We start from the raw sequence: 288,358 nt of genomic DNA on the forward strand, positions 1-288,358 counted from the left end.
ATCCCAACACAAGACAGTGTTGTCAATCAATGCCTGGCTGCATACTGTACGTGCACAAAGAAAGTCGTAAAACTCACATGTTTTAAAAAAAATACATATTTTATTATAAATATTATAATTGGTCGGGCATATTTTTAATATGAAATAAAGAATCATACATGTAATATTATTGTCATTAGGTAGGCTCATTGTCTCTGCACATGCATGCACATTGATCCAGTTGCCAGCAGCTCCATAGACTCCTGCAGCGACTGCTTTCCATAAGCTCCCCTCTGGAGGAGTTCAAGTTGTCCTCATCCCTGATCCCATCTGCACGCCGGTCACGTAACGCTCTGTTACCCCATGTAAGAAGTGGGCGCGGGGGACCTTTTTTCTTCTTCTTCTTCTTCTTCTTCTACATGAAAAGAGAAATTGCGTCATGGAAAAAACTGTTCTTTGAGATTTGTGCCGCAAAAACGTGCACGCGTTCCTGTGTGTGCGTGCTTTTTGCATGTGAATTTTACAGTAAAGGCCTTCTCCCCACATAAGGGCATTTTTGCAGAGAAGGGAAATCACCAAAACGTTTAGCAAGGGACGTCTCCCTATACCTGTACATGCAGAGGAATGATCTTTATCTCATTTGTTTTTAGGCCATTTAAAAGTGTCTTGATTGTTTCTTACCTGTAACTGCAGGCTACATGTCCAATGCATTGTCCCTTGAAGGGATTATAGGTTATACATTTTGCAGGGCATGCAATTTGGGGAGCTAATAGTCAGCCTGCACACATGAAATCTGACTCTGTTGACTCTGAACATACTTTCAACAAAATTCCACAAGAGTTTATCTCCACCCTCATAAGGTCATCTTTGGAGGAAAATGTTAAAATGGGATTTTTGTGCAGGATTTATGCCATTTACGCAACATGAGATATACAATGCAGTTGTATTTCAGACAAACGTTGCTTTGTGTGCAGAGCTGTAGTCAGGATTTTAGAAAACTAAGGTCTTGTGTCCAAGTTTGTCATGGTAACTGCAACCCCCTCAAAAGGTATGCAAATAGCTTATGTACTCTTTTTTTTACATTATATATCCATTCTATAGGTTAAATTAACTAAATGAATAATACAAATCTAATATAATACATTACAATCTGTAATTTTATTTTCCCTACATGAGGGTCTAAATAATATTAGGGCCTGAATGGCTTTTTTTTTGTCATTGGTAAAACCCCAAAACTGACAGAAAAAAAAAACCCCAAGAGGAACCAATGACACAAATAAAACTACAAAAAGAGAGAATGATTGAGAATGAAATGATAATTTAGGCTACATATTTACATCTAAATGTGCAGCCTTAGTGTGGTTCAATGATTGTTTTACTTCTGATATTTGTGGTTGCTGTGCAATTTCAATTAACAGTCCATGAGCAACTAATCAAGCCAAACGTGTCCAATCAGTCTTATAAATGACTCAGATTTCCTCAATGCTGCTGCTACTACAATTACAGTAGTACTGTCAACCTTAACAGCTTAACTAAAGTAAAAAAAGTAGATATAAAACAAAACGTATGGGGTCCTTTTTCATTTCGGACCGGAGGGAATTGTGTACAAAACATTGTGTTCAGAACTTAAAGCCCTAAGACGCGCACGTGAAGGCAACACGTGTGACGTTGCTTGGTGACCCACCTGCTGCTCAGCGACCGTTTGACAGCTCTTGAACGCAACGTTGTCTTTCTAACGGACGGTGGCGCTCGACGCTCGGCCTGAACCTGAACCTGGTCTCTGTGCAGCTCCCACCTCCACTGTCTCCCAAACCACGACAAGGTGCTCCAATAAAACCAATGCAAGCCACACACACAGCAGTATATAATAACTGAAACAATATAAAACATATTTATTTGGGCTACATGTGCTGTCACGTGATCTTTCTACCCCTGCTTTCAGTGACAAACCCCCACGTTGGTGACCACGAATGACACGTTGTTTTGAATCAAACGGCATTTTTGAATTTGTTCAGTTAACGAACGTTATCCTAATTGCCGTTGGTCATCTTGTAGTGAGCGTGGAACGTTGACGTTAACCGTTAGTCTCTTACGTTACTGTAGTAACGTCAGCGTCACTGTACTTACGTCAGCGTTACTGTAGCAACGTCACTGTTAATTATATTATTTTTTTTAAAAATATGAGGAGATTATTAACTAAGTACTCTGACGGGTCAAAATTAAAATATATGTTAACTAGTTAAATATCTAATAAGTTTAAGTAACGACTTTTAGAGCAGGTTTGCTGTTTGAGTATATGTGACATGCGCACACACACACACACACACACACACACACACACACACACACAGCAGCAGCAGCAGCGTCCTGACCGACGCACCGCGAGACGGAAACGGACAGACGCCTCGCCGGGATGTGAGACGAGCACGGGCTCTCAGAATGCCACAGCTTCTTTGTACACAAGTATATAAAGAGAGATTGTCCAGTAACGGGGAGTCGTGATTATTATTTATTTATTCTGTTCGTCCAGAGGAGCGGCACACGTCCTGCAGCCGGCATGCCTCCTGCACAGAGCCTCCAATCCAGCAGACTGACCCTCTCTGAAACAAGCATGGGTAGGTGTGTGTGTGTGTGTGTGTGTGTGTGTGTGTGTGTGTGTGTGTGTGTGTGTGTGTGTGTGTGTGTGTGTGTGTGTGTGTGTGTGTGTGTGTGCAAGGTCAGCGACGTGTCTGCAGCAGGTTTGATCAATTCAATAACACACTGGTTTTACAACATGCATGATGCTCTTTGTATTGCCCCTGCACACAAAGGGGTCGTAATTAAACCAGTCACTGTTGTCTTTGTTGGGTTAAATCAGCAGGATGTATTTTTTCTCTCACAAAAACGCTCTTTGATCACCAGATGTGTTTTCTTCTGGTCCAGGCCGCAGCGCGTCACTGCAGGCGCGGCCACGTTGAGTAACCACAGGAGGCTGGATGTTTGGCTGTGATGGCTCACTACCTGATCCATGCAGGACGGCCAGTCTGCTACCATGATAATACTGATGTCTTTATGTGTAGGGGTTAATCTGGGAATATACATTTTAATGCTGCCCATAACAGGTTATTATCATTATATTGTACTGGCTTGTTGATTGTGGTACTCACAGTTAATAGGAGAAGCATTCATGTGAGTTTGCTTTAGTCTTCATATTCATTTTAAGGCAGTTTTGGGGAATGAAATGTATTCACTTATTGGAGCGTGACTGGACTGGAAAGGCATAGATAGGTATGTGGTGTTATCATATTAAGACGGTTATGTCACACATACATAGTCCTGGGTTGTTGATTGTTTTACTCAGTCTGCAAAGTAAATGGAAGAAGCATCCTTGTACATTTTCTTTAGACCTCATATTCATTGTAGTGCAATGTTTGAGAATGAAAAGAAGTCACCTTCTGGAGCATCACTGGACTGGAGAGGCCTGGATAGGTTGGAGGTGTAATCATATTGGAATGGTCATGTCATTCAAACCATCAGTGGATCTACTTTTGTAATAGTATTTGAGTACCGTTAAACATAAGTAATCTTTAATCAAATAACAATACCCATACTTGAATGTATTGTTAACAAGTCTCTTGCCATGGATGAGTTTGAGTTAGAGCCAAAGGACATTGATTCAATCGAAAGTATCAACAATGTTATTGCGTCAACCTTATATTGACAATCAGATGATATATTAAGTGGCAAAATTGTTGCCGTTTCATATGATGTTTGACCTAAAAGCTAGCATTGGATAATGTGGAACCTGAGATTAAAACGATAAGGATGTGATTTGATGGAAAAACCTGAGACATTTATTAATAATGTCAGTGATGCAAACCAGCCTCATGCATTGTTTCAATTAACTGAAAATTAGCGTTTTAGACCAGGAAATGAAAACAATCTATACAGAATTATAATGAACATAATCGCAGAGGAAATGTAGTCTCATCACAATATTATTGTTATTGTAACATAACTCCCATCTCTGCAAAATTGTAGATGTATTTCTAGATCATTAATCTCAGAGGCTTCTGTTATGCAGGCACCATGGTGAGAAAACTTGACAGAGAGCATTTGCTTTCCCTGCTCAGTGTGGCGACTTCTTATTGATCTTCAGGTTGCAGCATCATACTCTAGTAGCAGTGATGTCTGTATTGTGGCTTACCAACTCTGTGCTTCCAAAAATTGATAAAACAGAACATAGAGGTGACGCTGAAGATCTTTTAGTATGACGATGTTCCAATGATCTTTGTGAACACCGCAGAATAAATTACAGTTAGAGGTAAAAAAAATAGATAGAGTACATCAGCCAGCCTTCCTCTGTCAGTCTGACTACTGCTGAAACAAATGTATTAGAGAAAATAGTTAAGAACTTAACCCAAAGGCCCTGAATGTTGTTAGAAATTATTTTCAGTCCGCAGCTTTTTAAGAAACTCTCTCTGTAAGGAGGTTCAGACAAGTCTGTTTTAAATCAGAGTGGTTGTTTGACCCTTGAATGTTGTAAAACTTGTTTTTTAACTAATGGTGGTCTTTGTAGGCAATTTGTGCATGTTGTTAATTCATTTAGGTTATTTGACTTCTGAATTCCTACGTGAGATATTTCACATTTGCTCAATGCAGATGTTGTTGTGTATTTGAGTTTGTTCTTATGTAAAAGATGATTGTATTATAAGGATGCTGTGGTTAATGTTATCCTGTCTGTCCTGTTGCACAATGACCTCACTAATCCAAGTTCTAATAATATTTGTTGTAATGCAAATACAGTTAATTCAATTGATACCAGTTCAGGATGAAAACTTTATAAATTTACAGTATAGATGATGCAAACATGCCTCATATGGTATGTTCGATGTCAAATTATTCACCCTCATTTGAGCCTTTAAAAAAATGAAACGCGTATGAATTTGTCAAGTCAAAATTGTTACTTTTGTTTTAAGTTGTTTACTGTTTGCAAACAAGCCAGGGTTTTTATTCAATCATGAGCAACATAAGACGTCATTGTTATTTTCAGAGCTAACTACATTAACAGAATTAGCCACTCACTGTAAATGTGACAGAGAAACTTGAGTCCAGTCATGAGTCTCTTTAACTACTTCCCATTCCATCAATGCTTGTGGCGGGTTTTGGTTCCTCTGATTTCTCATCACTCTACTGCTCACGTCACAGCTGTAATGTTCCCTCATTTGTCGTCGTTCAGGTACCTTTAAGAAGAGGAAGAGGAAATCGATAATAGTGACGGTGTTGCTGCTCATTGTATCCGTGCTCATCCTCATCTTTGGCCTGGCAGCGACCACCAGGACGCAGAACATCACCGTAGGCGGCTACTACCCAGGACTCATTGTGAGTGCACATTCACACAGGCCTGTCAGAGTTCATAATGAGGGAGGTGTGAGAGAAGTGAGAGTGTTTCCAGCAAGCTCTTCCCGCTCCTGCTGAAACTAATTACTGAAGGTCTCTGAGGGTAGAATTTTCCCCACATGCATTATTCAGCATCACTGTCATTAGGGGCTGAGTGAGGGAAAGTATCTCAGTCCATAAATGTGTTTTCTTCACAATACTCGGCTTTTAGCGTTCTGCCTCAATTAAAGAACGGCTAGGAAAGCAGCCACTGTTTGGCATCTAATTTCTTAGGATACGCCTTCGAAATTCAACCCCAAATTTATCAGATTCATAGTTTAAATCATCAAAATATAATGTGATGTACAGAGATTTTGAAAGGTGAAAAATGTATTTTGCTTATCTATAAAACTTAATTGTTTAGAAGATTGTAAACATGCTGTAATTCTTCCCTCAGGGCATGACATAAACACATGTTTTATCTAACTGCTTTATAGTCAAATTAGATAAATGCCCTAACAGCTTTTTTCTATTTTTTCAGCTGGGCTTTGGCTCTTTTCTGGGAATTATCGGCTCTCATTTGATAGAGAACAAGAGGCAGATGGTAAGAAGACTCATATTACCTCTGTGCATTGAGATCACTTTAAGTGCGTGGTGTCTCCTCGTCTCTGCCCTCACAGAAAACTGTCATTAAACTGTGTATCAGTCCCAATTACTTTAGGGCAGGCTACAGGCCTGATTATGTTGTGAAAGTGACCCCAGACAGAGCAGACCTGACCCAGACTGTGAGTCTCACTTGTGGGACTCACAGTCTGTGGTTTGTGGATCGGAGCAAGTATCCTCGGCTTCAAGGGAGATGCAGCCAGAAATAGAAGTAGGGTGTAAGTTGAGGAGGACGGATGTCCACACCGGAATGTGTGGAAGGAAACTGCAGATGAAGGGAGCAGGTGGGAGGTGTCGGGCGTGGACTGTCAGGGCTGGAATGAAGAATGAGTTTGTACCGTGACACCTTTACACATATCTCAGGAGATTCTGGATGGCTAGAACCCCACAAATGACAGCACGCTGCCCCTAATATGTAATGCTGTTTCCTATAAAATGTTATTACAAAGAACAAAATGGGTTATGTTTTGGGATATAAGGGGCACACATGAATTATTTTTTCACTTTCAGTAGAGCTGAAATGATGAATTGACGTACAAAAATCAATTGACTATTTTGATAATCGATTAATCGCTTCATTCACTTGTTAAGCACAAATGCCAACAATTCACGGCTAGAAGGGCGTTTAATGATAGTAAATTACTTACATGTTTTGGATTTTGGACTGTTGCTTGGACAAAACAATGAGTGGGTTTAGTTTTTGTTTGGAACTTTATGTTCCTAAAAATATCTTTAGGGATATTTATTAAGGGTTTAACACTCATCAGGACTGTGTGGATGTGGTTTGATGTGATTTGACAATCCCATAACTGTCATCAGACTTTGATTTGAATGTTGCCTCATTGATGTGATTTCCAGTTGAGTCTCATCCACTTCAATTCAACGAGAAAAGCACAGAGAAAAAAACACAAATACAGAAAGTCTGTGCAGAAAATAGTGCGTTGATGGGGGGCCACATTGTTTAGAGTAAGAAACTGATATGATAAGTTGTCCGAAAACGATAAGCCTGACTGACAATCAACACATCACAACTCAAATCATGAGTTGTTAAAAATGCCTTCTTTTTCAACCGTATGGTGTCGGATGTATTCATGTTAGTATCATAGAAATCTCTGCACAGGCATAAATCCCTGTTACCTCTTGCTGTCTGATCTGTTGTGTCACCTGCACTGCCTCCCTCCGGTGAGCAGAGCTTGCTGCAGACAGGGTGGAGTGATGTGTAATTGAATACATGCTGTCTTTCATTGAGAAGTGCAAGGATAGGGTAATGGGAATGGGGGGGGGGTTAAGGGTTGCAGTGTCTATAACGAGCTTGGCACCGTGCCATCCACGACACACACCATTGGAGCTACACCACAGCGCTCTGTCACTGTAGCCCATAACCCCAACCACACGGCCCCCTCCACCCTCATCCTACTCCATTCATAAGTATTCATACTCCGGCATGATGATACACATAAGTGTTGAAAATGTAAACCATTACAAAAGGGGTGAGAGGAAGCAATTACAAAATCCAAATAGTGCCCTTTTTAAGTTGAGTTTGTGGTCTCAGAATCATTATGGAGCGGCAGAGAGTGATGAAGCTGATGTTTTCCTTCACAGTTAGTGGCATCTATTGTCTTCATCAGCTTCGGAGTGGTGGCTGCCTTCTGCTGTGCTATAGTTGATGGAGTGTTTGCTGCGAGGCATATTGTAAGTATCACTGAGGCTTCTATTTATTAAACAAACTGCTAAATTATGAATATAATAGCCCTGATGCCCTGACTTAAAACAAGCCGATTAATCAATGCCCTCCCCATTAAAGCTTTATATACTCTCTCTGCATTCGACATACTGCAAAACGTATGCCCTTCTGGAAGGGCATCGCTCACATATGGCCATCTGTAGCAGCTGCTGCACCCGTCTGAGCGAGACAAATATATTTTGTGGTAAAGGGAGATGATTCTCTATAACGCAAAGTACTTCAAACATTAGATAACCACTAATGCACTCTTAAAAACAATTATGCTGAAATAAGTTATGGCTGGCTGAAAATCAGCACCATTAGTGGCGTCAGTCAAATGGAACAATAGACAGTTTTTTTTTAGGCTGCATGCACACTATTGAATAAAGAGAATTAGGAATATGATGCCGTGGCAGATTTAAGAGATGATGTGATGCATTCAGATGGTTATACATTTACCTTTTTCTGACTGTTACATTTACCTACATTTTTGTTCTGAATTTTGCTTCTCAAACTGAATCACATTTTTGGTGCCAAAGGCCAAAATTCTTTCTTGCTTTGCCCTGGGTACACATCAAATATAGGGCTGCACAATTAAGTGCATAATAACCACAATCATCATTTTTGTTATGTGCTATAATGATGATCTAATTCTAAAGTGCATGCATCCAGTAAAATGTGTCCTATTCACGGGTAAAGTTTTTGACCCTTCACAGGTAACTAGCGATAAATCATTAATTACTTAACCAAATTACCACAAACTAATAGGCATAATAAACCTTGATGTTTTTGTGTCCCCAGTAGTCTCTACCCAGTTAATAATTCAGCCTTGCTGACTAGCTTTCTATGAGGTTTTGATCGCTGAAGTTTGATTTCACCACTATAATCATGATGAACATTGCTGTCATTAATCTCGCAGCACGTATCACATACAAGCTCATGTCTCTTTGCTTTTGCTTCTTCTAGTTTAGCGTGTGTCAGTAAGTGACCAGTGATGAATTGTGCTGTGCAATCTATCATCAATGTTTATTGTACTGCAGGACCTCAGGCCTCTGTATGATGGCCGCTGTGAGTATCACTCCAGTGAGACTTCAGCTGAACGTGATGTAAGAAACACATTTTATTTACTATTTTTACAGATAAAACTACTAATTTAATCCTCGGTGTATGTGTTAGCCGTGATATAGTACAGGGACACGGTTAAGAGCCATAATCTGACCAAAAATAGGGCTACTTATTCAAAATCATTGTTTTGACCCTCAGGTGACATGTCAGATATCATCGCGCACATCCTGTAACCTGCGTGTGAAGGGCAATACCTGCTACTGCTGCGACCTCTACAACTGCGGGAAGTGAGTACGCTGAGCGACTGACAAACCTCAGAATCAGTGGCTACTAACTCTGCTGTGCTGCTTTGATTGTTTGGATTTTTGATGTGCACCGTTATGTCATTTTTGTGGGAGAACTTTTTTTGCACTGCAACGTTGACTGTATTAGAACAAGACTGTTTCTTTTGTTTTAACCTTTGTTTCAGAGAACATCCTCTTATGGGACTTCAGAATAAAGATGTTTTGAAAAAGTTTAGGAAATCATCCATGATTTGGAAGTAGGTCCCTTTTTTTTCTGGAACCATATTGGCGATTTAATGATCAATTCATCTTGATTAATGATGACTGAAGTGATTGTGTGGAGTCTTCATGATGTAACTCGCTATAGAAATGTGTGTTGAGGGTGCCATTTCCTGTCTGCATGTCCTTTTTGTGTCCAAACACTCATCCATGTCGTCTGTGTCTCTAGCTCTTATAGTCTCATTTTTACAAGAAGGATAAACTTCATTATTTTTTGTGGCTTGACTGTATGCCGTCTCCCTCTCTGTCCCACCCACTGGCCCAGCCGTGTGGAGGTTATTGGTGGCTACCACGAATACACAGATGTGAAGAGCTGCCAGGACGTGGTGCACCTCTATCACCTGCTGTGGTCCGCTACAATCCTTAACATCGTCGCCCTCTTTCTGGGCATCATTACTGCCGCAGTGCTAGGAGGCTTCAAAGACATGGTGGGTACATGTTTGAACCAACAAAGAAGAGAAGTCACCATCGTACAGCTGGGCTTAAATACTGCTGAATGTGTTGCAATAATTGGGGTTTTGTCAGTCTCAGCTGAGTGAAGTAATTGTAATTCTCTGGTGCTAGAATTTATAGAAACTGATCAATATTCTTCATGTCCTTGTCAGATTCCCTCCGCGGCCTCAGAGAGTACATCTGAACCGGAGGCCATCGCAGCTCCAGTCCTCTCACAGCCTCCTCCACCCACCACCACCATCAGCTCGTACAACACTGCCCCATGCCTGCCGCCTTACACCGCGCACGACCTGCAGGTAAAGGGCCACTTAAAATCTGCACAGCTTGGCCTGCAGCAGAACAGTTATGGATTTATTTTTTGTTTCATCAGTGACGTCTAGTTCAGCTCAACTGTTTCATTCAAAATTTTGTTTTTATAAGAACGAAATGTACGTGTAAGCATTTAGACAACATCATGATGTGAAATGGCATTTAACTTTATGATTGACTCTAAATTGGCTTCACGTTTCAATGCCTGCAGTCAGTAGTCTCTTTAGTTTTTATACTTTCTATTAATCTGTTGGAATTCTTCTCTCACTGTCAACATAAAGATATTCTACATAGGGTGGCAAATGTCTGCAGCAAAATTAAACTGCGGATAAAGCAAGCAGTTTTAGATTAAGATAAGCCAAAACTAACAGATATAAAGACTCTTTCACAACAAACTGCCATCTCTCTAAACTCTTGGAGGAAGAAGACTTGAGCGCATAAACCCCTTCAGAGACCAAATTCAAAGTATCTTTTAATTTAAATTGTGCACCCTGGTTTTTGTTTTTGTCTATTTTGTACTTCTATATATTTATGTGCTCTGTTTTCTTATCCCTTTGGCGGATGAATAAAGTGATTGATCGACTATTCTGAAACCAAAGTTGTTTACAGATCATTCTAATAAATGTTTTGTCTTCCCTGCAGGGCTCCTTACTGTTCCCCGACTCCTCAGCTCTCTCAGATGACTCCCAGTCTGGAGCCAGCCACCTGTGGCCCACGATGATCCCTCCACGCTACTCGCCTCCTCACAACCATCCTGACGAGAAGCCTCCACCGTACAGCCCGTAATATGGCTTCAAGCTAAGAAGGACGCCTGAAACATTATCAGGTGTTTTGTAGATTGCTGACTAAGTGATTTGAATGCACGATTCCTCTGAGCTTTTCCTCACAATCTTTGAGAACTGTGTTGAGGGAAAAGGTGGTGAGGAAGAGGAGGACTACCACGGAGCACACTCACTTTGAGTTCAGCCCAAAACAAGGAGTGTCTGTCTCCCTGGGCACCACTCACACTCATGCCTGCACTGTGCGTCTGTGTGCATCTACACATCAAGAGAGACAACCGGATCAGAGCCAGGACTGTTTACACATCTACCTGCCTTAATGCAAACGGGCTTCCAGCGCTGCAGCTCTCGGTCTCCTGGACTTATTCTGTACAAGGTCAAAAACTCTCCTCCAGCTCATGCTTTATGTTTACCACTCAGTTCATATTGTAAATGCTTCACGCCTCGAGCGGCAAAGATGATGACGTCCTCACTGTGTGCACTATGAGGATCTAAACTGGTGCTCACAGCTACCACCTTCCCATGAGATCGAAACCACAGTTACATAAAAGCTTTGGTGTCTCTTCTGAATTTGAATCAGCTAGAAAATGTATAACTGTAGTTGTTGGCCCAAGCAGACGTTTCTCTAACAGTTTAGTAGACAATGTAGACAGTAATGAAGGTATTACATGCTTATTATGTATGTACAGCAGTGTGGTATACAGATGCTCCTTTAGCAGTTAAGACTATGGTATACGAACAGATCATGGTATATATTTATCAGTTTATGTTCTAAAATATCTTGATCAATGTGTGGTGCACTTTGCAGAGGAATGTCTATGAAGAAATAAGTTATTCTGCAGTTATTGTTAAGGAAGGGCGGTTAAGTTAACTTGCGAGCCAAACCCTATTTATTGTCTTTTCACTAAAAGCTGCAAAGCAGGTTAACGTATATTGTGTCTCTCTTTGCAAGTTGTTGTAATATCACACTATGAGTTGAAATGTGTTGTCTCTGTCAGGCCGAGCATGGACAGTCGGTGCTGGATTCACTGACATGAGATGGGAGATCATGAAAAGCGGAAAGGACTGTTGGAAGAGTGAATAAGAATAAACTGAGTCCATGAGGCAGGTCTCTGTCAGCTTTAATCACTGCTTTTTATAATTTAAACAACACATTCTCAGGGGCTGATTGTCAGTTCCTTTTTGTCTTGGCATTAAAAAAATGTTTTGTGTAATTCAAAGTGTATTTCTTCTTATTCAAGGTAGCAACAGCACGGCCCGTTGCTTTGGTCCAGAATGAAACATTTCAACAACTGCAGGTTTCCATTAAACTCTCCAGACGTTCATAGTGGCCAGAGATCCCAGCTTTTCCTGTGGCGCCACCATGAGGTAATGAGGTCGACATTTTTGGTATGAAGAAATTCCTCATCTGTTTGATGGGTTGCCATGACATTTGGTGTAGATGTTCATGTCCTCCTCTAAAGATGAAACTAGTAACTTTGGTGACCCCTTAACTTTCCACATGGCCCCATCATGTTGTCAAACTTTTAAGATTCCCAAAACTTTGGTTTATGACCAAATACCTGAAAAATAAAACTCAGTCGCATCTCTAATTTTATGTTTAATGCTAATTAGCAAATGTTAGCATGCTAACTTGCTAAATAGATATGGTGAAGGTGATAACCATTATACCTGCTAACATCAGCATGTTAGCTCAAAGCCCCGCGAAACCAACCTCAAATTTTTAGGCGTTTCACCAAGAAATGTAGTTATTGGACAAGTTTAACCAAGTCCCTTAAAATAAATATAAATATGTCTCATTACACTTGTGCATTCAACTCTTGCATCAGCTCCAGACAGGACTTTGTGTTCTTTTTTCAGACTTTGAGAGAGGCAACGTGATTAAGATTTACTTTGTTTTCATTTCAAGATGCTAAAGAAAGTATTTCGCAATCACACAACACACAAATTGACAGATATTTAAATGCTGGTAGTGCAAGACAATTAAGTAAAAGAATAATTTATTTACCATCAGGGAACCCTTGTTGCTAATTAACAGAAAAGTGAGATTTAGTTAAATACCAACAGAACAGAGTATTTAATAACAATTTCATTTAGTAAACTGCTATGAACCTAATAAATACATCTGAAACAGTGAAAAAAAAGAAAAAAAGTGGGATTAAAACAAATATACTGTAACATCACACACCAATGTTAATCGGTTAATTAAAAACAAATCTTGCATGATTTTATTGAATGATACAAAGTAGAATCGATTTCCATGTTAGCACTATTTTCTTTTACTCATACTGACCAATCACTACATTTTGATACAATGGAGAAACGAGTACAAAAGTAAAAATATTACAGGAAAATCTTCTGCCTGATCCAACACTAAGTGCTTCATATACGGACTGAAATAATCCTCAATGCATGTCAATCCTATCATCACATTTATGCTAGTCTCTAGCCTACGCTATGTCGGATTCTGGCATTGAAATATATTAAAAATAAAGGAAAAATGTCAAGCATAGGAAATAAAAATGTACAAGTGTATGGAAATAAAACCGATGTTTAATCGACAAAAAAAAGTAAGTTATAATTTGTTTTCCAACCACTGAAAAATTAAATAACTGTTGTATAGCTTCCATTCCAAGATGTCCACATGTGGAATTGCCAACAATCACACAATGAAAAATATATTTTAACATTCTCTCGTTCAGAATGAGGTTTAAAATAGTCTCAAATTGAAACAAGCGATGATCAGCTCATAAACGCCTGGTGTTAAATTAAATTCATCTGTCAAATGATTGATGAATCTGGTAACGATTTGAGCAACCTTGTTCCATTTTTATCACGGGTCATATCCTGTATTTTATACAAATCTGTTTAAACCACAAAATGCATTAAAATGTATCCTGTGGAAAAAAAGGTCCCCTGGTTACCAACTAAATCTGCTGATGTTTCACATTCTTAAAAAGGCAAACCCCATTCACACTTTAAGAAATGGAGTTACTCCTTAATGCTTAGGATGGTTGAATAGAGGACTAATTCATGTTTTTACCTGTGTATAAGATGACAAAGGTAAAGTTTAAGTTTTTAAAGATATAACTTGCCTCTTACAGTGAAAAATTAAACATATATGATTTAACTTTTTATGTCAGAGTCCTTTTAAATGGATTTTTTAAATCATCCACATAAACTAATTGTTTGCGTTATATTACTGCGTGGTAACCAGTTTTTGTCAATGTGACTATCATTTATTCCAATGATACAAAAGATCAGGGCTATTATGCAAGCAGAGTAACACGAGTAAAAGGTATGATCACGTTACACTTTCTTCCTGCAACTATTTGCTCCGTCTCCCTTTTCCATTCAACTCAAGACAGCACGACTAAGAATTCAGCTTGCTCTGGCAGACGCCGACATTATTCTAGTGTGCATCATCACAATATTACACCGCATCAATGTCAATGAAAGGAAATGCTAATGTGACCGTACATTAGGCTGACACTAATGAGAATCACACAAGAATATTGTTGACATGGAAACAATGAGGAAATGGGGGTTGGGGGGCACCTAAAAGGCACAGATAATAGAGCAGTGAGTGCTGCTCAGTAGGTCTCTGGTATAACAAAGTCAAACTCTGTGGCTCCCTGTGGAGGACTGTTTATGGTTGGCCCTGGTCTTGCACGAGAATCGGGCGTCATATGAGCGTCTGGCTCGATAAAGATGTCGTCCCAGTTCAACATCCTGCTCTGAGTGGAGGAGTGGACGTCTTCGCCGACAGATGTTATGTGATGCACGCTGCCATCCTCCGATATGACGGGGACCCCCTGCCCGTCGGTGCTCCACGAGTACGGCTTCATCTGCACCGTTTTACACGGCAGCAGTCGGTATAAGTTGTTGTCCGTCTCATCTTTCTCCTTCCTCCCACTGGGGTCCTGGTTGTGGACTTGCTTGCAGTGGGTCGACAGTAACTGGTAGTTCATGAAGGTTTCGTTGCACACCAAGCACTGGTACCGCCTCTCTCCTGTGTGATGGATTTCATGCTTAGTTCTGTACTCGGCCAGTGCAAAGACCTTGTTACAGTAGCGACATGGATACTTCTTTTCCCACGAGTGGGTGTTGAAGTGACGACGGAGACTCGTCAGACAAACGTAGGGGCGCTTGCAGACGATGCATACGTAGAAGGTCTTCCCGTCCATGATGAGCTCATAGTGGTCCTCGAGCTCCGTTTTGGTCTTCTTCTTGTTTGGGCCTCCCTTCGGTGAGGTGGGTGTTTTATCAAGAGGTTTCAGAGGCGTGGCCATCAATGACCTCTTCCCTTTGTTGGCTTTAGAGCCACCTTCGCCTGGATCTTCCTTCACCGGGACAATGTCGTACGTGTTCTCTCCAATATTTGCATAAACTTTACAGCCTGATGAAATTGAGTCAATCTCTGTGGTTGTATTGAGTGTCACTGTCTTTTTTGCCGCTATGACTGATTTGGGACTGTTAGTTTCTTTTACTTGGCCATCAGACAAATCTAAGAGCTTTAATTTGAAATCCCCTTGCTGGGATGAGGCAGAGACTTGCTTCTTGTGGACCCCCATTATATCGCTGGTTTCAGAGGACTGAGAGGCACTCGAGGGTTCGGGGGTGACATTGCTTGACCTGGCTGGCGTTGTTGGGGCACTTCCTGAGGAAACTCTGGCAGGGGAAGACGAGTTATTGGAGCTGCTGTCGGGACTTCGCAGAGGGCTGCTGTTGGGGATACTGGGGATTGGAACACTGATGCTGGGAGGCTTTGCAGGACTTGTTTTTAAAGAGGTCGTTGCTTTCTCTTTCGGATTTGTAACTGTGAGACTAGATTCTGCGTTTTGCTTTGATGCTGCCTTTCCTGCATCAGCTGTGTCCACATCAATTACCTCAGCAGGGACGGCTTTCTGATTAGCTGCTCTGGTTTGAGCGTCTGTTTGTGAGACAAACATAACATCACCTTCAGAGTCCGAGTCGTTGCCCGACGGCTTGCTTGTCTGATTGAATTCCTCTGCAGATATAGAAAAAGACTCGGCGATGATGGGCATCATCTCTGTGGGTGTGTCACTTTTGCTCTCGGTCTCCTTAGACAAACCAGGAAGACCCTTAACTTGTGATAGCGGTGACCCCAAGTTTGCAATGAACCTGACTCCCAGTATCTGTCCAGCATTGATGAGCTCCTCAAGCATGTCGGAGCGCACACGGATAATCTTGGAGCTGTAAATGTAGTTGAGAATCTCCTCGAAGATTTCCGCTTTAATGAAGTTTAACTCGATCACTTGTCCCGCTACACTGAAGAGCTGGTGGAAATATGTACTGGAAGCAGACAGGATCGTCTTGTGAGCTCTGAACTTCTTGTCCTGTATGATAATGGTGACGTCGCAAAATAATCCATGATTCCGCTGCTCGTTCATCGACTTCAGCACAGATGTTGAATACTGTGTGTCGGTCGCAGATATCAGCTTGAGACTTGGCATGGCTGTGGAGAGAAAAACCAAAGAGAACAAATGAGAATCATGTTCCGTCTCCACAAGAAAACGCAGCACTTTACAGTTTGGTAACATGCAGTCTACGATTAGGTGCTTCAACTAAAACGAAAGGTTTTGACTCGAGATCCGTTTCGGTAATTCACATATCCTGCTTTTCCAGTTCTTCGTCATTTCTCTCTCCACACCAAAGCAGTCAATAGGTGATGAAAACCACTCTTTGTTCAAAGATCTCCTCAAACCATCTCTGACTTGTTTGTGCAACACTGCATGTTACACCCAGCTGCCTTCAAGCATGAGGGTCACAGACTTTCATGTTTTTTTGTGTGTATTGATTCGTGCTGTAGTGCATCACACTGCCAGGTGTGTCTATGCAGCCTGACACCAACATCAATATGTGTGAGTTTGTTTGTGTTTTTGGGACAAACTGTGAGCCGTTAGCCTCACGTGAGCTAACGTCACACGTCAGTTTAACAAAGTTGTAGAAACTATCTTTAAGACGAGTAACACGTGACGCTGCGTCCGCTGCTCTGTAACTGGCACGTGAACATACTGTTCATGCAAATCAATAATCTCTCACTTAACCGTCGTTACGCGCGAGCTAACAAAAGGTCGCGCTCGCTCACTTCCTCTTCAGCGCGGCCTCCCTTTAGCATCCTGTTAGCATGTTAGCTTCAAACACGACCCCGCGGACCTACGTCACCGTAACCCGGCCGCACGTGGAATGACGTCTGTTTACCTGCAGACCCCCCCCGGTGTTTCACTGGGCAGGAGCACAAGCACAGACGGTCCTCTCCGGCTACAGACCCACAGACCTACAGACAAAGGCCAACAACAGACCAACAACAGACCGCTCCCCCTGCAGACTGCGCTCGAGCCTCATTGACCGGTCGAGCCGCCACGAGGAGTCGCCGTCGTGTAGGATGAGCACGCGCCACAACACGGCGTCGGGTTCATTTCAGCATCAGAGCCATGGTGACAGAGAGACGTTATATCTGCAGAAATGTGTTCAGTTAGCGCGCTTCTGTTCCCGCCAGATAACTTCCGGGTCACTGCCTTCAAAATAAGAGCATTGAGCCTACATAGACATACCTGGGGCGGTTTCTTTAGGGTCAGGGTATCTGCCTTCAAAATAAAAGCCTCAATAGACATACCTGGGGCGGTTTCTTTAGGGTCAGGGTATCTGCCTTCAAAATAAAAGCCTCAATAGACATACCTGGGGCGGTCTCTTTAGGGTCAGGGTCTCTGCCTTCAAAATAAAAGCATTCAGCCTACATAGACATACCTGGGACGGTCTCTGCCTTCAAAATAAAAGCCTACATAGACATACCTGGGGCGGTCTCTTTAGGGGCAGGGTCTCTGCCTTCAAAATAAAAGGGTCTCTTTAGCCTTCAAAATAAAAGCCTCAATAGACATACCTGGGGCGGTCTCTTTAGGGTCAGGGTCTCTGCCTTCAAAATAAAAGCATTCAGCCTACATAGACATACCTGGGACGGTCTCTGCCTTCAAAATAAAAGCCTACATAGACATACCTGGGGCGGTCTCTTTAGGGGCAGGGTCTCTGCCTTCAAAATAAAAGCCTCAATAGACATACCTGGGGCGGTCTCTTTAGGGTCAGGGTCTCTGCCTTCAAAATAAAAGCATTCAGCCTACATAGACATACCTGGGACGGTCTCTTTAGGGGCAGGGTCTCTGCCTTCAAAATGAAAGCCTACATAGACATACCTGGGGCGGTCTCTTTAGGGTCAGGGTCTCTGCCTTCAAAATAAAAGCATTCAGCCTACATAGACATACCTGGGACGGTCTCTGCCTTCAAAATAAAAGCCTACATAGACATACCTGGGGCGGTCTCTTTAGGGGCAGGGTCTCTGCCTTCAAAATGAAAGCCTACATAGACATACCTGTGGGGGTCTCTTTAGGGTCAGGGTCGGGGTCTCTTGCTGGCGTCCCTGTGGATCGGTTGAAGTCTGCATGCAGCTCATCGGACATGGTCTTCCTGCTCCTTCCTTTGTATTTATCATACTTTCCAGAGTGCTTTGCTATGTAATGCCTCTTCATGTTTAACCCCTTAAACAAGACCTTCTGCCTGCAGATGAGGCATGTGGCGGTGGTGTTCAGCTCCGTGAAGAAGAACTCCATTGCCAGAGCATCTTCAAGTTTCTTGCACACCGGCTTCACGTTTTTTTCCAGTTTACCGGTTTGCGACATTTTGATTCTCTGACTCGGGTGTTACCAAAAAAACCTGGATGACTGGTGTTGTTGTGGAGCATCACACTCAACTTTGCTCCGTGGGTTTCAGTGGTTGCTCGGTTAAAAGTCCTCAGACCACATTGATTTGAACTTCCGGTGTTGTGCCTGCCCACCGAGATCTTTACTCATCTCGCGAGATTGAGTCCAGGGTCGTCCAAAGGAGGTTCAAAATCCTTAATTGACACGTGATTCAAGTTAACCATACTCGGTTCTTTTTCAGTTTAATTGCTTTTAAAAACAAATAAAACACACAAACTCAGAACAGGACTAAAAGTTATTAATTATTAACATACCTAATTAAATATTGTTTCGAGAGCGGCAACAAAAATGTTTAAAACAGCAAGGTCACTATATATAGTTATTAATATGTCGTGCCAAACAAACAAACAAAAAAAATCATAAAATAAATACCATTCCTGAGTGAAGTTCACAAATTACAATGACCATAATTAATAAAAAAACAACATCAGATAATATTAGTCATTCCTTCTGTCCTCTGTCCTGATTAGTCCTGGCTGCTTTTTCTCCGCCAGCAGAGAAGTTTACAAGAACAAACTAAGCAAATAAACAGACTGCAGACAGACAGCTTTTATTTTAGCTTGCTTGTTAAAAAAATGCATTAGACCGAGCTTTCCTGCCGTGCTTGTGAAGACGTACAGTGCCCTCCAGAATCATCTGCACCCTTAGTGAATACAAGCAAAACAGGCTGTGAAAAAATGTCTTTGCTGTTTATCCTCTTGGTCTATCACTCAAAAGTAAAATTATTGAAAGAAAGAAAAAAGTTGACATTAAATAAATATTTTTCTCCAAAACATGTGTGCCACAATTATTGGCACCCCTAGAAAATCTCATGATTAAAATCTAACTGAAGTATAATTCCAGTCATATTTTACATTTTTAAGTTCACCTGTTTGATTAGAGGCTCTTAAGTGGTCCACCATGACTTCCTGTTTCACTGGGGTATAAATATGAGGTGACACAGGCCAAATTCCCTTAGTCATTCATCACTATGGGAACACAGTGATGATGTGCGACAAAAAGTTGTTGAGCTGCACAAATCAGAAAATGGATATAAGAAAATCTCTAAACAGTTCAAAATACCCATTGCCCTGATAGTGGCAATAATTAAGAAGTTTAAAGCGACAGGAGATGTTAAGAATCAGCCTGGAAGAGGACGTGTGTACATTGACCCCACGCACCGTGAGGAGGATGGTTCGACTGGCAAAATAATCTCCAAGGATCACAGCTGGAGAATTGCAGAGGTTAGTTGTTTGGGAGGGTTGCCAGAAAAAAGTCCTGCTGTCAATCAACAACAAACTAAAGCGCCTACAGTTTGCCAAACGTTACTGGAACTTTCAGTGGGACCGGGTTATATGGTCAGATGAGACCAAAATAGAGCTTTTTGGCAACAAACATCAAAGGTGGGTTTGGCGTAGACAGAAATATAGCCATACAGAGAAGCACCTCATACCCACTGTGAAGTATTGTGGCGGATCTTTGATGTTGTGGGGCTGTTTTTCTTCCAAAGGCCCTGGACATCTTGTTAGGATACATGGTATCATGGACTCCATCAAATACCAGCAGATATTAAATGAAAACCTAACAGCCTCTGCCAGGAATCTTAAAATGGGCCGTGGTTTGACCTTCCAGCAGGACAATGATCCGAAGCACACCCCAAAATCTACACAAAAATGGTTCACCGACCACAGAATAAAGGTTTTGCCATGGCCATCACAGTCCCCCGACCTAAACCCCATAGAGAATCTGTGGGATGAGCTGAAGAGGAGAGTCCACAAGCGTCGACCTCGGAATCTGAAGGATCTGGAGAGATTCTGCATGGAGGAATGGTCTCAGAGCCAGTGCCATGTGTTCACCAACCTCATCACGCATTATAGGAGAAGACTCTGAGCTGTTATCTCGGCAAAGGGAGGCTGCACAAAATATTAAATGAAGGGGTGCCAATAATTGTGGCACATATATTTTTGAGAAAAAGATTTGTTTCATGATAAGATTTTAATGTTTCTTTCAATTATGTTACTTCAGTTAAAGGTTAGATTTTTGTGAATATTTTGAATGAAAGATCATGAGGATAAACAATAAAGATTTTTTTTCGCATCTCGTTTTGCTCATTTTTACTAAAGGGTGCCAATAATTCTGGAGGGCACTGTAGTGGGGGTGCATAAGAGACTGCATACTGAGCCGATTGAATTAGGTTTTAGTTTGTTTACCTGAATAATCTACACTTCAACCGGTTCACTTCAGCGTCTTCATCTCAGCCTCTCTGCCTCTGCTCTGTTTGCTGACTTAGTTCCGTTTGTTTGTGTGTATTTTTGTGTTCTTAGTTGCAGGAGCTCAGCCCCGACACAGAGAGCAGATGTGAATGAAAACATAGTTATGAATATTATGTTCCATATCTGTCAAATAAACTCCTTAAATGTGACACACTGTTCTTTTAATGGAGCTGTTCTCAGAAAGATATGTGGTTGAGATTGGAACCCCTCGGGGTATTGTGATTAGTCCTCTTCTGTTCTCCATTATGATAAATGATATACAGTACCAGTCAAAAGTTTGGACACACCTTCTCATTCTACTACTTTGAAGAATCTAAAATCTAAAACATATTCTGGTTTGTTGAGCATTTGTTTGTTTACCACATAATTCCATATGTGTTCCTTCATAGTTTGGATGTCTTCAATATCAATCTACAATGTAGAAAAAAATAAAAATAAAGAAAAAACATTGAATGAGAAGGTGTGTCCAAACTTTTGACTGGTACTGTATAGATAAGTAGGTTAAAATATTGGAAAGTCACTTTTTGCAGTTGTTGGAGCATCTTGGCAAAGGGGTAGGTATGTAAAATATATTGTGGGAAAAAATCAAGAGGCATTATAGAAATACAAACGTGGTCTCTGACATGGGGGTTTAAGTTATCAGTAAATCAGAAACTGTATTTCTTTTACAACCGGGTCTGATAAAGTTGCTTTAAGGAGCATGTATACATCTTTAATTTGGCCAATCTGGGATGTTTTGTGTTTGATTCAGCTCCATGTATGGTTTTTAAAAAAGCTAAACAAAATCCGGGCTCAAGCATAAAGTATAAGCTGCAGGGCAGTGGAGTCTACGCCAGTACCAGCTCTACAGGTAGAGGTTGAAGAAATGCCTCTACATTTATGGAGATCATAAATGTATAATGGAGATGGATTAAAATCAATCCTCAGAAGAAGCACTCTGAATGATGTTCTGAAACACTTTCACAAGATACTGGACTGATGGGAAAAAGTGATCTAAGAGTTCCTTAAAACAACAGTAGGGGTCAATGAATATTTGGACTCTATAAAATATTCAAAGAACTTTAAAGCTATGAGGACTTGTGACCTCGCTGGACTGACTGATATTGAAAGTCTTCTTACTGAGTTGTTGGTATGATTTGGACTGTTTATTGTGTGATCTTGCTGAACATTTTTTAGATTCCCTGGCGTAATATGAATTGTTTGCTGTTCGTATGTGTCTGTGTTTTATATGGATGAACAAATGTCTCAATAAACAAAACAAAAAAATTCAGTTATTGTGGATTTTTTTTTTTTTACTGTTTTTTATTGCTTATTTATAATACTTGTTTTTTAATTCATTTTATTTTGATCTTGTTTTTCTTTTACTATGTCTCTTGTTTTGCACTATACTCTATGCTGCCGTAATCCCTAATAAAGGATTATTTTATCTTATCTTAAAGTTATGTATCCTGTGCAATACATTACACTGTACAATAATAGTTAAAATAGTTTTTTCTGTCTGTAAATATTATATTTCAGTTATTGTTGTTTTTCTACTGTTTTTATTGCTTATTTATAATACTTGTTTTTTTCTATTTTTTTATTTTATTTTTATCTTATCCTATGCTGCTGTAAGCCTGCAAATGTCCCCGCTGCGGGACTAATAAAGGATTATCTTATCTCATCTTAAAGTTATTGAAATACATAAATAAATAAAAAAATAAAAAAATAAAAAAATTAAAAAAAAATAAAAATAAATAAAATAAATAAAATAAATAAAATAAAATAAATAAAATAAATAAAATAAATAAAATAAATAAAATAAAATAAAAAAATAAAATATAAAATAAATAAATAAAATAAATAAAATAAATAAAATAAAATAAAATAAAATAAAATAAAATAAAATAAAAAAATAAAATAAAAAAATAAAATAAAATAAAATAAAATAAAATAAAATAAAATAAAATAAAATAAAATAAAATAAAATAAAATAAAATAAAATAAAATAAAATAAAATAAAATAAAATAAAATAAAATAAAATAAAATAAATAAACAGTAGGGGGCGATAATGCTCCATGTAGTTGCAATACGACGTAAACACCACCGAAGCAGAAGCAGAAGAAGAAGCAGCAGAAGAAGCAGAAGGAGAAGAAGAAGCAGGAGGAGGAGACTTCCTGTTGTTCTTGCGGACCACAGACAACATGGACGCGTGTTAGTTTCCCTCTCTTCTCTGAACACAACTCTTGTTTACCTCCAGTCAGCGGCCATGCCCGCCTCGGACCGCTCCAGCTCTGACGGCGGTGCGGGGCCCCGCAGCCCCGGGCCCGCAGGCCCCGCAGCCGCTCCCGCAGCCGCCACCGCAGCGGCAGCCGCGAGCGCAGCCTGTCCCCGTACAGCTTCGGGCCCAAACTCCCGAAGCCCCGCAACCGGGAGAAGGAGCACGAGGAGCGGGACCGCCGGTTCCGAGAGGCGAGGAACATCAGGCGGATCCGCATAGGAAGCCCCCGCCGGTCCCGGTCCCGGTCCAGGGAGCACCACCACAACACCACCAACACCAGCGTCACCACCAGCAGCACCATCAACACCAGCAGCTACAACCACTGGTCCGAGCAGCGGGACGCGGCCGGGAAGCACGGGACCTTCAAAGACGACTACTACTATGAGCAGGAGAGAGACGACGCGCAGAGACAGAGGCAGGAGGCCTTTATCGCCAGGTAACAAAAGAAAGCATCAATATTACAGATGATGATCATTTCATCTGTTCATACAGGTTCATTAAAACAGACAAACCAGGCCTGCTAAATATACATGTATGTATACATGACTTTAACAATCCATTGTGATTCAGGGGCTTCATCATTTAATCTGTTTAAAATATTTCCATAATCTTTAACAGTACCAGTCAAAAGTTTGGACACACCTTCTCATTCAATGGTTTTTCTTTATTTAAAAAAAAATAAAAAAATTCTACATTGTAGATTAATATTGAAGACATCCAAACTATGAAGGAACACATATAGAATGATGTGGTAAACAAACAAATGCTCAACAAACCAGAATATGTTTTATATTTTAGATTCTTCAAAGTAGTTGAATGAGAAGGTGTGTCCAAACTTTTGACTGGTACTGTATGTGCTCATGAATGGCATTCTGTCAGTGGGATTTCAGGAAACAATGTTAATAAAATACCTCAACTTGATGATAGTAAAAAAGCATCAGGAGGAGAAACCTCTTCGAACCTATTCAATGTAAAAAATATTTTTTTCTTTAAGAAGAACTTTCCTGGAAAAGAGTATTTAAAGAGTCAGATTCAGCCTTCAAGACATTGATCTATTTATATGGCTACATTACAAATCACTGATACAATATCAACTGCAGTTTTAAAATAAATAATATGCCTTATTTATTGATTAAAAAAAAAAAAGAAGAGATTTCAAATACGACTTAATTGTTGAAATCATCAAAATAATAAAACAGGTATTTTCCAGCATCCCCAATATTGATTAGTTGCACAGCTCTACAGCGGATCCTACACAATAATGTAATAATTCAGGTTTTTAAATGAATAGAGGCACTGATATGAGTGCTGCCTCAAAGGTTTTACCACATTCACTTTAACCTACAGTTTAAAACATATCAAGTTATTTCTTAAGACTTCTGCATCTTTCTGTTACAGGCGTCTGCAAGAGAGAGAGCGGATCGGTGAGTTAGGCTGTCCGGAAGTTTGGGGATATTCACCAAGAGTGAAAGAGCCAGAGTAAGTCAAGAATCAAACCTCCAAAGCAACCACACATTTTTTAAATGTTTTATTATCTGGCATTGTAGCTACAGAGGATGATGGCGGCATGAAAGCTGAATAGTCTGTCTTTGTTCTCCACCAGCTCTGATGAATTCACACCAGTCGAAGAAGACGAGAAAAACAGCAGCTCAGAATCAGGCTCAGAAGGTACAACACTTGATGTTTGAATATTAATAAAAATTACATTAATATTGTTTGCCGTTTGAACATACAAACACTTCTGTCATTCACAGATGACAAGAAGAAGAAAAAGAAGAAGAAGAAGAAATCCAAGAAAAAAAAGAACAAAAAACACTCAGAGGACAGCGAGCTGGAATCAGATTCAGATGGTATGACAACATTATAAGTATCATAATTATATTAATTCAAGTCTTTTTCGTGAGTTGAATATCTTATTTTCTTATCTTTCATTGATTTTTATCTTTTCATCTTTCAGGAGAAGAGATAAAGAAGAAGAAAAAGAAAAAGAAGAGCAAGAAGTATGTGCTAATATGCAGCTTTACGCCAGCTTAATTCACAAAGAAAAGGGACATTTTGATTAACCGAACATCTCCTGTTTCCTTTTAAGGTCAAAGAAGTCCAAGAAGAAGAAGGCCAAGAAGAGTCGGAAGGAGTCCAGCAACTCCAGCAGTCAAGAGTCAGAAGGGGAAGAGGAGGAGGGGGAGGGGGGAGGAGGAGGAGGAGGATCCCAACGGAGTGCTGTGGGTGGAGAAAACCTGCATGGACGAAAACGTGGTCGGCCCCGAAGCTCCGCTCACACACATGTCGCAGGACGACAGACCTTTGGAGTAAGTCGATTTGACGTTAACACACTTTACATTATGATTTAGAATTTCAAAAATAAAAGCACCGCAGAAGGTTGTGAGAAGATTCTTAATGCTGAAAGGTTATCGTTACTACCAGTGCCAGGAGGACAACTTCCTGTTGTAATCCTGTTTCCGTACAGTTAGCAGCAGAATAAAAGTGATTCATGCAATCAAGTGTTTATTATTTACCTCAAAGCAACACACAGCCAAACAGTTGCTCAAGTTAATAATCCCCAATAAGATAAAACATTATAATTGGTTGCAGCCCAAGACATTGGCTTCGTATTATTACTGGCAGGGGTATTTCTTACTTTTTTTCTGAATCAGAGAACATACTTTTTTTTTTTTTTTTTTTTAATTTTTTTTTTTCCAAATGAATGACTCATCTCGTTTCCTCTTCTTTCAGTTTCGGTCATGCACTGTTGCCAGGTGAAGGTGCTGCGATGGCGGAGTACGTGAAAGCGGGCAAACGTATCCCGAGGAGAGGTGAGATCGGTCTCACCAGCGACGAGATCGCAGACTTCGAGAAGTCTGGCTACGTGATGAGCGGCAGCAGGTTTGTGATATTTATATATTGGCTGTGATAAGATTTGTACTCCAGCAATTAAATAATCGATGTTTCATATGTCAGCATGATCCTAAGAGAGATCAAATCTTTTTCATTACTGTGTTACTGACGAGTTTCATATGTAACCCTGCAGACATCGTCGTATGGAGGCCGTGCGTCTGAGAAAGGAAAACCAGATCTACAGTGCAGACGAGAAGCGAGCTCTGGCCTCCTTCAACCAGGAGGAGAGGAGGAAGAGAGAAAGCAAGATCCTGTCCAGCTTCAGGGAGATGGTGTACAGGAAAACCAAAGGCAAGGAGGAGAAGTGAACGTCACATTTATACAGATCACCCTTTTATAGGAGCGGTATTTGTGTTTTATTCCTTTGTGTTGGAGGACAACCACATTCAGTTTTAGTTGAATGTACAGTGTGGTTGGAGGATTTTACTTTTAAAGAAATGTGTGTAAGATTCAAGAGGAGTATTCTGTTGTATTATATTCTCCATCAGATTTTAGTCTTCCCTTTCAATTTTTCAACCGTAACTTGTTCTTGTAAATGTTGTGCGAATTATCCTGATCAGAACAGTAAATAAATTTTCATTATCAAGTTGTGGCTTCCACGTTTTTTATTTGATTAATGTAATTTGTATATTAACCAGTAAAGGCCTCTTTAGCCTGACACGTTCTTCTGACTCCGTCAATCTATTTTTAAAAATTCTTTAAGACAGATTGAGGGGAGTTGGAGGAAGGTACATCAACAAAGGTTAAAATAATTGTATGAAAAACTTCATATAATCTTGTATGGCATTAAGATTTTATTCTGCTTTCCTATTTGGTCATTTCTTGACATTATACCAAGTCATATTATTGTACTCCTTCAGCAAAACTTCGACTGTAAATGTTTTAGCTGGTTTATGGTCAGTAAACACACAAATAGATGAACAACATAAGTTATCTGTCCTGTTCTTACCAGTTCACTGGAGCTGAAAGATATTGTTAAAATCAATTATGTTTCTTGTTCATACACCTCCTGATATTTTTGATGTTACTATGTTTCAACAGGGGTCCTTTATTTTGGAAGCGATGGCCAGCAGGATGGCAAAAAGAAAGTCATTGTAGATTAACCTGTTAAGCATTTTTTCAACTCATTTATTAATAATTGTCTTAAATATCAGAAAATTCTGAAAAATGCACATTACACCTTACCAAAACTCAAAAGGTGAATTCTTTAAATGTCTTGTTGTCTGAACAATTGTTAATATGGGATTATCAAAATTGTAATGACAGGCAGAGGATTTCACTGTGACTTCACTCTGAACAATTGTATTAGATTAGAGTCTCTTTCAGTTGGCTGTGATGCAGCCTTTTCACCAGGAGACATTTAAGATGACAACTACAGTACAGGAGAGACGATGTTGAGACTTACTACAAATAGATACATCTCCTCAGAACAACACTGGAGTATCGCCTGTACAGGTGACATAACATCTACAGTATAAACTCCTGAAATTCAACATACGAGCCAAGAAGCGTCAGAAGATTTACAGAGTGGAACAGTTTAATCAATAACCAGGACGACTGCCCTTAAAAGACTGACAAACAAACAGCTGAATGTTAAATATAATCTTTTAATGTCCAACTTTCTTCTCATCAGGGTCTCCATATTTCTGGTCATCAGTGGATGTTCTCGAGTCCCTGTTGAGGAAGAAAAAGATTATATCCCCAGTTAAATTACATATCATTTACATTTTATTTTCATTGTCAGGTAATAGTTTTCTTTAGATTTTTTTTATTGCCCTCCAGACAGCTTCTGGTTTTATTTCGGCTGATTATTGTGTTTTAACTAGAAACTTACACGCACAGGTGTTAAGAGTTACTGTGCTTGATTAGACTTCTTCTCATGACTGTATTGATGTTTACAGACTGACTTCTCCTGCACTCTCTTCAGCACTTTTGAGGTTATTTTTTTTTATTTTTTAGTAAATACATTTTGGTGACCTTGCTTAGTTTCCAGCATATCTCTGTCCACCTTCAAACCAAGATGATTTTTAATCAACAAATATTAAAAATACCTGCGTGGGTGAACAAAGATATGTTCTTGTTTGTGTTCATTAAGATTTAAGCATGATATGTGCAAATTAGGAAGAAAAAAAATGTAGTTAACGAGACATTTAAATCGACTTTCATAGTACAAGAAAATACTACATTATCTTAATCCATTCAACAATCATATTGTTTGCATATTTTCTTAACTCCTTGTATAGTTACCACTTAGGTTTGTAACCTCTTCTCACAGTGTGTTTTCTGCAAATGACAGGTTGTAATCTCAATATTAAGTGAGGGATGTTAGTCTTTAAGAAATAATCATAATTATATTAGGAATGTGTACGTCAGCTGTATTTTCAAAATGTAAAAAGTTATTTTCAGATCATTTTTTTTATCTCTATTTCCATAGCTCGTAAATTCCATAATGTGGAGCAGCTTACACTCAAATGATGGATGAAGGTGGAGGTTAACACCACACTTTTTTTTATATATGTTGTAACTTCTGCTTCATGTAACAGCAACTATAATATATAATCTCAGGAATGCTGGTTTATTCTCATAGTCTGCAGACAAAGGATACACATTCCTACATGTTGGCTGAAACTTTGCACTTTGAATTGTGCACATTAGGAAAATCTGCACAACTCAAAAGGTTATTCTAACACAGCATCCACACATGGACACTCACCTTGGAGTCATGGTACTTCCCTGTCCCAGACACCCGCCTGTCTCTCTCCATCAGATACCAGTGCCATGGAAACCGAGCGATCCTCTTTTCCTACAAGAGAAGAGAGAAGTGTTTTAATCCAGAGACACTGACAGACACACACTGACACACACACACACACTGACACACACACACTGACACACACACACACACACACACACACACACACACAGACACACACACACACACACACACACACACACACACACACACACTGACAGACACACACACACACACACACTGACAGACACACACACACACACTGACAGACACACAGACACACACACACACACACACACACAGACACACACACACACACAGACACACACACACACACACACACACACACACACACACACACAGACAGACACACAGACACACACACACACACACACACACTGGAGGATCCTCACCTTCCCCCCGTTGGTCAGCTTGTGTATCTGCGCGGTGGCGACGCCGGGAATGATCAGACACACCGTCATGACGGCGAAGCCCGGCAGGATCTCATACCACATGATGGTAACCGGGGACCGAGAGCAGCGTGACTAAAAACAAGGCGCCCTGAGACAACCTTCGACCGTCTGTTTTGCTAGTAAGCTAACAAAATGGCGGCTCTCTTGATGACCTGGTAGAAGAAGAACAACACTTCCGGTTAGATTATTTCACAAGAAAAGCATCTGCTTTACAAACATGATAAAAAATTGTATTTTTTTGTACAAACAACTGCGGTCAACTATTAGTATACATTATGTCGAGACAAATATGTTGCTATATTTTTTGTTAATTTGTTGAAATATTGCTTCCATGTTTAATAACAGGAATTACATTTTAGATCACACACCGAGCAGCGAATATAGCTTTTAATCACTGTTTTAAGTTGCATTATCAATATTATGACATCATCTGCCAAATGAACACTCGCTTAGTTGGTGTGACAGTAGTGACAGAGACAAAATAAACAGCTTAAAGGGTGAACTTAACTTGCGAGCTTTTATTTTGAAAGGAATCCGGAAAAGGAAGCGTTTTTTTTTTGTTTTTTTTACTTAACGGCAATTATTTTTTAAATACAAATAAACAACAAAAAACAACATTTCAGTCAAATCGATGGAACGCAGACAAAAAACAAAATATATTTAATTATAATTAAAATCCATCGTATTCGCTTCGTTCTCCGCTCACAGCGCCCCCCTCCGGCGGCGACACCGAACTGCAGCCCGACCAGCAGAGAGGAAGTCACGGCGGCTACTTGTCTGCTAACTTGCTAAAAAGTAAACAAGTGTGCGGAATGAGATGAAATACAGCCGCGGATAGAAGAATCAAATATGAAGGAAGACAAAGAAAACGCTCGGCCCAAAGAGAGAAAAGTGGAAATAAGGTGTGAAGATGCAGAAAAGACGGAGAGGTCGAAGGAAAAGAAAGAGGCCATGACAAAGGTAACACTGGCTAGCCTGGTTAGCTTCAGTGGCTAATAGTGGCCAGGCATGGACAGTTACAGGTTCATGACATAACAGCGTGCTTTAACCACCTTTGATTTATTGGATATAACATGCATTGTAAGTTAGACATTTGCTATTTGACTAAAGCCAACTTCAAGTTAATATAAGTAAGTTATTCTCTGTGTTGTCTTCTCATTAATCTGATTGTTTCTCCTCATGTGATATCATCTTAAACTGGTAATGTGTTTTTTTTAAAGATTGTGATCAGACGGCTGCCACCAAGTCTGACCAAGGAGGAGCTGGAGGAGCAGCTACAACCTCTCCCAGAGGTGGACTACCTGGAGTTTTTCTCCAATGACGCCAGGTGAATTGATAAGAAGACGTTTCATTATTTAAATCAGTGTCTCTAAACAGTCTAACATGGGTATTCTGTCCTTTCAGCCTGTATCCTCACCTCTACGCGAGGGCGTACATCAATTTTAAAAATCAAGAGGATATAGTTCTCTTCAGAGATCGATTTGATGGATATGTGTTCATCGACAGCAGAGGTATGAAGAGCCTACATGTACAGATAAATACACGTACTTTTCTCAGACAATGCTTCATGCTTGTCCACATGTTGTTTATTAACAGGACAGGAGTATCCAGCCATCGTGGAGTTTGCACCTTTTCAAAAGACTGCCAAGAAAAGAAGTAAGAAGAAGGATGCAAAATGTGGAACAATTGCTGAAGGTAAAGACATTAACTGCTTTAGGTTATGTTGTAATAAAAACAGAGAGATTTTGTAATGTGGACTATGTAGGACTATGTGTGTTTTTAATATATTTGTTTCATATATTATTCATATTTTGTTTCACAAAATAATCACCTTAAATAGTTGTCTAGGTGAATATTGTCTTTGCTTCAATTAAGAATAGTTTTGAAAATACTGCACCATCTTAAGCTACAGAAAAGCAATGTTACCAGAAGCAACAACATATTTTCTTTTGTATGTTGTATATATTCTTTCAGATCCTGATTACAAGAAGTTTCTTGAATTTTACAACGGAGATGACGACAAGTTGGCATCAACCCCAGAGACACTGTTGGAAGAGATTGAGGCAAAATCAAAGGAACTTGTAGGTAGGTGAAAAGTTCCAAAAAGTGCACCTGAAACATCAATGTATACGTTTTATTAAAGAGACACACTGCTGGATGGATGAATTCAAATATACTTTTTTTCTCCCCTTAAGCAAAAAAAACAACTCCTCTGCTGGACTTCTTGAAGAATAAACAGGTAAATAAAGTACACTGGCACAACAGTTTGGTTTACTAGTTACAAATGTTAAGTTGCGTGGTTAATGTTGGTTCCATGTCTTGTTTTAATGCTGTTCAGAGAATCAGAGAGGAAAAGAAAGAAGAGAGAAGAAGGAGGGAGCTTGAACGCAAGCGCCTGCGTGACGAGGAGCGTCGTAAGTGGAGGGAGGAGGACAGAAGGAAGCGCAAAGAGGTAGACAAGATGAAGAGACACGAGAAACCCCTGGAGAAAGACAAGGACCAAGTTAAAGAAGAACCAAAGATTAAGGTGAGTGCTGCATTGGATTGAAGCAGTTAAATAAGGTGTGAAATCTCCAATACCTCATTAGGGTTTTGTAATTTTTATTGTGTAGCTCCTGAAGAAGCCAGACAGAAGTGATGATGCTGATTCTGAGAAGCCCAAGGAAAAAGCCAAGAAACCAGACAGGCCAAATAAAGAGGACAGATCCATGGGGGTCGTCGATCATAAGAGGCGTCCACACATTGAAAATAAGGAGGATCGAGGGAGGAAGTTAGTTGCTTAAGTCTTTTTTGGAAATTACATTTTTTACTTTGAACAGATTACTGCAACCAAATGTTGTTTACACACAGAGCGGACGAAGAGGGGAGGAAGGAGTTCAGGGAGCGTGACCCAGATCGCGACCGAGAGCGCGACAGGGAGCGCGACCGAGAACGAGAGAGGAGCGGCTGCAGAGAGAGAAGGAGCGCATCAGGCGACAGGACGAAAATCGTCGGAGAAGGAGAGAACGTCAGGATGGAGAGAACTCATGCAGGAAAAGGGAGGAGGAGGTTAAAAAAGACAAAGAGCGTGCCAGGGAGAGGAAAAAGGGTGAAAACATTGGAGACTCTTCTCACTCTGAGAGGCCAGAGAGGCCTACCAAAGACTACAAGAAGGAGGAAAGTAATAAAAGAGACCGTCTACGAAATAAGGTAATGACTTAAGCCTCTCAAATCAAGTCATCTTTGCTAGCACTTTTAGCATTTCTAATAGCAATGTTTCTTTACAACAGGACCGGCCTGCGATTCAGCTGTACCAGCCAGGGGCCAGAAGCCGCAATCGAGGTGGCGGAGGAGGAGGAGGAGGCGGAGGAGGCGGAGGAGGAGCGGAAGCCAACTCTTCCGACAGAATGCTAGAAACTGAGACCGAGAAAGTGGCTGACAAAGGAGACGACTGAGCAGATCCCTACTTAGGGCATTTTCAGTGTGGTGAGGAGAGGGAGAGACAGGCCTGTGAGGCTCAGAGCAGCAATGTGGCGCATCAGGGCGACGTGCACTGCAGTTCAATCAGGACTGCATCCGGCTCTCCCGGTCTCGGAGGCAGAGATGTGGGTGCAGAGCCTCTTAGTGCCTGAATGTGACCCTTGTTTTATTTGTTAGGAAAGGTAACCGTAACCTTTGGCTTATAGTTTGGCTGTAGGGCACATTAGTCGAAGCCAAAGCTTTCTTGGACAACGTGAACTCAAAGTGACCTTGCTTCAGTATTGTTTATCTGATTTAATACAAACTGCAAACAATGGCTTTCAACATGTTAACCCATATCACAGTTGTTAACTTCACAATTAATCAATATCTCGACATTGCCAAGCACATCAATATTGTTTCTTCGCTGTCATGAATTAAATTTATGTTGTAGCATTGACCTGTTCAATTTGAAGTGAAAACATGGAAATCTTACTCTGCCTGGGGACCGAGACAATCTAAATGTATGTGCAGAACTGTTATTAAATCTTTTTATGGTCAGTAGCTGTTAATTTGTCTGGTAAACTGAAGTACATAGCCTGTACTTAACTGGGTTTGGGATCATGTGTTTTGTTCTTACATTCATACAGTGACAGAGAGGAAACAGCCATTTCAGACTAGACTGCCATGTGACAGCCATGCCTGCATGCAAGCTTCAATCAGAGGGATCAACCAGTGGCCTTCCTTACTTTTTTTCTAAACTGAATCTCCCCTTAAACATGAATGTGTGATGCACTAAACTGAATAAAGCATGAGAACACAGAACGGCTGCTGATGCTTATGTACAGTAGCCACGTTTGACTGGAAATAAAATAAGTCTTTGCTTAAGTGCACATGCCTTTTTTTTTTCTTTGAGATGTTCAGTATTAAAACATAACCAAACTCCTTGTTTTATAATACGTTCATTTTAGCTTTTTGAAGTTAGGGGCTTTTAATTGATTGATTTCATAACACAGCAGTAATTCAGTTTTGTCAACCTCCATTTAACTAGACTGGGTAGAGCTGATTAATGCTGAGACTAGACATAAATCTTTGTCCAAGAATGACGTGAACTGGGACAGAAACTTTTCGTTCGGGTTGCTATTTACCTCCCCAAGCACTATTTTGGTGGAATAAGATCCAACACAGGGTCCCTTTCATACCTACAAACTTACCTTATAAAGCAACTACCAAACCATAACTGACCTGTCACAAACCTGTGGCTGCTGCCAGCTTTACCCAGTTGGTAATCTACTTTTAGTCCAAAACATTTTGACCTTTTCAGATAAACATAAATACTGTGTACATTTCAGCTTTTGAGTTTCCAGTAATAGTAGGGATTCATCTTGGGCGATGGTGGAAGCAGAAGCCAGAACCTTTAGTACAAGTAGCAATACTCAGAAGTACTGTAAGAAGAAAGGGTACTGAAGTATCAATCCTTAAAGTGTCAAAATTAGAAGCATTTACTATACAAATGTCTCTTTTCAAAGTTTATTATTGTATGCATTAGGCAGAGGTTTAATATTGCAGCAGATGGACGTGGAACCAATTGTAACTACTTAAAATATTGTTGGGTATTGCCATTAAAAGCTCCGTATCTTTTTAGAGCTTTTCATTTGTTTTGTATGTTAAATATTTATATTTAAAGTATCTGAACGATAGTCAGAGTAAAAATTGAAATACATCCCTTCAGTAGTATAATTATAAAATAGAATCAAAAATAGAAATACTCATGAAAAGTACCGTATTTTCCGCACTATAGGGCGCACTGGATTATAAGGCGCACTGTCAATGAATGGTCTATTTTCGATCTTTTTTCATATATAAGGCGCACCGGACTATAAGGCGCATTAAGCGAAACAAAACAGTCAGTCAATCAAACTTCCTCCACTTCCGTACCATTGATTCATTAACGTTGAATTCTCCCGCAGCTGCTCTATTCCCATGTTCTACTGCGTGACTGACAGCCTTGAGTTTGAACGGGAGCTAGAGGGAGCTAGAGGAGCCGTCCCGGTAGAATCCCGGTGACCGGAGCACCCGGATGGAAATAGTTTTTGTTTTTTTTAATTCAATAACTTTATTGAGTCATTTGTTCATACATATAAAACACAATATATTTATATATATAAATGTATATATTTAAATTTTCAAGTTCTTATTTTTAAGATCTTAAGTTGATGCCACGAAGGCTGCAATATCATCTATTATCTTTATTTAATGTTTTATTTTCTTTATTTAATGTTTTATTTTCTTTATTTAATGTTTCATTATCTTTACATTCTCTTTATTTAATGTTTTATTCTCTTTATTTAATGTTTTAATATCTTTATTTAATGTTTTATTCTCTTTATTTAATGTTTTAATATCTTTATTTAATGTTTTATTCTCTTTATTTAATGTTTTATTTTCTTTATTTAATGTTTTAATATCTTTATTTAATGTTTTATTCTCTTTATTTAATTTTTCATTCTCTTTATTTAATCTTTTATTTTTTTAAATTTCTTTATTTAATGTTTTATTCTCTTTATTTAATTTTTCATTATCTTTATTTAATGTTTTATTTTCTTTATTTCTTGTTTTATTTTCTTTATTTAATGTTTCATTATCTTTATTTAATGTTTTATTTTCTTTATTTAATGTTTTAATATCTTTATTTAATTTTTCATTCTCTTTATTTAATGTTTTATTTTCTTTCTTTCTTGTTTTATTTTCTTTATTTAATGTTTCATTATCTTTATTTAATGTTTTTTTCTTTTTTATTTAATTAATGTTTCATTATCTTTATTTAATGTTTTAATGTCTTTATTTAATGTTTCATTTTCTTTATTTAATTTTTATTATCTTTATTTAATGTTTTATTTAATGTTTCATTCTCTTTATTTAACGTTTCGTTTTTGTCACAGTAGCGGTGCAGTGACGTAATGTCATGATGTTTTCACGGATGTTTCACTGGACGGCTCATCCTCCTGTATACCGGTGTGCCGGATTACCGGTGTTTTTCACGGTACCGGTACCGGTGGACCGGCTCAACCTCCTCTAGCTAGCAGAGCTAGAGGAGGTTGAGCCGTCCCGGGAGCTAGAGGAGCCGTCCCGGTAGAATCCCGGTGACCGGGAAATAGGTTCCGGTGATCACCGCGCATTGCATGCCGGGTAGATTTTTTTTTTTTTTTTTTTTATTTTTTTTTTTTTTTTTTTTTTAAAACAAATTTTTATATATATATGTATATATTTAAATTTTCAAGTTCTTATTTTTAATTCAATAACTTTATTGAGACATTTGTTCATACATATAAAATGTTTATATTTATATATATATGTATATATATTAAATTTTAAATTTTCAAGTTCTTATTTTTAAGATCTTAAATTGATGCCACGAAGGCTGCAATATCATCTATTATCTTTATTTAATGTTTTATTCATTTAATGTTTTATTTTCTTTATTTAATGTTTCATTATCTTTATTTAATGTTTTATTCTCTTTATTTAATGTTTTATTTTCTTTATTTAATGTTTCATTATCTTTATTTAATGTTTTATTTTCTTTATTTATTTTTTATTGTTTTATTTAATGTTTCATTATCTTTATTTAATGTTTTTATTTATTGTTTTATTTAATGTTTTTATTTTATTTTTATTTAATGTTTTAATATCTTTATTTAATTTTTCATTCTCTTTATTTAATGTTTTAATGTCTTTATTTAATGTTTCATTTATCTTTATTTAATTTTTCATTATCTTTATTTAATGTTTTAATTAATCTTTATTTAATGTTTCATTCTCTTTATTTAACGTTTCGTGTTTGTCACAGTAGCGGTGCAGTGACGTAATGTCATGACGTTTTCACGGATGCTTCAATGGACGGCTCATCCTCCTGTATACCGGTGTGCCGGATTACCGGTGTTTTTCACGGTACCGGTACCGGTGGACCGGCTCAACCTCCTAGCTAGCTAGCAGAGCTAGAGGAGGTTGAGCCGTCCGGGAGCTACAGGAGCCGTCCCGGTAGAATCCCGGTGACCGGGAAATAGGTTCCGGCGATCACCGCGCATTGCATGCCGGGTGGTAGATTTTTTTTTTTTTTTTTTTTTTTTAAAAATTCAATAACTTTATTGAGACATTTGTTCATACATATAAAACACAATATATTTATATATTATGTATATATTTAAATTTTCAAGTTCTTATTTTTAAGATCTTAAATTGATGCCACGAAGGCTGCAATATCATCTATTATCTTTATTTAATGTTTCATTATCTTTATTTAATGTTTTATTTTCTTTATTTAATGTTTCATTATCTTTATTTAATTTTTCATTATCTTTATTTAATGTTTTATTTTCTTTTTTTTGTTTTATTTTCTTTATTTAATGTTTTTTATTTAATGTTTTATTTTCTTTATTTAATGTTTTAATTATCTTTATTTAATTTTTCATTCTCTTTATTTAATGTTTTAATGTCTTTATTTAATGTTTCATTTTCTTTATTTAATTTTTCATTATCTTTATTTAATTTTATTTAATGTTTCATTATCTTTATTTAATGTTTTATTTTCTTTATTTAATGTTTTATTATCTTTATTTAATGTTTTATTTTCTTTATTTAATGTTTTAATTATCTTTATTTAATGTTTTATTTCTTTATTTAATGTTTTCATTATCTTTATTTAATGTTTTAATGTCTTTATTTAATGTTTTATTTCTTTATTTAATGTTTCATTCTCTTTATTTAACGTTTCGTGTTTGTCACAGTAGCGGTGCAGTGACGTAATGTCATGATGTTTTCACGGATGCTTCAATGGACGGCTCATCCTCCTGTATACCGGTGTGCCGGATTACCGGTGTTTTTCACGGTACCGGTACCGGTGGACCGGTGAGCTCAACCTCCTATAGCTAGCATAGCTAGAGGAGGTTGAGCCGTCTGGGAGCTAGAGGAGCGTCCCGGTAGAATCCCGGTGACCGGGAAATAGGTTCCGGCGATCACCGCGCATTGCATGCCGGGTAGATTTTTTTTTTATATATTTTTTTTAATTTTAATTTTTTTTTTTTTTTAAATTCAATAACTTTATTGAGACATTTGTTCATACATATAAAACACAATATATTTATATATATATGTATATATTTAAATTTTCAAGTTCTTATTTTTAAGATCTTAAATTGATGCCACGAAGGCTGCAATATCATTATTATCTTTATTTAATGTTTCATTATCTTTATTTAATGTTTTATTTTATTTAATGTTTTATTTTCTTTCTTTATTTAATGTTTTATCTTTATTTAATGTTTCTTTATTTAATGTTTTTATCTTTATTTTTCTTTATTTATTTAATGTTTTATTTTCTTTATTTAATGTTTTAATTTATCTTTATTTAATTTTTCATTCTCTTTATTTAATGTTTTAATGTCTTTATTTAATGTTTTATTTTCTTTATTTAATGTTTTAATATCTTTATTTATTTTTCATGTTTTAATGTTCTTTATTTAATGTTTTATTTTCTTTATTTAATTTTTCATTATCTTTAATGTTTTAATGTCTTTATTTAATGTTTCATTCTCTTTATTTAACGTTTCGTGTTTGTCACAGTAGCGGTGCAGTGACGTAATGTCATGATGTTTTCACGGATGCTTCAATGGACGGCTCATCCTCCTGTATACCGGTGTGCCGTTCACGGTACCGGTACCGGTGGACCGGCCGGCTCAACCTCCTCTAGCTAGCATAGCTAGAGGAGGTTGAGCCGTCTGGGAGCTAGAGGAGGCGTCCCGGTAGAATCCCGGTGACCGGGAAATAGGTTCCGGCGATCACCGCGCATTGCATGCCGGGTAGATTTTTTTTTATTATATATATTTTTTTAATTTTAATTTTTTTATTTTTTAAATTCAATAACTTTATTGAGACATTTGTTCATACATATAAAACACAATATATTTATATATATATGTATATATTTAAATTTTCAAGTTCTTATTTTTAAGATCTTAAATTGATGCCACGAAGGCTGCAATATCATCTATTATCTTTATTTTTTATTCTCTTTATTTAATGTTTCATTATCTTTATTTAATTTTTCATTATCTTTATTTAATGTTTCATTTTCTTTATTTAATGTTTCATTATCTTTATTTAATTTTTCATTCTCTTTATTTAAAGTTTTATTATATTTATTTAATGTTTCGTGTTTGTCACAGTAGCGGTTCAGTGACGTAACTTCATGATGTTTTCACGGATGTTTCACGGGAGCTAGAGGAGCCGTCCCGGTAGAATCCCGGTGACCGGAGCACCCGGATGGAAATAGGTTTATTTAATGGCGATCACCGCGCATTGCATGCCGGGTAGATTTTTTTTTATTATTTTTTTTAAAATTCAATAACTTTATTGAGACATTTGTTCATACATATAAAACACATTCTCTCGCAGCTGCTCTATTCCCATGTTCTCCTGCGTGACTGATAGCCTTGAGTGTTCAGTCCGCGTCGTCAAATCTCTTGACAGGAGCCATGTTGGGTCCTTATCCACACAAACTGTAATGTGATGGTGAAGCACAGTATGTATTACCAGAGCCCGTCTACGAAGAGCCTTTACTCCCTATACGCCCCATTGTACCGATTTTGGTTGTAGTTCCATGAGACATCCACTGGGGGTGATCGCGGGCGAGTCCAGATTGAATGGGAGTCTATCGGGCTAAACGTTTCTAATTATGCTTCTTTCACCTGCTTGTCGTTGAAATATCGCAAATTTTATTGTAGATTCCGCAAGTTCAATATAGATTATGGTTCAAAAGTCAAATGAGTGAGTACTTATGTCCTTTCGATTTCTTACAGTTTGGGCCGTTGTTGGCTTTATTTATGTTTTAGCATTCTGCTAATGAATGCTGATTGGTCATTATCTTTATGATTAATGAGACCCCTTTATTTTCTTTAGCTAAGCTGTTTTACCATAGACATTAGCTACTACCATGGCTACTACTATTTAAAGTTTTAACACTTTCTTTATTTAGTTTGATATTTAGCTTTCAGCTAACCCATAATTTTACAAAATGGCTTAAATAACTTTATTTAATGTTTAAATGAAAAAAATATGCATTTTATTTAATGTTTCACCTGGGCTTTATTTAACACACCAGTTTCATCAAAATGTATTATTAAGTATCACGCCTGGCTTAGAAAATGGGTTACATATAATACCAAAAGTACGATAACATCATTATATTGATATATTAATTAATATATTAATTAATCCGTAAATCAAATGATGTTAATACATATACCGTTCTTTTACTTTTCAATAGCCACCATAAATTGGCTAGGCTTTATAGCAGATAATCAGCCGTGTTTGTTTATTTAATGTGATTCAGAAACTGCCGTAAAGCAGTTCTGACAGTGTGATCATCGCATTTTTTGAACACCTTTTTAGAACATTATGACCTTAAAAAATGCAATTTCAGCTGAGTTTATTATTTTAGCCCCACCCTTTGATAGCAACTTTCAAATTACTTGACAAAAAATTACATCGTTTATAATATGGATTCTGAGGATAAAACCCAAGTTTTATTCATTCTGGACTTAAATTGATGCCACGCCCTGCATATCATCAAATCTTTATTTAATGTTTTATTCTCCAACGGGGTTTTATCCTTCATTTAATCCACTTTTCTCACGATGTTTATATTTTTAATTTTTATTTTTAAAATTCTTTCTTTATGTCTTTAATTTTTAAATGTTTTAATATCAAAGGGTTCTCTTTATTTAATTTTTATTCTCTTTAATAATTTAATCAGCTTTATATTGCTTTTTTAATGTTTTATATCTTTCTTTAAAGGTTTCAAAAAATGCGATGATCTTTATTTAATGTCATTTTCTTTATTTAATGTTTCATTTCTTCATTTAATTTTTCATTCTCTTTATTAAATTTTATTATATTTATTTAATATAAATACAGTTTGTCAAAAATAACGGTTCAGGAAAGTCCTCCTTAAGATAATGTTTTCACGGATGTTTCAGCTTCAGATGCTCAAGAGGGGTCTCTGGTCGAATCCCGCAAGTCCGTCCACCAATCAGCATTCATTAGCAGAATGCTAGCGTTCACGGCCATCAACGCCCAAACTTAAGAAATCGAAAGGACATAGTACTCACTCATTTGACTTTTGAACCATAATCTATATTGAACTTGTTCAATCTACAATAAAATTTGCGATATTTCAACGACAAGCAGGTGAAAGAGGCATAATTAGCCATGTTTAGCCCGACTGACTCCCATTCAATCTGGACTCAGTCCGCGTCACCCCCAGTGGATGTCTCATGAACTACAACCAAAATCGGAGCAATGGGGTCCTTATCCACACAAACTGTAATGTGATGGGCACTGTATGTATTACTCCGCGACGCTCCTGACTACGGTGGCCGTGATGCTGCTGCGGTGCGGCTTTGTAGTTTACTAAGTCTACTAAAACATGTTGACAGAGCGCCGTGTACCACACAAAACCGCTTCGAGGTCAGTAAGCACAACCAGAATTAATCCATATATAAAGCGCTCCGGATTATAAGGCGCACTGTCGTTTTTTGAGAAAATTAAAGGCTTTTAAGTGCGCCTTATAGTGCGGAAAATACGGTACACATCTCTCAGAATTGCATATACGTATACATAAGTGCCTGAAAGTACTAAGCTGCAGTAAACAAACCCTCCACTAGGTGTCGCTGTGTGTGTGACGTAGAGCCTGTTCGGCGGACGCTCATTGGATAAAAGAGCCGACGTCACTTCCTTCTCTCTCTTCGGCCGCCGCCATAGTCGGGAAAGGACTGGGGACAAAATGGTAAATATAAAATCTTTAAACATCCACGTCTGTAGCTCCTGTAAACCTGATCCAACGTATTGTGTCATTGATAAATACTTCAGTGGTGCATCACAGATCAATATGTTGTTTAAAAATATAGAATATGAGCATTTTAAAGATGATACCCGGGTCCCACTCTACGCATGCTAACATGCAACTTCCTTTATAGTTAGCTGCTAGCTGGTTCACTGATGCTTAGCAAGTGCTTTAGTTACTTTCATTCAAAGTTGCAGATCTACAACAATGAATATACATATTGTGTTTTCACGTGGTCTTAATGGCTCTCTGTTGTGTTTCTAGTCGTCCCACAAGACTTTCAGGATCAAGCGCTTCCTTGCCAAGAAGCAGAAACAGAACAGGCCCATTCCTCAGTGGATCAGAATGAAGACTGGAAACAAGATCAGGTGAGTTTATTGTGTTTTGTGTAACTGTAGCATGCCTAAAGTTAAGCTGCAGTGTTGGGAAAGCATGCAGTCTGTACATGTGGACACTCATTTGCTAGTTAGGTCCCCTTAATTGTAAGTCATGATGAGTAAAACAGGGTCAATAGGAAATTATGCAAAGACTTATTCAGAAAGTTCTGCATGCAAGTGTTTTGCAAGAACATCCAGATGTTTAATATTAACAAGCAACGTCACGTGAGCCCTCAGTTGCTCATTAATTATCCACATCCTTTTAAAACTATTGCAGCCTAATGCAACAATCCTGCAGTACATCCTACCATAATGATTATGTCTCTGCTGAGACTTATTTAGGTGTGTTGAATCAACTTTATATATATTTTTTAGAGGCTGCTGTTTTTGATGCATAGAACTGTACTGCAATATACAGATGTGTTGTCTCTAGAGTTGATTACATGTTAGAAATCACACAGGATAATTTAAAGTTATTAAACAACACAAAACTACATCCTTCATAACATATGTGGTGTGGCTGTGGTATTGTATTCCATTACTTTAGCTTGGTCAACCCAATAGACTGGCACACTGTGATGGCCTGTCATTTAGTTGAAGTGTTCTCTTAATTAATTATTCCAGCAGTAACAGTTTATTGAGCATTCAAAAGAGGAAATTTACTTAAAGGGTGCAGAGCATGGTATACTTTTCTACTCGAGGTTGGTGTATGGTTTAATGGGCCAAAGTTTGCCTTCACTCTGCTGTTTTCATCGTTGAGTTTGCCTCCAAGCTCTCAATGTTATCAGTAAGTGCAGAGATGGAAGACTTGCTAATGCAGATAAGAAACTGGAGCTTCATGTCATGTAAAGCAGGTCTGCAATTGCAGCACTTCATTTCCGTAAAGTGTTGTCATTAACCCTGCTGAGAGTATCTTTCTGCTACAAAGCTCCTATTCTTCCTCACTCTGGTGATGAGGAAGCTCTGTAACTGAACATTTCACTGTTTCCCTGGCTGACCTTTCCACTAAATAGCTCTGCTGTAGAATTTGCAAGAATTGCACACCCAACAGACTACTGAAGTGTTTATTAGAAGATGCATATTCTGCTCCAGGGACTTGTTTCGAACATGCAAACCACAGCTTTCTAACAGTACTGCTGCAGTTTTAATCACTTATGACAACAAATCCCACTTGAATGGTAACATTTTATTTTCAATGCTACACTTTTTTCTTTTTTAAATGAAATGCCCATGCATTGGTAGTTTAAAACAAATACAATTGTCCACAAATAAATGCATACTTGAAGGATAAACAAGCCCCTTACCACATGTACCTGCACAAGGGTAGTAGAAGTAGATGACATGCAAATTAAAGACCTAAATCACTGACTTACTTTTCCATGAAAGTCTAAATGATTTCTCCTGACATGTTTTTCTTCAACGTTTTATTTCAGGTACAACTCCAAGAGGAGACACTGGAGGAGGACCAAGCTTGGCCTGTAAACGCGAGGATCCATGGATCCCAGCGTCCCTCCATCCCAACATCTGCCAGGACCGCCAGCTGCTGGGCCTGACCCCGAGGAGGGAGCCATGTTATCTGGAGCAGCAGTTGTTTTGTACAGATACCTCTGGTTATGTTCATGTTTGACAATAAAAGATCTGTGATCAAACTTGATTTGAGGCTGCGCTGCCCTTTTTTCTTTTTGCTCATCCAATCTATTTTTTCCGAGGCACACTAAACATCAGAGGCAATGCTGACACAGTTCAGCAGAAGCAAGCACTCTGAAGTGGGTTTCACTCTCTTGACCACACGGCAAATATTTATGAATCAGTTTCATGCAAGATTGTGGTTATTTCTAGTTTGGCCAGAATCTCAGCTCTGTTCTAAGTGCCAAAGACAACACTGTTATTCAAGAAGCCGAATTTAGTAGCAAGACAAACTAAATGTTTACCGTAGTGCTAAAGCTGAGTTTGCCAATATCCAACATTTAAATCGTTCACATAAGCAGAACTCACAAATGTTAAGTAAAAGCTCAGTTAAGGCATCTTTTTTTATTTTTATTTAAGACTAAGTGCAAAATAAGCAATTTGAGTGACAGTACCTAAACCACATCCAGGAGTCCAGTGAAAAGTAACTGATAGTGAATGGATTATTTGTGAAATGGGGCTGTCAACGCTTGGCTTCCCTTAAAATGTAGAAATATTTGTTTGACTCCTCACAGGTTATGGCATCAGTATGGACATGAGTTATGAACAGTTTAACTTAAATAATTGATGTGAAAGTATAAAATACTGAATTTGACAAAAACAGCCTGTCATCCCTTTTGTTCATGACTGATAATCCCCATCTTATTCAGCTATTTCCACATGTAGTTAAATCCTAAAAACTTCCCTTTAAACATTTCTGCAATTACAGCTGATATTTCTGTAACATTTTCAATGATTTTCCAGAAATTTAAGGACTCAATAAGCAGAAATCAGATGTTGGGGAAACAGTGAGCTGTCTGTGTGATAATGCACATATTTGAAGTCTTGTCATAAACCATTCAGCATTTGTTTCCAAGAAATGAAAGCGAGGGTAGCAGCCTGCTTAAAAACCCAAACCTCCAGCCTCCACCTCTCTCAGTCCGGTCAGAGGAGTTCACTGCCACCTCTGCCTCCCCGTGATCGACCTCATCACACGCGGTCAAGTCCACCCTCCCCGCGCTGTTGTTGTTGACGTTTTGTTTCCCATTTGTCCCCACGCTGTGCTCCTCATCCCACATCCCCAGCAGCTCCCTCATCTCCAGCGGGGCGTCTCCCTTCAGATACTGCCAGGCTCTCTTCCCATTGTAGTCCATGGCATCGACGTTGGCACTGAAAGCTCCGACCAGCAGCTTGACCACCATGTACTGCCCGTGCATGCTGGCGACGTGCAGCGGGGTGAGCCCTCCGCTGCCCCGCACGTCCACGTCCACCCGGAGCCCCGCACTCTGCGCGTCACGCAGGAGTTGGAGCAGAGTCTCGTCGCGTCCGCTCTTGGCCAGCCAGTGCAGCACCGAGTACCCGCTGATGAAGTCCTTCCTCGTTAACAGACACGGGTGCTCCGAGATGAACTCCAGTAAGGTGTCATAGCTCCCCTCCACGGCGGACAGCATCCACGCGTGCTCCATCGGATACAAAGCCCAGTCCGCGTCCTGCTCGGAGGAGGCGCCGTGCGTCGGGTCGCTCAGGAGCAGCTGCTCCTTCAGGTACTTTTTACGCATGGCGGGTGTGAGCGAGCCTCTCTCCGGAGCCTCCCCGTCGGTGACCTCCAGCTGCCTCTGCAGTCTCGACCTACGCGGGAAGGAGCTCGGCATGACCTGCATGCCATACCTCGAGAGTCGCTCCACAACGCTGCCCGGCCTGCCCGTCCTCCTCCTCCCGACGTGGGCGTCGCCACGACCGACAGCTGGTTCGGATCCAGTTGAGTCACATCCAGCATCATCCGATCTGCTCTCATACATGCTGCTGGGCTCCCTGCGCGATGAGTTCAAGGCTACTTCCTTTATTTAGACAACACCCCGACGGTATCAGTGTCAGATTATAAACTGGACTCATTCCCTGCGTCAAGGGAGAAAAGTCTATTTTAATATATACACACAAACAAACACTGGTTTGAATGTGGGAACTGCACATGTATTGAACTTTAAACGTTGTTATTGCGAATATACCAAGTTCCTCATTTGGCAAGGAAAGTAAAGAGACGTTCAAAGTGAATAAATCATCCCAAAAAACAAAACAATTATTATACTCGAGTCTGTGGTCGGTTTCGGCCACACCAATGTTACTCACCTGTTCTGTGTCCAAAGCGCAGACCTGACTCCAGGTGTATCAATCATTAACTCTTAAACGCATCAAACCCTGTTCCGTTCTGTGTGAATCCATAGGATATGGATGATCATTTAAGGTTTGCTTCCAAAAACTTGAGCGATAGATTGACGCCAATATCCTCCTTTTCCTTTACAAGAGGAACTGAGACAAAGTTCATTCTAATCTCATGCAAAACCAGTGACGAGAATCCCTCACGTGACCACTGATGGACTTCAAAAGCAGGAAGTAATTGAAGTGTATACTCCCCTGATACTTCCACAGCCTGTCATTCAGCATAAAACCACCACTGCAAAGCAAATAGCAGGCAAAGATAAAATAACTTTATTTCAGTAAAAAAATATAGTCATAACAAAAAACACATAGTGTCAACATTCAGTCAGTAAAAGGTTCAGCAGGAAGGTCAACAGTCAGCTCGTCAAGCGTCTGCAGAAAGGCGTCCAGCTCTGAGCAATGATCTGTAGAGGGGAGATATAAGGGAGTTAATGATACAGCAGGTTAATGATACTTGTTATTTGGAACATGCGCCCCATACTTATGGCTACAGCTGCCAGACAATGGTTGCTTCTTATACAGTGATAAATGTTACTTTCGAAATCCGTCCGTCATTCAGATAAGATAACGTTTTACTCACTAAAACTGTTCCTCCTCATAATAGTTCTAGTTAGTTTCAGGTAGCATATGCTTTATCATTTCTAGATCATCATTATAGGCCTCTCAAAAACTAGACTATTAAAAAAGACAAACTGCATGATTTGTTAAAGAAATATAAAATAAGAAAATTATTGTAATTGGGTGAACTAAACCTATAAACTTAAATACTTCATTAGGGTTGGGCTACGATATACACAACACAATAAAGGGAATTTGGAGTAGTCATATTTGACCACATCTTTAACATAATGGTTGTGTTTGATTATTGTAGACAAAGCAATGTTGGTTTTCATTATCATTTCTTAAATGCAAGTATTTCATTTGATGAAAAACCCAAAACAGAAATTTAATCTAGTCATTTCATCCATAAACTATTTTTCATTTTAATGTTACAGAAATTTACTATAATCACAATAATAGATGTTGTGATATGATGTTACATAAACTGCAATAGGACTTATCCACCCTGTGCTCGGCTTCATTTAATTATTATTATTATTATTAAACATGGACTGATACTTTATTAAGATACGTTTTTAATCCCAAACATTAAATGTGAATGAAACTATTGAATTGAAGTTGATACCTGAACGTTTTTGCATCTTTAAAGGGGATGGGCTTGAGAGTGGATCAAACATCTCAAAGTCGTCCTCACACAGATCAGGAGCTTGTGAAAAACAGGCCAGTCCAGGCAGAGCGAAGTCCCCGAGAGGAATCAAATCCTCAGGTATGCTGTACTTCTCAAACTCTGGAAGATTAGACATCAAATACATTTTTTTAAATGCAGGTTATTTAAAACATTGTGAATAAAAGCCACAATGTGGGTGAATGAGGCTTATACATGGCGAGTCAATATATTTAGCATAAAGTTCTCCTCTGTGCAGATGAACCCTAATAGAGTGCTGCAGGAATGAGTGTCCGAAAACAAGTTAGTATTTTAATTGTTTTTTAGAATGGGTTTGTTGGTTAGAACTTTTTGTTCCATGATATAAAATATGTCAGTAAATACCCCAATTTTAAGGCTTTTACACATCTCAGCTAACATTATCACACAGAATAGTCCACATTAACAGCATTGTTGTGTATACTCAGTCATGTGAGCATGGTGTTGATCGTTAGTAGCTTTTTAATTCTTGCGATTGCATTTACACTTCAAAAATCTTTAAAGTGGTGTTCACTTATGTTTAGCATCTTGTGAACATACATTTAATTATCATAAACTTTTTTGCCACAGAGCTCATTTCCTGCAATAATCCACAATCAATGGTTAAATCATTTGGCTTTTCGTCATGAACTAGTGCGATGCCAACTTCAGTGTTGGCCCACAAAAATAAATCCCTGCGGCACTTTATGGGTTGAGTCCTGAGGGAATAAACCATTAATGGACTCATGGACGTTCTGATTGAGCAGCATTTTACATCTAATGCCTGTACCGGAGATGTGATATTATAGCTGATGAAAGTGTCATGTTAGAAAAGTGTATTATTCTATAAAGTCTGCCTTAAATTGATGTCAACTTTCTTATTGTGATATTTGGAAGCACCAGAAGGAAAAGGGTTAAACTGTGAGAACTGTCACTACTGAATGTGTCATAGTTACCAAGTGGGTCATAAGGGATGAACTTCTCAATTTCTGGATATTCCTCCACTTTGATCAGAGAAGCATGTTTGACTTTAGTTTCCTGTGGACAACAAAATATTGCATTAATACATGAATAGTTTGAGGTACAGAGCAAAGAGGTCACATTATGGCCTGACATTACTTTTAGATTGTAACTGGTTTATTCAAACCTGTGGCTTTAGCTTCTCTTGTGTGTTGACGACAGGGGTTGAGATTTTTTTGTTGACGGCACCAAAAGCCTTACGACCAGATGGCAGAGGGGTGTGTAAGGTTTTGGCACTCATAAGAGTTAAGAGTTTCTCTGGTAGGGAGGAAAAAAGGCAACAGTTAACTGACCAATAATACTGCTAGAAGAAAGAACAAAATGCACAAGGTTGGCATTTACCTGGAGCAGACTGAAGGCGCTGACGCATCTTCCGATTAGTTGGCTGAAGACGTGCATTCTCTCGCTCTGCAAAGATTATGTTGGCCATTGTATCTGAAAAAAAACCATGATATTAGCTACAAGAAAACAGTATAATTCATCTCTATGGAATAGACCTTTCAATGGTAGAAATTTGGTCACAAGAACAGGGCCAATGGGGCGCTGGTTCTGTGCATTCAGGGTCGTGGGACACTTTATTGAAACCAAACCATCATTGATGATGTTGGAGCTGAAACAGTCAAGTGACATGCAAGTCAACAGAAACTACTTTTAAAAGTCATATTTTGAACACAAATGTGAAATATCTGGTTGCAGCATTTCCTTGTCATGATAGTTTTGTATTGTTTGAACAACAAGTCATTTCATGGCATCGCTTTGGGATATGATCAAGATTGCTTTCTTACATTTATCAGTGAGATCAATTAATTTAAATAATTCTTGGTTTAATCCATAAATGTTAGTGGGAAAGGTAAAAACTGTACACCCTGCATGGCAACAGAACAAACTCAACAGCCGATGAAAACTGTTAAAGCGATGCATTTTATGATTTGTAAAAAGCCAGCAAGTGAAGTTAAGTTGAGATTTTTATAAATATTATTTGACAAATAACTATGCAACATGTATACTTAATGGCATTAGGTCCAAAGTCATCAAAGCAAACAGCCATACATTACAATGAGTTCTAGTGAGTAAACCATCTGTGTAATGGAGCAGGTCATGTGAAACCTGAACTACAATAAAGCTCCAAGTCTGTGCAGCAGACATGGCTGGTAGCCAACCTGCGTTTACTCAGCATCTGACACTAAACACTCCAGCGGGAGAGCAGCCCTTCTGTGACGTCATAAACTCACAGTGCTAAAGGTGCAGGTGACTGTGGTCCGCCGGCGTTAGTCTTAACGTTACCTGGTCAGGTGTGCTGGACGCGGTCGGTCGCTCCTGTTCTCTCGGGTCTCACAGTTGTTATGATCTGAACGTTCGTCTGCAAAGAGCGCGGCTGCTTTTTAAATTCCCTGCCTTCATCCTATTGGTCGCTGAAGCTATGACGACATGAGTGGGCGTTTCCCAAACAAAAAAGAATGCATTACACCAGAGCCGTTTAATGAAAGTCACGTCATCTCTGTTCACTCCGATGGACCAATTTTTACGGCAATGATTAATTGACTGTAAAAAAATGAACAAATAGTAAATCTCAACTCATTTGCAGATCCATATTCATATATTTTATATTTGTCAATTTGATTTAAAATAAACAACAAAAAATGGATGTGACTAAATACATAGGTCGTCGCTCTATATGTATAAATAAATTAATCTATTGACTATTAATATGCTTAAACCGCAGTTCTCTCAGTTTGAACTGTTTATATTCCTGCCAAGAACTTTCTGGAACCATCTAATTTAAACGATCGAGCGTTCTAAACCGTTGACGCGACTCTCTCTTTAAACGGCTCTTATTTACACTAACATTTACACGGCTAAAATAAAGATATATAAATGATTACACGACCGAAATGTTCTTGAATTAATCCCTGTAGTTTATCTAACATTAATATAAAAGACCTTTCTTTTCAGAAATGCAAATGTAACCAATCAGTATTACTTCTTCATCTCCTCAAACACATCTCAAAATGATGAAGTTATAATAAGACTTAAGTCTTCTTTGTAACGTTCATTGACGGGTCCCTCAGATCCACGGTGGACGAGACCATAACGCCATCTTGTGGGGGGGAGCTCAGTTCACAGCGCTCATTTTTTGAAAAACCTAACTATTTGAAAGATATTTTTCAAAAACACCAGCCAAGTTGTATCTGTGGTTTATAATAATAATAATCTACAAACTAACAACGCCCCGTTGTGAGCGCAGTCATTGCAGTGTGGCACCGTGGGTACGCAGTGTGTTGAGTAATGGTACGGCCCACTAGGCCACCTCTCGGCCTGACTCCCACAGTGCAGCTTCCTTTGCTAACTGGAGACAGCAGAGGTTCCGTCCTCCGTTACCACCATGGCGTCAACTGAGATAGCAAGGCAAGCGGTGAGTAACCTATTTTATCAGGATGCCATTGTCACTATTAACCCACAGCTCTTGAAATGTGTTCGCTATCCTCTATCAATGTAACATATATATATACAACAGTATCGTGACGTAAGAGAATACATGTAGGGGATATGTAGGGTTCGCGAGCACCCGCTTCTCACGGTGAACGTTCTATTCCACCCACATTTAAATGGAACGTCGCCAAACGGCAACAAAACGACCGTTGGTTGGCGGTTAGCTATTTCGAACTGATTGTGCATTTTTTTATTTTTTTAAATCCTACAAAAAACGACGGTTGGTGGCGGTTAGCTGTTTCAAACTGATTGTGAATAGATGGTTTAAAGTAAGAACGACGGTGGGTTTTTTTTGTTAAATATCTTCCATTTCCGTAAGCGGACGTCTGCAGACATCCTGTGCTGACACCAACAGCTCAAACGAACCAAATGGTGCCTTTCCTTAGATGTGAAACCGTCGGTAGGCCGTTCACTATGAACGCCCCCGTTTCCGCACAGCCACGGTGCTCGTGTCCGTTATGTTCATATCTAACGTTAAGTCCCGTTAGCTCTCAGCCGGGCGTTGTCTGGAGAACATAGAGAACATGGAGAACATGTCCATAGAGAACATGTACATAGAGAACATGTCCATAGAGAACATGAACATAGAGAACATGTCCATAGAGAACATGTACATAGAGAACATATACATAGAGAACATGTACATAGAGAACATATACATAGAGAACATGTACATAGAGAACATATACATAGAGAACATATACATAGAGAACATGTACATAGAGAACATGTACATAGAGAACATGTACATAGAGAACATGTACATAGAGAACATATACATCACATGTTCATCACATGTACATCACATATACATCACATATACATCACATGTTCATCACATGTACATCACATATACATCACATATACATCACATATACATCACATGTACATCACATATACATCACATGTATATCACATGTACATCACATATACATCACATATACATCACATATACATCACATGTACATCACATATACATCACATATTCTCCTTTGCACCCCTCTGTCATTTACTTGTGTAAAGTTCACCTGGCTTTTGTTTGAGTGTGGGGAGAGGACGCTGCTACACCCATACAGAGGGCTCAGAATAGCACGGGATTTTACATTCTCATGTCCCTTTGCGGTCCTATGAATGGAAACCCGCTGTGTGTGAGTTGGCTGTGAGTGTCTTGAAAAGCAGGAAAAGGTTTCAGGAATGTTGCACTTGCAGCTGAAGAGGAAAAGGCCTGTTTGTGCAGTCACATCACCCCCCAGTTTCACAAAGACTCCCCCAGCTGTTTAAACCCAATTCCAACTATCCAAATAATCCACAACCATCAGCTTGACCAGTTATTTTAAAGTGGATTGTTTTCCTCTTGAAGCCACATTGGAAAGCAAGTTGAGCAACACTGTGTTACATTAAGCCACATAATGGGTGGTTGGCTGAGGTCTAGCCGGGTTGAGAGCCCTCATTTCGCCGTATAATCTAAATTCTTTGCTTTCCTGCACCTCATAATGTAGACGTTGGCGGCCAAAATGAGATTCACTGGGATTGAGATGCTCACCAGCAGCCACACGCCCACACACACATGTAACAACAGTGCTTTTATACTTTGGTGTTTTATGTTACTCTGGTCCAGAGATAGACTGTGCACAAACAGTATAAAAGTAGAGTGAAAGGGAAGTGCAACCGGCCAAAAATAGGGAGTTAAAGGCTTCAAGTTAAAGTGGCACCACAGACACACACATTGTTGGCTAACTGGACTCTTTGTCTCTTATTTCGTCATTTTTGCAAATTGGAAATAATCATTTTTTAAAGTATACATTTATTGTCAAAGCTCTTTTATGTTTTTGAGATGATCTTGACACACTAACCGTTATACCTTTCCATATATGTACATTGTGGTTTGCAGCTGTCTCGTTTGTGGGAAGACAGTTCGAACTCAGGAAACAGGAAGTGAGCAACATTGTACCTGAAGTCAGTCTCAGAGACATAATGAAATATTGTTGCAAGTGTGTTAATTATTGTATAATTTGGAAAGATAATATTATTTCTCCACAGGACAACAATTATTGAGTTGTTTATGATAATTGTAGAGTGATAGAGAGAAATCATAGCTTTTTTAACAAGGCATTGCAATGCATAAGGTGGTCAATGATCAATATTCTTCTGATGTCTTCTATTTATTTTAGGGTGAGGGTGCTCGTGCTGTCCCCCTGGCAGGCCATGTCGGCTTTGACAGCATGCCTGATCAGCTGGTTAACAAGTCTGTCAACCACGGGTTCTGCTTCAACATCCTCTGTGTTGGTGAGTATGTCATGCGTGAAGAGGCTTTTACTCTCTCTCTCTCTCTCTCTCTCTCTCTCTCTCTCTCTCTCTCTCTCTCTCTCTCTCTCTCTCTCTCTCTCAGGTTAAAAGATGACTTATTTGCCTCAGTGAAAGTCAGGCTTTTCTACAAGATGCAAAGCACATTGCTCTGTATTTGACCTGCTTAGATTCCTTTTGACCAGTCAGCATTGGTTAACGTGATGAGTGAGATGCTCAGATAAGTGCTCAGATGAAAAAAAATCAGAATTGTAGTAGTTATTTAATTTGAGTATGACATTCATCATTACGACTGTTAAAAACTTATAGAATATAAGTGCTTTGCACAGTGAGATTTTTTTTTAACTTCAGTGCTAGGATTATTAACTCACATTTACTCAATTGCCAGTTTATGAGGTGCACCCAGCTACAACTAATGAAATCTAATACAACAATCATGCAATAAACCCAAGCTTTAAGCTGTTTTTAGAACGCCGTTGATTCACTTTTATGGTCATTTTGGGGGCTATAGTTTGTGGTGCTGTTTCATTGTTTTGGGTTATACTGAGAGGTGTTTCTAATATTTTTCCACTCCATTTGTCTCAGTAAGTGCTGGCTAGAACTTCAGATGTTTTAGTTTTTGTCAACATTGCATTACTGCCTGCAGCATTCTGTCAGTCATTTTTTGCTATTTGGAATTATGTTATTTCAGGGGCACATACAATCTCCAAGGAGCAACATAAATGTGTAACCAATTGGTTGGCAATGTTTTCTTTCTCTGCCTTTTAGTGTTTTTTTCCAAAAATTATTTTAGTTTACACAGAGGGGAAGACATGACACACACACACACACACACACACACACATAGAAATGGTCATTATTCGCTACCGCTCTTAAAGATCTTGTTTGCAATGTATGCTATCTTTTTATGTTTTGTTGCTTTTTAGATGTCTAGTTACGTTACTACATTGTGAATGTTTTAAGGATTTGGATGATAGGTGGACCTGGTGGCCATTTTTAGTGCAATGGTTTCGACTTGCCTCCTAGCTAAAACAAATTGTGGAGTCCACTTATATTTGGTTCTGACTTAAAAGTGGATATGGCCAACAATAATGTGTTTTTCATTATTTAAAGAAAACTAATGTCATAATTACTTAATATTGGGGCTATTATAACCAAACCATAGCGCCCTGAACAAACATTAGTACTATACATGCAAACTGTAAGTGCAGCATTTCACATTAGTACAAGCATTACTTAAGGCAAAGACATGTGATCTATGTTTTGGTTGGGGTCTAAAATTCCTAAAAGGGAATCAAAAATGTGGAGATGATTGGTTCCATTCGGCTAAAAATTTATTTCTGCACAGGGTTTTTGTTATGTCATTTTTATTATAGGTTATAGGAGGTTTAATGCAATTCTTTCTAGTTTGTCCAGAAGAGAAGCCAAATTTCCTTTATCATGAGAGACTTCCATTAAATGACTTAAACTGAGCTCAGAAACAGGAAAAAGGACCCTCCATGCATCTTTTCCTTTGGATTCTGAGGGAAGATTAGAAATTTGGAGCATAAAAAATGGGCTAGCATGCTCAGACTGAAGGTCAGGCTGTAAGGAATAAAAATAGAATTTCTATCAGAGGGAGCTCTTTATCTGAGTCATATGACAGCCTCTTAATAGTAAATGGATGTCAGAATTTATCAGTAAATACACAGCTAATAATATGTTTTGTTCGGATATGTCAATATTGATTCTTTGCTTCCATTGCATAATGCGGTCGATAAAAGTATCTGATCAGCTTGAGCATAGATTTATCAGAAGCTGACAAAACGAAAAGATCAGGGTTCGTAGGGTCCCAGTAACATGATGATATTTCTCTGTGTTGTCTAGGCGAGACGGGTCTGGGGAAGTCAACCCTCATGGACACGTTGTTCAACACCAAGTTTGAGGGCGAGCCAACCCAGCACAACCAGCCGGGAGTCACGCTCAAATCCAACACCTATGAGCTCCAGGAGAGTAACGTGCGCCTCAAACTCACTGTCGTCAACACTGTCGGCTTCGGAGACCAGATCAACAAAGAAGACAGGTAATACAATCTGGACTAATGTCACTTCTTTGAGAGAGGGAGAGGTCTGAACTCAGAAAACTGGTTTCCTACATACAGGACTGTTTGTTACTGACAGGCTGTCTATCTATCTCTAAGACCGGGGCAATAGCAGAAATCCACACTTGATCCTACACACCAAATTCCTGACATACAATGACTCTGTGAGAGCTCTGAGCCCTTTGGGAGCTCAGGTTCTTTCGGTCCCGATCCTGAATGAAACCCTACCCGACCCGTAGTATGTGGAATCAAGTCTCCATCTGGGGGAGTTTCCGCCACAGTTTCACTGTATCAACCCTTACAAACCGAAATCAGATGTAGATGCTTTCTCTTTTCTCTTTTTCTTGTGTTTAACAAGATTTTTGTTCATGTTTGATGAAGTATTTCGGCACGCAGGCTGTGATTATGTCAGAGGTGCACAACCAAACGCCACGACCACTTACCTCTGAATTTTTGTAACTTGCCGCACGCGATCACAAGACTGTCGCAAATATAGTTACCTGATGAAAGCACCATTTACATGTCTAGGGATTATACAAAGAAGGCCAAATTGTTTTTAGATGCTTAAGAAATAGGAGGTCTTAAAAATCTTAATTTGAGTATGTATTTTTTTTCAGCCAAATCAAATTGTTTACAGGATACTAAACCTTTGTTTCTTTATAATGCATGTTATAGTTAACTTGTTTCTTTATAGAGCTTGTACAAAGGCAATGAATTAGCCCATGGATATGAGAAATGAGTTAAAAGATAAATTCAAAACTACAAAATTTTATTGCAATTTGCCAGATTCGCCTACAGTGTATGGGCATATATATGGGTTACACTCGTTGTCTTTTTGCTTCTTTTTGTTTGAATGCCCTCTGGCATTTCGGAGAATAATGCAGCGCATAGAGTGTAAACGCCTCCGTTCATGCCCGGGTCTTGCGGACCGTCTGCGGAGGCTCACGCTGCGGTGCCAAACGCTGGTTTAAACAAAGCTTGACTCTGCTTCTGAGGTTACGTTTAAGGCGTTATGTCATGTGAGTTCTAACTCTGTGAGCTCACTGTAATGGGAAGGCTTCAGTTGTTTCCAGGTTTTTACAAATTGTTCAGTATCAAATTACCAATCATAGAATAAACACGCATATACTGTGAACTGGCTCTGGCAGAATATTCTCCAGTATGTACACAAGCTGTGTGTTTCTTCGTGTTTGTTTCTGGTCATGTGTTTGCTGGGAAGGGTGAAGCTTCCTGTAGTCCTTAATGCATGGGGGTCATACATCGTTTGGTCCATTTTCTGTAGCACATATCATTTTCTGGTTTGCAGGTAATGTTTATATATTTATTGTATTAGTCTATTGATTGAAAGTTACACATTTTTTTAAATCTACACTCTTTAGACCTTCTCAATGGGTTGTAACCTTTGAAATTGGGTCTTCCAGGTGAGGTGAGACCTTCTCCCACGCAGTCTTTCCACGCAGAGACCAAAACTGAAAATCAAATCATTCAACTTGTTAAGTTAAAGATTAATAGTTTACCAGGAAGTAGCGCTCAAATATAAATACCAGGCTTAAACTGGGAGAGGTTACTTGATAGCTTAATTTACAGTATGAGCTGTGGCGTCTTACTTCAACACATGATAGATAATTGTCAAACACTATAGCAGGTTAATACAAAATTAAGAACAAATAATATATGCCTGCATACTAAAATGTACACTTTTCAGTGGCTTTTTCAGTGGTTTCTTTTTTACTGCTGACTGATGACCAGCTGAACACAAATGCCTTGTAAAAGCAATGGTCACATAATATTTCTTTAGGAGTGGATAAGGGTTGCCTAAATGCTTCATTAAACAATTTAGTTGCACAATGGATGACGTGGGTAAGGGCCCCACAAAATACTCCTTCTTTGTCTTCTGAAATGTGGCAACATTTGAAGGAGCCTTTGAAAGGGTTCAGTTTGTCTATTTCCAACCGTTATTCACCTTTTTATATACTTTAAGGGTGACAAAAAATGTCTTGCTTAGAAACATGGCAGGTGCTAATAAAACAATGTTTCAAAAGGGAAAAAAAAGATATGCTCAATTTACTTCCCTATTTCTCCCTTTTTCTGACAGCTACAAATCTATCGTGGAGTTCATTGATGCCCAGTTTGAAGCATATCTACAAGAGGAGCTGAAAATAAAGCGCACGCTACACAGCTACCACGACACCCGCATCCACGCATGCCTGTATTTCATCGCTCCCACGGGACACTCGCTCAAATCCCTGGATCTGGTGACCATGAAGAAACTTGATAGCAAGGTGAGCTTTGCTTTACTTCATCAAACTATTATCGTCGAGATTCCTGTTGAAATGTTTTTTGTTGTTTTTTGAAGCTTTGGGAAAATGATGAAGTCCTGGGTCTTTCCATCAGTTCTAGATCAAGTCCTATTAGTTTTAGGGTTTAATACAGGCTCTTTTAATATATAAGCCCCATGCAGTTTATTTTCATTTTTGAAAGATTCTCAAATGTAATAACCATGCATTGTGTCTGTATTTTTTTATTTATTTTTTGCATTGAATGAGAAGGACCGTTGTGATGTTAATATATAACTACTATAATGCTTACAAACATGAATAGACTGACTGTAGCACGTGACAGATATACTGTATGTGAATCATTTTGGCAACGCATTGTTGTTTGCAGCATTTGTTCTATCTACTCTAGTCATGGGTCATAAACCTTTTCTAGGCCATCCTTCTGCATGCCAATTGGCTCTGGTCTTGTTACTGCGTCGGTGTAGGTCAGCTGTGAAATGCAGTCCGCTCAGTGACTGCAGCCTCCGTTTTTTTTGTGTGAGGGCCTTTCCACAGTAGCTTATTTGCATGGACCCCCTGGCTTTTGTACAAAGAGTCGGCTCAGTGTTTGCCAGAGCAGCTGTGCCCTCTGGCAGGTGCTCACAACAGTGTGATCGAGAGCAGAGCCTCCTCTGTTTACACATTCACCTGAAGGGGTGTACGAACAAACCTCTGCTCGAGTGTCCATGAGCAAGATGTTGATTCCCCACCAGACGCAGGAGTGAAGTAAAGTATTACTTGTTCACATGACCCTGAGCGTCCCTTGCTGTAAAAGGGGCCCCCGGTTGGAGAGCAATTAATTTGGGAATGTGTGGGCGACAGAGCTCGTAGAAAATAGTTGTGTTGGAGGGAAAGTCTCATATATAAAAATGACACTGCCTGTATTTATTTTAGCCTCCTCTCTAAGCTACTGGGTTTCTTTTCTGTTTAGATAGAATGGTAAGCAAAATGGTTGATGCATCATTTGATTCTGACTATTAACACCATGTTTGGAGAGCTTTTAAGTGATCAGAAGCAGGAGATAGAAGACTGCTGCTCCTTTTGCTGCTTTTACTATTTTTATCTCTGTGCTTAAGAATGTGTAATTGTTTGTGACTAAGGCCTGGAGCTAGAAAGAGCTACTGTGATATGTTGAAATGATGAAGAGAGCAAAGGTTTTCCTGGGTAACCAGTAATTGGAAGGGATATAAAAGAAAGGGGTATATGTGTATTATATCCTGTTACTAAACCTGAATGCTGGTGGAGATCCTACTTCTAAAAGACAAGAATTATGTTGAAGTGTTTTTAGCCTTTGGGTACTTTTTTAAAATACATCATATCTGAAAGCATTGTCTGCACCTTGTCATTGTGTCAGTCTACATCAAAAATCTTCTTATATCTCAAATTCAGGTCAACATTATCCCAATTGTTGCCAAGTCGGACGCCATTTCCAAGAGTGAGCTGGCTAAGTTTAAAATCAAAATCACCAGTGAGCTTGTCAGCAACGGAGTGCAGATCTACCAGTTCCCCACTGATGACGAGTCAGTGGCAGAGATCAACTCCACCATGAACGTGAGTCTCATAGCTGGCTTTCTATCTACATCACATGCCTTTACACAGAATATTTTACTAAGTTTATATTAGAAATGACATGGAAGGTAATGTTGCCCTGACAATCCTCCCTTTTAATCGTATTTCTTGTGTGTAAGCTTTAACATAAAATTCCGTTATGCGTTAGCGGCATAAACAACATGTGATGTTAAATCAGGACAGGCATCGTCTGTGTCTGCTCAGGAAGCCGCTTCATGCAGAGAGGAGTGAGTTCAGAGAAGCACAATCAGCCAGCTCACTCTGCAGGAAGCCGGCAGTGTGGGAAAGGGCCTCTGTTCACTGACGGATGAGCCAAGGCTCACTTAACTGCTTATGAGGTCTGAACTGTGGGAATGCCTTAATTATCCCCAACGGATTGTGTTAGACTGTTGCCTCTTGGTCGTTGTTGTACAGTCTGACCACCACTATGTTCTGATGAAAAGTCCTAGAGGTGTCTTTGAAAATTGTCTATTAACGGTCAGGTTAAAAAATAAATACAATGCATGTTTTTCTCTTTTCTTCCTGAGCATGTATGAATGAGCTAGTTGCAGTAATATTATCGGATTTGTGAGTAATGAAATGTTAGCAGAGCTGCATCCTGTATATGTGCAATTTTGTTAGTGGCTTGTGGGGAGAATTTGAAGAAAGCTCTGAAGAATGTTTCGAATCAATGTTGCTTTTTCCCCTGCTCCACAGAGCCATTTGCCATTTGCCGTGGTGGGGAGCACGGAGGAGGTGAAGATTGGGAACAAGATGGTGAAGGCCCGTCAGTACCCCTGGGGGACGGTTCAGGGTAAGCCTAGGTCACAACCTGCACAGGAAATGAGAGCGTGCTCCCTCTGCTGCAGCTACTCACTTCCCTCATAATCATCCTCGGCTCCAACAGCTGCGGCAAACTAGTTGATAAGCTGTTATATAACCTAATTTAGCTGCAGTGCCCTCTCTACCATTACTCTATATATAGCGCTGCATCAGCTCTTAGTTCCTACAGATCTATTAATGTAATGCATCTGATGATGTTTCAATCAATTTATATTGATGAACTACTTGATCAATCCAATACGGCGTAGGTAATGTATTATAGATAGATGGCTAGTAGATCAAATCGATACTTTTCTTGGTCTATAAAGTTCCACAAAGTACTGAAAAATGTTCATCAAGATGACCTCTTTAAAGACAGTCCAAAACTTAAAAATATTCAGTTATAATTATTTAAAAAAGAAAAAGGCTTAAATTCCTCACATGGGGGAAGTTAAAACCACACACTGTTTGGCATTTTTACTTGATAAATAACTAGAATGATGATGCGTTTATAAACATAGTTGCTGTTTAATTTTCGGTCGATTGACTAATCAATTAACTCTGCAGCTCTACTTGGAGCTAAAATGTATTGTCATTGTTTCATTTGAACTACAATGTGCTGGATTGCATCCACAACAATGAAAATCATTGCTCTCCTAATGCTTACAAACTGCACTGTATAATATGTCTGTGCTTTATCTGACATTCTGTTCACAGACTGACATCATGTGAGTCCACATGCACACACACAGTCACAAGGTCTGTGGGAGTGTTGCACTCAGTCTAGTAACAAAATCAATAAACAAGCCCCAGGACATGAACACTATTCTGTTCTGACTGCCTCTTTTAAATACTCTCTAATGTTTTAATACATTAGATTATTTGCTGTAAGTGAATTTAAACGTTAAGTGATGCTAGCGTCTGTTTCAGCTATATTAAAGGTATTGCTAATTACCAAATCCGTAACGAGTAGGAAGCCATCTGATGTGTTGAGTGAAGCGTTCACCTGTCACTACGATGTGTGTCTCTCGCAGTGGAAAATGAGAATCACTGTGACTTCGTCAAGCTGCGAGAAATGCTGATTAGAGTGAACATGGAGGACCTGCGAGAGCAGACTCACACGCGCCATTATGAGCTCTACCGCCGCTGCAAACTGGAAGAGATGGGCTTTAAAGACACAGACCCTGACAGCAAGCCCTTCAGGTAGTAGACTGCTCCCATACAGCTGGACTTTATCTTCATCTTCTCCACCTGCACCTAATTCTCTCTTTGTTCTCTATTTTACTATGCATCCATTTATCATTGTAAGCTCTAATTCTCTTGCTAGGATGCACCAGTTTGTGTCTTCATCCAGTGTGTTGTACAGTTCAGTTAAATGTTTCTGTCACTCATTTTTATTCCCTTTTTCCTGTGTCAGTCTTCAGGAGACATATGAAGCTAAGAGGAATGAATTCATGGGTGAGCTGCAGAAGAAAGAAGAAGAAATGAGGCAAATGTTTGTCCAAAGAGTCAAAGAGAAGGAGGGCGAGCTCAAAGAGGCGGAGAAAGAGGTATCATCATTAAACTCTGATCCCACACCATCCTGAAATAAGATGTGCATCACAAAGAAGTTTCTGCTCTCGTTTTGAATCATCCAATGTATCGTGTCTTTTGTCACCAACGTATAGCTGCACGAGAAGTTTGACCGTCTGAAGAAGCTCCACCAGGACGAGAAAAAGAAACTGGAGGACAAGAGGAAGTCCCTGGATGACGAGCTCAACATGTTCAAACAGAAAAAGACTGCTGCAGAGCTCCTGCAGAACCAAGCCCAGCAGGCAGGGGGCTCCACCACACTCAAGAGGGACAAAGAGAGGAAAAAGTAAGTATTGCTCTATTCCTCCTGTGCCTTTCTTACATCTATCCTTATATATCAGGTGCAGGGTACCACCTCCAGTTATATAAGGATTGGAAAAGACTGGATACTCTAAACCTGAGAGAAACAAGGCCACAAATGATTACATTGACATATAAGGATGTTGATCATTTGCCAAATTAGTACGTGAATATCATTACAAAGTTGTTTGTGGTAAAATCCTTTGGGTTCCTATGTTGTGCAATAGACTAAAAATATGTAGCTGGATCCTTTAGAAGTCATTCAACTTTGTGCACATGTGCTGCAGGCAGAACTTCGTTTCTGTCCCACTAATATCATGAAACGCTTCGTGGTTTCTCTGTCACCGCTCGTTAATAATCCTCCAGATATTTGTATAGTTGAATGCGTCTCTGGCTAAGCCAAAGACTTCTCTCAGATTCTCACTCTGATCTTCTGAAAGAGGCTGATGTTCAACTTTAACCTTCATATAATAACAGTAAATATGTTCAGCAGTAAATTCCATGCTTAAAGAGCTGACCAGAATTCCTAATTTATCACCATTGTGTAAAGTTCACAGGAGCAGAGACTGGTGACAATGCCTCGCTGTCCTCAACTAAATAGTTGAAAAGTTGCCAACTGTCAGAAATCCTCATCATGAAATGAAATACTCTGAACAGATTTGTGTAAATAACTTAATTGCAACTCTGTTAACAATTATTGGACAGCTCCATTAACTTGAAAGAAAGCTGGTAAACGAAGTATATTTCTTTCATAATTGTTTCATTGGGAACTATTTGACCGGGTTCCACACAGTGGCCACTCCTTTTGGTTTTAATCAATCCACAGTATGAACTCGATTTTTCCATATTTGTTTTTCCTGGTTTATCTGGCATTAATTCTGTTCTTTCCAACAGTATATATCAATAGTGTAATTAAATCATGAGTGGATGTTTTCCACAGCATGTTACATGCTCACAGGCAGTGTTTGAAGCCAGATGTGTTCAAGTATAATTGTCGTGCTGCTGACATTGTTGGTTCCTTCATGTTGGTAATCAACTGCTGGTTTTGTGTTGAAGCTGATGTGACGCCGTGCCTGTTAGAAATGGAAGAAGACACTTGCACTGAGAAGGTTCTTGTTGCTTTATTTTCTTCCCTGTTAATTTATTTTCTTCACAGCCACTTTTATGAGCGCTGCCTCGAAAGTTTCTCTTCCAAAAAGGGGGGGCCTCTGTGCAATTTAAGCTTTGTCTGTGGTTCACCGATTGAAACCAACTAAAAGAGGTCTTGCACTTCAAGTGTTAACACGGATTCTCTTATGTTTATACTTCAGTGTTTTCTTCCGTTTCCAGATGACACAATTATTGGTTACTGCTTGTTGTTACTGACATGTGAACCTGTCCTGTGAGTGCATGTGTCACCTATGTTGCATCCGTAATGTTTTCCAGTTAACTCCTCCCACACTTGCTGCATGCTGCATGGGGCATCTTTTCTGGTAAGACACCATGGACAATCTCAAAATATAACAATGGAAAAATATAAGTGAGGTATTGACTTTTAATTTATGACCAGTACATGAATAAAGAATTACTGTAAAATACAAGTTAGGATTAAACCACCACCCAAATGAGAGTTTAAGAAAATATTGAGAAAATCTGCACACTGGATTAAAAGCCCTAAAACTGGCAATGTTTCTACACTACCGAGTCTATGGAGGTTTAATTCAATCTGCGGATACTCACCTATTTTTTTACTTTAATTGAAATCCTTCAACTGGCCTAAATATAGAACAGGCTGGCACACAACTGCCTTTTTGCATCTCCATTAGAATTCAACAACAATCAAATTAACCTTTTGAAAGCCATTAAATATATTGTCGTAATTAACATGCATTTAATTTGCACTTTTAATATGTAAAACAGTGCGATAAATGGGCAGTGTAATTCTAATATACGAGGGCGGGCCTACAGTTTATCACGGGCAACATCTGTGTCGATCATATCGTTGAGCTGGCAGTGTTTACCGTCCTTGTGCCAGCTTCTAAATCAACCAGTTTATTAGCTCCCCACACACCCATTTGATAAACTGCCCCATCTGCCTCCCTAAATCCACAACAGTATCTTTTTTTGTGGCCCTCCAAAGTCCTTCCCCACCCAGCCCTGCCATCGCACAAAGAACCATTCAAGGCTGAACTGAGACTAACAGGCCACAACAGAGCAGCAAACAGCCTCAGGGCCCATCTCTGTTTGTGGCGATGACATGTTTTGTTGATCTCACAGCCATATGACGACTATCCTTCTGCCTCCACTCCGTCTTGAGTGGATACAAAAGCCAAATCCACAGAGAGATGTTGTTGAGTCTCAACCGCTGGGGAGGGTAGAAGTGAACGAAGACATCTGTCTTGCAATCTGTAAACTCCTCAAGCAGCTCAGGATTGTTAAAATAGACAAAAACAAGCTGCTGTTTGATGAGGAAGACAATCAAGCACATTGTTTATTAAAGCTCAGAAGCGTGACAAAACCTAGAAAAATAAAATACATTTAATTTGATGATTCCAAGAAATGGACGACTGTACTTGCAGCCCAACCTCTATGCACTTAAACCTTTTTAAAGCACGATCTCCTCTAAATACAGTCTGGTCACTAATGTTGATGTGATGTCACCCATGTGAAACAGTGTGTGTCGTGATGATGTTTTAACTCAAAAGAAAGCAATAACAGCCCTTCTCTCTCATTTCCAGCTTAGGATTCCTGTAGAAAAAAGTGCTCCCTTGTGACCATCCCGCTGTGAATGAGTTTCCACCCCGTCATCTTTTTACAGAACCCCTTCCCCACCCTCACCCTCACCCAACCCCCATAATTCAACCCTCCACATGCCCCCTGCTCTCTGGAAGACGCTGGGCATTGCTACCAGTTTGACATTTTTTGCTGAATGATGCTTGTATGTTATATGGTTCATACAAGCAATTGTTTGGCTTGTCTTTTTATACAATTTTTTAAGAATAATGCATTCCATGTTTGTTTTATATGAAGTGATTAATTGCATGATGGAGTGAGCTTTTTGAATATTAACATACATGGCTACTGTAGTGATGGGCAGACATGTGTTGAGGATAAAGTGAAACATGTATCAGACAGTGGGACATCAGTATGAACAGTATATGTGGTCAAAGATACAGTAAAGAAAGAATGAAGTCTTTTGATGATTGATGCGAGGAAGGATTAAGTTAATGTTGAGCCATCAATCCAACATTGTCCAAAAAAAGTGGTTTCATATTTGATCGCTAATGCACTGCGTTTCCTGTGACAGCTTCACAATGAAAGCCATCCTGTGTTTCGACAGTTGATCACTTTTAATGTGACGCAGCAGCAGTAATAAAGGAGAAGTAACTTAATGCAGCTCTGATATGGCTGTAAGAGAGCGAACAGTAAACAGTGAGGCTGATATCAGTGAGATAGAATTACAGTAACGCTGAATTACATGCATGCATCTTTTCCTGTTAATCCATCTCGCATTTGAGGGCAAAATGAATCCACCTTGGTAATGACGGACCCCGCCACTAATAATGTAAACTATAATACATTGTATGGCTATTGCAGAAATAATATCAAAAGGGGTTCGATTTTTATGAACATCTTAAGAAGTATAACTTTAAAGTTTCCACTTATTATTACCTCAAATTTATAGACATTGGACCTAAAACAAGAATTTAATTTGAGATTTGATTTGTTTTGGTATTTATGTCCTTTTTCCTGATGCTGTTTCACTTTATCCAGATGCATGAGTAGTTGTGAGCCTAATCTCCTTGCCACTTCTCCCATACCTCATCCATTGTCATGTGTTATGTGCATACTTGTATTAGCTTTCACATTTGCACTTTTTTTATACACAAATGTGATGTTTTTTAAGTATATATTAATGTTGCTAGTGCAATTGTAACTTTCTTTTTTATTTTACTTACTATGAAGGCACATTTAAAAGTAATTCCTCATGATGTCCATTGTCCTGCAGGGACCAGTGTTTTTTTTGTATCCGTGTTACACATAAAATAAATATTATCTCAAAAGAAAATAAAGGCCAATTTTTCACCAAATATTACAACTGTGGCCATAATCATTGTGTATGACAAATATTGCCGTAATTAGGTAATTAGAGTAAAGTTTAATTGATCCAAATTGGGAAAGTGGGTATGCTTGATTTATTACTGTCAAAGTCTAGAAGACCGTGAATAAATGTTGACGCCAATAAGCGTTGCCTTGACGATCTGATCAGTTATTACTTGTTCTTCCACCACTTCAAGGTTGCCTGTATTATCTCACGAAAGATAAAATTCTCTTGGATTCAACAAATTGCTGCTTAAAATACTTTTTCCACCTGCTACATAGGGTAAAAATACATCAAGACAATGAGCCATTCCCTCCTCCTAATCCCCAGCTCACTGGTCTGTGTGGTTTCACTTTTCCTTTGCAGTAATCCCTGGCTCTGCACTGAGTAGGCCCTCAGCCCTCAAGCTTTGCTAAGGGACCAGCCTTTGTGGGTACTGAGTACCTCAAATGTGACCAGAGGCTTTGTGGACCCCATCCTTCAGGGTTTCTTAATCATTACCTGCTCTGCTATTATTTTGATTAATGTGTATCTGTGTTTCATTGCAGCTCTAACCTCACCCTCAGCTACCCAATTCTTGCTGCTTCTTCTTCTTTTGCCTCTGCTTATGTTTTATATGTGCACTGTTTCGTTGGGGCTGTTACTAACACCTTTTTCCACTTGATGGAGATTTTATGCGCACTTGTTCATTCATTGTCGTATTTGAATAGTTATTAACACTTTTTTTGTCTCTCACAAATTGGACCACAGACGAGATATGATCAATTCACAGTTTAACAATCATGCTGCATCATCAGTGGGCACAATATAATCTCATACTGTTATGCTGATTGTGTTTGAACAACTATGATCCCAGGGATTTTTACCACCTAACTTTGTATTTATGATAATCAAACTTGGATCTATTTTACTACCTGAAATCAGATGCACTTCTGTATCTAAAGCTTGACTTGTGATTTATTTTGTAAGAGTTTCTGCTTTGCAATCTCTCTAACTGCTGGCTTTCTCTTTGTCTCTTTAGCTTCTTTTAATCTGTCTTGACCACCTGAAGAGGGGATTGCAGCTTCCGCAAGACCTAAGCACCCTTTACCTCTCCCCGTTTTTCTCACTGTATCAACCCCTTTTTTATTCTCCCCATTGCATCTCCTTTTTTTTTTATTATGGCCTTATGTGGACTCGCATGGTATTTCTGACCACCTAGTGAATCTCTAAACCCATGCAGGTTGGGAACCGGGCACAGTTTAAATCTGCTGTTATGTCTTAATGTATATAAAGATTTGCTTGTAGTTAATAGAAATCATCATCTTGGGGTTCACACATTTACAGGACTCATAGGTGAAATCATTATTTGAACTACAATGACCTGGACTATGCACTCATCTTTTCAATAGGATTCTTAATACATGCTACTGAAACATCGAGGCTTGCTTATGAAAAACAAACTCATCAATTCAAGAAGCACCACATGCATTATGTATAATGTGTTATGAATATAATGAACAATCATTTTGTTTTCTAGTCCAATTTGAAATGAAAATATCCTGTTTCCAAGTTTTCTAAACACTAAAATTAGATTAATGCAAAAGCCAAAGCAATATTCCTACTTAGCACTTCATTTGGACGTGCCCATGTTTACAAGTCACTGTTAAATACCATGGAGGTCACATGTAATGGCCTTTTTATTACACAGTGTGCTTTAATATTCACCAGCCTATTCTATATTTTTTGCATGCATCTTTTTATTTGATTACCTCTTTGATATTTGACCTGCTTGTTTTTTATCCCCTAATAATTCAGTTTGGCAATCTATTTCCCACTCATTGCTGTTTTCCCCAAATGGTGCATATTATTATTGTATATTTGCTCTGTCCTGTCATTTCAGCTCCCTTTTTTGCCAAATATTAGTGTAACATGGAGTTGAACTGAATCCCAGATAGGAGTATTAAAAAGATACTCATGCATTTGTATAATTTATAAGGATATATTTTGTGTATTGAAGTGGAGACCTGTGGTTTATTACCTATGACCTTTGGACGTGAATCTGAGTGTATAGTAACATTTTGGTGTCAGACAATGCCATACATTTTTCTAGTATCAGTCATCACCTCTTGTAGTCAAAGACTCTTCCCACACTACAAATAATTAAATATTTTACTTTAGTTTGATTCCATTGATGTAAATTTTCAATAAAAAAAAATATGATCCAAACATACTAAGCGTTTGCCTTTTATTTACAGTGTTGGACACTAACGGTTACCCCAGATCATGTTTATTAACATTTTAATTAGCAGTAGCATTTAAGTTTTTGTGAGCTTTGAAACTCTGCTAATATGACCAATAAGTACTTACTATATAAGTATTAAAACTGTGAGACAGATTCAACAGTTAAATTGTGAAGAATTACATTTTATATGTATTTTAACCTCATTGAACTAGAAAACCCCCCAGAATACATTATTTATTTTACAAGAGAAAGCTGGCCGAGAGAAGTTAACACATAAACACACATATTACTCATAAAACATTTATATATATATATAAAGCACAATTAAATGGACCTGAGGGACATTAAAGAGAGAAACTTAATTGTATAAAAAAAGTTACATTCCACATGAGACATTTTCAAAAGCGGCATCTGGATGCCTGATATTAAGGAAGCATTTCCATGTGAAGTTAATGTTGTAAATTATTGAAAGACTAAGGTGCAAAGTACAAATGTAGTGCAATAAACACACACCTAATATAATATTATTTGGCTCGTTATTAGGCTTTATATGATCGGTATAAAATACATGTCACAGTATAAGATAGCGGACAGTGGGACTCAATTAAGTGCATTTCCTCAAGCACTATACTTAATTAAATTTTAAAGTACATGTACTTTAGGAAATGCTGTGCCATGCTATGCTGCTTGGTTTACTCTTTACTTTTATTTGAAAGCTATTGTAGTTACTTTGCAAATGAGAGGTCATGTACACAGTTTAATACGTTCCCTGCATGATTATATACTTATTATGTGTGTGTGTAATACTTTTACTTAAATAATATTGTGAATACAGTACTTTTACTTGTACCAGATCATTTTATACTGTGGTAGCACTACCTTTATTTGCAGAACGTTATAAGCAGAGAACACCTAAGAGGAAAATGTAATCCAAAAATACATTTGTGTTCGTAACGCTGGATAGAGCAGTTGTATATAAATTAGTTAAGTGAATTTATGGAATGGTTTAGATGAACAGATTAAGCAGAGTACAAAGATAAATCTATTAAATAATTTGAATAGTATAGGGATGAAGAAAGGACTGGCCTATCTTTCGACTGAGACAATCATTGCTGATGGACATTATTCATTCCTACAAATACAGAACATTAAATTATGTTCAAATTCTTTGTCATAGCCTTCTTGTTTGTGGAGGAGAAAAGTTGTTTTAACGTAGTGCTTGGTTTCATTTTATCCAAACATAAATAAGGGTTTCGAGTTAGAACATTTGGATTTGTGGACATGAGATTTTGCTTAAAGAAATTTAAATAATATAAAATTATTTGATTTTATTGCTATTATATCTCTTGAAACCCTCTCTTTGCATAAAGTGAAATCAGAGTCAATATTATTCCAGAACAAATTAAGTTTCCCTGGAAGTACTAGTAGTATTAAATATTTACATTAATATCCTTTTTCCACTCGACAAGATTAGCTGAACAATACCTGTGTAATGTTTTTCAAAAGAGATTATTTTTTTTATTTTTTTTGTCAGTAAATACTTATTATTTACTGACACATAAACTTACACTTATAATAATTAAAACTCTAAATATTTCCTGCTTGGTGAACCTTCAGCAGCCCACCGCGCTTGAACCGTCCGGCCGCAAAGCATTGTGGGTCATTGCGGTGACAGACGCCATGTTTTTTTTTTTTACTGTAGCTGGAGCAGAAAATGGATGCTCTCTGCTAGTTAGCCAGTTGAATGGGTGTCTGGAGATCCCAGGAGATCTAGCGCAGCGTTTCAACCAATCCGCCTCGGATGTTACACTCAGAGGAAACAAACGCACATGTGGGTTTATGGATCTGATATAAAACCTTATGAGCGGCTCGGTGCTGCTGGGTTAGCTGGAGGCTAGCATAGCAGCTAGCTGGCTAATGCTAGCAGTCTCTACCGGGGGAGCCCATGTTAGCTAGCTAGCTCAAACAGGCTAGCACGATAATAACAGCCGGTCGATCACACCAACACATGCGCTGCTCATCACCCAGCTGAACTACAGATCTATAAAGCGGACCAAAGGCTACACCTTAAGGTAGGCATGTGACACAGCCAACAAGCCACATGTTACTGTTGATATGTGTATTTTTTAAACATGTTTGCTTGTGAGAAATGAACTCTGTCGGCCTACTGCGTCATTCTGTCAGGGCCTTGTTTTGGTGCAAAATGCATCTGGATTATTATCATTTAATCTCATAATTTACACTTAATTTCTAGTTGTGCAATATATATATTTTTGCACAGACACGTATTGTTAGTTTGTGTTTCAGTCCCAGGTGGTGTTTGTTTTGAGCCTTTCAAGGCAGCATGGAGTATTAGTTACCTCTCCACGTCCAGATACTGTGTGTGTGTGTGTGTGTGTGTGTGTGTGTGTGTGTGTGTTTCATCCATTCATGTAAAGTCTAACTCACATATTTGGCCTCGATAACAGGTATGGCCTGGATTTGATTTGCATCGTGCTGGTGATGGCAGAAGGGACTGACACTGGCGAAATGCCCTCCTTTGACCCAAGTCCTAGTTCTGAAGCAAAAAAGAGACCTACTTCTTCTGATGGCAGTGAGTGTTGATCTGGGTTGTATCGTCTGTGTTTGTTTATGAATGTGTCCATTGCCGTGGTGTCATCTACTGTTTGTGGTTCACTGTTACATCTTTGTATCAAAATACGCCAAAATATATATATTTTTTAATCACACTTTTATAACTAATCTTTACTAAAAAAAAGTTAATTAATTGAGCAAAAAGGCTGATTTGCTGTTTTTGGGCCAATCCAAAAATATAATAAATGCTGCAGTAAAATGACTCAGAGGTGTGTCTCATGGCTTCAGGTTACAGCAATAAGGGCTAACAATGTTTTATAGTTTTGCAAATCCCACCAAAAGTTAAAAACTTAAAACGGCCAATGTCATTATCTGGCTCTCCATATTTCCTGTTATCTCCAGCCTGTCTGTGGACAATTGGGCCTTGTTGTTTTTAGCAAACATCACTCAAACAAGAGTAAAAAGTGCATTTGTTGGAAACTATTTTCAGCTGCAAATTTGGTGATCTACTGAGTTTTAAGGAGCAGATTGTATGTGTACAGTCCACATGCTCATCGTTTTGAAGAAACATGTCAACCAGTGCAGCATGAATTTGCATCGGGGGTGTAAACAGCACCACCAAACACCAGTGTATTCTCTGGGCAGACAATATGGCCCACATCTTACCATTAAAAATTCAACAATAGGGAAAGAGTGTCGTGTTCTCTGTAAAGATGTGTGCACAACGTTCTCTGTGTTAAAGGGAGTTGTTCACTGTATTCACACTTTTCATGGGAATTGTTGACAATAAGAAAAATACAGACGTTCACCAGACTTTTCGTTAAAGGCTCAGATCTGCGTAGCACAACACTAACAAAATGCTCATCTTCCTCCTCTGTAAATGGGGATGGTTGAGGAGGCAAGTTACAATTCTTTGACCTGCCTACTTCAGAAACTTGACCATTAAGTCCTGCCACATCATCCTGTTTGAAGAAAAGAAGGAAATCACACGTACAAACCAGTTTCATTGGACCTTTATGACATTAACCCTTTTGTGCCCATCTTGGATGATCATTTATTTATTTATTATTTGAGTCAAATCGGACAGTCTTTTTTAGTATTTTTTTTTTAACCTGTATTGTGTTATTGCAGGAGACGAGCCGATGAGGAAAATGCCTATGTCAAAATTTGGTTCCAGACCTCGCTTTGAGCCTGTTCACTTTGTCAGTGGTGGAAGCAGCGGAGGAACTGGCGCTGACGAGAAGGAGAACGATAAGGAGCGCAGGAGGAGTGAGACGTTTGGTGCGAGACAGTGGGACTCTGAACACTCTTCCTACAGCGGCCCCAGCAGAGCGCAGGGCTCCTCCTCCCTGAGACCTGCTATTGACAGAGTGCCAGCGTACAGTTCTGACTCCTGGGGTTCCCAAAGAGACAGAGAGACTTATTCATGTAGCACAAGTGGGTTGGGGTATGGAGGACGTTGGTCCACGTCAAACTTTATGGTAAAAACAGAGCAGGACTACTCAGCAAAGTACGACGCCCACTCCTCTCGAGGTTCAGATTCCTATTCTCAGCCCCAAAGATACAATGGATACGGGGCGGGGAGCAGATCAGGAGGCTGGGATTCGGGACGTCAGGGTTTCGGATTCAGTCATCAGGACCGGCCGTCGTCAAGCAGGCCATTCACCAGAGTCTACAACAGCCCGGGCAGGAGCAGTCCCACCGTTTCTCAGTCGGTCTCTTCAGCACAGCCTATTCCTATATCTCAGCCAACATTGGATGAGAAGCAAAGGCTGATTTCAAATGTAGCGTCTGCGTTGGCGGTTGCGTTCAGGGACCCGGTGTTCATGACTGGAAGCGAATCACCAAACTATAATTTCATGTTGAGCCGCAGCATTCAGGCCTGCAAGACTAATCCTGAGTATATTTATGTCAACCTGAAGGACATTCCTCAGTCCGACCTACCGAAGAACAGGAAAGTACCAACAGACGGTTATGCCTGTGAGTTGAGATGTCAGGGTGTGTATCTTGCTACCGGATACTCTGGTAGTAAAAATGGAGCGAGGGACCGGGCCTCTGAGCAGGCTGTTAAACTCTTCCTGAAAACAGTGGAGGTTCGTGTGGTGCAGCGCAAATACAGACACTCAGTCGTCAATGACATAGTTGTGTGCCAGATGCACAGCCCAACGCCGGGCTTTTTACCTGCACTCCGAAACCCAGAGGATAAACCGACACCGAGCTCCAAGGGCCAATACGAGCCTGACAAACGGAAGCACTGGACAGAGTTTGTGGTTATGGACAATGCTCACGACGCCATCTGCATTCTCAACAACTCTGCGGCTTTTAATCGCATGAAGATAGACTATAAGTTTGACCTGCTGCCCAACAGCAGTGCTTGGCTGTGCAGTGTTTTCGTGCAGGGTGAGCTGGTGGCGCAGTCGACGGGTACCAAAAAGAGCTCGAAGCATGCAGCGGCTGAGGACGCTGTGAGGAAACTTCGGCTGAACCAGGCGCAACGACAGCAACAGCAGCAGCAGCAGCAGCAGCAGCAGCAGCAGCAGCAACAACAAAATCAACAACAGCAACAACTGTCACAATACTCCAGAGGAAATAATCAATCAGATTGTGGTGGACGCTTTGGACAACAGGTTGTCAAAAAGAAGCATCTGAGTGAGTTGGTCATCCTGGAAAACTCTGACAATGCAATCTGTATCATTAACGACACCGCTCAGTTTAACAAAGTGACTGCTGATTACAAGTTCACGGTTCTGCCTGATCATCGATGGAGGTGTGAGGTTTACTTGGAAGGACAGTATGTAGCTGCAGGAATTGGGCCCAAGAAAATAGTGAAGCACATTGCAGCGGAGGAGGCCTTGGCCACCTTGAGGCAGACCCAGGCTGTGGTCAAATCCAACCTTAGAAAGGAGGGTCACTGCGACGCCATATCACGGTCCCAGATCCTGGCTCGCTCTGGCGAGGAGGCCATTAGGCAGGAGATCAAGGAAGACAACATCGGAAACCAGCTGCTCCGCAAGATGGGCTGGAAAGGAGGCGGTCTGGGCCGAGACGGGGAAGGTATCGCGGAACCTATCAAAGTGAAGGAGCAGTTCTCCAGAGAAGGTTTGGGTTTGGACACGGACAAAACCGGGAACCAGCTCAGCAAGCGTGATATCGAGGACATCATCCGCAACTACGCCAGTTCAGACCGCCAGGATGACCTCCGATTCTCCACCGACCTCACCAACGATGAACGCAAGCAGATCCACCAGATATCTCAGAAATACGGCCTGCGGAGCAAGTCGTACGGACAGGGACGGCTACGGTTCCTGATTGTCAGTCGCAAAGTGCACAAAGACCAGCTCATTGGTCAGCTTTTACAGGAGGGACAGGTGGGACGATACGAGCTCGTGAAACCTCAGGCCTCTCACTGATGTGCATGCAGGGAAAAAATAAATAAAAATAAAAACAGACGTTCATTAAAACTTCAGTACAAATCACACTCAAGTGTAAATGCTGTGTTTATACTTGTATGTGACAAACTTCCAACGCGCATTAATAAAAGAGAATCCTTCAGGGATCACCCGTGGTTTCTGCATTCCTTTGCCATGAGCTGTACTTTAGCTTTAGCAGGGGCTCTAGAATAAGTGATTTGTCTTTTATTTGTCTCCTGCCATTCCACGTCTTCTATTTGTTTAACTTTTGCACAAGCTTCAGTACTCTGTGGTTTCATGTCCTGATAATGTTCCAGTGACTTAAGGAATTCAAAAAATGAAAGAGGTTTTTGTAACCGAGATCCATTTATTGTTTCGGGACTATTTAAGGAACTTGGCAGAAAATGTCACTGCTTGTTGTTGAACATTGTTGACAGTTTACTCATGAGAGGCATCAAACTGTAGCTAGATGCTCATATCAGTCTCAATGTAGTGAAACATCTCTTGTCTCTACCAGCAATGCTGTCTGCTCTTTCAACACCTGGAGGTCCTTCCACAAACACAAGCTGCATCCATAATCAGAAAATCTTCACATGAAAACTGTAAGCTGTGATCTCTGTTAAATGTCGGACGTGTTGGTTTATGTGAGTACAGTTAACTTGTCTGCTTGTTTTCACAGCTGTTATGATTGAATAAATTTAAACTGATAACATCAGATGGATATTTTTGTATTGTGAAACAAAGACGAAACAAAGACGACTGATGTATATTTATTTTATTTACAAGAAAATGTACAGTTTGTTACATGGGTTACCAGTGCAAAGTTTAATATTCTGAAAACAGACACCATCCTGTTTTTAAACAGTATTGTCAGCCTATTATGTCCGCTGATTTGTAAGATTGTAAAATAGCATAGAAATGTTCTCACACAGCCTTTAAAATGTCAGCATTATGAAACTGTGCATGAAACAAAGTCAAGTGCCCGTAAAGGGAACTAAATATCTTGTGTCTGCGTTGAAGAGGGACAGATATATATATGTATATATATATATTCACCAATATCTAGAACATTTTTTTAAAACTCAAAGGCATGGCTTTACGAGAACAGTTGAGAGAAAAAGTGACCCCCAAAGGCATCTGTTGAGTTGACAATTTGTTAGAGGGCTGGATGTCCATGCCAGATTTATTTTCTATCCCTCTGAAAGGCATTCAAAAGACAGAAACAAACCAAAAGAAGTGAGGCCACAGAAGGAGAAACACCCATGAACAGCTGTTTTTTGTTGTTGTAAATATATACTTTATCTACACAGCAAACCACACAGCAAGCACATCTAATTAACTGTCACCGTGTCACCAACCAGTTTACTTCATGTAAACAGAAACAGGTAGAAAAGTGACAGAGAGTGGCTATTGCCTTCTTTTTTTTTTTTTTTTTTTTTTTTTAAGAAAAGAGTTGGTGCATGTAGCAAGTAACCCAGATATAACAAGGTACATTAACTTTTAACAAACATACGCTATAGCCCAACAATAGCATCCGGCAGGAGTGAATGCCACAACACAACAGCATACAAACTGAGCAACAGTTATGGGACAAATATACTGAGAAGGATTTTAAGATGTGTCATTTTATTTCTGTGAGATCAGCTGTTTTTCCTTGATCGGTTGTTTCTTGATTCTGGGCGGGACACTGTTCGTACTCGAACAATAACAGGGGTCAACAATCACGCCAACTCTGTTCAACAATAGCAGAAACCCTCTTCTCGTACTCCCGCTTGTTTTCCTGGTACAGCTGGGCTGCTTGGCTGTTGGCTGGACTGTTTGGGTTTGGCTCATCCAGTAAAGACTTGAAATATGCAACAAAAAATGTTTCAAATTAAGCTTTATGGCATAACAGACAGTCATAAGGTATACATTACTTGTACTTGTTTAAAAAAAATATGTGGCTATTATTTCTCTTTGTATCTTCAACTAATCCTAATTTGAGGAAATTAGAAGGAATGTTAGATTACCTGTATTGAAGTTAAGATCGAGGAGACATCATAGGTTGGACTCCAACGATTCTGAAGTATATCTAAGCATATGCTGCCATCTGCATAAACTGCAAAGGAGAACACATTATATAAAGCCTTCTGGGATAAATAAGGTATACATGAAACAAAATGTAATTTATGCAAATTAAATTGTTAGTGCTATATATGACAAATTTACCATTTGGATGAAACATTTTTGAGACAAATCGCACTGTTGGAGGTTTATTTGGATATTCCTCTGTGAATTCAATGGTAAGTTTGAAGGTTCCTGAAAGTAAAAAGAAATGGCATTGTATGATTGAAATGCATTAATAACAGTCAATAATAGTAACAGTGTTACGGTGCATTACAGTGATTTAGCCTACAAGAAAATGCTTATATCAATTTGATTTGTTTTTTTCCTGGTGATTTTGATAGAACACTCAAAAACAAGACTAAATCCTTTTTGCAAAGTTAGTGATCAGAAACTGATTCTTTTTGTGAAATTGTGGGAAAAGAAAAGATCGACAAAAGTATTGTATTCAAAACTTTACTATACAGGGCCCACAGTTGCTGAAGAAGACAGTGCAGGAATTAAGTCCAACTAAAAGGTTTACCTTCTTGGACAACTAGTTTTGGTTTTGTAGGACAATTTAACAAAGTCAAGGGTAGTAAGCCATTAGTTAAAACAATGCACCATCTAAAATCTACTCATTACCATACAAATGAATGTCCTTTAACTTCCCATGTCCAATGATAGGGTCCTCACGAATATTTGCTTGAGTTATGTCATAACAGGGTTGGAAACACACATTATTTAGATGTAAAGAGCTTTAAGAGGACTTACCATCTTCAAAAGGTGTTCCCTCAGGTCTGAAAGAGAAGTTAAAAACAGGCTGTCAATCATAGCTTTCAAAAAAGATCCAATTAACGTTTCATACCCTAATTTGATATACTCACAAAACAGGCTGACATAAACTACAGAATTATCATATATTTTAGGGCCAAAAACAAACAGTAACCTTCTGCAAAATAACTAATAAATGCAATGTATGTAATAGGTTTTTAAAAATCTATTTAACTCACCCAAAAATGACGGCATTCCAAACCATGATATTGTTTTCTGATGGTGCCCCGCTAACTCCAGCTGGAGGATCCTCTTGCAGTCTAACAGAAAGAGAAAAAAAAAAGGACAATTGAATCACAAAAAACAGGCGATATTAGAAAGAGAAAAACAGATGGAAGTCAAAGTCATTACTACTTAAGTGTAACCCCCAAGTGGTGGTCTACGGGGCAGGTATTTAATACTAATTAATACTATTAGAAAGTGTGAATGATGAATCTAATGTTCAAATCAGCAGACTGCAAGGCTCCATTGAATATGAAAACAGGAATACAAGAACCATGTTGTATTTCTAAGGCTGGGTGGGCATTGGGCAATGTATGCTGAAGGAGGGCTGAGAGTTGCAAATTGTCAAACACTCCACCATCCATACACAGGAAACATTACCATAATGCTGATCATTCACTTGGAATGTTTGTTTTGGTAATATAATGATAGAAATCATACTGTTGTCCTATTGTAGTGGGGACAGAGAGTTTGTATATAGTGCACCGTCCTATCTGAGGTAAAATGTACAACGCCAATGAATTGATTTAGACAGTGGACAAACCAGGATTAAGTGTTGGCCTCTGTCTGTCAGTAGGACAATGCTGTAGATATGAAACCATGTGCCATAGAGCATAAGAGCATAAGTGCATAAGTGTCTGCAGATTTCTAGTAAGTGCCTGGCAGATGGTTGCTCATCCCCAGGCTTAGATAGATAGTGATCCATCAGGGCCTGGGAATCGCAGATCCCTTGATCACTGTTTGTTTGGACACTGATCCTCTCACCAAACCAGTGAAGGACCATCTGGCCAATGACTTGAATACCAGTCTCTCTTTTAACCAGTTACACAAACAAACCAGTGACCCCACACCTATCACACATGCACATGACCATTAACAGTGTCGGGGAAGGCTTGAATATGATGTTTCACTGTTTAAAACATCGAAGTACGACATCTCTATCTACCACAGTGACCATGAATTGCACAACACCGACGCTGCTGCTCCTCGCTGACTTGCTGGTTACCAGTGTCGTTATTATGGTTGCCTGTCACTCTATAACCAGTCATTAACCAGTTAACACTTCCAAAAACAAGCAGCAAGGACCCTAGCCATAAAAACACCACCGTAATCCTCCGACGTGTGTGCGTGTAGTTGTATTATTATTCGAGTTGTAGTTCAGAACGCCGTCCCGGCTAATGCTAACAAGCTAGCTCATAGTGCTAACGCTAGCTTGAGCTACGGCTACTTGGCTGCTGTTTTCTCTCGCTTACCGTTTAAAATCTCTCATTAAACGTCGTCTTGCTGGAGTTGACATCCTGTTGACACGGAAACCTAAACCCTTGGCATAAACTGTGCTGGGTTATGTGTGGGGAAATGTGTATTTTTCTCGGTGTATTATTTTAACTCCTAGCTGACTAGCCAACGATTGCTAGTTTGTCAAATATTTGGCTGCCTGTGCTAGACTAAGGGCGCTACCATCTGGACTAGACGGAGGGGGGTGTTCTCATCGACCGGCTGTGAATTGGTGAACTGTAATAACCAAATTAACAAATACTAACAGTATTAATGAAGTTAGTATTGTGGAGTATATTTGTGTATTTGTGTAGATCAGTTTCAGGTCGTAGTATACATAGATAGAGTATTTTTATCCACCGGAGGGACCCCCGTCTCAATACTTGTGTTCGTCCAAAGCGAGTTACGTCATATGTTTAGCAACCATATTTAGTTTGTTTTTAACGCTGTAACAGGTCGTGTGATTTTAAGGTGTTATCCCTCCTTTGTTCTTCATATTCGGTTTTTTTTTTCCTTTAACGTTTATCATTTAATTAAATCCATATTTAATTCTACACTTTGGGTATAACTGGTAACCGATACCAACCCAAGGTATTTATGGCTGACATCCTTTATCCACACAGTACCAGTGTAGGACCACTAGATGGTACCTAGCCCCCGAGAGTTGCAAATCACACGACACGACAATCAAGAAGATAAAAAAAAACATGATTGTCTTAAATGCAACGTGTACTATGAACGTCCCCCACAACATACTTGTTTATCAGACCACAAATAACCCAAAACCACGGCCGTGTATCACATCCACATCTTTATATTCTCTCGGGAGACCCGTCACACACGCTCCTTCCCATATGGTCTAGCGGTTAGGATTCCTGGTTTTCACCCAGGCGGCCCGGGTTCGACTCCCGGTATGGGAACGCACTTTTATCCCTCTCCCAAAAGAAATCCCGATATGTTTGTTTTACCATCCCAAATATAAAGCAACTCATAATTATGCACAAAAGGCGAGTGTATACGTGAAACTGTAGTGTATTTACATGTAACAGGATCAAGGCTCGTCCTAGTCTTAGTCTCTGCAGACCCCGCCCGTGTAGGAGTTATCCTCGATTGCTCTCCTCTCACAAGGGCTGGGACCTTCCCGGAAGATGCCCATTTCCACTTTTATCTCCCTGTGCACTTATCGTAGTCTAGTAAAGGAAAACAAACAAAAAAAAAAACTCCAACGGAAGCTTGAAGCCTACAACCACCTTTTTTTTTTTCTTTCCTCCTCCGCATGAATTTAATTAGAATAAATCGTGTTGAGCTTAAAAAGTCACACCTGTGACCGCGTTAAGGTTTATTAACATTAAAGTTAAACCGAGCTGTCGCTTAAATACCAGCTTCTTTGTTCCTGTAGTGGATTGCATGTAAATAACAGCCTATTTATATTCAGAATAAAAAACATGTATTTATCATAATTAACTTTTTAAGCAATAGGACATGACGCGGACACCTAACCTTTTTTCCATAAGGTTTTTTTAATCCGACATCGTCCCCTCGGTGCTTTATTGCTCAACTCAAACCACCACTCCTGATTCCTCTTACTACTACGAGGCTACAGTCAGACAAACTTTGGTCCCGGGCCAATCATTTCCCAGGAAAATGTGACTGCTAGGAATTCCCCACGCATCAGCCCCTGTGGAAGGAAACTGCAACCTTGTGTCAGAAAGCATACGAGCGCAGAGAGGATGGTAAAGCCGACGGGTGTCTGAGGGATGATGGAGCTATAGGACCGGTTTGTCCCACCTTTACCGTCGCCTTGTGTTTTCATGAGGACAGAGGATAGCCTCAAACTGTTAGCATGAAGACAGGACATCTGCTGTGCTGATGACATCTTCTTCCAGGGTGAGTCCACAGTCCAGCATGTTTTATACTTATTACTTTCTTTCCTGGAGCCTAACCTTAACCTAACAATGTAGGCCTCACTATATGTATGTGTACTATGCCTATGTGAGTACCTTTTGGAGTTATGTTGATAACCAAATATGTATTTTTCCTGGTGCTTTTAATGGGAAATGATATAATGCAGAATATTGTAGTAGTTTAGGTTAATTATTGCACTTTTCCTACACTCAGTACACAGAAAATATATCACACTACAGCTAAAGAAGCATGACTAAACTCATATGATGACAATACTTGCCTCTGGTATACATGGCCTGCAGCCTACTACTCCATTACTGTGTCTCCCCTTTGTGTCAGTCAGCATGTGACTGCACTGTGTGTGTGTGTGTGTGTGTGTGTGTGTGTGTGTGTGTGTGTGTGTGTGTGTGTGTGTGTGTGTGTGTGTGTGTGCTGAAAATCCCAACAATTAAGTGCTTCAGTGATGCCCCCTTGACAATGCTACAGCTCTGTGTATACATATGAAAGCTTATTTATTAGCCCTACATAGTCAGAGTTATTGTACGTCTTGACCCTGATACAAAGGGGTAGTCCTTTAACTCATTGAACCTTGTTCATCTACTGTATTTATTATAACTGCCTTATATTTTTAACATGGTTAGATGTTCTGCCTCTTGTTAGAGTTAATTAGTTTCAGAGCTGGAATGTTAGATCAATTAATATATTGGTTGATCGATGGTATATCCACTAATCATTCAGTTTGTCTGTTTTTTATGCGATAATGCCAAAATTTCCCCAGTTCCAGACTTTAAAATGTGGATGTTTGATTTTCTTTTAAGTCTTCAATTAAAGTAAACTGCTTGTCTTTTTGTCTTGGACTGTTGGTTGCACTAATTAAGCAGTTTTGATATGTCAACTTGAGCTCTCAGAGATTGTTATGGTCATTTTCTAACTATTTCCAGATATTTTCCCATAATCCAACGCCACCGTGTGTCACTCATTCAACTGAAGAGGCCTTACACTGAAAATATTCACTAAAATACCAGCGAGTTGCTTTGAGAGTGAGTCTGAAATCCTCTTTTAGCTTCCTCGGAGGACAAATATAAAGGCTGTTTTTCCCAAATTCCACAAATATATGTCTGCAATTCCTGGCAAAAGGGATTTTATTTCTATAGTATAGTTGATCAACTCTAATTTGTGGCAAGTCCAAATGTTTGCCAGATGTTTACATTTTTCAGTCAAGATGCTTGTATCATGGGACGGACAAACACGATCTGATTGGTCGACTGCAGTTGCTCAGTTCAGAGGAGCCGTCTGTGACGCAGAGGGAGGGGAAGAGTTACGAGCTCTCAGCTTGTCAGACCCGCTAGAGACGGGACCAGCTGGACCCGCCAACCCTTCACCCACCCCGCTCCCCCCTCACAATCTTCCTATGGTGGGAACACTGGCAGAGGCTTGTGGGTAACTGGAAACTTCAATCCACTGAAATCAATTATGCAAAGCAAAACTTTCCAAAAAATCATCTTGTTTGTTTCCAGCATGTGCCCCTGTTTTAGAAACATCCTGCCATGCTTCTGCCCACATATATAGCTTCTCTTTTTCCCCTGTCCTCTCTGCTTCTGTAGCTTGAATTATGTACAGGTTGTGAGTGATATGGTCTCTGTCTCTGTGTGTGTGTGTGTGTGTGTGTGTGTGTGTGTGTGTGTGTGTGTGTGTGTGTGTGTGTGTGTGTGTGTGTGTGTGTGTGTGTGTGTGTGTGTGTGTGTGTGTGTACTGTGTGGTTGAGGCTGAAGCAGTTTCCCGGTAGCCTTCTTATCATGTGACAGTGATGTCACCATCAGCAGTCTGACTGAGGGTAATAATGGAGAGCCGGTCCTGTGCCGCTCTCCCTCCAGTGACGAGGATCCTCCTCAGACATTAGACACTTGTTATTGCCCAAGACGTTCCCGCCCGTCTTAATGGGCTGCTGGATATTGATTCGGCAACACACAAAAAGGAGATCTGAGCTTTCATCCTATTTAGAAAGCAGCGCTGCAGTTTCACAAAAGCTTTCAGGGCGGCCTTGCAAGAGACAGGCAATCTATTGCAAATTGGCATATGTGGTAATCTTTAAAAACAGGTTTACCCCACCTGTAACCGTTTTCAGAGATATTGTGAGTATTAAGGAACTATTGGGACATTTGTTTAACCCATAGATTTAATGTTAAGTGTCCACACACGCAGCTTTAAATAAAGTTGACTTGCTTGCTAACTCCTTCAAGTTTAAAACGAGGGAAAAACATTTTCTGAAGCCACCATATGAACAAAATTACGTTCTTAGGTGTAATTTGGTGTAATTTGGTGGTTTAGGAATAACCACAAGATGGCAATGTTTTTATGTTTCCACTAAACAAACAATCATATGAGATGGCTGACACCTCAAATGACTTGCAGAAATGCAGGAACTGACTTGTGAAAAGAGAAATAAAACTGTCGAACTTCCTCTTTTTTACATGCAGAAAAGATACCTCATGTTGGCCTGTTTTTCTGTTGAAGGCTCGCAGGGGAACTGCTGTTTGCAAAGTTCCTTAATTGTACGCTGCGGTTTTTCAACCCCCAGTCTTTTGTCACCTGAATATCACCTTGTCGGACATGTTTGATTGCAGCAGTAAATCGCTGCCACTGGACTCTGACGTCAGAGAGAAAGGAGAGCCGGAGGGAAATTCCACCTGTAACTTCACTCCACTCTCATGCTGTCTGTCTCACAAGCATGTGACTTGGACGAGTCATCACACCTGAGTTTCTCCATGAATTTGGCCATTGTCATGATGTAATGCGTCGTTCCAGTCAAGCTATTTTTAGCACAAAAAAGAGGACAACATGACTTTGTGTTTTCAGTGTGTCGTTCTGTAAATGCAGTAGTTAGTTGTCCTTTTTAAAACCAATCAGACTGATTCAGGAGTTTAAAAACAAACTGATAAAAGCTATACAAAATACTGGCTTCAATGATGCAGAGTATTGCTTTATTCAGTAGTAGAAAACTTACAAAATGAGGCAATAATAAAGACTTTGTTGTGATAATCAAGTGAGAATAGACTGTATTCGACTATAAGCGTTAACAGTTTTGCATATAGGAATAGCTTGACATTTTGGGAAATACGCTTATTACCTTTGTTGCAGAGATGGTGTATTTCCCAAATTGTCAGACTATTGCTTTGAATTAAAATTGAAATAAGACACCACATTAGATTATGTTCCTCCAGATTCTAGGGAAAGTAAGAAAACCCTTAGCTGTAATGTTCTTTGTCTGGAGGAAGAATTACTGTAGGATGAGTCAGAGTATAACGTGTCCACTCCGGCAGCATGTTGACATCATGAGATTAGTTAACCACATTACTTGGATATTTTTACGGTGCCCGCTGAGGTCCATGTAAGTACACAGCGTAGTAAGCTGTATCTCTGATGTATGTGTAATTACATTAAGGAGTGATGGCTTGGGTTGTAGTGAAGCTCCAGACAAAAATAGTAACCGGCTCGGCCTGCAACTTTGGCGCATAATGATATTTCACCCTGTCATTTTTCATGTCTGTTGGAGCTAATGAGGTAGCAGTAAAGTGGTTCACAGAGGCCTTTCATGAGTCAGCTCAGCCAGCGGTGCACGGGGTTCAAAGAGTGAGCTTTTGCTGGAAGAAGCCAAAGGATCTCTCCTCATTCAACTTTCAACAAACTCTTTCAACAAATGTGACTAACACAAGCGAAGACAGAGTTGACAGAATTCACAGCGAGCTCAGGCAGCTCATCAAATCTGCTGAGAGGCGAGTGTCTGTCTTCACCGTCAGTAATTTATTCTTTTTTTTCTTTCTTTTGGGTTAATTTCAAACTGACAGGCAGTCCTCCAGCTTGTTAAATTATTTAACTGCATGCAGCCAATGGGTATTATAATCTAGGCCCTGAGTGACAGAGCAATATGCTCTTAGGGCCTCATGGCATTTTATTAATAATGAGCTTGAGATAAACTAGAGCTCTCGGGTGAAAAGCTGCTTGCTGTTGGCGCACACTGGAGCAGGCATGCTCTTAGCCCCGAATTAGCTGGCTTAGTGACACAGATGGACTTTTAAAAACCCTCGGTGATTGTTTATGATACTACGTCCGTATGAGAAACAGCAGTTTTGTGGTGCAGTGACGTCGCGTAACGATATATGCTTTCTGCCAGTATCTGACTGCAGGTTGCTGTTACAGCCCACAGAGGTGTGATGTGGACGACCTGGATTGTTGGCCTGCTCTCTGTATTTAATAATTAATGAGTTGCAGTGTGTGTGTGTGTGTGTGTGTGTGTGTATCTGGATTTGGCAGCAGTAGACGTAATGTGACTACAACAGCTAGCCCCCTGCTCATCTGTCCAACAGCTACTGTATGTCTCTTCAGCACCGTTTCCAGACACAGCAGGCTGCAACATTTAGCAACTAGCTGTTGAACACAGTGGAGTGTTTAGCAGCTGCTCTATGGAGCCAGATATTTCACTCAGGGGTCGGTGAAGAGCAAAACGAGAGAAAATATTGGACTTGCATTCATGAAATGGCCAGAAACACGACTGCAAATGAACACTTATGTTGCTTTGCATCTGATGGATGTGTAAACAAAGAAAAGCAAGCGTTTGCGGACACTTCTCCTTACCAATTTACGTGTTGAGTTAACAGATCATTACTTTATTTGTACCCAGTCTTTGATTTTAGAGTAATTGCCAACTTAAACGCTGAAACTGCAAAAGAGCACTGGACATTTTATTTTTATTTTTTATTATTGTAAGTACTTCCTGTCGTAAAGCTCTGAAGCTCTCTCAGCTTCAATATGTCTATAGTTGAACTTTGTTGGTTTAAAAAAACCAAAAAAAACTTTTGGTTTTCAAGGAGAGTTTGGGACCCTTCAGGATATGGTATCAAAACAAAGAAGTCATATGTGAGTGTGCACATGGAGTTCAATGCCGCATTGAATATAATTTGCTGAATGGCTGTGGTCTGAGCATCGTTCTCTGCTCCCAGCTGCTACTGAATCACTCACATACAGTTTGATGAGCTGTTGCACACTGAATGTGTTGGCCTTATACACACCTACACAGCTCTTTGTCAGGTCTCTACGTACCACAGCCGCACACAGTCAGCACAATTAATCATGTGTGAGTCAGGATGGTCACTGTCCAAGAATGATGAAGTTTTCATAGCGCTATGAGCCGTCAGCTTATTGAAAAAACTTGTTGCAACAAGGGTGTTTGACCTCAGCCTGCTGGCATGCTTTTAAATCATAACTGTGATATTTGTGTAGCACCTTGACTGCCTTCATTCTTTCCCTACAATCCCCGTATGACAGATGTTTTTGAGTGTTTTCTCCTACAGCAATACTTTGTCCATCTCAGTGGGGTTAATTATAGAGTCCTCTCTGCCCTCTCGTTCACCTCTTTCTGTGTCTCCCACCAGGTGCCCCTGTTCTGTTAGCTGGTGTCCCAGAGCCTCAGCCTCTCTGTTCTGTATTTGAGCGTGTACAGCAGAGATCAGATTCAATCCAATTCAATTTATTTTGCATAGCCCAAAATCACAAATCATAAATTTGTCATCACAACATCCTCTGTGCCAGGACACTCTTGCATCGGCACAGTAAAGAAGACACAGAAGAGGACCTTGATAACTGAAGGCTCCGGCTCCCATCCTGCTTTTTGATACTCTAGGAACCACAAGTAACCCTGCATTCAGGGAGCGCAGCTCTCTAGTTGGGTAATATTTTACACTAAGCTCCTTAAGATATGATGTGCCATGGCCATTAGGGCTTTGTAGGTGAGAAGGATTTTAAATTCAGTCCATTATTTTACAGGGAGCCAGTGCAGAGAAGCTAATACATGAGTAATATGATTTATTTTCTTATTTTTTGTTGGTACACTTGCTGCAGCATTCTGGATCAATGCTGACCTCCAAGCTACACAAATAATCCTGTGCGGCCTCCGAATGCTCCCATATCTCATCCTGTCAAGGATTGTTCTAAAATGTTTGTCACACAGTACTCCAAAATAACTCTTAACTGAGTGATCTGGATTTTAGTGCAGTTCTAAGTGGAGTGGTTTGTCAGGCACAACTTTGTAGGGCATGCTGAGATAAATCAGAGGCATTTGTGTAGTAAGCGGAATAACTAAGTGCACTTCTGTCATATTAACATAATAGTAATATTAAAATGTGAATCTAGCAACTCAAAATTGCATTTGGATAAACAAGCAGAAAGATTAACAGCATGCAATTATCTAGATGATCTTATTTCCCTCTTTTGGGTAAAGAGAAATTCACTGACACAGGCTTTAACCACACCAGCTTTGTGGTGTAAAATATTGCTGTGCTCTGCCCTTCAATGGGGAGATACCGCAGAAAATGGGGCCTTTTAGGGCTGGTCCTGTCGTGGTTGTCGTCCGTATGCAGAGCTAGGACAAAATAGTTTTTTTAATTCTTAGGCTGCAAAGGAAAGGTGTTTCTTTACAGTGAGTCGACAGGTTCACGTGACTCTGCACTGATCCCACAACAAGACTATTTTTGCTTGGGTTAATACACCACCATTGTAGAAGTAAAGCAAGAACACAATGCACTGTGTTAGACAGGCTTTTTGTGTTCCCACACTGCGGGCTGATTTTAATTGTATCCCATTGACATGTCATGAAGCACCAGTAATTTAAACATCTTCACTTTTATTGCTTTTCCCCCAGAGTGTAGATATGATTTGTTGTGCAAATCTGGACGAGTTTGCGTTCAGTATTGCAGAAGATAATTGGAAGGATTGTGAATTCTTCAGAGAGGATAAGTGCAAATATATATTTTTTTGTTGCTGCGTTCCATTAAAATACACAATAACACATTATTCACATTCATGAGGGTTTACAGTTTAGTCTAGATTTGAGGCCATGAATGAGCCTCTCTAAACACTGTCAACCAAAGATGTGTGTCTGGCGTATTATCTATTCAATCCAAACTTTAGAGCAGTGATTGCTATGTTTCAGTGTCTGTTTTTGCCCAAATATCACCTTAAACATGTGAGAAGTGTTTGCATGTCTATCCATCCTGATCCCTCCTGGCTTGTTTTATCTGAAGTTTTCCTTATCTGACTCAAGAGTCAAAGAATACATCGTCTGCAGTTGACTTAACTTGACATTTTCTTTTATATTGTACTGTGCCTAAAACGATAAAAAAGATATTCAATTTAATCCACAGTGAATTAATTTGATATTTGCCTGATCAAATAAAAATGAAGTTTATGAAGTGTTTGAAATCACCAGAGCTTCAACTAACGTCAGGGGATTTCTTACATTGTCATTTTATGACATGAAGCTGAAAAAAAGCCAACAAATCCTCAGATTTGCAAACACTGTTAGATCTGTCTTCACTGTTGCCATTGTCAGTACTGTTTGTGCTGTTAGTACGGTTAGCCATATAGAGAGCTGTGTGGAGGCAATAGATATGCTGTGAATTTCATATTTAGCATTTCTAAGTGCTACTACTTACTGGATGTTTCAGATGCAGACATAATAAATAAGGGTGTTGGAGAAATCTATTGTTTGTTGTCTTTGCTATCCATCCTATCTGTTACGGATTTAAAGTTCTAACTGGAGCCACAAACCACCAGGAAACAAGGTTGCAGTCACTTATGCCGTTTATTTTGCCAGGAAGTTATTTTGAAGGTTATTGCTGATGATGGTTCCATGGTTCTACACAAAGAAAGAAAGAGATTACAACATCTTGCTCAAATCATAATCTTACAAACAAATTAGATTCTAAGATGATCCGTTCATCATCTGAAATATGTCATAAATCCAATAATAGAAATAAATTGCTACTTACATTGAAGGTAATTCAAAAGACACATGGAACACAGACACTCAATCATGGTGAAGGTGTTTGGAGACAAAGAAGAGGAAGTCCTCACCTAGGCCTCTATTTATAACATGGGAGGTTCTACCATAAGTGTAGTGAACATCTCTTGGTGCCTCTTGTGGAGAGGAGGGCAATCAGCCTGCAGTTTCTAACACTATCCATTGAAATATATTAAGCAGAAATTAGCATTTTGGAATGGTTGCAAGCTTGTTTGACATGTTTAATTGAATTTGAAAGACTAAAGTATGTTTATATTATGAAATCATAGTTCATGTGTAGCTAGATTGTAGAGATTCTCCCTCTGTCTTGCTCAGTGAGACCTTACCAGGTCATTCACATGCATTTAGTTTATTCACATTACTGTAGTTCCCCTTATCAAAAACTACAAGGACAGCTCAAAAGATACTGGCACACTAGACTGTATAAAATATGGATGTAGTCTCCATGACGTCACCCATAGGTTTCTAAGGAGAAGGTGTGAAGGTCAAAGTCTCTTGCCAATTGCCATCAAATGTGTGACTGATATAATATTTCACATCACATCACATACTAGCTTAAGAGACCCAAACCATTTGTGTACCAGGTTGTTAACAAGTTTATTTCTGCTGTAAAGTTTGTCTTTTTAACAAATTGGGGTCAAAGAGGACAGTTTCTCTTTTAGAGTCAGTCTCAACTGGCCATTTCAAGAACTGTAATTTTTGACACGTTTGCTTCAAATGTCAGCACCAGAGGTTTCCGCTTGACTGGCACACAAAGAGGAATAAATGTGCTTCTGCGTATCCATTGAAGGAGAGCCATCAATTGTTTTTGACACCATGCCCTCTCGTCTATTTGTTTGCTACTCCTAAGAGACTTACTGGCGGGGAAAATATTTTTTCTGACACAGCTGATTACCCACAATTAGCAGATCACTGGAATGTAGCGCAGTCTCATTACTGGTTTCTTTTCTTTTTCTCATTTTGCAAAGAATATGCTGAATTTGGGTTTCAGGAATCTAAAAGCGTATCGTCAGTCCTGCAGCTCTCTAAAGTTTCCTTTTTTCTTTCACAGTAGATACACAGTGTCAATATATAAATGGTATTTCAGGATCTACAGTGTGGGTAAATTATGGACCCAGAAGTCTTAAAGATAGAAAAGTACCCTGTTGATAGTGAAAGGTGGTGGCACACAATTGATCCATTACATCCATAATATTGACAATGTGCTGAATGCATGCAGCTCTTCTTTTGGGCCTCAGATGATTTTTTAAACTCTTTTGTTTGCGCATAAAGTTTGTTTATCTTTACGGTTTACATAAGGGGAGTAAAATTACTTTTGCTCATGTACATGCATGTGTGTGCTTTTGTATGTTTACACAGTTGTCCTGGATTTTTAGCAGTGATGCAGTGCATTGGCTTTAAGTGTTAATATCACAAGAAGTGAACAGTTTCCTCCACTGCTTCGGAGTTGTGGACAGTGTTTTCCAAAAGGTGATGATGAATGGAGCTTGTTTGGTGTTGCTTTCCCTCACAGCAAGGCTATCAATTTGCTCTGAGGCAAACAGCTGCTTTCTACTCTGAGCTGAACTGTATTGAACGGAGGCCAGGAAGAATTAATGTGATGATGAGGGCACTCGGTGGAGACTGAGAGGGGTGATTTGGGCGTCCGTGCCAAACAGACCGCTCTGCTGTTGCAATTGAGTTTAATGGGTTCATTTTTAAAACATCAATCTCCAAGTCCTGTGTTTGTTTATGTTTATGTTCTTTCCCAACAATCCCAATTTGAGCCAGGTTTTATTTACATATTTGACTTGTTGAATGCACTTCATGGGGCTTTTCAGTGGAAAACATGTATAAATTGATGCACAGCCAAGAGTGAAGACATAGAGTGCTCAATGCTCACCACAGACCACCACTTCCTGTGAGTGTCATTTCTGATAGATTCTTATCAGGTCTATATCTGCGTACTCTAAACTTAGAAGAACTGTGCCAGTAAAATGATCCATGACACATACTTGGCAGCCGATCTGTGACACTTTCTGTTTATTTTAACACCTTAAATGTAAAAATTGAGAAACAAATACCTAGTGCTTGAGTTAAATGTGCATTTGATGATTGTTCACTGCAGGAGCTTTCCCGCTATCATGATCACTGAATCTTGAAGAGAAGCGGGAGGGGGAGGAGGAGACTTTTTTTGGCTCTCTGAGGTGAAGCACTTGCTCAAATCTAAACGCAGTCGACTTTACAGTTTCATTTCTTTGTACCTCCCACTGGTAGAAGTTGTTTTATGGGTCTTTCTACTGCCGGGAGAACGACTCCCCCACAAGTCAGCAGCTTAACTGGCTCCCTGACACAGCTAATAGACTCACACTTCATTGTAAATGTTTTAATGGGACACCATAAGATGTGAACTTTACTTCTGAGCCGCCATACAGATTTTAATCACCATGCCTGGCCCATATTGTATGGTCAAAGTCTAAAGTAAGCGCATACCTGTCCAACTGTTTACCTGCAGCACCAGCACTCCTCCGCCTCTGCAGGAGGAACCCGTCTATCGTCTTTCATGCTGTTTGAGGTGTGGCCCTCTGGTTGGACCTCTCTGCTCTCCCCTCCCCCGCCGCAGCATCATCCAATCCCTGCCACACGTCAAACTCACCTGAAAGGATTTGCATTCAGGGCCGATACTTGCCGCTGATTGGCCAGGTGAAAGCACTCTGCCTCAGGGCTCCACTACCAATGGCGACGGTTCTGCGTGACTCATAGGGAGAGGACAAGTTGCTTCACTACACTTCTCCTTTTTCTGCTTCAAACAGCAGCCATTGCATTGTGTTTTTTTTTTCGCTCCCCTCCTCTTCAGTTTTGTTTTTAGCCGCTGTGAGAAAAAAAGTGTGAGGCTGGTCGGTGGTCCACACCTTCATACAGCTTTGTCCCCTTCTGAACGCACCTTGGATTATCACCCCTTTTTCGCCTTTTGTTGTGTGTTTTTCTCTTGATTTTCATTGGTTACTGTGAGCGACACTTGTTCGGTTGCTATTATGGACATTGTCTCCCGAATCCTGAGTCTTTGAGGTGAGTGATGAATATTTATCCTCCTCCTCCTTACACTTGACATGTTTTGTTGTTTCTTGCTAGTATAAATTAATTGCTGATTTTTTTTAAGTTTAGGAAGTTTTGATCATTATTTATTTAATCACTTGGGAGTTGTGTTTGTTATTGGACAGGCAGCTTGATAGGTCGCCACAATGTGTACCTTTGGTTTCATCATAGCATTTTCATTAGCACACTTGACATATTAAGGTTTTGTTAAGGGAGCTTTAAAAAGTCATGCAAGATGAATTAATACATGTTTTTTTCCCCGTATAATGTTTTCCAAGCCTACTTCTATATCAAAATGTGTTCAAGGAAACAGCAAAACAGTATTTATAGTACTGTGAGTTTCATATGTGAAGCTTTTATGTTTGGTTACGCAGATCAAACCAGTTCCTTCAAACTCAGTTGACACTTTCTACGGTTTGACAACGCGTGAGATCAAGTGACGAGTTTGAGTTTCTGTGTTTGTCGTTCTAAGAACTAATAGGAATTATCTGATTGTTGCTTTTCTTTTATGAATTGTTGCCTTATATGGCGTGCTGAAGCAAGGGCGGGAACAGTATTTTGCAAGCTCCTTGACCAAGCCCACATGTATTTTTCATGGTGTAGTAATCTGTAATTACACATCATGCTGATGATGTTGATGTCGATGTTGATCTGCGATTGCTTTCAAAGTTAAATACAGTCCTTATTTATCATGTTAAATGCTGCATCAGTTGGCACAAAAACTACTGTTGTTTTGCTGTTGTTGCTCCTCACAGTCTGGTACGTGGAGTCAGACTGTGAGGAGCTCTGAAGTGCTTCATCTTCAGTTCATCAGAACAGAATGTTGCTCATCTTGTAAAATAGAGGCCTGCAAGGTCCTCAGTTCAATTCAGAGAGAAGTCTGGTCCCACAGTATGTTTCTTCCTCTTTTTTTTATGCCAGTATTAGTTGACCTTCCCTAAAGTTTTTTTCTCCTCTAACAGCCAGTTAAATTGGTCTTAACGCTGGTGAGAATTTGTTTCTAAAAGTTGCTCGGTGCAGCAGAGATAAAAGCACACTTCCTGTTTCACCAGAAATCTACTCTGCACTTTTTTGGACCACGCAAGACACTGTGCACATTTTATATCACTGAATAAACACGACTACAGTTTGAAAAGCATCACACCCACTTTTTATTGATTCTGTCTTCAAAAGCAGCTGCAGTTTTCAGTAAGCCCTGAACCAGTGCAGATTTGAAGTCATATGCAAAAGACCAAAGCTTGAGATTGTTTCATCAGTTCGGCATTCATTATTGATTAGGTAGATGTAATGTCTGACGTAGCGGGCAGTTGAGGCCAAATGCAGGCAACTGAGAACAGACCACAGAGACACAAAATAAATATCTGTATACTTGAGGCTCAGCTACTGAACTATTATTAGCTGTTGATCAATTGGCCTCAGACTCTTTTTGTATTTAACACCTGCTGTAGCGTCAACACATGACGCAGTGAGTGAATAGAGCTGTTGTGTTGAGCAGGTGAGTTTGCATTTGGCCTAACTCTTCGTACTCTGTGCCCACCCTGATTTGGATTGTAAATGAGGCCCTCGTGCCTCAGAGGATGAACTCATGCTTAAGGTGGTGTTTAGTGAGGCTTTGTGTGTGCCTCATTCAGAGGACACAGAGGCTGATGAGGGAGACAGAGAGGGGGCTGGACAGTAGTATCAGGTAGGCTCCTCTTTCAATACAAAGTCAACAAGTCTTAGCCTGTAATTAGATCATTAGGTTTGGGCAAGGCGACGGTTGCGTTGCAAGAGAAGGGCATGACGAGAGGAGGTGGTGGGGAGGAGTTTATTATCACAGTCCCAGCATGCCGAGATATGTAAAAGTGGAGGATTTATTCAGTTTCGTATTACAGGCACATGGGTCAAAGAGAATAAAAACAGAGCCAACTTTGTACGGTCAGGTACGATCAGTTTTTTATGTCTTGACTTGAACGGATTGAGAATCATATTCAGTTTCACGTGGCCAGGTACAAACTGTTCTTTATCACAAAAAGGATCTTTCTTTCTTTATCTACTTTATCTGTTGGCAGCAACATGCAAATATGATGCATTTGCACAGGCTAAATACTATACTGATTGAATGTCAGTGGCATATATAAGTTTAAACTCAACCTTTTTTGGTCTTAAAGTGGAAAACAAATGGAGAAATCCTTAAATATATGAGCTAATAAAATATCTTAAAACAAAAGGAGACCAGAATTTCATTTTAATATCTAATGCAATATTTTATATTGTTGCATTATTGTCACCCATTTACTGAGGAGGATTCAGAAAACCAGTGTCCTCATAGTGAAATTAGAAGCTACACCTGTCTTGTATATCCACAAGACAGGTGTATCTTCTGATAAAACTGCCTGGAAAAGGTCAAAATGAGAAATGGTCAGCACTCCTTTTGACTGTTTGTTTGGCTGTTTTTGTATTGCTTAAATAGATTTACATTATGTTTCCATGTCAGTGTTTCTCCATTTCTTCTGAGCCATTTTAATTTCCATCTTACTCTCTTTTTCTGGAGTGGATGGAGGCTTAAAGGTTGAAGAAGTGGGCTTGTGACGGGAAGTTTGAACTCCTGTGACAGGCTGGAAAAAACTTGGTGGGGAAAGTTAATGTGTAACCCTCTCCTCTGCCCTTATGGCTACTGTCAAGGTGCCACTGAGCAAGGCACTTACTGTGTCTCAAGGTGCTCCAGGCATAGCTACACTCAGCAGGTCAAAGCCACTTGTGCCTCTGTGTTCATATATTGCATGTCTACACTCAGGAAACCCTCCCTTGATAAATAAAGTAAAATTGATTGTGCAAGTCTCCCCGTGTTGCAACTGTGTCATACTAAGAGCGTGCCGGGACTGGCAAAACATAACAAACCAGAGCTATGATCATCACATCTGAACACAGGGCCCAGTCCAGACATATTTCATTTCAGCCCTGAAAGTTGTGATTTGTATCAGAGTAGTAGGGATGATACATTTTTTCCTCTTTTGTTTGTCCTGAACTTTAAAGGAAGTGATGTAATACTGGACTTTTCAGTGATTACAAAATGATGATGATGATCCAAAAATATTCAATGGTTGGCTTAGGTCTTTCAGATATGTTCATATTTGCATTAGTGGTTGATGATGGTAAAGTGACAAGACTTTGAATGCACGTTTGTTAGTCATTTGCGAACGTTTTCTCAAATTTTCATATTAAAACTGCTAAAAATCATTGAAAAAGATGATTGATACAGTTCAGTATCGCAATATAATGTTTTGTGATATTTTATTGATTCTCAAAACACTATTGATTTTTAGTAAATGGTTTTACATTGAAAGATTGTTGTCAGACAGTGTCTCAGATTGCAAAAAAGTAGTTCTATCATGTTGGATGTTATAGTGACTGTAAAATATGCAAACATGGATACCACCTTTTCTGATTGCATAAAAAAGTTAACTTTTCGTTACTCAGATTTGATGCACAGGGTGGTGTGTTCTTTGGACTAAGGCAGTTTTCCTTGAATTAAATTACACAAATTGCAGTTTATTGCCTTGCTAACAGTAATGCAATATATTGCAGTACATTGAATCGTAACCACTGTATCATGATATGTATCCTATCGCCTGATTCTTGCCAGTACACAGTCTTACTAGAAACCCTAAAAGAGAGGGAGAGAGAGAGAGAGAGATGATATGATATGTGGAATATCAGGTCACACCTTTTGATAACACTCCTTGTTATGCAACGTACCATGCTGATCAGGGCACAGATTCTGTGCTGGTAAAAGCAAGAGTCTCCTCTTTACACGGCTGCAAATGGGTCCAATACAGGGTTTGTTTTATGTTAACCCATCTACTGTACTCAGGTACTTTTACTTTATTAATAATTCCAAATGATGCTACTTTATGCTTTAACTTCAGTTCAAAGGTAATGTTATACCTTGTTCTCCTCTACAGCTATATTTACTACATACAAAACAAATAATGACGCTATTCTGCTGCCCTTATGTGTACTTAAGTAATTTTTGAATGCAGGTCTTTTACTTTATTGAAGTAAAGTACATTGTGGATATAATAGTTTTATCAAGGAGCTGAATGCAAAGTGCTTCCTATACAATTTTAAATAAAAAGTTGACTTTTGTTAACTCAGATGATGATGAGGCTATTAGATGGTAAGAAATAATTAAATAAACCATTCATGAATTATTAACCACCTGACATTCAGCTACATGAGCTGATACTGATGAGATTCTATTTTTGGAAATAGCATGTACTTCCTGTAACTGACTTTAACGTTTATTAATATACTCAACTATTTTCTCTTGTGTACTGCTTTACTGTGAAAGTCATGATAATGCATGTATTGATGAAATTGTATCTGTCGTAGTGCTTGCGTGGGTGGAGGCAGGTTTGAGGTGCAGGTTTATTTTGTGCCAGATAAAAGCAGCATGCAGAACCTCATAAAAATTTCCATTACAGCTTTCTGTTGGCACTGTCTGTATTTGAAGCACGGATATTTGTTACCGCACGGTAATATGTAGATACAGGAATATGATACAGCTAGCTCACTGCTATAAATTGCTAGCACTATGCTATACAATGCAGTGGCCTGGAAACACATTCACACTGTAATGTTGCTCTTTACAGTTATGTGGGTTCCACCCTTATTTAGGTAACATGGTTTAAAAAAAGGGGTGCGTTTGAACATTAAACTGACATACCAAGTGAAATATGTTTTAGTTGATGTCTGTTGCCAACTCCCTCAAACGCCCTTGTGATAATTTAAACATCATGTTGTCTTTAATGCAGTATCACTTGGTACAAAGAGGCATTCTGATCCAGGCACTGAGGGAAATTGATTGCCCACATGGTTTGCAGAGGCTTTGGACCCAGACACCCAGCTGCAGTGGTGTCTGTGTCTAGAAGCCTCTGTAGCAGGCTGTTATATGGAAAACTGGCCATGCCCATAATGACTCCAGCACTCAAATGATCTGCTGAACTCCTGTCTGAGTGGAAAAGGTTTCAGTTATGGAGGCCAGAGCTGAAGTTAATTTATTGCTTTATTCTCCTCCTTTTCCAAGCTGCTTTGCTTTCATACTATTTAAATGTCTTTTTTCCCCTTTCATCGCCTTCTCCTGCGTGTTCATGAAATGCTCAATGACCGGAAATGAAAGGCTTGTGGCAGAAGCTCAGCATTTCATTTAGCTTAAATTGAGCCTCAAAAAGCCACATTTACAGGCACTGCTCTTTCTGTGAAAATTTGTCATGTCATGCGGTTGGTTCGGGGACACGATGCGAGGAAAAACAAGGGGCTGAGCCACAGGTTTGACAGATAAACGCCACAAAACACGTCAGTGCAAACACACATTCAGAGCTGAGTGACATTTTCATTTCGTTCGAAATTTGCCCATCAAGCAAATCCAAATTGAAACTAATACTTCTTACATTTTTGCTTATTGTTTGACAAACACTTAACTTTTCTCTCTATTTTTTCTGTTGTTTTATTTTGGGGAAATATGTTTATTTGCTTTCTTGCTCATTTATATGAGAAGATTGACACCACTCTCATATCTGTCCATCAAATATAAAGCTACAGCCAGCTGCTGATTAGCTCAGCTTAGCATGAAGAATGTAAAAAGGGGGAAACAGCTAGTGAGACCATCTCCAAAGGTGACACAATCCACCAAGCACTACCTTCAAAGTTTACTAAATCAACACGTAATATCTTTTTTGGTTAATTCATACAAAAACCAAATTGTGTGAACATGTTGTGGTTTTACAGTGATTTGCTGTACTACTTCTTGATTAGGTACAGATTACATAAAAATATTATGTGTTGATTTGAGGGGAATTAAATGTGCTGGACAGATTTTTTACCTCCAGACAGAACCATGCTAGCTGTTTCCACCTGTTCCCATTCTTTATGCTAAGCTAACAGTCTCCTGGCTCTGCCTTCTTATCCACTGTACAGACATGAGAGTGTTATTGATCGGTCTCCTCTAGTACTCGACATGAAAGTGAAAAAGGCTCTATTCTTTCATGACTGTCAAGAGCGCTGGTCATTAGTGCAGCTCCATTCACATCACATCAGTATTGTTAAAAGTATCTGACATCATGTTTCTGGGACAACAACTATAGATGTAACTTTGCAATATCGCTATTGGTGATGAAATAACGGCATCTTCCAGTTTATTTCTTTGATTCATCCAGTAAGAGCAGTTTACTACACAGACAGAAGCACTTTGAAAATCCATTCAGTTGTCTGTTAATGCTCGTCAGGCTTTGTCTTGAACGTGCATCCTTGCAAACACTACGGGCCTTGAGCTGAATGAGGCCCACCTTCTCTCTCTTTCCTTGTACCACAGAGCGTACTTTACTGGCCCTGTCCCTCTGCCTGTTCCTAAGCAACAGCCACTCCTTGTTTACCTTTGAGTTTTTGCATTGTGATTCTCGTCAGAACAACATTACCCCCAGCCCCTTGGGAGACTGATTGTCAGGTCTTTTCATTCAAAGTAGTATTGAATCGAAGGTTCCCATGAACATTAGTCATTCATGTATGTATCATCCTGAAAAAGTTATAGATTTAGAGACATTTCTATTAAACTCTTAGCTTCTTCTTCCTTCCACATTTAATTATTACAAATCCTTAATATGGTTAGCACAATAAAACCATGTAAATATTTTCTTACATGACCAGATTGAGCAGTCTGTCGCTGTAGCCAAGTAGTTTATTGTCCTCATCTCCTGCACCCATGCTGCACCCACCCCACCTCCTGACTATCATAAACGAGTGTATTTCATAAAGCCTTCTCAAATATTGACCCGACTGCCCTTCTGCTTCCTGCACCGGCTCAAATACTTCTCCAAAGAGGTGAAATGAACCTTTGAATGATGTTTGCAGCTGAAATAAATGATCTAAATGAAATCAATTGGGATTATTACTGTTACATTTTACATTACTAGTAGTGTAGAACAGACATAGTTGCACAAAACATGTCAAGATGTCAAGATCAACTGACTGAGGTGCAAGGAATGATGCAATAGCTAATGCATGCAATCCAAACATTCTTCATGACCTCATGAGTTGTAGTTTAGGCTTGTTAATTCAGTCACATGACTTAAGAGTTTTTGTCCCCATTTGAAGTATGCACCTGACATCATGACTCAGCACTACTGTCCTGAGATCCAGGAAGGGGGCAGACTTTTACCGGCTTCAAGATTAGAAACATTGGCCAGCGATACCTAATACCACACTGACCTAGTATCCGATTGTGTGAAATCAGATAAGCTCTCTTGAAGGGGCTAAGCCGTCTCAGTGTGAGTGGTCCTATCTGTGAGGCTTTACAAGGGATCAGATGAGAAGAGTTGATTTAGTCGTTATTAGCTGCTAAACTGAAGCTTGATCTGCAGGGATCTTGAAAAAGGCTTTGCCAAAGCTGCAAATTAGCATCTTTCATAGTGTTTTAACCTTTACAACAGAGGACTGATTATCATACATACTAGATATGAATGTAGTGTGACATATTGTAAGCTGATAGAATTGATAGTGGATTTAAAGGAATAGCTCAATTATTTATGGGAAAAAACAGATTTGCTTTCTTGCAGTTAGTTGAGAAGATTTATACCCCAGTCGGCTAGCTTAGCTTAGCATAAAGACTAACAGCAGAGGGAAACAGCTAGCCTGGCTCTGTACAACGAGAACAAAATCCGCCTCCCAGCACCTTTTAAAGCTCATAAAGATAATATGTTTTTTTTATTTTTTTATGTTAACTTGTGGGTTTACTTTCTACAAAAAACTAAATGTAAAATCCACAAGCTTCAGTTTTACAGGGTGGAGTTGGGGTTAACTCTGCTGATGGTTGGATTGTGTAACTTTGGACAGAACCAGGCTAGCTGATGACCCCTGTTTCCATTCTTTATGCAAAGCTACGCTAAACAACTGCTGGCTTTATCTGCATATTTACTGTACAGATGTGAGAGAGACATAGATTTTCTCATCTAGCTCTAGGCAAAATGCAAATAGGTCTAATGCCCAAGATTTAAAAAGCTTGACCCCAAAGTGCAGACACAACAGAGAAAAATTAGATAATTCCCTCTCTAGGCGTAGTGCTGCATGCCTGACTATGGGTGGACACATCAGCCTGCTTGTGTCCAGACCTGTTTGGTATGCAGCCTCCTCTGCAACAGCCGGGTCCCCTGTTCTCAGCCTTGACTCAGACTTGGAGCCCTGAGGTTTCAGTGCTCCATCTGAACACGTATGCTGCAAAGCTTGTGAGCAAAGTACTTTGGCAAAGTTCATACAGAACAAAAGCTTCAACCTGAAATTTCTCCCTTCGGGAAAATTAGCTGTTGTGGGAAGTTACATAATCGGATGGCTGCTATCAGGGGTAAAATTGGCACTGTGGTTTATAGTTTTGTTTTTATTCAGAATCGGTTGACAGTACATTGCTGCTGGTATTTGATGTCCTCTCTTGCTTTTGTTGCTGCCAGTATACCTGTGCTGTGACATGTTGGTATTGGTATGAATGTAAACACATCAGGGATTGGCGTGTGGAGAGGAAGGTACATTATGCACTGTTTTGAGAAACCCTTCAGGATTTGAATTTAGCTTTGGTTCATATTTTTTAGAAGAGTTTGTATAAAATTGACATATTTTCTCATATTTTTTCTTTTACTGAAAGTTTATTCTAAGCACTACTCTCCTATACATTTCTAATGCCAGTGAGAGTCTTGCTTACTTTATAAAAAGGGAGAATTTAGCTTTTCCAGTCTAGTCATGCATCAAATTGCTCCCACAGAGCAGCCAAAACAGCAGCACAGGCTGGAAGAAGCATTTCAAATATTTCTGCAAGAAAGGATTCAGCGGGGCAGTGTGAGGCAACTGACACAGGCACAGACTTGCATGACTTTATCCCATCCTATATACCTCTTGTGTTTTATACAAGTTATCATTGTGATTTTGAAAAAACGTGATTGAGCTAAGATACAAGAGAGGCTGTAGGGAGCGAAACTAGCTGCTTCTAGGTTTATATTGTTTTAAGATATAACTTTAGTTCTCCAGAGAATAGATTGACAGTTTTTTTGTACCTTTTCTTGAATCAGAAAAGGTGTATTATGTATGATTTAATTAAAGACATTGTAAAGATGTTATTGCTGTTTGTCCAAATGCATGACAAGAAGAGTCCATTCAAAAGCAGGTTGTAATATGACCACATATAAGAGAAATAGATCTAAAAGAAACGATGGATTCTCAACATTGACTGCGGCCTGCAGAAGAATACTGAATACTGATCTTTATATAGCAGATAAACCTGCAAACTCAATAATTAGCTTTGGTCGACATAGTGTTGTGTCTTTGTGTAATATGATATGCAATTTGCGCATCTTGTTTTGGGATTTTTGGAGAAAGTGTTTTTGGTTAGGACCATGGATAGGGTTGGGTTCCTAGAGATAATTCCTTTTTTATTAGCAGGGTAGTGTCAGGATTCTCATTTTTAGCCTGCCCTTGTTGTTGACTTTCTATAATGTAGAGCTTCTCGTTTAGTAGATTATACATAGTAAATTATATCAGATGGAAGATCAGACTTCAGACTTTAACAGGTTAGTTATTTAGATGCACCACGTGTTACCTTGTATCGTACGAATAACATCCAGATGCTCAAATAACATCTTACACCCTTGTGGACATGACAGCAGCGCCCAGCGCATCACACTGTGATGTTTGTGGGTGCAGATGTCTTTTCTAAAACTTTGCTGCAATTTCCTGTCCTGTTTTCACAACTTCAATGGCTCTTCCTATCTGTGACATGTGGCCTGTTGCCACATAATAGAAATAGGCCGCTGGGGGTAGTTTTTGACAAATGTGCTGCATCTGTTAAGTTGATGCATGCTTCTCTGTGGTAAAAGCTAGTTTTGGATTCAGCTGGTAAAGACAGCAGTCAAGATGGAAATTAATGACACATGCAGTTTTGAAAGATTTGTATGATACATTTCCAGGCTTATTGTTTGTTCATATCAACCAGGAGCATAAGTTAATTCAGCAGATGGAATTTTTTCATACATTGTTAATGAATGGCTTGTATGTGCTTTAGGGCGGTTGTTCTCAGTGGCTCATAAAAAGTTTGCAGGATGATCTATTGCTCACACTGCAGTTTGTGCACTGATACACAGATATACTTGTGTTCTGACCTACAAGTGAAAACTGTGTGACAGGAACTTTGTAGTTTCTGCAAAACCGACTCATGGGGCCCAGTAAGGGATGTGTGTGTGTGTGTGTGTGTGTGTGTGTGTGTGTGTGTGTGTGTGTGTGTGTGTGTGTGTGTGTGTGTGTGTGTGTGTGTGTGTGTGTGTGTGTGTGTGTGTGTGTGTGTGTCTGTGACTGTGTGTGTGTGGATGGGCGGGGGGGTTAGTGATGCTGTCTGTGTTTGCGTGCCTTGTGGGTAAAAGATGTCTGCAAATGGCAGGTGTGGCTTTGAGAGGCCTATCGTCATTAAACAACCTGAGTGTAGTAGGCTTTAAACAATGTGTAGTGTGAGAACATCTAATGGTTTCTCATTTGCAGATGATATTTTGGAGAAAAAAATTCTGCCTGCTGTTATATATATTGTATGTATGGAGTCAACTAAACAATATGTTATTATCTAAGAACAGTCCAGTCAATAATTTTTATCTTTAACGTCACTCCTGGAGATAATTCTAGTAACTATATTATTCATCTCGGAAATGCTACCTGTTTCACAAGCCTCATATCTACCAGAGTAATATCATGTTGTTTGAGAAGGAAGGAGGGGGAGTTGAGAACTTTCCGCTCTTACACAGAGGAAGACATTTTCTTCTGAGTGTGGTTTAACAGACAGGAAGCAGCAGAAACCCACTGCTCAGTGATGCTGTTCCTGTGAGTGCAAGATTCACAGGTCAGTTTGTGGGTGTCTTTTATTTTCTCTATCCGGCTTTAAAACATGTCACTGCTTATATTAGAAGACTATATATATGACAGAGAACAGCCTGTAACGCAGGCAACATTTCTGAACATAAGTCTCTGGGGGACATTTCTGAGCTTTTATTTAGCTAATATTATAAAAAATGCCAAATGTGATAACTAATTGTGTATTGGTTGGCACAAACAACTGTCATGGGTCCCTCTCATAGGGCCTGAGTGGAAAAGTACAAGGTTCACAGGAGATGAGATTAAATTCCATTCTCGATCTGAAAGCCTGTGCTCGAGGTGACGTTTTTCTCTCAGTCTTCATTTGGCCCTGGCACGGCAGAGCCAAATGCCTCCTACTTCAAGACAGACACAATGAGTGCTGGCTCGGACGCAGAGCCCCCCCGTTTGTGTTTTCTGATGCCTTGTGTTCTGCAGCTGCAGCCAGTGTCTGTGCCTGCCTCTGTGCCTGTACTCTGCCATTTTTTATAGCCACACGCATGGTGAGGCCTCCGGATTGCAGTGAAAGCACTCCTTTATTCTGCTCGATATAGTGGAGCGCGAAACATGGTGAGACATGCTGTATTGGGCAACGCTGGGTGGTTAGTAAAATGTAGAATGCACTGTAAATACTGTACACGAAACCGTTTTTATGGTGCTGACATAGCGCTGTAGCAGCAGTGTCTGCCATTGATGCAACACTTTAATTACTGACTTCTAGCTAGACACTTCTTAAATTAGCAAACACTTTTCAAACATGACCTTCTCCTGAAATATTTCAATCAACAAGTTTTCTTGTCATCTTGAAAAATAGTATATATTTATATAAATATTTATTATCTTTCACTGAACTGAGCAGTGTTTTTACTTCACCAGAATTGTGTTTGAGCCATTTTCCTTGGCTCTAAAAGTGCTATTGTTACATACCGGTACAAAGTTTCATGACATCTGTACCAAAACATCCCCTAAAGGGAGCTGCTGTCCAGAAATCTCCCCTGATGCCCATATGGGCTATCACAGGGCTCCAGGAATGAGCTCTAGCCTCATATCACTGAGTCATTTCCTTTACAGGAACGCACAGGATCCTACAAAAACAGCAGGTCTGTGCTGACAACCATTCAATAACATGGTAGTGGTAAGCCCACTCATTTTCTGCCATCTTGCACACCGTTGTTACTCTGCACAGCTGAGTTTGGAAAACTGAACCTTTGCAGGACTCTCTCTCTGTCTCAAAGCACTGCATAATGAAGGGAAAAATCACTGTTGCCAGTTTTCGTGTTTAGTGAGCGCAAAGAGGACTCATTTCAGTTTCTATAAGTCATACACCTGTGTGGGAAACATATTTCAAATACCAGGAATACCACCCACTCTCTGACATCTTTAAATCCTGCGACCGCCGTATCGCAGTACACTGCCGAGCACCTGAACAAATCAGCATATTTGTAACCTGAGCTATAAATGGCTGATAAGTAAAGTTTGTCCTGGTTCTTTTCTCGCATCTCACAATGTTTGCACTCACCACATGCAGAGTGAGTCATTGCATAGTCATTCAATTGGCTTAAATTACCTCCTTTCATGGTCAACAATGAGCTCAGCTGAAGAGCCTAAAGCGGGGGAAGTAGGGCCTTCTGGGAATGCTCCATTTGTTCATGAATCCTGACTCTAATTGGTTGTTATTGCGACTGGCAGTCACCGTGCTGCAGGGTGGTGTAGGCCAGTCTTTGCTTCATACTCCTCAGTCTGCTGCGTACCAGGCTGTCATATATGACACACAATAGTAATTGCCAGAGGAGAGGAGATTGGCTTAAAAAAAATGACATCAACATGGTCACAGAGAAGGGCCATGAGGGAGCCGAACTATCAAATATCCATATTAGTGATTATCTTTAGGGCTAGCAACATTTATTGTTTAATTTAGAAAATTATATTTGGAATAATTGTAATGAAAACAGTTGTGAGTTTATTGTTTAGACATAGAAGAAATCCTTACATTGCACAAGCGGATTTGAGATTTGTGTATGATCAATTTTGTAAAGCTGAACTTTTTGTAGTGTGATGTCAAAGGAGACCAAACCAGAGAGAATTATCACCAACTCTGCACTTCACCTCAGCTGTTTGTAGCATTTTTTTTAACATACAGCTCATTGTTATGGCTCTTATCTAAGTTGTTTTCAGACACTGCAAAATGAGTTCTACCTGCCTAGTTTAAAAACGGATTACAGACACAGTTAGCAAAGAGCTGGTGAACATAATTGAGCATTTAGCAGCTAAAGAGAGATATTTCCCTTTAAGCAAAATTCACTCTGCATGACCTAAGTCGTCAGATCGCTGTGCTATTCTCACTAGACATCTTGCTGTGTTGAGTCATTAAGTCGTTGTGGTTTACCACCCTACACGACTGAGCGGCAAAAGGGCCCCCAACCTGAAATATATTTCCCTGTGCCGAATCTCCGATTAGGTCTCCAAACTACGTTTTGTCACAAAAACAAACGCGAGAAGTGACACTGGTGTAGTGTAGTCTTGCTTGTTGATGTTTAAGTCGGCACGTGTTCACGCTCCCCACAGACTCCCCAATAGATCCAAGATATAAAGCATGCTAGATATCTGGGATGAGCAGCGATGCACCGGCAAGCCCACATCTTTTTTAACAGCTCACACATAGCGCCTGACCGCCGAAGTGCGAGTGCCTAGCCAACGCAGATTTGCCTCTGATCTGGGGCTTTATTCGGGGAGCTCAAACTGTTGGACAATGGAAAATGAGGGCTAGAGTTATGTAGTGCTAACTAGGCATGAGCGGTTGGTGGAGGCCAAAATTAGGGGACTAAAAACATGACTTCGGATGATGGCTTATGTCTGCTGGATGTGTGCTAACAAGTTCACCATAACAACTTCATGAGGTGATAATACATCATTATTGAGTTTAAAGCTTCTTCAGCTGCGTCCGAGTTGCCAAGATTCAATTAATGCTCTTTTAAAACAATTTATTAAGATAGTTTATCAATTAGGTTTTCACCAGCGGAAAGCAATGGGTATTTTAAGGAGAGAGAGGGAGGAATGACATGCAGCACATGTTTTTGGTTGGATTCAAACCCAGGACACCACTGTTACACATTTCATGCTTTAGATCTCTGGGTCACCAGGATGCCCCGCCTGGAAACCACACTAAAATACCCAAGTCTGTCAAGAGAAGGCCCCACCCATAATGAGTCACATGCAGTCTATTTGCTCTGCGGACTATTATGCATTGACTAACATCCCTCCCTTCGCTGCTCTCCTCCTCTTCTCCTCTTCATGACGTAGTAAGTTCACTTACAACCCTGCCCCTGTGCTGGGACAAGGCAGCTGTTGTCATGTGCTCAGGGATAATGTGCAGGCTGCATCTGACTAATGGCTGGCCCTCTTGTATCCCTGTCTGCTGTTAGCATGGTGCCAACTGGGCCATTCAGATCAATGAGGAACTAACAGGGGGGATATAGAAAATACACACAACAGTGACACAGTCTGATACATTATAGTATGAATATAACAGAAAACACACATACTGAGACGCATAAACGAAAATTTACGTCTGTCGATTACTAAAAATGTCATAATTTACCGCCATTCTAGCCTGCGGGCTCATAAGATGACATTTTCACACTAACAGCTCCATTAAAAACGTCCATAAAACTAACACAAACTGTGGCAACAACAAAAGAGGAACTGAGAGGCTCTGTTACAGAGGATGGCTGTTGTTTTAGCTTCTCAGATGTGGGAGAAAGCAGCGATGCCGGGCAGGGCCATTTCAGAGTGATCCCATATGATGCACTTCTACCTCGTCCCACATGGGGCGTCTTGGTCTCCACAGAAGGCAGATGAGGGCATCTACCTCTGTAAGTGTGTGTGGTCCATGTGAAATTATAAATGGAGTCACTTAGCAGACAGACACCAGGTGTCCACCAACGTTTAATCCCTTTGTTTTGATTTTTAAAAACGATTTATCCATCTTCCTCTATTTGGAAGCCTCATGCAATGCATCCTCTCTCTTCTGCTTGAGTCTGGTAATGGCTTGTCACACTCTCCCGGCGCAAACATGCCAAGAAGTCCAGGGCACTGAAGAGCTCCAGACAGATGGCAGCAGCGTCAAGCTTTGGCAGAGGTGGGCATGGACACTGCCCAGCAGAGACAGAAAGAGGGACTGACAGGAATGAAACACTAGCCTTCAAAAAGATTTAGTTTCCTCGTCTCTCTCTCTCTTTCTTCTAGCTCCCATAGCGATGCTTTCCAGAGCACGGCCACATATTGCTATTCTGTCCGGATGCTTAGCAGGAAGATAAACTAAATCGTAAAATGTGTTTAACTCCATTTTGCTCCACAAGCAGTACAGAAGTTCAGTCCTCCTCTATCAGCCCCCCCCCCTTCAGAACTTCAGAATACAATTGGGCCTGGTATGCGACTTCGGCAGTCACACAGGCATTTCAAAGCAAATGAGCTCCACCCTGCAGCAGTGGAAAAAGCAGGGATGGTGTGTGTGTGTGTGTGTGTGTGTGTGTGTGTGTGTGTTGTGTGTGTGTGTGTGTGTGTGTGTGTGTGTGTGTGTGTGTGTGTGTGTGTGTGTGTGTGTGTGTGTGTGTGTGTGTGTGTGTGTGTGTGTGTGTGTGTGTGTTAAGGGGGTGTACTAAACACTGCCATCTCTTACTTCTCTACTGCTGCCAGCTCTTTGGTCACAGGGATTGAGGAGGGTGTAGTGGGGGGGATGTTTGTGGCCCTGGGGTGTCCGTTTATTCTTCAGCCCCTCCCTTTCCTTCAGCCCTAAAACCTGGCTTTGGGTATTGGGTTGTTTGGACACACCTCAACACACACACACACACACACACACACACACACACACACACACACACACACACACACACACACACACACACACACACACACACACACACACACACACAGTTGCAAGGAACATGACCAGGAGTTTCCCTCCCCCCACTGCCTGTGATCACAGTTACTCCCCGAGGGTCAGCACAGAGGGGCTTCCAGAGCATCATCAGACGAGTCATCTCTCGCCTGTTTCTATGTGGAGGGAGGGTTCGCTTCAACCCTCTCATGTGATCGTGATACCAGCCCCCTGAGTCTTATGATCACAGGGGTGTGTATCGAGGGGTGTCTTCACTTCATGGACGGACACAGCTCTGAAATCAGAATGAGTCATGCACTGAGATCCTCCTGAATATATGCTGCGTTGTTGTGCTTGTTTGTCAAAGTGTGTCAAACAATCGATGCTTCCAGGTTCTCAAATGTGAGTGTGTCTTAAATGATGGTAGATTTAATATTTTGGGGGTTTGGATTGTTGGTCGGACAAAATAAGCAATGTGAAGATGTCATTAGCATTAGCCTGATTTTGAAGATCGCTTTACCAACATCCATAATGGATCCAACTCTTAAACCTCAGAGCCTAAAATGAATAAACAAATGAGGCTTACTTTTGAAATATTTTGGTGTCACATCTCTGATATTTGATTTAAGAGGAGTTAAAAGTAACCGTACAAATTGGTTTGCAGAAATACAATTACCCTGTCATTAAGCCTGTTGCAAACAACTTTTTGGAGGCATCACAGGTGACTTTTTCCCTTGGTCTTAGAGGGTTTGTGAGACTGCGAGGCAGGAATAAGACAGTGATCTGATTTCTCTGCTGAGTCTTTTTTTTTTTCATCTTTCAGAGATAGACATAGGCCAGATATGTTCATCCTGCCTGAAACTATGTAGGTATGTTACTAGTTCGATGGGGAGGTTTTAGGACTCAAAAACACTTTTGCGTTCTTTTGCAGTCCCTGCTCCTCCCTGCCTCTCTTGCCTCTCAGTGAAATTGAACTGATCTAATATGTCTCCTGACCTTAGCCTCTGTCTCTTTCTCTCTCTCTCTCTCTCTCTGCCAGGTGTAGATGCTCCAGGCGCAGCGGGACCCAGCCTCCGTGTCAGAGAGGGACGAGGCTGCTCCCACCTGGGCCACAGCACTCCTCTGAAACCCGTGGTCTCTCTCTCGGAGCGCCAACCGCTCAGATTAGAGAACAGGAGGACGAGAGGGAAGACATTTTGTGAGGTGAAGTTGAGTTTCGGGGTGACAGGAGTGGTCGTAGCCAGGATTACTCGGGCTGCTCCCTGCCCCATCTGAACTGAACATGACGACCGCAGTACAGCCCAGTGAACTGGTGTTTGAATTTGCCAGCAACGGGATGGACGAAATCAACCAGGTATGTATTGGAATGGAGAAAACACATTTTAAAAGTTTTTAATCAAATTGTTTGTTGCTTTTATGCATAACTGGGCTTGTAGACTATACTTTTATTCAATCAAAGGACTGTTGGACCAATGTTTGACCATCCATCTTTTCAACCAGATCTTGTTGATGAAGTGTTAGATTTTTCAGTGCAGGACAGACAAAACTAAACAACATGGTCACTGGGTTAGGATAAGCTGTGGCTCAGAGCCTGTGATCTTTAACTGTAACAACATGTTGGGGAATGAGAGGTAGGCCGAGGGGAGGATGGAGGAGGTCTGGGAAGACGAGTGTGGGCCGCTGGGAGCACGGAAATGGAAAGACTGAAAAACCTGCAGTGAGGTTAGGGTGCGTGGGAGGGAAAGGGTGGGTCTTATCCATGAATGTGTCTGTGGCACAAAGGTTGCTGTGTGTGCATACTATGTGAACCTGTGCCTGTGTGTCTTTTCGTTGCCCCGGTCAGGTTTGCAGTTATCTCATCCCCACAACCGTGTCTGAATCCTGTGGAGCAGGATTGATTGTAAGTTGTGGATGTATGTGTGTTTTTCTACACTGGTATCTATATGTGTGCATCTAGAGTGACACGTTGTCACTGGATCCCTGAATAGCACCAGTTCAGGCCCAACCAGACGGACCAGTTACAAGGCTGCTTAGAAGGGATGGGATAATTCTACTCAAAGGTCTTGCATTGTTCCAGCGCTACAGTTTTGTTCCTTGCTGCACCTACTCGGCCTGTTATGTAAGCAGTATGCCCCTATTTACCAAGTGCCGGAAAAAACCCAAAAAGGATCAACACACAACTTACTCTTGTAATGGCCAAGCTGTTGGAGCTCAGTGAAATAATAGAGTGCATTCTATAATGATTAGCCATGCTATATTGGATTTAAGTCAATAAGTAGCTGCCTAAGGTGTATCATGTAAGGATGATACTTCGCTTTGTGACTTTTCCAGCACAACAACGGCTAGCCATAAAAGAAAAACATTTTCAAGCTATAGAAACATGTTTGCATCTCTCATGCAACGGGCTCCTGCACTCCCAAATATCGTGATAATGAGGATATTGAAAGTGTACAGACAGTTGGACTCATTGTGGCCGGGCAGGTAAAGCAGAAGAGAGTTGGGTGCGAAGGGAACAGCTTGCACAGATGCTGTTGCTTTCAAAGGCAGAATGGGGAACTCAGAAATGCAAATCGACTCGATTCTTATCTCTCCTGTTTCCCTACTAGAAAACACTGTTCAAGTCAGCAAAGAGGAAGAAGCAGTTTAAACCTTTATGATGTTCAATACCAGTTACGTGTTTAAAGAACATTCTCTCTCTGCCATAGTGATTATCTTCCACATTCCAACACGCTTTTCAAACCAACACTTGGTTTACATGACAATACAAGAAGAGTTTGAGGGTGTTCTTTAAAAAAAAGATCCCAGATGACATCAAAACAACAGCAGAGACAGAAGCGTCTGCCGTCTAATGCCCTGTCAGCAAACTATGTGGGACTTTTTGCATTTTACGGGGGCGTTGGCGGGGGGTGCTGCTGTTTCAGGAGCTCAGCAGACCAATTCTCAAAATGCCTTTGTCTACACTCACACACATGCTTGCCTTTCACTCAAGGACAGCAAACATCATTTAGGCCCAGACGAGTAGACGCGGTAGCCTCACTGTCTAGCTATCTGATAATATGTCTACCAACGTCTCAGATTAATGGGAAACATCCAGTGTATGTCAGTGAGACATTGACTGTAGTCAAAGCAAAGGTCTGGGTTTTCATTAGCCCCTTGAGATTTTGCTGCTGAGATGTTATTTAGCTGTTTGTTGTTGATCTTTAACATTATGATAGACGTCTTGCGGAGCCATCTTGCTCTAGACTCACAGTCACCTATATTATGTATGGTGTATCAAATTACTTATAAACAATCCTCTGGTAGCTACTCTTCGTCCTACCCCGGAGGGCCTTAACCTCTTCACACTGCGTCCAAATAATGAGCCAATGTGTTAGTTTCCTGGTTAAAGTGTATCCGAAATGGGAGTGTATCCATGGACTCCTCTTCCCACCCCCACGGCTCAAAGCCCAGACACCTGGTATGCCCCAGAGGTCCCAACCAACAATGGACACTTGTGCAAAGAGACAGATAAGCCTTTATTCATGTTCCTCCTTCTGCACCTTTTCTCTATCCGGTTACCTCTTTATATAGGTCATGAGCATAAAAAAAGTGTTCTTAATTGATCTGGGTAAAATCACCCCATAAAACCCACATGTGTATATATAATTTTGAATAACTGCTTTTCTGTTGTGTTTGTAATGTAAGAGATCGGTTATACGTCTCCCTGAGTCCAGACAACTGTGCAAATGTTCTAGTTGATTCAGCTTGTTAGTTGTTGGGAAGCATTGTAAGTTACACCCTGAATACAGGCACCATGGGATCAAGAAGGTGTTTGTCTGGTTATGCATACATTCATCTTTTGTTTGGACACATATTTGACCTACATTTTACTAATCTTTCAAACTCAGAAAATGTGCAATCACATATCTGGTGAGCCGAATGAGATCTGTTAAGATGAACAGTTAGACAAAATTGTATCTGTTTCAGTGTGATTTGGACCACTGATGCACCTAAGAGCAAAATAAGTTACAGTAGCCTCTTGGCACTGTCATTATTTCAGTATATTTTTTTAAATGTAGTCTGCCGCCATCTGCTGGTGGTGACTCTGCGTTGTTTTGCATCAAAGAACCCGAGGTGACCTTTTGATTTAAAACTAAAGCCATGATTATTCTTTAGAAAAGTAGAATTTAGTTTGATGCTTTCCCAATCAGATCTGCCTCTCATGTTGTTTATGTTGCTCATTCTTTTGATTGTCTTTGAAATAAACAAATGAACAGCTGTCACTTAAGGCTAAAAAACACCAAAACCAGAGTTTTAGAGGACCACATGACGGACTCTTTCAAAGGACTCAATTAGTCCCCATGTCCCTCCCCATTGACACGATCCAAGCGCTCAGTGAGCACTCTTGACCCAGTCTGTGTTTGAGGAACTCTCAAGTATATTGGGCTCCTCAGCTGTTTCAAAGGTTTGGCCCGAGCTCCAGTAATTTCGCCTCGTCCCCCAGCTCCTTCCTGCATCAGGCTGAGCCATGCCTGAAATGAGACGGCGAGGTTAGAATTCCCAAAGCACGTTTAGGACATGATGAAGGGGGTGCTCGCCTGCAACTCGCGATTGATCCATTAACATTCAATTGGGCTTATATAATTTCTGAGCATAAGATTAACTTCTCAGGAGAAGTAGGCCAAATCAAACAGCTGGTTCCTGTCTTCTTCAGCGGGTCCCTGAGGACCGCTGCAACACCACAGAAATGAGCTCTCCTCCATGCTATGTGCCTCCACATTAGCTGAAATTGAGTACGGAATATTCAATATTTTACAAGGGAATAAAGATAAGGGACCAAATCTGGTTATAACATTAATGTGGTTTTTATATTGCATTTATGATGTGTAGTGGAGGAATTAATGGTGTTTTTATTGCATTTAGGTATGTGTAAAGAGCGTCAGTCCCCTGCCTCCCCGTGTTAGCTCCTCTGTTACAGCGTCTCATACATCTCTCTGTATGTGTGTCCTCTCTCTGTTCAGCTGGACGACCCGTCAGTGTTCCCAGCTGTGATCGTTGAGCAGGTGCCTGCCGCCGATCTGCTGCAGGTCTACTCGGGCCTGGAGTCCGACGAGGTGACCAATGGCATCATGGTGGACACCACGCTCCATGTGGTGGAGGAGCCTTCCATCTTGGTTGGAGGGGTCGACCTCTCGGGTAAGGATATTTTACTATACTGTCATTGAAAAAGGAAACTGTGCTATGTTAGGTGCACATACAATAATCGAGGAAAATCTCAATCTTCACATTTGGATTCAGATTCACAGATTTTTTATTGTTAATAAAACAAATGTGAATCTCACCATCTACTGTATGTAGTGACTTACTTTACAATTTCATTTCCAGGCAATATGTGATTTGATACTAAACACCAGGAAAATACAGAGAGTTTTCAGTTGGTACACTTCCAATTAATTATATTTATTTAATCGTTTGCATAACCTAGAGAGTCTTAAGTCAGTGCTTAGTAGCACTGACTTAAGAATATTCGAAATGTTAAATTTGTCGACATGCAGGCATACAATGCAACAACATTTCCAGTAATAAATTAATTATAAGGCATCCTCTTTTCTTTAAATTTAGTCAAACATTTCATTGTTCTCTCTTGAAAACTTCTTGAAATAATTTTGGAATTACGGACCTGTAAAATAAAGATTTTGGTTTTCAACCTTTACCTGCTCAAGAGCTATTTTTTTCTATTTGCTGTTTCTTAACTTACCTAGCATTTTCTTGTGTGTACAAACTTCCCTCGGCACAAGTGAAACTGACCTTGATGTTACCTTTAAACTCATTCACCGATCAAACATCACATAAAAAAGGAGCCTGGTAGTCAAACTAGACAAAGACTCAGATGTACAAATTCACCGTAGTTACCCAAATTGTTTTCACAATAAATAATTTGTTGTCTGCTGGACAGAAACATCAGTCTCTGGCCCAGAGGACAGCATGGAGACGAACGAAGCGGCAGCAGCTCTTCTTAACATGGAGTCTCCAAACAACATTTTGGACGAGAAGCGTATGAGTAAGTTATATTTCATGTTCTACATTTCTACTTTGATCCAACATTGATCATATTTTTAGCTTGAGTTACATTCTATAGGTTCTATTCATGGTTTGGTTTGTCTTCGTTTTTGTATCTGTAGTTCACACCTACGGCACTCTGCTGGAGTCAGACTTGACATACGCCCCTCTGAGGCCTGACCAGATGGATAATGGTGCCCTTGACATGTCCCTAGACGAGGACACTTCATCAATGGATGAGATACCCCAAAAGTGTCCCTTAAAACCACAGAAAAAAAACAAAGGTAACACTGCAGTCCTGTTTTTTATTTTACCACACAGGAATTATCTCTTGTACTAGAATTTCAGTGTTGTAGGTAATTGGATGATTTCACTGCGACCTCTCCCCTCCTAACACACAACCCCTCAATTTGAATCATAGTGCGGAAGCCGCGGGCGGTGCGTCCCTGCTCTCCTATCACCACCCCTAACCTGCCACTCAGGAAGAAGAGCAAAGAGGGCAAAGGTAAGCCTAGCTAACTAGTCCGCTTCCCTGTAATGAGCCAATAAAAATCAAGGTCTCCCCTCCTCTTGTGTACGCTCTGTTTCCTCCTGTGGAGTGTGCAAACAGCAGTCCTCAACCCCTGCGGTCCGGCTGGGCTGAATCTGGGCGAGTTAATGGATGAGGGGATCTCGGAGTGCTGTGTTTCGCAGGGAAACAGAAGTGATTGCAGGCTGGAGGGCATGTTGATGCTCTACCAATAGAAGCAGACTGGTGCTGCTCGATGTGAACCCTCATTGCGGCATACAGTGTGACACAAAGAGGAGGGGGGCTGGGGACGGGCAGGTTCAGCTGCACACATATACATCACCCTGTCACGGTGTCTGGGATTCAAGTGGCTACTGGGAGCGGTGCTGTTTTTAACCACTTCTGGCCAAAGCATCTCACAAATTAGAGTAATCTACTCCCAGGCTTGGTATAATTAATTAACTTCAAAGGCACACATGCACACATACAACCGACACAACAATGGATATTACGAAAGAGCAGTTTCTTCTGCAACCCTTTAGCTGCCATATAACATTTTTATGCATGACTCTAAATTACTAAATGCATTATGGATGTCTATAGCACAGCTCTCATGAATGTCTGATGTGCTTGAATGTTAAAAACATGATTTAATTTAGTTCCCCTCCTTCCAATTTGCAGGCAACACAATCTACCTTTGGGAATTCCTTCTGGCTCTACTGCAGGATAAGAACACTTGTCCCAAATACATCAAGTGGACACAGCGGGAGAAAGGCATCTTTAAGCTAGTGGACTCGAAGGCTGTTTCGAAGCTGTGGGGCAAACACAAGAACAAGCCGGACATGAACTATGAGACCATGGGAAGAGCTCTCAGGTAAGGGGAACTTACAAATGAGCACCAAGCTAGAGCTAAAGTTTTGTCATCGTAGACATTCATCTCTGACACAGATATGTTAATAACAGCACACTGGATTGCTCCTTATCTACTTTATCCTCCAGGTACTACTATCAAAGAGGCATCCTGGCCAAAGTGGAGGGGCAGCGGCTGGTCTATCAGTTTAAGGAGATGCCAACAGATCTGGTGGTGATCGAGGACGAAGACGCGGGTTCTGATGCCAACGTCGGCTACGGGAATCACAGATCTACCAACGGGCGGTCCATGGTCCGCGGAGGGACCAAAGGGCACGGGAGGGCTCATGGTCATCACCAAGTCTCAGTGAAGAACATGAAAAAGGAGCCTAATGATGAATATCTGTACCAGGAAACTAATGGACAGGCTGAGCAGCTCCTTCACTCTATCCACATGTTGCAGGCCAACCATGGGTCTGCAGACCAGGATCAATCTATGAGGTAGGAGATCGGCAAACTCATACGGACAAAAAGACTCAAGGAAGTCGCTGTTCCTAGTAAAGAAATAGTTCCAGCACATATGCATAACTTAGTATAATTTGTATCTGTAACCTGATACATGTTAAACACATAATATATAACATGTTGATTAGTGAGCTTTGGAGGTGCTACAAGGCGGATTTCGTTAAACTTTGTACAGTGCCAGGCTAGCTGGTTCTTCCTGTTTCTAGTCTTTATGCAAAGATAAGCTAACCGGCATTAAAGGAGCAGGCATTAAAGGAGTGGTAATCTTCTCATCTTACTCTCGACAAGAAAGCAAATAAGCTCCCAAACCGTCAAACTATTCCTGTAAGGGATGCTCCATAAATGTGTTTATGTAAAGAAAAATTACCATCAGTTGATATATATTGTTATTATATTTTTGCATTCATCAAATATCCATATCAAAGTGGACCTCTGAGTTTGAGCATCAGTCAGGATCTATTCCAAACCCACCAGATGCTTTAATGGCAAAACTAGTCTTTTTAAAGGAGTTTTTGAGGTTTAAAGCTCATATATTTGATGGTTTTGGAAATTCACAAATTTGAGAACCCCTGACACACACAAAATTACTTGAATACAGTGCTCACACACATGCACAAAACTACTTGTCCTTGAAATTCACATCATATGACAGACTCAACCCATGTCAGCCCTTTATTATTTGCTGCAACTTGAAAGGGAATTCAATTCTAGCTTGAAACCTTGTCAGCTTTTCAGAAATTGAGATAAACTGTTTGCCTAAACCTTTGATGTAGAGGCGTGGACACAGTTATAGCATTTTATATATATTTATATATCTATATATAAATATATATATATATATATATATTATATTTAGTGCAGTTAATTTATGTTGATGAGATTGAGGTGTTGATTTTGTATTCTATGTTTACTGCCGGTATAAACATTGTTGTATCAGTCATCTGGCTTTTGAAGCTGTTAAACATTGTCTGCAGTTAGGAATCAAGGAGAATAATCACTTCTGCAGTACAGCTGACAACCCCGTTTGTTATATTAATAAGGGCATTAGTTCTGCTGTTTAGGATCAGAGCTGTGCACTGGGTAACTTTCTCAATAGTGTTCCATTAAAAATAATCCTTGTCTATATTTGCAAACATACAAACTGAATATTCAATTACAGTAGCTCTGTCAGAGAAAATGAAGAAACACGAGTGCATATTCAGTTCATTTTTGTCTTTTCAGGTCCATGACTGCTCCCACATCAGTTCCTATGGTCCTGACTTCTCCCGGCTCTCTCCATTCGGTTCCTCTCACCGCTGTTCTGGCCAACGGGGACTCCTGCCACTCCTCCCCCCCTCGGGTTATCCTCCACACCATGCCCTCCAGCACTGCAGGTGGTAAAGATGTGCTCACCATCCAGACGGCCTCTCTAACAGGTGGAGCCAACAACCTGCATGATGGCCTCCCTCAGCACCTCCTGGTCAGTCTGGGCTCCTCCACCTCTTCCTGTTGCACTTCCCCTGCAGGAGTCATTAGTTCCACCGCTGCCAACCTCAGCGGTCTCCCTCGCCTGGTCACCATCAACACAACCAGTGGGCAGACCATGGTGGCACAACAGCCCGGCACCGTAATCGCCACGGTGCTCAAATCCAGCGACCTGGCGGGTCTGCAGGTCAAAGAGGAGATGCTGGACCCCAGCTACTTCCAGTCGATGGTAAATGGTGACCCGTCACTGGCAGCAAATACGTTTGAGAAAGAAGAGATTGAGATAGGGGAAGCCGAGCTGCAGTATAGGACTGTCATCATCGATACCAGTCAAAGCCATGGATATGAGGCAGCGAGTGAAACTATAATTAATGGACATTTCTCCCAGAGTAGCAGCCCCAGTGAGGGTCTGACCCCTGTGGAGGAGCTGGAAGTGCGTGGGGAGATGTCCCTGCAGCCTGAGCAGGGAATCAAAGGCCTGCAGGAGCTGCCACTGTCTGTCCAATTGCCTGCAAACTTTATCCAGATAAAGACAGAGCCTGCAGAGGCCTAGGGCTGCAGGACACAAGTTGAACCAAAAAAACAACAACAATTGAATCCATTTTGACCACAGACTTAATGTTTTCTTTCTGTACCACAGTGATCTGATCAAAGATCACAGCGAGGGATCTCACAGCATGTTGCTCTTAAAGGTTGGTCAGTTCAGCCTCAGGATTTATTGTTTACTCACATATTTTGTGACCATGTGCCTAATTTTAAAAATCAAGGGAGTAGTGTTTAGTTTTTCTAAGAAGTCAGTTTTCAGATTTGGGATTATTTTCCATAGACATTAACCCCAACACATACATTTACATATAAACAAAGATGAACGCACACACACCCTTAACGACCTTCCCCTCTAGGAGAACAGCCATTGGATAGACCAGGGATCCCTGTCCACCAAATGTGCCAGTTAGTAATTTTCTTACCTTACATCTCATCGGACTTGTATGTTTAAAGAGGAGAACGCAACAAACCAAAACTGTGGACAGAATGCCAAATGGTGCAATTAAATCAGACTTCTGAGAACGTGCAAAGGACGTGTGTGTTTTTTTTAAATAAACCACATACAAGTTTGGGTGCTGTGTCACGGTGTCCAATCCTGTGAGGCAAAAAAAACAAAAACACATCTCAGAGTTTAATTGAAGAGTGCCTTACAGGAAGTTCAAACAGCTCAAGACTCTTTCGTGGAAACGTCTGGGGAAAAAGATGAAAAACGGACTTAATGGCTTTTTCAGACTTGTAAGAATTTATTTCTCATTTATTTTCATATAAACAAAAACGGTATGCATTCACCCTCTATTACTCTTGGCCTTAAAACACTGTGCTACTGTGGAGATGGGCATTTTTCTGTCCACCAAGGACAGTTCAACATCAAAACTGTTTGTATAGAGCTGCAGACTGGTGGCACAGCAAGATAGTGAGGCACAAAAGGAGAGAAAGAATACGCAAGATAAAAAATGATTTTATCAGCCTCAACTTCAGGGGCTCCAAGATTTAAATCCTGTTTATATAAAATGGAATATATATGGATCTATATATATAAATATATACATACATATAATATACAATTGAGATTCAATTTTAAGGCCATAGTGAATTTATTTATTTTGTGAATTTCTAAATTCTGTATAAAAAAAGGCACATTTGTCTATTTACATGTGTAAACATGAGGGAAAATATAAAGAATATGAACGTTAATACCAGGAAGCTTATTTGGTATTTTTTTAAGACCAACATTTTTCATTTGTATAGCTTTCCATATAATCAGCTTTGGTATTTTCCTTGAGTTTTGGACTCGAGTGCTCAGTGCAGCATCATTATTCCCCTGTTATATTCTCTTATTGTAGATATCCTCCGTTGTGTGTCTGATTTAAAACATGTACTGAATGTTCTTTGGTTCCTCCTTTTCAGCAGACATACCTCTTTACCTTTGTCAACAGTTAAGCAGTAGGGATTCCAAAAGATTATGTTATCTGTGCATAAAGTATCAAATGTATCAATCAGTATGTCTTTGAAATCATAGTTTCTTTAATGATTTGGTACAAAGACGTACCAGTGCTGTTTAAAAAGCTCCTGTCCTCTCCTTTCTTCTCTTCCTCCTCCCTCTCCTCTTCCTCTTCCTCTTCTTCTCCTGCTCTCGGGTTAGTCCAGTCTGTGCCTTCTTTATTTGCTGTCCCACTTTGTAAAGGACCTCTCAGGCCAGCCATCCGATTGGCCCCCTGGTCCTGCCGGGGATGAAGTCATATTGATCCTGAGTGGTATCGCAGCTAAATTGGTTGTGTTTTCCACCCGGACTGTAGCTGCAGAGTGAGGACATTTAGACATACTGACCTCCATCTGCACTGGCACCTAAGGACAGGAGTTAAACGCTGCTTTACAACCCCACATCAGCCAAAGGGCTCTGGGTCTGCAAAGACACTCTGAATGTATACTTATTGTTTAAGTACATGCAAATTCTTGACAATCAATCATTACACTGGGTTACATTTGCATAGAAATCTGTCTTTGAGTGGGGATTTGCTGCTTCTTTTATTTTTTATCTTTTTGGCGTTGTGTATTCATATTTCCGTATCTGCCCTGCCTTTTTCCCAAATGCACTGTTGTCTGTGAGATGTTGAGGTATGTCCACTGCTTATGTTTTGTTGCTTCTATTGTCTTGGGGTTGTCAGTTGCCTCAGTCGTGCTGAATATAGAGTAGATTTTTAAGAAAAAAGTCAATGTACTAATTAAAATCTTCATCACTGAATATCCTCTTTATTTGTTGTTTTTGTTGTTTGGTTGGCAAAGTGATTCTAAAATCATGCGAGAAAGATTTCACACGAGAAGTCACATTTTTGAGAAATTAAATGGAAAAACAAAATTATACTTGGAAACATATAGCTTGCAAAGGGGTTACTATGTCAATGATTTTTACTGTTGAGATAATGAAAATGAATGCATTTCTGCCTCAAAGTGGTATTGTTGGGCTGCTGCAGCTTTGAGGGACATTCGACCACATGGCATTTGAAGAGAAAGAAAAAGCTACTGAGGGGAACTGGATCGGAGCCATTAGCAGGCCAGAGACTGATTGGACTGTACTTAAGAGCACTGCCTCTCCAGTTGCTGTGGGTGGATGAATACATTAGCTTGTGACATGCCCAGAACTGAAGACAGCCGAGTCTGTCACCACAGCTTGCAGAGTGAAGAGTGTGTGTGTGTGTGTGTGTGTGTGTGTGTGTGGGGGGATGCATTGGCTTGGATTGAAAGAGTGTGTGTGTGTGTGTGTGTGTGTGTGTGTGTGTGTGTGTGTGTGTGATTGTGTGTGTGTTCAGGGTCAGGGAGGAGGAGGGTGGGTGGTTGTGTTGAGGAAGCTGTTTGGCAGCAGGGCTTGCCTACTGTGCCTAGCTCTGTGTACACCCACATGCACAGATGTGTACCACACAATCCAATCTTGCCATAGGGTTAACACAGACACACGCAAACACATTAGACACACACACACACACACACACACACACACACACACACACACACACACACACACACACACACACACACACACACACACACATTAAATCACTGCCTCAGTCAAAAGTACAACCTTATTCTCTCAAGCAAACATCTTCCTGAGCCCTTTTTGCAGGTGGGAACATAGTTTGAAATTAGTCTGATGAAAGCAACCAATAACCCTCCATTACATCTAAACAGGCGGTTCATCGATCGGCTGCCATATGGTAAGCGGGGGTTGTTATGGATTACTAAAATATTGAATGAATGCGGCCGTTGCGTCTGTGCTATTCCTTTGGTTGGTAAGTCAGAGACCCTGAAGATGGAGCGAGAGAGCCGGGTCCTGGGAGAGAAGGAGGAGGACTATTTCTGTGTCGCCTGCAGCCACTGACACAGCGCGAGTGTTTACTGCTGTGCCATGCTGCCTCTCACAGTGGGAGCAGTTGAAGGATGACGGCTGACATTATTGTGCCTCCAGCCTGTAGCAGGAACAGTACAGGGAGAGCTTATTTAACCATCAGGTCACCAAACTGAAAAGTGGTTGATGACTGCAGTCTCATGGCCATTGCAGCCATATGCAGTCTGTTAACTTGCCGCCAAGGTTAGATTTAAATAGACCACTTTTAATATTTCAGGGGTTTCTCAGAGAAGCAAGAGTAAATGTATTTAAGGACAGCAGCTGTAGAATGGTTTTAAAATGTAAAAAAAAAAAGCGGCAAACCTGCTCCTTGTTTTGATATTGCAGTAGTACATGTCTCCCTACACAAGATGGCACTGGTAATACATGTGTCCTCAGCAGAGCTGGAGCCTCAGTCTGGATTGGAGAGAGCTATTTCTTCAGGTTACTAATCTAAATACGGACACTCCTCATACATTGGTTTTCACTCTTCCTTCACCCCGAAATAGCAACTCGTTGATCTAAATGAACGAGAAATTATTTGAAATGAAAAAGAAGCAGCTGTGAGTGAAGTTTCACTGCATTTTTGATAAGTGACAAAAGGAATTAATTCAGTTGAGTCTCAATGATAGCGGCCATTCCTCAAGCCAGGTAGAGGAAAAATCCTTTGAACTGCACCAACCTGGTAGACGCCTGCTATCTCTGTTTTTCCTGCAGAGTAGTCAATTTTGTTTCCTCTCCCCATCAAAACCGTGATAAACAAGTGCTAGAGGGGGGTATTCCTAGACAGCGTATGAAATGGATGAGAAAAATTGTGCAGGGCTTCATTTGAAATTATATATTCTTTCATTCTGGTCTACAGGCGAGGTGTTCACTGTCATAGACTCACAGATCTGACTTATATTCAAAGAACAGCAAATGCAAATTAACGTTCATTTATATAGATGTAGAGGAACTGAAAAGCCCTATGCTAATAATCAAAGATCATTTGATTTGGAGTAGTTCAAGTGTTTGCATTTTCACGGGGAAAACATCATTTCTTTAAGCTGAACTTCACTGACTGCTTTGTTTTCCTTTCCTGTCTACATATTTGAAGTGGTCTTTAAATGCTATCGCTAAATATCTTGTGAACTAAACCACTTAAATTTACTTACTTTGTTTACATTTTATTTGAAAAGGAAACCATGAACCCTGAATCAAACAGCTTCAAAAGCTGTAGATTCTTGCTGTATATAACATTCAACTGGTTTCCCTCAAGATGCTTTCAATGACCTCTTTGTGTTTTTTTGTGATTTGTGTATCGTATACCGAGAAGTGGATACACATCTTAGCATGCAACTCGACCGTGATCTATTTTTTGCTCTTATATAAATACAACTGCAATGATACCACCATCCAGTGACTTTTCTGGGTCTCATCTTTGATTTTTAATTGTGAGAGTTTGTCCTTTAAAGTTTGACTTTCATGGTTAATATTGGACTTTTGTCCCATCAGGCACGAGGAGCTCTCAGGGAGCCAGCTGTAATATCTGTATCATCCTCTCCAGTCAGGGTGAGCCGTCCCTTTCAGATCGGCTCTCAGGGCTTCCATGGCAATTTACTCTCACGACGACACAAAAGAGTCCTCAAAGTCCTCCGAGACCTCGGCAGATAGACAACTAACAGCATCTTACAAGAAATAACACTTTACACTATTTTCCAACGTTTTGAAAGCCAAAGCTCTACAACAGCAGCAGCAGCAGCAGCAACCAGCACGCTGTATGCATCCGTTTCACACTTGAATATTTGTTGTGATAATGGGGACGTAGTAAGAAATGAATAATATAAACACTGATTTTATGAACTTTTCAGAAATGCCTTGGGGGCATTGCTGTACACTTGTCAGTTTATTTGAAGTATGTTTGCAATTATTGCATTTGTTAACTCATGCCACAATTTTTTACTTGACACGTTGCTTTGGGCTATTGACATTATTGATTTAAAAATAACAATTCGGTTGCTGTCTGAACTTCATTTATGAGCATATCCATAAAACATTTACATACAGTAATATGTTTCGCCCTTTTTTTCATAAAATCCGTTTCCCTGCCAAATATTATTGATATCACTGACATTATTATCACACTGAGCAAACATGAGTCAACATCCAGCTTTACTTAGCAGGCGAGGTGCTTTTATATTACTGTAAACAATGCATTACAATGCATCAGATACACAAGAAAGAAGGCTTAGGTTATGAAAGAAACAATAAAAGCATGCATGTCTAGTTTTTTCCCCTTCAATTTGACGCTAAATGTTTTTGCTAATGAGTGTTGGGACTAATGGAGAAGACAGAAGGTCTGCCTGTTATATGGATTGCATGAGTAAGATTTAAACCCACACTTCATCAGCTTTCAAATCACATTGTTTCATATAATAGGACCACTCAGAATATTCATACAATGAAATTTTAATTGAAAAAAAAAAACACAGCAAAGAGACTGAAACATACAGAAGGCTTCAAAGCAAACTATGACAACACAAGTGCTCCATTTTTGTCTCTCTGTTTAACTTTTGAATCTCTCACATCGCTTGAATACTCTTGGGCATTTATGCACCTTGTTATTCTGATGACAGAACATCAATTGCAAATGCCTATCTCGCTTGCTTATCTGTTACTTGCAGATGAGAGTAATTTCAGCTCGGCAGATTGGGATGTGATGTTGCAGATTAAGATCGCCTCAACAAAGAAAAAACTGTTTGAACAGAAGCACTATTTAAAGCATTTTGTGGATTGCAACAAGCTGGAAAACAATGGAGCATGAGACAACAGTAACTACATCACAAAAGACAGCTGAGGTCTGTGCATCTTCAATTATACTATACCTCCTTGATAAACATAAAGCCAGTAAGTAAAGCTTCCTCTAGTTCTATTATATCTACTTTATGATTGTTTCTTTCCTTCAATTTGTCTTACTTTGAATATGATGCATGTAGTGTTCTAATTGTATATGAATATAGGGAGGTTTTTATCTGCTTAAGCAATAATAAAAAGAATAATCACAAACAACTTAAAAACATTTATACTTAGCCACCACTTAGATTGTTGCACATATTGGTCTACTGTTAGAAAGCTACATTTTCATACATACAACTTTTTAACCTATAAAGTAAAAAATGAATGCATGACAAGGTCAAGACATCCCCCCCGCCCTTTTTTCTAGTGACATCATCCAGACTAAATTGCACCTATTCAACACAATCAAATAGCAAGGATAATAAATGGTTAGATAAGCAAAGAAAATTAGACAGCTGTAAACGCGCAATGCCTTTTAAAAACGCTTCAAATACCAATTGGAATGTTTAAACAGACTAATACTCAATGGGCCAACCTACAGATTGGATAATAATTGTGTGCAATAGACTGCTTTGGTCTCTTAAGTGGTCTGGGATATAAAGGCAGAATTTGCACCTACAACGACATAAACAGTTGAAATCCCAAACAGACGCAGACAGCCCTCCTCAGACCCTCCCCAGCATGCGGGCGATCCACCAGTTGCATGGCATGACAATCTGACAGATGACCCGGCCTCCTTGGTAGTAGTAAGGCCACGGGTTGAAGCCACCCAGGGGCTCGTGGTAGCGCCGGCAGTAGCGGTAACCACGGCGACAGTGCTGGCAGCAGTAGCCACGGTCATCCAGACGGTTATCCAGCTCGATCCCAGCGTCTCTCTGCAGAGGACACAGCAGTGGGCAGGGTAAGAATCACACACATGACAAATGCCAGTCCTCCCAAGGCAACAGCACAAGGAGAAGAAGAATAAATTGTGAATTGATGAGCCTGCTTTCCTTGTAGGTCAGTGGAATATATGTAAAAACCAAACAAGAGTGAAAAGATCAGAATTGATGTCTGTGAAAATGCAAAGTGTGCCATGCCTGATGACTGTGACAAAGAGATGAAGATAGCGGGGAGAGTGAGCGAGCTTGATTTAAGCTGCAGGAGCATAAAACATGATATAACACCCTTGACCTTTCTATTATACCAGAGGTAGCACGACTTCACAACGCCCCATCCCTGAATCTGGCGTTCACAGCCTCTCTACCGGCACTGTCTTCAATCAAAGGGACTCTTACGCTGGTAGTTACCAGCATAATTACACTATTTCTTTCATCTCTGACCTCTTAACTCCCTCGACCGAAGCCCACTCTCTGCACCAAAATGGCAGCCACTCCTCCAATAGAGCATTCAAATTACAGCTCCCCACGTCTTGGCGCCCTCCCCCTGACCTTGACTTTAAGTGCATGGCACATTCCTAAAGCAATTAGCAGAGTAATGATCGCCTAACAAGGATTCTTTCATTTGCTCTCGCTGGCTGCCTCTGAATTTATAGAGGGGCCAAATGAAACCCAAACGAAAGGTAAATTGGGTAGAATTAATGGCCCTTGGATTTTTCCATTGTGCCGGTTGGTTCATGCCCCCGTAGACTTGTGGGGGGCTGAGTGCCATGCCTTTGATCAAGAGCAACTCCAAATGGGGTTCGGAGAAGTGCCACTTAACTCACCGTGCAAGTTGAGGCAGCAACTGCCCTCAGTACGCATTTGACCACATTTCAATCTCTTTTAGTAAATGAATCCTCAGAGACAATCCGCCGCTGTCTCGTTAAACTGCTCCTATCCAGGAGTCGATGACTTCACATTCAGAGCAAACTGGCATAATTCTTTGCAAGCGCTCCAAGTGACTCAGCTACATGCAGCAGTGCAGAACAAAACACATCCACTGTTGGGGATAGAAAATGTGGGGGAATTGTTTAAGAGGACAGGACCCCCAGGAGCACATGTACCCTCAGTCCCCTGCTACATTAAGTGTGGGAACTAGGGTGTTTTCTTGCATCTACTATTTAAGTCAGTGGGCATTCAGTCAGAGTGTCTTCACACAATTCTATTTGTTTTCTTTACTGTAGTCACTTAACAAGAAACTTAACTCGTGCCATAAACATGACACGAGTGTAGCACGCCCTGCTACACTCGTGAGACATACTTAAAACACGTGGACGGGGTGCTGCAGATGACGTCTAGGATAGCTGGGTTTGATTTATTACTATGACAAGCGCAGGTAGGCTTTTAATGATTTATTGTTTCAGTCAAGTTCGGGTCATCAGCTTCCCGGCAACAATCTGTTATGGAAACAACACGAAAGCTGTCAATGGACCAATGATAATCTTATCTGCTCCGTGCAGCCCAAACTGGGAATTTGCGAATAAATCTGGAGCTCCACGAAGAGAATGAAGGAAATATTTTATTCAAATGATGCTGCGATTATCAAAACAAACAGCCAATAGGCAGCATTGTACCTTAAAGACAATTAATCAGAGCTATCCTTTTAAAACGGAGGGTACATATTAATCACTCTGGCTTTGAGTTGCCGTCTCTAGCGGGATGCTGTGGTGATAAGAATGGTTCACCTTGGGAAATCTGAGGCAGTCACTCAAAAACAAGCAGCATTAATGAAGAGTAAAAGCCATTACCCCCTTGCTGCATCTGATTTCATCACACACTCCGGTATACACATGCAAACACACACTCTCACACACAGAGGCACCTCTGTGCATAATATGAGGAGCTGGATATGAATGAGTCTGCAGAGTAGAAAACTGCGTCAGTCATTCAATAAGATGTAATGAATCAAAGCACGGCTCCCCTAATCTCCACTCTTGTTGGTGTTATTTCACACATGCTGATCACTGCTCTTCATGAGCTCGAAGCACATGTGCTATTGAATCTCATAGCAGAGCTCCTCACATTCATTCTGGGATCAAAACAGCAGAGATAACATTTCTGTTCCGTACCCTGCTTTGTATTCCAAAAGTGTTTTTTTTTATTTATGTAGAGGCACAGGACAGTCACAACATATAAAAACGCCTCAGAGCTTGTCCCTGATCTCAGATTCTCATCTCAGTGTGCTCTACAGTGGGGTGGAATGACAATGAAATTGGATGTAATTGAATACAGAGATAGTCATGTATTTGAGTAAACACTGAACCGGAGTGATAATGGGCTTTAGCTTCAGTGTAAAGATTTCTCCGAGGGCACAAACAGCTCCTGCATTGGTGGATTTAAATTCCTTCAGCTTTTTGCACCTCTGTTTTTACGCATGAACAGCCATGTAGCCCGACCCTTAATGCGGTCACACATACACGACACAAACACCCCAAATGCAGGCAGAAACACACACCAAGCATGTTTACATGTGTATGTGTTTGAGATCAGTTCATATTGGAAGCCCCTCCTTTGCTTTATGTGTCAAGGACAGTGGTACCGTCCATTCAGCCTTGTCAGGTGGTAGTTATTCAGTTTTGAAATTTCCAGGGCCACCTCTGATACACTGCACTCTGACATGACGGCCACGGCAAAGGTCAGTTTCATATATCTGTCAAAGTCTGTCACAAGGACTCAAACGATTATTCTGCTTTCTACAAACGTAAACTGCGGGGAGATGCGGCGCCTGAAATTCAGACTTATGCTACGCGGACAAAGTAAATGCATCTTATTATGCGTCTGCGTGTGTGTGAGTATGATAGATGAAAGGATGTAGGTAGAGTTTGAGCATCTGTGTGTGTGTGTGTGTGTGTGTGTGTGTGTGTGTGTGTGTGTGTGTGTGTGTGTGTGTGTGTGTGTGTGTGTGTGTGTGTGTGTGTGTGTGTGTGTGTTGTGTTAGCTTGGTTGTTTTATAACTGTGTGCACATTTACATGAGTTCTGGACGAAGCAAAAAAAACAAAACAGGTTTGGCTAACACACGTCACATCCCGCTGGAATGTGCGTTGAGAGTTCAGACTCCCAATTACAGACTGCTGCCTGCCCTTTGCTTGTCCACAAAGGCCTTTGTTATCACCGGACCCACAAACAGAGCCTGGATGTGCTGCTGGAATGGATTGCAGTGGTATACATTACACAGCTGATAGTGCCAAAACGTTTCAAAAGGAGAGCTGAGGTTTTTCATCCCCTGGTATGTTTTAATTGCATAGAACTGCATCTCCTGCTGCAGACGATGAGGGAGAAGAAGAGGAGGCTGGGGGGAGGGGGGGGATTTGAGGAGTTGAGCGGGAGGTGTTTCTGATAAATGTCAACATTATAGGATGTCTCATTTCTCTGCGTGTCTCTCATCGTTTCTCACAGCTCTGAGGAGGAGACAGCATCTGACTCATTATCCTTGAATTTAGCTTCAGTGGCTATTCACCTGTAAGTGCTGAATGTGTGTGTCGGATATCTTTGCGCCTGTTATCTTTAGTGTGCAACTGCTATTTTTATTTGTCAGCAAAAGTGCATAATTTCTGTGTAATAAACTGCTTTATTTGATTTTCCCTCAGAGCCAGCGATGACGAGCCGTACACTATTGAGCAGTTTACATGCAGAGCACCAAAATAAACCACTTGGCCTTTCCAGTCATTTTATACGCTTCAGTAATTAAAGCATTATTAATAAATGTAAGTTATCTGTGAAGCTATGAGTGACCTTGAGAGTGCTGCTTTGTAGTGCCTCGGAAAAAGAGGAAGTGAGAGAAGGAACTAACGGGCGCTGTAAGGCACAAGTTTCTGCCTTTGAAAGCCTGGATATTCCTCTCAATTAATGGAGAGACATTAAGGGAGTCTTCAATGAACTGGCCTTACTTAAACAGATATATAGAGCAATTGCTATGCCCTCTGGTGCACAAAGTCAGTTTTAACATCAATTAGTGAGCGATTTATATGCAGAAAGAGTCGAGGCAGAGCTGCAGCCTGATTGAAGCGGCTCTGCTGTATCTCATGGTGTGGTCCCTGGTTGACGCGGTGCAGACGGGGCCCACTTACGTAGTCGTTGACGGCAGGGTGGTCCAGGATGTCGCGGGCGAAACGCTGACCTGTGACCTCTGCGTCAGGGGCGTCCTCGTTTCCCACTTCAGCATCTGAGAGAGCGGCAGAGAGAGGAGACGTTCTGTGATTTGAAGTAAAACTCTTAGTTTGAATTTTGTCTCAGACACTAATTTTTCCTCGTGGCTTGACCTTCAGAAAAAAAACAAAAAACGCTGGAATTCCTTCCAAGATTTTTCATGCTTCTGTCAAACGATGGTGTTGTTGCTGTTGTGATACAAGCACACAAATTACTTTCTACAAGTGCAGTTTTAAGATATTTATACTTTACCTGAGTATTTCCATTGTTTTGCTACTTTATACTTCTATTCCAATACATTTCAGAGGTAAATATATTTACTTAATTTATTTAATTGCAGAAGTTACTTTGCAGATTTTGTACACCGCACACATTGCATTTTTTAAAATATTTTACTTTTTTACCTTGAAATGAATAACTGAAATATACTATGCCATTGTTTGGACTTCAATCTGTTTAATAGTATTGAACTGGTTTGTGGAATAAGGTGATTTTTTTTAAAAGCAGCAATCCTTTATTGTGCCTTCTTTTGAGATTCATTCAATATTTTGCTATCTTTCCACACAGAATATAAGCTACAATATATAAAAACATAACAGAATGGAGTAGCAAGGAGAAGAAAAATCTTATGAAACCCTTTTCAACACAAATATCAGAAATAGTTTACCAGATAATACTTTCAACAACCTTTTATAAGACACAGTACACACATCAAAACACACACATACACAACTGAATAACAGAAAATGATACATAATATCTTTCAATTATTTGGTCTCTGTACATTTTCTTTAATTTAATATTTGATCATCTGAGGATATTTATTGCCCTTGACTTGATAAAGAGTCTGTTGGTATGTCTCCTTGAATCCACTATATGAATAGTGGATCCATAATAATTGTACATGTGTTGGTCCTCTACACAGTAACTTAAATATGGTGAGAACACCATATTATACACTGGCAGATTTTACTTATATGAGGAAGAAAATACAATTTTTACTTTTTGCAGAACAGATCATAATATGACATTTAAACCAGTCAAAATCAGCTCCATGTCCACCAGCTACAACGTTAAAATTCTGTTTACATGTTGATATGTTGTACATTAAAACACCCTGAAAGGTGTCGTTCTGCATAAGGAGTATTTTTTAGTTCTTATACTTATGTTTTATTAGCAAAATGTTCTTGTCTCTACTTTTGGAAGCATCTAGTGGTGAGGTTGCAGATTGCAACCAACAGAAACTTCCCCTGTGTGCCAAGCTTGTAGGAGAACTATGGGGGCCATTGTGATAATGTAAATGGCCCTATCTAGAGCCGCTGTTTGGTTTGTCCATTCTGGGCTACCGTAGCAACATGGTGGACACCGATTGGACCTGCTTTGTATATTGACATAAATGGCTCATTCGAAGGTAACAAAAACGCGATCCTTTTTTTCAGTAGATACAGTAGAGAGAAAAAATATATTTTTTATATTATATTCAATTTCTGCCAATAGATCCCTAAATGCTTCACACTGTTCCTTTCAAATAAAGTGCAGGACGTTTACTTTTTACACTCGGATTTTACACCTGATACTTAGAAAAGGATCTATATACTTCTACCACCACTGACCGTCAGTCTTTTAACTTTCCAAACACACAGAGAGAGTAACCCTGGCTTGATGCTCATGTGGTTTGGAAAACATGCAGTCCCTACAGACCTACACATGGCCTGTGGGGATGCCCTCCAGCGAGGGTGTTAATAGTCTGCATTTAGAGGCAGAGATGCCCCCTGCTCTCACCGCTCAGAGGGGAGGGATGGATCCAGTGGATGGGCAGCTCCTGGCAAATCTCCCAGATCTTGGAGTCGAAGAGGAAGGCCGGGTTAACGATGGGCTCCTCAGCAGGAACCCACACTTGGGAGTCTTCCACCTTCATATCCACGGCCTCTGTCTCATCCACCTGTGAGGAAACATCACACACACAATATACACACATATACAGATAATATGGCATGTCAGAGCCTGCAAAAATGTCCAGGCCCGCACACAAAGTACAGCCTTACATTTGCACTCTCCTCCCCTGAGCCAAGCAGCGGCTCCTTGCTCATCGTTTTTATCTATCACCTTTCTGTCTGCCGAAAGGGTGGCAGCTTCCTGACTCCTGACTCCCACTGCCCCGACTCCCTTCTCTCTCTCTCTCCCTCACCCTCTTCTCAAGCCTGCGGCATGCTCTTTCTATTATGCATCATTGAAATTCACGGACAGTGATGATCTGACTTTTAAATGACTTTAGAAGTGGTCTTCATTACTCTGAGTGTGGCTGCAATATCGTTTAATGTGACAGACACAATAAAGCCTTGCATTCTCCTCCCTCCCCCTCTTCCCTCCCCTCCCGTCCTCGCCCCCTCCACCACAATGCTTCGCTTGGCACCCAGCACTATCAGTGGGCTTAATTTGTTGATACTGCAGTTCATGAGCTGTAAAGTAAACTATTATTGCTTAATGATAGGGAATACATGTCAGTGTTGTCTAATAGAGACATATGAAGGGGATTTGGTAATGCTCTCCCCTAACAGTGCAGATATTTATTTTCTTCATGTATATGTAAATACACACACAGCGTTCATGTGTGTAACCCCTCTTCCCATTCCCTTGTTAATTAGCAACCCAGAACAGAAAAACAGTTCACTTGACAAATGTTTTTACAAGGTGATTTTCTCCCAGTCTAAAGCTTAATTGCACATTAGTTAAGCTTGACGTAGATTCCTGGGGCTATAGCAGGAGCAAGAATCATTTATATCGGGCCGTGCCTCCTCCCTCACGTTCACCCCCGTCACTCTCTCTTGAATTACAGTTTCTCTTTCCATGCCGCTTCTTGTTCGTCATCGAGCGACACACAGTTGTGACCTGCAGTGAGGGAAAAAAAAGAAAACGACTCGAGCACATTCTGTCACATCAAAGATTGTGTTTGGGCGTGGGAGGTGTTTAGCCCGAGCTTTTGACACACTTCCCCCGACTTTTAAGCGCCGGCCTGTAGACTAATGATGACTCGGAGGACGGGTAGACGGGTTAGGGTGAGGGTGCTCTGGCAATGAGCTGGTGCGCTCACACCGTTTCCTGTGGCTGCAGAAATTAAAAATCCGACTCAGGAAACACAAACAGCACTCTCTAATTGGACCTCTTAACCACTGAAGCCGAGTGAGTCTTCTCTGGAAAAGTAAATGGAGGTCACGACATGGGGCTCACAACATGACTTTGACTTCACAGTTGAGAAACGACTCCAATAACTTGCAGGAAAGGGCCTGGGGGAAGTGGTAAAGGTCAGCATTTTAGCATGGGGCAGGGATTTCTAAATGCCAGTTGACAAGCACAAAGACAACATGATTACACTCCTCTAGTTTATACACACTTTTGAGGTTCTTTTCCCTTTGCTATTGACAAATGATATATTATTAGAACACAGGCAACTTTTTTATCAAGTATTGGACCTTGGGAATGATGGTAATTTGTTTTGTGCGACCTGCTCCTGGTGTTTGTATGCTCTCCGTCCACAGTGCACAACTTAATTATACACCAGTTGTGCCGTAGTTAATTAATTTACCCTCTCTTGCCTCTGTGTCCCGAGGGAGGGGGGGGGGGGGACGACGACGACGACACTGTCTACATGACACATTGTTTAAAGTGGTGCTATGTTTGCCAGAGATCAACAAAAGATTTTTTCATGATACCCGCAAGCCTTCACATATTATACATAACACGGGGAGGGGGTTTCATTATGCAGAATACCAGGTGGTGAATTTTAGTTGACACCCATATTAAAGCAACTTACAATGAGAGTGCTGGCATCCTCCCAACTGGGGTCCCCGCAGACCCCAGAGGTATACCCTTTGTTCACATCTCACAGGTGCTTTATTCTGTCATTGCACTTGTTCATAACTTTGTTTACCAGTTTGTTCTAAATGGCTTTATATCATTGTCTTCTGTTTCTGTTTTATTGTGTGCTTTCTAAATAATTTAAAAATATCAATGTGTTGGGGTCCTGGGGGTCCAGATACTTACAGATTCAGCAGACACACATCTCCTCATGTGCTCATGTCTATATTTTGCTCTACACGATATGGAAAATTAACTGTATATGTCCTAAGATTTTGCTACAATGTTTTTATTTATTCTTACGATGGTTTATTCTTTTAGTCAGTAGTCCTTGTATGTTAAATATGTTGGTATGCTGAAGGTTAAGGGCACTTAATGCCACCCTAATTTATAACATCTCAATGGACTTTAAAGTTGATTGGCTAGTTGGGGCAAAGTGAATCTGTGTTTTTATCAGTTCAACCTTAGTGAACTTTGACATGCAAATTTATGCTGATGACAAATAGCAAACTATCTTGACAGTACTGACCTTATAGGGAACAAGCCGAGTGAGAGCACAAAATAAAGAAAGCTATTCGTTTATTAGCTATTGTGGCACAGTCCTGTTTTATTCAACCCCTTCTCTAAGGAAGCATAAACTGCTCCACAAAAGAGACATGGTTAGCAGATAATCTACCACTGTCAATATAAACCCTACAAACCCTGTAGACATCTTCAACTTTATAATTTCACTACTTGTTTACATGACTGTCCTGCCTCTTCTTTACCTTTATCTGTCCAGTTTTGTTGACCTTGTAACTAGCTGTTATTTCTATTTTTATTCTGTGTAAATACATTATGAGAGATGCGAAAAAAATGGAGTCACATTCATTATATGTTTAGGCATACTTTGCCAATAAAGCTGATTCTGATTCTGAGATAATTATGAGAAAGAAGTTGATTGTACAAATAAATAATTTAAATAAACTGTGTGGACATATTTCCACCGGTAACTACCATGCTAGTTAGCTTGGATAGAATAGATATCAGAAGAAATCGAGAGAGTTATTGTAATCTAGTTTTAGCACGTTCCTGGTTGGCTAACATGTTAGTGGTTGGCTCAACAGCTTTTTCATTTACAAATAAGCCCTGTGAGTCATCACTCCTTTGCAAAAACACATTGATAAATTTTGTTGTGCATTTAGCTGTGCCGCCTTCTGGTGTGACCAGGACTTATGACTGAATGTGTCACCAACTGAAGGAACTGAAGCTTTTAGTTTTTTTTTGTGGCAGAACAGTTCCACTGGTCTATGAATTGAGCTCATATCTTCATGCAGACAAATATGAGACAAAACAAACCGTGCTGCTTGCAGGACTTTGGTGTATTCACATCCTCTGCTGTTTTTCTGTTTGGAGTTGTTGTCTGAGTGGGAGGTTTTGGGTTGCTGGGTGAGCTTTGGTCATCCATATTAAGTGGCTGTTTAATGGAGCAGGCAGCATCAGTTGACAATGTTAAGGGGTGTGAGGGAGTCGGATGGCGATTTCCGTGTCAGACTGAGGGAACTGGTATGAAGCTCAGGGATTACTCCCTCAGACGTTTCATTGAGGAGGCAAATTGAAAAGGGAGGGAAAAAATCCTGGCAAACAATTCATGTTTGTCACCTGGTTTTCTCTCGCAGGGGCTGCATTTCCTTATCAGCCGTTTGCAGTTTTGCCGCAATTTTTTCCATTGTCTTTCGCCTCGGCTCTGAAGCTTGCCCCGGCTGCTCTGAGCCCCATTTCCTAAAAGCCAGCGGCTGGGTTAAGCTAGGAAACCATTAGTGCTTGGCTTTAACCCCTGTGAGCGTCATGTGTTTCACCTCCTGAGGAGGAACTTGTGTTGATCTTCTTCAGGGTCACAGGCGGCTGGATTCTCACAGAGGACGGATCAGGGGCCGCTGTCTAATGTGATAACAGCAGTGGTGGGTGGTGACGCGTTACATATACTCAGTTACATGTATTCCAGTACTATGGGCGGCTGTAGCTCAGTGGATGGTTAAGGTTGTCCTTTAACCGGAGAGTTGGCGATTCAATCCCCGGCTCCTACTGTCCAAATGTTGAAGTGTCCTTGAGCAAGACTTAAAACCCCAAGTTGCTCCATGAGCGCTTTACAGCAGTTTAAATGCAGAGGTCAAAGTTCATGCATTTACCTGTAGGTATATGAAAATGTTTATAAACTTTAGATTTATTTTGTTCTTATATGTTTTACAATTACACTCAATATGTTTGCAATAAAATATGTGCATCCATTACTTTGGGCTACACACTTTTCACAACATTTACTGATAAATCATTTTTATATTCAGCTGAGCTCCCACGCACAGCAGGGATTGTCCAACAGCAAGGGATAGCAGACTACTAGCAAATCATTTTACCGTAGATGGACCGGATGTGTGGCCCTATTCCCTCCACATCCCCTCTTCAATTAATTACAGTTCAAGATGAAACGCCTCTGTCATCTTCAGAAGAAGCACATGCACATTCCTGGTCCAACATCCAGTCCCTGTTTGCCTTTCAAATGACAACTATTTATGATTCATATTCTAAGCTGTCTACTTTTTCAGCCCAAAATGGTGGATTCTTGACTTTCCATCCTCTGCAGCAATATTAACCGCAGTATAGTACAGTGGTGTAACCACAGTGGAAAACTGAGTATTAACAAAAATAAACTTACCTTCCTCATAGACACATTTTTGGGGAGGAAAATGTATGGCATTTCATACATAAGAATGAAATTATTAGTTTCACATTTTGGGAATTATGTTTATGTGTTTTTTTTCGAGTTGACTGATTCACCTGGCATTGTGACATTAACACAGCAATTTAAAAAAGTAATCGACCAATGAATGCGTTGGGGGACTATATTTAGCCAATCAGCACCAGTTTTTGCAAAGCGCGTGCAACGCATGTCTTCTTAATATCGACCACCATTTAACTTAACTCTGATCCACAAAACCACAGCTAAACCAGTGGCTACTAATCCCCCAGTAAGAGCGCCAGGCTTTGAAGCTAATTTCACATAGGGGCCAAACAATCGAGTCCAGTCAATGTCAGACTAAAGATGGAAATTAAGTTGACATTGTTTCTATCTAATATCAGGCAAGTTACCCACTCAGTCTCAGTGCTCTTCCTGAGCTTTCTCTTCCATTTTTTTTTTTCTTCGTGACAGTTTTTTGGGGTAGTTTTGTCTCATCTGAAGTGAGGGTCAAAGGACAGCTTGTAAAGCCACCTGGGGCAAATTTGTGATTTGTAATATCGGGTTTTTATAAATAAAATTGACTTGACTATTCCTTCAAACACTAGACATTTTTAAGGGATTGTGATCTCCATGTTCCTACATGTAGAAATTATTTTTATACTACCTTGCAACAGCAAATATATAAAATGTTTTTTATCAACATGATGATGAAACATTTTTAATGAAAATATTTCTCTCAAATTGTATCTGCTAAACATTCAGTTACAATATACAGTACCAGTCAAAAGTTTGGACACACCTTCTCATTCAACTACTTTGAAGAATCTAAAATATAAAACATATTCTGGTTTGTTGAGCATTTGTTTGTTTACCACATAATTCCATATGTGTTCCTTCATAGTTTGGATGTCTTCAATATTAATCTACAATGTAGAAAAAATAAAAAAATAAATAAAGAAAAACCATTGAATGAGAAGGTGTGTCCAAACTTTTGACTGGTACTGTATGTCAAGAATTCAGCCAGATCCTAGTGTTCATTATGTTGCCTGCCATATTCTAACTCTGCTGTCATACCAGTTCCAGCCACTCCCTCTGACCTCTAGTAACCCCTTTCCTGTCATTCCTATCACCTGGCCATCCCCGCCCCCCTGCTCACCTGGTCCACATTTCCCTCATGAGTCTTGCAGTATATTTACCCGCCCATTTCCAGCTTTTTCCCTCCCTGCCTGACTCATGAACAGATTATCTGATCTGTCCCTAACCTTTTCCTGGGTAAATTTACCTGTTGTACATATCTTTTGACCTGTACCTGTTTATTGATGTGAGTTAATGTGAACTTTTATCTGAACCTGTCTGCTTGTGAGTTGTGCTTTTGGGTTCAGATTGTGTTGTGTTGCTGATCTGTTCTGAGGCTTCTTTTTCAATCCACTTGTAACATCTGAAGCATTATTACCAAAGTGCTTTTGTTGCCTAACCCTAATCCCACATGGGAGTTTGGATGCAAATCCTGATCTCCGGTATCAAACTCCTGCACTTTGTACGCCCACCATCCACCTTGACCACCTTCCTTTAACTAGCATGAGGCACAGATACTCAAACAACCGTTGACTGTGAATGAAATCCAGGCAGCAATTATGTATTCCCTACTCAATATAACACATTAGCAGTATATAAACGTAGTTTCTAGAAGAGGGGGTTGCATGTTTGGTTGCCTGGTTATCACTTCTTACCCTGGCAGTTGATTCAAGGCTCCTTGCTAAGTGTACTTCATTGTGATCTCCTAAGGACTATTCATAGTGATTAACAACTTAATGTAAACCACGGCAGCTTTTTATTTTAATAAACATGGTGTAGAATAAACAATATATTCTCATGGCAGTCAAAATGGCTGCCGTAACTACTGGTTTAAGCCCTACTCACTTTCCTGGCCTTAGATGATTCACGTTGGAGCTGTGAATTAAGCCAATTAGGCTTCACAGTGCACAGAAGACAGAAATGGCATGGGCATATGGTGCTGCCTGGGTAATTAGTATCTGTAAACGTGGATCAGACATTATGAAGATGAGAGGAAAAACAAAACAGCGTTTGGTTTTTTGGGTGTAACAGCTTGCGTTTCTTAAAGATAAAACTGAAACTGGTTTTTGCTTAGACTGACAATTGGCTTGTTCTGTTTTTAAAATGAAGCCATGAGGAGAGGAGCTTCAGTTATTTGCCAGCTACTTCTTCCCAGCTACAATGTGAAATGTAAATGAGGGCACGCAAGCAGTAGAGACATTTGAGAGAGGGATTTTCTCTTTGAACATACGGCCCACTCAGTGAATTGCACTCTGACACCGAAAAATTGGGAATTTTGATTGATTGAATTTCCTCCATTCCTTTTGGTGAAGTTCACATACAAATATAAGAACCCGGAGAATCACTCTTGGAAATGGAGCCTTGTGAACTTTACAAAGAAATCGTCTTTTTTTTTTTTTTAAAAACAACCCGATTTTAATGGCTTACCTCTCACTCTAGACCTCTTACACCCTTCCCCTTTAGGCTATTTGGGTAGAGCTTTTGGAGGAGATGATTAAAAATGTATATTGGCTCAAGATTGACAGCAAACACCATTTGATGCGAGCCACAAAGATGCTATGGGTTTGTGGGCTTGCTTCTGATGGTTTCACAGGCACCACAGACCGCAGCTTACTCTTCAGTGAGAGGGGTGGAGGAGATAGGGTAAGATGGACGGACAGAGGATTTGTGTGGTTCTCACAGAGCTCTACTCTGGTTATCTTTCTACAATATGCATGACAGCCTCTGTAGGACTACAGACAGACAGACGGAGGGAGGAGGCGTACCAGTAGCTCTGCGTCCTCAGCCTCCACCTCTGCCACTGTGGGTAGTTGCCTAGTTTGGGTCCTGATGTAGCACCTCTGATGTTCGGCAAACCGGATCCCAGTGATTCCCTTTGAAAAAAAGAAATGAGAGAATGCTCAGAAATTCAGAAATGTATCATTCATTAGCTCCCTGTGATGTGGAGATCCCTAAAGCGCTGGGACAATCATTTAAAAATGCTCAGTTTTTTTGCTGATAATCAAAGCGCTTAAAAAAGTCAAAGAAGTTAAAACCTAATGAGTGAGAAGAGGTGTCTGTTGGTCTTTTTTCTCTTTTTAGCATGGTATAAAATTGATGACTGCCTGGTCCTTGCAACCCAGCTCTTGCTTTCATGGCTGAATGGAAGTAAAAAGGCAGGGGTGTTCCTCCGTGGATGTATCATGCTTCATAGCAGATATAGCAGTATGTATTGCACAGGAGAGCACAGCGACATTGTTGAGAATGAAGTGTTTTCTACAGAGAGTGACCCTATTGAATTAGTCAGTCATAGGTCCCTGTCACTCTCTTAATCTGCGCAGTCAAGTGGAGTCACTCTCTTCAGCTCCACTGATGATCCTCCGCCATGTGGACTGTAGCTCTATTCAGTCTGACACGTAGAGCCTCAATAGGCAAGAAAGATCTGTTAATTCTCTCTCGCTGCCATTCTTTGTTAATCTAAGATATTCAGATGGAATAAGCCTGAAAGACTCTCGGTATCTCAGATTGTATCCAATTTATTTTCTGCAGACTAGAGCTGCCCATTCAGCACACTGTATTAAAACAGACGGCGGGATCTACATCTGCTGCAGCTGCTTTACAATTGTATCAACTGAAAGCTGTAAATTGCATGAACTGTATGGAAATGGTCTTGATTCAATCTAAATTTAATTACGGTAACACAGTGATTGCTATGACATCTCCCTTTTGAGTTGGTTAACTTGACCATGTGGGGGCTTTTTCTACCTTTTCTGTGGCGCTGTCACTCTGAGAGCCAGATACCAGACGCACATGACATGATACAATGTGATGCCTGTCGTAATCTACAACACGTAATTTCATCTATGCGGGGGAAAAGGGATGGGGCAATGATGGTCTCAAGCACAAAAGCATAATGTTTATGCCAGGCTTTATTGTGATGAGTCTCTGTTTAATTTGCGTCTTCTGTATTGGCGAGCTGCAGCAGAAGAGGAGGGGGCGGTGTTGTGATGAGATACAGCGATTAGTGTGGTTGGTCAATCAGAAAATGAAGACAGACACATTAACACAGGGATGAGAAATGGAAAAGTAATGTCATTTCAACACACAATGATCAAATCTGCAAGATGCTCATCTATTCATGAGGGATAACATGTTACTGCATGCATCATTCAGTATGAATAAAGTAGTTATGTCAGCTGGTATTTGCTTAGTTTATGTCTTGATATTATCAACATTATTCTATCTCTTTAAGGGACCTTTCTTACTCTTTAAATATCTTACTTACAATCCGTTATGCTTTAAAATCAGAGACTTTTTGGGGCCAAATAACCGTTAGGTGGAAGAAGATTTCCCAAGGACGTTAAGCATAAGCTAACTGCCATTTCTATTCTTTGGAACGTTTTTTATTCTAAAACCTTTCAACCTAAATACTTCAGACCTGTTAGATAAAAATAAACACATTTAAATCTGAATCATGTTCATATCACTTTTTATAAAGTATACTTTTAAATGGAGGTTTGTTTTATTCAAAATGCATTTGGCCTCAACATGAGAGTATTTATAGTCTAGGTTTCAACTATTTGATCTTAATAGCTATCAGAAAATGCACAATATGAAGACTGGCATAGTCCTAATAAATCTAGACAATAAGCTTACCACGCTAAAGCTGACTTTCAGTATGTGCTTCATCTTAAAAATAATGAATTTATGGCTGTGTGTCACAATCAAATCACAATCTCTATTGGCCCAAAGCTATTGTGGGTGGGATTAATGGACACAATATGTTTGTTTTATTGGTGCAAATGGTCCCCATCTGTAGATATACACTTTTAAATGATACAGAACAATTTTATAATTTATTACATATGTTTTGTGGACCCCCTGACTGAGTGATCAAATGGATAAAGAGATAGACCAGGAATAAAATATTTTAAAAATACAGCAAATGTAAGATTAAATATAGTCAGCATGCCTGTCTGTTTTTAACCTTATGTTTAGCTACATAAATCTTCTTTTAAATTGCATAAAACATTGTTCAATCACTGTATGTTGACAATAGCCCATTCTACAATATTAGGACGTCACAATGGAGCACGTAAATTTAAGCATGATATTCGCCTATATTACTGTATCCTCAACAGTTTCCTGCAGTCATGGATTTTCAAAAAATGCTCCAAAGATTTTTTTAAATAATACAGTGCAGTGTACAGCCGGAGAAAGAAAGGCTTCGATTAAAAGAATGAATTCCCCTCAGACCACCATGAGGATCATGGCTATATGATCTAAAAATCACCCACTACTACTGGCTACATGACATCAGACATGGCTCAGTAGTCGTACTTCATATACGTACTTCACAGTGAAAATATTTGTTACTGATAAGGAAGCACATTTATATGATTTATTGACTGACAACATTTTATTGGCTAGTATTATTTAGATAGTTGGATAACCTTTGTCAATTTAGTTAGGAAACAGCTTTTTCATTTTTCTATTTTCACTGTTCCTCATTTTCCTAATTGGTATCAGTGTGTATACATCAACCCATTACTCAACAAAATTCTCCTGTTATCATACTTCCATGGTTTTTAGTTTACACATTCAACTAACACATATCTGAAAACTCATGTGTGCAGTGTGCATTGAGCTTCAGTCAAACAATTAATCCGTAAAACAAAAAATGAGAAATTACAAATTATTTAAGTGACAAGGTGCTTTATGGTTTATGTTCAATATAACGCTAAATATTGGACTAAGCTGAAAGTTAATGTAACTCATAACATGATGTCTTACACACAAACATTAGTCACTACAGCCCATCTATCAGAGCAACATAGATGGAAAACAGTGAGAAATAAACCAAAAAAAATAAACGTCATCCATTGGGAAGGAAATCCTGTTTCATTGACATCAATATTACTGCTTCACAGATTGGCTGCATTCACCAGCTGTTTCTTCCAACATCTGTGGAGATTTATGGACTTTGGTTCCAGCTTGAGGCAAGACGTCGTCTGAAGGTGAGCAACTAAAACGACATGACTGATAACTTCTGCACATCAGGGAATCACCATAACTGAATCTGGTGTAGCTGGCAATATCTGTGCTGAGAGGCTGGTGGCTGTTATATATGTGTTGAAGAAGACAACTGATGTAGTAAAACTGGTGGCAAATGAAAGCCAGCAAGACCTTGCAGAGCTGAGATACAAAATGTTTTGTCCATCCTTATCAGAATGCACAGATCTGATTGGCTGAGTAGTACCACATGGTATTCAAACTTATGTGATTAGTCTGAGTTTCCTGGGCTGCTAAACCGATGCTTTAAGGGATACAAAAGCTGTGCAGGTTAATTTACAAACGCTCTGTGTTGGCGACCGTGTCCTGGACCCCGGACCAGTTCCGCCTATTGGTGACCTCTGCATTGTGTCACACTGGTGCAGTACAGCAAGAATACTCTGGGTCTTCTGGTTTCCTCCCGTATTGCAAAAACATGCAGGTAAGTTTAATTGCGACTTAAAAACTGCCAGTAGGTGTAATTGTGAGTGATGGTGTTAATCTATCTGCCTGTAGTTTTAGTAGAAACCCTGTGATGTACCCTGCCTCTAGCCCAATGTGAGATACAGGACATAGACCCTGAGACGCCTGGGAACCTGCTAAGGATAAGCAGGTCTAGATATCGGATTGAACATATGAGGGAGGTTTATAACATTAGAATCACTTGGTAACATAACAGAAACATCTATGAATTTACATCAATTGAAATATATCCAAAACAAATTTTGAGGGCATCTCCTTGAGAAATTAGCTTGATAGCAGCACAGAGTTCAGCTCTTGAGGGCAATCATGTGGACTTGTTGAACCTTTTACAACCTGTACAAGTTGAAAATTAGTTCGCCAGATCAACTATCAGAAAGCATAGAGTCCAGTGTTTCGTAAAGGCATGATGGCATCATGACCATTGTTTTGTGTAAAGTAGAAAACTTTTCAACTTCGGGCCCCCCCGAGTCTGAAATAGGCAACTACTCATACCATTAATGTACAAACTAGAGCAATGATGCACAATGATGATAATAATAGTAATAATAATAAGCTTTACATAAAATATTATCTAATGGAGGATTAGTTGAACTGCAGAAAAAAAAACTTTTAGCAAAACATTTTCTTGTCACTATGACCAAACCTCAACAAAAATATCAATTGGTTTTGGTTCTTTCAGCTCTTTCTGATTGTTTCATAGCTTTCCTTTCCTGTAAAGTTAAAATGTATACACTAATTTGTGCTGTGACACCAAAGCAGTTAAAGGCCAATTTTCCTAAATGGGCCTTTGTTCACTTGTCAAGAATATTCATTTAGTTTTTTTTACGTTTAAAATCACTCTGGTGATTCTCTCTCCATGTTTTTCCCTTTCTCTCCTGTTAAAATGACTGTAGTATTGGTCTGAAACAATAGTGAGTGGATTTCGCCTGTGGTCCACGGACCTGGTGGTATAATCCCCTCATTTTCTATTCCTCACGCAGCCCTCAGGCTTGATGGGGATTGTTTTAGAGGTGGCTTTGGTCCGTGTAACAACATGCAGCAGCCCCCTTTTTTTTTGTATATAAGAAAATCTATTATAACATCTGCACACAAGCTACCTCTTAGTACAACCTATTGTTTTTGTGTAGGTTTCCTTCCCTTTAAAAACAAATCACTAAGGTTTGAATTACTCTGCTCACTCGCTTGTTTCTTAGTCTTCCATGGTGGAGCACTGAATCAAACAAATCTCCTCCGGGGGGCTGTGCTTTACTAACAGGAAGTGGAACAAGCAACAGGCGTGTGTGTGTGAGTGTGTCTCACACACAAAGAAATGGAGATTGATTGCAGAGGTTAAAGTTTTCCGGCGCTGTGCCGGGCTTCCATCATATAGAGCCATTTTAAATTCACAGAGACCATTGTTACAAAAGCAATAATTCAATGTAGTTTTTTGTTTGGGGATGAGAAGCATTCTGTAACATTTCACAATAAATAATGGTGGGAGAATAAGAACATTCATTAACCAGTCAAATGGCACACTCCCTTCTCCGAGGTGCAGCATGTGTAACCTCCTGCACGCTCGAGAAAGGATTTAGGAATGAAAGGTAAGTTAATGAGGGCTGCTGGAAACAAAATTGCAGTTGAAGAAGGTGTGAGAAACAAATAGAGATGGGCTTTTTAATGGTGTTTGTCTCTTTAGTGCCAAGAAGTTACTGTATTAAATTAGCAGGAAGAAAACAATTATTTTAGTAAAATACTTTCTTTCTGGGCGTGCGTGTGTGCGCGTGTGCGTGTGCGTGTGATCACAAGAAGTACAGTCACTGATATTTCTGATCCCTGTGTACACCTCACTGAGTATAATTTCCATTATATTGCTTCTCAAAACGTTTGTCGCAGCTGTTTTTCACTGAGTGACAAAAGAGGAGAAAATATTGTTATAGGAAAAATGATTTCAACAAAGGATAAATGTTGTCAGCCGCCTCTTTGAAAAGGGCAGAATGTGAACATCATAATTCTTACTGCGTGAAGGAGTATTCAGCAAAAGACGAAAAGCTTACGTGGCCTTGTTTAACCTTTTTTACTTACATTCTTGAAGTCGTGCACTTCAAGGACCTCCTCGCTGCCATTTCCCATTCTGAAAATCTCAATGCGCCGACCTGGGTCAATCTCCATCATGCCGTCTCTCTCCACGCCATCCAACACAGCTTTGTACTGGTGGTCATACACCTGTAATGACACAAAGAACCGTGCTGTGACTGTGGTGTATTTATCAATGGCTGAATAACTGTTAAGTCACAAAGAATGGTAGAAATAATGGTAGAAGGCCAATTTCTTGAGTCAGTTTATAGAAAAAAACCCCAACTTAGATCAACATAAAAGTGACAACAACTGGAGCAAAATGTCACTTGTTTCTGATTAAAAACAATTACAAACAGAAAGCAGCTGTTATAAACACAATGTCAGACTGAATAATGAAATGTCAAATCAGATTACCAACATCAAATAGTATAATGCAAGTTTAACATTATTTAAAAGTATTTTAATCTCCTAAAACCAAGTTTCGTAATAGATTTTCGTCCACTTAAAGGCAGTAAAACAAGTTGCCAGTAAACATATTGATATACTGTCTCTTTTATAAAGTTTTTCATGGAGAACACGTTTGTCGGGTGATAGTTATTTGTTAGTTTGTCATTACAAGGGACCCTTTAACAGTACAAATAGTCATCTTAAATATTGATTATAGCAGCTTTAAAGTATCAAAGGCTGAATATTTCCTTTAACCACCCATATTACACAAACGTTCATCTGAAAACATCTCAGCTACTTCAGTATTGAATGGATATCCTGAAAATAGCCTCAAACACAACATCTAACGGACATCTAAACTGCTATATTCATAAACTAACAGCAGTAATAACTACCACTTGTGCAAATACAATATTGTGTTGACGAGCTGTTCAGTTAAATAAGAAAACCTTTTGATAGGAGCCTGAAGTAAGTAAAATGAAGACCTGCTGAATCTCTGGTACAGTGAAAGCCTTCTCTTCAGTTTTGCCTTAAAGCAGTGTTTATCACAACCGCTTGCTTATGTACTGTTCTTGGACACGCATGGATGGCTCTTAAAATTCCCTGTCTGAAAAATGATTCATGCCCACCAGCTGAAAATATGCTATTAATATTTATGTGAGTGTTGTGTTATGATGAGAAATATATTGCTGAGTTCATCTTCATCTGTCTCAGTGGCAAATCAGAGGCTCGCCAATGAGACGCATGATTAATGAATACACTCTGATGGGAGTCCATCGGGATTTATATCCCTCATCAGAAACATCTGAATGTCCTCTAACGCTCTAACACATTATTAGTTTTCACTTTTCACTCTTTCACGTGTTCAACATGTTTTTGTGTCTGCTCGCTTCTACGCAGTGCATTTGAATACACTGGATCACACACAGCAATTACTTTGCTTTCTTTGTTTCTGGTGGAAAGAAAAGAGTAATAATAATCAAATGGGATATAATTCTTAATAGAAGATCACTGTTAGAATGGCACTGGCCTATAAATCTCCATTAGGATGGGTCACAGTAGCCTTGGCTCCAAAGAGAAGTAGAACTTAAAATCGTCAGGAGAAGCCAAATTAAGATGGGCTTGAAATGTAAGTGTCAATTGAGCAGTTATGGATAAAATTGGGGCTATTAAACAGTCTGGACATCTGTGCGGTGAATTAAAGTTCTATTTGAGCATTTCTTTTATATTAACATAAAGGTGGAATGGGGGAATAGATTCTGGAGGCTTATTGATTTATACTAAAACAGTGAATTACATTTTCAGCAGGCTATCACTTTTGATGAAAATCCAACAGTGAGAATCTCCCCACTGCACCAGGTTGAAATAGATAATAATGTATTACAACAGTTTGACTTCAACTGGTTCAATATCCAAAGCTGCTGCTGTGCAACATAATTGACATTCCGAAAATAGAAACGAATAGCCTCTGTACGGCCTATTTTGATACTTCAGTACATTGGGAAGCTTGCAGTGTGATTTATGCAGCAATAAGTGGAAGATTTTAGAAAACGACAAGGTATTTTACCTCACTGTAATGACGTTCATCGTTATGATTTGTTTTTCTGCTGATTCTCATTATTTACGTTGTACATTATGTTTGAATATATGCAATGGGAGATTTAAAAAGTGGTTGTTTCACATAATTTACTTATCTTGTACCATTTCTAAATAGCAAATTCACAGAAACTGTCACTTGGCTGCAAAACCTTTAGAAAATAGTATGGAATTTAATTAGCTTCCTATGTGACAGTGAACAGGCAGATAAAAGGCCACCACATAGGAGAGGCTCCAATTTACGTTATACTCTCTGTTCAAAGACTCTTAAAGGCCGCTGTGTAGCTACTCTGGTCTTTTAATACATTTGAAACTCTTGAGACCGCTGTGACATTAAAGCTGCAGTATGCAAGATTTTATTTGAATCAGCAGCAGGCATACAGTTTGACTAGAAGATCTAAACTTAAAGTCCACGTACCAGCTTATTCAGGGACATTACATTAGTCATTTAGCAGGCGCTTTTATCCAAAGCGACTTACAATCAGTAGCTCAAAGCTTATATTACATATCATTACATATCATTCACCCATTCACACACTGATGACAGGGCTACCATGCAAGGTGCCAGCTGCCCTTCAGACTCTAACACTCGAGGAATTTACAAAATGGTTTTATAGTTAAATTTGTAATATAATCATATACAATGGTGACACAGTAGGCCAACGTGTGGGCGACTGTGGCTCAGTGGTCGACCTCCAATCTGCGGTTCGATACCCAGCTCTGGCAGTCCATGTCGATGTGTCCTTGGGCAAGACACTTAACCCCAAGTTGCTCTCGAAGGCTGTGCCATTGGTGTGTGGATGGTGTATGAATGTTAGTTGGACTTAGAGTCCTGATGGGCAGGTGGCACCTTGCATGGTAGCCCCTGTCATCAGTGTATGAATATGGGTGAATGATATGTAATGTAAAAGCGCTTTGAGTGGTCGGAAGACTAGAAAAGCGCTCTACAAGTACAGTCCATTTAATTAGCGGATGGAACACGTTAGTCACCTGATAGTTATGATTGAGCCAGTAATTGTGACTGACCCAGCTTCAATTCTATACCACTCGCTTCTTGATTTCCATGACAACAGAGCTTAACTCCATTCACAAAGGAAGATCGTGACATGCTGAGGAAAACACCAAAGAAGAAAAGTAAGTGGTCTTAGTATAGAGTAAATATTGTTTCTGTTAGCTACTGAACTTTTAAAAATGTCCTAGTTGTGAATCCGTCTACTCCTTTTTATTATTTGTTGTAGAAAGATAAAATATATTCAATGTGTGCAACTTTTCAGGCTTACAAAGCTGTATATCTACGAATATAACAAAAAAGAAAATACAAACACTTTTAGAGTGGCATTATTTGATTTTTTTTTTTTGGCCTCTTTTGTGGACATTGCAACACACCATAACCATAACATTATCATATAATCACGCTGTTAAGTTGGAATGGCAAATGTGTTTACACATCTGGCAGATATGGATACACATTTAGTTGGACTATCTGATGATTGTAAGTCCAATATTCATTCTCCTTTTGGCTCTGTTGAGGGTTGTGCTCAAATAACCCTTTTTTTTGCTGAGGTTTTAACTGAATTAAATGACAAATGAGAGTATTGCAGTGTCAAGAGCTGGTCAAATTATCTAAACACTGAGTTAAGGTGCTGTTAACAATGCTGGGAGCAGACCGTAACGTTTGGAGGCTGTGAAACCAAAACAGTGAGCTGAAAGATGTTAAAACGCTCCGTAAAAATGAGGGCAACTGCAGAGCCTCGTGATAATTATCTGTGGCATTTTCTTTTACTGCTAATATGAAAATACTGACTGGTTCAGCTTAAACTACATGCATTTAAACCTGTATGTGATAACAACTAATTTGATATTTACACCACAACTTGCGCCTTTTTAAAAGAAACTCTTGGCTAATTAATCCTTTTTTTTTTTTTTTTTTTTTTTTAGAATGCACAGCTCTCTGAAATCCCGTTTTATGATTTCTTGGATCAAACAATTTTCAAAATTCAAAGCATTTCCGTTCAATATGTAAAGTTTCCTACTGCGGTTATAAGTAACAAGCTCTAATCTGAAATTGAGCATCCACTCCTTGTTGTCCCTCCAGAATATCATCTTCTAAGAGCACGTCGAAGTGCAAAAAACAACTCGCAAGAATAACAGCAGTTGTTTATAGCTCTTTATGAGCAGCAACAACAATACGATGCTGTCTTTGGATGCTATTGTTATTTTAACAAAACTGAACAATGCATTTGAACACTTAAAGGTTACATAGCAAACAATCTGGCACTGTACTGAAATGCACAATGACTGCCAAGAAACATTACTGCAAAGCAATTCTAGTTATTTATTTTTAAAACGGCCTTGTCCTGTATCCCTCTGGAACAGCAGCCGATATCCCTCTCATCACAAGACGCCTGAGACTGTTCTACAGTATGAGATAAAGATTTCAGAAAAGAAAACATTCAAGCTCAGGACTGTGCGGCGATCTGTGTAGAAGTCTTCCCAGACAATGCCTTGTTTATTTCCTCTCTTCAAGGTTTCTGTCTGAAGTGGTCCTTAACAACCTCCACCTAGATGGTTTCAAACGCAGACTCACAGCGAAGGGGGTGAATGAGAAGCGGCAGGCACAGCCAGGGTTGTTTGTGCAAACGGGTTCTGGTGTGGCACCTGAGGACATTAAGCAAAGGTCACGTAGATGTTGTTACAGGTGAGTGGGTCGCAGTTGGTTTTGTGCGTGTGTGTGCATATGTGCATCTATGGAGGAGGCAGCCGTGGAAATGAGCGAGATGACGTGATGACAATATGTCCTCTTAGTTGTCCTTGAGGGTTAGGAGATAGAGGCTCCAGTCATGCGGAACTGGATGCCTGTCACTCACGGCGGGGTGGTGATGGCGGTGGAGGTGGGAGGATGGGGGGAGGTGTAAGGGCGAAGGATTGTGGTGTGGGCGGGTTGCGCGGTGCACAGGTCTCCTGGGAGCCATAGGAAGCCCTGTGATAGATCGAGGTGGGCAGCAGCTTAGACAGTCCCACCGGAGAACATCGTGTCCTTTTGGTTTTAGTCCTCTTTGAAGGCTTCGCTGGTTTTAAAACACCTTCAGACTTGTGGCTTCAAATTCTGTTTGACAAAACTTGTATAGTATACCACGTATTATACCCTATTTATCTAAAGTACGATCTTTTATTTAAAATATATCAAGTACATATTATGGACAGAACAATCTTCATTCTGAAACAAATAAGCAGGTTTTATGTCAGCACCCTCTTCAAATGTAGTTTATCTTTAGTAAATGACCAATACTGTTCTGTGACTGTCTTTGCATTCATTTTGATGTTATTATGCATGAAATTTACATTTTAAATACTGTGATCTTTGCTTGAAATTGCGTTTTCAAACAAAATGTATACACCTACAAATATTAACCTACTTAATGATAGGTTTAAAGCAGAAGACATTTTGACACAGTCCTCGCAGTAGAAAACCACAGGTGTTAGTAATAAAATGAATGATGGCTGAAGTCCATGTGGCTGCTCCAGTTTCAAGTTCTTGGTGTGTTCATACTGGCTCACTGTCCCACTGCCATGGCTTACTAGGACACCTGAATATAATGGAGCCACTGTTAATGTTATGAGTAACAACTGTGTTTTTCCTTTATGATTAATCAAAAATATAAATTACAGGGTTATTCACATATGTACATTTGTGACTGACTGGGTTTGATGTGACCAAAATTTTGTATGTCTATAATCTTGATAATAGGCCTTTTCTGCCATACAATTTAATTAAGTCTATGTATCAAAAGACCTGTCACTTTTTTACAATTTTGTCTGTGGGCCAACTGTAGTGTTAGAATGTTAGTTATATTATGGTGACAACACACCTCTGTGTAAAGCATCTGGCGATATATTTTGTATATTTAGCATTACCTTGTTATATTTTACTAATTTACTCTGGCTCTCTGTGCTTCGTATCTTTACTTCTCCACTGGTTGTTTTAGTCGTTAATCTAAAACCTTACCTCAGTTATTCTGCGACTTTTCATAAATCAGTATATATGTATGTTAGCCAGCTCCAACGGTCGCAATGGCAGCGGTACAAATAAAAATGTCAGTTCCACTCATATTATCGGGCCGACCAATTGGATCACATATGAATCAAAGACTGTGCCTTTAACTGGCTCGAGAGCTGCTTTAAATTGGCAGAGAATGGACCCGTTTGATTGGAAGAGGCTGACATTTCCTATAATGGTTTATAAGGAGATTCCTGAGCTGCACTGACAATGAAAATGCAGTAACTCATGCTGTCTGGGTGCTGAGTCAGAGTTTGATGTCTCTGGATACTATGTTGTAGCGTGCCAGAAGTTACATTGTTGTTTGTGTAATGTCAAACTGGTGAAGACTTCAGATGTTTGTTTTATTGCCTCTTATACGGCTTTTTTCTGTGGCTTATTGTCCAGGATTTACACCCGTGAAATGTTGTTATTGGCCATTATTTTGCAGTGAAATCTAGCTAGTGTCAAGTGTCTTATAAATGATTCACAAAACCAAAGATTATCAAAAAAAACACCTCAGTAATGAGGCTTGTCTGCCAGGTATAAAAGAAATCATCTGGCTTTTCTTTTTTTATATACTGGAGAGCTCAAACTCAAATCAGCTGGGCATGGAAAAGCCAGTTTATCACTTCGGCCTTCTTGCCAGAGCTGCAGAGGAATCTCTCTCCCTGTGTTTTCATTGTCTCTACTGCGGGCTCCTTGTTGTCAACCAGCCTGCACCAGACTTATTTTCAGGGCTCAAGTGTCTTCACATGGGCAGTCACATGAGAACAACTAATGTTAGTACTTTGCTGCTTATACTCTGGTTGGTTACATCTCTGTAAGGCACATTGGAAATTGTCACTGGGGGTGGAACCTTTTTACAAATAAAAAAACCACAGTATTTGCTAGAATAATTAATCCTCCCTTAGAATAATGACAGTTAAAGAGACACACACACACACACACACACACACACACACACACACACACACACACACACACACACACACACACACACACACACACACACACACACACACACACTATCAAGTTTCACCAGAAACACGAGAAAATGACAATGTAATGAAAACAACCTTGGAGGAGAATTCTGGCAAACATAACACATTAAGCCGAGAGAAGAGCAGGAGCAGGTTCCTATGGTGATATTTGAAAATGAGGATCCGCGAGGGGAATGATTACAGCTGGTATAGATTTCCCACCCAGTAGCAGCGGTGCAGATGGCCTTCACACATATGAACACATGTTCTTGATAAGACCTGTCAGATACTGCGTGGTATGCATATTTGTGGATGTGTTTCCTCTCGCAAAGAGATTTAACAGATTTTATATTAAAATTCTGAGAGAAAGAGAGGTAAAGAGAGAGAGAGAGAGAAAGTTGTGATTGTGTGGTGCCTTGAGATCATGGGGATTATGCTTGTGGACACTGATTACCAGGCCTGTCAACTCCCAAAGCCTGGAGTATTCGGATAAATGAAGTAGGAATGCTCTCCAGCTGCCAGACACATGCAGGCTGCAGTTTGGCGATGCCTCCTGAATACAGGCAGCCGATTCTGGACAGGCGCCAGCTCAGAGAATTCAATTTAGGAAATACTGGTCAGTCACTAATGCGTCATCAACTTAGTTGGTACAGGGTAAAATGAGCCCACTGGCAGTGCACAACATCAATCTCACTGAAGACAAAGTGACAGCGAGCAGAACACAACACAATGCAACATGTTGCAAACTGTGGAAATACAGTATGTGGCCGTACATCAGCCATTTTAAGATGACACTCGTCCTTGTCCATGAGTTCACTTACATATGTGTATATTGAAATTGATTTCAGCCTGTAAATGATTACACAACCAAATCTGGGTAAAAGAAACAAACAAAAAAGGCAGTTTATTCCCAAAAAACAGAACGGTAAAAGAAACACAATCTTGTTAGGATTTTCCACTATACATGCTTTTTTATTTTAAGACATTTTTTAAACTCAACGAGTTTGCTACATATTTTTGGTCCCCCTCTAAGACTTTTATCTGATTAGTTTCCGTCTGAACCAAAATTCACCTCTGAAATTCCTTCAAAAATCCTACTCTACACTTTAATTTATTACAAAAATAAACAAAGAGGTTTATTTTCTACAGACAAAATATTACATCAAATTACCTCAAAACCGTTTCTTTTGCATAACAAATAGCCCAACGGTAAATTAACGGTTACTTTCTGACAGACAGACAGCTAGTGTAATGTGTAATGTTATCAGTCAACTAACAGAAGAAAAAAAATGGTGGAACTGTGTCAGTCATGGTTGCTATTGGCAACATAATGTCCAACTGAAACCAACTGCTGGTGACGGAGCAGTTACTGTTTGGTCCAACACTTGAATGCCACTTAAAAAGGTAAAAAGTTGTGCTGGGAGTTTTAATCAAGAACAAATGTTTATTGAATGTAATTCTCCGTCTATTTTTATTTTTAGTCACTTATAATATATAACAACCACCATGTCTGGCTTTCTTGGAAGCAAATTCAGAGGAATTCTTCAAATATGAAGCAAAAGCATTTAGTCTCAACTTTTGTCTGGAAGCTGTATGCATGGGCCCAGTCAGTGTAATGAGAGGGCACAAGGTCAGACTCTAAATATGGCTCTAAATATAAACATTTGTAAGGCACTGAAACATTTCTGCAGTGTAATTAGCACCAGCCTTTTCTGTGGTTTTGTTATATGTGGAGATAAAAAGCTGCATGCAAGTAATTAAGAAACTGAGCCCTCTTATCTGCAGGAAGTTCTATCAATAGCACCGAGAAACACCAATGGACGTTTTAAATCAAGCATCTGAACCTTGAATATTTACTACTCCCTACACACTGGCATAAAAAAAAAGAAATCTAATATGATCTTGCTGAATTTTATGATGTTACATTTCTTGAGCTCTTGCATTTTTGTGGTATTAATGTTTTTGGAAGCCATACAAAAATCACAATAAGAGTATGTGGTGTGGCCTATGTAGCATTAAATTTAAAAGCTAAAACTAGGTTGGCGTGGGGGTTAAAGTGCTTTGGGGAATTCACCCAAGCAATTACTTTAAGCATCAATTTGATGTTAAAATGTTTTACAGCTGCCAATGCCAAAGGCCAGTTAAGGAAAATGCAAAGGTCATTAGCCTTTCAAAGAATAAGCTAGAACGTGTCAAGCTGCAAAATCTTAATGGAGCCATCTTCCTAAAGCACATTAACACTGTTAAAACAAACAGCTGCTGGCTGTGTACCTGGCATGTACCTTCCTTCTGAGCCAATTTTCTTACTTGATGGGTTATTTTTTCGCAATTTAGCAGACAACTTGCTTGACACATAGACTGTATGATGCAACTCAGATATTCCTAGCAGAGCTACGGTGGAGTTTAAACTCCTAAAACATCAGTGATAAAGGTCAGACTTTGGAGTCAGTCTTACAGGAGCAAAGAGCAAAAGCTTCTTTTTAAACCCACCATTTTTCACTGACGTTCAATAAACACAAAAATCCACTGTAGAAGAATAGATCCATGCTGACAGAAACCTCAATAGACCAGAATGTAATGCAGCCACACTTTAAAATAAAGTGCATTTACCAAAAAGGGAATTATGACATTTCATCACAAAAACCCACTCCTGAAGTGCATTAAACATCACAAACTGATGATACTTAACAGCGTTACAGTATCCGGGAGTGGATTTTTCCCTTAATGTGTAGCAGACTGGAAACCATTTTACTGTAAGTCTATCAACAACCATCCCTCAAAAAAAGCTGTTTATATAGACATAGTGGAGGTGAAAAGGCTTGAGCCTCAGGAGGTAATGGGTTTTAAACAGATTGGTATCAGATAGGTGTCGGGTAGCGCAGATGGCCATCGATCTGGTTGATACAGCAGGTCATGTAGATGGTCAGTTCTCCCAAGATTTAAAACTAACAACACATCATTTTGGGAAATACACTTATTAGCTTTCTTGCAGACAGAGAGAAAGCGAGAGAAAGATCTAAAATAAGAGTCGTAGCCTATTTCAGCTAACTAGGGGGATGGATATAAATTATTCATCAGATAAATTCTTCTAAAATCACACATCTTTCGTCTTTACATTCCTGTTTGTGTATGGATTAAACAAATAAAGGGCAATGTGTTTATCTCACTGAGCCAGGCTAGCTGTTTCCCCCTGCTTCAAGTATTTATGCTAAGCTAATCGCCTACTAGCTCTAGCACCATACCTAACGCACAAGCGTAAGACTGGTGGTATCAGTCCTCTCATTTGATTATCAGATACAAACCAAATAAGCAAATTTCCCCAAATTTTGACCTGCCCCTTTTAAAGAGCCTCAGATAAATACCACAAACGCTAAAAAGAATTGCTTGGCTCGTCTGTGTTGATTTAATGTGACACTAGAGGTTTTCTGCATCTGGTTTACAGGTTAAAAAAGTAGAGGAAAGAGAAAATAATACCTTTTTAAAAAAAAAAAAAAAAAAAAAAAAAAAAAAAAAAAGGGAAAACAGTTAGCCGAATAAAAAAGTTCTTCCAGGAGTCCCTTTCTGTCTGAATAATGGTGCATGGAGATATCTGAGGCTGTGGGAATATATGGAGCATATTTGTGCAGTAACTCAAGTGGAATTTTGGCAGAACTCACAGACTATCATGCCTCTACTGTTTTATTTTCCATCGCAGTAATCAATTCATCACTGAGCCTCTGAATCTCCAACACAGCCCTCCTTTCTCTTCTGTCAACCTACTCGTAGCTGAAAGGGATGTAATGACCCACTTTCTCTCCCCGTCCCTCGGCGACTCTGCCGCTTACCACGTTTGACCACCTTGCTTTGGTCGACTACAGTCTGCAGCTGCTGTTAATTTACAGGAGCACTGTGCACCCCCTTTTTCAGCTCTGAAGCATATATGACTAATCACAGCAGTCATTTTAAACAACTTGAGCTCTCTCTGGCAATAAATCACCTTGATACGTGCTACTGTGCCCATAATAGAGCTGCGTTCAGGAGGGAGGACTGCAGGGAGAAATTCGGGAGCTATTCAGTACTTTTGGTCAACACACTATTGTGAAACAAACTCACGGACTGGGACGTATTGTTGTTCGATGTGTTTGTTTCTATGATCTCAATAAAAATCAAAGTGAAAACAACAAAGGGTTGTATTTTCTTTATACAGCAGCTCCGGGAATATAATGTTTCCCCAGACCTTTTGCTTAAAAAGTAAATATTTTCCTTTTTTTTTTTTTTGCAGTTATAACTTTACAAGGCGCAAAATTAAGTGCTCAAGCAAATGTGACATCAACCTGGGAAGAAAATGAAAAGCTGCTAACATACATTTAACCAATGTTTGATCTGCGTCCAACATTTTGTACACTGTCAAAGATCTGTCCAACTTGTACTTAACAAGTTTCAGCCAAACCGGAGATAAACAAGAAAGAGGAAATAGTGGCTTTTTACTTCACCTCAATAACATGTAGAAAAAATGGCCTCCAAAATGGCCAGGATTATATATTTTTTTATCTTCACCTGCCAACTGTAAGAGAGAACAGAGGGACTTCACAAGGCCTTTAAAGATGGTGTTAAACCTCCTTTTTTAGGGCACAACAAATGATATACCATTCCTCAAATACCACAAGCAAACATGAGATGGATACAGTTTCCACAGTATCAACAACCAGTAGAAAGTAGTAAAAAATTAATAGAAGTTAAACGACACAAAGGCCCGGGCTTTGACTGTGTTGTGCCATTTCTTTTTTCCCCCTGTCATCGTATTGTTCCATGTTGCATCTTCCCTTTGTGCCTTTCCCTGCCTAGAAACCACTGTGTCGAGCTGAAGAACAATCTGCTGCTTGTCAGGAGAGCAGAATGAATCCTGTTGCTTATTGTTATCCCACAAACAGACTTCAGCAGACAAAAGACTGCAAGCAGTGACTGCAGGCCTCTGAAGTATGAGGCAAACAGTCACAAGGTGAATGACCTCTGGTTGATACGTCTCCTTGTCGCTCTGCTGATTTTCAGCCATTCAACCTCCTAATAAATCAACAAGAGCACACTCTGGGATCCAGCAGCTAAGTGGCATTTAAGAAACAGCTTGTGTGAGCTGTAAGGCGGCAATTTGGATAATTTAGACGCAAGGCAATAATTTGGCCAGATGAATGGCATTAACCGCAACCGGAAAGTTTTTAAGCCACTCAAGCCACTAAAGGGGAAAAAAAAGTCCAAGTAGCATTTTGTCAAAAGTCAATGAAGGCTGAACTTCTTGTGGTTCAAAAAAGGACAAAAAATGCTTTCCATTTGCTCGGGTTTACTCACTATTGGGAATGTGACACATTTTGAATTCACTGGCAATTTACCAACAGATGACAATAGATGGTCGCCTTGCTATTCATCAGCAATGTGTGTAGTGCATTTATCTAGGTGCCAAGTTATACTAAAAAAAATAAATAAAAATGTGCGTGGAAAGCAATAAAAGCCGCTTTACTTTCAGCTTACAGCAAAAAATGCCAGGACACCGTTTCAGCTACAAATACCAATAACAGCAGCTTCTGCAGACTTCGTTGGTTTAGTTGGTTTAATCGCTACAACAAGAGCACCTCTCTTCTTTTATCATAACACACATGATAGCTTGCCACTACTTCGTCTGTGCCTTTATAACATACAGAACAAGCCGGCGATGCCTGTAACAAGGTAGACCGTTGGAACAATTCCTAACATAGCTTCTGGGAGACAAACAGGCTCATAATTGTTCAAACATTGTTTACGCCATACTTGTGCCTTGAAGACACAATAACGGAGGGAGTGATAGTTCCATGCAGAGACACTATGCTATCACACTGGGACTATTGGTACTGATGAGAAGCTCCTGGTGTGTTGCCATGGCCCCTGTGTGGGTTGCATGTCAGTGCTGCTCTGCCCTCCTTTTTAATAACACTGAAAAATACTTTGAAGACCCAATGGGAGAACACAACACATTATGCTCCCAATGGTCTGGGTCTGTCTTTACAGCTTAACATTGTCTCATGCTATTAAAAAATCAAAACTCAGGAGCATCATTATTTGACTGTTTTTCAGTTATTATGAAACCACATGGCCCATCACGGTCAGCTAATAATAAAAGACATGCAAATGAAGCACTTTGAAGGAGTAAATTAATGCATTTCAGTATGTTTGCCACTGGATTGGAGTAGAAAAGGAAGAGAGGGAACAGCAAATTATTTATTTTTTTCTCAGAATGAAGTAAATCAGCAGGTTTGCTATTGGTGTCATGTGAGAACGAAAGGTTGCTTTGGTTTAAGTATAAACATTTAACGCCCTCCTTGATGATTAGCCAATGTCACTTCCATTAACAACCAGTTTGTGTCCAGGTGAGGTCAAGTGTCAGAAACTGAAGACACTTATTGATGATTTACTTAGTGGCTAATTAAGTTGTTTTTGCAAAGATTAGAGTTGACAACTTATTAATTCCTAAGAGATTCACTGTATTTGTCTAATGAGGTGGATGTAGAGTGGATCTTTGACTTCATAAGATCTGTTTCCCTTGTAGATTCATCGTCATATATACAAATCATTTCTAAGACAGGTTTATCTGATCACTAAGGGAGCAACATAATTGCATTTGTGTGGTCAGCACTCAATATGTTACTGATTCGGTCAGTCGATTACATAGCTTTTAGGCTTCAAAATAGTATTATAATACCAGTTAAATCCATAGACTGTGTATAAGTGAACTTAGTCACAGCAACGTCACCCATTGGTTCGTAGACTACGGTTTGAATCCTCAAGTTGGGCATTTTGGCTGTCGCCATTTTGTTTTTTTTGCAACCAGAAGTAAAATGAGGGGGTGGCACTAAGTACAACAAAACGCTGAATAAGACTTTTTTTAGGCTACCATGAATTTTACAATTAACTTTCGTAAACTGAAAACACGTGGTGAAAGAGTTAAAGTTGGGGGGTAAATGTCTCTATAACTCACCAGTTTAAATAACAAAGTCTTAAAGTCAGGCATTATTGAGGGTGCTCCTGAAACAAAACACTAAATGGACACTCTGGTGTCTACTTATTAACACAAAAATTTGAATATAAGCATGATGAATGAAGCTAGAACTATTCTGTACAGCCAAATGAGCCTCAAATATCAACAATCGTTCATACAAAGACCGTTGACCGATCCACAAGAACATTGCTCATATAATACCATTCTTTAGTGCAACAAAGGTTTGACCCCTGATACGATAACAGCTTGAAATCAAGACCGTTTCATAACGGTAAGTTAAAAGTTTCTCACAGTACCTTTTATATAATGAACTTAATATGTATCACATATAGGCTAAGTGATATTCAGCCCGTAGCTCACTTGTAATATTTATTCCACACACGATTTTCAGCTGTTCACTTTAAACATTAATCACACACAAAGTTAAACAGTGTTGAAAGGATCCACAGGATTCACTTAAACATTTCAATATTAAAATGCCAAATTGATAATTCGCAAATGACTATACGTAAGGATTGTTAATGTTTTTCAGCCATGCAAGTGGGGGTGTGTTAGTACAAATATGACAATTTATTTGTTCAACCGTTTGTGTTTATTCAGAAATGATGAGTAAATCAGAGGCACAGCTACAGATTTAGAGATAAAAATCACTCTGCGTTTATGGGCGCATTGTGTTTTACAAGACACGAGTCACGAGTCATGTGCTCTCTGTATTTGTGGGTTTAGCATGAAACAGCGATAAAACTGTCTCAAAAGAATCTACTGAAGAGGGTGGAGATAAAAAATAATTTTTGTTTTGAAAAATATACAAATGATGATATATGATTTTTGCTTTGAGTTTTACTAGTTAAGTAACTTTGTTTGCAAATAATTAGCATACATGACAAACAGTTATACAGTGATACTAATGTACTAGCTCATTAGCAGTATTGGCCCTTATGTACATGTGCTGTGGGTCCATGTTGTTGGTTCAACTTGTTCCCCTTTGTGTCTGTGTTTTGACATACAGTACGTGGCCATGTTTTTTTTTATCTCAATAGATGCCCAAAGAGCCACTTCATGTTTAAAATGCATCATATTTTGAAGCATCTGAATGTACAAAGCATAGGGATTTTTCCTTTTCATACAGTGTGTGGATGTGTAGTTATCCAGCACTCATCACAAGTATGATGGATGACAGCTGCTGCTCGGCTGCTGACTCATTTGCCCAGAAAATGTACTTCACTGTGTCATCTGATGGCGATAAAGCTTGTCAAGATCCTTTTCCTGGTATTCATGGTGGCAGCGAGACTGACCCACTGACCTGCATCAGTAGCTACAACATGAATGGATGAAGAGGAAAGGTTCAATTTGTGTTAAATGTGGGAGGAGGATGATGGTTGTTTAGTTTTTTCTGCTCACTGTGAGCGCAGAAGCACAGCTTACTTCTAACCAGTCACACAAGGGGTCTCAGACTCCTTAGAGTACAGTGTGTCCTCTGGGCTTTTGTCTCTCGCTGAGATAATGTGGGGCTCATTAACTGTCTGGCAGGAACAAATAATAGCCTGGGTGAAATGTTGCAGGGTTTAATTAACAACAATGCTGTCGTACACTACATATTAATATCAAAATTCATGTTTTAACATCCTAACACAAGATTTGTGTGTGACTTTACCAGTTTACACCTCTAAAAGTGCATTTCATAAATCAGTGGATAAGTAAACTGTAAAAAAGTTTTATTAAAGTTACAAACATTCTATTTCTTTATTGATATATATTTGATTTGATTTATTATGAGTTAGTTTATGCATTTTATTCATTAGTTTCTGTATAAATGGAAAATTCAAACTTTCAAAGTTTTTAGAAATTAAAATACCACCTTTCTATACTGTAAAGACTTGTTGTGTGTGCTTGTTTCCTGCATGTACGCGGGGCCGTCCGCTAGAGGAGCCGTCCCGGTAGAATTCCGGTGACCGGAGCACCCGGATGGAAATAGGTTCGTTCACCGGCGATCACCGCGCATTGCATGCCGGGTTTTTTTCCCCAATTATTTCCCCGGATGGCTCATCCTCCTGTGTACTGGTGTACCGGTGTTTTCACGGTACCGGTACCGGTGGACCGGCCGGCTCATCCTCCTCTAGCTAGCAGAGCTAGAGGAGGATGAGCCGTCCGGGAGCTAGAGGAGCCGTCTTTTGTTTGTATGTTCTACTAACACAATGACAAACACACCTTTTCATTCATGTTAACTGTATTTGTTCACAAGACAAATCCTGCATATTAAAGTCATATTTTACTGTTCTGGTAGTGGCACATCCTGTATTTTTATTTTTTCAAACTGTCATGAGAAATTTAAATGACACCATCGGTATGTCTCAGTAGGTCAGCCCACTTGCTGCATTATCCAGTATGTTAGTTTATCATTTTTTATTCTGTGACTTATGGATTCCTAACATCTGGAATGAATTCCTCATCATTAATGAGGTTCATTACAGCTCTAAAAACTTAGCTGCCTGGCTTACTTTGCTCATTTCCTGAGTAAACACTTGAAGTTTCACTGGATGAAAGATCCCCCTTTAAAAAAGTGTTATTTTTTTGCTGTTTTTCATGTTCATTTCACCAAAAAAAAGCCTTAATAAGCCTGGTAGGTCTGGATGCATGTCATTATAATTAGCTAACATTCCAACTTTAAAGGCTGTTACAAGTTCTTATTTTCTTGCATAAAAAAGACAAATCAGCTAAGGTATTTTAACATGAAGTGTTAGATTGAGCACCAGACAGACCTGAAGGGATGATTTACATGCCTATACTCTCCGCGCATATTGAGCAAGGTGACTAATGGAGCAAACTTGCAAAAAAGTCAATGCAAGCCCTTAAATGCTGACAGATATATAACCAAGCACTCAGACACAACAGCAGTTTTTTTAGAATGGAGATTTACTCATTTCTAAAATCATAAGCCATCAGAGTATAATGTATACCAACATAATGGCAAAATATCTGATGTGCAACCTGAAATACATACAGAGAGAGGACAGATGAACAGAGTATCTGCTGTTCACTTCTCTGCCTCAGCATTGCGGCTGTGAATGCACGCCGAGGCTTTAAGCGGTGCAGACTTACTGGGCGAGTGAAACTGGATGTGAAAGCTCAATCACATTCTAAATTGTACAACAGAGCAGAGGAGTCTTCTTGGCAGTCACACTGGTGAGAGAGAGAGAGAGAAAGAGAGGAGAGGGAAAAGAAAAAAGTCTGGGGGAAAAAAAAAAAAGGCAAGCATTTCTGTCTGTTTACCCAACGCACTGTACATACAGCATGCTGCACATGAGCTGCTGGTGGATTGGCAAAATTAAGTACAGGCAATTAAGATGCTGATCTTTTCTACTCCCACATTATTGTAGCTTCTAAAAAGAAAATCACAGACTCACTAAAGCGCTGTACGGCACAATAAATAACTCCCGGTGGGCTTTGCAGTGCTGTCACGCTCTCTGTAGCAGCCACCGTCCCAGAAGAAGCCAATGTGCCACAACCGCTACGAAGCCCTCCTACCTCAGGCACTCCACTGGCAACATTTTAAAACAACTCTTTTGTTCTTCCCCGATCTGCATCCCCTCCCTCGTCCTAACTGCTCCCTGAGTCGACGGCATAATGCATCATCTTAGGAAGGGAGCCCACAACGGCCTAGGAATTAACAGCCAGGAAGAAACGCCAGTGGACACTGGCCTGCTAATGAATGAATGAGCCTGACGTGTAAAATCAGAAAAGATAACAGACTGAGGGGCAGGGCCTCCCCCAGAAAACGTCTTGCCAAACCAGCTGTTTAGATAAGCTCTGTTGCCTCCCCAGAATAATAATTCCTCCACATGAGTCTGAGTAAACAAACAGTGTAAGGAGAAGTTTAGCACTGTCTTGTTCGGTTCCCAGAGACAAACTAAGAAAAAACAAAAAGGACAATAGAATATCACGATCAAATCTTGTGTGTCTCTCCCCTGTTGCATGTTGACATCTGGACACCGAGGGGACTGTTGGGTATACACAGTCGACGAGCAATAAATAAACAAAGGGGCGCCCGGCCTTGAAAAGCCATACACCTGTGACCAGCGGAAAGCAGGAGGCGCAGCAGTGTTCATTAAAGAAGCCGGTCCTGACAGTGAGGCATTTAAGAGGCCATCAGGAGCGACAACTCAGCAGCTACCTTGGGCCCGGAGAGGGAAAGGCATCAAGGTGAGCAATGCAATTTCAGCTTGAATAATGGAGCACTTTCCTGAGGTCTGACATTCATGTATTTCTGAGGCAGTTTTGCCATACAGACCAACAACACCTGTGAGCTCTTCAATATTCCACAAGGGAAAAAAATGGTTTACAATGTTTACAGGTTCACTCTGACTCTGTTGCCTGGCTGCTGGTTTGCAGATAATCTCGTTCAAAGTGGTTCTTGAATTATTAATACCACCAAATATGTCAATTCTAATAATATGAAAATGTAGATTTGGGATTCTGTGCATTGCAGACACTCACAGCAAGCTTCAACATACTGACGTTGTTCTTTACGATTTTTAAAAAATAATTTCTTCAAAGCAAATTATTCTCACTTTTCTCTTGGATTCACCAGCCAGATTCCATTTTCACGGAGTTGCTGAAGTAAACTGGTAATAACAGAGGATTAATTTACAAGGAGGCAAAATCCCCCAGTGAGACTTGTGGCCCAGAACAATAACGAGCACATAGTAAACAGAAATTTGCCGTAAGCCAAAAGAGAATGCAGAGGCACCTAATCTACACACTGGAACACACAATGCACACTGAGGCATACACAATCACATGTGTACAAGCACAACCGCACAGACACACACAGGCAGAGAAGGTGATGGCAAACTATCTTCCCCAGGCCTGTGTAACAACATATGTTTTCAGGTAATTAAAAGAAGATCCCAGGCGGTTATCGTGTCATATTGAAATACAATCACAGAGCAAATAACCTCTCTGTGGTTATTTATAAAAAGTCGGGTGCATTAGGTCACGTTGCTTCTGTAAACTGTGAGAAGACTTTGTGGCTGTAGTCATGCTGTGGTTTTAACTTTTAATTAGAATTGCTGAGCTCAAAGCTCTATGTAATGTGTGATATATTATATGCAATTTGTGTCTCTTTTGTTTGAGTGATGACTTGAAGTAATTGTTTAGTGCAAGTACATGAAGGTCTAACTGTTGACTGGGCACAAAAGTAATTCAAGCATTTGTCAATATGCAAGTCGCGTTTGAGGGCGCGCACGAACCAATTTTTAGAAGCAGAACACATTTTGTAATCAATGTTTTTTAGTAATTAAATCTAAGGCAGCATTAGATTTCCCCTGCTTGTTATCTCCAAAGCTGTTCATTCTCAGCTTTGTCTGTTTCGATCCTTCACTTGGACAAAGTCCTGGAAGTAAAGCGGCAAACTGTTCAACACCACCTTTTTAGGTAACGTTGAGTACTTCCTAGTGTGCTCCAGTTCCTCTTTGGTTTTTGAACTGTGAAAAGGATGTTTGCGCCTCTGTCAGTCTAAGGTTCATAATGTTCAGAATCTGTCAAAACAGCTGGAGAAAGAACAGATTTCAAACTGAGCAGTGACCACATCAGGAACTTTCTCAACAAACTTGTTTTTTACATGTGAATCTGTTCCTGCTCCATTTTTTTCTTTTTCAATGATTATCACTTATGTTGTGTGCTCATAATAACTAATATAGTTCCAGTTTTTTCAGCATTTCTTTTCCGTATTAGGAGTTTTTCATCAACTGACTAATTGAAAAAAAATCACTTTTGTATTATAATAGTGACTGTGCGTTACCATCTGTTAACCAAGGTTCTCTGAGGGAAGACACAACCTGTACACCTTAAATATTTTATATATGTCTTAAAGCTGCATTAATTCATATTTTGGCAAACAGGATGCAGAACCAGCAACATATTATCTTATTAGGTTGCTACGGCAACATTGACATTCATTTTTGGGATGAATTTCTGTCCACCTGTGCATAAAAGTCCAACAAGCCCTCTCCTTTTTAGCTCTCCTTCTGTCTACACCGACTCCTGAGGGAAATATCTAGCTCTGTTGGCTGCAAATGTACCAAAGTGTTCACCAGCTAACTTTGTCGGTCAGCCTCTTAGTGATCAGCAGATAGTGTACAGTGAGTTGATCAGAGCTTCTTAATGAAAACAGCTGCCTGCTGCAGCTGGAAGCGATGTTTATGAGAGCCAAAACGGTAAAGTTGTTCGCCGTAAAACCAAACCAATGAGCTGAAAGACAGTAAAAAACACTCTGTTGTAGAATTGGGTGATATTTTAAGTGTGTTTGTCACTACAAATGACTGATTACCCATTACACATACTTATTTGATGCATTGTTCATAAATAGAAAAAATAGATTTGTGCAGTAATACAGAGTATTCAAGTCAACTGGGAGAGTTGAACTCTTTATTATTCATCATCTTATATAAGGACCGTGCATACATTGTTAATCTTGATTTGAGCATGTTTCCGGTCAGCCTAGAGCTCTACAAAGTAGCTATAATCATAACCATGGTTACATATGTATGACTCTATGTCCTTGTTGTATGAGTCCTAATATAGTCCTTATGTTCAAGGACTGGGACTGAAGCACTTTACTTTAATTAAGTTTGAATTTGCACTTTGATCTTTGTGCTTGAATAATAATGAAAAAAAAACAACTGTTATAAATAAGAAATAAATGATTTTGCTCCGCTGACTATACATTTAGCCAGAAGCTACTCAAGTTAAGCTGGTTAGTCAAGTGGCTTGCTGCAATGCACCCAATTCCAGTTCACCAAACAAGCCGCCACGTTGATGCAGGAGAGGTAATCCATCCGTCCATCAATGTTTCAATCCATCTCTTTACCTTCAGAGTAGTCTCCAGATATTTTTTTCTGAGGATACTTGACTGAGTTTTACTGCCCTGCTGTGTGTAAGGGAGCTTCCTTCTCAATCTGACGGACAGGTGATTCTCCTTTGAAGTTGTTCCATCTCACTCACTGATGGGGAGGCCAGAGAATGAGCCTCCCCCTCAAGACCCTATTAAAGCGAAACCCGGGGTCCGCAGGTTTGATATTCATCACCTGGGCAACCTCTGTCATCAACACATTTTCGTGCCACGTGAGAATGATCACAGCTTATTAAAGTAGAAATAATGACTGCTCTACCTCCGGCATGAAATATTTAACAAGGACAAAGGAGATGGCTCAAAGGTGATTCATATCTATGTTGAAAGGAGAGAACATGGACAATACCGGCTTCCCAGGAAGTGCAGATGAACCTTGGTTAGTGTCGAAGAGACTGTCAGTACTTGAAATTTGTATCTTAATGGAAGCAGAACAGTGACACAGGGTGTTCTGAATTAATGTTTATTATAGGCATTGCAGAGATGTTGGTATAACACAGGGGACATCCTGCATGGTACATTTCCCTCTGTTCATGGCATTAACAGCACACACAAGGTAGACTTATGCATTCAGGTTTGAAGTATGCACTATGTGCTCAATTTTTTCAATCATTCCGTACTCCATTTTCGCTCATTTGCAATGTATAAAGCTTCCATTTTCTGGTTGTGAAATTATTGATGTCTTTTTCCCCAAGCTTGTGTAAATTAGCTTTTTTTTTTTTTGCCCTAGGGAAAATCAGGGGAAAGGAGCCGAGTGAAAACGTTCTCCATCAAGTGTGATTGAATTGGATTTCACAAGATGAATGTCCAGGACATGTTTATCCCAATTACATTTCCAAGAGGTTTCAGTCCTGCTGCAGCCACTACGGTCAACAGCAATTAGGGTCAGCTTTGAGTTATCAGGATCTGTCATTGTGAGGAGATGTTTACAATGTGAGCAGAGAGTAGATAAATGCCACAGGCCAACATTTGCAGCAGTAAAAAGCGGTTTGTGGTATCATACAAGAATTCATGAAATTACAGATCTGACAGCCAAAACACGAGCAGAGCCGAACACAGCTGTCTTTTCCTTGGCCCACACATCTTTTAATCTAGCAGTATACAATACAGACTTCAGAGACTGCATTTGGCTCTTTGTGTGGTTGTCCATTTCCTTACTCTGGTAATTATTATTTTTTTTTTCCTTGAGGGAATTTATATGATTTGCTGATGTGGCTTTCATCTGAGGACCACACTTATGGCAGACAGTGGCAATAAGGCTGATGACTGGCAAACAATGAGGTGATATTCAGTCTTACCTTCCCCAGACTGGGGCTCCACAGATATCTCAGGCTGAAAACACAGAGAGCCAAAACAAGGAAGACCAGAGCCAGAACCAGAGCTGCTCGCTGGTAAATGTGGTACTTGGCCTTCTTCTCTTTTCCCATCTCAACCTGCAAACAAAATCGGTCCAATATTATATATGGTGCATATAAACATTGTAAATATATGCTGTACAAAGGCCAAAATAACCATAACATCAAACCTCACAGGATGTTAAGTATATTATTGTGTAAATAGAACTAGAATAGTTACACATTTTCCGGAAAAACAATTTTTTGCCCTCTTGTCAAGAGTTAGATTGAAACCACTCTCTAATGTTTTGTCATATCTGCTACATTATGTCTCTTTTGTTTAACAATATGGTTACCTCACATAATTCCCTGTAAACCCCCATTTTGTTGTTTTTTAACTCTTTAATTTTTGTAGGGCTTAAAGAAACAAGATGTGACGTGTTAAATATTTAGCTTTGTAGATGCTTAACTAAAATAGTTGAGAAATGAGAGGAGCTCCTGATGGGGGAATGTCTTTCCCCCACTGTATTACCATTTCATTTTTTTTTTTTTTTTTTTTAGCTAACATAGTAAACCAAGAACTGTCCCGGGTAATTTAATCTAGGATTAAACTGATTTAAACCGCAGATTGTATTTCAGTTTTCTACACAGTAATCTTATGTTTCTCCCATTAGCGAAGAGCTTAATACAATTTTAAGATATGTGATTAAAGGCTTTATGCTGAAATGAAACATTGGAGTTGAATTTTACTTCTTCTAGAAAGTTTGTAAGTATGACAGTTTCTTATTTAGTTGTTCATACTGATGATTGAAATAGTTTCATGTCCATCCAAGCTCTACAAGTGCTCCAACTGTGAGCCATGTATCACTATCTAAGGGGGAAATGAATGGGGCTTTTACATTATATTCAGAACAAGAGACGCCTGAAATATTTTCCATCTCTTCACAACTCTATTCAACAAAGATATAGGAGTGATATCAATCCTCTGATCTAACTTTCAACAAGAAATTTTATTTCCCAAAATGTCCAACTATTGCTTTAATTTACAAGTTTCAAGTCTGTATTTATATTTCCTCCTTTTTAGTTTTCCTTTCTTTTCATCACTTTGTGCATTTAATACAAAGAGATGCCATTTAATTTGGTCTGCCTTGCAAAATGTATCCACCAATGAGGCCACTAATGACAGAAATATAACCATCCCCATGCCAAGTGCAGGGAAGGACAGACTGCCACAAGCGGCACAGAAAGGTTACATTTATTAAACTTTTCCTCGAATGAAAACTCTGCCCGTCGTAGTCAACTCCCCAGGCTCAAGGCCACAAATTAATAAAGACTGGCTTTTGTTCCTCGGGAGCTCCAGCAGGGAGAAATGAAAGCTTCTCATTCACACTGGACCCTTTTGAAAGCCTCAGAGGACAACAGAAAAGGAGATATGTAAAATCGAAAAAAAAAAAGGAACCAACTTCAATTAGCAAAATTGGTGTTGGTTATCTTTGTGTCTTTTTTAAATAATGACAAAGCAGCTTTGGTTTTCTATTGTGGCCAAGACTGTTACAGAACATTGGGCTGAACTTTAACAAGTTGATGTCTTAAAATAATAGGTGCATGTTTTTTTCTGACATTTTGATTTGTACCCTGTTAAAATAATTACCCCAAATAGTCCTGAAAAATATATATCACACAGCCTTTTTATAACCCAATGACATAGTTATACTGTGTGCTTGTTGGATTGAATTTCTCATTGGTAAATCCATCAGCAGCATGTCTTTGGGAAAGGACAGAGGACATTTTATTCAAGATAACCCCCTAAAAAAAATATAAACTAAACCTTTGGAATAAAAGAAATCTAACATTGTTAACATTTTTTATTTGACATTTTAGAGACAGACCTAAGGCATGATGAAAAACAGAATGCAACAATCTGAGGGCCAGAAATTCCTTTTATTGGGATTTTTTTTAGAGTGATGGAAAAAAAGTAGTGGCTGAAATCCTCTTCTCTCCTGTGGCAGGTTGCATAAGCAGTGGAAACTTAACCAGAGGACAAACCTCTCTCCCTGCCTGGGCTTTGAATCTCGAATACCCAGAGGAAGAAGGTGGGATTGAGACGGACGGACGGACGGACAGACAGAAATAAAGGCAGGGATGGAGACGGAGAGAGCAGTCTGAGAGCGCAGCGCTTGCCAACTAGTGTTTAAAGGGTTTAGGAGTTCAGAATCAGCCAGTCGATTCCTCTTGAGCTTTGTGAAGAAGAGCGCCTGGAGCCCCCTGCTGTTATCATGCAGGGAGGAGGCACTTCCTCGAGAGAAAGAAAACCAGAAGTAGCCTACATAACCAACAAGCCGAGGCAGTGGTTTATCACACTGGGGTATGCTCATATAAGCATTCAAATTCCTGTGAAAACTATTCTGAAATATGAAGCAAGAAGGGATTTCTTAATCATCATCATAATCCATTCATTACCTTCAGTGTAGTTATGATGAGTATCTGTTGGAATACTTGCCTTATCTTTGATAGTTTTTTTTTTCATATACAGCACATATAAAAAAGATAATAATACTCTGCTGTGTAGGTACTTAACCTTATTGCTCTATTGTTCATAAGTGTCTATTTGAATGCTGCTGGCATACGAGAAGGAAGGATATTCTAGATATAAAGCAAATGCAATGGTTCAGGTGAGACCGAATATAAGAGTGGAAATAAAGACAGGAAGCCGAGGTGAAAAGCCAAAAGGAATTAAATTGAAAAATTACTATTCTGAGAAAACTCAGATCACTGAGCAAGAGATCAAGCAGCAGCTTTCTTTTTGATTTAAAGAAAAAAAGAGAACTTCTGACATTTTACTTCAAGCTAACACTAAAATATCACAGGATCCCCCTCCCCACTTTAAAACCACCACCGCTGCCACTTACACTTAATTTATTGAGCTGTAAAAGTTTAAGGGAGCTCGCACTTTCTTCACACAGTAGTGACCTAAAATGCTGCACAGTATTCATAAAGGCACTAAATGTTGTAATTTATTTTAAATAGTTTATATAAGTGCAATAAATCAAACATAAAAAGAAAAAAAAATGGACTCACATCTTTCCACAGAATCTGTTGACTGCTGGATTTACTGCTTGCCTCCATGATGCAAGCCCACAGGAGGAATCTTTCCGATCCTCTTAGCTGGAGAAAATACTAACGTACTGTAAGGCTAAGAGTCCTCGCATCATTCCTGTGCTGTAATTTGGGAGTGTGCTGAAGGGGAGGGAAGTTTCAGGTGGAGTGGAATTACTGAAACATTTGCGATACCCATTAAAAGCAAAGCAGATGTCTCTCCTGCCTGCATGCTCCAGTTTCAAAGGTGGGAAGCTTTGAATGGATTCAGACTGAAAGACAAACCTGTTGAATAAATTACATACTATACTTGGATTAAAATAATGTAGTGATTCAAAAGATTCCTGCTTGGAGAACACAAAGTTCGCATGTGGGAAAAAAAGAAAGAAATGTATCAACATAGTGCAAATGCTGTTGTTTTCAGCAATATTTTATGAAGTATCAAAAACAGTTCAAGTACCTGCTTACTGCTTCCGTTCCCCCGTCAGTCAGTCTGCATGCTCTGCAACAAACAGCTACAGTAAACAAGAGCTGAGAAGACTGAACAGCAGTATGACAAAAGATCCAACCTCATGGAATGGAAAATAATGTGCACTTGTGCTCATATAAGTACTACGGAAATGAAGCAGGGATTGTAATCTGAAGACAGAAGATGTTCAAAGACTCCCTCTAGTATTTGAGTACAAAATGTCCCAAAAAAGGGTATAGTGTCCTTTGTTGGAAAACCATAGTAAAAACATTTATAAAAATATAAAAATACCTGAATATTGATCATGTTTATGTTCTATTCCTTAAAAATATAATTTCAACAACTCCTCTCTTATATTTATTCTCAAAAGAAATCCAAATTTATGCAATTCATTTAAAAACTGTTTAAAAATACATCATCATTTATTATTTAATATCTTATGTGTTCTGGCTGTTGATTGTTAACGATACAAGGGAGGTCATTTTACGTATTTTGGCCAATCACAGATGAGCATGAAAAGAATGGATCACATTAAATTCACAGAGGTGCTGCTGTTGAAGCATTTTAATCAAACTTAAATCATAGATTTTTTTCCATTGAAGAAAGAAGAAATATGTTTTAAATGATAATGACACTTTTGTTCAAATTTATTTCGACCACTAATTTTTCTAACAAAATAGAGGGGGAGAAACCTCCAGAACCATTAATAGTCTTGAAAATGTCGCTGTGACTCACTGAAGGTGTGATCACACCTGCAGTTATTTTTGCCTTTGGTCAGGGCTGCAGTGGAAATGTTAACCTCGCTACATTGTTTGGTAAGTTTAGGTTCATAATCAGCTTTAGGTGAACCGTGACTTGTGAATAATTAGCTTTTCTAGTTGTATTAACATGTCACTCTATAGGGTTTGTTTCCAGTCCCTGTACAGGGCAGTGTGATTGACTTTGTAATATGATTCACCTGGAAGTAAGTTAGACCGGAGAGTCTGTGAGAGAAAGATTCTGGTAATGACATATGATGAAGGTCAAGGGCAGGATTCAGCCCCAGCATGGTGGGCTGGCACGGTACATCATGATGTCCCGCTGCTTTCTGCAAATTACCTTCTTAGGTGTTCAGACCAGTTGCACAACGAAAATCACACCAGTCAGGGTTGTATTTTTAAATATTGGACGAATTTGGATACCGTCAGTATTTTAAAATTATGTATTTTGAAGTTCAGGTTGGAGATAGTACAGCAAAATCATGGTTATGGTTAGGGTTAGACAGATAATTACTTGGTTAGGGTTGGGGAATGATTGTGGTTCTGTTTGATAATTTGAGGTCTGTCACAGGACTCAAACTCAAGTCTACCTCATGAAAGTCTGACATACGACATAACGTTGGCATTTAAGATACTTGGCTGGAGTTTAAATTTTTTTCTTTATGTTGGGCTTTTTTCTGTGAGTGACTGCTGGGTATCTAATGTCAACAACCATGTAAAACCTTTTGAGTTTTGTGTTATTTACTGATGCGGTCTCAATACCACCACAGTGAACTGCTCTCATTGAATAAAGTTTAGCAAATGGCACTACTATTAAAGCAATAAAAAATAATAGTAGTTTATATTTGTGATCAGCCAAAAGTGGCAGGTTTTTATATCACACATGCAGAGAACCGAATTTCCCCATTGTGGGACTAATAAAGGCTTAATTATTATTATGTGGACAATGGTTTTTTTTCAAGGAGCTTCCTGGATCCTTCTCAGTATTTTGTGTACTTTATTGTAGAGTGTAACGCAGCACTTTTCTGACACACTGCACTGCGTAGCTGACAGTATCTTTGCAGCATGCCACCTGTTCATTTGTTTAAAGATACACAATGCCTGTTTAATTTTATCTTAACATGTCATGTGACAGGGAGCGAGGATACTGCATCAAAGCGCACCTGTGTTCAGCCTATTTATACAAACCACCTGCCAGTCTTTTTTTTTCGCATCGCATCGCCTCAGATGGCTCACAAAGCAAAAAGCTGATAAAAAATGATTTGTCGTGAATCCAGATTATCAAAAACTCAATTTCACAACCTAAAAGTTCCACTTCGCACCCAATTTACAGAAGTCAATACGATCTGAGGTGGAGCATTCCGGGTAAAATTGGTCAACCTGCAAGCCTTCAGTGTGGCAGGCAACTATGAGCACATATTAAGTCTGTCAGATCTGATAGCTGTGGGACCTCGTCAGCTCTTTCCCATTGATATAAATCTTCACAATTACCGTGACATTTTGCTTGGGTAAATCAAGCGGCGGGTCTTTCAGGAAAAGTGTTGTGTCAGCAGCATGTTTGAGCATCCTGGGACCCTCATTCCCCCGATAGCATTCAGCGGCAGGCCGGGGCTTTCACACACACAGAATAGAATAAACAGCAATTTAGTTTGGAGTGCATACCAGATACTCACAGATTAGAGCAGAGGTTGATGGGAGCAGCCTTAGCAAACCAGGAAGAATCACAAAATAAACATTTGCTCTATCCTCTTCGTGCTTCAGGCCTGATAGCTTTGATAGGAATTTCTCCCTTGTATTTGTCACTTTTGCAAACACAGACTGAGCACTGTGACCAACAGCGAGGCCCATTACAAATCCAACAGACCAAGTTAGATCCCTTTTTTCTCATTTTATTCAAATAGACCGTTTTCCATCAGACAATAGTAGTTGTGCTCAAAATGACATTCTGTACTTCAGGCAGGCTCTGCCTCCACAAACTTGCAGAGTCTATTCTGCTCTATTTTGCAGTGGCCATCTGGAAAAAAGCTGTTCCTTGTTTTCTTTCCTTAACTCTTAAGCCAGCCTCCAAAGCCTTGTCGAGCTTCTGTCACTCAGAGAGAGAGAGAGAGAGAGAGAGAGAGAGAGAGCTGTGCTGGAAACCCACACATTTCCCACGTGCTCATCCGCATTCATTAACAGTCCCCTTACCACATGAAGGGAGACGGTCACAGTTACAGAAAGAGGAAAAAGATGTGGAAAGAGTATGTGTACAGGAGATAGACATAGAAAAAAATATAGAAAAAAACTGAGCAGGACTGAGAATTTATTTGTCTCTTTTTCTGCTCACTGCTTTTCTGCTCCTCCCTGGATTGCATCACACTTTTGAATACAGAAACTGGATCCATACAGGTCAAATATTACTCGTAATCTTGTGTGATTTCATTATGTGACTCCTGGCTCAGTCTGTCATTACAGAGGAAGGAGAGGTGGGGCTAAATTGTGGTCATGCCGAAGAGGCAGTCGCGGATCCTAACTTGGTCTGGACGAAAGATCAGAGAGCTTCCATCCTCCATCCTCTATCCTTCATCTTTGAGGATCATGCTTCAGTGACTATAGGAAGGAAGTCTGCGCAGGAAGTTTACACAGTGCTCTGTTTCCCAGGAGTCACTTGGTTCTTCCACCGACTGCAGCAAAGGTCTGACACATCGCGCTGATCTACTATTGCAAATACCTAAGTGTAAAAATACTCAGTGAGGCCCAGTAAAGCAGCAGTAGTATCTACTTTTAATGCTTGTCAAAATATGCATCCTCAGTAAAGGTTCGTTTGCAGTATTTATTGTTAATTGGCCAATTTGAGTCCATCACAAAACTCTTTGCCTGCTCTCTTTTTTTTTTTGGGCTCAAAGTTCCCAATTTAGAAATTCTTAACACCTCCCTCTTGAACTTACAAAAACCAATGTTTTATATCCACTTAAAGGTGCAACTTCTCTAAATCTCCCTCTCTCTTTGACAAATTACACCTTCTGGATTCCTTTTTTTTTGGTAGGAAAGTGTGTTCACTGATCTGCATTTCACTGTGAAAGCATTCTTAATGAGCAACTTTAAACAATTAATTAATTAATAAATCCAGGTGTTCAGCTCCAAGAAGTAAAAATGATCAAGAATAAGTTGCTTTCATTTATTTATAATCTCTCATTGGCTCCTACTGTCCATGGCTGACATTAAAAGAGATGAATACAAACAGGAGATGGAGGGATAACTATGCACAATCTCCATAGAGTTCCTTTTAACATACTGAGAAACTAGATGAATAGGAATGTGGATTACGGCACTGCAAATCTTCACCAAGTTTATACACTCATTTCCCAAATCACACCTTGAGAGTAAAGCTACTTGCTGGGGGATTTTCTCAATTTCTTGCTTCGTGGGACAGGTGTATTTACTTACATAATTGTATTCCTCATCCAATTTATAATGCGATTAAATATTAATACAATTCTGAGTTTGAAGAGAGGCAGATCTGTGAAAATTATCTAGACAGCAATATTGTGAAATTGTTCTTCTTGCTTTGCAACTTTTTCAATCACCCATAAATGGAACAGAAGCAGTGAAAGAGAAAATATTCAAATGGTATTTCAACAAATAAAGCACTCTTGAGTGGAAGATAAAAAAAAAAAAAAAGGTGCAGGTATTTTTCACTGTGGTGATCTCGACTCATCTCTGCTGAGCTTTGTTTAGTCAGTATAGGAGCTCTCTGGGGGAACATTGAGTGGTGTAGTCAAATTGGAACTTTCCTGAATGAGCTTTGTGGTTCAAGTTCCCAATATCCACACATGTGTGCCACAGACTCAGACAATAGAGCCAAACCCAAGTCATAGCCAAATCGTAATTACCTCTGCACCCTGCAGAAGCAGACCAATTGACTCCGCTAGATGGATGACAACAGGTAAAGGGCAGTGATTAGCAGCAGGCCTCAGAAGCTTTGTTTGGTGCAGAGGGAGAGGAAATTCTCTATATAGGGCAGAAGATATGCTTCACTTATTACGCTCTTATTATTCTGTGGACTTATTATGGGCACAATTCTGCTCAGTACTGGAAACTTTGCTTGTCACGGTTGGCTGGTAGTGAGCACACACACAGTCTAGTACATGTAGACATCACGTTGTGTGTGTTGTCTGTTACAGTCGTAGCATCCCGAACAATTACCTCATGATTTGTTGTTGATTGTGAATACCTATAATTGATTAATCATGAATTAGTTAGCATAATATTTCATTTTCTGGGCTCATAGTTTATCATCAGTAAGTCAAGTAGTCATTCACAATTAATGAGAGTTAGACAGCCATTGTTTTTTGTTGATGTAGAAAGGTAGATTAAGGATATTTTGTGTGCACACAGTGACGTGATAAACAACGAGTGACTGATGTTATTCTGCAGTCCTGTCTTCAGCAAGTGCAAACAAAATGACGATTGGCGCTTCAGGTAAAAAAAAAAAAGTCTGAAAAACGGGTAAAAGCTGTGAATTCTTCCTGAATTATTCTGGCAGGCAATTTTAAAGATAAACTTTTTACGCATTCATTTAATCAAACTGACCTTTTGAATTTAGCGTTGTAAAAACAAACACTAATTTACTGGTAGTGAGAGACAGCAGCCTAATTACAACCACCTAGGTGATAAAAAAATGGCAAAAATGATTAAGCCTTGTACAAATGATCCACGGCCATGTAATGGAATACTACCTAAACTCATTTATTTTGGAACATATTGATGATACGTTCATTAATAAATCAGTAGTTAATTGTTTGGACCCAATGTGTTATCTGAAAAAAGAGTAATCAATCTAAATAGTTCTGCTTTACAGGGAAAACAGTTACAATGTATTAAACAAGCTTTATTTTCATGGATTCAAGCAATGCACATACTAAAAGCAATAATAAACAGTATTTTATAATGGCGATGGATCAAATGACTAATGGGGTGCCCATGGTGAAAAATCCACAGATAATAATAACCTTAAATTAAGAGCTAAAGTGAGAGTGAATCAAAAACTACAAATGAATGGTAATGATGCTCCATAACTATGGGATGTGTGTAAATAATGTGATGACAGTGTTGTGTTTACAGCTTGTTTCCTCTGCCCCCCAAAGTGACCAAACAATTAGTTATTGCAGCTTTAAACAACCCGAAATATGATTTTTTAGGAGCCCCCCATATTCCTCTGCTATTACTAATATGTTGCAATGTACTTGCTATAACTACAGTATGACTATAAGTGTCACTACTACTTTTAACTGCTATTACTTTTCAAAACGTTGGAAATTATTGCATGCTCTTTTTTTTAAAGTAGGTTTTAGACAACAAGTTTTAATAGAAACCGAGTCTATAGTGTTACATTGCAAATGTAAGTAGTATCTCTTTCTGAGAATAGGATTAAATACATAACTCTGCCATACATGTGTTACATTCAAGAACAATCATGGCAGTAACATATTTTTTTTAAGGTTTTTTTCTTATTCAAATTAAGGTTAAACTAAATTAATCAAATTGATTTTAATAAGGAATTTAATCTAGTCTTAAAGCCTATTCAGCCTAAAGTCATAAAGTTCAAAGTCCATATACAGGAACTGTTTTTATCAATTTAAAAACATGCTACCATGTGTGAGATTTGGTGGAGTGATCCTTTTTGAAGCATAAAGCAACGTGTCACAGCTGACACAATGTGTGAAAGCGAACGCCGAGGTACTGAAGTGTACGGCAATTAAATGATCTGTGAAAACATCTTCTGATGTGATATCACCAGTACACCTGTTGGGCTGTGAAAACAGGAACGCACAGCAGCTCTCAAACTGTGATCTTACATCTCATATAATGCAGTATAATTGTATGATGGGGTTTATCTGAGATCTAACATAATACATTATACACACAATGTAGTGAATGTGAACAATCTGTTACCAATCTGTTGTTCATTTTGAACAAAAGCCTCCATGGTTAGATAATTAATAATTGTACACAAATGATCTTACAGCATGCATTAATTGGATTATGACATGCAGCTATCACTAGCTGTAATCTTAATCCCTTGCAGAGGACACATCTGGATCTCCAGTGATAAAAGTAAACAACTGTTTGCTAAATGATGCCAATAATTTCCTGGTAACAAAAGTTAAAATAGTACGAGTTGAACAGCACACAGAACATTGAGCAGCACAGCGCCCGTGAAGGGGCTCCACGGGAAGAGGGAACTGGTTCCCAAGCAACCATTGCTGATTCACTGTGGGGAACTGCTTAGGTCCTATTGAAAACTGGACTATTACAAGAAATAACCCCTCGCCATCTCAAAAGGAGGCTGTCTTGCTTAAGCTATAAGTGTACAGTATATACTGTAAATTAAATTGGCTAATTTACAGTATTTTAAATGAAGCCGGCTGTTGACTTAAATCTATTATTCATTTAATTCTCCCTGCTGCACTGCAGGGTGTGCACCTCGAAATACTTCCTCTGTTGCCGGCAAGAGAAGAAGGCAAATACTGCAGGAAAAGTACTGCTTTTAAAACAAGAAGTCAATAGAAATAAGATGGATGTTATTGTTGAAGTGACAAGCCCTTTTAATGGGTCTGTCTTTAACAAGTAAAGTTAAAGTTGAATGTTGAATCTGGTCTCTTGAGGTAGAGTGACGTAAGCAAGACGAGGCAGAACAGTAAACAACAGTGGCAGAGATGGATTAACAACGTTGGCTCTGTTGATGAAGCGGTGTCTTCTGCTTCTGCAGAATTCAAGGGTAAACACACGAGGGGAACAAACAACTCAACCTAGTGCATACCTCATTTGACCTTTCGTCTGATCTATCCACTACGCCGCCACAGAGAGAGCAATGGTCCCTGTTGTGTTGCCGACCAGATCAAAGATAGGTAATATGTCCAATGTTCGAAGAAGTATTCAGATCCTTTAGTTAAAGAATAAAGTCACTTTTATGACTAATGAGACATATTTCTAATCCTATATAATTTATTGATCTTGTCTTTTTTAAACGCTAGATGCCCACTTAAATAGGTGAAATAATCTGTTTTAACCTCTTGGCACAGAAACCTATACTTGATCATTTCTGCCTGTTCTGTTTGTCACATCTTAATATTAGACTTATAGATTTACATCTTACATTTGCAACTTAATGTTTTTAGTACTATATTTAATGCACTGTATTAGAGTTTAAAACTATTTAATTATTTACATGTAATTTATGAGCAGGAAAAATGGAAAAAAAAAACCCTTTGTAGTATTTGGGGTCACCATAAAAAACTGTAATGTCAAACGTAAAACTGTGTAGTAGAGCTGCGTTACTTTGATATAAAATACATTTTCATGGGGTTTTCCATAAGAAGATTTTCTTGCAAAGTTACTAAAACTACACATCTAACAGTGTCTGGCCCATGACTATCTAATTTTTCTATATATGGCCCGCAATCAAAAGAGTTTGGCCACCCAGGACCTAGTTTCTGGTTTGTTTCTTGTTTTATTTTGAAAGTCTCTCTCCTCATGAGTAATGTCTTGTTTCACTTCCTGTCTTTGTCTTTTCCTGCCTGTTTTCTGTCACACCTGTGTTTCATTAGTTTATTAGTCCCTTGTTAGTCAGTGTGCTTTCCCTCTTGGTGTCAGGTCGTCTGTTATTGTGGCAGATGTCCCTGGTCTGTTTTCCTGTTGAGTTCCTCGTGCTATACCGGTTTGTTCTCACTTATTTTTTGTATTGATCCTTTGTTCTGCGGTTCAGCCTGCTCCCTCGGTTTTGTTGCCTGCTTGTTTTTCGTTCAAGCTTGGTTACATTAAAGCTTGCCCTTTGTTCTATTCAACCTGCCTGCCTCGTGTCCTGCATTTGGATCCTCTTTGAACTGTCATTTTAACATTCACAACATTTTGACTGACCTGCGATGTAGTAATGCGCTCACAAAGGAGATGTATTTTACTGTTATAGTTTGTCAAGGTGAAGCAAATTCCTACCTTGCATAAACCCATGAACTCTTTTGTCCATTAAATCTTGAAATATTGCTGTCAGAAACATGAAGCAGAGTAAGAATGTGGTAGAAACATTTAGATATACAAGAAATAACTTGAGTGCTACATTCTTCTCAGTGTTTTGATTTTCTTTCAATAGGCCAGCTTATGAAGTTATGAAGAACCAAAATGATCAATGAAGAACTTTTAAAATGCAACTTCATATTAAATACAATAAAAATTATAAACATCATTGGATGATTTAACATTACTTGGTTTTTTTAAGGTTTGAAAGGTCAGAAATAAGAGCATTGCTTTTTGTACTTTGGATTTTGTGCTGTATGGATGTGGCATTGCTTTTGGCAGCAAACTCTGTCTTTCCAGTGACATCTGTTAAAAGATTCCCTACAACTGTGATTGAAAGCATCTGCAGAAACTCTGATTTGTCCAACAAAGAGCTTCCATAGCAAGCAGAGCTATGGGGATGACAGTTTCTATCCATATCAATTCTACAGATAGTATAGCTCACACTTATTCTTTTGATTAAAAGAAAAATAACCATATTTTATTTGAAATGGAAAATGCTTTGTTAAAGTTGCAAGCAAATTATTATAATGTAGACCATGCTTCTTTTAAAACCTGTAAGAATAATTGGCCACAAACCTTCATTATCTTTGTGCTTACAAGCAATGAGGCAAAATAGATCTATTCATCACTTATTAATTATGATTTGCCTCTTCAGACAAGGTTTTTTCTGAGACGATGGACTATACAAATGGACCTTTACTTTTTGAAAACCTTAATTAAAAGAATGGCTCTAAATTATTTTAATGTAGTCATTTTTCTCTTCCTTTTCATCAAAAGAAGCCACAGACAGCACACAACTGTATTTTAATTTGCCGAAGGGGAATAATTCAGCTCATAGGTTTAAATCACGCATGCAGTTTAAATTACATATTTGCTCTTGTTGTATCTATGTTCTGCTTTTCCCATGAACATCAGGGAATTCACTGAATGGTAACACTAGTAAAAGAAGAAACATCATCTAATGATTGCTATAGCCAACAATTCTTTCTTCTATATTTTAACCTGTAGTTTTCACATAAACTCAGTAAGAATTAGGCACCAAGAAGTTTTGTTATACAGAGAGTAGTTACTCACTTACTTTATCATGGCATTTTGTCAGATTCTCTATTAGACTATCAAAGTGTTACCTGAACTTTTAATGGACATTGGTTATGAATATTTGATTAAAAAGACCTTCGTGGAGCTATTACAAGAAGGTAATAAAGTGTCTGTAATGGCAGCAGTGCAGTAATAGTAGACTTCAGTGATGAAACAGCAACTGAAAATTCAGTGTCTCTCCAATATCTTATCTGATGCAACACTGAAGCCAAAAAAACAAGCAAGAAAATGCTGCTAACACTGACACAAACACATCATTGTAAAATAAAAGTTAAAATTATTTTTGTCTGCTGTTCAATGAAAGCCCGACTAAAAGCTTGTGGATAAGAAGAGTATTTTTATCTCATTGAATCAAATCTGTGGTCAATCTGTATCAATTGACAATTTTGTTCCTAGAAAATAAACACGTAAATATAATAACATATTGTGGTTGTGAGCAGATACAGGGACATCTCAGCTCTAATCATATTTAACGATATGACATGTATTACCGGATAATAATGGAGATATGTTGAGCCTGAAAATTCACTCTTGAAATCTGAAGTAGAAGTTTGAAAAAGAAATTCAAAACTCAAAAATCAACTTATTAGATTTCTTCCAGAACTTTCAGCCACATCTCGTGCACTTCTTTAGCGGATGGAGTTTGCTCTTCATGAAGAGTGTGAGAGTGTTAAATAAATAAAATAGATAAATAAATGCTACAATAAATGTAATTACTTCAGAAATTGATATAGTAAGTAAATATATTCTACATAATTAGTACTGTTATTTCATATTGTCAATTATTCACTATTAGAGTTGTAATCATTGAAAAATACAATAATACATCAACAAACACTTACAAATTTAATTGAATATACTATCAATGACATAAGAGAGCTGAAACAATTTGTCCATTAAATGAAAACTCAATCAACAGAAAATGTATCTGCAACTATTTTGATAATTGATTTTTTTGCAAGCATAAATCCCAAACGTCTTTAATCTTTTTTTAAAAAGTTAAAACTTGTTGCTTTTCTAAGTTTCACATGATAGCAACTTGAATATCTTCTGAGCTATTTCAAGACTTCACCTTCTTCTCTGAGAAATTGTGATTGTTTATAATTCTTCTTTTGATAGAAATGTCGTATTTCCTATCAAGACAAAAATCTGCAAAATAATAATGAACAAATAAATCTGGAAAAAAAGTTAGTTGTACAACAAACCATTAAAGATTTTTTTTATCTTAAATGCTAAATAATTGCCCTCTTCCTCCTCAGTCGGTCAAGTTTGATGAAGGATCCGCCCCGAGGCTGTGGCATATTGCATCCACGAAGCAGGAAAACACTAATGCTGATGTTCAGTATGTTTTTGAACGAGGTCTCTTATGCTGTATGTGGAGCTCTGAAAAAAATTTGTTTCTTCCTGCTCTCCCTCATTGTACTTGCTTTGATTTTCCTGTAAGCCAACTGACTGCTCGCTTTGCCTGCAGTAGATTGTACTGACCCATGAACGTCGCAGAAATCACTGAAAAGCCTATTTCAGGCAAAGGCGTTTGTGCTTGTACAGTATGCACAGCATGAAAATGTATAAAACATATAGGCGTCTGAAATCCCCAGCAGGTAGTGCATTGCTCTTAAAGCGGTTTTTTTCTACAGTGGCACAAAGACAAAGTGGGAACATGCGACAAGAAACACGCTAACGATTTATCTGTGAATCAAATGGAACTAAACTGATTAGACAATATTTCATGCAAAGGAACAAAGTAATTTACTTTATAACACTTCCTCATTGAATCACCTAATGTAGAATTTTAATCGACTAATATGTATTCTCTCTTTCTAAATGTGCGCGTTCAGACATAATAGGAGCCATAGTTGTTGTTTAATTACTTTGTGATATAATTAGACCATGATTAGCACGACACAGGCGATTATTTTTTTTTCTTTACTGTGTAAGGCAAACAGAGTGGTTTTTGTTTTCTTACTGTTATCTTGTCAATACTCAACAGCTGTGGGTTAGTTATTTTCGTTTGTGTATAATAGACCATTAAAGGTGCAAAGTTTTAGAAGTGAAGGTAAAACAGTGAACCTTTGCTGTATAGAAAGCTTTAGCCAAGACACCATGAAGCTGTTTTACCTTTTTAATTGGCTAGCTGTGTCATCATGGCTTTATACCATCAGCCAGCTTCTTCACTTCCATCCATAACCATCTAGAAACTTTGGATTGAGATTGACTCATCTAGGGACTCCTGATCCACAATACATTTTTTTACCTGTATGTCTACCCCTCCTCGTTTGAGGAGGTAAGTAAGCCACAAGCAGACACAAACCAAAGAGTCTTGAGGGTGTTTTTGATTAAACTTGTTTTTTTTAAACATTTATTGCCGTGTGTGAGCCAAGATACCAGAACAACTTTACCATTTATTAATGTGTTCCCTTGCTGAGATTTTGTAGAAAATCAGAGCTGGTTTTGGAGTAAGATTTGGGGACATTTACCGGTAATATTTCAGATTGAAAATTCTTCCGTGTGCTACATGAGTAGGAGAGCTAAACGCGAAAAGCAAACGTGCATGGGCCTATCCAGAGCCAGTTGTTGTAAAGACGTTAAGGTTATTTGGATTATAGCAGACCAAGTGTGTTTGTGCAGTGGTAAGTGAATGCTGAAGCAAGTTTTTAAGACAATGAACAGTGGAAGTTGCAGTTTGTGCAAAAAGATAAATGCTGCAGCTTCTCAAGACCAACAGAGGTGCCCCCTCCGTGTATTCTGACCACGGTCAGGAAGCCAAAGTCGGTTGGTTTGTCCGTTCTGGGCTTCTGTAAAAACATACCGTCCAGCTGAAAAAGAAGACCGCTCCATATGTAGATATAAACGGCTCATTCTAAGGTAACGAAACCCTAATTCAGGTTATTATAAAGAAAGCATACTTATTGATATCATATTTCTTCTCTGCCAATAGTTCACCCTTAAAGTTGCACACTGTTACTTAAAGGAAATGGAAGCAAGTGAGTTAAATAATATACAATGCATGCAGATAAGCTTCAATATGCTTTTTCAACAGACTGGAGATTTACTTGCCATAACTGAATTATTAGGTTTTACATGTTTAAACTGTAGAAACTAATACCATTGATTATGGGTCATGTGCTAATGTAGGCCAACAAAAAAATTATGAAAATTAAGACAAGTATTGAGAAGTGAAAAAAATAATCATATTCCTAGAGGCACCATCATTAGCTGCTTTACTCCTCGCTCAATGTTTGCTCTGGGGGTACAGCTGGAACGGATAACAGTACAGTAATTGATTAGATGCAAGGAATCGGATGGAGCATGGAGCCGTCCACATTTCTGACTGATCTCCTCGCTACAGCACTCCTCCCTCCTCCCTCTTTCTGTCTCTCTCCGCTTCACAGAGGCTCTCCTAATGTATGACCATTGTCTAGAGGTCACTGTGGATGTCTGAGTCATGTGGAGGTAGACCATCATGCAGAGTGCTGCATGCTTCAGGGAGTAATCACAAGCCTCCAGCTTCCCCCATCAACAGTCTTCGCTGCCCTTAGGCCAACAAACCAGATTTTTCATGTCAGCTGGCATGCACCTTTAACTCATAAGTAGCTGTTTGACTTTCACAAGTCTCACATCACCCAAGCGTACACACTCCCAGGCAAGGTTGCCATATCCTTGGTCCATAATCATATGCCAGTTAAGTGTCCACTTGTGCATGCAGATGGGCTGGGCTCCTTAAAATCCAGGTAACAGGTCGAACCTATCCGCACAGACTATTTATCATTCCCTGAGGGGGAGCCCTCACATCGTGATAATGATTTAAAATATTTCTCATTACTTTTGTTCTCTGCCCCCTTCAAACACCTCAGAGATGAAAACTGTAAATAATGCCAACTTTTTAAATTATCCTCCGTGACTTCCTGTGTTGTTGATTCTGTATTAAATAATCCTGTTACTTCTTTTTTATGTTGACAACGCTGCATAAAAAAAGATTAAGAAAAAATGTAACAAAAGACACGTACATTTCATTTGTTGACATTCAGTTTATAGAATAAATCAATTGATGTATTTTATTTTTTCTCTGGTGGAAAAATACAGAACACATTATGAGGAGTTATGTTGCAGGATTTCAGAAGGAGAAATAATGTATTTCAAAATTCAAAGTAAATAAACATTTCGACATGATTCCCCCTCTTAACCGTTGAAAAATAAAAATAAAAACATATTAAAGAAGTAAGCCTTTAAAAGGTTGTCTGATTGCATTCAATCTAATTGTAGGTACTTGGCTACTGCAGGTGTAGGCTATAACACAGAATCTACAGGTATTTATAGACAGTAGCTACTGCTGTTATGTCAGGGGAAGGTTCTCAAAGTGAGATGTTAATGCATGTTATGGTTATATGAATACACTATTTTTTATAATGAACTATACTTAAAGGTTATTACATCTTATCCTGTTCATGCAGCACATGTGTGGCTTTGAAAACACAATTGTTCTTCATACATCTGCATTAGCTGCTTTTTTATGTAGACACGCAGCAAATGGGAGAGGGCTGAAAGGGGGTCTGGTGTGTGTGAGCGTCTGTCTTGAATGCTGCCTGAAGAGCAGGAAAAATAATACCCAAATTCGTCTGAGAATTTCTACTAAATAATCCAGCTACTGCTGTTAGTTCTTAGATTTCTGAAACAGCAACACGCCTTGAATATTCATCCTTCCTTCGCCTCGCAGCCACACCTTCATGCCTCCCACTTTATTCTCCCGTGTTGGGTCTAACATGCTGTAAATTAATTCAGAAAGTCTAAGTAGCAATGATGGTTTGTGATTGACTTTCTGCATGATGAGAACACCAGAGGATGCAGGGAGAGTGTTGTCTTCACTCATTACAACCACCAAGGCCCAGCTGCAGAGACAGCTGCGGTGTTCGTCAACACCTGCCGGAGGAGGGACAGGATATATCACTCGTCAGGCTTTCGGTCTCAGCTTGATCTCAGCTCTGAACCAAACTTCATGAGCGTTCACAGTAAATAAACACGAAAACACCTGCAAATGTCAACAGTTTAGACCAATTTGGAGTCTGTTAATTAAAAGATGCTGATTGTTGATTTTCTCACATTCTAGGCGGAATTGACGAATGCACAGTGGCAACACCGTGAGGAACAACTGTCATGAGAATCGTAATTGAAATTGTGCTGTGATGGTTTGATTGGCATCTCTGTTTATGTGTGGTGACACCAGTATTACGGGAGAGCAGACTGTGGGTCCATGAGGTAATTTCTGTGTAGAGTTGAGATCCAGGCAGAGACTTCTTGTAACAGGACGGACCAGCACAAGACCCTCACACTCAGTAACCTGACAAAATAGTCATTACAGAGCTCAGCACAGTCAGCAGAACTTTGCAGCTCGGTGTCGGCAGTCAACTTGGTACTCAGCAGAGGTTAACCATTGGCTTCACTTGCTAACATAAACATGTGGAGAGTTGTGACCTCTGCTGTTCTGGATACAACATATTAAATGGGAAATTACTTGCAATACAGTTTGTTCCTGTCACAGCTGATGTTGAAGTTGATTAAATTTTATCATTTGGGCTTTTACTTTTGGGAAACAGCTGATCTTGTCTGAATTTAGGTTGGAATTTTATTAAACATTGTTTTTGTTTTTTTAGCAGCCAGGGGTTATTTATATTTACGCTTTTATTCCAAGTACTAGCGTATGTCACACTATTTCGATTTAGCATTTTGCCTTTATTGGATAGTGACAGTAGATATACAGGCAGGTATTATGGGGAGAGAAAGAGAGGTATGATGTGCAATAAAAACCATCAGCTATAATCAAGCAGAGGATATTAAAGTTATACAGTATGCATCTTTAGTGATGAAGTTACTGTCTGCAAATCCCTGTAAATCTCATCCTTACTGAAGACACATATGCTTTCATTCTTAAAAGATACAAAGATATTTTTTTAAAGCAGCATTAACAATCCCAGGATAGTGTATATGAGACTAACAAAATGTAACACTGAGGCACAGAAGATTTTTTTTATCAGGCTTCATAAGCAATATTTATAAGCATGATCAATACATTGTTTAATTATTCTTATTTTATTGTTTTGTTTAATAAGAAAACATATGCAGAAGAAGATCACCAGACTCATCCTTTAACCACCAGGCCACCATTCCCTTAATGAATAAAAATGCACGTTATTATTATTGTGACAAATGTAAAGTATAAACGCAATGTTCCAATTATCGGTTAAGGTGTCAAAATAATGTGGGTAGCATGTAAGTGTTATGTTTGAATATGGAACAGGTGCGGATGGAATCAATCATGGCCGTCCGTTTGGTTTTCTGGGTCACGCTGGGTGTGACTAGTATGAAGAAATACTTTCCCCCGAGAGCAGCCGAGAAGAAGCTCTATAAACTGAACTGGAGCAGACGTTGGCCTCTCCTTCAGACTGTTGTCGCGCAGCACACATCATCTCTGCTGCATCATTGCAATCATCCTTCATGTAATATTGACCATCTGAAGGGTAGTTTAAAGCTCAATGCTTGTTATCCTGAGAAGTTTCTTTCTAGTTGCATCACTCCTGATCTCACTTTTGAGCACAACCACAGGGCATTCTGTGTTTTGTGATACTTACCCCTTTGACTATTCACACCTTTTCTCCCTCCCTTATAATGAATAGGAAAAAAAGCTGGATATATTTGAAATGAGGATTTGTTCTCTGGAAGTAATTAGGGGGTGATGTCCACAGAACTCATAAAAGGTATTGGTACAATGGTGGTTACCATAGAAACCTTGTGACCGAAGTGCTCTTGAGGGAGATGTGCTTTAATAATATACTGACCAAGCAGAGAAGGCAAATATAATATCACTCTATAGAAATGCCAGTCAGTGATTAGATAGGACTGTGTTCCTTTTGAGGGGTTGGATGTACAGTATGAGGGCACATGTGCTGGTAAATTTGAATTGACTGCTGGGATTTTAGAGGAAAATACCCACAGGTAAAATCATATTACCTGTAGTTCATTAACTTTAAGATGATGCAAATATGTCATACAACCAGCCTGTCCCAGAAATAAGAATTAAAACCAGAATTTAGAATTGGGAATAGCATGAAAGTCCTATTCTCATTAATGTGGCTAGAAACACACACTGTTTCGCTGTGTGCAGTAACAGCTGCAGGACATGAAATTGGTATTGCTTGGCAACCAGCAGTATATATTGCGTATTCTGAAGCTGTTTTGCATGCATACCTAACCATGTACAAACCTCTTTATCATTTTAATTATTTAACAAATACATATCTAACCTGTTCACAGCTGAGTTCAGGAGAACAGATTCTCAGGCCATTACACTGCAGGGCAATTGACACACAAATGGAGAGTGTCGGATTTTAGTGAATGTCTTGCCTTTATCCTCATAGATATTTAAATATCAAATAATTGTGCACTGTCTGACTGGCCACCGTTATTGTTATTAGCCTGATTTGCAGCTCTTTTAGGTGTACCATTGATCCTGCGCTGGGTAAAGCTATTGATTTGTTTCAGTAAATGACAGCAAAAAGCACTAAATGAAAAAGTTAATATTGTTTCTCAGTTGATCTTTAGAGCTCTCATATCAATTCAGAGACACACAAAACATATAGATACACACAAACATCTGACAAAGCCTTCACTCCCTTGTTATTCAAATGACTGGTGTGGATGACATTGTACTTATGAAGTTGTTGAAGAATTGCCATTTCTTGTTATATGTTGATAGACCTCTAAAGATATATTTTACCTTAAATCAAATAAACACAGTACTTTTCTTCTCTTTAACACAAACCAGCAGCTATTAAGTGATCTTAGGCACCTTCAGTAAAATAAGTCTGTACCTGTGTGTATTAAATGTTATAATTGATAGTGTGCTTTTCTCTTTCTATTTCTAAAGAACAAAGTGACCATATGGAATTCATTTGAAAATGTTGGAAAGGGTCATATTATACAAACAATTTTATCTTGATGAAGGATTTTCATTTGCTAATGCCATTTTGTAACCGAACATAGTTAAAAATGCTCATATGAATGTCCTCAGCCATGGTCTCCTCACTTTGCTTTGGATTATAGAGCAGCTCCAACTTTTTCTCCCTGGAATTGATTGTCATTATGTGTCTTTGTTCATAGTAACATTCAATTCTATGCATAACTCTTGGGTGCAGGCACTTGTTACGCAATTAGCCTTGAAGTAGTTCAATTTTAGTCCGACACTATAAGAAGCACTGAGCCGGGTGAAAAGGCCCTCCAATTTGTCCAATTCCACACTTCCGTGGATTTCTGTAATCATCCAGCTATAGCCTACTAGCTGATTGGCTATGAAGAGCAGCTGGTATTGAATAGCACACAATGTTTTTTTTTAACATTTTATTTAATTTTCTATTTTAAACAAGGCAGAACATTCCCTGACATAACCTCACAAAAACAAGGTATATAATAATGATACTAATACCAATATACTCCAATAAGTTGGACCTGATTTACACTCTTGTAAATCAGTTTACACTCTTGTAAATCAGGGTCACCTTCTTATAAAAATGTCCATTTTCAGTTGCCTGCTCTGCAACCATTGTGTTGGGAATAATTAAAAGTATACCTCAGATCTGTGTCACCTATAGCTATAACAGTATGGAACCACAACCACTATGTGACCTAACAAACATATCAGTGGATCTTAAGTGGCATCCACTTCTATTATTTTATTAATTTATTTCTTGAAACCTTTCCAGACCCCTTGAATAGCTGGACAAAGTTCACTTTAAAGTCTTTAAAAAGGCCAACTGCCTCTGCATACAATGCTTTATGCTAACAGTAAGCTGGGATAAAATTTCACATCGGTGATTACTAGGGAAGGAAACTTGTTTTTACATTTACTTTTATACATTTTTTATTTTTCATCCATTATCTTAACAGCTTATCCTGGTCAGGGTCACAGGGGGTGCTGGAGCCAATCCAAGCTGACATTTCTTTTATTTTATTTATCATTTTTGAATGTATTTTGTTTTATTTTTCAGTATTTGGTGAATGGCTATGGACTTGTACTTTACCTGGGCTTCTGTGGCTGAGAGTTGGGGCGGGATCGGTGTGTGAATAGGTGTGACTGGTTATCTAGCCCTGATGGATGGTGGCACCTTCCATGGTCGCCTGCCATAAGTGTATGAATGGGTGTGAATGGGTGAATGACATGTACTGTAAAAAGCACTTTGAGTGGTCTGAAGACTAGAAAGACAAGTCCATTTAGCATTACCTTTTACTTGTATAGCACCTTTCTGGTCTTAAAACCACTTAAAACTACATATGCCGGCTGCCCATCAGAACCAACTAACACCATTCATACAACACATACACATAGCAATTTGGGGCTAGGTCCAAGGATACATTGACATGGACTTGAAACGCCTCTTTGTCTGAGCCCATGCCTCTTTGTCTTGGGTATGTTCGTATGCTGAAAGCCATGTATAGTTTGTGATTTCTGAAAATCGAATGAAGAAAGTGCTAAAAACTGCTCTCAAACTGAGGCAGCCTTTCAACCATCAATTTAATACAATCAAAGATGATTCTAAGCCTCTTGCATTCTTCCTTCTCATCAGTATCACTCTTTGGCTGAGAGGCCCAAAGTAAAGACGCTTAACAGTGAATGAACCAGGAAGTCCCGGTAGCTCACCTGGTAGAGTGTGGGCACCATGGATGGAGTCCGCTATACACTATACGACCTTGGTTCGATTCCTTTGCTGCATGTCGTCCCCTCTCTCTTCTGTCTCTCATAAAGCTATAACTATCCAATAAAGCAGAACAAAAAGTAATGAACACATTGCTTTAGGTTCATGACCAAGCGCACACACAACAGAGGAAATGGGAAAATCTACAGAAGAACACCTATTATTGAAATATCTCAGATTAAAAAAACTCTCACCTTTGGACCCTCCCACAGTTCATGTAATAAGGAGTTACTGCTGCCACAACCGCGCCAGCACAGGTAGAAATGATTTCTCTATTCACAGCTGGTGAGGATAATAATTAAATAAATAAATAATTGCATATGGCTTGAGCATATTTCTAATATATGGCAGTCGATGCATTGCACATCATTGAACACTATAGATGCTTGTTACATCTTAATATTAGACTTACAGATTTACATCTTACATTTACATTTGTATCATTATCTTTTAAGTGGGCCTTTAGAGAATAACTATAATAGGTATTTAGTGATTTCTGCATGTTTTACCTTAACTTACTCACAGATGTTCACATAACATTCTAATAGTTTAGGCAGGCACTTAGGCTACGCACTGTAATAGAGTTAAAAGCAATGAATTAATTTAAACTACATTTAAGAACAGCAGATACAGAAGTACTTTCTGTGGGAACACCAATAAACTGTAATGTCAAATGTTAAACTGTGGCATATGGGGTTCTGTAGTCTAGAAACACAGATTTTCTTGCAAAGTGACTGTTGAAAACTTAACTTTAACTTTATTTTAACTCCTGATACAGAATTCGTATGCATGTTGCCCACAATCACCGGAGAGTAAATGCATGAAATACATGCTGTCAAATCCTCTTTTGGTATTTAAAGAGTGAATGAATGAGCTTTGGCTAAATCCCATTTAAGTGCCCCTCTTTTAAATTAGTAATTGTTGCCCCAAAGCTTCTTCATCTTAGAGCATGTTTGCTCTCAAACAAGACCAGCGTGTCTTAAGGCACTTGCCAAAAAACAAAAAGAGATAAGAGAGAACTGAGACACAGAATAAGAGAGTGAGAACATATATTCTTTATCAGTCAGTCAGTGTTCAGCCCAAAGTTACATCATTCAAACTCAAGATATACACACACACCTTCTGTCAGAAAAATAATTACCAATTAGTGAAGTCAGGTTGCCCACAATGGGCCTCAGTGGCACACAGACAAAATCCACTGAGTTGCAGAATCTTTAAAAGTGTAGAAGTGTAAATAAATAATAGTTTAGAGAGCCTGACGGACACAGATGTTCTGGTTGCAGACAGATTGAAACAGGAAAAACTGCAAGATCGAGCTCATTGATAACGTCATCAGGAAGACAAGTGACTGAAACCCACTGTGCTGTCTGTTTGAGCAGTGATCCGATGTTGTCAACTTTATTGGACAAAGGATCTGTTGCATGATCATACCGCCGATATTGAGTTTCTTAATCTTCTCAGTGTCTACAGAGATCATATTACATCGGCCCTGACAACTTCAGTTCCTTCCGCTTGCTTCTCAGAATCTCAGAATTGAAATTGACCTGACTCATAGCTCCCAATGGGTGCTTGAATCACTCTCCAATAAAAAAAATTCTGTCCATATTACTTATCAGTCTGACATTCAAGCTGTCAATTCTTTTGACAAACTTGGAAATATTTGTTTTTTATAAAAATTTGAGCATGGAAAAATGCACAAAAAACGCATTCCTATGTAATAAGTCTGAACAGAAACTGCATTCATATGATATTAAAGGATTAGGTTGACAATATTTTATCAAGGCAGTAGTCCATCTTACTATATGTTCTGACTTTCATCTTTACAGGGTCTCTCATCCCTTCCTATCGAAGAATTAAATCTAATATAATATGAATATTTATATATATATATATTTATTTTTTTCCCCTTTTTTTTTTTTTTTTTTTTTTAAAAGGCAGTTGGTGCTCTATTAAGTATTTATGGCAGCCACAACTCAAAATAAACTACTGTGGCCATGTTCAGTGTAATAAAGGAACAGCTCACCCAGTGCAACAATGTGGCTCATTGATGCATTTTTAATAGTTTATGAACAACAATGGAGCTCTATGGCACAGAGGAATAAGCTGTGCCAGGCTTCGGCTGCACAGACAATACTCGTTATATGATCAACTCATTGGTTTGGGACTGACGATAAGAAAAGTAAAGAATATCATGGTGCTTATTCTTTAACCTCTTCTGAAAATCTATTTATAGAGAAATGCTTGTATAAAAAGCCTTGATGTGAACTAAAACAGTGCATTTGCGATGCCTTGTATCTGTGCTAGTTGTTTGTTTCTTTCATTTAAGCTTACCGACTTAGGTGGTCCATTGAGTACCTCAGTGGCAGTGTCACTGTCACATACAGGACAGGTAAAAAAAATAAAAAAAATAGCATGATGAAAAATAGAGCTGGAAGACACTTGTGCAAAGAAGCAAGCTGGTTTCCCCACAGCACACGATGTGCTCTTCAGGAGACAATTTCAGCTCAGTTTGTCTCTGTCAGTCAAACAGTAATCTTATTTTACAATGACAGAGTCTCAGTCGTATTGAGCTCTGCAGCTACAGAGGCTAGTGTATGTACACAAGAACACTAATAGAAGCAGTGGCCTTTTAATGGCCAAATACTATGTATGTATGAATGTGCGTCTGTATTTATTGTGATGAAGTGGTTACGTCAGAGCCATGCAGTTATCTGAAAAATAAAACATCCTTAAACTGGTCTTGACTTATTATGAGTATTCGTAAAGGCCATAGTAAGCCAAATACGTAATGAAAACATTTAAAATAGGACAATTCTGTTGCAGTCCCCTGACTAATAGAGAAGGTAATGTAATGGTATCAATGGAGTATAAAGATACATCAACAACAGTAAAAAGCAAATGGCAAAGGTGAAAAATAGCCTGATAAATTGCTCCAATTGATGCTTAAAGATTCATTTTAGATTGGATATTACTTGCTTCATTCTAGTCTTATTGTTGCTTGCTTTTTGCCAAATTGTTGCTTAAACTCGCTCTGTTAACAACGTCAATGAACCTTGTGCCACTGAAGAGTAAACATTTTCCCAGTGCAGACAGTGAGAGGAATATTTAAATTATGACCCCATTCATTTTCCTCATAGAGACATCTCATTAGACCTATTAGACCCCATTTAGATGTTTTTTCATAGGCTTTACCGTAACACTGATACTGTATATTTTCACGTCATGCATATCTTTTGATATATTTTTTTTTTAGCCAGCTTTCCCAAGGTTAAGATGCTCATACAATATATCTGGTGATTGCTGGCTACAATTTCTGCACATTATAGAATACTAGCATTGTTTTGAAGAGCCAGACAATTTATCTGAAAGATCGATAAAGGTTCTACTGAAACATTAAGCTTCTCCGTGTAAAAAGCAGCATGTCTGATGTGCTTAATAGAAGGGGGTCTATTTGTGGAATCACAAATCGGTTTTCAAAAAACTGACACAACAGCTTTTTTTCTGATGAGACTGAAGTGGCTCCTGTGGCGAAAAATCTGAAACGGAGTTTTAGCAAACTCTGAAATGCTGTTGGGATTTATGTGGCGGCATTCTGTGTAACAGGATGTAGTCTGTATGGTTATTCAACCCAGACAGAAAGACACACACACACACCATGATTTGTTTGAATCAGGTTTGTTTCCTAAAATACAGACACATGCCCTCCACAATGCCCTGCCATGTCAAAGTGATTGGGCAGTTATTGGAGAGGCCTGTCTAACTGACATTTGCTGCTTAAGGGCTGTAAATATGGAGCCTGTTCCAAAACTGATAAACTCTGTCCACTGGTAGTGTTTACACAAGGCTTAAACCTTGACATATGTTTTGGAAATGAACATCTGCTGAGGCTAGCGCTAATCCTATAGGCAGCCCATTAAACACCCGAGGTTATACTGTATCCCTATATTCCCTGCCGGCCACTATCATCTTGAAAACTGATTTCCAATAACATGCATGGGTCAGAATTTTTAAGCTGTATCAGGCTAATGCTATTTATCTGATCTAAAACATTAAGCAAGGTCTTTTCAGAGGTTAATATCACAACGACTACCACAATAAAAGCTTTAATCATTTATCTTGTCAGAGGCCGGTTCCCCATTTATCTGCAAAGTCCAGTAGATAGATTTTGAGGGGGGTGGGAGGTGGGGGACACAAGCACATATTGTGGGAGCAGTTTAGTGTACATCACTTATCTCATCTTTGGATTTCACAGAATGATAATACCAGCCAATGTTTTTCATTTTTATAAGCTCTTATACTGTAAAGCTGCCCCCAACTCAATGATTATCATTTACTGTGCGTACCATTGCAATAAATCGTTCCTGTGACTGACCTCACATAATTTATATGTTGACATAAAGACACCAGCTGCTGGAAAATATGGATATCATTTACATTTTTATAATTTCAAATAAAGTACCTCGACTGCCTTTCAATGTGAAGCACCCATGAGGCCACTATCTAGAGTTTCTTTGTTGTCAAGGCTTGAGCATAAAATCACAATCCAAGCATCAAATAGTCTCAGGCGACTAGGTCATTAAGAACACTTTTGATGTCTCTCAAGGAAATAGTAGAGTCGTATAACACACAAAACTCTTTCAAATACACATTTTTCTGTAACAAAATCAAAGGACAACCTTTTCTCCAAACCGTTAATGTTATATTTAGGCAGAGAGATATTTTAAATAATTGTGACTGCATTACCCTCCTCCAGTGACAAGTGCACTGTAGGTTTGCTTCATGACTCTGACATTTCAATGTGGACTTGAGAAATGTTAAAACATGAAAGCATACATGAACAAGATTATTAACCGTGGGTGGTTAAAAAAGAATGATGACAGGAGAAAGGTCCAGCATTCATCAGTGTCACAACTACGCCATTGCTGGTGCCACTTATAATATAGCACAGAAGTGCAACCATTCAAATTAATGGCCATTGCAAATAAGAAAAAACATTTGCACAAAGCAAGCAATCATTATCTAGCACCCCGAAACACTGTATGTGTTTGGTTTATAATACATTTCAGACAAATACATAAAAACCTAGGGGGGTTCTGGAGGGTAGGGGGTCCACGGTATCCAGTGGGGGAAAAATATTGCTCTTCAGAACAATTTGGAGGTATTTGTACTTGAGTTTTATACATTTTCTATTACTTTGTACCTACACTTACTACAGTTCAGAGGCTAATATTATACTTCTTACTCTACTAGATTTACAACTTTTTTTTCTGTAGTTACTTAGAAATGAAATTGCCCATTCTGCATTCTGGTGCTTTGAGGATGTTTTTGAGTACTTTTATTTAAGAAAAATATGGAGCATTTTCTACACTGTGGTATTACTAGCCTACTTGTGTTTGTGAAAGATGCACTTTGTCACCACTGAAGGTATCTAGTGTTTCTATGGCAACAAGACTGGGCCCACTGATGTGGCGTTTTCTCTCAGAAAAAAGACAACCCAGGATTAATTCTTTATCAGAAATAGCTATTACAGTTATTTTAACACAATCATAAAAGATAATTTTCTTTCACACTATGTACGATTCATATTTACCTAGTTGTTGAGACCAAATGATTGAAACAGCACCTCAATGGGTTGTAATGGCGCCGTGTGGTCAAATATGGCATTACAGTCACGTCCACTACCAAAGGGACGCCAGGTGAAGTTGATTTAAATGGAGCAGCTAATGTTGGTTGCAAACAAATTGAATTGTGAAACTATACTTTGGACTCAACACACACAGAGTTAACAACATCATTTAAATAAACAACTGTGAGAGTTTGCTTGTTTTTTACAGTGTTGCTAATTCTGACAACAATCAGCAAGTGAAGAGGATTATTATATGACGTGGATATCGACCACTTCACCTGCGTAAAAGAAAGGAGAACGAGCTTCACTGCCAAATAACGCGAGTCAAACACACCCTCCGGCGGTTTTTCTTTTTGCTAGCTGAGTAAGTTCGTTTGTTGTTGAATTTCATGTCATATCATAAACTTTGCTTGTCTGTCTGGTAACCTAAGATGTTGACATGAGACTTGGGGACAGAACCATGGCTATTAATCATCCCCGAAAATGCATTATTGCTTCTTCAGTCACCTGTTTATTGTCTGTCATTTGAGAATGAACCTGTCTGCCAGATCTGCTAGTTGCTTGTGATAATTTATTCATCGTTCTTTTGTTTTTAACTGTATCTTATAATGAGTAATGAGATTTGTTAAGTATCAGGGCCCGCAGGCCTTGAAGGCTGTCCTGTGTATGCCCAGCATATAGATACAACTGTGTATGTCATGTATTTGGTACATACATTGGTATACTTTGATCAGAAACATAACCTTTTAGGTCATTGTTGTCAGTGTTGCCTCTATTTGGATATACTTGTAACATGGTATAGCTTTGGAGTACTGTTTCCAAAATACCTACTTATCCCTTCTGTACCTTCAATATATTAGTTTTTGCCAATCTGATATTTGCAGGAAGAGAAAGAAGATATCGGTTTTTTTTTCTTTTAATGGCATTGCATGTTGCAGATAACATGCAATACCAACAAAGCGAGAATTATACACAAGACATGTAAGAAATGTACGTCATGTAAAACTGTAAGACACGGTCACCGATTTGATCTATTTTTATTACATCAAAGACCTGTAATAGCGCTTGTATAATAGCCTATATTTTCTGGGACTTCATTATTCACAGCCCACTTCTCTATGATTTACCATCTTGGAAATATATTCATGACTCGCTCCTTTCTGTACTTTTTATGATTTGAACAGAGTTGAGAGTCAAGTTGAACTTTTCTATATTCATGAGACCAAAATAACAGTCTGTTGCACAGTGAGCCTGTGGGGGAAAATGGGAAAGAATAACATAACAAATCCAGACAGAGAGAGCCACATAGCTGTGCCACCACCACTTCCAATCTGTAGCCGGAGATGAGTATCGGTGTGGTCAAAGAGCCTTCCTGTGTGCCGGAGCCGTCCTTGGAACTATTTAATCACAACATGGAACTCTGTGGCAAATTGCTGCCTTCTGATTGGCCGGCGCTTGACAGCCATGACCATATGGTGGGAAGTGATATACCTACCTGCTATCTTCCCGTGAGTGATGTCTCCAGTAAAAATGATTACTTCATTTAACCACGCATTATTCGGTTGGCTAGAGGTTGGAGCAAAATAAAAATTTATTAGGCTGTCGGCTGGTGAAGCGCAGCACATCAGCTGAGCCTTTTGGAGTGTTTGTGGCATTGCCTCGAATGTGACAATTTTGTTAAATCTGTTAATGAAATATTAGAACAAAATGTTAATGTAAGGTGATTAATCCTTAAAACACTGAACAACAAAGAGCTGTTTGTAATGTCTTACAGTTTTTATATTTTCAGGGTGTTTTGTTGATGATTTCTTATGTATTAATTAGACCAATGGTTCCACATAAGGGTTGATGAGATTATTCTAAGGGGTTTAAAAAAACATCCCTTATTGTTGCTTTTTTCTCTCTAATTCTGCCTCTTAAGGTCTCTAAAAAATATTGAAATAAAACAATCTGGAAAGCAACAAATACCATTTAAAGGCAGTGCATTAACCTTCAATAAATGTTTTATAACACTAGCTAAGGTAGGGCAGACATAAGCATTTATTAATATATATGTCAACAACTCAAATCCTTTCTAGGGACACCAGTACAGTAACTGGAAGCCGGTGTATGGACACATAATGGATGGCAATATAGTAAAACACAGTTGTAATAATATAATGTACGCCTTCATTGAATCTATTTTTGTATCTATATCACGTTGATAAACATTTACTCTTATATTTGCTTCCAACTACATAATAGTGAGATAAACAGTTGATTAAACGCTTAACTTGTGTTTCTAAATGCTTAATAAGGAGAGTAAAAGTGTTACTTATTGAACAAGCAAAAAAATGTAGGGAACTGCAGAATGCAGATTTAGTTTTTACATACACTAATAAATGTTGTCAAAAAGGGCTTCTTTTAAACACAATGCCTATTTATGGTCAGCTCCACAAAGGCAAGTGAAAAATCTCCTAATTGAGAGAGCGTCCTGTTTAGTGATATTTTCTAGACAATTGGACAGTGATACGGAAATTACATTTGCATACCACACATCTCATGGAAAAGGCGGCGCAGATATGTGGCATTTAGGTAAATGTCACCCAAAGGAATAAACAATCATAGAGTTTCATTTCACTTCCTTAGACCAGTATTCATTAGCGCTGACTGACATACACTGCAATTAGATCAAACAATATATTTTAACTTCACAAAGCTGCAAATAAATGCCAATAAATGATCTTTGGCGCCAGGAATCTTGTGTTAAATGATGGCAATACGGGATGTAATTTAGCAATAACCATTATGCGTGCCACATGTGAATTTGAGAATGCGACGTCATTGCCTGGTTCAGCCGTTAAACCAACAACTTTAATAACGTGCTCATTATGCGTGCGCTCGAGGAAAGTGTGCACTTTTAATGTAGAAAAGTAGGTATCCTGCTGTGCGTGAGTGCAGAGACAATATTAAGTTACAAAATTGAGTTATCCTCTCGGCTAAGTGAATCCAAGGACTCTTATCACATTACCCAATGACATGCAGATATATACGGCAGTAAACTGAATATTAAGAAGAGCATGTGATTATATCAATCTGCCGTGGTAATGAGAGAGAAATAATTCAGGGCTTGCAAAAGGCTCAACTGGAAGATCACGTGTACCCAATGTTTGGAAGGATCTCATGGTATAATTATACAAGAGGGGAAGATTATTCAAATGAAACATTCAATACTGAGTACAGGGGCTTTAGCTGTAACATTCAGGCACTCTGCGACTAACATGGCAGCCCACTGATTTTTTCATTGTGTCGTTACTTACGTAATACTAAGCTTTATTGTAATAGTTGACCTCAGTGGATGTGACAGTTTGCCGTAGGAATTTAGAAATATTATCAAAGTCTCCTTTGTTGAAAAGTAAATTCCACAAACAGACTTCTAATTCACTGTCAAGGTGCTCTGATAAGAGCTGAGGAGAACTGACATGTTTACTGATAGAGTGTAAAAAACACAAAGCGTGCCGTATGTGGGCTTCTGCAGCGCCGCTCTGGATCCCCCTTATCACTCGACTATGAATCAGTCATAACTAACTGCTGAGCTATGACAGGCGATGTTGTTCTGGACACCCTCGGATATTTACCCTCCTTTGTTTACACTTACTGTTTCATTTTCACTTAACCACCTACATTACTCACGGACACATTTTTGCATTGACTGAATAGATTTTTTCTTTTTGAGAATGGACTGCATGTTCCTATTTTCAAGTGAGTGAATTTCTTCATTTTTCTTGACATTATGTTTGCAACGTTTACCTTGAGGTACAGGCTCCGCCACATTCTTCACCAGATGGAGTTCGTATGGAAATATGTGGGGCATTCTGTCAGAAAACCCTTTCAATATGAACTTATTTTCTTCCTACATGTTAAACAAGTTTATGCCTCCACATTGGTGACAGCTGTGGCCGGAGACATTATGTTTTAAGGTTGTCCATCCATGTGGTCCATACGCATGCATGCGTTAACTCAGGAAGGGATTTTTTTCAAATTTGGCACAAATTTACACTTGGATGGACTGATTCGATTTTTGAAGTCAAAGGTCACTCACAAAAACACATTTTTGGCCATTACTCAAGAATTTTACATAAATGTCTAAATAGGATAAGTGATTCCATTTGGCACAACATAAAGACTTCAGCAGATGTATGAGTTTACAAGTTTTTGCGAATTAGGAATTCATGACACCAAAATATCCTAATTTGCATATGTTTTTATATTTGGACCAAATGTATTGAAATCGTGGATAACCTTGTTTGTTAGCTATCTGATAATAGCAGAGCCGTACTGTTTATTTTTTTAAGAAATCTACTTTGTGAGCCCCTAATTTCTGAATTGTTGGTCATTCTGGTTAATAAAACAACGTTATACCATTTTCTCATATAACATGTAGGGAAAATTATAAAATGAAAACAGTGAGTTTAGAGAGTGATTGAATTCTGACGTAATGCTCCAGGTTTGTATTGTGGAAATCTCATAAGGAAAACAGCCATATGACCTCAAATTTAAAGATTCCAAAGTTTAGATAACTCTCCATACTTTTTTGCGTGTCTCTGGAAATTCTGTATTCCACGCTTTCGTTTGTTTCACCTTGGCTTCCCCCAGAGGCAGTTTAGTCACTTCAAAAGGTAGAACATCTTCAACCTGTTGCCAAATACAACCATCCTTTTACCACCTCCTGTTTGTTACAATCCATTAACACTGATGATGACCCTTTTCTTCAGCTACAGATAAGTAGTTCCCCTTGTCAAAAGCTATCAGCAAAACTGTTCTGTGTGGAAAGCAGATTAAATTCACCGCCTCATAGCCTCCATGAATTATCTGACAAAATAGAGAAATTAAGCATATTTGGTTCCAGTTCAAAATTCTGCGAGACACATCTTCATGACCCGATAATTGCACTGAGATTTGTGGAACCAGTAGTAGCCTAAAGGATGTAGAAATAGGTGATTGGAAGGTTATTGGTTTAAACCCCTGATACCCCCAGCACCTTGAAAGGGAGAATGAACAAGTGGTGCCCTCCCTTTCTCACCAGCTAATGTTGAGGTGCCCTTGAGCAAGGCAATTAACTACTATGTGCTTAGGTGATAAAAACTCAGTGGCTGATTTCAGGAGGCTATCTTTGCTCCCAGATGTGAATGTAAGTCATTGCATAGCTGTGGAGCAGACTGGGTCTAAAGAAGGTTGTGCATGTTCAGTGAGACTTTTACCTGGAAAAAGTGAAGGACTTAAAGGACCAGTGTAAAGGATGTAGGGGGATTTATTGCCATAAAAGTAATTGAAAATTCATTACTATGTTTTCATAAGTGTATAACCTTAAACTAAAAAGAGTTGTTTTTTCGTTATTTTAGAATGAGCCCTTCATATCTACAAAGGGAGCGGGGACTTTCAAGGAGTCAGTCTTGTTGCACCGCCATGTTTCTACAGTAGCCCAGAATGGACAAACCAAACGATGGCTCTAGAGTGAGCTGTTCTCGTTACCTGAAGGTCACAGTAGATTCTCCAGTTGCTTTGAAAAAGGGAGGAGTGAGCTTATGGATATTCAGATTCCACAAAATCCTACAGCCTAGTCCTTTTTAAATGTGTTCATCAGGTGAAATACTGTGTGTAACAGGACAGGTAGAGATAACTTTACCTCCCTCATGATTGGTATTTGGGCTGATCCTGACATATTTTTATAAATGGGTTTTAATGCTTTGTTGGTTGTCATTGGTCGGTAATTGTCATTTGTTTTAAGAATTGCTTTGCGACAGGTAAAGTAGCTTTTCAATAAATGTAACCCAAGTGTGGACATTGTGCAGGAGCAGATTTTTCTGACTTTATAGTTCTCCATTTGACATTCAGAGCATTGATGCAGTATAACAGCTATGAGCTATTTGCCATGTATAGCCATTGCAAAGTTACGTCTACCAGAGCAGAAAATGAAGTTGCTCTCCTGCTATGTGTGTTCTTACCGGAGCTTCTCCTTGCTTTGTTGACATAGCCATGCCTGCCGTGTATGCCTTTCAGTGCATGTGAGCATGCCCCACTGGTGAGCTCATGCCAGTAGCTCTGCATTGCACTCAAACAGCGGTAACAGCGGCGCCATCACCGCAACGGAGCGCCCACCCTTCGGTTCCCCTCAGGTATACACTGTTAGATCTGTCACTTTTGCAGTAGTTTGCACTATCAGGACTCTTAGCACTGTTAGCACCATTAGCTGTGAGCCACTGGCTCAGCTGTAGCCATGTAGAGAACCGTTGGGGTGCAATAAATATAATCTTAATTTAGCATTCAGCACCTTAAAACAACCAGTGCTTAATAGGAATAACCCAATGATCTAATATAAATAAACTGCACGCAGAATAACATTATTTGCATGCTTTAATACAACCGTTCTTTTATATTCAACTAAAAAGGCAAACTTGCACAGGCTGGAAATTTGTGTAATGATAAAATTAAATTGCAAACAGCTGCTGTTTCCCCAAAAACTAATTTGCACTCCATGAAACAAAGTACTATTTTCTTCTTCTACTTCTGCTACTCTGCTTCCGTCTCAAAAATGATTTGTATTCTGGGCTGTGCCAAGTTATTTGTTTGTTTTCAGTCCTTTGGTTTAATAAGGCTGCTAATATCAATTACGCTAAAGATTGCCTTGTGTCTTTGCCTCTGCTGCTGGGGTGATGCACTCAGGAGAGACCAGATGCAGGAAGATATCTAACCTCTAAACACAGGATTTCTAATTGCTCTGACATTGCTCACGCCATTGGGCCTCATTTGTATGTTCAGGTGAAGGAGCAATTTGGTCTAATGCATTGACACAGATCATTTCCCTTCACCTCTTCTCTCGCTCCTCACCTCACTTCATCAGCTGAAGGTGGACGTGCAGAGAGAGTAATATACTGAACCCATCTGTTCATCTGTCAGACCTTTTCTCCGTGCAATTTATGGCATGTCTATTTGTTGAAGTGCCTTCTCTCCCACAGAGGCCCCCGAGAGAAGCTGCAGAAGTGAACAATTCTCACACCGGTTCCACAACCTGTGAGGGTGATTTGATGAGTCGAGCCAGATCATTTGTGATGGAGGCTTCAGATGCATTCTAGACTAATGGCAGTCAAGGCTACAAATTGCACCCACTTAAACTCATATCTCCGTAAGCCCACTGTCTGAGCCTAAGAGGAGTCTGCCCTAGCTTCACCGAGACAGGTGTGCTTCTGGCAGCTCTCTCTGAGTATTGTCTGGCATATTTTAGCCGTTCCGCCCTTATCAAAAGCAGCTAGAGAGACTGGGAGTGGGGTGATCCTGCACACCCTGAACCAGCTGCTTCCTTTGATCTACTTGCTAGGTTCACTTGGTGTGGATTATGAAGCCATCTTTATATGCACACACACATATTTTATCCAGCAGGAAGCCAGAATCTGTGCCATCTGACACAACCTCTAAAACAACTGCTGATTAACAACAGAAGGCCAATCAATTCCCTCTGTGAGCAAGCTCAGGATTCACCATTGCTCTTATGGCAGACATATGGTAATTTTTTTCACTTAGCATAAATTATAGTCTAGTACACTTCTGTGCCCGTGCTGGAGGTCTACCACTGGTGTTGTCACACTGCATTAATGCTCAGCATCAGATTTCAGACATTTATTTACAGATCAACTCAGAGAAATGTTAAAGGTGTCATGTCAATTTTTAGTCTTGATCAACATTACTAATCATCCCTGACCTGTATTGCTGCTCAGATAAAATCAGTCATAAAAGAGACGGTTATTTTTCTGTATTCACTGCCTTCAGCGAGAACCATTTCACACCTGAGTAGTTGAGCATTTAGGCCTCTCTCTCTTTTTTTTGGTATATCCAGATTGATCCTAGAAAGTCTGGACAGCTAACCTTTCAAAATTTTATCCAAACCACATTTGGTCAGTGGTTTATAGTGTGATTCAAAGCAGATTTCCACAGATGCGTCTGTGTGTCTTTTGCGTTACTCTTAAACTCTGCAGCAGCACTGCAGTGTGGAAATAGGTCTGGCTAGGACACACACACACTAACAGTATTGCACACCCTGTCTCCATCTGTGCCCTGTACTCCTCCTTTAGCTATATTACCACGTAAAACACACTGGTTATTCAAAGTGAAGAAATCTATTGATTGTTTTCTCATAAGAAAAATGCTGCGGTGCTCGTTAGACACAGACATCATCAGCGTAGATACCTCCACCACCTGTCTGCCCCCTGTTAGATTATCTTGGCTCACCATTGATGAAACGGCCAACAATATGCATTGTATTGTTTGCAAGCAATACGGCCAAAGCATTACTGGGATCAGTGCTTTTGCTGTTGGAGCATCGTAGCTCTAAATGAAAGGAGTTAGGCGCACCAGTGCAACCAATGTAAACAGTTTTTCTCGGGCCATGCCTCTCACTTCACAGTGAAGTGCTGCCATGACTGCAATATGGACCCAAGCAATGTACACGCCTCATTGTCGCTGAGTTTGTCTGGTGGGATAAAGGATTTCTGCTCCGCTACTCGACATCGCGATTGTTTAGAGGGCGAAATGACGGACCTTCCTTTCTTTTTCTTCTCTGATCGCTTGCAGATATCGTTGTGGACGCTCTGTCTTAAGGATCTCAGCTACCTACAGACTGCAGGCAAATCTGATTTGAGAACAAATCGGATTTGCCTGTTGTCTGTAGGTAGCCAAAATGTGGACTTGTAACTAGAAGGATGTGAATCAGTATTTTCACACAGTCTGAGAAAATGCTTTCTGAATGGGGAAAGTCAACAGTGATACTCAACCCTCCCACAACAGCCACTGCCACAGTTTTCCAATGCTCCATCCCACTGGCTAATTGCTGAGACTGTAGCTGTATAGGATACTCTCAGGTGTGATTCATAACCAGCAGCACATACGCGCCTCCTAGTCCCCAGAATTAAAGCTCTGATTTTTAAGTGACCACTGTAAAATTGCCAACTCTCCCTGTATCTCTCTCTGTCTCAGTCTCCTCTGTTTCTGTCTGTCTGGCTCTTTTCCAGACCAGCCCTCTCCTTCTCCATCTTCACTACAGTGTCACTGTCACTCCACATGAAGTCACACTCGCTGGGCGAGGGTATAAATAAATAGACATGGTTTTGGCGGCATGGGGGCTCACTGTCGCCTCACAGCAAGAGGATCCTGAGTTTGCGTGCTCCATTCAAACCATATCCTCCAACCCCAAAAGACGTGTGTTTGGAATACTCCTGCCAAGAAACTGGCCTGAGAACTGGAGTTGGTCCCCTGGTGTTGGTCTGTGACTACCCACTGCTTGGAAATCATTAGGATGGGAAAATGTTTGCTGATTTCTGTTTTCATTGTGCACATTTCTGTGAGGAGCATGCACCTCAGCAGGTATGCAGAACTCAGCATGAGTATCTTCTAAACAGCTCAGTTTATATTTTTGATGTGCATTCAATTACTTTTTTAAACCATACAAATAGTCCAAAAAGGCTTTTAGTTATGATAAACGTTTCAAGACAACAATAGACTTTTCAGAGGGTTCACGGATATATTAGACAAATGTGATAAACAAGTTCAGGTTTATTAAATGATGTATCACCTGCAGCTTTTAACACCTAAGCTCAGCTCAGGACACTTGGTGCCCCGAATATATGAGGTGTAACTCATAAGTTCAATGATTAAAAAACACAGAGTTGATTAAATGTATAATTAAATTAATAAATTAGCTCTGAAAGTGATGTAAGTATATGAAAAGGGTAAATTAGCTAGTTCTGTTAACATGCTGCAAAAGTCTGGAATGAGTTTATTAAGAACAAGCTTAATTTGAGAACTATATAATTTATTATTCATGAAAACTCTGCACAGCATTTATTATTTAACAACTACACTGATCAATATGTAAAACAAAGACCATGCCTGTAACCCCTCAGCGATCTGTTTTACTCTTACAATCATCACTTCTCTATTATTATTGGCTTATTCCCTTTTTTTGACTGCTGCTAGCCTGCATGTTTTTTTTTGTGATACTGACCTGAAGCACAATATAAGTCATGGAGCAACAAATGGAGAGATTCATTATTATTGATTCATTTTGCTCCGTCACTGAAAGTTAACGGTTAGCCAGCGGTGTGGAATCAGAAAACTGCAATGTGTGGCTCATGATTAATATATTTGCCACTGAATACGTGAAACGATAAACAATATTGGTGGAAGCTTGAGCGATAAATGCAAGGTCTCTGCTTATGATGTATAATGAGGTTTATCAAATCTAGTCAGTTTTTTGTTTTTGCTTCATCTATTCATGTCTGTTTGTATCAGTAGACTTTATTGTCTTTATTAAAACAACACATTTGAGAACAAATGAATAATTTAAATTATATCTTCATCAGCCTTGTTTTTTGAGTCACAATTTATCAATTGTACTATCATTAAACCAACTCTGTCTGAATCATTTAAATTGTGTGAATACAAATGTGTTTGATCATCTATCCGACACTAAGGATCTCTGCTGAAACGCTTCCCTACCCTCAGCCAGTGAAGGGTGGCGCGTCTTTACAGATGTAGAGCCAAGCTCCAGCCTTCCATTGCACATCCGCTTGGAGTGACAGGCTGCCATTCTGATTTAAGCTAATAAAAAATAACCTCCACTTTGCCTCCAGAGCTGACATATTGCATATGCGGATGCAGGAGGAGCAGCAATTTATTTCTTCACAAGGGGTCACTTGTACTTTTAATAATTCATCCAGCATATGTTGAGATGTCAGTTGCTGCTCTTTGATCAAAACCGAGCCCGTCTCTCGCTGAGCCATCAATTTCCAATGAAAGTATTTGGACTTCAACACACACCTGCCATGAATGTAGCACGGAGATCTTCCGCATATTTCCTCGCACAACACTCTGAGACGTTGCACTCTTACAAAAAATATTCTTATGTGGTCTGGAGGAATAAAAAATGTTATCACTACATTCACATCGTTGCAGCGAGTAGATGGGAAATAGTTGAGCAGGGCTGCCAAGAGAGAACATGGCAGCAGAAGTTGAATTCTAAGAAGTCAGAAACCTTCTTGCTGCCCTCTTGGGACGTTCATGTACATCTGGCTCCCTTCGTTTGGTCTTCTTTCTTCTCACCCCCTGTCACTGAGCCTTAATGGGAAACTATTCTAGTGCTGCTCGGTCAAATGATGTTCCTTCTCTCCCCTCCTCCATGTTGATTTATTTTTCTGCACACTTCTGTTGTTTGTGTTCTGATTATTTGCAGCATTTCTGGATGGAGTGCATCCTTATTACTGTTTGTGCTTTCCAACAATGTGTTTTTTCCTCCGGGGCCACCGTACTCGACAGATAGCAAGTCTCTGTGTAGCTGTTGATTTAGACAGTTGGATTATGAGACAGAAATAACAGACTTCACCGGTGCAGTTCATGGTGTTATCTGAATGTTGTTTATTCACACTTTTTATATTTGCTGCTACAGGTGACAAATGGTTGCACCATAACCTCATCCTGTGGTGGAAAAAAAGAGCTCCATCGAATTACAAAAAGTAGAATAGGGTAAATCAAAATGATAAACTCTTGAGGGAATAGAAGACTAAGACAGAAACAATACTCAATGTACACACACACACACACACACACACACACACACACACACACACACACACACACACACACACACACACACACACACACACACACACACACACACACACACACACACTAATATTGTACAACTGTTTTTTAATTTGTAGTTTTATGAGAAGTTGTGATATTGCTGTCTGACACCATGTAGTTATTCAAGAGCCAGCTTAGTATTCATACGAACATAATTGGAATGTAAGTGGACAAAGATATTTCCCACAAGGTAGTAAAGGGTAGTTGGATAATAAAGTTATGTTTCTATGGAAACTGTCTGCTCAGATATCAAGGAAGAGTGAAAAGCATAGAAGGGAACGGACAAATTAATGAGACTTTGATTTTACCTGTCTCCTCTCTCTAAAAATGCTCATCGTGTACAGCTCCATAGTGAGTAAACTAAAACGTAAAGGGCCACTCAGAACATATGCTGTCTCTGTAAAACCCCTTTAGCTATCAGATCAATAGTGTTATCCAGAAAATAATAAAATCACAATTTAGTGGCAGATACAGAAAGTAGCGAACAAAATGGTGCAATAGAGATTTCATTTTGAGCATGTGTAATATCACCAAAGCAGTGAATATTGAAGAATATGTGTATACGTATTATATTCATGATTTGCTGAGATGAATCATATGTGGCTTAAAATTTGCTTATATATTTATTAATTTGATTCAATGTAAAAAATGTGAAATAAAGCTAAATTAAGTTTTAAGTAGGCTACAGTGTTTAGATAGGATACTGTGATAATATTGGGACTCCTTCTGAAAGGATTTGTGTTATGGACCAGACATTTCCCCCGGTGAATCTATTCATAGTTGTTGCAGCCACACTGTGCAGGTATCTAACTGCACAGGCTGTTGTCTCATGACTTGCCAAACGGGCCTTTATAGGGTATACTAAATATATTCAGTACACTTACATAAGAAGCACAGCAGCGTTAAATTCACAGTTTTGAAAAAAAATAGTCAGATATGCAAACGATTTAATGTAACTATATATGCTATGAATTGAATTAAGACTGCAACTAATAATTCATTTAATTATCAGCTTAATCTGCAGATTTCATTCTTTATAAAAATGAACAAGCTGCAAACATTTCAGAGCCATCTTTGAAGCCAGAGTTTTTGGTTTTAAAAAACATGGTTTTGGTGGAGTATTCCATGAAGTGGTTTCAATTGAACATAGCTGCTGATTGTTAGTAGTATTGTTCGTGTCAATTGCTCTCGTCCGACAAAAATCTAATTTGTCTGATAATTCCTGCTGTTACGTTCATATGAGAAAAGCGCTTCTTCATCTCTTATTATTCTCTCTCTCTCTGTGTGTGTGTGTGTGTGTGTGTGTGTGTGTGTGTGTGTGTGTGTGTGTGTGTGTGTGTGTGTGTGTGTGTGTGTGTGTGTGTGTGTGTGTGTGTGTGTGTGTGTGTGTGTGTGTGTGGAAGATAGAGTTCATGTCTTTAATGAAGGGCTTCTCGTTTTTGCTGCTATCTAGCGATAAACACAGTTTGTATGTTTATTTAGCCTAGATCTTCCCTTTTCTGTGGGCGGGGGAGAAAGAGAGCAGTCTGGAGCGCTCCATAGCTGCTCCCTTCAGGAGGAGCACAGAGGAGCTTCTCGGTAGGCGCCGCGGTGCTCAGTCCTTGGGCCTTTACCAATCCTCCCATGGGAGATGCGAGCGAAGGAGGCGAGCAAGAGATGTGTGGAGAGAGAAGTCGATGTAACAGGCATTTAACAAAATGAGACATCCTCGCCTCGGAGCCATCAATTTAAAGTGACTTCAATTAAATACGACGCGGGTCACAGCGGCATCAGCTGTCCATTGTTTTACTGCTGTATTGTTTTTTAATCTCCATCATGAGCACAGAAAACCGTGTCCTTTAATTCAATTTCCAATGTGGCATTATGTGTTATGTATATTATGTGAAGCACTACAAATGTTTCTATATTGTAAAAAAGGTGAAGGGCAGAAAATGTGATTGCGCATTTGATCATCTTAAACGTTAAACTTTGTGGAGTGCTCCTGCCATGGTTTGAGATTATTCCGGCTGTGTGTTGGGCCTCTTTTATACGTCACAGGTGTTGAAAAGACTTCAGCAAAGTATCCATGCTCATAGCTCCTCCTGCAAGGCTCATCGCTCCTCGAGATGCATTTCATGAATTGGGACTTTGTTCCAGATGGAGCGCTGAGAAAGATTTCTGGGTCACAAGTCGGAGGAGCGAAGAGATGAGGAGGCACAAAAATCGAGAAATGAGAAGACTCCCTTGTCGCTGTCCTTGTCTTAGTCTTGACAGTTCTGCTTCTTTGCTGTATTATTGTTGGGTGTTGGGTTCAAGCGGTTGATTCACCCATATTTTGTGGGTTTGGCGTTGCGGATCGGTGCTCATGACAGGTTGGGTGGGTGCGGTATTAAAAAACCTTGAGCCTTGCATCACTACTTGATAGGCTTTGAGTTTTACCATATTAGCATTGTCATTTTGGATATGTTTGCTCTAATAAATAGCATACTTTTATATATATATATATATATATATAGTACCAGTCAAAAGTTTGGACACACCTTCTCATTCAATGGTTTTTCATTGTTTTTGTTTTTATTTTTTTCTACATTGTAGATTAATATTGAAGACATCTAAACTATGAAGGAACACATATGGAATTATGTGGTAAACAGACAAATGCGCAACAAACCAGATTATGTTTTATATTTTAGATTCTTCAAAGTAGTTCAATGAGAAGGTGTGTCCAAACTTTTGACTGGTTACTGTATATAACTACAGAGGCATCCGCATAGTTATATTTTTTTAAATCATGAAGATGATTCGGTGCAAGCTGGTTGGCTTTGAGTCCATTTCATTTTTGTATAAACTAATCAGGTTAAAAATAATTTAAAATGCTGCAAATAGCTTTTTATGTTCACTTATAATTAATTTAGGCTACAAGGTAGACAGCAATAAGTGCACTGTGTAGTTAATCTACGATTTTTTCCCCCCCAACAACCAATTGATTGAGTAGTTCTGTAGAATTTCAGTCGACCAAGATATTCTTTGGTTGACTACAGCTCTAATTGCTACTGTACTTAAGTATCCTCACTTGATACAAAGTTTACGTAAGGGTCTTATACTTTATATATATTTTTTTACTTGGGAAATCATTACTGTTGCCATTGTCTGGTCGGATACAATGCTTACCACGTTATAAAGAAATAGCCTCTCTGGCATTTCAGTCTATCAGTGCAATTAGTCACCTCTGCTCATCAAAAGCTTTATAAAAGCTACTGCAGTGGAGTCCTCTTTCTTTAATGCAGTTCAAACACAGGTTGTAAAAGGTAGCCACTTTTTGTAATTTTGAAGAGTAGTGGTGGCACAAAGTCAGCAAGCCCAACATACACATGCATGTAAACACAGACGGACCTAGAACATTTGGTTAACATTAACCAAAGTCACCAACCATAGTCACACAACACACCTAAAACATTCATCAGGTTCCCAGATCTCAGTCTCTGATGTGTTCGCCAATTACAAATGCATGATAAGACTTGTATTTATGGTCGTATGAAAACCGATCAGGACTAATCAATGGCACAAATTTCTGTCTTAACCCTTATACCTTCATCATTCACAGCCTCACATTTGGCTGCAAATTGTTAACTACCAATGTTTGCAGAGACAGAGTATCACCTTCCAAGTAGTTTGGTTTTTATTGAACATCCCTCAGCACCAACATATGGACGTTGCCTGGACTGTCAAATTTAAAGACACACCAGCAGCCTGCAGGTTTCGTTATAAGACATCAGCTAAAGGCTGGTACTTTGTAATCTCAGTGAAGAACGCCTCCTGAAAACGGTGGTCAAAAGTACAGCTCACTTCCAAATCAAACACCTGTCTGCTGCTGTCATTAACACCATCTGGTGTATTATCGTAAAATTTGAGATTTTTGAAAACATAATTGCCTTTGGAACATTCTGCACATGGAAGGCACAACACAGGAATGTTTATACAGCCCCACAGATGACGACTATGACCTTATGTCCTTGACTAGGAAGCCAACTATTCTGCCTATCTCACTATATATATATATTTTTATTATTATTGTACATTCAGCATATCCACCATTCAAAGGTTTTAATTTGACATGATGGACCTAGTGGTGAAAAGTAATTAAGCACATTTATATTAAGTGGTGTATATACTGTAAGTGTTTTTGAGCTACTTTTCCATTTAATACGTCTTTATGCTGCATTTCAGATGCAAATATGATAGTAGTTTTTATTTTACCAGATTTATTGGACCCCTATAACTTGTGGGAACCCTGTAAGGGTGCCAGGATTTGGATTCTAAATCGAAAATCCATCGAAATGATCTTTCAATGTCGACCTTTAGAATCTTAAGCAGGATTGGCGATTCTATATTTTTCTCTCCGCCTTACCTTGGGAGCTTCCAAAGAACAATAACAACACTTTAAATGTTGTACAGCGTAGCTTACTAGTTAAGACTAGTTTTGCATTTGCAAAAACATGTCCACAGCTGGGAAAAACAGAGCTGTCAGATATGTAAACGTGAACTTATCTTTGACAGAAAAACTGCACCTAGAAGGCTATACTACATGTGGGTTGGATTACAATACATTTTTCAAATGTACTTTTTAAGACGTTTTTTTAAACTAAAATGTGTTTGACAAGTTACAAACTTCTTTAAGTCAGTGTGTCGGTTGTGTGACAAAAAAGAGAGAGAGAGAGAGATTGGAGAAAGAGAGTGCTAGGGTTGAACCAGTGAACATTCTCGGGTATACCAAATTTAACCACTAGGTGAAATTAAATCTAATCTGTGTGTGAGGCTGAGTATGAAGTTAGCAAAAACGTTATAGCTGTGAACGTAGAAGTGCAGTATGTGTTCAGTTTATTTGAGGGTGAATAAATGCAAAAACTCTTATTTGTTATACACAATTCAATTACAAACCTTTTAAGGACTATTTCAATGGTCAAAAATAGCACTAGGTGTTGACACACTACAAATATAACAAATGCAAACAAATAAAAAAAACTTCAAATAAGAAATTCTAGCTTTGACAAAGAGTGAGGGTCCTACTCAAGCAGCATAAATAAATCCAATAACAGAAAAATATTTCAGGGCATTTCTGTCCGTCATGCATTGAAGAGATTTTGCAAATATCTTGAGTTCACTCTATCCGTTTATATGAGGCTTTATATCCGTTAAATACTTGCATCTATGAATATAAATTTTACTCAAGCAAATTAAGTTGTTTATCAGAAAGTCAAAGTTATTCTCTGTCACAAATTCTAGAGCTTTAATCAACATCCTATTTAGAGGATGTAGAAATATTTATTTTCTTCAATATATCTCCTACTGTCTCAATCTCTCTCTCACAGAATCAACAAGTTGTTACTCCCACGGAATATTTAATGTAAGAAGTCATTGGATAGATTGATGTCATTTAATATGTAAAAAGGGTTGTATCAATAAGGTTTCTTTATTTTCCTTGCTTCTTCGTCACTGTAGAAGAACTGTCTTGAAGAACATTTTATTTTGCTGATTTGGGTATTTCGTCGACAAACATTTCTAATGAACATTAGTTGATAACTTCATTCAAACTGGCCCCGCTTTGTAAAACAATATTTGTGTACACCAAAAGCTGTTGAATCATTGTTTTAAGGGAACTCCCCATCCCTTTCTTGTATTATCTAATTGGGCAATGAATATTAAATTATCTTGATACCATGTAGCCTATCTTTTTAAAGAAAAATGTGAAAACGTTGTCAGGGCATAAAAACTGATGAGTTGATCTTAACAAATCAAGATTCCATAGACTAACAATGGTTTAGCTGTCAGTTCTAAATTCATATTTTAAATACAGGACCTTCTAATGGGCTTATAAAATACAGTACGGCACATTTTTTGCTAACCACCAGTATTTAAACAAAGATAATAGACATAAATATGTGTCTTTTATAGTTGTTATTTTGTGTGCATGCATGTAAACCTAGTCAATGTATAGCTTGAAATATTTACTTTTTCTTAAAAACTTAAATTGAAACTTCACTTTTTATTCACAATTATTATTCATTAATTTAATTACCAGAAATTCAATTCAATTTTCAATACCATTTATTTTGTGTAGCCCAAAATCATAAATTTGCCTCAGAGGGCTTGATATAGCATGACAAAAACATGCTATAACAAGATATATATTGTTATTGAGATATGAAAGAAAAGATGAAACACAGTGATGAGCAGTTTTATAGCACAAGTTCAGGATTGTTGTTGTTGTTGTTGTTGTTGTTGTTTGTTGGGGTTAATTTATATTACATATGAAGCTCATACTCTACCTAATCAACATTTATGAGGATCACATCACATATTAAGGTGGACTTCTGATTGTTCTGTGTCCAGTGAATTGGTGCACTGACTCAAATATCACCTTGGTTGAAGTTTTGTCTCATGAAATTCATTTAAACTGATCTGCTGGTGCCCTCTGTGCTCTATTTTGACCCATCCCTACCTGATCCATTCTCACTGAGCAGCTTTTGCAGAATTTATTTTCTTCTCAGAATCACAGTATAGCAGTTCTCTTTTGCCCTACATTTTATAACTACGATAAGGAAAAATACAGTTGTAAAATAATCTGCTAGTCTGCATCATAAGTGCTCACATTTTAGTCTCTACTTGGTTGTAAAAAAAAAAAACTGTGTGTATTTACCTGAGACAACAACATGTCACATGATTCACGGCATTCCTAAAAATAATATTTTACTGCACATAACAAATGGAAGTTGAAGACAAATCAATAGCTTAGGATAATGATCATAATTTAAAAACACCTGAGAATTACGCGGCCTGATTAGAAAAACACAATTAGAACAAACCTCAGAAATACTTTTTCCGCTGCTGTTGACCTGAAAGTGGCTGTGAAGCGGCAACATGTTTGTTTTGACTGCTGAATCTACACTTTGTCGATTTGACTAGAGTGCTGCATGGCTGATTTTTCCAGTTGAGGTGTGGTGTATCTTTTGCAGGTCTGATTTCATTCACACAAATAACAGGAACCATCCCTTTTATTATCCAGACTGCACAAAACGTTTTGCCTCTGCTCTTACTTTAATAGACGAATTGATGACCGCAGAGATTTGGAAATTATTCACAAGTCTTTGTGTGTGTGAGAAAGTAGCTATTCCTTTGACTGTATAGCGTGGTGGTACTGTAGATTTCTTGGTTCTAAATGATTAAACTGCCATTTTAATTTCCAATTGGATAGATTTAATGCTAATTAGACTGCAGCTACTTAGTGATAATTCCTAATGACATAAAACGTATCATATTACTATTATTTCTGTAATTATATGATCCATAAAATTGTTTTTCAGGTGATACAAAATTAACTTTTTTAATGAATTTGATCTCATTTTAATTGCCGTGTGCAGCTTGCAAAATGTTTACCAGGTAAATCTAATCACAGTTAACCAGGAAACTGATTCCATTAATTGAGAATTCAACAATACACGCCAACTTGTACCACCCATTATTTCCATGGGCCGTAAAAGACCCTCTGCCAGTTTTGATTAATTAGCAGGTTGTCCCACTTATCACGGTAGAGCTTAATTAAACACCCCATTTGCATTCGAGCTCAGTGGACCTTTGATTAATACAAGCTTTTGTAGATAATTTAGTTGATATGTAGCACGAAAGGGAGAAATTACAGTTGTACTCTGAAACATGAATCTGAAATTGTGAATGATCTTTGAGCTGAGTTGACAGAATTTATCTCAGTCTAATCAGCAGGACTCTTAAGGGTTAATTTAATTTGCTCTTGATCTAAATCAACTGGTGCAAATGACAAAAAAAAGTCCCAAAGCTGCCGTGTTGAAGTTAATAAAACATGAGCTGCAGAGGGAAAAAACCTCACAACACTGACGTCTGAGCTATTCTCACACTGAAGTTTGACACTGTATACAAAGTGCTAAATTACCTGCCAAAAACCCTGATTTCCACAGTACATAAGGTACCATTCACCCCTGTGAAGAGTATTTATTTTCCCACTGTGCTTTTCTGAGTTATGAGCCCCATTCGGTCTGAGAACAGTGAAGAAATGCAGCATAACCTCAAGCAGAAAGACAACAAGAGCCCAGAGTTGCTGGAATTTTTTGTTCTCACTTAAAAAAAAAAAAAAAAAAAAAAAAATATATATATATATATATATACTTTTTATCCCCTTGACGATTTTCTGCATGCCATAACCATTTGGTTACTCACAGTTGAATAAGCCATGATTTCCTTAAGAGCACTTAATGTCAACATGAAACTGCTGCGTTTTACACATGAGGGACAGTCACCATCGTGTCTTTAAGCGTTCTATATGCAATCCTGTGGTGGCTGTAAGTAGCTCACATTAAAACTGTACATATGTACAAATAAAAAACAAGTAAGGGGAAAATGTGTTCTGATTATTTATTTATTTTTATGTATATTTATATATATATGTGTGTGTGTGTGTACTGTTCTTGACTAATGTGGTTTCTGTATGTTGTTCAAATACCACTTTGGATTCTTAAAGATCTTGTGATTGGGATTTATTGGACTAAATGACCTATTGAAAATAAATAATAGATAAATGATTATGAAAATAATTGTTATTTTCTCGGCTGTGTGTGTAAAGTATTGGTCACAGCTAACTTGACTTGAAGTGAAGCGGTACGGTCATAACTCCGTATTTATTTCTGTTCATAACGCTCAAATGAAAAACATCTATCAGTTTCAAGAGTGATGTTGACATTAATGCAGAGTAATGAAACCACCAGCTGAAAGCAGGGGCAACGGATGAATTAATTGTTGTAATATGAGCTAATAATGCAAACAATAAATATGCTCATCTCATAAAGGTTGCTCAATTATATCTAATTACGGGATGGGCAGGAAATAATTAGTCAATGCAATAATGTTTAATCTTGAGAAAAGGACGAGTGCATTCTGTAGAGTGTCCATGTGTTATCATCAAGGATTAATGGAATGTTAATATATGCATTTACCAAGGGAGGTGACGCTAAACCAGCCCCTGGCTAAAAGCGGGGAATTATCAGAACGGGAAGAGAACTCGGGGTCCTTTGATCGGATTACTGTATTTACCCGCCGAGTGTTTGTAACTCAGGTGCCTCAGACACTCACAGTGTCGGAAGCCGGGGCTATTATTTCCTCTGATTAGAACATTGTTAATTCACTCTTTCAGCCAGTCAGGGAACACTCTGGTGACAAAGTGAAGCAAAACTTTTTTTTAACACTCAACTTCATAATACAGCCAGATTAACGTTGCAAATTCTGTGAGACTGCAGATGACACAAGCATTGTTCCAGGCAGCGCTCTCTGCGATCCAGCCCCGTACTTCAGAACCCCCCCCCCATTTCAGAAATTTATTAGGGGATTTGTATTTCTAATGACACCTGCGCCCTGCCACCAGAGCAATGTAAATAATCCCATCACAGAGCCCCGACTCATCAGCGACAGGCTAATCCCTTGTTTAAGGCAGTTACACCGACCCCACCCATTAATACCGCCTTCATAAAGACTCAGCTTAGCATACATTATAGCGTTATAATGTGGCGGATGCTTGCAGCCAACTTGAGAAATCTCCCTCGCTGCTCCAGGACGAACATGTCACCTCTACTGGTTTCATAAAAGGGTTTTGCCACGCTGCATCATGGCTTCCTTTTTCTTTTTTTTTCAAATGCAGGGAAAATATAAAATTAAACTCTCATCTCGGTGATTTATTGTGGCAGAGTTAGTGCAGTAATAAATTAAACTAAGCCAAAAGGATGTAGTCCTTAGAGAGAAATGTTGACAGAAGTGGAGGAGTCGGGCAGAAGATTGTGACCCAAGTAGTTGCAGTAGTTTTTAAACTCATGCAGCTTCTTGGTACATGACTCAGAGCGTCTTCTCTCTTGTTAGCTGTACTTGGATAATGAACTGCAGTTTATGTCACTTTTCTCTTTGCGTCAACTAATTTTAATCTAAAATTACGGGAGCATGTTTTATTTACGTGTTCTCACTACTTTGTAAAGATATGCAGGAAAAATATATATCATAATTTGTGAAATAGGTTATATGTTTATTTATAATAACACATTGGCTTGTCATAGTTAAACTATGTTATGACAAGGCCAGGGACAAATGCAGTAGATGCTACTTATGAATGACTCTAAACCGTGAGGTATATATGATGTATTAGATTAGATGTTTTTTCTTCAATACACCTTGATTATGAGAAATATATTCCTCCACCCAGTAATACTAAAGTTCAACGCAACCTACACTAAACTCCTACAACATTCTACAAGAGTCTAGATGTTTTTCCTGTAGGTCTCAAGTGTACATTGCATGAATTCAAAAACAAAGCAACAATAAAGGAGCAAAATATGCAAATAATCAGAGACATTCCTAAGTATACATATACAAAGAAGTATACTGAACAAATATGGTTTGTTCGTTTGAGAAAGTCCTCGTAAAGAAAAAAGGAAGGTCTCTAGTTTGGTTTTAAAAGAACACAGTGTGAGAGCAAGTCTAAAGTTAAGCAGGCAAGCTGTTCCGTTTTTTAGGTGCATTAATACTGAAAGCCATCTCGCTGGACTTAGAAAGTGCTCTGTGCACATGAAGGAGTTTTCCACCTTGTGATCGCAGGAGATCTGCTGGAGTTATAAACTGATGGCTTGTCTAAGATGTACTGAGGAGCCAGACCAGAGAGTTCTTTGTAAACCAGAAAGAGGATTTTGAATTGTATTCTGAAAGCAACAGGTAACCAATGAAGGTTTTGCCGCGCTGGAGTTATACGGTCTGATCTTTTAAAAATTGTTAAAAGATACAAAACAGTAGTTTTATGCATTTAGTTCACTATTTGATGACACATTTCTGAAGTATTTATGAAACAATCATGTTCATTGAATGCACGGAACACTAATTATTTTCACAAATCTTTCTGTATGCTGTGACTACTTTATTTTTTCAAGTTTTGAATCGATTTTTTGAATGTAAGCTGTTGGCTCAGGGTGTGAAAATAAAACATCAACAAGAGTTAAAGAGCATGGTATGGTGTTGATTATTCCAAACCAAAAAATGCTTACATTTTCTGTAAATGAGTTTGAGCCCATTTACATTAAATTGCCAATATTAAGCCATACAGCAGTGCAGATGATTAAAATTTATGACAGAACCATCACCACTGTAATTATCCAAGTTGTGAATACTTGTCAATTTGCTGTGTAATAGTTAATAAAAGATAGTTTTTTCCTCCGCTAGTAGGAAATGAAAGCAGTAACACTTTACCGTAATGGTAAATGTACCAACACAATAAGCAACTATATGAAAAAATCAGTGTCAATGGTGATAAAATGATGGCTTATTATTATCATCATCAACAACAAATGAGAACACATCTGTGAAACTGTGATAAAGTGGAAAGATGTAAATAGAAAAAATGTCTCAAATTAAATACATGATTTTTCCGTGTATGACAGATTGTTTTGTGAAAAAGGTATTTGTACAGTGTCTGCCTGTGCAGCCTCTCTCACTGTCTAAACTCACACTGCAGTTACATCAGCCTTGAATCTTATGGTGTTGAAAGTTTTTTTATTTTTTTTAATAGCTTTTTGGGTTCATCTCTTTAGAGTTTGCATTGACCCTGTGTGCATGCTTTAGGGAGCAGCTGAGTGCTGCGGTACAGTGAAACGAAAACAGTCATGATAATGAAAACTATGAAAATGAGGCAAAGGTTGAAACGAATGATTCTTTAAAAAGAGAAAAAAGTATAGAGAAATGCTCTTCTGTGTATTCTACTTGATTTATTATTTCTCAGGGTTGTTACACATTCCTACTCTTTTTTCCCCCCAAACCTTTATATTATGGCACTTTTTCCTGCAGCATTTCCATTACAGTACTCGGCATTACTTTTAATGGTATATTAATCCATTGCATTACAGCACCCTCTGACTACAATCTGTGCATTCTGCATATGCCTGAATGTCTGTCGATACTGCATGTACAGTATAATGTATATTGTCTATCTGGCGCCTCAACACAGAATCTGGGGTCCTGTTGCATCAACCAGAGGTAGCAACAGCTAATTAGCTAAGTATTTTATTACTTATAGTAATTGCTTTTTCATGTAGTTATAATGTATTATGAGTGCAATCATTTAATAATCCTACTTTACCCTGACATCACACATTATCTGTAGATACAGAGCTACTACTAAGGTTAAAATGAAGAAAGATGATACCATCCGTTTCTGTACATCATAAAAAGTAAACGGCAGATTTCTATTTTCAAAATATATATCAACATAATGAATGTACCAAGCCACCATTATACCATCATGTTGACTTTTATCAGTTGTGTCGAACATTTAATATCACAACACAGAAGAGCGTTAACCTCTGCACACCTGACATATAACACAATGAACAAATTACCAACATTAAGTGAACTTTTGCATATATATAGATCTATACAGCCACAAATATAAGAAAATGTACATGAAATCCATATGATAAATATCAAACAACAAAACAATCCATTAGAAAAACATTACATTTTATTACTAAGCTTCATGAAAATGTCTCAGTGGGTAGAGCGGGTCGTCATTACCCACAAGGTTTTTGGGTCGATCCTGGCCAAGTTGTTTCCCAAGTTGTTCCCCCATTGACAAAGGCAATGTAACAACACATTGCCTTTGTCATTGGGAGAACAAACGTGTGGTTGACATAAAAATTACAGTTTGTAGGCATCTACACTTCAAATACTTGGGTCAATAAAGTGTCTGGTCACCAGTGCCACCAGGAAATAAATGGTGCATTCAGGTGCACCTTGTATATTCTGAAAAACTCAAGTTGTTGTTGTCAAGTACTCTTCTGTCATCTAGTGGCTCTTCTTTTTGTTGTTTACCGGTTTGTTCCCAATTATTTGGTGAAATAAGTTATTGTTCTTACATTTTATATAAATTATTCAAATCATTCCACACAAATATGAAGGTTATATCCCACTTGATACCATTTAGCATATCTTTTTTAAGAAGAATTTGGAACTGTAAATGACAGTTGTCAGGGCATAAAACCAATGATCTGTTGAGCTTTGGGTTTGACACTCGATAGTCTAACAGTGGCATAATAGCCTGTGCTGAAAGAAAAACTTTAAAGCAAAATGTAATTCAGTCGTGACCTTACAATTGAAAGTCGAATGGATTTGTGGCTTTGGATAATTGTGACACCCTCAATATTCCAGCACATAATCTCACCAATTCACAACATACAAACCAGACATTTGTTAATAATAATAAAGCATCACTTATGTAAACTCTGTGCAAACAAACTTTTCAGCATTGCATCCAAGTGTCTGTAAGTGGGAACTTTGCACTTTTTGTCTTTGATCTCATTGAAGAGATAGTCAGGATGTCAGAGAAGCAGTTTTAACCTTAGAATTCAAGTTATTTATATGCACGCTATGTCTCATTAAATGTTACTTTCGCACAATTTCTTCCTCACCAACAGAGTCAGTACATAACACTCTCTTCTGTCCTCACTCTGGTCAAGAGTTTATAACGATCTTGTGTGACAAGAGATGATGACATGAAATGAAACCCTCCAGGGTTCAAGCTCCCTCCATGCTGAACTTTCCATCTTCTTTGGGCCACTGTGGCTCAGTGGTAGAGCAGGGTCATCCTTCAATCAGAGGATCAACTGTTCGATCCCCAGCAGCGCTGGTCCATGTCGATGTTTCTATGGGCAAGACACTTAACCCCAAACTGCTCCTGCAGGCTGTGCAAGCGGTGTATGGATGTGTATGAATGATGAGTTAGAGTCCTGATTGGCAGGTTGCACCTTGCATGATAGCCCCTGCCAGCACTGTATGAATGGATGTGAATGAGTGAATGATGAAAAGTCATTTACCATTTGTAAAATCACTGTTGCTTTGAACATGCTCTGATGACATCTCATAGTTAGTTGAATTTGTGTATGAAGACTGTATTTGATTTGTGGTTAAAAACACTGGAATCAAAATATGAGTTGATTTCTGAAGGTTTTGTGAGAATATAATAAGTGAAGACTGAGATTTCATTTGTGCCTCAGAATAATTAACAACCACTCAGCTTCTCGGTACAATTATAAAAATAAAAAAATCAGATTAAGAGTGACACATCGTGGAGGTGGAGTTGTATTTCTTGCTAACCAGATAAATGGGTGAATGCTTGCAGTTGGCTGTCAGAGGCTGTAGTGCTTTCTGATTGCATTAGAGTCTGAAAGAGTGACACTGTTGCTGACCAGGGATGATTTCCGATATTACAAGTGCTGGTTGACTCAGAACTGTTGTACTTGCCCATAAGGCAAAACCTGCCCTCACACAACGGCAGCCACCTTTCATCCAGACCCAGACTCTGTGTCTTTGGCCTCTAAAAAGCTGGACCTGCTCCTGAGAGCTTGATAATCATTTTGCTGTGTACTGCACTCTCTGCTGGATGGCAATAGATCAGCCTCTACCTCGGAGGTACATGTGGCCACCATTATGGCCCACATTGTAGAGTGTGAAACCCAACTGTAAGGTCTCACAGACTTCTTATCTGTTTTCTAAAGGGGACTTGGTGTTAGAAGCCTTATGAGTTCCTCTGTGGGGTTTGTACTGAAGCCAAGTTTTGAGTGCTAGAAGGGCTTTGTGTGCTCCCTTTTGAACCCTAGGGGGAAGCCTTAGTCAAAGAGGCCGTCTGCCAAAACGGCCTTTTCTTCTCGCTAAAGCCTCAGCAAAGAATGTGGGTAAGCTCCACACCTTGTTCACGAGCCAAGTGTGCATGTGCAGGAACTCCTCATTCCTCCCCAAAAGACCGTCTGCCTTCCATGCCAATCAGGCCAGTGAGTTGGCAGCATATGGCCCCGCTCACCAACAATGTGAGGAGGATGAGATATCAAAACAGCTTCGCCCAGTGTGGCCCTGGCTCCGTATACGGAGGAAAAGACCAGCCTGAGAGTCTGTTTGTTTGGTTCATGGATCATGCCCTATCCAAACAGAGACTCTGCAAATTGACTGTACAGATGAGGCACGGACTGGAGTACAGTGCAGGTCTAAAACTTGTTTAGAGTCATTTTGAGTCCATGTCTCCATGTACTGGGATGTGCGGCTCCCACCTCAAAGTAATGGACAACCAGCGAGGAAGCTGCTAAGTAATGAATATATATATGTGGCTTCTCCATAACCATGGCGGCATCTGGTGTTCCAACAACATCCGCCTATTTCCAGTCTCTGGGTTGTGTGATCAGTTGTGTGAACTTTGCGAGATGTACATCTTGTAGTGTTTATGTTGGTTGCATCAGAGAGAATCCAAGTTCAGAAGGTGAGGAAGGTATATCTTTTAACCAATCAAATCACCTCTCAGGATCAGATCCAGATTTGATCAATAATCGGTTAATTTTTGGAGGCATTCAAGTGTATGTGGCAACTGGTGAATTTGAGTAATGTTTGTATTTAAATGATTTATTAGCAAAGAATATTGCTTGTTTTGTTATGTCATATAAATAAGGTCCAGAACTAAAAAATTGAACAAATCGTTTCTATGGCTTAGAATAATTGCTTTTGAATAAATGAGAAACTAAATCACTCAAACAAAACTGATACAGGATGAATAAGCTCATGCTCTTTTTCTCTTTCAAACTTGTGTATTGCATTAGCAAATAAGCAATTTGGAGATTCTTTTTTGGTTTTCACTTTGCTCTTTCCAGAGCTAGAGTCCTAATTAAACACTGTTAGTGATGATTCTTTTTTGAATTTCTGTTGATAAAGTCTGAGTTTCTGTAAATACCAGTGTTTGGTTTGTCTGTGGTTCAAGCTAACTAAACATCTCCACTTCCACATACTGCTGTTACCACATGCCTCCTGCATACTACAAAATGTATTTCTCTGAATGGACAGGAAACGCATACTTTGAACTTAGGAAAAACAAGTTACCAACAGCTTTCAAATAGGTTGGATTGCAATGGTGGTATATTGGTCAGCAACATAGAGTAGCACACATCAAATGCATTCATATGCAATTATTAAAGATTTTCTCTGTGAAGAGTACTTTTGCACCCAGTTTTGGCGTCTCAGTGCCGACAGTAAGAACCGACAGAGAAACGAGCAGAGGGCAGACATTACGAGGCTAAAATGAAAAAACCGATTGTTCCTCCTTTGCCAACATTACAGAATGCAAACACATAATAAAAAGAATATGAGGTAGTATAATACTGTTGTGTATAGAGACTGAGACTGGAGATTCAATTTAAAGTATGAAATTAGATGTAATCCTGATACAACTGAAAAATAATGGGGTGGTTTTTAATTATTCCCTGCAGAGGAACTGATATGTGACTGTAATTTTTCAGACTGGTTCTTGGAAAAACGACTACGTAATCTGTTGATTATAGGAAAAAATAAAGTTTGAACACTACACCTTCACTTAATGTAGTGAGTCTTTAAGTCAGCATGTCAGTTGAACATGCAGAAATGTCATATTTATGCTATCATACTGGCGAACATGACAAGATGGCGGCAGCATCACTAATGGCTAATGAATGTAGGTTCTGTTCAGTTACATTATGATTCATTCAGGCCCTGTTCAGTGAAAAAGAGAATCAGGCAAAGGTAATTTAGAACGTTCTGATGTGTTAAAATGTAATCTCTTAAAATGTCGTGTTGGTGAGAAAGTTGAACAAATACTTTTGTTTGAAGGAGATGTTTAGCAATAACATAAGATATTAGAGATGAATTATGAGCTGTTTAACTTCTAGTTCTAAGCCGCGTATAATACATCATTAAAACTACTAATGACAAGATTTGTTTTAAACGATAAAAATACAAACTTATATTTCCATATCATTTGTTTTTTGTGTTTTATGAAAAAAATAATACATAGATTTTTTGTTCTGATCCGGTCAGTGATCTGATCCCTGACTCCTGATCTGTGATGCGATCCGAACCGTGAGTTTTTTGATCCATTGCCCCACTAATATAGAATCTATACAGCTTATGCTGTTCTTAAAAACTCAAATAAGAGAGGTGCTACCGACCATGTGCACAATATCTAAGAACAGGGTCTCTATTTCCTTAATAATCGTTACCAACTATCATAGCTCTATTCAGGATGAAGCACTAATAAATTATGGCGCATTAACACGGCCCTTAGAATAAAACATTCCCTATCTTTTTTTCAGCAAGTCGCCTCTGAAACCACTGAGCCACCGGCTCCACCATCAATAACAGCATAAACATGACGGCGGTGGTAAGTGACAACTTGATCAAACAGACGGGGACTGAGAACTGAAGCAAATCCTTTTTATCTGTTTGAAAAGTGAGCATCTTTTCACTCACAGAATAAATATTGTATTTGTGTAAGAGTATAAGTGCTGCTCTGAGCATTTTTTTAAATAAAATATTAAAAAAACATTAGGTGGTTTGTGTTACGGTTGAATCACATCTTACAGATTACTCTTTTGATCAACATATTTTTAAATTGTCATGGATAACATGGTGAAGCATCAATACAAAAGAAGCTTTGTCTTTCAATGTTTTGACAGATATTACACCTACATTTGTTAGAAAAGGTAAACAAGACAGGCTTTGAATATAAAAAGGATGGCATTTAAGAAAAAATTATTTAAATCTCAAACATTTGTGAGCAGTAAAGATTTAAGTACAACAGGTCTGTCTAAGTGTAAACCGAGGCAGCATTTGTTCATATTCAATATGTTAAACTGGATTTGTGCAGAACATGACTGGGTAGTATTTGTTTTTTACTATGACTAGTAAAATATAATGTCTCTGAGCAGTTACTCCTTCAGTTCATAAGACATGTTTGATATATAGTTATGCAGTAGATATTATAATCTCTGTAGACATGGTGTCTCTATTTGATGCAATTTTATTATTTGTCAGTTGCTTCACTGGTCTCAGGCAGGAATCAGATGTTGGTTTGTTTGGGAATGTGGCGATCACATCAAAGTGCAGTCAATACCATTGTGAAGAGACTGCTTTGATGTCCAATACAATTCACTGCAGCAATGTCTGCTTATCATGAAATATGTGATGAATATGTAGATGATGATTGATGAATTGACAAATAGCATTGAAATGTGCTTTTGTTGTGTACAATATACATATATTTTTTATTACGTATACACGTTATACGTGTGTGTGTGTGTGTGTGTGCGTGTGTGCGTGTGTATATCAAAGAAAATATGTGGGCATTTTTGGATTACTCATTAGATATGACGAAAATTCTACTTCAACAGGCAAGACCCAAAATCATCTGATGATAAGAAAAAAAGTGGTTCAGGAACTTGAATTAAACATTTACTGACTGAAGGATAGTTTGAAAATTTAACATTTTTAAGTCCCTCTTTTAAATGGCTTTTTTACTCGGTTACTGTGGTCCCAGTGGCATCATGACAGAGTTGCTGGATTCACTTTAATAATTCTCTCATTCTTTGTGTTAGTGCTCACTTTGAATACAAAACATTAAAGTTTTAATTGTTAGTCTTCTCTAAAGATTCACACTGTATTCCATGTCGAGTATCTATCATAGTCAAATGGTGGGAAGAACATCTCACTTGCTTGTAAATGAAAGAACAATTCATGGACCTAGAGTTACAGAATGCGGTTTATTGCTTTTTAGCCATGCTAGCGGCCAGGCATGTTGAACAGACATTGATGACCCCGAGAGGAATATGCCCATTGACTTTGTGAGTAGCTAACCGCTAACTAAAGGTCCATTGCCCTTTGGACTGAGGACAGGCTGAATGTTATAATGACTCACTACTGCCTCTCGAGGAACAAGTGGTATAACAAGACAGGACAGGACGGGCCGGAGCTAGCTGCTTAGCATGCTCATTTCAGTAGATATCTCTGCAAAACAATACATAGACGCTGACATAATGTCAACACTGTTACGTCTTCACAGATAATGTTAATTATTATTTTTTAAATTTTAAACTGAAATTCTGGCCCCACCACACCTTTTAAGCTTTAATTTAAGATTTTGAAACATCAGGACATTACTGCACATTCATTCCATACTTGAAAAAAATCCATCCACTGTGCTAGCTTTCATGACAGCCCTAAAAATATGTTATAAATATAGCTTCAAATATAAGCTTTCAATCACTAGCTTTGAGTAACAGAGAGCCTTGGCATGATGGAGACCAACCCACCTGGAAAGGTGAATGAAGCATAGCAAAATAAAGCAGTGATTCATTCTCCAGTGGCACTTGTAACCAGAAAAAAGGTTTGGTGTGGTTGGATGACTGTTGAATCCAAGTTCAGCACTTGTCAGCATTGGAGCAAAGGTAATATTCCTACAAGTGACAAGGTCCAAAAGAGCAGAGGGACAGCCTCTATTGGATTTGTGTTCCAAAAACATACAAGATGATCCTTGCTCCACTGACCTTCAAAATTGAGGGATATGTCTCATGATATTATATATTTTTCTTTTTCACAACAATCCCATGCAAATACCAAAACAAGCAATTCATTACTTTTACAACTGTTTTTCTTATTAAATTAATTATTATTATATCCGATATGAAAGCATTTATGGCTTTAAAATTAGGGGCCATAAATGTGATTTCTTATCATATGATTCTTGCTCGATACTGTGCCTTGATACCTGCTCGTACAGTGAGAAATACACAAAGCAGCCCAGCTCTGTTGCATACCAAAGCATCATTTCTGCCCTTTTGAGTCTGCACTGAATCACGATCAGTGTGGGAGCATATACCAGGAGAAAACACAGTATTTCTTTTATTTCATTGGCTTTTTAAACTTTGATGGAGCTCTTTTTCCGTATCCACACACCAACATACTCCTATAGATAAACCCATACCCAAGTGTGAGAGCTGAAATCAAACAGAGAATCAAAAACAAACTAATAACTCTCACTCTTGGCCAGGTTACAGTCAGGTAGAAATTTAATGTACACATTATTGCCAAGGAGCAGAACCGCTCCAGTGAGCGATCCTTTCATTATATACTGCATCATTTTCTAACAGCATGCATTTCCCAGTATTACCGTCCTGCATATCTGATGGAGAACCGTGTGCATGTTTGCAAAAAATCACTTGGAAAACCTGCATTAGGAGATTGCTTTTGTCAGGCTCACCAGTGAAAATAAGTGATAATTAATTTGCAAAACTGTTCACTGACTGTCTGTGAGACAACTGACAAATCCTCTGTGCTGGTTTGTCCTTAGAGCACAAATGGAAAGCTCCAAGTAATTAAGTACCTCTGTGATAAAGTTCTACAGTGGGGCTATGAATCACATGATGTTAACTGCAATTGATTTGGCTCACAGGGAAGGGTGGTGGAGTGTCAAGAACTCCATCTACAAAAATCAAAGTAAACGGACAGATAAAGGCCATGTTGATTGTGAGAGTTTTTGAATGACTGCTGAATAATGAAAGCATGAGGGATAGTAAATCTCTATCGACAAAGAACTATCCCCTCAAATAGTGAGCCATTATATGGGATGTATTAAACCCTTACAACTTTCTAAATTAATTTGTGCCACTTTGGCAGAGAGGGCACAGAAAGAGAACGCGGTGAGCTCTTTTTTTATTTATTTTTTTTACTCGTGGATAACCAAGGCCTGTGCTTGATTATTTCGGTGGCGATACTAATTTTGGATGCGTTATCTATCATGAAATATTTACAATTCGTCAGGGCTCATCTGAATGTGAGCGGCTGCTTTGAATTATGAATCAAGAGAATGTAGATGCTTAGAGTGAGATAGATGAAGGCGGTTGGTAATCAACATGCACATCTTCCCGGCACCTAAAGCTAATAAAGATCTGTCAGGAGGAGCCAGACAGTTTGGCGTGGAGCATATTTACAGGCAAGATTTTCCACTAATTGTAAGTGTGGTATCCCCGTCTGACATAATAGCCATCGTGCTTACTACCAAAGCCACGTCGATGCCATTCACTAATGCTTTTACAGTATAATTGGATTTATTTTTAATGCATTCTGAACAATTTAGAGTCGACAAATCAGGAAAACATGTAAACCTGCACACACTGAGCTTATATCCTAAAACAGCCGTTTCAGGCTCTTTTTCCCTGTTTATATTCCAGCTTTGTTTCCGCTGACTGGTTGTTGTACAGCTACAGTAATTGTGAACAAAAATCATACAAGCACAGATTGAGAGAGAAAGCAGAATTCTGAAGGAAACCCACTGTAGCTGGCCACTGAACCATGTATTATATGGTTATACAAATCTCTCCGCGGAATGCCAACAATACTTGACTAAGTTTAAACATGTTAAACAGTTTCTTGCAGCATTATGCGCTGGCTCAAGAAACTCTAATTACAACTTGGCCTCGCAGTCCACCCTGACTGTCAGTAGGATCACACTAAAACTGCAAAGGCAGACATTTCACTTTGAAAGGATTATTAATGAAATCTAGCTCTTTACACAGTGTTTCACTCTGACATTGGAAGAAGTTCTCTCTACTCTAAGAGACTGTTGAAGTGGCTGAGTGGACTTGGAGAGGGAATTGGCTGTAATTGTCACTAGAGCCTTGTGACTTCAATAGCGTTGCCTTGGGAAGCTTTGGTCACACTTTAAATCCCCTCACTTTGCACTGCACTGCACTTTGTTTTTTGGCATGCTCATCATGAGATCATAGATGGTTGATATTGCTTTTCAAATTGTAGTTGAAGAGAGAATGAGTCACGGTGTAGCCGTATCACAGGCCCAAGAATTACAGGGTCAAATGTGCTTTCAAAATGATCATGATGTGGAAAGCTGCTAATGTTTTGGGTTTTTTTGCAAAGTGAAGAGATGCATTCCTCAAAGGATGAGAGAAAAATGCATTGCACCAAAGCATAACATTAAGATGATCATATATTCACAGTCCAGCGTTTGTTCGCACATGCATGCGTAAACAATCATTTAAATCTGCTTGCATAAGCATGTTTCATACATGTATCCCCCTCCTTTGCATGCTCAGAGGCAGATTGTATTTTAGTCCTTATTATATGATCAGCACAACTGTATTTTCCTCAGATGCCCTGCAGTACAAATGCTTATAGAGCACACACACACACACACACACACACACACACACACACACACACACACACACACACACACACACACACACACACACACACACACACACACACACACACACACAAGCATAACCACATGAGCCGAACCACATGCTCTCGCCTCCTTATGTAGTGACACTGCAGACGAAGGGGCGAGAGGGATGACCCATAATTCATCACCCCGCACCTCGGACATCTGGTGCTGCGTACGACCTGAGCGAGGGGACGGCCCGGTATAACCATCACAGCGCACGGGTGTCTCTCCAGTCTCTAAGCAATTGACTCATTAGCTCACTGCCGACTGTCTGATGATGCATTATTCATGTGGTGGAAGGGTGGGGCAGGGAGAGTGTGTGTGTGTGTGTGTCAGTGTGTCAGTGTGTGTCACAGGTGGCCAGGTGTCTCCTGAGAGGTTGATGCCGCATGGACATGGGAGATTGTCTTTCGTTAAGACGTGAGGCAGATGTTGGTTGCTTTCAGTGCACCCACAGCTAGACACGCTTGTGTGTGTAACAGCCTAGCTTTTTAAGCTTATTAAAGCCATAGCTACTGCTTAAAGTGCTAGTTAGAAATATACTTTCCCAATGCAGGTGAATATGATGCATACATAGGAAACAAACTTTTGGAATTGTTATTGTGTACTCAAAAATAATGAGAACCTTTTTTTTTTTTTTTTAAGTTTTTGTACCTCCACAGGTGGATTCCACCTCATTTAAAGGAATACTTTTGGGGGAAATAAACATAACAACTTTCTTGACAAGATTAATATACTACTCTAATATCTGTCTGTTCAATATGAAGCTAGCTTAGCTTAGCATAAAGACTGGAAACAGGGGGAAACAACTAGCCTCGCTCTGTCCAAAGACAATTAAATCAACCAAGAAGCACCTTTAAAGCTCATCAAATAGCAGGTTATCTCTTGTTGGTTTAATAAATACAAAACCCAAATTTGGGAATGTCACATTGAAATGGGATCACTGGGAACTTTGAGGCCTTGGATAATTCAGCACCTTGGATAGGTTTCAGTTTGTGTGCAAAGTCTGGCAGGATGATGGGGTAATCAGCCAGCCTGAAGTCTAGAGGAAGAAATGACAGATGATAATGCGACTCTCGAGTGATTGAGCCAGGTATCAGAAACTGAACACGGCACTAAAAATCTGAACAATATACACTTTAAAAGCATTTGTTCTGGAACAACATGTGCTTGGTGTCTTGCCAATGGGCTTTGCTAAGAGTTGAATTTATCACCTAGAGCCCCTCCAGTACAGGAAGAGATGGATGGCAATGGGCCGGTTGTTTCTCTCCTCGGCACTGAGAGTCTGGGGTAGATAGAAGAGAATGGATTTTGTTTCCTTGTGTTTGGTAATCCCAAGACGTGGTTGCTGAACTCTACTTGGAAGTAGATTTCACATTGAAACGCTTACAGGAACATATGAGGTCCATGTTAAGTAAAATAAATAATTGTTTATTGTTCAGTTTACTTATTTTGAGTACTGCAGCTTACTGTGAAATAATGTCATTCACTTATGACATTAAGCCCAATTAAGTCATTATTCAAGCGTTTTTGACCCTAATATCTATAATGTTCTCCTTAGAAATTGTTTGAGTTCATCTTAGTTCAATCAAATAGCACCCAAAAGTGTGTGTTTCAACATGTCATGTGCACTTTTAATGGGATTTTATTTATTACTTGACTGTGTTCACTATGCATTTCACTACGAATTGCTGCATTGCAACGAGTAAACTTTTTCAAATTAAAAGTCAGAGTCTAAGGGCAGAGGGTGTTGTAAGCCCTTTGAGGCAAATTTGTGATATATGATTTTGGACTTTACAAGTAACTTTACTTTACTTGGCCAAAGCAGCATCGAAAACACAAATTCAGCTGGCTGGGCATTAGTCGGTCCTTGTTCAGCACAACTGCTCGCCACTGGTTGGTTGACTTGTATCGACACAGTGGGGTGCAAGGCGGGTGCTACACCATCCCAGTGAAAATATCCGCTGACAGGTTAAAATAAGTTATCACATGTCTGCACCCCTGCAGCCTCCTCAGGTCAACAGTGGCAAGACTGTTTTGCAAATTGGCAAAAATGGGGGAAAATCCCCAAATTAGACATATTAAAAAACATAGTTGTCATAGTTGGTCAGTCCATGGCCAGTTCAGCCATGTCCTCAATCTTTAGCACATGAAACATTTTATGCCCAGGTCTGCCGCCACTGTATAATTGCTAATCAATGTATTGATCCATACAATTTATATAGTCCGTTAATAATTTCAAGACTGCTGAAATTTTATTTGCTTTGGGAAAGACGGAGCACTGTGACCAATCTACTTTTTATTGCAGTGATAAAATCTGCCTTGATATATTGAAACCTTCGTCACAACAGTGAAGGAGTGGGAGTTCAGTTTTGGTCTTCAATACACGATGCATTTCAAAAAAATACAACCCTCCTGTGAGAGTAAGGCCAATTAAGGTAGCCTGCCTGGTTGTGTGCATGTGGGTGTGTTGCTGAGTATTTTACTGTGCATCTGTAGAATAATGGTACCCTGGGGGGGGGCTGGGGGCTGTCTTAATGACACCACACTACAATCTCCACTGTAGATGCTCCCTGAATTGAGATGACTCTGTCTGTGTGTGTGTGTGTGTGTGTGTGTGTGTGTGTGTGTGTGTGTGTGTGTGTGTGTGTGTGTGTGTGTGTGTGTGTGTGTGTGTGTGTGTGTGTGTGTGTGTGTGTGGGTGCAAATTCCAGCACACATGTAAACAAATCAATAAGATGAAGGTTTCAAAGAGCAAACATAATAACCACTAAAATGAAAGTACTTGTGTCTGAGCAGTAATTACAAGCTCTAAAACTGTGAATCTGATATCTTGCCAAACAACATGCTAACATACCTGCCACTTGTTGACAACCCCCCCCTCTTATCATACATGCAGCTCACACAGAGGGGCAGCTAGCACAGAGAGATTTCCTGATAAACAAAACCCCCCTAGATTAGGGTGGATCATTGCCATCGAGTGGATGAGTAGACCGTAAGATAACGGCTCCGTAGATGTTGGCTCTTAGCACAGAACTGGGCATCAGCTGTCGAAGTCTTTGTCCGGCAGATAACAACACCACACTGAGAGTCATGTTATGGCCCCCATGCAACCATCGCCAGTCTTTGACATTTGCAGCATCGATTAGACTCTCAGGGCACTGCATTGTCTAACTTGACAGGGGCCGAGCAGGCAAACAAAAGCTTACACAAAGGCAAAGGAATATCCTTCTCTCTTTCACCTCAACATCTCCTCCTCCTGCTGAAATGAAGCCTTGATATGTGCCGGCTGGCTCAACTTAGCTCAGGGGTTTTATTAGCTTCTAATAGGTATGTCATTTGAAAGTGACAAATCTGACAGCTATTTCACCCAGGGTGTGTGGTGCAGCTGCTTTAATAGAGCCATCGGTCTGTTTCCTGCAGAAAAAAGACAGAAGGCACTGGAGGAGCCATGTCTTTTTTTGTAGTTTTTTGTTTTTTTTCTACTGCCTTTATGTGAGCTGCAGTGCCAAATCTTTGTTCCACATAGACGGGGATTGAGAGGGATTCTGCACCAGTGTGTTGTACGAAAGCAAGGGTTGTTACTTAGGTTGTGAATCCCAAAGACAGACCCCACTCCCCCTGCATTCTCCCCAAGTCACCCGTGATGGCTTGCATTATGCTGGAGCTGTGCCGACGATGGTAATTTCCTGTGATGTGCTTTACATAACAAGATGTTCTGATAAAGAAAAGAAAAGGAAAAAAAGAAAAAAACTGATGGTTGAAAGCATCGGGTACAAACTTCATAGATGGAAAAAACAAGATGTCTTATCTGTCTTGCCCTCTGCAACTTTATCTCAAATGTGATGACGGCAACTTAAAGAGTATTTGCATATGCGTATTTGTACTCTTACACATACTGTACGTCGGTGCATTGCTTCTCCTGCGATAAGAATAAGTAGCAATTCACACTTTAACTTCCACTTCAACCTGTAAACCTGTCACTGCAGACAATCTATGATTTTTTTTTTTACTGCATTATAATCAGCATGTTCTGCTGTTGGCGACTTCTTGAATTATCTCCCAGTAGTCTCTGTTGTATTATCATTATTATTATTATTAGCTATATCTTATTCTCCTCAGCCACAACAACCCAGTTTCCTCACAGGGTTCATTAAAGTTTAATCTAAACTGAACCAAAAATCTACAACTTGAAAATGATTCTGCTCCTATACAAGGCTGGGAATAACTGTAAATGACTGCCGCAGCCACCTGTTATATGACCGAAATAAAATAATCATCATTGTTACTATAACCTCTTTTGGCAGCAGCAATGGAAATTTACATTCTTTATGAGATATGCTTCATAGTGGTCAGATTCGTTTGACTGCAGCATCATTATTTTACATTCCTATTCCTCTTCAACATCTATAGTACATTTTTCATACACATAATATAACATGTTGCTTCAGCTTAAAGCTTAAAAATCACACGTTTCATATGCACGGTCACCAAAAAATAAATCCTCCTTTACCAAACTCTCTGAAACAGCGTGCCTTCACATTGCTGCCTTGTTCAGTGTTGTCTGTCCACTATGGCGCAGTGGAGTACATCTGCAATGCAGGGGGGCTCGACAGTCTGCCCTCTATTTCACATGTCATTGCCTAACACCTTTTCCTTTTACTCTTACTCTAAGCATCTGTCAGTGAGGTTTACCACATGGAGTCAACCATGTGTCTGGATGGTGGAGCACATTATTCTTCAAGCTGCTCTCTCTCTCTCTCTCTCTCTCTCTTCCAGACCGCCGTGATCCTTCCACACAAATGGAGTTTTGGTGAAAAATAGCAAAGTGTTGCACAGGGGAAAAAAGTGACCTCCAAGCGATAGTGACTATTCTGTACTCTTCAGTTTCCTTGTTTGATAGTATAGAAGTTAGATACAATTCAAAGTAAAAAAATAAATAAAAAATAATAAATTTATAAACAGTGTTTGTGTTTGTGTTTGCATACAAGTGCTTGTGTGTGTCTGAGTGCTCATGACATACTTTATCCCCGTCTCCCCCATGACTACTCCCACTCCCGTTCCTGCCACCTCCCTCCCATCCCCATCGGTGATGGATCCACATTAGAATTCATCCCTCATCATCCTGCCGAGTTATGACCCAGTAATAGTCAGTCCCTGTGGCCTCAGCAAATGAACAATAAAACCAGAGCCTTGCAACAGATCTCTGAAAAAAGAAAAGAAAAGGGAGAGCCAGGTGCCAAATCCTGACTTTCACCCAGTCTCGTAATGGCGTGCATTTCTGTCGAGTGAGGTGAAGACAAGACAAATACGGCTTCACTGTGGCTACTTAACCTTGGCGATATTTGAAGCAACCTCGCATCTAAACAATGACGGAAGGATTTACTTGAGCACCCCGATGCGTTAAGCCTGTAACACTAATGGGCATGCTGTCTTTAGATACACAAACTCATGCATGAATGCACAGATGTAGTATGAGCCACAGACACAAAGACACAGACACGTGAATGACATGCTAATATCTGTCACACATGAAATCACAACATGCGCTAGGAGACGGTGTGTGAGTGACGCACACACAGTAAATGGTGGGGGCGATGACCCTGTCCGATCTTGTTTTCCGTGGTTGCTGTTTTTGGCGGCGGAGCTGGATTATGATTAACTTGGCCGAGATGCCACCACATGGGGAGTTGTTTGAGAGGCGAGAGGAAAGTTGTTGTGATGTAGAAAACCGGTCCGATTGCAGGCCGCCTGGGGACTTCACAGGGGATCAATACAAGCGGAGTGACAGCCTTGCACTTGATTAAAAGTGACTGCTACATCTGGCAGGCTCGGCCATTACTTTCCCACTCACAGTCCCCGGGGTGAAAGAGCATGAAGTGACAGGCCTCAGTCAGCCCTCCATTACCACCTTGCCACCCCTCAGGTAGCATCAGGCTGGGGCAAAAATAGACGGACGACCCCGGGGGGGGGAGATGAAACGGAGAGGGAAAAATAAAGGTGCTGCATGTCTCCCTTTCCTATGTGACCGTGTGTGTAAGAGTGTGTCAGTATGTATCAGACTGTCTGTGTTCTTAAATCCAGCGGTGAATGCAGGTAGGCTGATGAGATTTCGAGCATAACACAAAGGTCAGGGACTGGTGGAGAAGAAAAATAAAAGCCAAAACTAAATGTTTGAAAAGATAGTTGGAGAAGTTGTTGATATCCAGTAAAAAAGAATAAAGACTTGCAGTAAGTGCAAACTTAACAAAACTTCTTTACAAATAATTATTACACCCACACAGTCAAAAGAAGCCCTTTCAAATGTCAGGGGCAGCACCCTCTTAATACAGTATCCTCTAACAAGTACTCTATGTTAGATCCAATCTCAATCATGCCCCAAACACAAGTGCCAAGTATCAAAGGGTGGCTGATATGAAAAGATGCCACTGTGCTTGCTTGATGTTGTTTATCTCCCTGCCAGAATACAAGATGCATATGTGCTATGGAACAGCGTGGGATCCATTGACATGCACACAGCTTTTAATAGAGCAATAATGGACAGGTCACATGTCAGCGACGAAGGCTTTGAGTACAGATGGAGCTCATGTGGCGCTAAACAGCTAAAAACAGGGGTGGTGCTGGTGCGTGTCTGTGTGTAGGGGGGTAGTGTCTTGTTGTTTTGGCTTGTGTCCGGCACCACAATAGCCGGTAAAGCATGTGAACTGGAGAATTTGTCAATGTCTGTTGTTTTGCAAAACAATAATTTGATTGATTATGGTTGTGATGGATAGCTAGAGCGAGAGAGAGATACAGAAAAAGAGAGAGAGGCTGGTATTTTTATGATAAAAAAGGAGAAAGCCATCAACGTATTGGTCCATATTGTGTGATTTAAAAAAAAAAAAAAAAAAAAAAAAAAAAAAAAAGAGATTATGGAAGCAAAAGGAGCTTCAAATGAAGCTAAAGGTAGTTTGAAGATTTTTTTTTTTGTTTGTTGTTTATGAAGAAATGAGAAAACTATTGATAAGCTCATTATTTTCTGTCAAGGGCCAGGGTGTCATCAGTCAAGCTCTATTCTGCACTACACAACAAATCTGGTGATAAATGAATGAACAATGAAATGGAAAGAACCTTGCAGAATGTCTGAATGTCTATCTACACAACACAGATCTTTTGTTGTTTGGGGTGCTTTTTTTTCTTCCTATGATTTATGAACAGATTTCTGGGTGTTTGACCTTGATGGACACCTGAAAAAAAGCTCTGCTGGTACTGTAATAACAATTTGCGTATGATGTCTGTATGTCTAGTTTTAACTGAGTTATTATGAGTGGAAGATGTGTGACAATTTTGGCCAACTGCGTTAATCAGGTGATGGAAAAAATAACAAATATCACTGTGAATTTGGATGCTATTCATATTTGAATAATGCAAACATATTTATTTACAGTCCAAATAGAAAGATTTCATAAAATTCCCATATGAATGCTTAAAAATTCACAAGATAGACAGCATTTGCTCATTTTGAAAATAACAGAGGCATGAACATGATTGATGGATGGACAGAGGCAAAGGATGATTGAATGTGATACATTGAAGCAGTGCTGATCACTGACTCTAGTCTATGCTTTGTCTGTTCTTTAAATAACAATGACACACTTGTTTCCCAGTAACCTCCAGCCCTCAAGGACTTCATTTCGTTAAAGTAGTTCCTCCTCCCTGTAGAGTTGCCTAAACTGTCACCTACCATCCAGCCTGTGTCTGAGATGCAGTGTGTGTGTGTGGGTGTGTGTTTGTGTGTGTGCGCGTGTGCGATAAGCCCTGAGTTCTGCTCAATCTCAGGCACATAATACGCTTCAAAGCAAGCAGGACAACCTGCAGACTCAGCTGCGGCGGGTCATCAAAACGATTCAAAGGGAGCAATCCCATTTAACCCCAACCTCAAAGCCGGTGTTCCAGAGACCCAGTTTCAAATAGCCCCCCCTTCCTTGCCAATCTGTTACAATCAAAGAGCCCCAAAGTCCGGGACAACACACGCACATGTTTGTCTATCTCCATCCACTGTGCGGGGAAGTCGAAGATTTTTGGAGCTGTCTCGATGACGTAAACGTGATGCCTCTCTCCGACGGGCTTGTAATTACTATCAAAAACGACTCTTGGTTCTGTTCCCCAAGCATTTGACACACCGAAAAAAATACAGCGTGTCTGATTTTAATTTCAACAGCGGAAGACAAGAATGAATTAATCATCATATCTTTGAGTGGAGCCAGCGTTTGTACGTGTAGGTGTGCATTATCACTCCCGTGCGCCCCCTGCTCGCATTCAATCATGCAGACATTAATTAACGGCGGGCTGATGAATATAGCTCTCAAACCCCGGCGCTGATAGTCAGACGGTGCTGAATGAATGAATGCGTCCGTGTTACCGGTGACATGGTGTCTGCTCCTTTTGTGAACATGCCACGCAGTATGGAGCTGATCGGGGCGGCCATGGTGAGACCGACAACACGCCAGCCTATTCTCTGTTCTCATTAGAGGTAATGCTGCGTATTTACACATGTCACAGTAATGACACCATTAAAGCAGGTGATGGCTCCGGGGTTGCAGTGCGGAGCCGGTCTATAGCTTGTGTGTGTGTGTGTGTGTGTGTGTGTGTGTGTGTGTGTGTGTGTGTGTGTGTGTGTGTGTGTGTGTGTGTGTGTGTGTGTGTGCGTGTGCGTGTGTGTGTGTGTTGTCGTCTAGTGAGTGAGTGAGTGTTTATAGTATTAACACAAAGAACACATTGTCATTAGGGAGGATGATCTATTCTTCTCATAGAGAGTACATCAGCTCATTTATTTTCATTGATAGCATTCCAACTATTATATACAGTGTATACACATCACAGTCACCACAGCGCTTTGATGTAATTAACAAAGATATTGTTAAACAATGAAAGGTTGGAGCAACTGTTCCATAAGCATCCATAATTGGCACCGTGGGGCTCTTTAGGTGAAGTCTGTCTTTCTGTCAGCAGCTCAAAAAAACAACAAAATCTTACCAGCTCGTAAAACTGAAAGCAGTCATTCCTGCAACGCAATAATATACAAGTCGGAGAGAAATGGTTTAATTAAGTCTGCCGGCAACTGGTTTAGCCAGTTTTCTTGCCCTCAGGTAAGCTGTTTGAGAGCCTACGGGGACAAGATCATGTCAAGTGGCTTGTCACTCAACCTTTAAATTTAGATGATATGACTTTGCTCGTGGCTATGCCTCATGTTCATCAGCATAATATTTAATTCTGAATCCCATTTAAAATCTTGTGAAAACACATGAGAATTGGGGAGAATGTGTATTAAATTTTTTTTCTTTTGTCACATCAGAAGCACATTTTCACAACAAGCAAGATAGATTTAGGACAAGGATATCAATCACATGTTATTATTATTTCATCAAAATGAAGAATAATCGGCATATTTTACATTAATATGAAAACCAAAAAATATGCAGATCAAAGATCCTCAAAATACTATAATTTTGCATTTCAACTATGTCTAATTGTCAAGAGAGAACGGAGTGAAATGCTTTACACTCGCTCAGTTAAATCTCAGCTTCTTCACATCTTTAATGGTTAGTGGTCATTAGCAGGAACTCCGCATTCACAATTTGCCCTCAGACGTATTCAAAGCACAAATCCTCTTCTTACTACCATGAAAGCTGTATCCATGTTCACTCCCTTCAACTGCATTAAAGGGAACCAAAGCACACAGCGATGCATGCGTGTGATTTTTCTAAAGATTACAGAGATCTAGCAAACTTACATGTGAGAAACTAAAACAGATATTGCAGTTAGAGTGAACAAAACATACAATGGTTTCTGTAGATCAAAGGTCATTCCAACTTCAAATAAAACAGCTCACACAATGTTGTTTGTGCAAAGCAGAATGGTGACATTTCCTGCTTCTGAGGTCCCTCAATTTACTTTGACATTAAATGCATGAAGAAAAGAACATATAATACTGGAAACACTGCTGTAATAACCAGGAATTCAAGAGATTTATTTCAAGAAGTCTTCATGATAAAAAAATATTGATCGTGATGTATAACCTCCTCTATAGACATTTTTGTTGGATGAGCTTGCTCTCGATAATGAAAAATGTGACTTATATATTTCTCTCCAGTAAAAGCACCTGTAAGAGTTGGAAGCAACTCAAGGATGCTGACGTAATTCCTCGGTGGCCAACAGAGGTTGAAAAACTTATCTCCGCAAATAAATTACTGAAATCTTCTTTAACATGGCCTTCCACTTGACATGGCTAAATCAGTGTTGGTCCATTGGCTCAGCTGGCTTTGATACCAATAGCAGATTCTCATGGTCAACATTAATTAAGCATAATCATTCCTTAAACATTATATACTGGAATTTCGGAGCGGCGCATAGAGAGAGAAGAGTGGGAGTCAGTGGTCGGAGACAGCATGTGTGTGTCCACTTATGTCAAAGTGAATATTCGATTTGCACTCCCTTTAATTTAGAATGCCTGATCAATATTCCCCGACGCTAGAGCTACTAAGACATCTAAAGTAAAGCCCTCGTGGCCTCGGGGACCTCAGTGAAGTCTGCTGCCCACCAACACTCCTGCTGTGCGGGCGTGAAAAAAACCAAAACAGGTACACACTTCCAGACCAAACCACAAGTGGAAACAGTTGGGTACTGCCAGATCCTTGTCACAAGGGCCAAGTCTCAAAGTGTATGTTAGGTTGATGGCATTAACATTTTTTTAATAAACACCTTGAGGAGCTTGTGACAGCAGAAAGCATCCTACTTGACATGCTCCCTCCCCAGGCTCATAGAAACAGCTGTTGGAATCACCCACACGTGGGCCGTGAAGCCCTGCTGGCATGTCGAGCCTCCGCAAAATGCACCCGGCTGAGAATACGCACTTTATTACATGCAAAGTCTCCTGGGGGTGCATCATACCTTTTTAAATGTGTGTGATCACTAAACAGGGGAATTATAGATACTTTTTTTTTTTTTTTAAAAATCTCCAGCTTTGGGCTAGAAACAAAAGACAGAGCGTCTCAGTCGAATGGGCTGCAGAGTAATTTATCAAACTGTCACTTACTGTATGTGAATGACATGTTTGGTATGTAAGAATCACTGAAGCATAAAGTGATATCATCAAAAGAATTTTCAAAACTAAACAAATGTGCATTAAGGGAATTATTTCGTCTCACCAGAGAGAGAAAACGCCTTAATCATTTCAACCCCCCCTTTTGTTGAGACAGTCGGAGCCATTTAATTGTTTTTAGTTGAGACCAACCTTGAGGGGGCCGCTGTGCTTGTCAAATAAATGGAGGATGCTATATGCTAGGGGTGGTCTGACTTGCAGTGAATGGATGAATGGGTTGACATGGAGTGCAAAGAGGAAGCACAGCACAGCACATGAATATGAATCGGCCCTCTCTCCGTTTGTGTTCACTAGGCTGGAATTAGTGCTTTTCATTACTGATGGCTTATAGGGCTGACTGTTTGGCTGCCGGCTGGGTCACAATAAAATGATGTGTTTGCCAAAGGCAGAGAGGCTGGGTCACAGGGGACTAAATGGCCCAGTTATGAAGAGCAGAAGCTTATCTCCCTCTCTGAATCGACTCCTACCTCCAGCTAAACTAAACATACACCATGTCCTGTGGGGAGCATCTCTCTGAGAGAACTGGGGACAATAAAAGATCACTATTTGTCCTCCCCTTTAATACATCACTTAAAAAATGCATTTAATACTGTATATATAATCTGGGGCAAACTTTATTCACACAGATCACAGCACAAACCAGTCTATAAATTGTTTCATCATTGTTCAACAAAATGATTAAAAGCTGCAGTATGACAGTTGCTCAATTTGCTCCGTTCACAAGATTTCAAAGCTGGGACGGCAGAGTCGACTCTTCTTCTAGCAAAAAGCTTCGTTTATTTGGATTTCCTTAAAAAACAAAACAGACTCGTACATCTAAAGATCATGTTCTTTATTGATTAGACCCCCACTGGGATCACTAAGTATGATATAAAGCCATCACCATATGCCTGTGTTTAAAGTCCCTTCTTAAAACATAAGCTTGAAATGAGCTTGGATTACGCTTTCTGTGGGGGATCGTCACCACTGCTCTCGGCCGCCTTTAATCATACAATGAATAACAGTGAATTATTTCAGTGTTTTAGGTTGAAGAGTTGAAATAAATCGTACTGGTATTAAAAGATTTCCTTGATGTGATGGATTTTAAGCTGGATGTTCCCATTATATTCATCTTCTTTGGACTGCTAACATTTTGTTCTGAAATTAACAATAATATGTTGTTAACACGACTTGTTTCATTTTTGCTTTGTTTGAAACATAATTATCAGTCAGCTGAATATTAAACGTTCTGGAGTCCTGCTTTTGGGATTTGTTCTTAAGTCTGGTCTCAACACTTCTCTTTAAGGGTTTTTATTCTTTCAACTGAATTTCCATATCTGCTGAGAATGCTATCAAACTATTACTGTATAACACTGCTGCAGTTGAGTTCTCTTTTCGAGCTCATACATGCTGCACTGACAAACTCTGGGCTGTCAAACATCCAAATAAAGAGATGAATGAAAACACAAAAACCTTACAGTATAATACAGTCTGATACTCAACAACACTATAACTACAGCTTTACTGCAAAAAAAAATGTCCAGAGTTGAATCAACACTTCTCTAATCCATTCTTGTTTTTGTTTACTTCCTCTAACTGTTATTGTACAAGGCACTCGATATTGGCTTGGATAATTAATAACAAAGCTCTATGTCAATGTCTCTGGAAACAATTCGGAAAGAATAACACGATTGCAGTTTTTCTGCTCAGACTGGAAAGGGCTGGTTGTTGCTTGAATACAGTTTACCATCTGTTAGTTTGTTGAAAGAATTTCAGTGATTTTTCTGCTTTGTCTTTTTGTTTTTGTTGCAAATATAGTTTTAGTATAGTAGATTTTTATGCGATGAGGAACAACATTATTCGGACAGAGCCATTTTCAGATACCCAGCCCTAGTCATTGAGGATATATACAACATCATACATTATGATCTAACACAGCTGTAGTTAAGGTTTGGTTAGGTTTAAGCACCAAACCAACATCTTTAGGGTTAAGGAAAGATAATTGTTTGGATTGAAATATCTATTGGTTGAGGATAGGTTAATCTCTGTTGTCATGGTTGAAAGAAACCAATGTTGGCTGCCAGTCAGTCACAGAAGGCGAACAGCCGTTTTCTGTGTTAAAGTCCAACTTTTTGTTGACCCATCCAATGGCAGAGAACCACTTTGTCTGTGGACTTTGTTGCTCTATAATAACATCATATTATTTTTCTCTTTTGCTCCCAGCGGACAGTAATTCCTACTGACATTAGAAGGTTTTGGCACATGAATGTAAACACGTGTCCTATTGGGCATTTCCTGACACGGGGCGGATGTGTGTCTACCTTATTTCTCATATATTATCCAGCACCAGTGGATCAGTACACTCACTCTCTCATGTTGCTGTATTTAAGCTTCCAAAGCTTCATGGTGCAAGGCATTATTGCACAAAGATAACTGGTTCAGAACAACTCGATGTAGCAAAAGAAAAAAATAAGGATTCCTTAAATAGTATAAACTGATGACAAATGGATTCAAATATATATTAATTACATGTACACCCATATACTATTCATACTGAGAGAGAAATGCCCCAAGCGTTCTATGGGGAGTCCAATATTCTCTGTCTTTTCCCCAAAGATTTATCAGGCATGGTTTAACTAACAGGAGGCAGGGAACTCCACCTTGGTGGATTATAGAAATCATTTCCCATTAACCATTTTAATGGAGAGAAGAAATTCAAGGACACCCTCAATGTTAAGATTATCACTTCAAAGACAAGCTGTTGACACTCTGGAAACTGTTAACGATGTAATGAATGAATCATGAGCGCCGCTTTTGGTCAGAGGGCTGTTCCTCCTCCCAGCAGTGTGGTCTGACCCTCGTCTGTGTGGTGTTTGTGACACCCTGCAGCAAGAGTCCTTACCTGACTTTCAATCTGTGTCGCACTGACAGGTGAGGAAAGCGGGGGGGGGGGAAGAGTTGTTTTTGAGTCGGTGAGGTACAAAGGGACTTTTGTCGGTCACCTCTGTTTCTTGATCTTCCGCCGTCGTCCTGAATAACAAGACAATTAAGTGAGGACGGACGTCGTGTTAATCAGTGTCTTCGGTGCTGCAGATCAGCGGTGGACCATTAAGTCCCCTCGTTATATTCAAGCAATTCTCCAGAGCACATCTTGGTCAGCAGACTGCACGTATCTTGATGACTTACCAGTCACTATAAAACATCAAAAAAAAGTGTCATCCACTGTATCATTTCATTAATTACACCGCCGAACTGTCTGGAGCGTGACTCAGAGCAGCCGGATGGATCTTGACATTGATTCCTGTGAAAATGTGAGTTTGTTAAGCAAGCGGTTTGACAGCTGATGCAGATTAATACGAGAAAAAAAAGAATTAGATGCTTTCATTTCATTTATTAGGTAGTAATTGGATATTAGAAGCTTTGCCCAGCCAACATTTGTAAGTTAGTCTTTTGCTTAAATCCTTAAATGGAAACAAAATGAAGAGAGATCTGTCGTTTCACTGCGACATCTTCATTGTGCAACAACTCTTCTTTTTCTATCCTCCTAACATAATGTCTGCATCCATTTTGTCAGATTGTATTTCCTTCTATCTAGTTTATTCTGCTTTCTGTAGAAGGAAGAGGCTGGCAGGATTCAGCTTCATGTTCTGTCTGCAGAGCAGGTGGTACTGTATGGATTCACTGTTGCTCTCTTATTGAGGACAATGAGTGTCAGGTTTTCTGTCTACCACATGCCAATGCAACATAAATGCAACATAACCTATTTTCTTGGTATTCCAGTGTGGAATAGAAATGCTTTACATAGGTGGCCATTACACAGGGCTGTAGTCGTAACCACATCAGTTAAATCACAACCCAGTTTTCAAACTAAAAGGATTGTTAAATTAAAATTGTATTAATTATGCTATTTCATGTGAGTCAGTGGTACCAAACCTGAGTTTGGGGCTCCTCCAGAGCCAACACTATAAATCTGAAGGCTTGCTGGATGATTAATGGAATGGGAAAGAGAACTCTCCTAAAAAAAAAGTTATATTCATTATTCTCTAATTTTTCTTGTGAATTACTGAAAAGTTTTACATCTTTAGGCCTCAGACGAATACTTGAATGATGAAAAAGAAGTTTTGAGGGAAAAAAAACAACTTTGGTGGAACTGCTTGCATCTCATACGCAAATGCAGCTGGTGATTGGAATTGGTAGTTCAGGACTTTATTTAGTTTGGTGGGACTGCAAGAAAGGAACCTGAAGTGCCAGATGGTTTGTTACACAGAACCATTCGAGAAACAGTTTGGAAAATGGCACTTTAAAGAAATACTTGGCAGGTGATTGGCTGAACCATCTGCAAATCAAGCTCTTAAAGAAGCCAGTCTGGAGAAGCTGAATATCTTTCACATGGAGAATAGCTTTCATTGCCATTCTTTGCTGTTCTTCAATGAAGAAATACTCCCCAGTTCTGAAATAATTAATGCTTTTGCAGTATCTACACTAACCTCTTTAGGTGCCGCAAATGATTGTCTTCGACAAACGGCTGCCTCTCCTTCCGCGTCACACAAACCTAACTCACCTATAGCTGCCAGTAGCAACTTACAGGACGCTGATTGGCCCGGACCTTTTTTTCGGAAACAAATGCATCACTTGAAGCCTGAAAAGATGAATTTTGGCATGATCTTGTGATCTCCCAAAAGAAGCCAGATGCCGTACTTGGAGTAAGAAAGTGTTTTGCTGTAAACACAAACACTAAGTAGTCACACGATTCAATGAAATGCATTGTTAGCTGACTGCCCTGTGAAAAGCTCAGCGCCCTGTTGAAATGGAATTACTCTGAAGAAAGAGGGGGAACTGTGTGAACTTGACCTAAGCAGCAGCCTTTAATGAGGACAAAACTCTCTAGGTGATCAATATGGTCTTTCAAGTCAAACTTTAGAGTCCGCTCACCAGGCTCCCATTCCAAAAGTCCACACATGGACTCAAAGGACTGCTTTCAAAAAACAAACAATCTAATCAGAAACTTGTGATTCTTGTGACTTGATGTGGGTGGCTTCGTTCTGTCAGCCTCTCTAACAGGTCTAGATATAATGCATATAATCTGTGGAAAACATTATTCACATAAAACGGTAATGGGTTTCAAATTATCTGTGAACGAGCCTCACTCTAAATCAGCGTAGCAGAGTTAGAGTGCAGCCAACAGGCAGCTCTGAGTTGGTCAGTCAGAGCTGTCAGAGACGGCGAGGACGTGGTCGGGAGGGGAGGACCGCTGTGCTGTGACTGCAGCTTAGAGTCTAAGGTCAGCACTGAACTCCCAGCAGCCCCCCCCCCCCCCCCAATTTTCCATGAGAGCTCCCCACGCAGGCCGGCGGGCCAACCATGTCCCCACTGACCGCTGTGATCTGCGGCCAAGTGGCGTCTCCCTCTGCCCGATCAGACCCAGCACCTCTTGTTCGCCGGCCAACTGGCCTTCTTCCCTGCGAGCCGGGGCCAGGGCTCCTCCTGGTTCCGTATGTTCTGGGCTTTTTTTAGGCCTGTGATGGATGCCAGCCCATCCCAGAGCGACCTCCGAAGCTTCACCAGAGAGGGGGATTAAACAGATTTCTCTTTTTTTTTCAGAAAAAGGGGATGGATGAGTGTAATCACCTATAATCTCAAATTCTAGGCCTCTTGATAATGAACCAGGAGCTGTTTCGGTCATTTGGATGGGTTCCCTCCAGTCACCTACTTAAACCATGAAAAGGACCTGTCATAACAGCCCTAAAGTTGGAAATGGAGTTGAGGAAGACGGGGCACAGCTTTTCTAAGCTCTATTTTTCTGCTCATGTGGGCCGCACACTGTCAAAGGCTGAACGCTGAGGTCCAAAGTCACTGCGGCCAACGAGCACTTGGCTATTGATCTTGGCTAAAATGGAAACCCTTAGGAAGTTAAGCTCTCATCGTACATGTAATGGGGAGGATAAAACGGCAGACTAGAACATGCACTCTCTCTAATCTTATGAGAACTAAGAAGTGGAGCAGCATTTTAATTTACTGGGCTAAGGAAGAAATGGGAAGCGTGCATCCATCCCATGCTCCTTCAAACACTCAGTGAAGATACACAGACATTATATGCAAACTGTTATTACAGTATCAGCAGAACTTGCTCTTTACAGAGCAGTAAATCTCAGATGTCCATTAAGATCACTTAATCCGCACCATAAACATTTGACACTTTGATTATTCATAAATTCAGCAAGGTTCTTTTTGATACATTTTTCATCTGCTTTTCACCAGATTTGTTGTGTTGTGCCGAATAGAGCTTTACTGATCACACTTGACAGAAACCTGAGCTGAAGTTAGTTACGTTATCAAAAATGCAATCGAAAAGACCAAAGAGCTTCTGAGATATTATCAATAGCTTTATAATTTCTTCATAAAGAACACTTCACACTACCTTTAACTTTATTTGGATCTCCTTTTGTCTACACGGTTTTTATCACACAACATGTCCGAATGAGTTGAGATTTTTTTAGAGTGAGGGATAAACAGATGTAGCAATGAGTTGGATGGATTGATTGTTAGAAGGATAGATGATGTACTGTAATCATGTAGTGTTGAGGTGATATTGGATTTTTAAAATGACTTACCTTTGTCATAATACATGGTAGGAGTGTTCATTTGAGTTAAAGACTCCCACACTGTCAGCGATATCGATACTGCCAGACAGCGAATGCACCGCGGGTGTGCTCCAAAATAAAATTCATGAAAGAAAGAATAGCAGAGAGAAGTGGTGTGAAAATTAAATGTCATTTCTTGACAGGGATGTCTGAGAATTAAGCTGGCAGTGAAGTGTGACAAAGTTGTTTGGTGACAAGGCAGGAGAAGACAATTGTCAACACTTCCTCCCTTCCAACAAGTGCTGGCACCCAAGAAGTGAGTGCAATGCTAAGAGATGTAGCAGAGCAGGAGACAGCGTGAGGGAGAGAGAGAGAGAGAGAGAGAGAGAGAGAGAGGGAGGGAGAGGTGATTCAGTGTTAGGGTGTGTGTGTTTGTGGGGTTTTTTTTCTTTTGGTTGGGGAGGTGAGTCTTTGTAAAGAAGGATGTATGATATGTGAAGTGCATTGTTTTTTAAGTATATTCTCCCACGGATGTCACAAGTCTAGTGGATTGGAGAAAAAAAATGACACGCTAGAGAAGAATTTCATAAAAATCAGATTTTTATTTCAAAATGACTTGACAGACCATCCAAGAGAATGCAGGCTGGGATTACTGCATTTGTGATGACTTGTAAAAAAAATCAGTCATTTGGTCATTTGTTGAAATTCTTAAATGAATAGTTTGACATTCTGAGAAATATGCTCTGCGCTTTCTTTGTTAAAAACACTAGAAACAGCTCTGTACAAGCACCTCTAGAGCTTACTAATTACTACGTTATGTCTCCTTTGTTTGATTTGTACCAACAATTTGTGCTCTTTGAATGGATTACGCTAACAAAATATTCCAAGTTAATTTGTATCAACCTTTCTCATCAAGAAAGCCGATAAGCGTTTTTCCCAAATTTTAGAGTTATTGTGGTTGTGCGAAGAATGCTTTTTTTCTTCCTAAAATAAGATTACTGCATTGCGTGTTGAAATCACCTGTTTCTGTTTTTTTATAATGCAAATACAGAAGTGGCACAAAAGGAGTGGATGCTTGGTCAGACTAAATTATCTCTGACCATGAGCCAATACTTTTCTTTTAGCCATCTCTCTTATTCCTAAACATAAACCATACTTTAACCATAGCAACACAAATTCAGAAATGGATTTTTGAGCTCTAATGTATCTTGTGAAAGAAGAGTGTCAAAGAGGATTACTAAGGCATTATGAAACTGAGTCCTGACTGTCTCTTCTTGGCTGCTCTTTATTATTTTTGATATTTGGGATCAGGGCCACCTCACAACTTTTTGTGCTTTCAAAAAAATCTGTTGGCAAGTTGAGTCTCTCTTGGAAAGACCTCGTCAGCTTTATGACCTTGGGTCCTAGGAGTAAATGTGGATCAGCATGCGCCCTCTCTTTCAAAGACATGCTAATGCGGACCTCCGTCCAAAGGCTTGATGTCAGTCTGTGCCATCTCTCCACATCTGATGCATCTCATGATCATATAGTCCCTCTTTGATCAAAGTCCCCAGTAAGCAGCTAGTTCCACCATAATGGCCTCATTCGATTACAACGTGTAAAGTACTCCATTAGTTTCTCTGTTCATGAATCATTAAGTGCTAGTTATGATCAGCCAGCTTCACAGTGAACTGCAGATTGAGGAAAACTGCAGGAGCTGCCTGAGGTGACAGGTGGATACGGTGCTCTCAGAGGCTAAATGAACAATCGCATATTAAGGTAGCGTTTTGAGGTCAGATAGTGTGTGGCGTGTGCAGAATCAAGAACTGTCTGATCGTACAAAGAAATTTCATATCAAAACAAAGCAATTTGAGGCAGCTTATTTCATTTTAGATGCAGGAAATCCCCTTGAGATAAAGATAAACACAGAAAAACAAATTAACTTTGTCAAACCATTCTCTTTTCTCTTGTGCCCTACGCCTATGCAGGGGAGACAGAAGCACAGCACCTTTATTAGTTTAAGAAAAAATTCAAAACAAAAACCCTAAAGACTGTAAAAAAGTCTATTTTTTGACACATATTTCCCTACTACTTTAATTTCTTTTTGTATGCAGTTTTCTGTGAAGCATATTGAATAAATTGTAATGAAATATGCTATGCGAATAAGGTCTGACATGACTCATGTGCTGCTCTAAGAGGGGATAAGCTTTGGTGCCACGTTGGCTGGAGATGTATCCATTTGTTTGTTCCGCAAGGGAGGGGCGAAAAAAGAATACGAAAGAAACAAAGTGGTTCGGATGATAAAGTTTTACTTCAAAAGAACGTGACAGAAAAGACCCATATGAAGATGTTACTAAGACGGGTCACAGACAGTAGCAAGCGTAGCGCGTCACGGAGGAACAGACAGTGACTGCTGTCCATGAGCCGCGTGCAGTGCTCGGGAGAGTGAAATTGATGAGTTCATCTTGGTCTCATTATTGTCATGATGGATCAGATTGCTGACTTCCCTCAAAGGCGACTTAATGACTCGTTGACACAAATCTGAATGACTGGTTTCACCGGTGGCGTCCATTAGCGTGCCACACAAAGCTCTCAGATGTGCTTAAACAAAATTGATAATTACCAAGAGCTTTCATCATTGTAATGAATGGCATCAATAAAGGGGACAATTCATATTGCATTTAGTGCATTCAGTCCTGCCACTGAGGCTGTTCTGAAGTCCAGTGATGATTTTCAACTCGTATATCATTACTTTGTTTTGATGCAGCCATGAATAACAATAATCCCCAAAGACAGATACTGCAGAAAAAGCTGTAAAAAAGAAAATACAATAGGAAGCTACATAAGGCTCTGGCAGAATGAGCTGCATGTATCGATGGCTCTGTGTCTTCGATTGAGCTATTTTCACTGTGAGACCTCATGCAATACATGCAATAATAACAAGGTGGCAATATTACCATAATTACAGCTCTTCTTTTCTGGTCCAGCTCACTCCCTCTCTACCTCTCCACCCCCCTCCTCCTCCTCTGGTATGTGTTGTTTCTTGCCGTTGTTAATGCTCAGCCTCTAATGGCCATGGCGTCTTCTCCGACTAGGCTTAAAACCGTTTGTCTGTCTCCTCCATCCTCTTACTTATTTAATAATGAGACCACACAAGGCAGTCTCCGTATTCATAATGGGGCAGTGGCGGAGCCATCTTGGTGGGCATACAAATCACGACGGGCCGGGGCAATACAGCATGAAAGATCTAATTGAGAGATAAATTAGACCTCCGCCACTGATTGACTCGAGAATCAGTTGAACTTTTAGTCTCTGTCGATATGCGAGTCTGTTGGAAGTCGCCGCCTCCTGTGCTTACACACACACACACGCTGCACATATCTAAATATGGAGATCTGAAAGCATTGGCTTGTTTGTTTCGGCGCTGTTTCGACATACTGGTGGTTGTCGGTGGCTGTGACAAGCACGCCTTGATGTTTATTTCTCTCTATTTGCGCTGGAGAGTTCGGGATCCCATGCCACCTTGTCTCATCTAAAAGAAAACAACAAATCATTTTTTTCCCAGTTTGAAACAACAGACCGGCTGAGGGGTGGCTGGGGTGGGAAATATTTGCTTAAAGTATGATCTTCGGCACTGCTGACTGACATAGAGCCACTCCTACAGGTCCCATGTGTTTTAACACACAGAGAATAAGACATAAACATGTTGTGATCATACAACTATATCATACTAATGGCTTATCTTGTTCGTCGTGTATTATCTGAGAGAATTCACAGATTCATTCATTGAATTTTTCTCTAGTGAACAGAAAAAACTATTTGTTCTGCAGCTGTGTTTACAGCAAGAGAATTGTAACGGCTTCCCTGCTCTACATTACATTCAGTCGAAGAGGAGCCCCTCCATATTTCACCCTTGCAATCCCCAGAGCATCGTGATTCGTGAGCGGAAGCGGTGATAAACTAGAAAACAGGGACAACACTTAGTACGCAGGTGCTTGTATGAGCTTAACAAAAAGCCAAGGAAGGCCAGCAACTGTCTGCAGGGATTTAACCATGTTACAGCTTTGATGCATTTTAAATTGACCTCGGGCATACTTTGGAGACAAGGAGAGAGGGCAGAAACACACAAAGCAGACGATCAATTACTATTCTATAATTGGACAGGGCTTTAATGAGGCTGGCGGATGCAGCCTTGTGCACCTTTGTCAGCCGGAGTCACTGGCGTGGGTGGCCCAATCAAAGCGTGTCCTCATTAGCATATATTCACACATGCAACACTGGCCCTCGGAGTGACCAGCACTTCAAATAGAAGAGTTTCTTCCAGGGTCTAATTTTTCCAGTGATGACTGACCCCTACCCACTTTTTTGCGTTGCATAATAGCTAAGACCTCCACAGCTGTTTTTCTTTCCTGAGTGTGCATGTGTTGGGGGAGGGGTAGAAACAGATGATGAGAATGAATCATCTCTGGATGATGCATTGTTTTAACCAGTGCTGCTGTTGTGTACTCTTTACTATATTTGTGTAAACTGTGTATGTTTAAGCCACAGACACTGAGTTTGCTACATGCATAGTAAAGTGAATCTTTAGACCTTACTTAATGTTATCTGTAATAATAGTTACATTATTGTGAAAAATCATAATATATGATGACTGTGTTGGGTTTCCAGAAAAAAAAGGCAATACTAGGAAATACTTTTCACACACATGGAAAATATGTATATGGGTGCAAAAGAAGTATACATACACAGTTTGACCATTGTAAAGCACTATGAGTCACCACGTACACTTGTGGAAGTATATTTTGAGAAGGTATAGAAAGTATATTTCCAGCTGCTTCTCATGGTGATTAACCTTTTCACTGGTTTGACAACCAACAATTGACAGCTACCTTGAAATTAGAAACAATAATTGAGTTGATGATGTGTTTGTCAGTCTGCCATCCTTCCTGATGTGTACATTAACCATATACAGGTATGATACTATACAATTATGAGCTGTTTGGGGTTTAGACAGGAAGAATCAAGGATCAAAGAACCAACCCCGCAATTAATGGTTTCCATAGACCATAGTAATGCAAAGAGCAATAATAATACATTTTTTCGGGTCATTTGGAGACATTTGGTAATCTGGAAAGAGCAACAATGAATAAGAAAGCATAGGAACGCTTATTCAAAAGATATAAACTGGCCGATCTCTACCAGTGATGAAGAAATGTGATTTTAAATTCTGAGAACTATGTTTATTTCGCCCTAGAATTTTTAAGAGAAATGTTTAATTCTGAGGTCAAACCTTGTATTCTGTGTAACGTTTAAACATCTGCTTTAGTCACATCCAAACACCCAGCAGTTTCTGCAGGACCTCAGCAGATGGTTGTCAATTACTCTAAAATGGAAAATCCTTATTTAACTAAGAAGATTCATATTGATAAGAATAAAATGATGTTGTCAACATAATTACGATTGTGGTTAAATGCACCACAGATGTCACAAAATGTAAGACATATTTTCCTGACTAAATATATTTTTGTCACGCAAAAGCAGTTTGTCAATATATCATATTTTATTTGTCAAATACAACTTTTAGATAGCTCTCCATGGGAGAACATTATTGTTTCACTCCTCCTGTACCAGAAAATCGTTAGTTAATTAGAAGCTCGTGGTTTTTTAATGTGTTCGTTTTTAATGCAAAATTAAAAGAAAACCCAGCTTGTGTGACCATGCATGAGAATTGAACTCATTAACAAAAGATGTCCTGAAATTCATCCCCTTAATCTCAACAGGTACTTTTTGATCTTGAATCTGCAAATGACAGAAATACATAGTGCATGTAGGCCCACTTGACTAGTTTGAACTAGCACAAGTGTGGGTATTGGGACGGTTCAGAGACTCTTAGTTCTCTGTTTGATCCATTGTGTTCCCAGAGCCTGCAGAGCGCTCTGCATCAATACAAAGCAACTTGAAATGATTGCTCCCTGTTTTTACAATCAAAGTCAACATCCTGTGTTTTGTCTGTACAGCTGACGCCTCATTATGGTTAGATCACTTAAACCATAATGTTGTCTCCAGGAAGCAGCAAAGTATTCATGTTTATGTAGCCTGAAACATAAAAATTGACATTTCAAACTTCCCTGTCTCAAAAGTTACAAGACAGGATATGGCAGCAGCATATGGTTGACTGAGTATTGGAGGGATGTTTGAGCCTTTTTTACTGCAGTTCTTTTAAAGGAGCTCCCTTTAACTTTTGACAATCAATTTAACTACGCTCTTTCCCTCAGGTTAGCCAAAGTGTTTCAAATCAGGTTCACATCCAATTGTAGTGCACATTTTGACAGAATATCCAGAGAATACACCTCAAACAGCTGGAAACAATGTAGAAAACAAAGATGTTTATAAGGCTATTTGTTTCATGTACTAATTTGGAGAACGTTAGTCCCATCCCTGCACACGGATACTAACATTTTTTTGATATCAACATTTATTTTTAGGCGCCTCAGTAGATCTGAAGCTTCACTGGATGTTCGCGCCACACGCCTGTACGCCAAGATTAATTAACTAAGTCTGTTTCCATTGTACTGTGTTACTTTTATCAATACTGTTTAACAGCCAAGCAGAAACACTCGTTCTCATTTTTTTCCTTTTCTTTTTTTGTATGTTCAAATTTAAAATTGAAATACACTTTCTTTTTTCCTTAAACTAGCCCCACTCCCTTGTGCCATAGCATAAGTGTTGCACTTCCTGCACAAGACAAAATGAAGCCTGAGAACGTAATCCAGAAAATATTTCCCGTTACAACACAATTGGGAAAACAAATTAGGATTATATAAATCTAATTTCCAGGGGACAATGTTGGAGATGTTTTTTTGTTGTTGTTCCCTGAAGTTTTCTTGTAAACCCTGAGCAGGATACAATCACTTGACAGTTTGAAGAACACCAGGACAGCAAGCCCAAGCATTTGATATCAGCCTGTGTCACTTACAATGGACCATAGGCTGTACTCATTAAATTTACCCCCCTTGCTTCTGTCAGCCACTAATGGGGTTGGACAAGCATATTTGCAATGTTTGACAGAGGACTTAAAGTATACAGAATGCAGAAACAAGAAAAAGGAACAGAGTGAACAAATGCAAATCTCCCTTTTTTGGTTAGCCCAACTAGACAAAGCCAAGCCCTTACAAATCTTAACCCAATCTTCCGTTGAGCAAACGTTGTAATCCTTTATTTATTAATAAAATCAAATTGAGCAAATGAGACTTTCGGTTGCTGTCTTGTCTATTATGCGGAAACTTGAAACCATGCGATTCCTCTCAGACAAATTGAAGCCACGTCTCCATGCGCGCCAGGCATTTTATGGTAGGTTTAGCAGGGAAATCTCAAAGGCTCATTAGATGTCTTCTGGCTCTGCTTGGCAGCTAAAGGGTATCTGCAATTCTTATCTGAAGTGGCAGGCTCCACTCAGATAAGACAAGAGAGATTATGAAATTAGGCCGCGCAAAACTTTAAGAGACCTGGTTTCCCATGGAGGAGGAATGGGGGGGGGCAAAGGTGCCTGCAGCCCCGGAGCGTTGTTACCGCGTCGCCGGTTAAACTGATAGGCCACATCATTACCATGCTTCCACACCACTGTGGATAGAGAGACAGGCAGGGAGAAAAAGAGCAGTGCCTGGGATCAGCTCGGTGTAGCTGCTGGGGCTCAGCTGCCCACATATGCAATTCAAATGCAGAGGCTGTGTGCGCCGCGACAGGGCTGTGCCGGACCGGGTACATCTGTATCTCTTCCGGCTCAATGTGGGGGAGGTGGTGAGTGACAGCAGGTGGGGATGCGGCCCAATTAGAGCAGGGTTGTTGAAGGATGATGAATGGGGCTAGCTTAGAGAGCCTAGGAGAAACATAGGCATAGGCAGGCTGGAGATGCCCACAGCTGTCTCACTGAATGAGTATAAACATGCTGAGTGGCTCCTCCATACAAAATAATGCAGCCAGCATCCACGGGGGCTCGTGTGTGTGCTCTCCTGTCTCTCACCAGCTCTCTTTCACAGGTTTTGACAGTTATGAGCTCTCCTCCTTGACTGGCATGGCTTTGATCTAAATTTAGAGAATCATGCAGCTTGACACTCACCTCCCTGTAGATACATATGGAAGTGAAAGTATACACTGTGCACTGCACACAATGCAGCTTTTTGTTCGAGTGTAATGGTTATGAGTGAGTCTGTTTACATCGAGAAGAATATTCGTCTTCTTTGGCAAGGCTTGGCATTATTAGTATGTTCGAAAAAATACTATATTTTCACTAAGTTGTTTACATGGCTAATGAAAATGAATATTACACTAATATTCCTGTTTACATGCAGCCATCATACTCCGATTGACATAAAAGCCCCCATGACTTTCGTCCTACGGCTAAGCTGAACGTGTTTTAATTTCATCCCTTTCCCTCTGCAGTCATTTTGCTCCTTTGGTGTTCACTCATTGTCACCGTTTTGTAAGTTTTGTGAAACTATTTGGTTTGTGTACAGCACACAGAGCCGCCTGTGAAACTCCTGAAACACTTATATATATGTATATTTGTAATATAAGAGAACGTTTACAAACTAGCTGCCATGTTTGTCTGCCTTTAAATCCGGTAGCAGGCCATAGAACAGCACATACTCTCACAGGCCATTCATGGGTGCAATAAACATTTCCATGGTAACGGCAAACTTCACCAATTAGAGATGTTGGGTGGGTGTTGAAATACCTCCTCATGACATTTCAGATAAAACATGTTTCTCTTAAAACAAGGTTGATGTTGCACAGACTTATGGTCTCTGCAGGAGCGTATACCATCGTTTCACAATCTCATGGCTCGTTATAAATCTTTCTATCAATACTCAAAATCCTGGATTCTGAATATAAATGGGAATTTCAATTCCAGTTGAGCTCTATTGTGTGAGGTGTGAGCAAAGCCCAGTGTCTCAGTACTAGAGCAGGTCATCCATCAATCAGAGGATCGGCGGTTTGATCCCCAGCTCCACTAGTCCATGTCGATGTGTCCTTCGGCATGACACGTGGGCCGTGCCTTCGGTGTATATGTGGGGTAATGCAAGTTAGGTTGCATATTGCATTGTAGCCACTGCCATCAGTGTGTGAATTGGTGAATGACATGTAGTGTTAAGTGGTCAGAAGACTAGAAAAGCGCCATGAAAGGACAAGTCCATTTACCATTACCATCACCTGTTGCTAGGGGGATATAATCATGCTGCCACTGCAATGTTGAGCAATCATAATGTACCTTTTTAGATGTCGGTTTAGTAAGGGGAGTTTTGTTTACAAAGGGTCAGCATTCATAATTCAAATCCATGTAGAAAACACTGCAATTTAATGCACAAAATGTACTCTTCTATATTGATGTAGAAGCATTTCGATGTCAAAAATGTGAGATTGTCATGTGGACAAGTAGGCGTATAATATACTGAGGTAGAAATCACTATAAGTGCTAATGGAGGCACTGTACTGGTGTCAGGAGAAGGTCTGTAAGAAGAAATGTAAATCAGACTTTATAACTTGTGCTGATTGGTCGACTCTGGCACACCTGCGGGTGAGAGAATATCTCCCGAACCTTTGTGAAAGAGATTAGTAGAGGTTTATAATTCAATTTCATTACTCTATGAAATAGGAGGAGACTTCTTGCAGGCCACCTGTCTACTCCTGTCTTTCTGTGTCATTACCTTAATCCCCTGGAGTTATGGGGGAAAGGCGCTTAGCTCCCCTTCTCCTCTATAATGTAGGGTTGGTTCAACAATGTCTTTGAAAGTTAATTATACGAACTTCTTGTTTGCAGACTGTGAAAAAGACATTGGGTGGGGTTTTTGGAGGGGGAAGGACATGATGCATCACAGCGTTGCTTGAGATAAAGAGCATACATTTCACATGTTAATTCCCTCGTGAGTTACCTCGCCTTGCATCAGTTGGTGGGTGAGGGTGAACGAGCAAGATGATCGAAGAACAGATACAGTAGATTAAGAAAGATAAACGGCATTAGATGGCTGTAAGAAAGGAAGAATAGGGTCAGATGGGGGATAATGTAAGGAGAGAGAGCACATAAATGAAGGAGAGAGAGAGAGAGAGAGAGATGGTATGATGGTGTGTTGTATTGGTGCATAAATTAGTTTTATTGCACCATCTGCCAAAGAAACTAACCCTTATCATAATCAATGGTAAGCTACGATTTTAATGAAACAAAGGAAATCATTACCATACTGTATGTGGATAGCCTCCACTGTATAGCCATTTCAATAAAGCAAAGCTAAGAAATGAGGAAGGGTGTGAAATTTACACTGCCCACATTCACCAAATGGCAAAAATGACACCATGCAGAGGACGTGTAAACCCAATAGTCCTGCAGTTTCACAACAGCAAGTCTTATTAAAAGCCTGCCTTGGTCAACAATTTAACACCTATATGTACCATGAAATAATATAAGCCATATTTCAGCTTTTTCAAATTTTGCAGAGAAAATGAGACCGATGAATGCATAAGAACTTGAACACATAAAGGTCATAACTAACTAGAAAGGTGCACTCAGTAGAGTCCAGATCTCTGCCAGGTGTGTCTGCCACGACCACTGCTGCAGTGTGTGATTGAATGAATACAACCAACAATTGGCTAACCCCCATCTAGACACATTACATTACATTACATTACAGCAGACGCTTTTATCCAAAGCGACTTACAATCAGTAGTATATTACATATCATTCACCCATTCACACACTGATGACAGGCTACCATGCAAGGTGCCACCATCAGACTCTATCATCATCAGACTAACATTCATGCAACATCCAGTCCACACCGATGGCAAGCCTTCGGGAGCAACTTTGGGTTAAGTGTCTTGCCCAAGGACACATGCATGCCGAATCGAACCACCAACCCTCTGATTGGAGAACTACCTTGCTCTCCACTACGCCACAGCCGCCCCACCAATGCCACCAATGCTGTTGAACGCATTGTAAAATACACTTCATTCAAACTCTAAAACAAGCAGCACACACACACACAGATGCACACACACCAAACTCATGATCTTCCTGGCAGAGATAATAATACATTTAAGAACACAATAATAGAAACAAAGAGATCCTGCAAAAATATGGAGACTGGCTTGATAACCTTAGCAGTGTTTGCGAATATATACTTTCATCCTTATTTTGAACTTGCATAAAAACATGCAGGTACTGTCCAACATTTCCAGACTAAATGGAGATGAAGCGTTATTATAACAGATACATTGTTTATGGACCCTACTTCATATAACTATTGGGACCGCAACCAAGGACTATTTCCATTAACATCATAATAATTTTTTGATAAATCAGTAAGCTGTTTAATCTATAGAAAATCCAAAATGTTTAGTGTACAATGGTATAAAAAATAGAAAAGACAGTGAATCCTCACATCCTCACACTTTCATTTCTTTATTCGATCGTCCAAATTGTTGCCCATTTCTTCATTTCTTCCTACAATTTAATTGACTAACTAGTTCCTGCTCTAATCAGTTTTTAACAACATATATTAACCGGCATGATGTGGTTCTACACACAGGAATGCACCATTTTACTGTGAGAAATGTAGTGGTTTTAATAAAAGTCAACGGTACTTAACTTTTAAGTTCTGTGGCCTCACCTCGAAATGTGATCATAATGTTCGGGGATTTCATTTAACAACAGGAAAGTAAATTTATAAGAGCTCTAGTTTTAGTTTATTGATCTTCAGACATGCACAGAGTTTCAATTCAACCTTTTTTGCTAAAGTCAAGATTTTCACCTTGAAGAGGGGAAGGTTGGAGTCTGGCTGACAGGCTGATAATCCCTCCTCCAAAACGTTTGTGTTGAAACACTAATCACCGCCCCCAGCATAATTGACTGATCCATGTTGGGCTTGGGTTAATTTATGTGTGCAACAACAGGAAAGCTTAGAGACAATCCCGGGATGTCATCTATGTGATAGATCTCTGCCCTTGTGCCCTTGTCCCTGCGTGAAGTCTCATATGTTTACATATCTAGATTTGACAGACTTGGTGTTCAAATCCTGGCTTCTAGGCTTTTCCATCAAATGGTGCCACCCACACATCAAAACCCTGAACATAGATGTCTTTGAGTATTACAAGTAAAATTCTTCTGTTGATGGATGATATCTACGATAACAAACCTTCTATCACAAACACGATCATCCTAAGAAATGTGCACTGCCTGTAGTTTTGGGAATTAACAGAGCATATATCAATGAAATGCTCTGAATCTGCTGTAAGCCTCATGTCTGGCTTTTACCTATACAGCAATATTCTGTACGTTTGTGACGCAAGAGTGAACATTATATAAATTATATATCAAAGGTATTCACGCTGCAACTGCCTCATTCATTCACTTTTTACCCACATAAAAGTTTTATGTATTTAAAACTCCATAAGAGGTTAACAAAGGTCTATGATCAAGAATTAAATTAATGGTGATGATGGTGAGAGGAAGTAGTTTTATATCCTTCATTATGGATTCAGTCGTATTCTGTTCCCTCTATTAAACTTGTTTAAAAGGACTGTGAATAAAGTAAATTACTAGCTATCGGCCATTATACAGTGCAATGATAATCACATGTCTATTATAATACACCTAAAATCCATTCAAGATATTTTCAATTGGCCCCGGTGCTGAAAGTCAATATTTCTAGACAGAGAGAGCTGTGACTAGGAACAGCTTTTGCATAAATGCAGTATTCTGAATTTTTCCCACTGTATATATATATATATATATATATATATATATATCTCAGATCCCACCTGCATTTAAAGTATAAGACTGATGATATTCTACTATCCTTAATTGCCTAAATCCCACAACAAGCCTGTCATTCCTACAGAATATATAAATCTGGTCACAGATATAAAATAAGCTAAATAATGATATTAGTTAAAAGGACCAAATCATTTTTGGTTTGTGTCTTTCTTGTTTTTGTTGACCAATAAGAAAAATATAGAATATCTAATGAGCATATCTGTTATCTGTTCCCAGTGTTTCCACTCAAAACAACCTTCATATGAGTACATTACTGATAAGCTAACCATATTAGCACAGCCAAAGTACCATCTGTAGAGGCTGCATACAGGCTTTGGGTCACTTAGGGTTAGGATTTGGAGACGGGGTCTGAACTTGGAGTGTCATCTGGAGGAGTGGCAGGGTTCTGTAACTCATGGCAAGGCAAGAAGCACTTCTGTTCCTACTGGTTTTTTTGGACAAGTCACCAGAGAGGGGAAACACAATTTTATCTCTTCACAACCAAAAGTTTATACTTCATTCTACCGATTTGCAACAGCGAACACAGTTTAGGGGAATGGAATGATTTAGGATGTGTTTTTAACATAATAAGGAAGCATTTCTTTCTTTAACAATGTTTGTTATGGACATTTTTTATGCCTTCGATAAGTTTATGAAGAGATTTTGAGAGAAAAAAATGGAAGAGGTGCAAAAAAGGTCACTAGTTGTACTCAAAACAGGGACATTGCGGTTCATGGTCGCCATCGCGCTTAGCAGTGCCCATAGAAAACATTTTCAAAACATTAATTCAGAACATATCTGCTTAATGATGACTGACAAAGTATTTAATTTGCTTCCTTGTCATTGTCTGCTCTTGCAATACAATATTTTCAAAGGCTAGTTTAGGAATATAAAGCACTTTGTTGAGGTTAGGGAAATATTGTGCTCTTGGTTAAATATTGAAAAGTACCTTGAAGCATGAGACACAAATTGTTTACTGTATTTATATTAAACTGAAACCTTAATGCATCTTAAGTGCTTTTGTTACATAAAATTCACCATTGGTGGGACTTTTGATGTTAACCCTGGTCTCCGGTGATAAAGTCCTGCGTGTTCCAGGCTGTATTCATTCACTGTTTGTATTTATACCTACAAAAAGTAATGTACTGCAATTATTATACTACCCAAATAATAACACACATACTTATTCTACGTTATAAACAATCTTTTCCTAAACCTGGCCCAGTAGTTTTGTTGCCTAAACAGGTTTTGCACTGCGAGGGCTATCGCAGGTGCACTGATCGCTCTTGTTGTTGGACATTCGTAGAAGAACACACAAAAAATTTGAAAAAGATATCCTAGGAACCGCTGTAGGAATCTACCCTGAACAGCTCCCTACAGCTTCTGTGCAGTTGACAGATATAGCACTTCTTTTACAAAAAAAAGTTGCCTGTGACCTAAATCTGGGCACCAATTATGTTTCCCTCTGAACATATTTGCCAAAACAAATGATTGTGTATAAAGGTATTTTTTCATAGGCAAGGTTACAACAGAGGTAGAAAACTTCTATCATAACAACAGCAGGGTATTCAGGAAGGCCAAAGCTGCTAATGATTCTTTTTTTAAACGAGTGACTATGATTTTGAAAACACCAACATTAAGTTTGGGAAGTGCAAATGTCTAAAAGCCGCTTTTTATCTTGTTCATCCGTTGTTTATACATATCTGACCTGGGAGCGGGACTCTGTATGTGTTATGAACATATCTGATCTACGTGTGACAAAAGATCAAAATCGGGTCGCTACCTGCTGGTGTGCAGGCATAGCGGTAGTTTGGGACATAATTATTTGTCTGCGCACTTTGTTGTTTAGAGGTAAACATACTGCAAGATGGCTGCGAAGGTATCACAGATAGAAAGAGAGACTGTGTCAAATTGCCTGCATCTGCTACCAGTGGTTACCAGTAGCCACAGGCTCAGTTCCTCAGTCTGGGAGTACAAAAGACAATTACATCAGCTGCTACTTTGAAAAATTCAAACCCTGAACACAACACTGACCTGCCAGAAAATTAGTGCTTGGAGAATTAAATGAATTATGAAAGTGCAGAAAAACAATTTAATGTTGCATATCCAGCTGCTGTTCTAATAAATCACTGCCACCCAAAAAGAACTAATTTGTGTTGTTGCACTGTGAGCATGATTGATGAGCATGCTCTGGGTTGCAGCAAAAGAGACACAGTTCAACAGTGCTGCGCTATTTCTTTAAAAGTCTAAGAAAAAAAGTATTTTAATCTCTTCAACTGGCATCCATTATTGATATAGATGTACCCATACTGTAATGTATAACCAGTATTCCTCCCAAGCAAAAGCAGAAAGAAGGATTGTTTCTCTTGTTGCTGCTTTTGAAACAAACATTAGACGAACCTTGAAATCATGTGACTGTACAGTCTGAATATATTCCAGTCAAACAGTGTCTGTACTGCCTGTCTGTATTAAATGTGTGCTTTCTAGTCATGTGTCAGAAGACCACAGTTCTCCTTCTAATTGACCGGACACATTGGCATTGTTATACACAAACAGCATACAACACAAACAACTGTACATGTCCAGATAGCCTGCAAGCACATGCAGGCGCTGTCTTTGCAACAGGGGGAGAGGGAAACAACAGCGACCTTATTGTTGAGCAGGGGCAGACCTGACACCACAGACATCAAATTGATATTAATATCTATGAGAAGCCTTTACCTTCTGAATTATCGCTCTGGCGGTCAAATGCCTTCCAGGGGTGAGGCACAGCTGAGAACATGAATGTTTAACAAGACTGCTGCATAGTTCAACTCAATGCAAGCCTCCAGTCCTGAGCTGAATTATTAACCACTGCACGCCTGGTCCAAATTCCTACTGAGATTACATTTAGAGGTCTACATGCAGCAGGGTGTTGAGAAACAACAGTTGAAATTCAAGAAGTCCCTAATGCAATTACACTCTCCACAAGAGACAATGGTCAACGCAACTGAACAACAACACACTATGTACAATGGGGGGCGACACAGACACATTATATATGTGGTAACAGTGATTAATTATTGTTGGTTATAGCGGTAAAAAGAAGAACAAACAGGCAAATATTTACAGTATGAGTATTATTTATAGTTTCCGTGTGTCACACTCGGGGCTTACACCCAGAGCGACAACCAGAGACAAGGACTGTGGTACCCATTCATTTTAAATGAGAGCTCAGCAGCTGGCAGCAGGCTGAGACATCTCGGTGACTTGTCGACAGGAGAAAGTTGAGTTGAGTTCAACTTTATGCAAATGAGCAGCGATGCGATCCAACAGCGGCCAATTGAAGGGCAGCTGTGCTCACCTTTTGTTCCTCCACTCCTTCAAACTTTTTTGACTTTTAATTCCTATCAAGGTGTTCTGATCATTTTCAAATATAAGGAAAAGCTCATTGTAGTCACAGCAGCTTTCCCTGAAGGATACAATGTGTCTCTGCTTATTTACAGGGATATCAGTTAAAAAGAATAAGTCATGGAGGGAGGTAGTCAGGGTCATAGGGATCCCAAGTGAGCTTTATCACAAGGTATTGCAACTTCCTGATGAATATAAGCAAATCAAATAGCAAAAAATGTTGCCTAAAGTAAATACAACCTAAATTCATGCATTCTGTAGGCATAGTTATCAAAATTGTGTCCATTTTTTTTTTCTTTGGACAGCAATGCCAACCACTGGCAGGAGGTACTGCAGTCACAAAATACCCCACCTTGATAACTGTGATGATACCGTTGACAGATTTACATGAAATCATAGTGATTCTAAAACAATGGTTTCTTGATTTCAGACGACGGCAGACCAAAGCTGCCTCTCATTTCTAGTCGCCGTCTGGCTATGTTGCCGTTTGAATTAGGACTGACACTAGAATTTTAAAGAGTTAGTTTGCCAAAACAGATAAAAGCCATTTTCCGTGTGGGGGAAAAAAACAACACCAGTTGCATGATTTTCCCTTGAGTGCACAATGACAAAAAAAGGTTTCATGAAAATGGAATTTTTGGATATATTTTATCACAACAACCCAACACCAATTTGATTTGATATTCCCTGGGAAGCACACAAAAAAAAACATGATTTAAAAAAATCTAATGAAAACTGAGATATGTGTGTTTGGAAATAAACCCTGTATGAATCCATGTCTCTGGTGACCTTTCAATGTTTCAAGCTGATAAGAACCTTGTATAAAAAGGGTTTTACATATGCACTTGACTGTTACATACATCATATCATGCTAATGGACAGAGGCTAAAACTGTCGGCAAAAAGTCAGTATCCTCACCAGATCTGTGTAGAAGACATGTAAATAGAGAATCCTTTGTGTTTTTGAATGTCATAGAGTCCTAGTATTGTAAGTATGATAAGGAAAGATGTAAAATTAGACATTTTTTAATGCTAAATGACTGTAATGTAATGTCTGGTATAGCAAGGTTAGGCTCTTGCAAAGTTTTCAAAATATAAGACATTTATAAAAAATCATAATGCAAAGAGTATTGATTGCACGTTTGCAGTCGGAGGTGTTTTGTCATCAGTTTTATGGATATAACTTTTTATTGTAGTAGTCTACGTGGAGAAAGGCTTTTTTGGGATTGTTTTGCTGCAGTACCACATGTGGCCACTGGGACACATTTCAAGTAAGGCTGAGTTTAGGCGCTTTATCCAGCTCTCTTAACACAGCAGTAGGAGGAATCCGAATGTGTGCCATGCGTAGTAATGGTTGCTTAGCAATGGTTTGATCACCATTTGTGTACGGCAACACTGTAGCATATTAAGAAACATCACCAAAACCAACAATTAGCAAAGTAAATACTTATTTCTATCTAAGATGGGATTTCTCTTAATATGTTTTGTGACCTCGCTTCCTTCTCTGACTGACACAAACATTCACACACACACACACACACACACACCTCTTACCATCTTCACAGAAAGGAACATTGCAATCTTTTGGCATTCATAGTTTACCTAGAGCTGCACCAGAATCGCATTCGGGCTTGGATGGGGGAGCCCATGCCACACATAATGAACAGAACTTGCACCATATGTAGCAGTTATGAAGTCCACATTAGATTGGGCAAACCAGCAGTCTGCCTGATTGGCAGCTGCATTGATAAACAGCTCTCTAATAGGCTGTGGATAGGAACATCCCATCCATGACTGACTCTGACAGCCATCCTGCTCTGCTTCAAAGCAACACATCCACTCTCCTCACTCCAGCACCAGGGCTCATTTTCACCAACTGAACAGAAGAAGAAGAAAAAAGACACACATGGCAGCCACCTCAACCTCCAAACCAGCCGCGACACCCACCCACTACCTCTGGTACAATACATGCACTGTAACACTGTTTTCTGTTAACTCTGAGAGTTACCTTCACATGGTAATTGCTCGATCTTTTTCTGAGAAGCGGGAGTAATGAATGCAACATGTAACCTTATGTTGGCTTGGAAAAGCTTGGGTAGAGTGGCTTCTTTTGTGGATGTGGGAGAGGGCAGGGAGGTGATGTGGAGTGAGATGCCAGAGCTGCTCGGTAAGAAATCAAATACAGACACATATTGTTCATAAACCACACATGCTCTGCTTGGTACACTGCTAGAAGCACCTTGTAGTGGAGCCTGAAATACAGTCGGCCTCCCCAGGCAACGGCTACAAGTGAGATATGTTTGTGGATGGCCTTCTCCATCAAACAGCAGCATATACAGTGCTGCTCTGTACACCCGTCTATATATTGCCAAAAGGGATAGCGCTGCTTCAGAAAAGATTCACTGGAGAGAAGGATACATACATTTCCAAATGTATTGTTGTCCTTACTGTGATGGTGATGTATAACCAAGGACTGGAGGTTTGGGTGGAAGCACACATAGACTCATGACAGTTACAGCAAACATCAAGGGTACTGTACTGGACTAAATATTTATTTTCACAAGAGAAAGGTATAACTTTGTGGACCTTGGAATATTAATTACAATAATTTGTAATAGTTTTTGTCTGAGCACTAACTGCTGCTGCTTAAAAGATTAATAATGGCAATTCATTATTCAGGGCAAAAAATTGTATTTTCTGCCTTCTTCTTTTGCTTTAATGATTAAAGTAAAGACCCAAATGCACTGATAGCGTCATTTGATGCTCCTATGGTGCACTGTAGGAATCAGATTTGAAATTTCAACATCACATAATCAGCAGAATTTTAGGAAAAGGTCACTATTTAGGCCAAATTTTTGTATATCACAGATACCCCTTAATACCTAATCTTTAAGTGATTGATACAAATTAAAGTTTGTGAAATGTGAAAATGGCGTCACATGATAAGATAAGATAAGATAAGATAAGATAATCCTTTATTAGTCCCGCAGCGGGAAATTTGCAGGCTTACAGCAGCATAGAGTTAAAGTGCACACAAGAGACATAGTAAAGAAAGACAAGATAAAAATAAAAATGAAAATAAAAAAATAAAAATAAAATAAAAAAACAAGTATTATAAATAAGCAATAAAAACAGTAGAAAAACACAATAACTGAAATATAGTATTTACAGACAGAAAAAAACTATATTAACTATTATTGCACAGTGTTTTTATTGTCATGTGTCATGTGGTCTGCTGGGAGCAGAGCTGGTTGTGCAACCTGACAGCAGCAGGAAGGAAGGACCTGCGGTACCTCTCCTTCACACACTGGGGGTGAAGCAGCCGGTGGCTGAAGGAGCTGCACAGAGCTGCCAGGGCGTCCTGCATGGGGTGGGAGGTGTTGTTCATCAGGGATGACAGCTTGGCCATCACCCTCCTGTCTCCCACCACCTCCACCGTATCCACACACCCCAGCACACTGCTGGCCTTCCTGACAAGCTTGTTCAGTCTCTTCTTGTCTGCTGCTGAATGCTGCTGCTCCAGCAGACCACTCCATAAAAGATGGCTGATGCCACCACGAGTTGAAAAAAGTCCTCAGGAGTGCTCCCTGCACTCCAAAGGACCTCAGTCTCCTCAGTACAGTGCTCTGACCCTTTTTATACAGTGCATTCCAGTCCAGTTTATTGTTCAAGTGAACACCCAGGTACTTATAAGATTGCACAATGTCCTGTCCCTGGATGTTCACTGGTTCCGGAGGACAGTGTTTCACCACCAGCTCTTTGGTTTTACCAGAGTTGATCTGTGAGGCCGACGATTGCAGAGTCGTCAGAGAACTTAGCTGAAGCTTCTCTTACCTCAGTGAAGTCCGAAGTGTAGATGGAGAAGAGGAATGGAGCCAGAACGGTTCCTTGTGGGGCCCCCGTGCTGCAGGACACCCGATCTGACTCACACTCCCCTATCCTCACATACTGTGGATGATACACTTGACAGTGGTGTTCCAGCTGAAGCTTCTCTTACCTCAGTTTGACGCGCCTCATAAAGCTTTTGTTGCATGTTCAGCCATTTAACGCTATAGCTGTACTTCTACATACACGGTATGCAGTATAAAAAGCATTGCCTGACCATGTAACATAAATAAAGATATATAGTGACTTGATATATATTATAAGTAGTGAAACTACGCTACAAAAAAGAGATGCACCTCCCAAACTGTGATCAACATTTCTCAATATCAGAGTAAAGAGAGTCCAATAGTCTACATGCTTCAAACAGATTGATTTTAAAAAGTCTGATTTCTGCTTTTACTACTTCTCGATGAGTTTAGTAAATACTGAGTGTTTGTCTAGTTAATGTGTCCAGTCTGGACTGAGATTAACAAAATATAAGCCATGCAATATTGTGACAGTGCTATCTCTGTCTGAATTCTATGCTAATACAAGGAGCAAACAATCAAAACCTATGACTCACATATTTATGTGCTTGTGAAAACAACACAAAGCAACAGATAGGTCCACAGTATGTTGTAACAACAAGAAGATGCTGACAGGGATCATCTCTCTCTGTTCTCAGACCCAGAGTAGCACAGCCGAAATGTAAAAATACCCACATGTGAACCAGTGTCTGCAGTAGGGTTTAGTATTCTCACCTGCAGATATTATTGTTGTTCCCTCACCTGCAGTCGGTTTTGCTCGGTTAGGCCACAGCTCACCTGAGCAGAGGAGGTGAAAGATTGCTCAGTAAGGTGTTTTCTGGTAATACTGGGTAAAAATCAATGCCCTGCACAATAAAATGTACTGAACTCTGAAAATAAGGTCCAAATCTAAAGCCATGCAGGAAAATCCCGAACAACTCTGCAATTCTGTTATTATGAAACACATTTTTGCATATGAGGTTACAAACAGTTGTTTTGCTTAACGTTTTCATATGCTTAAGAGTAGTCTTCATAATAATAACCTTCATACAAAATAAATCGCTGTATACTTTCTACTACCTAAAAGCATAAAAATCTGAATCAGAAATACTTTATGCATACCCAGGGGGGAAATTCCTAAATAAATCACCAATGAAGAAATATCATTAGTCCTCTCAGCCATCTGACTTGACCAAATCAAGCTTTTGAGGCAAGAGTTTTCTGGAATTTTTAACGGTAGTGTAGGTATATCTATGAATATTCACAAACAAATAAATGTCTTAACAACCAGCAGTTTGTTTCACATGAACATTCTGTTAATGCCAACATCCACTACAACAGTTAGATAGCAGTTGCAGTTAAGCTGACAATTTGTGCAAGTCAATTTTGACCCTCTAAATAGCTGGTCCATTACATTACTCCATTTATTGTAGATATTGTGGAATATTGTATCATGGGACATAATAAATATTTAATGGATAACTTATTTATATTTATTTCTAAATGTTGTAGCTTAACAAGTTTTTATATGCTTGACCTTATTGTCCTAATGTACACAATCCTGTTAAGTATTTGTATCTTTAACACACTTTATCTGAGCCCCTAACTATTGTAAAGTTTACCAACAGTCCAGTGGTGGAGAACTAGTATGGACAAGAGGATCAATTAGAGCAACCAAAAACTGTTTCAATGCACACAAGAGCATGTTTTGGTTTAAGAATAACATGAAAAAATGCAAACCTATTCTTTAAAAAAACCTAGTTCGTTGTAGAAAAATGTTGTCAATGGATGTTTATCTCAAGAAAAGAGATCAGGTCAAGGTTTTGAATGAATTTTGATAATCTTTCAATACATTTTGCCGTTGAATCAAGGAGTGCCTGCTCTTCAAATGTTCCTCTGACATGCAGCTTTCTGTTTTTGTTGTTGGCTGTTTTTTTTATTGATAGAGTGGACAGGCCAGGAGCATAGAGTAAAATGAGTACACAGTTCGCCCAGCCGGCAGGTCACTACCCAACTGGGAGCCCTTAAATGAGTGCAACCTTTGAAAGAACTGTTGTTTGCTGAACCAAAAAAAGCTGTGGCCACTGTGGAAAAAAAGAAAACAAGTAGCTTTTTTCTTGTAAACACTGAGATAACACAACCAAGTGTCAAGGCCATTTGATAAAGGCTTACGGTTGAATTAAGTATTTTAGATTTTAAAGTTTGAGCTGTGTTCTTTTTGTCAGCATGCAAGAGTGAAAGCACTTCTTTCTTTCTTCTTTCAGCCTTTCATGCCTCGTGGCCCCTGTTAAATCCAAATGTAGACTAAATAGAAAGGGTGAAGGGAATGAGGCATTTTCTATAAACTTCACTTGTTAAAGACGAACCATTCACTATTATTAGAGTTTTCCTGCTGTGATTTTAATTGGCTTTCAATTAAATTCAGACCCACAAGCATTTTGCAAATAAAGTTGGGAACAGCCTCAATCAGTCTTTGGCTAAGAAAGCAGCAAGGACACAAATACAAACTCATTCCCATGTCTCGGTTTGAAAATGTTTTTGTAACACTGAGGACTAACGAACAGGCTAATTAACTGAGTTTAGTAACTATCACACGACTTTCAAGAGACATTTTACTGAGTGATTGGCAGTTCAACATTGTTGCTTAATTTTAATCACTCGTCCAAAATCACACGGCAATAAGCAATGTTAAAGAAATTGTGGCTTCAATACAGCAGAGTTCTGTTTATATTTTTGTATATACAACTGTGTTGTAATAGAAAGTATGTTTAGGGGGAACGTAATGCTGCCGGAATATGTTTTGTAATTATGTTTAACCACACAGCAAGTACTTGGAAACTGGTTACACATTCAACCTTGTCTTTGACCTCCACATCCCCCCAGATGATATACATAAATCATTTATGCAGAATAGTTGCATAATAAATGCAATTTAAGAGAGAATTTTAGAGATCAAGCAACACATTACATCTCAAAGATTATGTTGGCTTTCATTTATTTTTTAAACTTTGATCTTGAAGTAGACTAAGGTATGACTCCCATTAGTAACAAACCAATTAAATGGAAACATTTGTAATGAAGAAGATTCATCCTGCAACCAGCTGTGGGTGTCAGTCGAACATTCTGTTGCTCGTAGCAACCCCTGGCACAGTCCCAGCTTAACATATCATCATGTTACTTTCACCATTTTGGCAGATCAGCCTCAAAGCAAAAATTGACAGACAACTTTAATTTTACATCTTAATGCCATTATTGGACCATTACCTGTAGTAGTTGACCGTTTTTCTCAGTCCCGCCCTCAAACCTAGACTGGGCAATCATAGCGTAGCATCTGCCAGCTCCAGGGTCCAACAACTATCCGGCTTTGCTCCCGAGACTCTCATGCTTTCATTTAAGATGTTCTTTATTTTTTAAGCTGGTTTTGTGGATTCGGAGCTAGTCATGTTTAAACGTTGCATGATGGTGATACTCGTTACCCGGAAAGGATGTAAAGAGATACACGTTTCTAAAACGTTATGTTTCTACTTGAAAAAATTGTGGAGCTAAAATAAGCAGTGTATGTTAGCACATCATTAACTAGTGCTGGCACTTCTATGCTATGCTAGCTACTGAAGGTATACTGAACACTTACTGCTTTTGCTTTTCTGGTTGTATAAGCGAATAAAGTTCTACCTGATTTTACAGGAACAGTGTTGTTCCTTAATTTCATTGTCTTTTGTCGCGATCGCCAGGTGATGTGGTGATTCACTTTTACACTGTGATCTGTAAGTTTTAGCTTTATCTTTTAAGCCTGTTTCCTCTGCTGAATCAGTTTGACGTCTTGGATATATATTTCAAATATTATAGACCCTTCTGTCTGCTGTTCTCGAAAATCGCTTTTTATTTTTCCAGAAATTAGATCATATTTCTGCAGTGAGTGCAGTTAGTGACAGTGTGTACTCCATGTTAGCTCCAACAGCTTAACAGAGTAGAAGCAGTGAGCGGGGCTTAGCAAAGGGTCGATTGGAGATGTTAAATTTGTTTTTCTGTTGTTGGTTTAGTGCTAACCAAGCTAGCCATGCGTAAGCTGTCTGAGGATGTGTTGCTAATACAACATTCTTGGTAACTATTGATTTGCTGTCTGGCTAACGCTACAATTTCAAAATGTCAAAGACTACACAAAATTCCGTCAGTATTTTTTATCTCTGTTCTACTAGCACTACGGTTAATCCATGGAAAAAACTTTTGGTTGGGTCGCACTTCAAAGGTGGGAAGCCAGTGAAGGTCTTGACTTTTGTTGCTGCACTAGTGACTTGTACTGGTCGGTTGGGGCGCCTGCTTAGAGTGAGCAGGATCTGCCTGTTGCACCATCCTGGTGAAGCCAGCATCAGCTGTCAGCTGGTAAGAAGATGTAAGTGAACCAAAGCATCATGGTGCTGGCACATGTCTGTATTCAGTCCAAATAGTGAGTGAAGAAAAAACACCCTGGTTTAGCTTTGTGTCATAAAAATGTTTTAACTTGTGTTAGTAGTAAAGATGAGGTCTTCATTTAAATTTTGACCCAAACTTGCCTTCTACAAAGAAGCATGATTAATTGCTGGCATACCCCCTTTGGCAAACGTCATCTTGCAAGTGAAGAGGATAATTTTTCTGTCTGGTCACCAGAGAATATGCAGTTGATCAAAGAGATTGTAATTTGTTGGCTTATTCATGTTAATAAAACTCCCATCACAGGTATACACACAGATTAAATCTTATTTTGATCATTGCTATGCTTAGATTCAGTCCATCAGCTATTCCCCAACTATCTGACATTCATATCCGTATCTACTTGACAGGTTTGAAGGAAAACTTTTTTGATGATAATCAGTGTTGAGTACAAGACAGAATTTTGGGGGATTCTGGACATCTTTAAATTATTCCTCTTGTGCATATTGGAGGCTAAAGAGCTCTGAATGAAGGCTGATATGAAAAGCAGAGACAGAGGAAAGCATCAGTTGCAATGTTGATACCTCAGTGCTGCAGGCCCCGAGGTCGCTGCTCCTCTGCCTTCCAGTGGGAGGCAGATAAAGTCATCATTAGAAAAGGCTTGAGAGAGAAAGGCTTGAGAGAGTGAGAGAAAGAGCGAGAGTCAGAATCAAACAGGGAGAGAGAGAGAGAGAGAGAGAAATAACAGGTTTCAACTCAACTCCCTGCTCTCACTGATTCTCTTTGAACTCAAAGCCAATTTTGCCTGCTTGCGCAGACCTACGCCTCTAAGCCAGAAGAGCCCAGCGCTTCCGACATCTAACCCCTGTGCTCAACCTGTGGAGCCGACTCCCGCTCACTGCCTCAATTGCCTGCGTCAGAACAAGGGCCAGAGTTGAAGGAGAGACATTGACACACCCCTTAGCTCCAATACTCACCTGTGGCATATGCTTCTTTTTCTCTGCTGCCTGTGAGAAACAGTTTTAGCCTGAAGATAAGCAGTTTTACAACAGTGAGCGCAGCTAAGCACATTTTGACGAACATTTTTCGAATAGCAATGGGGAATGGATGATTTTAGTACTAAAGCCGAGCCAACTTAATAGCTCACATTTTATTTCACACAGATATTAACTTTTATTTCTGTCATTGTGGTGACAGACTGATTCCCTTTTGATCTTGTGTGTTAAATAGATATGATTAAAGATGCCACAAAAAATACTATATGAAATACTCTTCTAAGTTAAGTCATCTTTGGAATTTATGAAAAGATCTGGAAAGATCTGAGTTCAATTCATGAAAGATCAGCAAACATAACCCCAGAATGTCAATAGTGGACATCTTTTAATGACCAGAAAAATCCTGTCTACCATCTAGGGTTAGGGTTAGGAAAAGATTGTTGTTGCGTAGAATAGTAGCAAAAATATATTGGTCCATGATGGAATTCATACACAAAGACAACAGATTGTGTCAAAATGATGAGGTACAGGAATGTCCTTAACAGACATAATTAAAATGGATACTGGGCCTTTGTGTCAGTATCTCTCTGTACAGAATATACAGACGTGTCTCTGACCCTCCTTGACAGTCTACATGCTTCTTCAACCCTGGTCCTTGGTGACATGCAGCCCTACGTTCTTGGAGAATCTTAGCTGCTCTAATAGAAATCTTACATTGCGATTCATGTCTCAGATATTGAGCAGCAGATTGTTCTCCCTACACCACCTAACAAATCTCTCCACTAGACTCCTACTGTCTCCTTCTTCTCGCTTTCACAGATGTATCCCACAAGAGTAGAATAAGGAGATAATCCTGGAGGTGGCATATCCCAGAGCTGGATCTCAAATTAAAGCGGTTGAAAGTGAACGGAGAGGCGACAGCGCAGATCCCTGAGTCAACCCCTCGGTAAGTCTTACACTAATCAAAAGCCAAACCAAGAGCTGTCTGTTTTTAGATGAAGTCCTGTATTCCACGGTTGAGGCGCCTCTTCAGATTCTAGGGCTATGTTCACACTTTTCATACTCAATTCGGATCCTGTTTCGGTTGATGATGTATTGGCTGAATACGTTATTTTCAATGTGGTCAGTATTAATAAAACTATTAAAGGTCTAAACTTTATTTCGATTTGACAGCCGCATTTTTCTGTAGGACTGTCAAGCCATCCCTAATTGGTTTAAAACATGCAGCTGTTGTGTAAAATGTGTGTGGGTGTTTGTTATCATGGCAAAATGTGGTCTTGGAGACACCTACTTTCGCAGAAACTACCACAGAGACGGTACTTTGGTGTATATCTGTTGATGTTGATAGATGCAGTCATGAAACTTTATGGGTGTGTAGTTGAAGTCAAATTGAAGGCCAAAGTTCTAAGATGGCTGTGGTGCAAGTAGAGAGACCGGACGTAGGGGGATAGGAAGTGGGGAAGGGGTAATTGGCCTCCCCAACCCTGGTCCAATTTGGTGTCAAAGGTGGTCTGTAGTTTCCACTGTTAAACTGGTTTAAAAAGAAGTGCGAGTTTCAAGGGCGGGCAAAAAAACTTATCAGCTTTCACCTGCGTGTTCTGTTTCCCGGGAAAAGAAGGCCTGAGGTTGTCAAATTATATCTTTTGAGAACGATGTTTCACTCTTGTGATCTTCACCTCTCCACTATTCAGGAAAGGAGTTCATGCTTACGGTATAATTACAATATAATTGCTGTGTCATACTGAGTATGGAGCAGAAATGTGCTCATACTTTATTCATCCTGAAGGTGAACAGACGTTACTTTAGGTGCATGTGTCCTTGGAGTTGGAAGTGAAGCTGTCCGTTAAAATTCCTGAGTGTAAGATGACTCACCAGACCTTCAGTGGGTTTAGATGAAGACTGGAGATTAAATTGGACCCGTTTCAGCACCAATGTACACTAAGCATAATTCTTCCGAATTTTTTTGGCCCAAGCTCTATTTGTGCTATAGGTGCACAGTTTTTTTTATTTTATATGGTCTCTTAAGAGCAAATATTTTAGTTGCTGTGTCTGAGTTACTGCTGACTATTGGCAAATCTCCACTCATGAATCAGTTTAAGCAAGAGTCCATGTACTTTCCAATTAGGTTACATGCCACCTCTTTGAAAACGTGTTTGATAAATCAATGCTGTAAATTTTTTGGGGTGAAATGGCTATGAAATAGCCACAGTTTTAGTAGTGAGTTAAATTGAATGCATGTAATACATTTTCCAGAATCACAGAACTGAGTTTTTCACCTGGTGATTATATTCATTATTGATCAGTCTGCCAATTGTTATCTGGAATGATAAGTTAGTTTGTCAATTCAATTTCAGAAGATTGTGTGAAATGAGCATCACAATTTTCCAGAGCCCAAGTTGTCATAGTTAAATTGTTTGTCTTGTCTAAACAGTAATCCAAAACCAGAAGATCATCAGTTTGGTATCATTGGTATAAAAAAAAACAAGCTAATATTTATTAACTGCTTATCAACACATTGAGGGATTCAGTTTCACAGAGACTGAGAAAATGATTTGAGTGTATTTATAACATTTGAAAAAATTCAGTTACCTCAATGACACCTAATAACAATCTAATATATTATAAGAAAACTTGTAGTACAGTACCAGTATACAGTGTAGCTTCAGAGTGGAAGTTTTTGCTGGTAGCTAACTAACTATAATAAACACTTTATCTTCTGTACTGTGAGTAATCCCCAGTGAATAGGAAACAGCTACAAGAGGTGTTTAAATCAAATATTTTGCATTTGATTGGACCGCTAGAAAGTGTGCAGGCTTCAAATGAAGCGGGTTACGAGGCTACAGAGGAATGTGGCTCCCCACACACCTTCCTTTACACTAAAAGCTTCAGTAAAAAACAAGCTTGTTCCAAAAGATTATGCTGCTTTTTCGCTGCGTAATATTTGTGTGTTTGAAAGTCGTATATAATATATTAACGTGCAAATGAATAGCACAAAAATGAAAAATAAAACGCCCCCAGGGAGTAAAGGCCTTAACGAAACAAAAAGACATACCGTGTGAAATACATTTGACTTTCTTTTATATCAAAGAAGAGAAAACATCTGGGGAGCAGAACATCTACTCTGTGCTCTCTATACACCCACATGTAGAGCATCTCCTTACTTTGCCAACATTGTGTGGAGTGAAAGGAAGCCTCTATTACAAATGGTTCTATTAAGTACCCTCAATGGAGGATTTTTAAGTAGCCTTGTGGTAATGATGGCTCCCACCTTCTCTCTCTCTTACTCTCTTTCTCTCTCGCGCTTCTTAGCTCCGACCGACCCTGAGAGCAATAAAACCCACTTGTCTCCTCATCTCTTTTCAACGACAGAGAAAAAGAAGATGACTTCTCTCTCTCTCTTATACTTCCCCTTATGCATATCTAAAGCACTTTTTAAAAGGGGGCCTTCAGAATTTAGCAGGGCCCTTTTTTGTATTCAGCCAGGCCAGCTTATGGTAGGGATGAATGCAGATCAGTGCTTTTACTTCAGAATGTTTGATACATCCCAAAAAATCTCCCTCGTAGACATGATTATGGATTCTGGAGGGATTCTTGGACCCCGTTTGAATAGGACGAGCTGTAGGCTGATTCCACCGCTAAGAAGAACAGAGATCAGCCGTCATTGTCAGGCCTGACTAGATTAAGCCGACTCCAAAAAAGCTGATCAAACCTAGCGAGGTTCTGCATGGCGAGGCGAGAAGTGGCGGCATAGGTGGCTGCTCTGAGGCGTAAACAGAGCTCTGACATTGACAGGGACACTTCATCTCAACCCTGCAGGGCCAGACGGAGGCCTCACTCTGCCTCGAAGCGCCACAGCCACCTTGTGAGGAGACGCGATGACCATGAAATCCTTATCTCCCTCACTTCAGCACAAGCAGATACTGCTACACAGCGGCATGGCTGCTACAGTAAAGTAAGTGGCGGTCGGCTGTATCTGTCTGCAATGGGATGTATCTACTGGTTTTCTTTGCTGCAAAAGAGATCATTATCTTTAACCTCATTATTCTGGTGGGCCTATATATATATATATATATATATATATGTGTGTGTGTGTGTGCGTGTGTGTGTGTGTGTCTGTATATGTGAGAAATATCCCTCACCTCAGTTGCAGAGCCTTTTTTTTCTTGCTGTTTTAATAATTGTCACCTAGTAATGAATGTGGTTATTAAAGGAACAGCTGTACAGAATGGTACAAACATAAATCCGAAAATTTCTGCTGGAGCAGACGAACCCCATTTAATAGCAGATTACACATACCAGATAAATACATCTCAGTTGAAACGTCACCTCGTGCACCCCTCACCCATCTCCAGTTATTCAGTTTTATGTGGGGTCTCTTATGAGCAGCCATGCTAGTTGATTATAACATTAGAAGAGTTGCCTGTTCAGCATTCAAAAGTATTACAGCCTCCACTACTGTAACAGCCATGTGTCTTCCTGCCGACATTTTCATCTCCTATGCAAATACAGACCCAATGGAGCCAGTAATCATTCATCAGGAAACTGTCTCCAAATGGTAACTGCTTCTGTCCCGCTCATTCATTATTCATCAGCATGGACGGGTCAGGCGGCAAGAGGCTCCACCAGTACCACATACACAGTCGGCCTCATTCCGCTGTTTATCTCTCTCGCTCAGATTGGGGAAAGAAGGGAAAAGTCCAACGTTCACTTAGACGCCGCTCTCTGCTGAGTGTCAGAAATGAGGTTCACATCTCCACCCGTGGTATTGATAAAACACCGTGCCTGCCGCTGATACTCCTGTTCATTACTGTGCTTAATGAGAAACTTCTGCATACACCGTGCACAAACACACTGCGAGTGCACATTTCACAAATAAGAGGGAAATGTGTTTAGGAGGAGCTGGAGGCAGAGTTTCATCGCAATTGTGAGAGGCAATATGACATGTAAGAGACACCCTCATAAACAGGCTAATAAACATACAGCTAAGTGGAAACTCAGTCCTATCTATAGCTACCCCCTGCTATCGTTCTCAGTGTTTAATTCAAATTACACAGAGGCAGAGAAAAAAAAACATCAAACCAACATGTTAACCTGGCGAATGAAGAACAATGAGCTTCCACGGATTGCAGAAGCAACATGCTACTGTGTCTGTCTGGTGTCTTGTCTTGATCCCTGCAGGAATTTTCTGTCTGCGTATTAATAACCACTTCAAAGCGACTACGCTCCCCCTGAATGTGTGTTGTGCATGCATTTGGAGGTCTATCTTCCTCTGTTATGATCCCCCTGCAGCAGACTACATGTAAACACACCAAAGGCAAATGCATGCAGAGCTGCTGGCTGTAGTCTGACACAGTGCAAGTCAACTGTCTGGGTTTTTAGTTTGATTTGTTTTCAAGCGAGAGCCCATACTTGTGATGGATGATTTCCAATGCGCTGTATTCATGAAGGCTGTCGGGTGGGGTTTACTTGTCACCATTCAAATGGAGAAAAAAAAAGATTTGTATATTGCTATTGAACTATAGACTGGCAAAATTTGAATTTACTTTGCTAATGGAACACATCCAGAAATAGCATACGTTCTGTCTTCAAGTCGGCTGATGAGATACATTTATGGCGGTTGACTTTTGCCCCACAGCGACAACTTCAGCGGTGGGATGCCAGGAGTTTTAGTTTTCAGCTGTGACGGTTTTGTGAAGTTTATAGAAAGGGCCAGGGTACATCCCCTCTAGTCTGTCATCATACTTAAGAGGAGCATTGTCTAGGCCCTGCAGCTCCCCCAGATAAAACTGCCAGTGGTGCAATTTCCCCAAGACCCCTCAGGGCCCATAATTCTCTTTGTAGGTTGTCTGACAATTTGCTAAGCAGTTGAGTCAGGGACACAGGAAGACTGAGAAGTGCCGCAGCTTACAGAGTGTTCACTGAACAAGGGGTTCTGCAGACAATTCTGCAAGGTTATGTGGACCATTTAACTTTCAAATTTTCATATATAGCAGAGAAAAAGGGAAATATCAGATCTTCATTCATGGCTAAGAGAAGCACAGACATGTAAACACATAGGGAGTTAATGAATTCAAATAATGCAACTTGACAGTTTTTTCAGGGAGCCAATATTGATTTAGTGGTGATCATCAAAAGAAAAAGAAAATCCAACAGATACACAGTATGAGCCTGAGGTGCCCGAAGGCAAAAAGGTGGAAAGGATTTTGAGTACCACTCTATCTAGCACTGGTGCTTTCTGGGCAACCCAGATTTCGCGCCTCACATGCGTTAATCACTCTGCCAAGTGTAAAAATTGCACCAAGCTAGAACGACATACAATCAGCACACACGAGACGCTCTGACTGATGAACTACTGTACGTGGAGGGAGCCAAGTCCTGTAGTGATGCGCAATGTTCCCGTCTACTTGTCATGTTGCAGACATGATGATGAGGGAAAGTTGTTGTGTTTTTTCGGGGTGTTTTTTTATCAAGCCATCTGTAATGTTGCAAAACTATCGTTTTGCTGTTCACAAGCACACACTGAAGAGTTAAATTTATGCAAAAATCTGTTGTGCGGCGTGTAAAAATCTTTATATTTGTGGTGATTTGTGTCTCTTTCTGTGAGAGTAAGGGGAAGGGAAGGACAGCCAAGAGACAGTCATGAAATCTTTTTTATTTATATTACCCATGAAAGCATAATCATATGTCCAATCTATTTCACATTTTTGCCCTCACAGTAAACCATTTAAAATCAACCTGTAATTGATTGTAAGAATGAAATTGCCTGTTACGATCTGGGATAGAATTGACGAAGGGATGCCATGGGGTAGCTAAATAACAAATGAGAGGACAGGATGAAAGACACTGCTTTAATTCACCACAACTGATTTGATAATATAACTCGAACCCATTTCACAGCATAGCCAATTATGTCTTCAGTAAGTTCTGCCATCACTGCTTGAGTTTCATTCCTCACAATCAACTCTGTGGCATATTCAAAAACCAGCGGGTTGTCTGTCCCTTATTTGTCTATTATGAAAATATATATAAGTATGCAAATATCACACACACTCAACAGCAAACCATAATTAAATTATTACCTTACATTTGTATAACTTGTCAAAACATTTTAAAGCCCTCTCCACTTTGAAAACTTTTATTTCACGGCGAGATCTCTACTAAATTTGCGTTTCGGAAACACACAAGAGGGCTTCAAGGTGACATGAAGTATGAGTCAATTCTTCATGTGAGGGGAAGTAATTAATTAGGATGTCAAATTTAGAGAGCACCGTTGCCTTCATTTTTCTTCTTAATTGGGGAATAATTTGGAATTTGGAGAGGCGGCAGATCACATGTAATGAAGATTGACACCTGTTATTTCTCCCTGTCCCCCACCACCCACAGCAGACTACCATTTAATAACGGCCGTGCCCTTCTCTAAGGTTACATCCACGCGCTTCTTCTGGGCCCGCCGTGCAGTCACAAGGGTCATGTCCCGATGGACGGCGGAGATTGGTGGGCGGCCGGGCGACACCCTTCAGGGCAGACCCCGGATGAAAGAACAAGACGGCTCTCTCGGGCTTGACTGCTCATATCCCAGCTGTCTCTCTCAGAGTGATGACTTAATTTTGACTGCAACGATCCCTCCTGGAAGGCTCCTCGATGGTATTGCCCCCCTGAAACTAATATCAGTGTTAACATATGTCGAAAGGTCAAATACGTGTATTTCCACCTTTCACACAGCACACGCGTGCCCACCCCGAAATTACAGCTGCCGCCTGGATGTGGAAGGAAGATTAATTGCCCTCTACAGTCTGGTTGTACTTAATCTCTCGTCCTCGAAGTGTGGCTATGTGAGATTAGGGCTGCACTAAGCCACTAAGCGCTTGGTGCACACACACACGTACACACACACATACACACTGCTACACACAGACAGGGACATGTCTAATTGCCTGCACACATATGTAAAACATAGAACACACATTATGTGGGTGATTGCCCAAACGACATAAACAACATACAAAGGTCCAACCTGAACAAACACACATGTAAACGAACGCTACACACAGGCTCTCCCTCAGCTGCTTAACCAACCAACAAATGTCAATCTTCAATGCAGAGTAAATCAGCAGAGAGACACACAGACCCGTGCTGTGTTGTCACAAGACAGAGAATCCTAATCAAACCTGAGCCGTTTTTTTCCAGTTCGCGTAAAACCAAATGAGATGAGACAGGGTTGGGAGGTGTGTGCAGAGTTACTGGTCTAAAACAACGGCAACGACTCCATCGAAAGCGAGACTAAATAATCATTGTTTGCGTGTCGCAGATTGGGCAGCTTGAAAAGGGTTAAGCATGAGTGGATTAAAAACGCCGGCACACATCCGTTTCCATACTCTAATCCTCTTAGTGCCCACTCCTAATACGTTTTTATATCTTTCCTATCTCTCACCGAGGTGAAATATCAGATTAGTTGCCAGGCTTTTGACTATATCTTATTACAACCTTATCTAACACTGAGGGGTTGTGAGCTTCCAGTTTGGAGGGGGCAGCCACTTTGGCCGGGCACCGGCCTCGCCGCCTTTTGTTTGGAAATTGCAGAATTAAGGTTTTAGTGTCGCAGCGGTCACTGAGATTAGTCTCTGAAAGAGATGATTTGTCCATCATCCTCTGATTTGCAGATGTGTTACACGTCTGCGGTCTCTTGTTTAAAATGTAACGTCAGAAAATCCCTCTCCTCTCGCCAGTGATGAGGCAGGTTGACATGAATTAGTTTTGGAATGTGATATATCTGTTGTGTGTGCATGTGTAGTTCAGGAAGCTGGAAGTGAATCTAAGCCTTCCTCGTTGCATCTGGAGCCCACTGTGAGAAAAACAAAGTGCCCCAGAGGACCCATCATGTGCAGACATGATGTCTATTGACATGTATAAACTAATTTGTGCCAACATGCACACACACACACACACACACACACACACACACACACACACACACACACACACACACACACACACACACACACACACACACACAACCCATGTAATAAGCCTCACCTAGAGTGAATGCTGTAAGCAAATAGTCCTTCAACCTTAGACCTGAACTCAATTTACACACTGCCTCCAGCTGAACTAGATCTCATTCTGCTAAAATCGATAATTTTCTTGCAAAAGTTGATGAAACATATGAGAGCACAAGAGCTGAATCAATGTTTCCTCATGAAGGTGTCCCTGCTGCCATGTAACATATTGTCCATATTCCTCTCCCCTGTAGACAAGACGAGCCACGTCATTGCAAAAAGCTTGTTCTGTGAACTAATGCAACTTTTTCATACATGCCAGAGGTTATTGAGTGCACTTTAACCTAATGAGCTCCAGATGGAACAATGCCTAATCAGGTCACCTTTACAAAGAGCTTTTAATTCAGAACTGCAAAAAAGAAAAGACTGTGCTGAGTCACTATCCCGATTGTTCTGTAGCTCTTTGAGTGTGGTGTATTAAACACAACCTTCTAGCTGGCAGGGGCCAATAAGGTCATTAAGGGCTTCTGCAGGAATGGTAAAACATCACTCAGTAGCACTTTCAGATGTCTGTCGCTACAATAATGACATGCTTTGTGAATGGGAACATGCTGATGTTACCAAGTAGGAGCGTTCCCATGTTGCTCATCGGTTACTCACTTAGCTAGCCCCTTTAGTCACAGCATGTGTGGAGGTAGCCTCGAGTTAGCAACTGTAATTGACATATTTCTAGTTGTTAATTAGCAAGTTAACCCAGATGTTAACAAACTGTGTAGGCTATATAGCGCCTTTTAAAATGAATCTGAATCAATTGTAATTGTGTTGATATTGGATTCTATTTACATTGAACTGCCCGGTTTGTTGACATACAAGCGTTCCTTCTAGCCAGTGGGAGATACTGTAGCTGTCAGAAATTTATTTCACATTTTTGCAACTGGGAGGCCAATGTGACTGTTCTCCCCCTCTCGGATGCTCAGTTTTACAGTCGGTGCCACATGATGTGAATGCAGCAGACAGTATGTGCCAGAAAAGTCAATAACTTGTAGCTGTAAGTGGTGGTCACTGATGGTGCAGGATGTTTTTAATGGTTTGTTAATGTTGTCCTGCTTCCCTCCTATTGCTTTGCTGTTTTATTTTCCTATTATTAGTTCTTTATAGTTGCTATTAATGGCATGGAGGATGTATTTTCATTTATTGGCCATGTTCCTTTTTCTATTATATGTATTTAAATGAGTTTAAAAACAAACTACTTGATGCAAAACTCTGCCTTTTGAACAAAACACCCATTCACACTGATATATAATGCCAAACAATGCACCTTTGACTTACACACTCTGCCTGCAGTGCTCATATACTCTGCCTGCAATGCAGTGCACTTTCATATCAGCATAGAGAAGGCACCAGTTAATCCACAGGGTTATGATAGTGAAAGTCCTTCTTTATCCACCTTAAGATGATCCCGCTTTTGCAGTCCTGTGCAGCCCAGATATCAGTCAAGAGCAGGGAAGAGAAAAAAGTACACAAGCATCCTGAGGTCTGCAAAGGGCCATGATGGGCTCGCCCACAAACAGTGTGAAGTTGTTCCACCTTTGTAATCAGTCAGGGACACAGCAGACGAGGACCCAGGTTGCAGCGCTGACAGCGTTATAAACACATATTGATGGGGAAGTTTAACAGTGAAGCTGCAGCAGAGGCTGGAAGAAGCCGTTTCTGGCTTCTCTGTTGTGCAACTACACGCAATAAGGGGGGGGGGAAACCGTGAGACAAATGGTCCGTGAGTTAAAGTTGCAGAGTGCATAATTTAAAGGCAAACTGCAGAGTTTTTGACCATTAGTAGTGCTATGGCGCAACGTTTTCACAAGTGGGTCTCCATTTTGTTTGTATCGGACGCATGGTAATTGCGGCGGACTCTTGTGAGATTCCTCAGATTAACATTTGTTTGCGCAAAGCATCAGAGCAATGCATCATGGACAAGGAAGAGGAAATGTGCTATCTATTAAATAAGGATGTAAACTCTACATGTTTTTAGATCTTCAAAAAAATGTTTCATGAGGATGGAAATGCATTCATGTTTGTTAGGCATCAAGGATACACCATAGTTTATCAAATATGGACGTAGTCTCCTTGACGTTACCTATAGCTTTTTGAAGAGCTATTGTGAAGCTCAAAGTGGGTGGCTCTGGCAGTCGCCATCTTGGCAGTGACAGCACAACCTTACTTTAAAAATGGGCGAAAAAGTGGCTCGTTGGCGCTGAAGGGGTCCTGGGTGACGCAGCAGAGCAGACAGCTAGCATCTAGCGAGCTGAGACAACACCCACCTGTCACTGAAAGCTCTCACGCCTCACCTATGCCTAAATTTAAGGCTTAATAATAATATGTTTAATAATTTATACATATTAGTTAAATTAAATTCAGCCCAGGTACAGTTGTGATTAACAGGATATTTTCTATAGAGGTCAAAACCTTTTTTGTAACAATACGTAAACATGTCTATGTCAATTTAACATGGAGGTCTATGGAGATGGACTCGCTTTGGATGCCTCAAGTGGCCATTTTAGAAATTGCTGTTCTTGGCACTTCCACGTTGGCTTAATTTCTCAGCACCGGAGGTTGCTGCTTGGGATGCACGCAATGTTCAGATGTGTAACACTGAATATTTACAGATCCCCTATCATTTTGTGTTAAATTTAATATTTTGATGAAAAAATAGTCATATAAGATCATTTTAGTCATTTGATTTATTTAGTTCTAGTTTGGTTTTAGGCAACAAAAACTTAAGACATTTTTACATTTTTGTTTTGTGCAGTTTTTACATTAAACCTGCAATTAAAATATTCCTTTGGATATCAACACAAAAAGCTTTGTTTTCCTTTTTTTTCTGCTGTGTTTCTACTTCTTACAATGAGAGCAAAATAAGCAGAGTCAGATTCCTGGTGTGTGTACTTATACTTGGCCAATAAATCTGATTCTAAGCACTAAATCTGAAAGATACCCAACTGAAAGTAACGTTAACGTTAGTTTGACATCCACCGCTATTTACATGCAACATTAGCTAACCTTTTTATAAATGTTGACCTGCTGCCAGCTTGTTTTCATAGTTTGCCCTTCCTGTTTTGTTGCTGATTCTTGTCTAATTCTCAGTATATTGTAGATTAATTCTGTCCATAAATCTATCTAATCAAAGAACTGTAACATCAGATAACAACACTGACAGGGATAGAACATTGCTTTATGTCAGATGCTTCTTAATAACAACCGTTCAATAGGTGACACAGCAAAAACAACTGAACAAGACATCTTTTTGGGTGGCGAAGGATACTGTTTGGCAGGAATAGGCTTCAGTGAATAAATCGCAGATGCATGCAGGTCTTTGAATAAGCAATAATTAGTGTATTTGTCCATTGGTCCGTCTTTCACAGGACATGCTTTTCTAATGTGTGATAAAACCCATCGATCACTATAGTCAGAAATATACAAGAGAGTATCAAAGAGGAAGCACTGCTGCTCTATACAATATGAAATATCACATTTCTCAAATTCAGATTTTCACAGTCTGTGCTCAGGTTCTGAGTGACTTTTACCTCCAGTGCTGGCATTCAGAGTTCACTTCCACAGCGCATTTATGCTGAACTACGTCTGGGAAAATAGCCAGTGCCCAGGGAGCAAGAAGAAAACTGTTGAGTAGCGTTTCCAGAGATGTCCCCCCCCATCCTTAAAGAACTGCTGACATCATCTGCATCTCTTGACTTATATGGCTCTCATAAATTCAAACACATGGTTGGTTAAAACACATGAATGAGTAGGAACAGCTCTGGAGGAATACAAATAGCGAGGCTTTACAACCAAATCATGAAGCAGTTTCCAGGGAAGCAGAGCTCTTGACTGTGGACATCTCTCTTGCTATCTCTTCCTTTCTCTCTATCTCTGGCTGCAGCGTGAGGCTTGCTATGGGGAAATTACCCATGAATGAAACAACTGTTGACACAAAGGGAATTATTTTTTTGCCCTTGCTCCACTGTATGGGCAGTGGATTATGAAATCCTGTGATCCATCCTCGGTCCTCAGGCCTCGGTAAACATTAGCTGACACATGGGGGAAAGGAATTCCCATAGCTTCAGGGCCAGATTGCCTCCTGCCAAAATAAGCAACACCACCCCACTACATAGTAAGAGAGGTAATGAAGCCAGGAGGTGCCAGAAAGATCAATTATCTTAGAGATTCAGGTATTAAAGACTGTATCATGCCTTGAGGTTGTATGGAATAAAAGAAGAACTTAAGAAACATGTGGCTGAAATAGATATGTATGAATATAACCTTGGGACGAGTCTGAATGACTTTCTTCACACCATTACCCCTCTTTGGCCTGAAATGACAAATCGAGGATTGGTTGAAGCCTAAAGATTTAAAGAAGCTGAGTTTTAAACTAGGTTGTTTGTTCGAGGCCCAATGTGACCTGTTGTTTACCTGACAAGGACTCTAGTAGCCATCCATGTGAATTATGACTCTTGTTTGCAATATGCAAAGGTGGATGTTGGCTGTTTGTGTCCCATATCCTACCAACATTCAAATTTCAAATTTTCCATGTCTTAAAAAGATTTCCTTAAAATTAAACCTGGTAGTTTTTGTGTCAACGACATGCAGGTTCAACCCTTTGTTGCATAAATAATGGCCAAAATCAACAGTATATATGTTCTACCAGAAAATTATATTCTCTTTAATTCAAATGCATGCAGAGAGCAACCAACCTGTAATAATTACCACATTATCTGTACATGAGCATGCAGCGCTACTAGGAGAAAATGGAAACAGTCTACAAATGTAGCTCCAGTACAGCAAACTGTTCTTATATATAGGAATCATACTGAACCACGAGAAAGCTGAGGGGCCAAGACACTATTGATCCTCAGGTCTCACATTGTTCACACATTATCACGCTGTGACACGTTGTTCAGTATAGTTATTAGCATTTCAAAAGAGCATTGACTTCAGCACCTAACTGGCAACCGTAACCTAGAGCACTGCTGACCAACACTGAGCCATAAGTTAGAATTGAAATGGATATAAAGGTCATTATGCGTTTATTAAATTGTTTGATAAATGAGTATAAAAAAAATCAATCCTCAATTATTCTTGAGAATAGAATAGATAAATATGTCTGCCAGATGTTTTAAAACAATATATTGCTTTGTTGAATTTATGATTATACTGCATTAGATTGGAATAAACCTCCTGTACCTTTAAGGACTTCATGTTTTCTCCATTGGAGCTTCCACATGCCTCAGTTTGTCACCATTTCTACTGGCCAGAGTAAGTGAGGGAAAGCATCAGAAGGCAAAGCAGACTCATCTCTAAGGCCTGGGCCTGGTTCCATCAGGCTTGAGTAAAGATTACAAACTCTTATGTGTTTATTTAAAAAATGTTAAGGACCTCCAACTCTCCATGGATCAAAACTCAGCATGTGATGTTAAAATACAATCTGCTTTTCCCAGACCACTCCATACCGCATGCGCAATTAGTGTATACTGAACGGCATGATATGCCTTTCATGTGCCATTTCCTTAATCCCACGTTGCACAGAGGGATATGAGTCTCCTAAGGAAATCAATCCTCCTGCATCCCTGCGTTTTTTTTGTTTTTTTTCACTTGGATATCTGCAAAGGGAACTGCCACCTTCCTGAAACACCTTCCGCCACCTTTAACGCCAAAAGGCTTTCAAGACAGCTAATTTCCATACTAATTTCTTTCTTTTCTCCCTCCCCTTACCGTAATTCCAGACCAGGCACAGGGCGAGAAGACATGTGTCGCTTGATCTAATGGCAGACGACTAATTGCATTCTGGGATACATGCCTGGAATTCAGAATGTCCAACAAAAAAAAACAAAAAACATGTTGTGCAAGCAGACCACATACAACATCGGGACAATTAATAACCCTCCTTCAGGGGAGAAAATTTGGACTGTCCAGCCTCCCAGAAGACCGCACTGCTGCTTTTATTGATATCGGTGGCCAGATAGAGACAGGCCTGCCATCCCTAGGCAGCGTGACTCCACTTGGGCTCCACTGTGACTGGACTGTCATGAGGCCAACTTAGCCAGCCTGCTCCAATCATAGGAGCACAAACAAGCCCCTAACCATACTGAATGCTAAGCCAGATCTGTCTCGGGGGTGGTTTGTCAGGTTTTTGCAGGGGATAACATAGCATGAGATTATTTTCTCTCTCTCTCTCTCTCTCTCCCTCTCTCTCTCTCTCTCTCTCGTTCACTCTCGCTGTCTCTCTCCCTCTATTTCCATCTCTGTGTCTGTTATTTTGTATTCGCATCTCTCTGAGGAGGAGAATGCCTTTTTTACAACACATGCTGACACGCACGCACACTCGCATCCATACATAGTGGCATAGACACAAATACGCCTGTGTGCTTACACCCACTCACACTCTCACCTCCTATCTCCTCTCGACACAAGCAGCCAAAGCGTTCGAGGTCTCCATTTATATGGTTCAGATGTGGTTCAGCGGTGAAATAAAGATGAGGTGTTGACAAGCTAATGCTGAAATAACAAGACCTACTAATGTCTGGTGTGCCTTAATGGAGCCCTGTGCCATCCAATGTTGCTGGAGCCCAGTATTAAGGTGATGAAGTGTACCATTTTAAACTGGCACAATCATAGGGCAAAGTCCTCATTACCATGAGGACACTGGTGGCACATTATGAAAAGCAATAAACATGGGGGCCCCCCCTCATGCTACTGCGTCTATCACGCAGGCAACATATGGGTGCCTGCAGGAGTGGCTGTGCTTAGCCACCTGGGGTTTGCTAACAACACTGTCATGGTCAGTGTAAAAGGAAATGCCATTTCCTTGACAAACCTAATTTTTCACCAGCAGGAAGTCGACGTTTATGAGAGTAAGACTATAACGTATTTTGTAGAATCACCGAGGTTTCTTTTTTCAGTGAAAATGTGCTCAATCTATTTTGCTAGTTGTGTTTGGGAGACAGAAAGACAGGCAGCGTAAGGCCGAGTTGATGTATGTGTGTGTGTGTTGTGTGGAGGGAGGTCATCCTCTGTGAACACAACCCCTCGTTCTCTCATTTTACCGCACACAGCCCGGTCAGGCTAGTCAGGATTTAGAGTATTACCACAGCTAAATCAGCCACAGCCGCTCAAAAAAAAAAAAGATTGTATATTAGATTAGACAAACAGATTAGAGAGGGAATAAAACCCCCTTACAATATGTTATCCTCCTCTAAGACCCCCAGGTTATGAAAACAAAAAGAGCAAACACACACATTTACTTAAAACTGACATATGTCACCAACTTTAAAACGCCAAGCGTGCACCAATCCAAAAGGACGGCGAGAGGTAGTGACCATGATGTCTCCGTTCACGGCGGCTCTCTGAGGGGGTGAAAGAGGCACACCGCCGCACTAATTTGTCTTGACGAGAAAACAGCTGTAAACACTCCCGAGGGGGGGCGACGAGATAAGCACCATGTTGTGGAGATTTTATCAGATGGCAACAATGTCCCACCCAGGCACCATACTACATTTTCAGGTGTTCTATCCACCCTGTTGTGCCTATTAATCAGAGCTGACATTGAATAAACACAGCAACACAAAGCTAATTGACCATACGCCAGGTGAACAGAAACTTCTGTGTTCACAGATCCTGACTATTGTCTATCCAGAGCCTTGGGTTTGTGTTTTTTTTATTTCGATATTTGTTCCTTTTAACAGACCCAGGCCTCTAAACAAAGACAACTGATTCTGCACAGCGAGATGATTAGATCAAAATGACATTGTATTGTGCTCGTGATTACACCTATTGTGCGTCATGCTATGGAAACGGAGAATAAATGTGTTTTAAACAGTCAAGGATTATAAAATGTGCAGCTCCAAAAATCTGTAATCAATATCGCAGAC

The 288,358-nt window shown here is 39.7% G+C and overlaps 13 protein-coding genes and 2 non-coding genes across 24 annotated transcripts; 9 read left to right on the top strand and 6 right to left on the bottom strand.

Annotated features, from left to right (window-relative positions):
- Positions 1-2,342: 2,342 nt before the first annotated feature.
- Positions 2,343-12,078, top strand: tmem255a (transmembrane protein 255A). The gene is made up of 10 exons (XM_054597798.1): positions 2,343-2,594; positions 5,198-5,340; positions 5,879-5,941; positions 7,603-7,692; positions 8,764-8,829; positions 8,987-9,075; positions 9,258-9,329; positions 9,617-9,779; positions 9,957-10,100; positions 10,756-12,078. The coding sequence occupies exons 1-10, from the start codon at positions 2,537-2,539 to the stop codon at positions 10,897-10,899; spliced, it is 1,032 nt and encodes a 343-aa protein (XP_054453773.1). The 5' UTR covers positions 2,343-2,536; the 3' UTR covers positions 10,900-12,078.
- A 775-nt stretch (positions 12,079-12,853) lies between these two features.
- LOC129090075 (transcriptional regulator Kaiso-like) lies at positions 12,854-18,671 on the bottom strand. 3 transcript variants are annotated; one of them, XM_054597576.1, is made up of 2 exons: positions 18,280-18,671; positions 12,854-16,371 (listed from the first exon to the last, which is right to left on the bottom strand). In XM_054597576.1, the coding sequence occupies exons 1-2, from the start codon at positions 18,584-18,586 to the stop codon at positions 14,486-14,488; spliced, it is 2,193 nt and encodes a 730-aa protein (XP_054453551.1). In that variant the 5' UTR covers positions 18,587-18,671; the 3' UTR covers positions 12,854-14,485. The 3 variants fall into 3 exon arrangements, with proteins under 3 accessions (XP_054453551.1, XP_054453552.1, XP_054453553.1); XM_054597577.1 differs by lacking the exon at positions 18,280-18,671 and adding an exon at positions 17,118-17,405 and having other exon boundaries at positions 12,856-16,371; XM_054597578.1 differs by lacking the exon at positions 18,280-18,671 and adding an exon at positions 16,964-17,095 and having other exon boundaries at positions 12,856-16,371.
- A 4,335-nt stretch (positions 18,672-23,006) lies between these two features.
- On the top strand, positions 23,007-26,661 carry nkap (NFKB activating protein). The gene is given in 10 exon segments (XM_054597570.1): positions 23,007-23,214; positions 23,217-23,616; positions 24,579-24,659; positions 24,784-24,848; positions 24,935-25,030; positions 25,138-25,180; positions 25,270-25,342; positions 25,344-25,489; positions 25,914-26,063; positions 26,209-26,661. Coding segments are annotated over 10 exon segments (1,275 nt in total). The 5' UTR covers positions 23,007-23,168; the 3' UTR covers positions 26,384-26,661.
- A 530-nt stretch (positions 26,662-27,191) lies between these two features.
- On the bottom strand, positions 27,192-29,468 carry ndufa1 (NADH:ubiquinone oxidoreductase subunit A1). Its single transcript, XM_054597571.1, has 3 exons — positions 29,241-29,468; positions 28,789-28,878; positions 27,192-27,749 (listed from the first exon to the last, which is right to left on the bottom strand). The coding sequence occupies exons 1-3, from the start codon at positions 29,340-29,342 to the stop codon at positions 27,729-27,731; spliced, it is 213 nt and encodes a 70-aa protein (XP_054453546.1). The 5' UTR covers positions 29,343-29,468; the 3' UTR covers positions 27,192-27,728.
- Positions 29,469-30,016: 548 nt separating this feature from the next.
- On the top strand, positions 30,017-33,621 carry upf3b (UPF3B regulator of nonsense mediated mRNA decay). Its single transcript, XM_054597569.1, is given in 11 exon segments — positions 30,017-30,260; positions 30,521-30,627; positions 30,705-30,811; positions 30,897-30,995; positions 31,275-31,385; positions 31,496-31,539; positions 31,639-31,827; positions 31,913-32,070; positions 32,151-32,226; positions 32,229-32,489; positions 32,570-33,621. Coding segments are annotated over 11 exon segments (1,428 nt in total). The 5' UTR covers positions 30,017-30,149; the 3' UTR covers positions 32,735-33,621.
- A 7,853-nt stretch (positions 33,622-41,474) lies between these two features.
- rpl39 (ribosomal protein L39) lies at positions 41,475-43,671 on the top strand. The gene is made up of 3 exons (XM_054597442.1): positions 41,475-41,583; positions 41,905-42,008; positions 43,451-43,671. Exons 1-3 carry the CDS (start codon positions 41,581-41,583, stop codon positions 43,497-43,499), a joined length of 156 nt encoding a protein of 51 aa, XP_054453417.1. The 5' UTR covers positions 41,475-41,580; the 3' UTR covers positions 43,500-43,671.
- Positions 42,865-42,996, top strand: LOC129090614 (small nucleolar RNA SNORA69). The gene has a single exon (XR_008531204.1). It is a non-coding gene; the product is annotated as a small nucleolar RNA SNORA69 (small nucleolar RNA).
- A 104-nt stretch (positions 43,672-43,775) lies between the features above and the next one.
- sowahd (sosondowah ankyrin repeat domain family d) lies at positions 43,776-46,056 on the bottom strand. The gene is made up of 2 exons (XM_054597441.1): positions 45,810-46,056; positions 43,776-45,578 (listed from the first exon to the last, which is right to left on the bottom strand). The coding sequence occupies exon 2, from the start codon at positions 45,479-45,481 to the stop codon at positions 44,543-44,545; it is 939 nt and encodes a 312-aa protein (XP_054453416.1). The 5' UTR covers positions 45,482-45,578; positions 45,810-46,056; the 3' UTR covers positions 43,776-44,542.
- Positions 46,057-46,153: 97 nt separating this feature from the next.
- On the bottom strand, positions 46,154-49,554 carry pttg1 (PTTG1 regulator of sister chromatid separation, securin). The gene is made up of 6 exons (XM_054597943.1): positions 49,447-49,554; positions 48,505-48,597; positions 48,290-48,420; positions 48,099-48,180; positions 47,086-47,247; positions 46,154-46,303 (listed from the first exon to the last, which is right to left on the bottom strand). The coding sequence occupies exons 2-6, from the start codon at positions 48,590-48,592 to the stop codon at positions 46,221-46,223; spliced, it is 546 nt and encodes a 181-aa protein (XP_054453918.1). The 5' UTR covers positions 48,593-48,597; positions 49,447-49,554; the 3' UTR covers positions 46,154-46,220.
- A 931-nt stretch (positions 49,555-50,485) lies between these two features.
- septin6 (septin 6) lies at positions 50,486-67,880 on the top strand. Of its 4 annotated transcripts, none has more exons than XM_054597085.1 (11): positions 50,486-50,575; positions 52,824-52,938; positions 54,823-55,018; positions 57,132-57,318; positions 58,744-58,905; positions 59,620-59,716; positions 60,759-60,927; positions 61,142-61,274; positions 61,392-61,582; positions 62,653-62,705; positions 64,314-65,841. In XM_054597085.1, exons 1-10 carry the CDS (start codon positions 50,546-50,548, stop codon positions 62,654-62,656), a joined length of 1,284 nt encoding a protein of 427 aa, XP_054453060.1. In that variant the 5' UTR covers positions 50,486-50,545; the 3' UTR covers positions 62,657-62,705; positions 64,314-65,841. The 4 variants fall into 4 exon arrangements, with proteins under 4 accessions (XP_054453060.1, XP_054453058.1, XP_054453057.1 ...); XM_054597083.1 differs by lacking the exon at positions 62,653-62,705 and adding an exon at positions 63,022-63,068; XM_054597082.1 differs by lacking the exons at positions 62,653-62,705; positions 64,314-65,841 and adding an exon at positions 66,699-67,880.
- Positions 67,881-69,531: 1,651 nt separating this feature from the next.
- Positions 69,532-74,590, top strand: nkrf (NFKB repressing factor). 2 transcript variants are annotated; one of them, XM_054597539.1, is made up of 3 exons: positions 69,532-69,973; positions 70,370-70,494; positions 71,607-74,590. In XM_054597539.1, the coding sequence occupies exons 2-3, from the start codon at positions 70,404-70,406 to the stop codon at positions 73,883-73,885; spliced, it is 2,370 nt and encodes a 789-aa protein (XP_054453514.1). In that variant the 5' UTR covers positions 69,532-69,973; positions 70,370-70,403; the 3' UTR covers positions 73,886-74,590. The 2 variants fall into 2 exon arrangements, with proteins under 2 accessions (XP_054453514.1, XP_054453515.1); XM_054597540.1 differs by lacking the exon at positions 70,370-70,494.
- A 719-nt stretch (positions 74,591-75,309) lies between these two features.
- Positions 75,310-78,470, bottom strand: ube2a (ubiquitin-conjugating enzyme E2A (RAD6 homolog)). Its single transcript, XM_054597386.1, has 6 exons — positions 78,277-78,470; positions 76,981-77,061; positions 76,742-76,767; positions 76,094-76,183; positions 75,895-75,983; positions 75,310-75,728 (listed from the first exon to the last, which is right to left on the bottom strand). The coding sequence occupies exons 1-6, from the start codon at positions 78,318-78,320 to the stop codon at positions 75,600-75,602; spliced, it is 459 nt and encodes a 152-aa protein (XP_054453361.1). The 5' UTR covers positions 78,321-78,470; the 3' UTR covers positions 75,310-75,599.
- A 676-nt stretch (positions 78,471-79,146) lies between these two features.
- Positions 79,147-79,218, top strand: trnae-uuc (transfer RNA glutamic acid (anticodon UUC)). Its single transcript has one exon. It is a non-coding gene; the product is annotated as a tRNA-Glu (tRNA).
- An 850-nt stretch (positions 79,219-80,068) lies between these two features.
- On the top strand, positions 80,069-119,191 carry elf1 (E74-like ETS transcription factor 1). 4 transcript variants are annotated; one of them, XM_054597877.1, is made up of 10 exons: positions 80,069-80,185; positions 107,960-108,274; positions 108,764-108,820; positions 111,921-112,095; positions 112,856-112,960; positions 113,082-113,243; positions 113,381-113,464; positions 114,149-114,341; positions 114,467-114,817; positions 116,063-119,191. In XM_054597877.1, exons 2-10 carry the CDS (start codon positions 108,203-108,205, stop codon positions 116,856-116,858), a joined length of 1,995 nt encoding a protein of 664 aa, XP_054453852.1. In that variant the 5' UTR covers positions 80,069-80,185; positions 107,960-108,202; the 3' UTR covers positions 116,859-119,191. The 4 variants fall into 4 exon arrangements, with proteins under 4 accessions (XP_054453852.1, XP_054453851.1, XP_054453853.1 ...); XM_054597876.1 differs by lacking the exon at positions 80,069-80,185 and adding an exon at positions 90,813-91,106; XM_054597878.1 differs by lacking the exon at positions 80,069-80,185 and adding an exon at positions 90,813-91,106 and having other exon boundaries at positions 112,865-112,960.
- A 3,247-nt stretch (positions 119,192-122,438) lies between these two features.
- On the bottom strand, positions 122,439-168,811 carry tnmd (tenomodulin). Its single transcript, XM_054597928.1, has 7 exons — positions 168,731-168,811; positions 165,617-165,751; positions 143,353-143,493; positions 137,544-137,651; positions 129,915-130,074; positions 128,054-128,148; positions 122,439-123,940 (listed from the first exon to the last, which is right to left on the bottom strand). The coding sequence occupies exons 1-7, from the start codon at positions 168,776-168,778 to the stop codon at positions 123,731-123,733; spliced, it is 897 nt and encodes a 298-aa protein (XP_054453903.1). The 5' UTR covers positions 168,779-168,811; the 3' UTR covers positions 122,439-123,730.
- Positions 168,812-288,358: the final 119,547 nt, after the last annotated feature.

The sequence above is a fragment of the Anoplopoma fimbria genome, chromosome 4, assembly GCF_027596085.1.
Source record: "Anoplopoma fimbria isolate UVic2021 breed Golden Eagle Sablefish chromosome 4, Afim_UVic_2022, whole genome shotgun sequence".
NCBI lineage: Eukaryota > Metazoa > Chordata > Actinopteri > Perciformes > Anoplopomatidae > Anoplopoma > Anoplopoma fimbria.

What these genes read in the sequence shown, in the direction of transcription:
- rpl39 (XM_054597442.1), top strand. An exon ending in AAGACTGGAAACAAGATCAG is followed by an intron (nt 42,009 to 43,450) that starts GTGAGTTTATTG and finishes GTTTTATTTCAG; the next exon opens with GTACAACTCCAAGAGGAGAC.
- LOC129090075 (XM_054597576.1), bottom strand. Translation starts at nt 18,586, where the DNA reads ATGTCGCAAACCGGTAAACTGGAAAAAAACGTGAAGCCGGTGTGCAAG. An exon ending in CCCTAAAGAGACCCCCACAG is followed by an intron (nt 16,372 to 18,279) that starts GTATGTCTATGT and finishes TTCTCTCCACAG; the next exon opens with CCATGCCAAGTCTCAAGCTG.
- pttg1 (XM_054597943.1), bottom strand. Translation starts at nt 48,592, where the DNA reads ATGGCCAACATAATCTTTGCAGAGCGAGAGAATGCACGTCTTCAGCCA. An exon ending in GCGCCTTCAGTCTGCTCCAG is followed by an intron (nt 48,421 to 48,504) that starts GTAAATGCCAAC and finishes CCTCCCTACCAG; the next exon opens with AGAAACTCTTAACTCTTATG. An exon ending in AAAGATGCAAAAACGTTCAG is followed by an intron (nt 46,304 to 47,085) that starts GTATCAACTTCA and finishes TCCCCTCTACAG; the next exon opens with ATCATTGCTCAGAGCTGGAC.
- nkrf (XM_054597539.1), top strand. Translation starts at nt 70,404, where the DNA reads ATGGCAGAAGGGACTGACACTGGCGAAATGCCCTCCTTTGACCCAAGT. An exon ending in ACCTACTTCTTCTGATGGCA is followed by an intron (nt 70,495 to 71,606) that starts GTGAGTGTTGAT and finishes GTGTTATTGCAG; the next exon opens with GAGACGAGCCGATGAGGAAA.
- septin6 (XM_054597081.1), top strand. Translation starts at nt 50,546, where the DNA reads ATGGCGTCAACTGAGATAGCAAGGCAAGCG. An exon ending in TGAAGAAACTTGATAGCAAG is followed by an intron (nt 57,319 to 58,743) that starts GTGAGCTTTGCT and finishes TCTCAAATTCAG; the next exon opens with GTCAACATTATCCCAATTGT. An exon ending in CCCCTGGGGGACGGTTCAGG is followed by an intron (nt 59,717 to 60,758) that starts GTAAGCCTAGGT and finishes TGTCTCTCGCAG; the next exon opens with TGGAAAATGAGAATCACTGT.
- elf1 (XM_054597877.1), top strand. Translation starts at nt 108,203, where the DNA reads ATGACGACCGCAGTACAGCCCAGTGAACTGGTGTTTGAATTTGCCAGC. An exon ending in TGGAGGGGTCGACCTCTCGG is followed by an intron (nt 112,096 to 112,855) that starts GTAAGGATATTT and finishes TCTGCTGGACAG; the next exon opens with AAACATCAGTCTCTGGCCCA. An exon ending in ACCATGGGAAGAGCTCTCAG is followed by an intron (nt 114,342 to 114,466) that starts GTAAGGGGAACT and finishes TTTATCCTCCAG; the next exon opens with GTACTACTATCAAAGAGGCA.
- tnmd (XM_054597928.1), bottom strand. Translation starts at nt 168,778, where the DNA reads ATGGAGGCAAGCAGTAAATCCAGCAGTCAACAGATTCTGTGGAAAGAT. An exon ending in AACAGATTCTGTGGAAAGAT is followed by an intron (nt 165,752 to 168,730) that starts GTGAGTCCATTT and finishes TTTTGTTTGCAG; the next exon opens with GTTGAGATGGGAAAAGAGAA. An exon ending in GGAGCCCCAGTCTGGGGAAG is followed by an intron (nt 143,494 to 165,616) that starts GTAAGACTGAAT and finishes GTGTCATTACAG; the next exon opens with GTGTATGACCACCAGTACAA.
- ube2a (XM_054597386.1), bottom strand. Translation starts at nt 78,320, where the DNA reads ATGTCAACTCCAGCAAGACGACGTTTAATGAGAGATTTTAAACG. An exon ending in GGGAACACCTTTTGAAGATG is followed by an intron (nt 76,184 to 76,741) that starts GTAAGTCCTCTT and finishes TTTTACTTTCAG; the next exon opens with GAACCTTCAAACTTACCATT. An exon ending in AAAAATGTTTCATCCAAATG is followed by an intron (nt 75,984 to 76,093) that starts GTAAATTTGTCA and finishes TCTCCTTTGCAG; the next exon opens with TTTATGCAGATGGCAGCATA.
- ndufa1 (XM_054597571.1), bottom strand. Translation starts at nt 29,342, where the DNA reads ATGTGGTATGAGATCCTGCCGGGCTTCGCCGTCATGACGGTGTGTCTG. An exon ending in AGCTGACCAACGGGGGGAAG is followed by an intron (nt 28,879 to 29,240) that starts GTGAGGATCCTC and finishes CTTCTCTTGTAG; the next exon opens with GAAAAGAGGATCGCTCGGTT. An exon ending in GGAAGTACCATGACTCCAAG is followed by an intron (nt 27,750 to 28,788) that starts GTGAGTGTCCAT and finishes CTTCCTCAACAG; the next exon opens with GGACTCGAGAACATCCACTG.
- sowahd (XM_054597441.1), bottom strand. Translation starts at nt 45,481, where the DNA reads ATGTATGAGAGCAGATCGGATGATGCTGGATGTGACTCAACTGGATCC.
- tmem255a (XM_054597798.1), top strand. Translation starts at nt 2,537, where the DNA reads ATGCCTCCTGCACAGAGCCTCCAATCCAGCAGACTGACCCTCTCTGAA. An exon ending in GCTACTACCCAGGACTCATT is followed by an intron (nt 5,341 to 5,878) that starts GTGAGTGCACAT and finishes CTATTTTTTCAG; the next exon opens with CTGGGCTTTGGCTCTTTTCT. An exon ending in AGACTTCAGCTGAACGTGAT is followed by an intron (nt 8,830 to 8,986) that starts GTAAGAAACACA and finishes TTTGACCCTCAG; the next exon opens with GTGACATGTCAGATATCATC.